Consider the following 288358-nt stretch of genomic DNA (forward strand, 5'->3'; position numbering starts at 1 on the left):
AAGAATAGCCAGCAAGCATTTAAAATAAGCAATTGGCAACTGCCAATTCTAATGAAGCAGAGCTTTAGCCTTGATCCGTTGGCGCGTGTCATGCGCACTCCATATATTTTGGTGCTACATTTATCCATTTTTTCTCTATGCAAGAGAATGAAAGTTTGAACAAGCAAGATAAATTTTACTTGTAGCCAGTCACTAACATGCAGGTGGCATCTTGCGGGAAGAATGTGAAAAGACCTTGGTGAGCTGATACAGATAAAATTGACAAGAGCTGACCTGACAAGAGCTGACCTAATCTGGTAAGCATCCAACGGGAGGCCCGCTGCACTAAATGTACCCACCTACTTTTCCTTGTGTTTAGTTCTGCCCACGCGTGTCTCAGGACATGGGGAATGCCCGCTCTTTTCTGAAATGCTCAGTTTCTTCTAACAACTTCAGAACAAAGCTACAATTTGCTAGAATGGTGCCGCAGAAATGTGTGGTGTATAACATGGAATAACACAACAAGAATTCATATAAAATGTCTGTAAGAGTCAAGGATACTGTAAGAATCTGGCTCTGTATATACTATACTGTATATGTAAGGTACAGTGTGCACAGAGTCCAGTGGATCCCCAGAGACTTACAGAGGCTTAAGTAGGGAACACTAAAAGTTCTATTTTGTGGTAGCGTGGGGAGCAGTTAGGCTTATGAGAGGGTAGTGTTAAGCATTTATTGTACACACTCAAACACAAAATGATAGCACACACTCAAAGACTGAATCCAGACCAATTGTTTTGTATAAAAAGTTATTTTTTTATTTTATTTCTAGAACCAAGAAATACTCAGTTGCAGGTAAGTAACAGTTTTCAAAGCAGTTATACTTTCAAACATGCAGAATGAATTGTTTTCCAAGGCAGAAGAAATGCTTTACAGTAATCGAATACTTTTGTAGCATCGATTTACGACAGTAGAAATTTGCAATAGCAATTGATAGTCTGTAATGCAATAGGTAAAACACAGTGCAATACTATGGGTGGAAAACCGCGTTATGCATTAGCAGGTAAGTACTCGACTTACAATCCCAGTGTTCGGGGGCTTTGGCCAAGACTGGGCAAGGTTCAGTTTCAGGTAGGTACTGCACCACCAGCGGCACTGGGGCGGCCAGATGCAGACGTCACTGGGCCCAATGTACAGCTATGGAGACTGAGGGCACCTCTAAGAGGCATGGTTTACAGGTAAGTACCCGCGGTTTCAGGGCACTGGCCCCGGGGTTTATGATCAGCACATGGGGGTCACAAGGCACCACCATAGCTACACCACCAGCGACACGGGGCGGCCAGGTGCAGGTTGCAAAATCAGCGTTGGGTGCCCAATGCGTTTCAATTGAGGTTGTTGGTCGCACAAAGAGGCTGCAGGATCGGACCAGGAGGCTGGCTGAAGGTGACCACCGGCTGGGCAGGTAGGTTGGAGGGCTGGGGGAGGTCAAGGTACGATCGGTTGGGATCCTCAAGGCTGGAGGACTGAGGATGCAGGGGTACCTTTTGATGTTGGATCGTCTGGGTTGGAGCCGGTCGCGGTCAGGGGGACCCTTCGTGTAGCGGCTGCAAGCAACTTTGTTGGGTGCAGGAGAGGTCAGTCACCAATTGAGATGAAGTCAGAGTCATCTGGAAGACTTCACTGGACAGGTGAGCTACTCAAACTTGACCGTGGGCTTCGGGAGCAGAGTGGGCAGGGTTTGCAGATCCACCTGGATCCGGAATCCTTGGTGTGGGAGTTTTCTGGCTAGGTTCGCTCTCCTCGGGAGATCTGATCTTTATTGAAGAGTGACAGTCTTCCTGGGGTTCTTGGAAATCACTGGCCATGGGACAGGTGTCATCTTCGCAGGCTCGAGAAGCAGGAGACAGATTGTAGGGCTGGGGCCAAGGCAGTAGGTATCTTCTTGCTCTGCTGCACGGCGTCTTCGTCGTCCGTCTTCTTCTAAGGTGGCAGGAATCTAAGGATCAAGGTTTGGGGGTGTCCCTAAATATTGAATTTAGGGGTGTTACAGGGACTGGAAGATGGTAGCCAATTGGCTACTTGCCTTTAGGGTGACTATATTTTTAGAATGTCCCCTCCCTTTGGGGAGGGGGCATCCCCCTGACTTGATTGGGTCGAAACCTTCCATTCAAGATGGAGGATTTCCTAAAGATGGGGACATCTCGGTCCAGGGCACCTTAGGGGTGGTCCTGGCAGAGAAGGGACACACCTCTCCTGACTACTAATTTTTAAATGTGGGGCTTGGTCACGGGGTGAGCATCGTCACTATCTGGAGAGGCCCTGGCTAGCATAACCAAAGGGCAGGAATCCTTTGAGGCTCCCCGCCCTGAATGCTGTTCCTGCTTGGGGGTGGGTGTGAAGCACCTCCACCTCAAGCAGCCTTAATCCGTCACCCACAAGTGCACAAAGGCTCCCACCTCAGGGGGTCAGAAACATGTCTGTGTGTGGCAGGCTGGTGCAGACCAGTCAGCTGGACACAAGGGAGTTGGTCATTTTTCAGGGGGCATCTCTAAGAGGCCCTCTGAGTGCATTTTACATTAAATCCCACACTGGCATCAGTTTATTATGCTGAGACGTTTGATACCAAACTCCTTAGCATTCAGTAAAGCCATCATGGAGCTGTGGAGTTCATAATGACAAACTCCCGTCCCATGTACTCGATTTTGCTCCACTGCCCTTACAATGTCTGTGAATGGCACAGACACTGTAGGGGCACGTTGCTTGTGCAGCTGTGCGCTCACCTGTGTTATAGTGCACCCTGCTAGAGGTAAGTAATTGTATTGTATAAGTTAATTAAAACCTTTACAAAAATCGCTCAACGGTGAAAGATCATCAAAATAAAAACCGCAGTTACATCATTTATAGAGTCCAACAATTAAAAGAGCTGTGGTACAGTTTATGTTGACTACACAGCATATTCCGTTCAGCTGGCTTATGCCGTGCTCCGACGGAGTAACAGTTCGTCCGATATGCGTTGAGTGGTCCTTAATTTCCTCTTACGACAGTCTCGTAAGGATCCTGTGACAAATGTCTGTGAGTAAAAGGTGCCTTTGGGTTGCGTATGTTTTAAAATAAACTATTTTATAAAAGAATATTGACGTCATATACCAGCCCAGTTGTTAGATTTTATAATAAGTATGCCGCAGATCCAGAAAGTGTCAAATGCCCAATATTTAACTAGAGGTTATTATGATGTATTAAAGGGAAGGCTTTTTGCATCGTGTGTATCCTGACAAAGAGTGCCAGTTCCGGGAAGTGGTGAGCCTGCGTTCAAAAGCTGGTTATTGTGCACTGGATCTCTTTATTTTTTCCTCTACCATGAATTGCACGAACCGGCACGCCAGCTGTACATCTCCTCCTCCAAGGCGAGCCTTCACTGCTTGTCTGCAGGATCTTATCCGCCTGGTGTGCAGGATCCAGTTCTCGACAGGCGCAAAATAGATGCATGATGCTCTCTTCTGCTTTCCCGCAAAGACGGCACTTAGTTATTTCCGAAGATCGCTACCATGGTGGAAGGTGCGACAGGACAGGAAGGATACCCATTCGGGACCGAAGATATTTCTCTTTTGTTTTCCTGTTGAAGCCAGGGCCTACATTTTGCAGAAAGGGTCTTGTGTGGCTCTGCAGCATGCACTATCCGTGGGCCCTTCCCCTGAGCGATTCTTTGTCCTCTACCACTGACAGCCTTTTCACTGTCTTATTTACCAAAGACTTAAAGCTGTTTTGTGCTCCCGAAGTTGCCCAGAACTCCTTCAGGCCTAGGCAGTTTTTAGATGCTGTCAGGTAGTCCCTTGCTATGCAGGCCTTGCTTGTGTTTATCACTTTCCTTAGGTGGAAATTCAAAGAGCTTTGTTCGGACCTTCTGATCCTATGCCAACATTTCAGGTAGGTGCCATTTCGAGATATTTTTTGAGATTGTAGACCAAACTCCAGCCTGATTTGGGAGGGAGAGACGTAATTTGGGAGGCTGAAGATTATTCTTAATGATCGCGACAGGGTACGGTCCAGAGTGTCCCCATCTCTTCCCCTGAGGCACTCGCTCCTGTAGGCGATAGCTGGGATTAGCTTTGCTTGTAAAACCTGTAGTAGTGGGTTGAAGCTTGCTCCAGCAGTTTTAAGTTTAAGAGATTTTAAAGCTACCGCTATTGAGTTGCCTCTCCGTTTTATGGCTTATTTTTGTAGTTTAAAGGTACCCTTGTCGTCAATTATCACCCCTAGAAACTTGTATTTGGTCACAACTTCCATGGGTGCACCTGCCAGGTACCAGTGAAACCCGGATGTGTCCTTTTTCGGGTTGAAACGCATGACCTACGACTTCTCTAAGTTGATAGTTAGAGCGTTAGATGCTGCGTGACTGATTGTTGTGTTTAGCAGGTGCTGAAGCCCAATTGGTGTTCGGCTGATCAACACGACGTCGTCGGCGTACAGTAGGTTAGAAAGTGACAGCCCCCCTAAACTGGGCACGTGTGAGGTGCTGATGTTTAATTCCAAAGAAAGGTCTGCCATAAACAAGTTAAGAAGTATAGGGGCCAACCCGCACCCCTGTTTCAATCCCCTCATTGTTGGTATTTTCCTTGACAGGTATTTGCCGGTTCCTAGCTTTACTTGAACCCACGTGTTGGTGTGTAGGGGAATTAACTGCTTTAATAGCGCTGCTGAAATTTTCATCTTCTCTAGTTTGGCCCATAATTTGTTCCTGCCAATACTGTCAAATGCAGCAGAATAATCAATGAAACAAAGAAAGAGGGGGAGTTTTGCTTCTTTAACGTCATCAATCAGTAGCGTTAGGGCAAGTAGATTTGTGATGGTCCCTGTGTCTTTACACAAGCCTGTCTGGTTAATAGGGATGAGCGAGTTTTCCTTTGCCCATGCTGTTAATTCATCCAGAAGAAGACTGGCATAGTATTTCGCCTCGACATCAATTAAGGTTACGAGTCGGTAGCTGGTTGCTTTATTCTTATCTCCCGTCTTATAAATTAGAGATATTATGGAGCCTTTCCAGGAGTCTGGTATAATGCCCCCACCTCCTATATATTTAAACACCAATAGTAGCACGGCCGCCCAGTAGTCCGCGTCAGTTTTGAATAAGATGGGGGGAATCCCATTGGGGCCTGGTGTGCCCTCACGCTTGCCTTTGGCTACTCGGTTTTTAATCTGCAAAGTCGTAAAGTGAGGGACGCTTATTGGTGTTCTGCTGGTGTTTCCATAGGGATTCCACTTGTCGGGCTGACCCGACCCCGGTTTTGCTGTAGCGAGACTTTCCTCCTTTGAGTTGAAGTGTTCCAAGAGGTGGCCTCCCCAAGTTTCCTCCGTTAGGTGAGAGTTGATACCTTGCACGTTGGCATTACCTAGGTGGTTTATTGTTTGCCAAAATCTTGCGCTTTGGTATTCCTTTGCGTCGTACAAGAGCTTGGCCCACAATGTGTCTTTGCTTCCCTTTTTGCTTGCCAGATAACTTTTTTCTTTGTTGCTTTTAGCTGCGCAAGGGCTTTATGTAGTATGTTTCATTGCCCCTTTGTCTTAGCCTTCGTAGAGTTTTGTTTATGTCTTTGTTGAGGGCCCTCAAATTCGGTATTTTTATGGTTTAAATGTTTTTATTAGTAATTCACATGCGTCAAACAAGATTACATGCGTATAACGGTCATCAAACACTGCAGTGATATACCCTAGAAGAAGTCATGTGAAAGTGTCATCCGAACAGCGTGTGCATAGTCAAATTCGGTATTTTTGAAATAGGGAGATGGTTAAGTTGATTTCCTGACCGAGAGCTTGCAAGCTGGGTTTTTGGTGTTCCCCTACAAAAAGAGGGACTGCCTGATCTTCTAGCGTGCTGATCCCCTAATTTTTTGGTCAGAGTTTCCCAGCGGATTCTCATGTTACTATGTGCCTCTGCTTGATTTTCCCAGATTGACTTAGCTAGGGCTTGCAGTTTGTCTGGTTGGGTAGTTTTGCACGTAAGCCTTTTTAAGTTCACGGTCTGAATAGACGCTGAATCCTCCACTGGGTGATCCAGGGGCCGCCCTTTTATGCACATCGAAATTTCCTGGGGCTGAGGGTCACTATACTCTTTTGTTCCGATTCTGAAACTAGAGATCCTGCTAAACAGTTGTAAAGTAACAAAAGTGTAATCTATTGTAGAGCTTGCCGTAGCTTTATGGTAGGTTGCCGCGGGCGGTTGATCTCCCGGAAAGCGACCATTTAGTGCCACGAGGTTCAGGTGTTCCATGTCCTGTATGAAGTTCCTGGTAAGAGCTGACCGATTTATCTTTTTGCCCTGTTCCTGGCTGGGAATCTTCCAAGCCGTAAATTGTTCCTCCAGATTGTTATCCCTTTTTTGCCTTCCCAATAGATGCATGTTAAAATCTCCAGTCAGAAAAAGGTTAGTTGTTGATTCTTCCAAGAATAATCTGGTTACTCCGGGCCCACCATTTTGACTCCTTTAACTTTGTCTCGTGGGTGGATATAAACGTTTAGCATTATGATTTGCTGTTTAGCTTTGCCCTCCCCTAAGTCCACTGCAAGAATTTGGAGCCCATTTGTTGGGGATGAGATAGAATCTACTTCTCTTGTCCCCCTTATAGTGCTTATTGATGAGTAGATAGATAGGCTGCCCTTCAGGTGCCCAAATTTGGCTCCTGTGGGTGCTGGTAGGTGATGGGTTTTGTAGCCGAGTAGGTGCTGAGGTTCTTCCAACCAAGTCTCCTGAATTAGAATTAGGTCGAAGCCTTCTGTATGAGAAAGAAATTCTATGTCCGATGCCTTGCTTCCTAGGTCGTTTACGTTCCACGAGCAAATTCGGAGTTGTGGGCCTCCAGCAGGGGTTAGAGTCGAGTTAAGTAAAGCACTCTCTCCTTGTGAATTTATTGTTCTGGCTAACCAGGTCCAGTCATCCTGTTGAGTTACTCGGTCCTGACTTTTCCCTCCTAATGGTTGTACGTCCGTGCTATGTGCCCCTTTGAGGACTGATTAGACATTTCTGGCCTGTGAGTGGTCTGGTTGATCAGGCCTGTTGGGTTTTAAAGGTTCAGGGTAGCCCGGTTGTTGGTGCAAAAGAATTTTGATTCCCCAGGCTTTTACTTGGCCTGGTTTACCTGGCCTATTTGAGGGGGGAGATTGAGAAGGCTGGCTGTACCCCCAGCAGCCGGCTTGTGGCCGGCATAAGTTTTAGGTGGGGCAGATAAGTGTGTCTGTTTGTTGTTTATTATGCAAACCGGGTTGCTATTGCTAACGGTCGGCGTGCTTTTGCCTCCCATAAAGTGTTCTTGCTTGGGCGGTTCTTCTCCGAGGCTTTCCGCGTCTGGTTCTGGCATCTCATGGGGAATTATCGAGGTTGAATGGCCCGCTTTGTTATCTGTCTTTAATGGCAAGGGTTCGCAGCTAACGATGTCGACTGGGGTTTTTATCCCATGCTCCGATCTATCTAGTGGAAAGTAGTCCGTTATAATCTTCCTATTTCTCCCTTTCCTCTTTTTCTTGCGATTATGGGTCCGCTTCTCCTTGCCTTGTCCGTTTTCCAGGCCTGGTGGTTTGGTGGCTTGTATTATTGATAGTTCCCCTTCTAACTGTTGTGTGGAATCGCTTTGTTCCAAATCGCTGCTCGCTTCTTTTGCTTTATCATTCCTGCTAAGCCTTTCCACCCAGGACATCTCAACTAACAGATCCTCTGTGGCCTTTGATGTATTAAGCCAGCTGGGTCTTAGGCAGATAGTGGACCCACCATCAGTGTGGGAGGCCTTTAAGGGGGTATTGCTCCTGCCCCTATTCTCTGGAGCTATTTCTCCACTGGTGATTATCTCTATATTGTCTTTTTTGTAGGTACCTTGGGGGTTTGTCCTGTCGTGATTCGTTAATTTCCTGAAGTCACTCACCAGTTCTCCCATTGCTGCTGGAAGTGTGGGCAATTTGTCCACTATGGTAGAGCAGGTGCAGTGTGTTTGCATTAGTTGTGTTTCTTCCTGCACCCTGTGAATCAGTTTGGACATGTTCTAAGTCTGTGATCGATGTTTGCGACGTGCATAGCGACTGAATTAAGAACAGTTAGTTGGATGTTCATTTTATCCGACTGAAATTGCATTGCCTTGATGGACAGCTGCATAGTGTCCAGTAGGGACGACCAACGTGTTCCTGTGTCTGACCAGTCCGGTTCCTTGGGACGGTTTCGATGCCCACTTGACATCTAAGACTGCCTGATGCAAGAAATGTTTGGTGAATCGTGCCCCTCTTGTTCAGACCGTGTGTCTAGCCCGCTATTAACTGGATATAAGTTTAGTGCCTCTGATTCTCCCCAATCTTGAGCCGGAATGATTCCTGTTGGACTGTTGGGAAATCGGTTGGGCTCAATGCTTGAGGGTTCAGTTGTAAAGTATGTTGTGGCATCCAGCCTACGGTGCTGGGTTCCTATACTAGCTTCACCTCGTCCTTCTCTCTCTCCTCTAGGATTACTTGAGAGCCACAGGGCGGCCAGGTCAGGCGCCAAAATAAAGTAAGTTTGTTCTGAAGCTACCTGTGCCGCTGACAAGAAAATAGGCTCTTCAGCCGTTGGTTTCTGTTCATCTCTTGTCGTGGTGCACTGAGCTGTAGCTTCTTCTGGTGCGTTGATGGCCTCTGTGTTTGTAGTTGAGGAAGGGATGGCCGTAGAGGTATACGTGTGCTCCTTGATGGAGTTTTGCGAGTCCTTAGGGTTTATTCCTTCTCTTCCTGTCAGTACTATGACGGCAGGTTCAAGTGGTTGACCTATTCTTGGCTCAGGCTGGATGCCACAGACTCTTGGTGGAGCCTGGTTTAACCCAAGATATGTACCCCTCGGAATGGATATTGAAGGAATTAGGAGGTCTTCGTTAGGTGCACTAGTCTTCGTTGTTTTTAAAGATGGCCCTTGGGGGGCATCCAGACGTGGAACAGTCAATTCTCCTTTCTCACCCTCGCCCTCCTCGTGTACTGTCTTTTCTGTATTGTGGTTTGAATGATGATGGTTGGAGTGATGTACTGTCACTGGGGAAAGGGGGGAAGGAAGGTCACTCAAGCTTTCGTTATTGTGGTTTAGCACTGCCCCTGCATATTTTAAGAATGAAAATTTTGTGTAGATCTTAGGCTGAAAGCTGCCTCTGCCCCTTCCGGAGTTCTGAGTTTGGGCTTCATCCAACATCACCAGTCTCTGGTGTGGTGAGCTTTCTTCCATGAACTGCTTTTCGTTATTAGAGATCTCACTGAGGCATTTGCTCTTCTTTTTCCTCTTACTGAGTATAGTTGTAACCAACCGCCTCTCTTTTCCTGATCTCATATCTGTTGTGTTCCGTATGCCTCCTTTAATTGGATTTAGGTTTGGATAGCCTTGAGTGTTTTGGATAGCCTTAAGGGTTGGCTAGCCTTGAGTGTTTTAGGATTCTTTGGTGAGTACTCCTGATGACTACCTGAGATGTAACTGTTTCCCTGGTCTGGTTTGGATTCAGTTTTTGTTCTTATTATGTACTCTCTTCGTGTTCTCTCTGCGTTCTCTCCACGTTCCGTTGAGTGGCTATTACCCCTGCCTTCTCCAGAGACAACCGGTGTCCGGTTGTCACTTACTAAGTGCTAGGTTCTGCTGGGGCCCGGCCGTCCTGGAGGCTCTTGTCTACAGGGGCCCTGTTCTAAAGGTGCTGCAAGGCCTTATGACTGGGACAAAAGCCAGGGGAAGGGGATGCCAGGCTGCGCTTCCCCCCTAGCGTACGCCCACTCCTCTCTTTCTCCCTGCCTTAGGGCTCGCTGGGGTACCTACCGACTGCTCCTGACCTCCTACCAACCCGCCTCACTGGTGGCCTGGGGCCTAGGGAGCGGCAGGGATCCTGAAGTCACTTGTGGGAGGAGAGGGGGGGGAGAGGTGAGCAGGGCTCTCAAGCGGGCCCCGCAAGCCACGCCAACCTAGTTGGGCCGCTTCCGCGGGTCCGCCGGGCGCGCACTCTGCTGCTGCCTGCTAATGACGGCAGCGCTCACCACCGTCCTTACCTCCTGCTCTTTCCTCCTTGCCGCCCTGCTCCCACGCCACCGGCACTGTTCCTGTAGGGATGGCACTAATCCTCTGTCCATGCCGCCCCGGAACCGGGACAGGAACAACAGTATCGCGGGCCGGCCGGTGGTTGGGAAAGCACATAAGATCATGACGAAGGTGCAGGGTGTAGGGCGAAGGGCAAAGGTATGGGGTGGAGGGCAGGAGACTCTGCACGGCCGCTCTGCTGCGGCGTCGCGTCTGACGTCAGATCTGGATCTTAGTCCTCATTCCGACAGAAACCCCTCATTCGCACCCTGCTAGAGGGGTGACTTATCAATGCAACAGGCAGTGGTTGATGGGCATGGTACACAGCGATGAGTGCCATGTCGACTCTTCAGTTTTGTCTGCACCAGAACACACAGTCTGCAATGGAGGGTGGATGTGTTTGGTGAGGGGTCTCTGAGAGTGGTACAAGACATGCTGCAGACCTTAGAGGCCCTTACTGGCCACAACGCCCTTGGTACCCCTAGTGTCTTTTACAAGGGACTTGTATGTAAGCGAGAGATGTACCAATTGTGAAAACAAAGGTACAGTTATGGGAAAGAACACAGGCCCTGAGAACCTGATTGGCAGGGTCCCAGGGCACACTCAGTCAAAGTGCATCAGATATCTGGCAAAAAGTGGGGGGTATCCATGCAAAAAAGGCAACTTTTCTACAGAAACTAAAGTTTTAGTGGTCTTCAAATGGATACAAAAATGAAATAATAAACTACGACAGCATTTATTAAGTCATACATAACCATTTACATTGCATTGTCAGAGTGAACCTATAAGCAGGGCCACTGGAATTATACTGCAAGGGACAGCAATTTATTGATGGTTGATTATACTCTTTGTTGCAATTCTTAAAAGAAGGAATATTTGGCGAAAGCATCTCAACATGGGAAAACATCCTGTCCTAACTGAGTTTTTTTGCAGCACCAGAGAGAGGTATGAGCCCATGGTCATGTCTAGATTCTCCGTTTTTGAAGTTTAGTTTGAGATCATTTGTTCCTATCCGTTGGTGCACAGCTAGAAGACAATGACCCATCAAACTTAAATCTAGTTCAGAACAGACTTCAAGTTTTACGATGAGTTGTGTGTTGTCCACGTAGCTAGAGCAGCTCAGGGAGCAGTCAGAGTAAATAAGTTGAAAAGCAGAGGGGAAGCTAGAATAGCTCTGCAGAACTCCAGATTGAAAAGGGTCAGAGTAAAATAAAAACAGAAATGGAATGAGACATCTGTTAGTCATGAATGAGTTCATCCAAATGAGGCAATTGCTTTGAATTCCTATTGGTTCTAGCCTCCTCCTAAGGGTTGGATGATGGACTGTACCAAAAGTGAAATAAAGATCTGAGTAAAATGAGTGCTGCTACTCCGGAATCCATGGTAGTCTTGAGGCGGTCTCACATTGCTGTTAGAGACATTTTGGTGCTTCTGCCTGGATGGACTTCTGACCAGATGTCGTAGGATCAATCTGTTCAGTGAAGGCAGTCGGTTCATGGTACACTGCTCTTTCAGTTTCCGTAAAAAACAGTCTTTGCAGATTGGGCAACGTTGCATCAGAGCTTGTCATTTTTAAAAATATGTCTTGATGTATACTGTTTTGCGTTCTGGAAAAATGTCAGAATTCAGAGTTGGTTGATATTGGCTCTAGTGCGATTGCAGCTGCACTGTTAACGAGAATATGCTTGAAAATAGGCACCACGATCTTGATATTTTTGGGATAATCCTCCTGGTATCTTTCCAGCTCTTTGACTCTTCAGATGGAGTCACGAAAAAGTCACATAGTTCTAGAATGTGTTTTTCGATGATGCATATTCTGGAACCAAGAATTCAGAAATTATTTTAGGTGGTGCTTTGACTAGGTAGGAAGCCTTGTATGTAGACTCTGCTCAATATAGTTGAGCCTTTATGCCTTTTCTGATTGCAATGTTGTATATTCTCAAATGGTACTGTGATGTAGATGCGATGTCACAAACCACACCAGAGCCTTCCTTCATTTGGGTAAGTTTATTCTGGAAGAACGGATGAAGCGTACACCACCCCAGCTGACTAAACACCAACTGACTAACATAGAACCCCGCTTATGTTCTGCGCACGTAATTGGAACATGACAGATGTTCCACTAATAGAACCACAACAGAACATAGAGAACAGACTCACCCATATACTCTTATCGAAGAGCACATTACACATGATAACTATTTACAACACATCTTCTTCCCTAAACACTAAACAATTAAACTAATCTACAGAAAATACACATACAATAAGCATGAACATAAATGGTAAAACAAATTCATTAACATAGATAATCATTCAGATAGACAGGAGGTCTGCGCGACCTCACTTCTCTACTTACAACCGGTTGTTGATCAAATTGTTGAGAATTAATACTATGAGGAACCCCCCACCTGTGAGTTAACACCCATAGAAGCATCTCCACCACCCTTCTCCCTACCACGAACTTCATCAGAGGCTACCGAAAACCAAGCAGTAGCTAACAAGTACCCACTACTGGAACGATCCGGTTCCACCAACTTAATACAATCATTAGATGATGTTGACTTACAATACAGTGCTACCCTGCGAAGGTTCCACTTCTCCCCATTATCCAGTACCACATAATGTGGAAAAACTTCTTTGACAACATGTGGCCCTCTAAACTTTGACAAACCCCTAATCACCCTACCAGGTTTCACTTTAACTAGATCACCCACCGAGATTGTTTTAGAGATACAACCCTCCAACTCTGACTCCGTGCCTTCCACCAGATAATTTTTGATCCAAGAGGGTGCAAGCTTAGTACCTGGACGTCTTCCACGCATGAGTTCAAATGGAGATTTGCCATCCTCCTTATGAACAGTGGTTCGATAGGCCCACACCATATCTTTAACCATTTCATCAGCAAATCCCCCTGAAACACACGCCATTTGAATAATCCCCTTTACAACTCTGTTAGCCCTCTCACACACACCATTTGCTTGTGGATTATAAAGCGAAGTTCGATGGTGAGTTACACCACAGCTAGATAAAAACGTACGCATTTTCTGCGAGGTAAGCTGAGTTCCATTATCCGTGATCAAAACTGAAGGATAACCTTCATTAAGAAATACATTCTTGAGAAATTGTATCGTACAATCAGTGGTTATATCCTTAACAAACTCCACAGCAAGCCATTTGGAATACACATCCACAATAACTATGGCAAAGCGTTGAGTGTTCGGTAATTCATCCATGGGACCAATAAAATCTAGACATACACTATGCCATGGTAATTCTGGAGCAGTGATGTGGCTCACATCAGAGCTGGAGCCAACTCTGAGCCTCTTTTCACAATCCCTACAAGCAGAGCAATTTTCCACCCAGGACGCTGCCTGAGCATCCATGCCAGGCCACCAAAAATCTGCCTTCAGTCTCCGCTGTGTGAGTGTTTGTCCTAAATGGCCTTCATGAGCCAATGATAACAGCTTGCCTCTTAAACTGGATGGAGGAATATATTTGTCACCTCTCATTAAAATATTGTCCCCACATGTCGACAATTCATCCAATACTTTTAGAAACGGCCGTACAGAAGGCTGAACACAACTTTCCCTTCTGGATCCTAATTTTACTAGCTCCATCACTCTGGCAAGAACTACATCATTTCTCATTGCAGTAAGCCATTCATCCTTGGTAAAACTACCCTCAACCAACGTTACTACATCATGAATAACAGCTACATCTCCATCCACGTGCACATCAGAAAACTCATTCCCAGAGCCCTCTCTTTTAACTGGGAGCCTTGATAGGCAATCAGCCTGTACGTTACGCCACCCTTGAATATACACAATGTCATACTGATACTCTTGTAGTTTTGAGGCCAACCTTGCCAATCTTGGTGAACCCTTCCCAGCACCTCCTGGTGACAAGACTTTCACCAAGGGTTTATGGTCAGTTTTAAGCTGAAATTTTGTACCCCACAAGTATGTTCTAAAGTACTGTACTCCCCAAGCCGCAGCTAATGCCTCCTTCTCAATTACTGAATAGTTTTGTTCAGAAGAGGACAACGTACGTGACGCAAAAGCAATGGTTTTCTCCCCCTCATAACATTTCTGTAACAAGACTGCTCCTAGACCTGTAGCACTCGCATCTACCATCAATATAGACATGCGCTTAATGTCAAAGGGAGTTAACACACTGGCCTCACGTAATTCTTTTTTTATCGAATCAAAACACTCCTGGTGATCAACATTCCAACAAAATTTTACTCCCTTCTTTAACAATGACCTCAAGACCAATGTCTTGTCCGAGAAATTTTCCACAAATTTTGCATAAAATTCTATGAGACCCATGAATGACCTAAGTTGGTCTTTTCCAGTGGGAGGTGGAGCTAGATTAATGGCTTCTAAAAGATTCCTCTTTGGTTTAACACCCAGATCTGAAATCTCATAGCCCAAATATTCTATTTGTTGGACTAAGAAACAGCATTTTTCTTTTCGCAGCGTCAAACCAGCATCATCTATTCTTTGCAACACATTTCTGAGTACCGAATTATGTTCTGAAATAGTGTCCCCAAACACCAACATGTCATCTTGAAAGAATACAGCTTTTTTTATGCCCATAAAAATCTCTGTGACTAACCGTTGGAACACGCTAGCAGCAGATATTAGACCAAACGGAAGTCTGGTGAACTGAAATGTGCCCTCTGTAGTTATAAATGCTGTTAATTCTTTTGATTCATCATGAAGTCTAATCTGATGATACGCGCTCTTCAAATCTAGTTTCGAGAAGAACTTTGCCCCTTGTAAGGTAGACACTAACTCCCCAATATTAGGGAGAGGAAACGTATCCGCTACTACATGTTTATTTAATGATCTTAAGTCCACACAGAACCTAATTTTGCCATCCGCCTTCTGCGTGATAACAACCGGAGACACCCATGCAGATGCCTCTACAGGTTCAATAACACCTCCTTGCAACATTTCTTCAATTACTTTCCTAACTTCATCTTTGACCGATATAGGTACTCTTCTTGCTTTATGCTGTACTGGAATCGTGCCCTTCTTTATCACTATCTTGTGAACATATCCCTTTAATTCACCCAACTCCTCTCTAAAAACATTCTTTGCACCATCAAGTATGTCACTAACCGTATAGTCATCTACCGCCATTACCTGGTTGACTGCTCTTGGATTTACTATGATATGCAGGTCATATTGATGAATCCACCCAAGAATAGGTGGACCATCTACAGCGACATATACTTTCCCTTTGATTGACCTATTCTCAAAAGTTATGTTTGCATCAAAATACCCCAATAGGTCTATTCTCTCACCCTGGTAACCCGTTGGGCAAATATCACTCTCCTTCAGTTTTGTTTCACCCCACTTGTCTTTGAATACATCTTGGGGAATAATAGTGTGTCTCGAACCAGTGTCAACCATTAAGATTACTGGGCACTCAATAATTGTAAATTCCGCTTTGGGTCTTTTTTCCCTCTTTTCATTGTCAATGCTGCTAACGTCATCTCCTACACTCAAGATTTTATCTTTCTCTCGTCTTATTTCGATAGGTTTATCCTCAATGGCAGCTACATTAACACTGCCCTTACTTCTGCACATTCTAGAGAAATGGCCCAATCTACCACACTTGAGACATTCCTTATTATTCGCAAAACAGAATTTTGCATCTGAGCTGTGGCTATTATTACCACATCTTGAGCAACATCTACTCATTGCATATTTTACTAAGCTATTCTTCTTTAAAGGATTTTTCCCTTTAAACTTTACTACCCCAATAGCTTCTTCGTTTTCTGTCTCGCACTCACTCTTAGGCTTCTCTGCCACCACCGAAATCTGCTGTGAACTATATTTATCTAGTTCATTCATACATTTCTCAGATTCTTCTACCACTTTCGCTAACTCAATAGCTAATTTCAAGGACGGATTCTTAGCCGCCCACAGCCTCTCCTTAATTTTCCTGTTGTTACACTGTACTATGAGCTGATCACGTATCAACTCATCACTCATTGCCCCAAAATTACATTTCACGGAGAGTTCTCTGAGTCGTGCTACAAAGTCATCAATAGATTCCTCTGTGCGTTGCTTGTGAGTGTAGAACTTGTATCTGTTCATAACGAGGTTTTCCTCCTTGCCAAACCTCACTTCAAGTCTGGTTATTGCTTCCTTATATTCATTTGGTATCGGTTGTCCACTCGCTTGTAGAGCTTGAGGTAAGTATTGAAATTCGCGTTGGCCCTCTTTCCCTAATGCACTTAATAATAACGCCTTTTTCCTTTTTGCTGGAAACTCTTGACCATCTAGGGCATCTAGGTAGTTGTCAAACATGCGTATCCAGTCCTGCCAGGAAATAGACGGAGTGCCTGGTTCACTAAGGAATTGAGGAGGTAATGTCACAGTGACCTGTTGATTCGACTGTTGCGCCATGGAACGTGATATATGGCCACTGAACTCTAAATACAAGTAATGAACACTCCTTTTCCAACGCAAATGTTTCTATACTAGGTTTAATTTAAAGTTGCTCTATTGTTTTTTTTTTTTAAGAACTGGTGATTGATATCCAAATGACGATAGTTTCACTATAGAAGCTTTATCTTGTCATGCACTATCGAGATTGACTGGTAAACGCCTTCCTTTCCGTCTACTAGAATTTGTGAGTTCGATTCACTTCCCAATCAAAAATGGCGCTATCCAACGTATGACGTACAGATGCAGCGCGCGTTGATATGTGGGCGTACAGAAACAGACGCTAAGTCAGGCAGGACCGTCGCTTAGCAGCATTCGAACTCTGCGCGCGTCGAAGTCCAAGTGCACTGCTGCCTAGCAACTCTCCGCCCGAGGTAATCGATGAAATCAAATCATTTAACTCACAGTTCAAAGTGCTGAATCCTCAATGCTCCGCTAGAGCTTTCACCGTTTCCGGAGACGTCGTGTGAATTAAACATTCATGCCTCTGCACCTCGCGGATTCTTGTGGAGGGTGTCGCTTTTGAAGTCCGTTCCGTAGGAGACTCTCTCGCTCGTTCAGTCAGCTCCGATCGTCGCCAAAATTGATGTAGATGCGATGTCACAAACCACACCAGAGCCTTCCTTCATTTGGGTAAGTTTATTCTGGAAGAACGGATGAAGCATACACCACCCCAGCTGACTGAACACCAACTGACTAACATAGAACCCCGCTTATGTTCTGCGCACGTAATTGGAACATGACAGATGTTCCACTAATAGAACCACAACAGAACATAGAGAACAGACTCACCCATATACTCTTATCGAAGAGCACATTACACATGATAACTATTTACAACATACTGCAGCTTTATTTTGTACTTAGGTTCTTATTTCTTTTTTTCAGATTAATTCCAGGGATTTTTTTTTTCGCTTTGAGGGTTATGAGTTCTAGTATCATCCACCCTGAATTCCTTAGTTTGAGTCATCATTGCCATCACTGGAACAACGTAAGTAATGGTGGAGTACCACCAGAGGAGGAACTGGCGAGCTAACATTTCTGGGTCATTAGGCACTGAGGGGCCGAGTTCGGCGTGCAAGGCATGATGGTCCAGGTGCTCTCATTGTCTAAGATTGCGCTGAAGCACAATCCCATACCAAAAGCAGACACTATAGCCAACTCCCTTAGACTAAAAAGTCACGACACACTACAAAAACCTCTTGAGCAAAGTACTACACACACTCTCTAGCTACCTCTCTCGCCCTCAGTGTGTTATAAAGACAGGCGAGGGTGGGTTTTATGTTTTTAAAGTATCTCTCTGTACAGGTACAACCTGCACAGTGCTTTTCACATGTTAACTGATGCCAGAATTGTTCTCTCCTACAGCAAGAATTGTGGTCCCGGTGGGTGGGAGATATAGGGGGTTTGGCGATGGGGTCTCCCGAGGTCAAGTGCCTCTTGTGCACACTGCAGCAGATACCTTTCAGCACTTAGTCACTGAGTGAGAGGCTGGCTGTGTGATTTAAATGGGTTAAATATCATGTTTTAAAAAATCAATGAATATTTTGTAACTGTCCACCACCAACATAATCTTTTATTTGAAAAAACTGAATGATTGTCTGCATAAAAAAGTAGATTAGATTACTGGAGGTTTTTCTGGTGAGGATAGCAGATGCTGGATCTCCCCCTGCCTTACATCCTTCACTCCGGGTGTTCCTGTGTGTAAACAAGAGACTCAGACTTTTCTGCTCAGGCTAAGGAGTGAACACACTTGATGCATAAACCCTTTTAGGAATATTGCAGGTATTTTGCAGATTATTTCTAAACCTCTCCCACTACACAAACGGGGTGTCGTTTTAGACATGTACGTCATTCTTTGTACATGGCTGTATTTTCTACTCACAATAAAGTGTCACTCAAAGTATCACACATAAGGCTTGACATTTTGCACAAAGGTGCATTGAAACAGGAGGGGACGAACAGCATACCTGCCAACATGTGGGAAGAGGAATGAGGGAGCTTTTTGATTAAAACGAGTAAGGGTGGGGGCATTATTTTCCACGCTGACTTTCATTGAAGTGAATGCAATTACAGGCGGGCGGCAGCAATAAATAACGCCCTTAGGCGTGGAGACCCAGGAAAAGAACAGTTTGGAATCCAGCCCTACTCCTAAATCATACAAGAAGGCAGAGCACATTATTTCAAGGCCCAAACTAGGCCCGCTCTTCGCAGTCGCGGGGTCCTCCCATGGGTACATCTTCAGCCGCGTGGCGCCTCCATACAGAAGAACGGCCCTCTAGCCACCCCACGCAACTCTTTGATCCCGCACTGACTTGCTGAACATCCAATAGAAGGCCCGCTGCGTCCCATATCCCCGCCCACTTTTCCTCGCTTCTAGTTCCTCCCACGCGCATCTAGGACTAGAGGCAATTGAGTGGCGCGCATGCGCGATGTGGAAGCAGGCGGCGCCAAGCCTTCTGGGAGGGATTTTGTCTGACGCCCCACTATCATTCAAAGACTGTCATGCGTGTCCGTAACCGCGCGCTACCTGACGTCACCGTGTCGGCGTTTCTACGTCACGGCCAGCTCTTCATCCACTCGGCGTCCCCGTAGAGGTATTGAGCGCTTCAACGGCTCGCCATAAACAGTAAATGCTATGTAAATGTAACTATAAAACAGTATAATCCAAAAGCAGGCGGAGTGCGCGTCCCGAGAGTAATGACACCTATGGCCGGATTTGTGCTCGCGCGTAGGGGCGCTGGCTCCGCCCACGCCGTTCGTAGGGGATCGCGCGTGGCCCCGCCCATGCGCGCTTCATTCTCGCGCCGGCGCGGCCCTGGCGAGGGTGGGTTGCGCGCGCCCGGGAAGGGAGGCCTGAAGGGGCCGGGCCGCGAGGGCCTGTCAGACTCCTGGGGGTCCTTTGATAACAGCAGTGTGTGCTCAGGGCCCTTCTTGGGCCTTTTGTCCCGGTTAGGAAAGTACGAGTGCCGTTTGTTTACGGGTCCTAGCCCTGCTTCGGACTGGGGCAGTGTGCGGGGCCCTCAGAGCCTCCATGTGGGACTTGTAGCGGAGTCGACTCGCCCCATTCCAGTCAAGAGTTATGTCCGTTTCAGGCACGTCTGTGCTCTTACTGTCACTGCCTTAGAAGTGACTGTCGCTTCCCTAGCAGTGACAGTAAATGCCCTAGAAGTGACTGTCGCTGCCCTAGAGGTGACTGTCGCTGCCCTAGAGGTGACTGTCGCTGCCCTAGAAGTGACTCACTGCCCAGAAGTGACTGTCGTTGCCCTAGAAGTGTCAGCTTAGTTACTACAACCCTGTGCTCTCAGTGGAGCCGCACATTTGCTGCTTGTAAGGTGCAATGCATTAACACCAACTGCTGGCACCCAGTCATTGCTTTACCCTAGCCCAGGCCTGGGGTATGCCACAAAGCCCTTACATATTTGTGAACGCTACCTCGTTTGCAGGATGCCCCCTCGACAGTGGCATTCACACTCGTAAAGTGACATCCCACCATACACTTCAGTGGTGTCATCCACCATCATTATTTATATCCCGGATTGCCATGCTAAAATGGCTTTTCCTTCTTTAGTATTGCACGTAGGCATCAGCCACTTACTGAACATTGCCCTTTTATCTATTAAAGAGATTTTTGCACAGCGCTGAATGTTGCTTTGCGTCTGTTAAGAGCAATATTAATCTCTCAATGGCCAAATGTTATGTGCAACAATTTCAGCTTTTCTTGTGTTTGTAGCCAATAGCACTGCCCAGTTATGTTGGAGGGTGTTAGTTGGCATGCAGCCCGACATCAAATGGTCTGCTGTAGGCATACCTAAGTTGAGCTTCTCAAGTGTAGGACACTGCACAGCTTTCTTTAGCGTACTTGTAAATTTATCAACCAGTCCGTTGGCCTGAGAACACAGAGGAGTGCTCTTTTGTTGCGTTATACTTAGATACTCTAAGAAGTCTTTGAACTCCCGACTATTGAAAGGCGGGCCATTGCCATATTTTAGGATGGCTGGAACATCCCATGTCGCAAAGATGCCACCCAGTCTTTCAGTGACTTGTTCTTGAATGGTGGTGAGAGAGAGAGATCCTCAGTTAATAGAAATCGTAAGCATTTGTCCATAATCACCATCGGGTAATGTACATTGTCAAGTGGACCAAAAAAGACAATGGCTGTTCTTCCAGACATGCTTCAGGAGTTCTGTCCTGTTCAGGGTGTGTTGAGTAACTTTTGTAGATAGGCAGTTTCATTAATTACGAGCCTTTAATTCTTTCTCAACTTGCTCGTCGAGATATGGAAACCAGAATCTGTCTCTGAAAGCTCTTTTTGTGGCAACCATTGCCCTATGTCCTTTGTGGGCCACTTCAATCATTTTCTGCCGCAGGTTTTCCGGAATCAAGATTCTCGACTCGCGCAATATAACTCTCTCTTGAGTTATAGACAGTTCATCTTTGACGTTTCTGTACTTTTGATATTCACCCTCACTGGTGAGAGGTCAAGTGTGCTGGTTCTACGAATGATGTAATGATATCTTATAACTTTAGTATGCCGCTATTGTGGCTCTTGGCTGTGATAATCTGGGCTAACGAAAGGGCAGCTGGTGTGTTCGATTTTACAATGAAGTTGATATAAGCTTCAGCTGACTTGGATGAAGTGCCATGACCTTGAAGGGGCACTCTGGAAAAGTAGTCAGCAGGGTTCTGATCCCTTCCTTATAATTGTACCCTTGTAGCTGTAGTCCCCAATGTTCAGTGCGATGAGGAATCTTGGCCTTTGGATTTCCAAATATTGTTAGTAAAGCTTGATGATCATTTACCAGCGTAAAAGGCTTTCTCTACAGGAATACTTGGAAGTGTTCACATGCTCATATCACGGCTAAACTTTCTTTTTCAGGTTGTGAGTAAGCACTTTCTGGTTTGGACAAACTCCTACTCTCCTAGTCACATATGCCTGAGCATGTGGTGTGTCCTCTGTGCTGTGCAAGGATAGCAACTAACCCAACTGGGCTACTGTCAACAACAACTTCTGTATGAAGTTTTAGATTGAAATAATCCATTTCAGTAGCATTCTCAATAGCTTGTTTGATTTTCTTAAAACCGTTCTCATATTTATGTGACCATCGAAATTAAACATTCTTTTTAGTGCGCTCCCTCAATGGAGCACTTACTGTGGCAAAGTCTACAAGTCTCAAAAAATCCACTCTCATTTGCAAGGCAGATTTAATTAGGATGAGCTATTTTTAGGTACTTACTGGCGAGTAGGAAGACAAACTGACTTTTAACCTCTGCCTCTGAAAGCAGAGCAAATGTGACAAGATAGCACGATTTAAAGACATCCTTCTTGCTTACAAAGTGAATGAGCAATAAAAATGCCTTTCAATCATGTTAACTTGTCACATTTGCTCGACTTTCAGAGACAGAGTTTAAGGGCATTACAGGTAGGTCGAGTAGATGTTACTAGACCTGCAGGTCTAGTGAAATTGTTATGATTTTTCAAGCCCTGATCTAGAAAAGTAGCTGGCGAAGCTGAGAAATTAACGCACCATTGAAACATCTTGTGGGGGATCAGCATTGGACAGCGCTTGTACTTAAGCAGGATCAGGTGTCATACCACCATCAGAAAAGATATGGCCAAGGAATTTTAAGTTTGTCTTATGGAACTCACATTTGTCTGCATTCAAAGTCAAACCGTCATTACCCAGTAAATGACATATTTGTGTGAGTACCTTATCATGCTCTTTTTGGCTAGCTCTGAAAAACAATATATCATCACTATAATTGAACGCATCCATGACAGGCTGTATGATACGTCAAATGACGTCTTGAAAAAAATCTGCAGTTGATAACACACCAAAGCTTTACTATTGTATTGAAACATACCAGCATGTGTAGAAACGGTTGTAATGTACCTAGAGTTTTCTTTGAGTTCCAACTGATAATATTCAAATCAAGGTGAGAAAAGTCTTCGCACCATTTAATTGTGTTATCATATCGGCAATGTGTGGACCTCAATGTCATTCTCGTTAAATTGTCTTGTTTGCTTGACTCAAGACAACGCATATACGTACTGCCCATTCACTGTTCTTTTTAGGCACTACCACAATGGCAGAAACCCATGGCATGGCACCAGTGGAATGCTCAATGATATGCTTAAGTAATGTTTCAACCGCATCTTGTAAACGAAAAGCAATTTGCCTATGTCTTTGAGCAACAGGACGGACGGCTTCATTAGTATACAACCTTACTTTAATTGTCTTAAGCTTTCCCAAACCCTGAAACAACGAAGGGATCTGACTTACTATTTCATGGTGAGCATTCATGTTGTAGTTCATGGAAATCAGTCTCACATCAGCAGCTGTGCTGAAGCTGAATAGACAGGCACTTGACGCTGCCTTTTGAAGCACATGGATGGGTACTTGCTTGTTCTTTTTTGTGTGTTTTGTCGCTACAAATGTACTTTGACTTTTTAACAGTGTCAATGCAGCCCATGTATACGCTTTGGTTTTTCGATGACATAAGTTTTGGTAAATGATTCAATTCATTATATTTCTCCTCATGCATAATGTTAAACAACACACCACTGTGGATGATGAAAGGTATCGAACAACCCTTTATTTTCAATATAATTTTCGGACAATGTTTGAACGACTGGTGCTTTAGCATGTTGACTTTTCTTAGGCTGACATTTTTCTTCACATGCAGCTATTCCAACATGCACACGCTTTTCTGAAGTAGACATCGACATGGCACAACCATTTTCTTCGCTTTCACTTGATACTGATATGGAGGAACTGTTTGACGATGATTAGTATGACAACCGGCGTCATTCAGTGTCGATTTGTCGTACTTGATCTTCGCTGGGTCTTGTGGGTGCGCGTCAAATGTTGCTTCTGGAACTTTCAAGCAGCCATTTTGTCTTTGTGCCGTAATGCACTTGTTTTTCTCTTTGCTTTACAAACCGTCACAAAATGGTTCTCCTTCCCACAGCCCTTGCATATCTGTCCAATGGAAGGACGTTTGTTGTCACGTGGCAATGAAAATCCACATCTAAAACATAACTTCTTTTCATGAGTAGATATCACCTTGTGTCCTTCAGTCTTTGCTTTGATTTGCTTTTCACACTCATGAGTGATTCATTCTTGGCACCTCCTACCTCCATGTCAGCAGCTTGTCGATCAGCATGTTCTTCAGCTCTAGCAGCCATTAACACTCATTCCAGACTCAGGGTTTCTCTTAGCATTCTCCTTCTGAAGGAATCGGACAAGCAACCATCAGTGACTCTGAGACGTATGTCTTCTTCATCATTAAATTCATGGAACTTACAGTGTTTGATTGTGTTAAGTCTCTCTACAAATTAATCGATGGTTTCGTCAACTTTCTGTCATTCTTGACTGAAAATACATCTTTCATAGTCAACATTTGACATTGGATTGAATTTGAGTTTAAAGGCTTACTTAATATGACGGTATGTGATTTCTTCGTCAGTTCGTGGCATTTTCTTTATGACTTCCTGTACGCTTTCACCAACAACATTTTTGAGTTATTTCATAATCTTTTTATCAGTTTCTTCAAGGGCATCAATGAACTCTTCAAATGTAAATTATCAATGCAGTCCATTGGTCGCCAATATTTTGCTGTTTGGCGGTATTGAATGATGGCGGTTTCAAGAAAGCAACATCTTTGTAGAACAGTTTGGAACTTAATGAGGTGGGATGTGGCGGTCTTTTGCCCACTGTTTCTAGCTCATTCTCTGAGACCTTGTGACGTACCAGCCTTTGGATAATGTTTTTTTTTTTTTTGAGTATCTTTGGCTATGTTTATTATTTTTTTTAATTTGTTTTTTTTTTATCTGACCACACATGATGACATACATAGCTGTGCGCCTATCCTTTGGATAATTCTGTATGTTACAGAGAAACATGATTTTCATCTTGGACTCCATTGAAACAACAACCTGCCACTATTCCGAACCCCTCACTGACTTTAGGTTTTCAAGAAATGTGGAGCTGTTCTAAGCCCCACCCAGCGGCTTTGGTGGCCCGCCTCTGGTATGGACGGCTCTGTAAGCACTATCCCAGGCACTTCTCCTGGGGCTTCTGTGCTGCAATGTGAAGCCTCTCTTAAATAACTCTGGTAAGCGGACAACCGTTTCTTGCATCTACGTTGCTTTGCTTCTGGCTTCTCTGCGCACTTGCTTACACCTGCTTGGTCTCTGCCTCACAGCACTACTAATCACAGTTTTAACTTGTGCTTGGCTGTCGCTTTGTACTTTTTGACACCAGGTTGATCTCTACTTGGCAGCAATTGTGATCACAGCGTTATCACTCTGTACAAAGTAGGACCATACGTTGTGTAGTTGCGCAGTACCTTTATGTATGGCCTGAAAAGTGACGCGTCGATTCTCTGTAAATGCTTTAGTTTTCAACAGCTGCACAGTGGCTGTAACTGCACTTTGACTCAACATGCATTAGCCGTTGATTCTGTACTACAACAGTGGCACATGTAGCACACACTAGCAGTTTGCTTGGACCACAGCAAGCTCTGAGAGAACACTGTCAATCTTCGGGTTACTTATCCTCTGTCTCGTTGCCATTTGTAGCTTCTTCCCAGCAGGGGTACCTGTAAGTGACTTCACCACATACAGAGCTTGGTATCACACAGCTTTATTCTTTTGCGTGGAACTGGGAATTCAACATTCTAAAGGAACCTTCACTGCAGTGCCCTCTTTACATTACTTCATAGGTGTACGGAGTTTATCAGGAGCCAAAAGGGTTCTGTCCTTGTTAATTGGCAAGACACTACATCATGCTATGATGATTTATACTTAAAGTGCTGGCGAGCAGAAATCCCAACTCAAGGGGGAGGTGGGTGCTGATGAGCATGGAAAGTTCAGGGTCTCACAGGGTAAAGACTGGATAAGGGAGGGCACCTCAGACAGCCTATACCAAAAAACAGTGTTTGACTTGTAGGTATCTTGGGGTCTTCCCGATGGTCATGCGTAATGAGGAGAGATGATTCACTGATGAGTCTGCAAAATGTGATCTTCTAAGGCAAACAGAGCAGTGGCACTCTAGTGCCTGGTGCAGGTCTCAGGTCCTCAGTGCTTTCTGAGTAGCTGAGTCTTTCAAGACTTTGTAGAGTGAGTATGGGATGGTTCTATATCCCTGTGACAGGTGATAGTTCAAAAATCCTACCTTTGGTTCCGAAGGAAGGCATTGATGTGTGTCATGTCACTGGTTTACTCCTTCCTTTGTGCTTGTTGAAAGATCTTCCACAAAGTAAGATGTAAACTGATGTTCTGATAACCGGAACCTGTTTGAGCATCAAAATTCTGCTAATTGGAGGATTGCTAGGAAGATGCTCAAATCCTTCGATATGTACATGCCGCTTCATGGTAACAAAGCCACGCATAATATTTGCTATGTATTTAAATTGATAGAAAGTAAAAATGTCAATAATACTTGCAAGGAATGGGAATTGTACCCAGATAAACCTCAACCAGTGTTGAAGTGGAGCTTCTTTCCTAATTGTCACAATACGGGGATGGTCATAGAACCCATGCGTTTGTCTCGTGCAGAAACAAGTGGCTATCTTCTTGGCCTTTCTTTGACGTTTATGGATGAAACCCAGAACCACAACGACCTCGAGTACACTAGGCTGCACGGGGAGAGGGGATGTAGGAGTAACAGGAGACCATGTAAAGGAATCCAGGGGGCACAGCGTCCATACAAATCAATAATCATTTTCTTTTGGAACCCACTTACTTTGGGGACATGAACCTTCCCACAAGAAGAAGTACCTCATCTCATGTACTACTTTTCACCCTGATGGCAGACACCTCATACTCAGAGGACAGGGAAGGGTGAAGGAGGGGTCCCAGTTATCTCAGATAGGTGAGTTTTACCAGGGACCCCTCAAGGGTTTCAATACAAAGCCGAACCCTGTATGACAAAGACTGCCTCCACCTGTTGGGAATTAGATAGCCTGGAAAGTGGGGCTGTCGTCTTCTGTTACAAAGACATACACCTGGTGCGGGCTGCCATCTACCTGAGAGGCCAGTACTCTACTGAGGAGAAACATTGAAAATCATTCTTTGGCATCCCTCGGGACAAGTTGCCGAAATAGGAAATTATATCAGGTCTGATAAAGCTGCTGGACTTTTGAGTTGTATGGCACAGTGCTTCTGCTCCATGGATGTCTTACTGTACTGCATATTTTAAGAGTGCTTGGTTTCTCAATCTATTTCTTGAATCGAATCAGACGATTTCCCCCACCATACCTCCTGTAACTTAGGATAGTGAGCTATTGGATTTATGTGATCTGCATAATTGGAGTATTACACCTCGAGCACATGGACAATCCTTTGGCTTAAATGTATATTACTTAAAACCAAGTACGTCTGATGATGGAATACCTACATGTAGTGTTTTGAGATTTGCTTTACTTTTTTGCCTACTTGGGCCTATTCCTGTTCAGAAGAATTGTGCATTTTATTCTTCCATTGGTGGTATTGCTACAGGTTTAGCCCCTTCCATGCTGGGCGGATTCCCCTGCTGTGCTGATCTTTTCCTGCGCGGGCGTGGTCATGACGGAACGGTTCCGTCATGAGCACAGCTCAACCGTGGCTCATGACGGAACCGTTCCGTCATGAGCACCGAAGGGGTTATATATGCTTCTGTTACTGCAGTATTCACATAGTATTTGTTTTTGGAAAAAAAGGACCCATTATCTGCTTGAGCAAGGGACAGGATGCTTCAGAAATCTACTTACCCTGTCAAAACTCTGCTTGTCCCTTTTAGTGCCATGCAGTGAGAGGGCATGTTATGGCAACTTTCTCATTATATCAGAGCTCTAGTAACAGCTTCTCTGATTAGGCTCACTTTATATCAAGGTTTGGATTCTAGCAAGGCTCTGATTATACCACATTTCTGAAAATTGCATAGAGTGGGTGAAAGACAAGTGGGAGTTCTAGCTCTGAATGTCCTCTGAGACTTTGCATTCCCACTAACTTGAAAGAATAAAGGCATTCACCAACGCCTTCCTAGTCTCACAGGTTTGATCAAGGGTTAACCTAACTTTTGCAGTTTGGTTGGTGGCGGGAGACTAGCAGTAGGGGAAATGCCCAAGTATGTCTGTGAACACCATACCCTCGGAGGCAAAGGGGTAGATTGGGTCACACATGAGAAGAGTACGTCTAACAACTTGACAAAAGTTAGATTTTCTCCCCTGAGGCTTTTGTGCTCTCCCATTACTCCTTGGGGACTCTGCTACAACAGTCCCTTAAAGTGCAGTTGGACGCAGGTGGACTCATGATATGGAAGATGGCTATTCGCATTTGTTTGTAGTAGGCGGACGTAGTTACCATATTCTTGGCTTTGTATTGGTCTGGGTGCTCTTTCTTTTAGGCAGTACATCCCATATTGGCTCAACTGGCTGAGTATGCTTTTCTCTGCTGCAGTTTCTTGATCGAAGCTAGAGACAGAACAACCTAGCTAGAGTTGCCTGCTTAGCAGTGGCATGCTGTTAACTAAGGGAAGACAGCTACGTGTGACAGTTGTCTCAGTTGCAACCTTGCAGTGTTTGGAAACTGCGGGTTGTAGTCATTACAGAAGGCACACATTTAGAGGAAAGGTCATTAGGTAGCCCCCCCTAACCTGGGTGCTTGGTACCTGTACCCCAAGACAGTCAGCTGCCTTAACCATCAGCCATGTTATAACCTGGACGTTGGAACAGTATCCCTTGTTGAAAGACGTTTCTCCTTGGATGAAGCCCAATCTCAAAGAACTCTGCTGAAGTTTACCACCTACTAGGAGGATGCTAGGGGTGGCAGTGGAAGGGAGGCTTTTTTTAGTGTCCTGCAGGGATGGGCATTTTGTTTATTTGTAAACATTCTCCTGCGTGAGAGTTGGGATTCAAATTGCATAAGCAGGAAGAAGTGGTTGGAAGCAGCTGTCATGCCACAGTGTTGCATGCTTGACCTCTAAGCCTGCATGTAGTTTGTGCTTTCAGGACAATAAGTTTGAAGGTGACCCCCACGTTTTCATATTATTTTTGATCCACTACTTTTTTGTTTGCAATACTCTCTGTACACCAGATTCTTGACGTTTCTCAGGACATTAAAGAGGTATCTTTTTCAAGTGTTTTTCATCTTTTCTTCCATTTCCCTGTTTTCGTGCTCTTCTAGAAGTGAAATGAAAACATAATCCATATTTTAAAATTTTGCATTTTTTTCCCCCAATCTTACTCTGCTTTTTTCATTTTCATTACAGGTAACTTACCTGCTTGACCTATTTTCATTTAGTCTTATATTGAGAGTTTCTCATCCATGTGCTTTATTTAAATTGTTTGTCTTGTTTGAGTTTAGTTGTTAAATTTGTTTTTGTTTATACTACTCTGTTTATTTAAATTTTTTCACATTTGTTGGGATGGGAATTTCCCCTGTATGGTGTAAAATTGTGTCCTCTGTCGTGTGCGCTCTAACTATGAGTATCGGGTGTCCAAGTTTTGGACTCTGACCCCAGTCTCACATTGATCTAGCTTGTGTTTGATGGCTTAGGCCTGCTTTTTATAATGAGTCTGATCCTGGACCTGGGTGGGGGCACCAAGCGTGCCCTCCATCGTGGCAGAGGACTAGAGTTGTTGCAGGTTTGTGCATGTAGCAGAGTGTTGGCAGTAGGCCGTGGTTTTTAGAAATCATAACATGACCAGTCCTTTTTATCTGTATCTGAAGAGTAGAGGCCAACTGGCCCACTTGTTTAAAGTCTGCAGCTACTGATAAATTCAGGTATTAGTACTGAGAACCAGAGTGCATGGTTAAGTGTATATTGTGTGACAACTGTGGTGCCCTGGTCTGATTGACCCCTTAAAAATTCACTTAGATCCTTTTAAGACAGAGGGCTGCTGATAAGTCTTCCACAAGACCACCATTTATGGAAGGAGTTAACAGTGGGATTGCAGTTCCTGTTGTTAGAGTGTGAAAGGCCCTTAAATAGGGAGTCAGCCTTTTGCCTTTCTTCCTGATCACTGTCACATATGACTGTTGATAGTCAAGTGAAGATTGCCCACCCTGTTTTGTGCCTCTGTATCCTGGAGAGATGCTCTGTTATGAATAGCATCCCTCTAGACAAAGGTTCCTGAGATGAACACATGAATGAGATCAGACCCAAACTAGTTCTGTAGGGCAGACAGAATACACATCCCTTGTCTGCCATCTGGATAAAATTGGAAGCTGTTGACACACTTGTTGTTCCAGTTTCCAGTTCTCTATACCCAAGGAGGGGGTGCTCCACAGAATATCTAAACGACTACTGCTCAACCAGAGGTAGTGTCTACCAGAAAGCCAGATTCCTAGAGGGAAGGGTACTTCACCTGAGCTTGATCTGGAGGAAGAACTGTTTTCCCTGTGCTGAAACTCATGTAATGTCCTGCCTGGAACAGAAGGGGAATGAGCGAGCAACCTTGCGGGAGGACCTTGTTATGTTTGCCTTGTGTGTCCCTGCGAGGACACCGTTTGTTGTTACGCCGTTCATGTGTCCCCGTGAGGACACCGTACCGCCACCCTTGTCACCAGCTGTCAGTTTGTTTTGACAGTTGGACAGCTGATGACAAGCAGAGTGGCAGCATTCCTTGCGCTCCACCACGCGGAGCCTGTGTTGGTGTATTTACTCGAATAAAAGAATTTACTACTCAAGCCCCATGTGCGAACAATTTTTTACAGAATTGGCGACGAGCACCAACACGCGGACCCACCAGAAGCATGTTCTATCGGCACTTCATCAGAGGAAACAAAAAAAAGAATTTTGCGAAATATTACGCTGCCAAAGCTGAATAAAGAAGAAGAAAAAGATTTTTTTCTTAAAAGGTCAGTCAGCAAAAGTAAAATAAGTGAAAAAGGACAATGATATACTGAAAAGTCCAACACGATGCATGAGAACAGAATGATGATTATTGAAGATTAACTCTTTGCGGTGAAGGAACGGAATTAAAGTGTGACAGGTTGTCAACCATTAAGTAATACCACAAACCTACTACATATGAGAAACTGCTGGAAGTTAATTGGTCGAGAGTGAAGAACCAACAACTCTAGTGTGACAGTTCAACGGAATCAACCGCCGGCATCAACTGTCAGCTGAGTGCGCGTCAGAAGCGGCAGGCGTTTGCAACAGCTGATAAGAGAAACGTGCTGATGTCACGCACCGGCGGCCATCTTAAATCACCAGAAATCAGCGTTTTAGCCTATTTAATGACGCAGCCACACGTAAACATGCCTCCATCTTAGGCTTCAACAGAAAAAAAAGGAAAGTAAACAAATTTGACCGGAGCACAGGAGGAGCAACCCGCTTGCAACTCTTCAAGTACTATTCAGCTCACAGAAAACTATTGGGGGTACTGTCAATAAAGGTGAGCACATTATATAGTGAAAGTTACCAAGCAGAGCTGTGCCTAAATAATAAAGGGCGGTAGCATAATAAACAGTACCAAAGCATTCAACTGAAACCTCCTCAGGAACTATTTACAATTGGAACATACTTATGCAATATAGTCACAACAGTACTTAAGCTAAAACATTAACCTACTAAAACATGGCTTCTGGGCATTTGTGGAACATACCATCCCCTCAAGCATTCCTGCCCACAGGTGGTGAACCATTACTCAAGTGGGAGGAATGGAGGGAATATTTCATAAATTATATCTCGAATTTTGAAGATGACAAAGATTTTAAAGCAGAATAGAAATACAAAATGTTCCTACACTGTCTAGGTGCTGGTGGTATTAAAGTATTCAATAAAAAAAATAAGAAAGCCAGAGGGGAGAATGAGGGCGATGTATTTTTAAATGCAATCGACGACCTTAACACCTACTACAAACCTACTGTTTGCGTAGGTGTGGATAGGTATAAATTCTTCCACAGAAAGCAAGGGAAGTATGAGTCCATTGACGACTATGTGTCGGCACTAAAAAACCTTGCCATCAATTGACGTTTTGGAGGTCTGCACGATTAATTCATAAGGGACCAAATTTTCATGCAAGGGTCAAATTCCAACATACAGGACAATTTGTGGGCTAACGGTGAATACCCCCTACAGAACATCATTGACATTGCGAGAAAAGCAGAACTTACAGGTCGTTGTGCCAAAGCAGTTCTAAATGAAAGCAAAGAAAAGAAGGAGGGGGAGACTGTAAATAAAATAACAGAATTCAGACGCAATCCCAAACAAACGTGGAGCAACAAGGGATCAAAAAGTACTTACAACAAACCTGTTGGGGGCAACAAGACGCGTTGCTACAGGTGTGGAAGCACTACCCACATGGCAGATGACATGAAATACCCAGCTCGCGGCATTAATTGTTCATACTGTGGAGTATTTGGACATTTTCAAAAAGCTTGCCGTAAAAAATATGCACGCTCAGTCAAAGTTGTGGATGAGGAGGGAGCAGTATACCAAGGCACATCAGAAGATGATGTCAACATGTTTGTGCTGAACATAGAGGAAGATCAGATCGACAAGCTCAATGACGACAGCGCTCTTAAAAAGTAAAAGCCAGTATGCAACATGATCATTGGGGGGGCGAGATCAGTATTGTAGCTAACTCAGGTTCGCCATACACAATAGTCAACCACAAAGTGTGGGAAGAAAAGTTCAAGCCTAGAATTGGTGGACAACTCGAAAGACCAGACGTCATCATCAAGTCCTTCACAGGTGAACCAATTGATGTATGTGGTTTCAGGAAGCTAGTTTTCGAGTTCAAGGGAAGGCAATCCACCGCAAAACTGTATGTGGCTGTGGTTGGACCATCAGTGCTAGGGTGGATGGACCAGGGTAACCTAGGAATCATACGCGACCCCAGCAAGTCTGATCCTGTTTTGGTAGTTCAAAGCAGGGATGACTGGTGAATCCATGCTGCACAAATACCCGAGGGTTTTTAGCGGTAAAATAGGTGCACTGAAAGTGTACCAACATGGAATCCAAGTAAAACCAGAGGCCATTCCAATCGTACACAAAGCAAGAAATCTACCGTTCACTATCAAAGATGAAGTAAAAACACAACTGGACAAGCTGCTTGAAGATGGCATCATTGAACGAGTAGAGGCCTCGGAGTGGGTTGCACCATTGGTCGTGGCCAAACGTCCCAATGGAAAATTGAGGTTGTGCGTCGATCTGCGCGACCTCAACAGCAACACAGTCGTCAAACCATTTCCTCTCCCAAGGATAAACAAGATGTTGGCCAGCACCAAGGGGGTTAAGTGGTTTTCTACAATCGATTTGAAGTCAGCCTACCACCAGGTACCCCTGCATCGCTACAGCTTACTACCTTCATCACGCCCTTTGGATGTTTCAGGTTTACCAGGGTACCATTCAGTTTGGCTTCAGCTGCGGCGATGTTCTAGAGGCTAATGCAAAGAAGTCTCTGGAGTCCTTATGTTCCAAGATGATAAACTGATAATGGGTAAGACCAAGGAGGAACATGATACCAAAGTACAGCAAGTTCTAGATATCCTGGATGCCAAAGGGTTAACAGCAGAGCACAAGAAGTGCAAATTTGCATGCAATTCAGAGAACTATCTAGGTCATGAAATCACAGGAGAGGGTATAAAACCTAAAAAAGAACTCTTACATGCAATTAAGAATTCACCTGTGCCAAGCAACAAGGATGAGTTAAGGTCCTTCTTTGATCTTGTTGAGTTTTATGCGAAGTTTGTATAAAAAACTTTCAAGCAAGACATTCGAATTGAGACAACTTCTTAAGCTGAAAAACAAGTTCCAATGGACGGAGGTGAGTCAACAAGCATTCTGTACATTAAAAGAAGAAATGTGCTCCACCTTACCATTGCAGGGTTTTGACCTGTCTCTAGAGAACTTTTTGTCACTACAGATGCAAGATCCAAAGGGATAGGTGCTGTACTCACCCAAAAAGACAAAAAAAGGTGGAGTGTACGATAACTTTTGCATTGCGCGCCTTGACCACCTCCGAGGAGAAATTCTCAGTCATTGAGCGTGAAGCACTTGCGAGCGTATGGGCTCTGGAACATTTCAGACAATTCATTTGGGGAAACAAAGTCACGCTGTGCACCGACCACAAACCCCTAACTAAAGTGTTGTACAAAGGGCTGTACGCGGCGTCGCCAAGGCTGGCAAGATTATCAGTGCGCCTGTTTGACTACAATTACAACATTCAGTATGTGCCAGGCGTAAAGAATGTTGTAGCAGAGCCACAAGCCACTACTGCCTCTAGGACATTGTGTGTTGCCACGTCTGCCTCCTGCGAGCAGAGCTGAGCTGAGCTACCTACTGCCCTGACTGGCTGGCGTATCTCCTCCCCAGCAAGAGAGGAACATAGACTGGAGAGCAAGAGGCCAATGCAAGGTCTACTGCATCCCCAAACTAAGGACAATAGACTGAGCACTATTACTGCCAAAGACTGGTAATAGGGGCGAAAAAGTGCTACAACTCCAGTAGTACCAAAACCAGAGCAGTTGTACAGTATAGAAGGGAAAGGGAACAGAGTAAGAAACTGGGGCAGCCTTATATGTAAGTATTAGCCTCATGCCTGTTGCCCGGGTATTTGATACTTTTTGTTAGTGTGTAGTGCTGAGTTTTATGGTACAATAATTTATTAAAAAATTTTAATTTTAAAAAGATAAACCCCGGGCTGGACTATCATTTTACTGCTCTGTTGAGTATTCACCCTTCTGTACCACCCACTAGCATCCCTGAGAAGCTTGTGACTGCTCGCCATCGCTGACACTGAGAGGCAAGTTCTGATACATCTAACACTAGCCACCCCAGGGGCTGTGGTCCAGTAGTACCTCCCCGTGTCTGACAACATTATTTCATCTACATTACTTATTTTCTTTTTTAATGGAATTGATACTGGTCCTTCTTAAATTAAAAAAAATATGGTTTTGCAGCCTTTTTGTTTTTCTGATTATAACTCTATAGGTGTGTACTCTGATTTCTTCAAAAATCTGTGCTCTCAGTTTAAGGAAAGCAAAGCTGATTTGCAGTTAGTTGCTCTTTTTGTGGGGTGTTGTCGCTATTTGGAGCCACTGTGAGCACACATTTGGAAAGAAGGATCAAAGACTGTGAGGTTTTATTTCTGCAGATGGTGAAAGGTACCACAAGGAGCTCATGGATTTCAATTACCCACCATATAGTGCAAGTGTGTATTTATGTAATGTCGATGCTGGGTATTTTCCTGCAGGATATCCACCAACGAAGACACTGTTGTGGTGAACTTTGTTGCTAAAATTGACTTTGAATATTCTTATCTATGTAGCTGTGTCCGTGAACGTGAACAGTATTTTCTGCCTTTTGGAAATAGTGACCGTTACACCATTCACTAAGAGACACATTTGTTTACCTCTTTCGTTTTAGGCAGAGGTTCAATCAAACTCCAAAATGGCGCGAGTCTCATGGGTTTCTGCATATGGTACCACATCGCGGCTGCTGCATTCCTGTTCATGCTGATCGCCAGGTGAGGCGTGAGAATGCCATGGAAGATGCTGCCACTTGTGATGTTACTGGTGAGAAAGTTTGATTACTGGAGTTGGCGTAATCATTACTGGAGGTGACGTATCGATTACTGGAAGTGACGTAACCTTCCCGGATCCCTGCATGGTGAACGAGTCTGGCAGTGTCCCCCAGTGATTCATTGTTTTAGTGGTCTGAGTGCCTTTCATTCTCTTGCCTACTGACAGCTTTCACTGTCTGTTGTTGAAGATGTATTCTCTAATACAGTCAAATGTATGTAGTGGGCCATGGGCCAGCCCCAGGCTCTTGGCTCGATAGGTTTATTATTTGTCTCATTTCACTGCCTATTATTTGATGACTTTGCTCCCTATTCTTTTTTTACCCCACTTATGGAGCATTTCCTCTTTACTATGTTCTGATTATATTACTTGTGTCCTTCCACTTGCTGCTTGCATTCAAGGAAACACTTTTTATTTTGCCTTTAGCACTCCATAGTGTTCTGCTTTCTCCCTAAAAATACCCTCTCGGTGAGACCCCATCCAAGTAGCCACAAGGCATACTGGCTGACTAAGCTCCAACTGGGGTGGTTGTTTGTCACTGGGGTCCCAGCGCCAGTCCTACTGTGGCTGTGCAAACTAGGCGAAGTATAACAATTTATGCACTTGACTTTCAGGGCAGCACAGGGAGGTGGTATGGGCGCACAAACTCAGACCTCTGTAATCAAACAGTAGGCACAGTGTATCACTATCCAACTTGGTGCTTGTCATTTTGTTAATGCAATTTGAAAAGTGCTACGCACACCCAGAGGTCTCCTGGCGCTAACCAAATATAACTACAAAACGAGTTATGTGTATTTGTAAAGCACACTATCACCCGCGAGGGTGTCCTGCTGTTCAGCAGTTGTGTGGGTGCGCCTAGCCCTACTTTGGATAGGTAGTTATTTGATAAGCAAGTTCTTCAGCTTCTTTCGGAATTCAAGCAGAGGGGAGGAGGTTCTAATAATGGAGTCCGAGGTTGTTTCATGCTAAAGGAGAGAGGTAAGAGAACATCCGTCCTACTGATCTGGTTCTATGTATGCATGGGAGGTTGGTAGAAGGTAATGTGAATGCTCAGGTAGGTGGGGCCTAAGTTGTGTAGTACCTCTAGTGCGTGTGTGTGAGTGAGGAGTTTGAAAAGAGCACATTTGTATATCGGGAGCCAGTGGAGCTCCCTGAGGTGTGGTGTGATGTGAGTCCTGTGTGAGAGGATGAGTCTTGAGTCTGGCTGATGAGATCTGGATGGTTTGTGGTCTTCTGGAGAGTTGCTTGGTGATGCTGACATAGAATTAAATTAAGTTAAAGAGAAAGATTTTCCTGAAGCGTACAATATGGATTTGTGGACCATTGATTAGCAGCAATTACCATTGATTAGCAGCAATTAAGAAAAGGATTTTCCACCAGGTCTACAATTTGTGAACATAAGGAACTTGTAGAATATTAGCATTAGACAAACAAAGTGTCATAGTGAGTTTATACCAAATAAACTGCATTTTTAAGAATCAAGGGGCCTATTCATATGGACATTTATGCACAATGACCTGAAAATATTCCTTTTGTGGATAGGTAACCAGTGCAGTTTGCAGGGCTTGAAAAATCATTTAATTTTTACTAGACCTGCAGGTCTAGTAATCTACAAAATCAACTCGACCTAACTGAAATGCACTTGACCTCTATCAGTGACAAGTTAACTATATTTAACCCCTTCTGTGCCCATGACGAGCTGGACTCGTCATGGGCCGCGGTTGCGCTGTGCCCATGACGAGTCCAGCTCGTCATGAACTCCGCCCGCTAATGGAACGCCCGGCACAGGGCGGGGAAAGGGTGTGGCACACAAGGGGTTAAAGGCATTTTTTTTATTGCTCATTTACTTTGTGAGCAATAAAGATGCCTTTAAATCTCACTATTTTGTCACATTTCCTCTGCTTTCAGAGACAGAGGTCAAAAGTCAGTTTATTTTCCTACTCGCCAGAAAGGGAGAGTAGGACCTAAAAATAGCTCACCCTAATAAAATCGGCCTCCCAAATGCGAGCGGGCGAGTGGATTTTTCGAGGCCTGAATTTAAGACTAATGTGTTTGGCTGGAGAGTAATGGTGGGTTTGAGCGCTCACTCAGGCAGCTTGATTTTGGATTACTTGCAGCCTATATCGTTGCTTATAAGTGGCACAGTACAGAGAGTTTCAGTAATCCAGTCGAGAGCCAATGGTGGCTGACAAGATGATCTTACGAATGTACCAGATCAACAAAGAGAGAATAGACTTGAACTTAGGGAGGGCCAAGGAACAGGTGAAGGAGACGACTGATGAAATTAGTGATTAAGCTTACAAATGGCATCAAATTTAAGCCCTCAACTGATATTAAGCCATTTAACAGACATCCATTTTCTGATGCCATTGAGGTATTCAGGAGGAGAGGCCAAAGAAAGATCTGTATTCATTATCCTAAAAATAAGTTGGGTGTCGTCAGTATAGGATGCATCTGTCCTTTGAGTATGCTGTGGAGTACTCCATTTCTTGGTCACAAAGAACTTGAAAGTGGAACAAAGGGAATGATTTGGCCCCCACTTATATATACACTTTCTAGACAGGGGATGTGGGTCCACTGTCTAAAACTTCAGATGGGGTTGGAGGTAGTTCTCTCCTTCAAGTGTTTGTCTCAGACTGCTCTCCAGACACCTTTGTGTAAAGTGATGCTTTTCCCAGTGGGTAGCACTGGGACTGTCTCCAAGCTGGAGCACCCACAAGATTGGCACAATGAAGTGTGAGGTGTCTGCTCTTGGCAGGCACCCACGAGATGGGCACAATGAAGTGTGAGGTGTCTGCCTGCTCTTGGCAGTCACCAGCCTTCTTGACGTAATCTGGGACAGGCAAAAGGGCAGGGCTGACCTAGAGACTTTCTCACCTTACACAATAGAAACTGCAGCCTCCCCCCACTCCCCTAGTGTTGAGGGGAAACTGAGATAAAGAAAAAGACAAGACTCCTCATGGCAAGGCAAAAGCAGGTTTACTGTCGGGGCAGGGAGAGCAGCTATCCCCACGCAGATGAACAGCCTTTCTCGATTTGCTGCTCGCAGACAGCCACTTAAATAGTTGAACGAATAATTCTTCGTACAAAAACTCAAATAATACGTTACTCAGCAGTTACATATTTGTTACAGAAAACATCACGTCACCTGTGTCCCTAAACGTATGACTTCTTTCTCTGCACATTCTTTAGTACAATTCTAGCAATGCTTAACAAACCATTTATTTACTTCTTTTGAATGCATGCATGTGTTGTATTGTTCCGCTCCCAAGGCTTCTTATTAGATTCTGTGTACTCTTGGCTAATTCTTTTTCCTGCTCTTACTCTTCAAGTCACTTTCTTAATTTTCTAGGACAGCGGAATACGTGCTTGTGTGCTGTGACCATAAATTCCTTTAGGCTTGCAAATACCTGTTTTCCTTTAATAAAGAACTTGCTGATTATGCACTCTATTACTAGTGAACTCTTAACCTGTCTTGCATCAGTGTGGAACCTAGACCTGCACTGCTCTTTCGCCACGTAAACCTCTGTGACGTTTTCTACTGATGTCTGCGGTAGCGCAACTTCTTAATTGTTCATTCCTTCTCTAACATTCCCCTGATAGTTGATATTTCAACTACTGGCTCTAATCGTGAGTCTGCACTTGGCACTATTGCCCTTAGCTTCTACTACTCATGCTGGTTTCCTAACCGCTTTTGTACTCATCCTTCTACAACATGCTAAAATTAATTAATTACCACAACATAACAACAACAGAGCCACGAGCTGGCAGTAAAGCTTTTAATAGTCCAGACATCCAGATGGTAGTAAAGAAAACCACCCGCTAAGCCAATTATCCGGGGCACCTCCTTCATCTGCCAATTTCTTCTATAGATTATGCTACGATTGTGTAGCCTGTGGCTAAGTGCTGGAACGTAAGTACAGCAAGCAGTTCCTATCTTTGCACATACCTCACCTTCTATGGCCGTCATAAGGTCAAGTACATAACGGTACTGCATTATCATCATTTTCATGCCATACAGCTCTTCCCTTATGGCCTTAAATCCATCTTTCATGGTATTTATACATTTCATCAGTTCCCATCGAGTTATCTGTAACCATCGAGCAGTTGCCTTTGCCTGAACAAATGGCAGAATACTTCCAAAGAACAACTGTGCATCATTTAACGACCTGTACTCTTGGTAAACATCATTCCAAGTTGAAGTGCCATAACATTTTGCAGTTCTTTTCCTTCAATGATGATGTAACAAAGTCGTTGGACGGCTCATGGGGTGTTAGTGTAGCTTTGTACATTAACTCCCAGAATTACCAAAACAGGGGCATGCAAGGTGAGTAGTGTGCAGAGGCCTCTCTAGTTTGGTGGTGAGCGTACAGTAGTTCTCCATACTGCCAATAATAGTCCATGAAGCTGGAGGTGCCCCCTTGCATGTCAGCGTTATCTATGTTGGCAGTGCAGTTTACATTATATCCTACATTAGCAATGTCATTTCCTCTCAAACATTAAAAAACAGGCGTTAATCTCATGACTGTCTGGGGACTCACTGTACTATTTAAATAAGTGGAATACGCAACATTATCTTCCCATAAATGTGCACACTTTTTTACTGCATCCTGACTCATATAAGTAACATTCCATAGAGACATGACCCTAAAGGAAAATTCAGTATCGGAATGCCATTGATCATGGGCATAAACTGATCCAGTAACTCTAAATCCTGGTCTACGAACACAATCTGGGCATAAAGGATTTCCTTAGTAACTATTACAGTCAGTGGGCGGGCGTGTCACTCCTAAAAACCCTAAATTGAAGACCATTTGTATCCATTCTGCAGTGTTAGGATGACGTTTTTCTTCATTGGTGCTATCTCATACTTAATGTCCTGTCTATCTGTAAGGAAATGTAAAACGTCTGCTAAGGAGTCATATTTTGTAGCATTAACTAGAAACTCTACTACCCTAACGTGTTGGCTGCATTCAGGCCTTAATCCTATACAGGTAGAGATGTAAAAGACATAAAGCTGTGCTTGGGGGTACTTCTTTAATTGAGTGTAATCTTTCTGATCTGTGGCATGAGGAATTAAAGGCAATCGAAACATGACTCATTAGTGCTTTCTGATCCTATGTCTGACATGTGTTGATACCACATGTTATCTAACAACCTAGTACGAATACTAGGGGACACTTTGGCATGAGTAGATAGTTATCTGTGCAGTTGTGCGATATAACAGCTAGAGTTAAAACATACATTACTATAGAGAAGCAATAGTAGAAAAAATTGTATCAAGAGTCTGAAAAGAAAATACATAACCTTTGTTTTGTTGGATCAAAAAATTGTCAGAAGGCTGAGATGTAAGAGGGTATCTTTACTGTCACAATCTTCTTCCCCCCCTTTGTTCCATTTACATTGCTGGTGGCACTTGGCGTGATGCAGGGTTTATCCGAATATCCAATAGATGGGTCCAAGGCTTCGTGTCATCTTCCTTTAGGGCAGTGGGGGTGGCGATCGTTATGGTGACAGGCCCGTCGAACTTTGGATCTTTCCATTTCTGGACTAATTTCCTTATGTAAACCGTATCACCTATGTGCCCAATTGGGAGGTCAATCAATTAATCAGGGGGTTTATAGAGCGTGCTACTCACCTGTGGGGGTCTCAAAGCGCTGGGGGGAGGTGGGGGCGGGTGCAGTCCGGATTAGTCGAAGAGCCACGTCTTGAGGCTCTTCCTAAAGGTGTGCAGTGTGGGGGAGCGTCTGTTGTTGATTGGGATCTCATTCCAAGTCTTTGCTGCAACGTAGGAGAATGCTCTTCCACCTGCTCTGGTTCTGCGGATGCATGGGGTCTCTGCTGGGGCGAGGTCGGCGGAGCAGAGGTTCCTTTTGGGTACCTGGAAGGAGACTGGTTTATTGAGGTATTTGGGTCTGATGTTGTGGAGGGGTTTGTCGGCGTGGGTGACTAGCTTGAAGGTTACCCTCGTCTCGATGGGGAGCCAGTGGAGGTCTCATAGGTACTGGGTCATGCGCTCGTGTCGTGGGGTTCTGAGGACGAGTCTGGCTGCGGTGTTTCGGATGGTTTGGAGCTTGTGTATCAGGGTCTTGTTGATTCCGGCGTAGATGGCATTACCGTAGTCCAGTCTGCTGGTTATGAGTGCGTGGGTGACTGTCCTTCTGCATTCGTGGGTGATCCACTTGAAGGTCTTATGGAGGATACGGAGGGTGTTGAAGCAGGTGGAGGCGACGGCGTTGATCTGGTGGCAGGGTGAGGGAGGAGTCCAGGATGATGCCGATGTTCCGGGCGTGGTCCGTAGGGGTGGGGAGTTTTCCGAGGGCAGGGGGCCACCAAGCGCTGTCCCACGCAGTGGGGGAGGGCCCAAGGAAAAGGACCTCTGTCTTCTCCGAGTTCAGTGTTAGGAAACTGTCGCACATCCAGGCTGCTACGTCTTTCATTCCTTCTTGGAAGCTGAGTCTGGTGTCCATGCTGTCTGACGATGGCGGCGAGGGGGGCCATGTAGATGTTGAAGAGCGTGGGGCTGATCGAGCATCCTTGGGGTACCCCATAGTTGATCTCTGTAGGTTCGGAGAGGAAGGGAGGGAGTCTGATCCTTTGGGTTCTGCCGGAGAGAAAGGAGCGAATCCAGTCGAGGGCGGTTCCTCGTATACAGGCGTCGTGAAGTCTGCCTGTGAGAGTAAGGTGTGAGACGGTGTCGAAGGCTGCAGAGAGGTCTAGTAGTATGAGGGCTGCGGTGTAGCCCTAGTCGAGTAGCATGCAGATCTCGTCGGTGGCGGCGAGGAGGACGGTCTCGGTGCTGTGGTTGCTGCGGAAACCGGACTGAGAGGAGTCGAGGATGGCATTTTCTTCGAAGAAGGTGGTGACCTGCGCGTTGATGAATCTCTCAGTGACTTTGGCTGTGAAAGGAAGGAGAGAGGTGGTCCGGTAGTTTTTCAGGTCTGTCGGGTAGGCCGAGGGTTTCTTGAGGAGGGGCTTGACCTCTGCCCTTTTCCATTCGTCGGGGAAGATGCTGGATTCGAGGGAGACGTTGATGGTCCGGCCTAGTTCGAGTGCTATGGTGGCAGCGGCTCTGTGGTAGATGTGCGGAGGGCAGTGGTCCGTGAGTGGGTGTTCTACATGGTTGTGGAGGTGTCTTCAGTGGTGGCAGGTTTCCAAGTGGTGACGGTTGGCTGGTTGTCGGTGGGGGTGGGGGGTGGTGTCTGGTGCTTGTTCGCTGAATTTGTCGTAGAGGGCTTTGATTTGGTAGGAGCTGAGTTTGTTGCAGAGGTCTTGAGATGGTGTGATGTCCGTGGCTTCGCTGGGGGGTTCGGTGAACTGTTGAATGACGTTGAAGAGTTCTTTTGCGTTACTTGCGTTGGAGAGGAGTTTGTTCTTGATAAAGGTCCGCTTGGTGGTTCTTTTGCGCTGGTGTTATTCTTTCATGGCGTTCCTGTAGTTGTTCTGGTCTTCGGTGGTTTTACTGTTCCGCCGGAGTTTCTCAAGGCGTCTGCAGGAGCGCCTGGCTTCTAGGAGGTCGGTGGTGAACCAAGCGGCCTTCAGGGGGCGTTGTTTGGTGGGGTGGCGGAGGGGTGCGAGCTTGTCAGCGCTGCCGGCGATCCAGCGGTGTAGTTCTTTGGCGTTGGCCCTGGTGGAGGAGGGTGGTGTTGAGGTGTTCCTCCGTGATCCTGCTCCAGTTCCTTCGTGGCGGGTGCAGGGGGTATGGGTGCGATGGTGGTGTTGATGTTGAAATGTACGCAGAGATGGTCTGTCCAGAGTGGCTGCGTGGTGTGGCTGAAGTGGATGTTCGTCCCTCCTGCTAAGATTGGGTCGAGGGTGTGTCCGGCTCTGTGAGTGGGGGTGGGGACAAGCTGTTTCAGTCCGAGGTTGGCGAGGTTGTCAAGGAGGGTGGTGGAGTCGGGGTCGCTGCGGTTGTCGAGATGGAAATTCAGGTCTCTGATGAGGGTGTAGTCCGTGGAGGCGATGGCGTAGGGTGCGACGAGGACAGCAATGGTGGTGGCAGAAGAGGCACGAGGCCTGGGAGGTCTGGAGACAAGGGTCCCGCACAGCGTGGTTCTGGGGTAGGTCTGGATCTGGAAGTGGAGGTGCTCTGTGTTGGAGAGGGGGTCGACCATACTGGCGGTGGAGAGTCGGAGGGAGCTCTTGTGTGCGATGCGTGTCCTCCTCTTGGGCGTTGGGGACAGTCCTTTCTCTGGATCTTGTATCCTTCGGGGATGGCGGAGGCAATGTCGGGGGCAGAGGTGGCGTTGGTCCAAGTTTCTGTGAAGAAGGCTACGTCTGGCGAGAGGGTGTCGAGTAGGTCCCAGATTTCTACGGCGTATCTGCTTAATGAGCGCACGTTGAGGAGGATGCACATCAAGGCTTTGGTGGTACGGGCGTCTGGCGGCCGTGGGGGTGCTGTCGATGGTGAAGGATTGTCGGCAGTGTAGGCAGTAGAACTGGCAGTGGGTGGTGTTTAGCATTGATCTCTGGCAGTTGATGTTCCTTCCGGGGTTGAGAACGAGGACGGCGGCGGCGGAGTTGTAGCGGTGAAAGGTTGTAGATCCAGGGTTCCTGGCACTGGCTGTCATTGGGTTGTGGACGGGCACAGACGGGCTTGTCTTTGGCGCGCTTTCGGCATGCCCACTGCGTGCGGCCGCCATTAAGTAGGGGAGGTGAGTGGGATGTGTGTCTGGGAGGCGGGAGCGGGGGCTGAGCAGGGGGAGGGCCGCAGGGGCAGCAGCGGCGGGAACCGGCAGAGAAGAGGGACACCAGAGAAATAAGAAATCCAATGAGGGCGAGAAGGGGACACCAGGAAGGCAGAGAGCAGGAGCAGAGCCGAGGCTGGTGCACGGAATCAGGCTGGAGGCTACAGGCACGAACCCTCACCTGGAAGGGGACTGAGTGCTGCGGCGAGGCAACAAAACTGCGGAACTGCAGGGGGGAGAGTTAGCCCAGACAGGAGGTTGACCTCAGAGGTGGCGATCGTCTTCTTTCCTTTGGTTACCTGTTTAGAAACTAACTTTGCAGCTTTTGTTAGTTCAGAGAGATCGGCATGCATTTCATCATTTAAAATGTCATCTGTACTTTTTCCCTGCACCTTACTTCTAGTGGCTGATAGTTGCATATTCATGAGTCTTCCTGTCACTATCTGATGGTTTGTCAGGTGATGATCAGAACTAGATGTGGTCCTATGGGAGAATAGTGATAATGGAAATACAACCACTTTTTATGCAATGTGGTGCATAGCTTGCTGGTCTTATTCTTCAGTAAGCTGTGAATGCACTCAATGATGTTGTTACGCTGGGGATGATAAACAGAAGATAGTTTATGCTTTACCCCTAACGTTGTGAGATGTGTAAAAATTGCATTAGCAAAGTGTGTGTCGTTATCTGATCTTATCCCTTCTGGAATGCCCCAACTATGAATCACCTCACGGATCAGAAAAGCAGCAGCTGACTTAGCATCACAAAGGACACATGGTCCTGCCTCAACCCATCAAGATGAAGCATTGGCATAGCCAATAGGTCTCACCTTTGGGACCTTGTAAGTGTTGTACCATGCAGCACACTATCCTGGGTGCTACAACATATACTGTTACTACAAATCTGTCAAGTCTCCCGTGATCCATAGCTGTACTCAAAGCATCTTTATAGGATATGGGACGGGTGGAGATTCCTCACCTCCATCTCAGACTGCGAATAGAGGCTATTGAACTAAGTGACACAGAAAGAGGAAAGTCTCTGAAGGGGGGCTGGTGTGTGGGGGGGCATACCACTCCAACAGAGCTTATTAACCAGTGGTCTAAGGCCACAAGCAAACGCGCTGTACAAATACAGAGTACACACAGGCAGTTACACACAAAAACTTGGCTCCCTACAAACACCGCAGATACTGGGCAGGTGCAGACGAACTGACCCACGTGTAGAGAAACAAAACTGAGTGCACACCAAAGAAGCAGCAGAAACACACAGCAGGTACAGGGTGAATAAATAGTGTAAGGAGGGAGCTTGAGAGAGGTGCCAGGCACTTTCTGCTCACAGAGCGGTGTATGTAGAGGGACGGAGGGCGAAAGAGGTGCCAGGCATGGTGTGCAGGCGCGGAGACACAGGGGAGGAAATGCGGGTGCCAGCGAACAGTGTGTCCAACAAGAGGGGCATGGGGAAGGGGAGCCTATAGAGTTACCACATACTGAGTGGGTGCATGCAAAAGGTCAAAGGGAGGAGAACCGAGAGGTGCCAGGCTCTGTGTGCATGCAGAGGGATACGGGGGAGGTAGGTAATTTGGGTGGCAGGCAGTGTGTGCATAGCTGGACAAAAGAGACCGCCAGCCTAGAGAAAGGCGGGCACTGAATGGTCACATGGAGGGATGGGGGGCATGCAGCTCATAAATGCTTCAAGCTGTTTTTGGAAGGCACCGAGAGTGCACCCACAAAAATGCAGGATTGGGTACTGCCTCACCATGAGCGTATGAATGGAGGGAATGTGGTACGTAAAGAGGTTCCGGACACCAAGTTGTGGCACGCAGAGAGAGGGACAGAGAATGGGCAGAAACTGAGTTAGGAATGCGTGTCTTATTTGTTCGCAGGCACTCACTATGCACTGGTCTGGTGCAGTGGAACCTTGGGGGGGGAGGGTGTGCGCGGTGCAATGCGAGGCACTTTGTGTTCACATAGTCGACAGGAAGGTGTCAGCCATAGAGTGTGCCCATGTAGGGAGGGGTGGTACCCATCACATGAACTAGGTGCCAGGCAAGTCTGTGTTCTAAGCACCATCCAATGTTATTACAAGCCTACTAGTCTTGCTTCTCTTCTTGATGTGTAGTTTTTAGTTGTTTGTTCTCAAACAAGAAAAGACCTAATGCACATAGGGATAACAAGGTATACTGGTTACTTCTACTCTACTAACTTCTCTATGAGTACTATGCTTTCTATAACCTTCTCTACCTGTTTGAGTTGATGTTTACTTGTCTTCTGTATCACTGTTTCTGGCTATATATATATCTATACATATTTCTGCATACTGGAAGATTTCTCTGAACCACAACAACACCATGTACAGTCTATTACTAAAAGGGCAATTAGGGTTCAATGGAGTGAGAATGTTGCTCTTTAGTACTGGCGCATTGGTGTTAATTGCAACAGTCTTTTCTTTCTTGCCCGAGCGCGCAAAAAGGATCAAGGAAGGAACAACAGGAAGGAAAATAGAAAGGAAAGACGCAAGGGAGGCAAGATCAATTAGTTCTGTCCAAGGTTGCAAGAGTTAATAGCGCTCTGTTAATTGAAATTGAGTCTCTCTAGAAATTGCTGGGACGGTTAAAAAAATACAAAGGTGAGCTTACTTGTAGATTGGTGAGTAACTGGAATAGTACTTATCGGCTCTACCACGAAGGAACTGCTCAGCCTGGAACTTCTCCGGAACTACTGTCAACCTGCTCTCAGACTTGCCCAGTGAGAACGGCGGAGCGATGACAGAAATCCGGAGACCTCTGGAAGACGGGAACTCCAAAACCGTCCTACGAAATATACTTCTGCATGCTACGAAATGAGACACTGCTCCCAACTATGAACTGTGACGGGAAACTGAGAACTACCGCTACCTCTTCCACACTCTGTGAGGAGGAGCGGAACTGAGCGTGCGAACCACTTCTCAGACAAATTGAAGTGCGCAGCATACTGTGCGCGCCACCCACTTGCCGACCCAAACCTCGCGAGAATTCTAAAGGCTATCTCAGAGTGCTGCTAATAGGGCGGCCATCTTGTAGGGCACTATAGGGGCATAACTAAAGGGTTTTCCAAATGTTAACCAAACAAGTTTTCACCACTACTCTACCCTTTCTCTTCTTGACCTGGCTGATCTTACTTTGAGAGATTACAACTGCGTTAACATGATTCTTGACAGCGTGAGAAACGCCCGCCATTAATTACTAAGGGTAGCATCCTGGGAGTGGTGTGTGTGGGCCACTAAGTAAACCAGGTAGCGCATGGCCCTGGGAAGAAAAGAAAAATAGTGAAACCGAGCTGAAGAAAAACAAGCGCTGCCGCGAAAGTGAAAGCGACTGTGCTGTGTTAATTAGTAACACGATCCAGGAATGCAACTGGCACCCTGCGCGCCACTGCTCGCTCCCAAACGCCATGGAAGTGAACGTTTATAGAAAAGGTGGAAAATGCACCCGTCTTTGGCCAATTGTGTGTTTTCATTATTGAAAGCCACACACAAATGCCAATGGAATGTGTGGGAGTTGCCAGACTCACACGGAGAAGTATCGGGAAAGTTTGGGGTGCTTACAAGAAGCCTCGCCATAGGGCAGCACATGTGCGCTGCACTAGGCTCGACCTAATAGGACATACTACAACTATAAGGTATGGATAGTTGCATCTATCTAACTTGCCTATAAAATTGAAGTGGAGAGCCTTAAAAGGAGCTTGTGGTCGCTGTTTGGTGGAATTATTCACCTTCAATGTGTGATTTGGAGAGAATTATTGACAAGCAGTACAATTATGGATGTGCATGGTAAACATATCATGAAAGTTGGGAACTAACCAATCTTGTACTTGCATAGACAAATGATCCCTTGATATATGGGCTGTTAAATGCAATTGATTAAGAGCTATCAAAAGTAAAGCCTGTGTCATCACTGGTTTACCTGTAGATATTTGTCTACAAATTAAGTCGTCCCCTGGCTGGGAGCACCCTCTAGTCTCCCATCAGTATTTCTCATGTGGTGGAGCAGCTTCCTGTAACTCACAAAGATGTAAACGCACTGTCTCATCATAATGAGGCATGACATCTGTAGTAATGTTTGATTCAGATTTAGACGTCGGCAGTTTTAGCTACTAAAACATGGACCTGTTGTAAACCTGATGGCACAGACAGGGGTGTGCGCATAGCTGCATCTTTAGCTGCCCAATCTGCTAGTGCATTTCCCCGTGACACAAAATCCTGTCCATTCATATGTGCCAGACATTTCACAGCTGCCACTGCCTGTGGTAAAGCAAGTGCCTCTATTAAAGCCTCTAAGAGATTGCTGTGCATAATAGGTCTCTTGTCTGACTTAAAGAAGCCTCTCCTGCTCCACGTCATTATGCTAGAATGTACAGTGGTAATCACATAAGCTGAGTCTGAATAGATTGTGATGACTTTTCCTATTGCTTGCTTAAGAACCGCTATTAAGGCTGTCAATTGTACTGCTTGTGCAGAATAATGTACTGGTAGTGTTAACTGCTCTACTGTGTGGAGTGTGTCTGATGAATCATGCTGTTGTGCTCTAACTACTGACGGAACCTGTGTGTCTAACTCCTGTATCCTAGTCAATAGAAGAGTAACCATCAACAAAATGGATAATGCTATCAGGGATAAGATCCTTTGTCGCTTGACTAGGGATGTAAGTTGCACAGTCATGCGCATCATCCTCAGAGTTTAATATAGGATGTCAAAGAATGGCGCAGTATGCACCATATAACACATCTGATAGAGACATCTAGCTGCAGATTCCTTATCTTAGAATCCTCCCTAGGCGCCAGACTGGATTCGGCCATTCTTCAGCAGTACCTCTATGCGTCGGTAGAGGGTGTTGAGCAACTCCATAGCAACGTTGTCTCCTGAATGTGATGTCAACAGAGCCCATATAGCCCTCCCCTGACGCGCTGATGTCAGTTCCTTACTTTCTGAACTAGCAATGCGGACCCGAACTTCAGTTCCTCTAGCCGTTTTTCGGCCTACTTGACATTTGTTTGTCGATTGGGCATCATAATGTCCTCTGTTTAAGCCTTGTTCGTTCTGTGCCTGTCCGTGACCCGACCGCAGCCAGCACCAAGAACCCTGGACCTCCCACTACCCATTGCTACGACACCACCACCCTCCTCACACTCAACCCTGGAAGACTTGGAGAATGCCAACAGGCCTCGCCGAACATGACCCACAGCCAGTTCTACTGCCTCCACTGCCGCCAGACCCTCACCACCACCCCTGCCTCCAACTTCACCGACGCCAGCACCTTCGACACCCTGAAATGCATCCTCCTCAACGTACGCTCCGTTCACAAACACGCCATGGAAATCTGGAACCTACTCGACTCTCTCTCACGCGATATCGCCTTCTTCACAGAGACCTGGACCAACATATCCTCCACCCTCGACATCTGCACCGCCATCCCAGACGGATACAAGATCCAGAGGAAAGACCACCCCAGCCACCCAGGGGGCCTCGCCATCGCCGACAAGAGCGCCCTCCACCTCACCACCTCCAGCGAAGCCTTCCCCTCCGCCGAACATCTGCACATCCAGACCACCCCCAGAGCCACTCTCTGAGGAACCCTTGTCTACAGACCCCCCGGCCCCCGAACACCCTTCGCCACCACACACCATCGCCTCAACAAACTACATCCTCATTTGAGACCTGAACTTCCACCTCGACAACCCCAGCGACCCCCAACTCCACTATACTTAGTGACAACCTCGCCAGCATCAGACTTAAACAACGCGTCAACGCACCGACCCAAAGAGCAGGACACACCCTCGACCCCATCTTCGCGGCAGGAAACAGCGTCCAATTCAGCCACACAATGCAGACGCCATGGAACGACCACCACTGCGTACACTTCGCCATCAACAAACCCATGGCACCCAAACCAGCCCCACGCCCACCACGAATGAACTGGAGCAAGATTACCGACGAGCAACTTAACTCTACCCTCACCCAAGACACCAACACCTGGGCACCCGACGCAATCGACGCAGCCAGAGAACTCCACACCTGGATCTCCAGCTGTGCAGAAGAGCTCGCCCGCTACTCAACCCCAACAGGCAACGCCCCAGGAAAACCACCTGGTTCCCCACTGCTCTCCATGAAGCTAGACGCACCTGCAGACACCTGGAGAAGACAACCGTAAACCACACCACCTACAAGGACGTCATGACGGACTACCACAACTAGATCAGAGCCACCAAGAGGAACTTCACAAAAAAATCCTGGCCAACTCCACCAACTCCAAGGAACTTTTCAGTGTCATTCAAGAATTGACCAACCCACGCAGCGAAGCCACAGACATCACCTCATCCCAAGACCTCTGTGACAAGCTTGGAACCTATTTCCACCTCAAGATCAAAAACCTCTACGACAACTTCATCGACCATCCACCAGGCGCCACAGACGGCCCCCCGCCCCCCAGAAACACCAGCCAGCCCACCATCTCCAACTGAACAGCGATCATGGCCGAAGACACCGCCTCAACCATGAAAAGCATCCACTCAGTGGGGCCCCCATGGACCCCTGCCCCCCTCACATCTACCACAGAGCAGCGGCCGCCATCGCATCCGAAACTACAACACATCATCAACACCACCTTCAAAACAGGCACCTTCAAAGACGATAGTCCGACCCCTGCTCTAGAAGCCCACAGCTGACCCCACCGACCTCAAGAACAATCAGCTCATCTCGCTCCTCCCCTTCGCAGCAAAAGTTGCAGAGAAAACAGTTAACAGGAAACTGACATGATTCATTGAACAGAACGCCGTCCTCGACCCATCCCAATCTGTATTCCGAAGCAACCACAGAACAGAGACCGACCCACTCGCTGCCACAGACGACATCCGCACCCTCTTGGACCAAGGCCACTCCGCAGCCCTCATCCTACTCGACCTATCAACGGCCTTCGACACCGTCTCCCACCGCACACTAGTCGCCAGACTACACGACGCAGGCATACAAGGAACAGGAACAGCCCCGGACTGGATCCAATCATTCCTCACCGGAAGAAGACAAAGGATCAGACTCCCAACCTTCCTCTCCGACCCCACGAACTTCACCTGCGAAGTCCCACAGGGTTCATCACTGAGCCCCACCCTCTTCAACATCTACATGGCCCCCCCTCGCAGCCATCGTCCGACAACACGGCCTCAACATCGTATCGTATGCCGACGACACCTAGCTCATCATGTCCCTCACCAAAGACCCCACCACTGCCAAACTAAACTTCCAGAAAGGAATGCAAGACGTCGCAGTTCGGATGTCCAACAGCTGCCTTAAGCTCAACGCCAAGAAGACAGAAGTCCTCGTCCTCGGTAACACCCCTTCTGCATGGGACAGCACCTGGTGGCCAACCGCCCTCGGAAGCCCACCTACCCTCTCAGACCACGCCAAGAACCTCTGCATTGTACTCGACTCATCATTCACCATGAACCGACAGGTCAATGCTGTCACCTCCAGCTGCTTTAACACTCTCTGCATCCTCCGCAAGACCGTTAATTGGATCCCCCCTGAGTCAAGAAAGACAGTCACCCACGCACTCTTCACCAGCAGACTGGACTAGGGAAACACACTCTACGCCGGCATCAACAAGTCCCTACTCTGCCATCTCCAGACAATACAGAACACCGCCACCAGACTCGTCCTCGGCATCCCCCGACACGAACACATCAGACAACACCTACAAAGTCTCCACTGGCTCCCCATGGAGAAAAGAGTCACATTCAAAATCCTCACTCACGCCTACAAATGCCTAAACAACAACGGACCCAAATACCTCAACGACAGAATCAACTTCCACGTACCCAAAAGAAACCTCGGATCTTCCAACCTTGCACTGGCCGAAACGCCGTGCATCCACAGAGCCAGAGCAGGCGGAAGATCCTTCTCTCACATTGCAGCCAAGACCTGGACCAAGCTACCAGCAGACATCAGACGCGCCCCCTCCCTGAACACCTTCAGGAAGACCCCAAAGACCTGGCTCTGCAGCTAAACAGATCTGCGGACCCCCCCAGCACCTTGAGACCCTCACGGGTGAGTAGCGCGCTTACAATTCCCTGATTGATTGATTGACAAATGTCCTCCATGGACCCTCACTCGGTTTGCATGTGGTGTCCGGGTGAACACCATGACTCAGACCAGTGTGACTGTCAACTCCTACCGAAGGCGCGAAGAGAACGTCGCATTAAGCTCATTGCAGCGCAGATGTCACAGTCATCGAAGTCTTCTCGTCTACACGTACTACAGACCGGCTGCGTGTCCGCTTTAGGAGCCATTCCCACGGCCATCATTATCCATTGAAGTCCGGAGGTAAATCTTGGCGTAGGCTTTCAAAGTAGCAGCGCCTCTCGTCTTTGTCTCCTTCAGCTGGTCCCCTCTCTTCTGTTGATGTGTTTGGGCATGAGTCTGCCCCGTGCCACCTATCCTAGGCCAGGGCGAATTCGACCCAGATGAGAAAATATTATCAATCTCTTCATTCTATTTTTGGGTCATCACCTTCCTCTGGAGCGCCCTTGGGCCCCACGGAGGTGCATGAGGGTGTGCCTGTGTCCCCGGCGGCGGGTTCCTCCTTTTTTTTTTTTTTACATTTTTTTATTGTTTTCAAAACAGTTACAACAGAAGACACTGATTCAAACCATTGCGTACCGATCCTTTGACCGAATTTTATCCAAATGCACAATGCCTCAATCAACCCCGGTGCTAATGTGCTGACACAGATTGCGGCTCTCCACCTCCCCACCACCCCGTCAGCCATTTCAACCGTCCGAGTCAGAGGAGTCCTCATCAGATAGCGATGGTGGGTCACATATTCCCCCCTATACTTGTTCCAAGCCCCCCAAACCTTTTCCCACTTGCGGGGACATCCCCGCCTGATAAATACTGATCGCTCAGCGAACATGGCGACATCCATATCTCTCCTCCATTTAGACAGCAACGGCACCTCCACCGCTCCCCATTTTTGGGCTATGTTCCTTTTGGCCGTCATTATCCCCAACGTTACCCAACTCTGCGCCTGACGATTGAGATCATTGGGCTCCCACACATTTAAGAGACATCGCCGAGGCTCCGGTAACAACGAAACCCCGCTCGCCTGCGACATTGTACGCAGCACTCGCTTCCAGAAGTCTTGGATGACAGGACACTCCCAGATAGTGTGATAAAAGGTTCCCTCCTCCCCACAACCTCGCAAGCAGAAGGGGTGTAGCGCCCTGCCCAGCTTATGTAGTAAGCACCTGGTGTAGTACGAGCGATGCAAAATACGAAGGTGCACCAGCCGCAGTCGTGACGGTATGCCCGCCTCACGCGGCGAGGCCAACGCCTCGCGCCACTCCGGGTCACCAACCTCATCGGCCCACTTCTCCCGCAGGGGCCCCATAGGATCTGGTCGATTGTTGATAAGTTTGCGGTATGTGAAGGACGTAGCCCTCTTTGGCATATACTCCGTCAATAGCCTGTCCTCCAACGGGGAGGCCTCCGGAACCTGCGCACCCGGAGCAAGCTGTGCAACCAGGGCATGTTTCATCTTGATGTATCGGAACCACTCCGACGGGGCCAGCTCGTATTGCTGTTGCAAGCGCTCAAACTGGACAACCGCCCCCTTCTGCCACACATCCCCAATTACTGAAATTCCGATGTTGTCCCAAGCGTCGAAGCCCTTGCAATCCCTCAAGCGTCCCAGTTTCTTAGCGTCCCAGAGAGGTGTAAGCCGAGTCAAGACCCCACGCCATCCCAACCGGGCCTGTGCCGCATGACACAGTCTGTCTCAGAGGGCCGATCAACGTCAAGGCTAGTCTAGTGTCATACAAAGGGGACAGCATACCCCTGTCGCCCAGCACATCTCTGTCCGCCTTGAATGCAGGGTCAGACTGTGGCGCATGGAGCCACTGGTTAATCACCTTCAGCTGCGCCGCCCAATAGTCGAGCTGAATATCCGGGAGCGCAATTCCCCCATCGTACCAACCACAAACTAATTTAGATTGCGCAATTCGTGCCGGCTTGTTGCCCCAGAGTAGACTGGAAACCTGCGCTGCTATCGCGCGGAAGTAGGCCAGAGGCACCGGGTAAGGGGTATTCTCCAGCACATATAACAGTCGCGGCAGAGCCATCATTTTGAAGAGCGCCGCTCTCCCCACCAGAGTCAGAGGCAGCGCTCCCCAGTGCTGCACGTCACGCCTGGGGCGGTCCACTTGAGGGCTTAGATTGCGCCTGAAAAACTCCATCTGGTCCGTCGTAATGTGCACCCCCAGATATTTGAACGCCCCCTCCGCCACATGAAGCGGGCATCCCGCCGGCAGCCGCGGAGGGGGACCCCGCAGCACGAGGAGGACCGACTTCGACCAATTGATCGTATAGCCCGACGCTCTGCCAAAGATGTCGCAGATATTAAGGAGCGTCAGTATGGAGCGCCGAGGGGAGGACAAATACAGCAGCACGTCGTCCGCATATAGGGAGACGCGGTCTTCCCAGTCAGCAGACCACCGGAGGCCCCGCATCATGGGCTCCCACTGTATCCAGGCCGCGAGCGGCTCGAGCACTAGGGCGAAGAGCAACGGCGACAAAGGACAGCCCTGACGGGTGCCACGCCCCAGGGGGAAGTCCTCCGACATATGCCCGTTGACCGCGACATGGGCCAGTGGTTTAGTGTATAGGAGACGGACCCAAGCACAAAATTTAGGCCCGAACCCCAGATGCAACAACACTGCAAAGAGAAAGGGCCATTCTACCATGTCGAAAGCCATACGAGCGTCAAGCGAAAGAATCACTGCCGGTTCCAGCAAACGTTCCACTCGGGCCAGCACTCCGTGCAGTCGCCTCAAGTTATGCGATGTACCTCTGCCGGGCATAAAGCCCGACTGATCCGGGTGCACAATATTAGATAAATGCGGCGTTAGCCTGATGGCCAACAATTTCGCGAGGATCTTGGCCTCCGCATTGATCAGCGAGATGGGACGGTAAGAAGTGCATTGGTCTGCCGGTTTACCCAGCTTCGGAATTACCACAATGGTGGCCGTCCGTTGATCCACGGGGAGCTTTCCCACCTCCAAGCTATGTGTAAACATCTGTAATAAGTGCGGGGCCAGTGTCTCGGAGAGCCTCTGATAGAGCTCGATCGGGATGCCGTTTGGGCCCAGCGCCTTACCAGGTTGTAGTGCGCCGATAGCCGCCTGCAGCTCATCCACCGTGAGCTCGGCCTCAAGGGCCTCCCGGGCCTCAGGGGAGAGTGTGGGCATCTGCAGGTCTTGGATGTTAGTCAGTGCCATCTCCACCGTCATGGAGGAGGCGGAGAAGTAGACCCCTCGAAAATACTCAGCGAGGGTATGCACTATTACTCGTGGGTCAGTCGTCTGCAACCCCTCGGCAGTGCTAAGATGTGCAATCCACCTGACACCACTGTCGCGTCTGTCCAGCCACGCCAGCAGCCTACCTGTTTTGTCGCCCACATCGTAAACCGTGTGCTGGGAGGCCTCTAGGCGCTGTCTGACTCGCTCCGCAAGGTGCTCCTTATATTTCGTCTGTCTCACATGCAGGTCGTGGGAGGCTGCGGGGGAGGGGGCCTGGGCGTGGCGAGCCTCCGCCGCCCGGAGCTCCAACTCAAGCGACTGCAACTCAGCTAGCTGTTCACGCCTATACCCCGAAACTGCGGCCATCGCCTGTCCCCTTACTACCGCTTTGTATGCCTCCCAGAGAACTGCAGGGGAGTCGACCAACGCGGTGTTTTCTTGGAAGTAGGATTTTGTCGCCTGCGCTATAACTTTACTGATCTTTGGTAGCCGTAGGTAGCCAGAGCGTATCGGATAAATGCGGCGACGCATCAGATGATAACTAGTGTAATGTAAGAGTATCGGCGAATGGTCAGAGATACCCCTGGGTCTGATATCTATATTCTCGATATTGTGGAGGCAGCCGGGGGAGCCCAGAAAGTAATCGATGCGGGATAGGCTATTGTGCACCCCGGAGTGAAACGTGTACCGCCGCTCCGACGGGTGATGCAACCGCCATAAATCAGTGAACCCGATCGCCTCCACGAAGCTCGCAAGGCGCGAGCCCCCCACCGCCCTTCACTCGGGGTGGACACCGGTCAGTGAGGTCGTTCATAACAGCATTGAAGTCGCCACCCAATAACACCTCCCCCTCCGGCAGTGTAAGCAGAAAGTCGCTGAGCGCCGGGAACGCCGCCGCATGCAGCCCAGGTGGGATATAGACAGACACTATGTTGAGGGGCCGCCCCTCCCATTGAGTGTGGGCAGCGGCGAAACGCCCAGACCCCTCAGTGTGTACACTGAACACGATCAAGGGGGACCGCCTACGCACCAGTATGCCAATCCCCCGGGACCCAGAGGTGAATTCAGAGTGCGCCACCATCTTATTCCCCCATCTGTCTAACGCTTTAGTAGTGGTGCCGGTGAGGTGAGTCTCCTGGAGCAAGACCACCGCTGGGGTGCATCTCTTAATACTTTGTAGGACCAGGCCCCGTTTAATTTTATCACCCAATCCCCGCACATTCCACGTAAGTAAGGAGAGGGGCTGCGCCGGGCTCAAAGTATCGTCAGGCGGCGGGTCGTTCAGCAAGCCGGGCATAACGGCGGGCAAGGCTGAAGGCCGCGCGGCGCAACCGGCGCAGGGCCTGTGTAGTGCAATGAGGGCGCGCATTATATAATGTAGGTGTCAGTGTCATCAGAAACTCAAACCCAACAGTAAAACAAGAAACCAGTCCCCAACGCCCCACCCCCCTCCCTGCCATACGGACCTACAACTGCCCGCCACCCCAACTCAGAGTGCTCATACCCCTGAACTCCAAACAGTACTTGCGTGCCAAGGAGCGGGAGGTCCAAGGAAGACCACGACATCCCCTGCCCCAAGGTCCCATAGAGCGTTCGATTAAGTCACCACAAGCGGGCCAGCACGTCCAAAGAGGCGCCACAAGGAGTCTCATCCAGCGGATTCCTCCTCAGCGTTCTCTGTCCGCCGGTCTCGGCCACTCGGATCCTCCGGTCCCGTTGACTGTTGACCCCTCCTGTCCACGCGCCCAGTACCCGGAACCCGCTGCCAGCCCTCGAGCCAGTCATGAGCCTCTTCTGGTGTGTCGAAGAACCTTGTTTTCCCATCTGCCACCACTCTCAGCCACGCCGGGAAGAGCATGGCATAGGGAAGCTCTCGGGCCCTGAGCTTCTTTTTGACGTCCAGAAAGCTCCTCCGCTGCGCCGCCACCGCTGCCGTGTAGTCCGGAAAGAAGGAAATTGTGGAGTTCTGGAGGCAGAGGTGCGGTGCCACCCGCGCCGCCTGGAGAATGATGTCTCTATCTCGGAAGTTGAAAATGCGAGCTAGAACCGGTCGAGGGGGCGCCCCTACCTTCGGTCGGCCGCCAGGCACCCTGTGGGCGCGCTCCACTGAATAGAAGGCCGACAGACCCTTGGGCTGCAGCTTGGACTTTATCAGGTCCTCTACGTATAAGTCCATGACAGGATGCCCCTCGCTTTCGGGAATCCCCGTGATGCGCAGATTATTGCGACGGGAGCGGCCCTCCTGGTTGTCCAGCCTGGCCGCCATGCGTTTGTTCTCCGCTTCCAGTTGGGACACCTTTGTAAAAGGTAGCTAGAGTCTTTGGTTAGTGTAGCTGTCACCTGTTCCACATCAGTGACCCTGGCCGACATTTTTTTGGAAGTCTGCTCGGAAAAGGGACACGTCCGAGGAAATCGTCCCAACGGTGGACTGTACCTGCGTCAGGGCAGCCATGATATCCTCCAGCGTTACTTTTGGCGTTACCGGCTCCGCCGCCACCTTCTCCGCGCGTCCGCCTCGGTCCTGCGCTGGGTTAGTTTCTTTGCTGTAGGCGAATTTGTCCAGTTTGCCCTGCTGACTCGCCCGGGACCCTTTCCCACTCATGACCGCCTCGGAAGATTCCACCGTCTATCTATCTACAGTCACCAGGTAGGGGACTCCGACCGGGCACCGCCAAGCCGAGATCTGCTCAGGAGCCGGCCACTTCCACGGGTCACACCTTCGTGGGCTGTGCAGGCAGGCAAGCGCAGCGATCTCAGCAGTCCGGGGTCCAGCACCGGGCACCCCCGCAGCCCGCAGCACACCTCCTTAATCTGGGCTGGAGGGGGGGGGGGGGAGCCCTGGGTCCTCCACGTCGTCGTCTGCCGGTGCACCAAGCACTCCTCCGCTGTCCCAAGATGGGCCGAGGCAACACCGGACACCAGGCCCAATCACTGGTCCCTCGCGAGGACGCCCTCCTCCGGACCGTTCAGGCCCCGCCTCCCCTCGGCTCCGTCGGGGCCTCAGGCAGCAATCCAGGGTTTTAAGCGGGGCGCGATCTGCATGCACCTCCGCTGGGCCCACCTCACTCCGTCACCCCCTCCAGGAGGCCCGCCGAATCAGGCCGGATATGCGCCCGCGGCGCCCGGGACCCCTCTGTAACTCGAGGCCCCGGCTTCAGACGCCGGCGCAGGCCGCAACTTCCCGGGCTGCACCGGAGACGTTCTGGGCCGCACAGAGAGCCGGGGAACGAATCAGTCCGGGTCGCTTCGTCCGCACTTCTCGTTCTGGGACCTTGGGGGAAGAATCATGCACGGATGGCTGAACGGATGGTAGGGGAGTCGGCCTCACCCTCGGAGCTCGATCAGGCTGCGGCCATCTTGCTCGGCTGCTAGCCACGCCCCCCCCCGGCGGGTTCCTCCTTGGCTTCAGGTCGGCTTCCGGTTTCTGAAAACGTAGCGTAGCCAGTGCACAGCCTGTCCAGGATACCACCTTTGGCACCTGCTTCTGGTCTGCCGCCTTCAATGTCGGCGTCAGGCTGTTGTCTGCCGGTTCCGATAGCTGTTCGCTTACCACATCTGATGCGGCGCCGATGGAGTCACAGTCTCAGACTCTTTTCCTCTGCTCTCTGGAGCCCATCCTCAGGTTCATTCTTTTGTGGAGCATGGTTGTGGAGGTACTAAGGAAGGTTTGGTGTGTCCCCATCCCATTTCGGACATGGTTCCAAGCCCTATGCAGTCTAGCTGGTTACTTGACTTGGGCGACGCCAGTGGCTTAAAATGTTCTGCAGCCTCCTGTCTCCTCCTGGTTTGGCTACGTAGGCGAGTTCCACTCTGGCAGACCTGCTCAATCAAGTTTTGGTTGTATTGGTTTTTGCAACTTCCTTCTGTGGAATTTTCAACAGACCCATTACTTGGCATTCCATATCCTGACCAGTCTAATGTAGAGCCTGTCCTTCCTTATAGTGAATGTCATTTTGATATCCTGTTTGGTGCTTGGGCTAAACCTAAAACAGGGATCCCTGTGGATCGCTCTATTTCTCACAGACATCTCCTGACCCTGGAGGCTCCATCCTGTCTCCTTAGCCACCTAAAATATTGATTTTATCCCTTCTGCCTCTCTGGAAAGAGAGGCCAGGAAACTGGATGCTTATGGTAGGTGTATTTTCTCTTCTTCTAGCTCTGCCCTGCGATCTCTGAACACTTCTTGTGTCCTCGCCTGCTTCTCTCACACCTTGTGGGACTCAGTGGAGCACCTCTTCTCCTCCCGGAGGAAACCTGGATTGCTCTTGTTTCATTTGTATGAGATGGGCAAGATGCTGCCAGACTTAGCATCCGCTGTGGTATGGATCTGTTGGTCATGCTATGGCCTCTTCCACAGCTCTACGTCGGCCTGAATGGTTGCGTACCTCCAGGTTTTTGGAGGCTGTGCATACTTCTTTGATTGACATGCCTTTTGGTGGTGCCTCCCTTTTTTGCGCCTATGCTGACGCGCCTTTATGCCGGTTCAGAGATAGTCATGGTGGTACTGAGTCTTTACTCTGTTGTTTGTACTAGGTTTGTCAGGGACAATTTGTTTCCCCTTGTTGGGGGTCCTATCCGCCTTCATAGGGTGGAGTACTTCTCTCCCTTCCAGGGTTACACCCGGTGTGGTGTCCCTTCTTGCTGCATGTGCTTTTCTTCTATTTTATGCTGTCAGTGATAGGTTTAGTTACCAGCCATCAGGAACATATCTTACTTTGTGGTCTCGTGGGAACCTGTTCTTACAGCTTCAATTTGCTGCTTGATTTTTTTCTACCCGAGTACTTCAGTCAGTATTTCTTTATTCGATGATTAAAAAACATCATAAAAGCACACATATACAGACAGTTAAAAATGCTATTAAATCATTATCCAGAATCCTGACTGCTACTACACATAAGTAGAAAAAAAAACGAAACCACACATTTCATTTAAAAAAGACAATCAGGTTGGTTCTCTAGTTGCCCTTAATCGTACCGCAACTCTGATAAAATTCATGATACTACAAAGTGTCAGGGGGTCGGTCGCTTTTTGCAGAAAAATTAGTGCATCTTTTGCGTGTGCTAATTTAGCTTGCTTTAAGATTCCTACTAGGAATCTGCGCCTAGGCATTGAATAAAAAGGACACAAAAGTACAAAATGAAGGGTGTCCTGCGGAGACCTATTGTCGCAGCCGCAGGCACCCTTCTGCTCAATCGATTATGTAAAACCTGTTGGATCAGCCAGTAAGTAAGGTAAAAGATTGAGCCTAAAACGCGCCATTAAAAACCTATCCTGAGCGTTGTGCATGAGGTACAAATACGGCTCCATCCCCTCCCTAGTTTTTACCAGGCTATGGGCGTTCACGGTACGTTTAATCCCTTCAGCCTCTGCTCTGCTTTTGGTTCTCTGGGCCAGGAATAATCTCTTTATAACCAACTTGTCTTGTGACACAATTCTCGATGGATTTAAGAAGAGATCCTTGCGGCCAAGGTTTTCCAGACTGGTCAATACATATGTCAACCATGGTATACTCAAGCTTCTGTCCCTTCCCAGCCAGTCACTTAACTCCTACCGTGTGGCGTCACTTATTGTGTGTGTTCCTTGTCCCATGTGAGGTGCGTGTTGTGTGGTTGCTTTACACACAGACCTTTGGTGGCCCGACCGCTCGTGTCACGTTACCGCCCCATAGGGCCTGGAGACCCCAGGTCTTACAATTTCCTGTTCTCCTTTTCTAGTTTTGGTGCAATTAGACAATCCAATCGCTCCCTTCGTATGATCAAAATAGATACAGGACTTTTCTTGAGTGCTAGTGTCATAAGAAGGGTGCCTAGCCTCTGGAGATCGAAGGATTTCGCCCATGTTGTCTACATGCTTATGTATTGACTCTACTCTATTTGCCATCCTCCCAAAGCTTCCCTAGATCTGTCCTGATAGTATTCTTCTCTTCTTGCATCCCTCACGTCCCTTCTATCTTCACTTCGTGATATCCATTCTTGAACACTATCTGGTGAGACTATTACACTCCCCTTCTGCCAAGGTGCTAAATTATCTTCTGTCCTTCTGAAATCCTCATCTCTTTCTTGGGATACTGTCCATCACGCCACACACCATCATCACCTGCATCTCTCCGTTGTGGGGTAGAAATCCACTCCTTAACTACCTTTCCTGGTAGATCTCGCTTCTATAATCAGTGCGATGTTGCTGATGAAACAAGCGACTGATTGTCACGGTCTCATGGACCCTGCTCTTCAACGCTACCCTCCTGGGAGAGGCTGGTTCTAAATACAGTGTAAAGTACGCTTCGAATTGTCCTGAAAACTGACAGTCCCCCATCCTTACTTGCTGTTTGGGAGTACTCGTGGGACTTGGCTTTGACATCTGAGGGATCCCTTTGGAGATTGTGAAGGAGTCACAACCTCAGGATTCTCTAATCACACTGCAGCTTTCTGTAGCTGCGCCAGTGGAAAAATACCAGCTACCTTAGGAGAAGTACTTATGCCAACACATCTAGAACCCCAATCGCTCTCCCACCTCCATATGGGAAGTGGGAGAGCGATTGGGGTTCTAGATGTATTGGCATTTGAGGAGTGCTTAGACTTCTCACAAAAGACTTGCTCCTGTAATTTAACTCTTGCATTTCTTTTTTTAAGGTGTGTAAGAGCATGCTCTAATAACGGTAGTGACAGCCCTTGCACTGTCTCGACTGGACTACGGTAACGCATTATATGCGGGAGCCAGAATAAAAATTATAGAAAAAATGCAACGACTCCAGAATGCAGCGGCACGACTGATACTGGAAATTCCAAAGTTCCAGCCTATTAGCCACAAACTAGAGTCTCTCCATTGGCTACCTGTGGCCAAAAGAGTCAAGTTCAAATCACTGTGTCTAACCTACAAGGCACTGCAGGGTAAAGGCCCCCACTTCCTGAAAACATACCTGAAACATTACGAACCTTCAAGGCTTCTCAGATCCGGTCAAAAGAAACTGATAGCAATACCCAAGTTTAAACGATCAAACTGGGGAGGAAGAAGTTTCCTCGTTCACTCAGCACGGACATGGAACTTACTACCGTTTGATGTAAAAAACAGCCAAACTCTAGAGATATTCAGAAAGAAAATCAAGACTTGGCTTTTCACCGCATAAAATACACTAATGTCAGACCTACACCGGAACCGGACAATTCTTAGCGCCAAGACACCTACGGGCATTCGTGCGCTTTATAAATAGACAAATCAAATCAAATCAAATGTCCCTTCCTTTGGCCAGGGATACGTATGTTTCTGAGTGGCTCTAAACCATTCCTGACAGTGCTTTTGTAGCCTTTTCCGGTCACCTGGAAAAGTCTTTTGTACGTGCTCTAAGGGATTCTCCATAATCCCCCTTTATTCCTAACCCTTTTTTATTATCTAACTTGTATCTGTCTGCCCAATATTTCTTCTTTAAATTTTTTGTACTAGTCCTTTATAAACAAGATATCTGTCAATTTGTTTTTTCAATCATATGTTAAACATTATATGTTGCAACAACATTATATAACACCACCACTGTGGCCACATTTCTATTTACAGACATACATGCGCATTGCATCATCAACATATTTAAAAATATAAACACTTCAACTACTTCTAACTGTTAATCACTATTATTTAACTCTAAACTAAATGTTTAGCAACTAATCACTTCCCTCCGCACTCATGGGAGGATAACCCTCAAACCATCTCATTGCATCTCATAGATCATGGAATGACATCTGTACATTAGGTCCAGGACTGTAATTCGATTGTTCATATCGTACTTGAGGGTAAAGTTTAGCTACATCGGCCTTTCAGCCATCCCTCTATGTCAAAATATTGAAACATATATTGGACTCCCAACTTTGAATCAGCCACGCTGACCACTTACAACTTTACATTGGGATAAACACTCTACCGACTAAGCAGTGCCGTAAATTAATATTGCACAACACTTGAACAAATGCTTGCATGCGATATCCTTATTTACATTACATCTGTGTTTATCATTGCCAAAGAAGTCATAAAATATTTTTTTAAAAACATGGCACAGAGTCCCCATTATCCTCGCCTTAAAGAATGCAACTCCGGGTCTTACCCAACCCTGTTAATAGGCAGAACTTTAGGCAACACGGTGTCTGCTTACCTAATCAAATAATAAAAAGAATCTATGCAGCGTGGTAGGCTGTGTTCCTGCTGCAGCAGGCAGTTGAAGATAACTGGGACTCCTATCTGGCTCGCCAACTGTTGCGGGGAAACGGAGATAAAGAAGATAAGACTCCTTGGCATGGCAAAAGCAAGTTTACTGTTGCTGCAGGGATAGCAGCTATCCCCAGAAAGGTCAACAGCCGGTCTCGATTTGCTGCTCTCAGGCAGCCTCCTAAATACTTGAAGGAACAATGCTTCTTACAGAGGGTCAGATAGGTTACTCAGCAGGTATATATTTGATCCAGAAAACATCACGTCACCTGTGCCCCTAAACGTATGACTTCTCTCTCTACACACTCTTTATTGCAATTCTAACAATGATTACCAACCATTTATTTACTTCTTTTGAATGCATGTGTGTGTGTTTTATTGTTCCACTCCCAAGACTTCTTATCCAATTCTGTGTAATCTTGGCTGATTCAATCTGCAGCTCTTATTCTTGATGTCCTGTTTTTTATTTACCTGGACAACAGAATACGTGCTTGTGTGCTTTGGCAATACATTTGTTTATGCTTGCAAACACAGGTTTTTCTTAAACTTAGATCTTGCTGATCATGCACTCTATTTCTTTGTGAACTCTTCACCTGTCTTGCATCAGCGTGGAACCTAAACCTGCTCTGCTGTTTCACCACATACACCTCTGTGATGCTGTCTACTGATGTCTGCGGTGTTTCCTCTCTAACACTAGAATCAACCAAATGGTAGAGCTCAGGAAGAACTAATCAGCAGCTCCTTGCTAACAAAGTCACCATGGAATTTCTAAAGATAACCCCGTCTCCATTCTCCTGACTTCAGTTTCTGGACCTCTAACCTCCAGCCAGAGGAAAGCAGGCAATGCAATTCCACTGTCTGGGCAAGCTATTCCCATCCACCCTCTCATGCTAAACCAGGCTCATCCAAAATGGATCCCGGTTGATCCTTCGATCTTCAGTTGTCAGACTCGCATATAGTCTCACTACTTCGCAATACACTCATAAGTACTGTGTACACGCAAGATGTCAGCATAAGGATCTAGGTGTCACATAACAGCAGAACTTTTCACGAGAGGGGTTCATAGGTCTTGTTCGCTGACACATTAAAAAAAAAGGTCTGAGCACTCTAAGGATTCACAAAATATGGTACCACAATTGCTTTATTGGCAATACCCAGGACTGGGACAGTAGTCCTTTGTCCACCTACGAGGGAACGTTTGGTGCCCAGATCACAGGGCAGGCATAGGGCCTTGAAGAGTCATGGACAGGCCTAGACATCTGTGCACCTACTATATTAGCATGACAACAGGGCTAACATAAAAATTCGGGATGACCCATTTCCTAGCAGTCAAGCACTCAGGGCAGAGGTATATCCTAGGACACCACGAATGAGGTTATTCCTGTCCCAACAAATGCCCCTCCTAGATCTGACTACGCAGATGCTTATTCTTCCGTTGGAGAATTCCGGTCGCCAGATTGGTAAAACCGACAGGAAGGCCATCTGCATTCCCTTAATTTCAGCTTTGTGTTCTACTGCGAAATCTAGGCCTTGTAATGAGATTGATCATCTCAGCAACTCGGGGTTGTTCACTTTCCTCGCCATTAACCCCTGAAGTGGTTTGCCTCGGCCACATACTTGGCATCAAACATGTAAAACATCAGAGCCCACATATAGCAAAGCATTTTTTTTTTCATGATGGCCCGTTCTGTTCCCTAGGAAGCAATTTGTGGTTAATAAAAGCCACTGAACGTTCTCTACTCTTGTTATCAGGGTTGAAACAGTACTGCACCAACAACTTTTTTTTATTTTTTATAACACATTTTTATTGGAGGATTGTAATACAGTACATCGTTGGGTTAAGTATTCCGCACGATCATGACATAGTGGTGCAAATCATACTATGGTGAAATATTATCATACAACCTTTGTCACAACTTGTCACTTGTTTACCTGGAAACATACCCATTATCATTCCTGCTTTCAGTTTATTACGGTATGAAGAGAAAACATCCCCCGTTATCCATAGCTAATTTTCAAGGAGCTCTGACAGGAGACATCCTGGAACATGGTATTCTGCCCAGTAAGCACTGTATCAACATATAGCTTATCATAAGAATTTTAAACAAAACAACTAAATCTTACTAACTTCCCTCACACTCCCTCTACTGCTCCAACTCCTTCATCTGAGATGTCAGTGTGTACAATGAAGGACGGACAATGCCACTGGATCCCTCAAGCTTCAGCTCTCATACTCACATATAGAGTCTAACTACTATGCAATACACTCATATGCACTCTGCATACACTCAGCACAATAGTCAGATGGTTTCACCACAGTTGCATTACATAGAGCGTTCTTCTGTTCCTCAAAGTCCTTCTGACACACCATATTCCAAATCACTTTCTTAGTCTACTTTTGGATGTGAGGAATGTCATCAGCACAACTGTATCCCCACAGTTAGCAGCCACAAAGCTTCTGCAATAGCCAGTGAAGCCTAAAAAGCCTAAAAAGCCTAAAAACACGTGTGTGTTTAGGTGGTGGAATCCTCTCACCCTGATAAAGACTGAATCTTGGCATCCAACAGGTCTATTCTCCTGTGGTCTGCCTTAGGTATCAGGTGAGCTAGAGAGGACTGACACATGGTTGCTTTGTTGGTCCGTTTCATTTGCTGCATCCTGACCCACCTCTATACTAGGCCCCTCAAGTGGTCTTCCCAGCAATTGCTAAAGATGGCAATATTGCCAGCGTAAGTCACTCAGAACTGTTGCAGTCCTGAGAGAACATAGTTCACCAGGTGCTGAGACAGTACGAGATGCATTCTTAAGCCTAGAAGCGATCAACCTGAACAGGTACAATCCCTGTGGCCAAGAGAATGCAGTTACCCCCATTGCAATAAGTGCTAATGAACTCTTCCACTAATCGTTGCTCCGGTCAAAGGTACTCGAGTAACAAACAACATCTACCTGGCTCATCAGCTCTGGAAATCAGGTCTGCATCAGTCTTGGTCATTGAGGGCATGGGCGTCTACATAAAAGTGTGAAACCAGGAGATAGCAAGGGAATTGTAGGGGTATGTCCTTGTCCCCAGTTCAATAATAAACTAAACAATGTGGACAAACCCACTGGAAAAGAGTTTGAACAACCTCACTCTTGTGGTTAGCTGTCTCTGAGACCCTTTAGGTTATCTTAAAAGACCCCTCACACACCAACGTAGTTGGTGTCATGCTTCATCATTGGGGTCCCAACCGAGTGGCCGAATGCCGCCCGGTTGTGCTATGACACCTGATTACAGCAGAGCGGGTGTTGTGTGTTGTGTGTTATGTGATAAGTGTGAGTTAAAAGATAGCTCTGGGAATCCTTGTCTGCTAAGTTTATTAATGACGGCCCAGGATATTGTTAAAAACAAGTGTGGCAACCAGTGGAGGGGTTTGGCTCCTAGTTGTCAATTAAAGGTCTACATGTATCAGCCCATCAAAAACAGAGTGTAGGATCTTTCTTTAGGACCATGTGGGTGGTAGTGAGCGGCAAAAAATAACGCCACATGAATATAGTAACCAACACATGCGCTAAGGTGTGTGGTGCTGTGCGTAGGTGTCAGTATACGTAGGGACACTGATTAAAAACACTATGGTGTAGACTAGTGCTGGGCAGGAATACGGGGCTCGGAAGGGGTCTCATCTGTAGTCACACATTCGTCAAGACGCAGACCCGCAATGTACCTATGGCCGTCTCCCGTGGTCCACCATAGTGTTTTTAATCAGTGTCTGTAAGTATACCGGCACCTACGCACAGCACCACACACCTTTAATTGACAACTAGGAGCCAGACCCCTCCACTGGTTGCTACACTTGTTTTTGACAATATCATGGGCCGTCATTAATACACTTAGCAGACAAAGATTCCCAGAGATATCTTTTAACTCACACTTATCACATAACACACGACACCCGCACCGCTGTAATCAGGCGTCGTAGCACAACCGGGTGGCATTCGGCCACCCCGTTGGGACCCCAATGATGAAGCATGGCACCAACTAGGTTGGTGTGTGAGGGGTCTTTTAAGAAAACCTAAAGGGTCTCAGAGACAGCTAACCACAACAGTGACATTGTTCAAACTCGTCTACATAAAGGCACAAGTCTGTAGATCCTTGCTTTGGTACAATGCTACTAGACTAGGCCAAGGACTATGGAAATACTCAACCACCCCCAGTCTAACATCTAGGCAATCTCTTCCTTGGTGCTATCCTGGACTTGGTCAGACATCTGGTAATTATTGCTAATCACGGGTAAGCTATCTCCTGTGTATGTGTCATTGTGTCATGGACAAAGCAGTTATATAGCAAAGAGTCAGCAAAAAGAGATCGGAACATTGGCCGAGCACTTCTGTACACTTTTTCTGTTACTTAGGCATTACCTCAAGGGCAAGTTGTGCCCCATTCACAGAACAGTCCTTCATATCACCTTCTAGTAGGTTGGGAAGTAGCACTCTGTCTTCCTCAAACTCAATGTCATTGCCATGATGTTCACTTTGAAGTCTCTCTTGCGGTATGGCTTCAACTGGTTCACATAGAACACCCTCTGTGGTCCCTAGTGGCGACTGTGCCCACAAATTAGCTTATCCCATAAACTTTCTTTACTACTTTATAAGGCCCATACCACTTATCCTTCAAAACTCTTGGACAGATGGCCTTGAGCACCAACACCTCTGCCCCTTCTGTTACCCAGTTAACATCGCTGTATAGTCATACCACTCCTCCATCAGTTCCTGGTCTGTCTGAAGGCTTTTCTTCACCTGCCTCATATTGCATGATCAGCTACCTGAGGCCAATCACATAGTCCACAGCTTCTTTCTGAGGAAACTCTGATATTCCTTCTGAACCTCCTTTGACTAAGGTTAGTCTGTAATGCCCATACAAATGTTCAAATGGAATTAATTCTGCCCCCTTATTTAAAATTGGCATGAGAAGATCCCACTTCCTCCTGAGGTTCTCTGGCAGAGTTTCCATCAAACTCCTAAAGGTCTTGTTAATCCTTTCTACCAATCAATTTGCTTTTGAGTGGTATGCTGTAGATAAATGGTAGGTTATACTCATTTCCTCCCATATTTTTCTCTTGTATGAGGAGCTAAAGTTTGGTCACTGGTCGAAAACCACTCACTTAGAAATTGCTAAATCAACCTGCAAGCGCCTTCGAGAGAGTTTGGAGGAGGAACTATGATGGATCTGCTAAAACTGAATATAAATCTAGTTTACAAAAATACCATGCCATGATCAGAAAAGCGCGGGCCACCTATTACAGCAAGAGGATTGAGACAGCCGAGAACTCCTCGAAAGAACTTTCTACTTTTTTTTTTTTTTGTAATAACTTTTTATTGGTTTTCTCAGAACATACATTAAAATATGTGACATTGCATACCTCGAGAAACAGTACCTCCGTAACTGTAGTGTCAGTACACATCAAAAACGACAGCACAAACATTATCAGGTACTGTAGAGCAAACACATGTAGGATTGCGCTGGCTAAGAGCCCAGCTGCACCCGCCCACCCCTCTGCCCGTCCCCCAGAATGCCTAATCACTAAGCTCTTGATCAGAGTTCTCCCTTGGGGGCTCACAGATGTCCCCTCGGTAACTGTTCCATTTCCCCCATATTTGTGTCCATTTCTTGGGGCACCCCCTATGTATATACACTTCCTTTTCAGCAACCATGATGGAGTCCATGTCCCTACACCACTGGGGGAGGGTAGGGGATTGACTGGACCCCCACCTCTGCGCTATATTTCGTTTCGCCACCAGCATGCCTATTGTTACCCACATTTGCGTTGCGCGGTTGAGGTCGGTGGGCTCCCATATATTGAGGAGACACCTCCTGGGTTCCGGGAGCAGCGTGACGTGTGTCGCCTGTGATAGTGTACGCATGACCGCCCTCCAGTATTGGCAAACTACGGGGCATGTCCACAGGGTATGAAAGAGGGTTCCATCCTTCCCGCATCGCCGAAGACAGAGGGGAGAGTCAGTCCGGCCGAGCCTATAGAGGAGAGTCCGTGTGTAATATGTGCGGTGTAGAATTTTGAGCTGTATGAGTTTGAATGTGGATGGTATCGCAACCTCCCTAGGGGAGGCTATGCCCTCCTGCCACTCCGTATCATCAAAGTCGCCAAGCTCTTCCTCCCACCTCGCTTTTAGGGCCACCAAAGGGTCTGGCTGATTGTTTATGATCTTGCGGTACATCTGAGATATGGCTCGTTTAGTAAGGTGGTCCGTAAGGAGTCTGTCCTCCAAGGGCGATGCCTCCGCCAACTTCGTGCCCGGCGCGATCTGTGCCATAAGCGCATGTCGGACCTGGATGTACCGGAATCTTTCGGCAGAGGCCATGTCATACTCAGTCTGCAGCTGCTCGAATGTTATCACCCCTCCCTTCCTCCAAAGGTCCCCCACACGCGAGATCCCTATCAGGTCCCACTGCTGAAAACCTTTGGTATTACGCAGACTACCCAGCCTACGCACGTCCCACAGCGGCGTAGCCTGTGTTATTTTTCCGTCCCAGCCCAGGTCTTTCTGAGCCGCATGCCACACCTGTACCGTGTGCGCCGTCGGACCCGTACGATTATGTCTCTTATTTTTGTTATACAATGCCCCCATGATGCCGCCATCTCCTAGCAGCATCCTGTCCATGCGGTACGCTGGCTCATCTCCCGGCGCGTGGAGCCATTGGTTAACAACCGCAAGTTGCGAGGCCCAGTAGTAGATTTTTATATCTGGGAGGGCAATGCCTCCATCGTAGCAACCTTTAGTCAATTTGCGCATCGCTATTCGTGGTGCCTTCCCCTCCCATAATAAGCTGGTAACCTCAGCATTGATCGAGGCAAAATACTTGGGGGAAACCGGAAACGGCGTGTTTTGCAGTATATACAAGAAACGGGGGAGGGCCATCATTTTGAAGAGGGCCGCTTTCCCCAACAGTGTCAGCGGCAAGGAGCGCCAATACTTGACATCACGACGAAGCCGCATAAGGGGCTCTACAAGGTTCTTCGCGACGAAGTGCGCCGTGTCGGCGGTGACATATATTCCCAGATATTTTAACCCCTCCTCCGTTACCTGCATCCCGCATCCTTGCGGAAGCCGAGGCGGGGGGCCCCGGAGCACATAGAGACACGATTTCTCCCAATTAATAGTATATCCGGATACTCTGCCATAGGACGTGCATATGTCCAAGAGACAATTAATGGAGCGCGCCGGTGACGCCAGGTATAGCAGGATATCATCCGCATATAGGGATATGCGGTCCTCCCATCCTCTTGCCCATTGTAGACCCCGGATAACCGGGTCCTGCCGAATCCAGGCCGCCAGCGGCTCCAGCACCAGCGCAAAAAGAAGCGGCGAGAGGGGGCATCCTTGTCTCGTTCCCCGTCCCAGCGGGAAAGTGGAGGACACATGGCCGTTCACTACGACCTGAGCTAGAGGGTGTGAGTAAAGTAATTGGACCCAAGCACAGAACTATGGACCTAAGCCAACATGGCGAAGAACCGCAAAAAGAAAGGGCCTCTCCACCAGGTCAAATGCCATTTTGGCGTCGAGTGACAGAATAACCGCCTCTTCCTCAATAGTGACTTGCCGTGCAAGGACCCCGAGGAGACGCCTAAGATTCAGGGCGGTATTTCTATTAGGCATGAAGCCCGATTGATCCGGGTGTATTATGGTGGCTAAGTGGGCCTGCAATCTGGTGGCCAATACTTTTGCCAAAATTTGCGCTTCCACATTGAGAAGGGAGATCGGCCTATAGGAGGCACACTCGTGTTGGGGTTTATGGGGTTTGTGGATAGCCACAATCGTGGCCAGTCGCTGATCTTGGGGCAAAGCCCCCCTGTCCAGGCTGTCCGTGTACATATTCAGCAAGTGGGGCACAACCTGTGCCGCCGCCCGTTTATAAAATTCTACAGGCAGACCGTTAGGTCCCAGCGCCTTCCCCGGATGAAGGGCAGCAATCGCCGCCGTAAGCTCTTCGGGGGTCAGGTCGGCGTCTAGGGTGGCCACTGCCGAAGGGGCCAGAGCCGACATGCGAATATCACGGAGGAAGGCCAGGTTGTCGTCCACGGTATTCGCGGCTTTCGGAGTATAGATTCCGCGATAATGCAACGCAAGCGCCTCTGCTGCGGCTCTGCCGTAGACGTGCCGTCGGCCAGTTGAATTCTCGCAATCCATCTATTGGCCCGGTCCCTGCGGTCCAGCCACGCCAACAACTTTCCTGCCTTATCCCCCATTTCCTACACTGTGTGTCGCGTCTCCGTGAGCCTCGCAGTCGCCAGCCCCCAGACATATGCCTTGTATTCCTGCTGTGCCAGGTGCAACTGGTGTGTCGTATGCTCATCTACCTGTAGCGCATGTGCCGCTTCCGCCCGGGACACCCTTTGTTCCAGCCCCTCGACCTCCTTTTTCTGGGATGCTTTGTGATCTGCCACCAGCGAGATAGCCTCCCCCCGGAGTACTGTTTTATAGGCCTCCCACAATATCGTCGGGGACTGAACCGAGCTTTTATTCTCCACAAAGTAGCGTTTCGTAGTCAATAGAAGTCCCTTGGCGATTTTCGGGACTTTGAGATACCCAGGAGACAGCGGGAAGACCCTTCTCCTCCGGGGGCCCGGCGCCGTGTAGGTGATTAGAACTGGAGAATGATCAGAAATACCTCTAGGGAGGTGCGTCACCTCCGCTACCCCCCTCGTCCCGGTCGCCAGTGTGAAAATGTAGTCTAGTCTGGAAAGGCTGTTGTGTACCCCGGAATGGAATGTGTACTGTCTTAGAGTGGGGTGGTGAAGTCTCCACACATCCACGAGCCCTAGAGCCTCCGTGAATTCAAGCAGTTTAGTACTGGCAGTGTTAGTCCCCCGGGAGGGCTGTCTATCTAGGGACGTGTCCATGGTAGCGTTAAAGTCTCCCCCAATTATTATGTCGCCACGTGGAAGGGATAAGAGAAACTCCCCCAACTCACGCAAAGTGGTTTGATGCAGCGTGGGGGGATGTAGACCGTCACTATGTTGTACGTCTGCCCTTCCCATTGGCAGGTTACCGCCGCAAAGCACCCCTGGTCATCTTTCCGGGAGTCTGTGACTATCAGCGGGAAGCGCTTATTCACCAAAATTCCCACTCCCCGCGAACCCGTGGTAAAGTCAGAGTGTATCATCATTTTGTAGCCCCATCTATCTAAGGCCTTACTGGTGGAGCCCGTCAAATGCGATTCCTGGAGCAGGGCAACTGCCGGACCTCTACGCTTGATATATTGCAACACCAGTCCCCGCTTAATTTTATCGCCCAACCCATTGACATTCCAGGACAGCACTGTGAGTCGTGAGGCGGGCGCGCAGGGGGTCTGTTCGTGTCCTACCCGTTCAGCCATTGGGGTCTACTCTCGCAACCTGTCTGCCCCCCATCTCCCTGTAAAACCCTCCCGAGGTGATTGTGGCCCCAGTCGCAGCCGCGCTGTGGGTGTCGTCTATTAGGGTCCTATGCATCACAACAATACTTCCAAGCAAACCAATAGTAACTTTTAGCAACTGTGTCCCCCCTGCACCCCCCTCCCAGCCCGGCGGATTTCGAACTCAGCAGAGTGCTTGATTCCCATAACTGTATACTTGCGTAGGGGGGAAAGAGTCACTGCGTGCCGCACTGCCATCGCCGATTTGTAGCACGAGTCTTGGCAGGAGCCTGAGAGTTCAAGAAAGTACATGAGTCTGGGACCACCCAGCATATGCCGGGTCACAGATAGGTCCAGTTGCGGCAGCGTTCACAGCCTGTGCCCATGCGCCAGCCGCACCCCATCATTCCGCCGTGTGGACGTCCCTCGTCTGCGCCCCGTCCTCCGGTTCCGGACTGTTGCCACATGTGGACTGCGACGTCTGGGGCTGCGACATGCATGCCGAATCTGCACGCCGGATGTCGCGTGCTGGTCTCCAGCCCTCCAACCAGTCCCCACGCACGGCCTGTCGGTTTCACCGGCCCCTCCAGCTCTTTGCGTGTCTTCTAGTATGCTGCCAGCGTCCACTTGCGTCGTCTGCTTGCTCCCTCCAGCGATTTCAGGGGTCGGGTCTACGGCGTCCCTGCGCCGCGAGGCTGCGCCGCGATGCCTCTTGTTTCACCAGCGCTGCGCCTCTCAAGATCTCCCCGGGGCCTCTGAAGCACCATAGACTCCTATAGCCACGTCGTGCTGGGCAGTCGGGTGGCGCGGCAGGTCGCCCCCCGCAGGCGCTCCAGGCGGCGTCCGCTGCGTGGTCCAGCAAGAGGCCGCCAACCAATCTTCGGGGCAGTTCACCACCTCCTCACCGGGGCCTGCCCCACCCTCGTTGCGCCTCCGTAGGGGGAGCCCCGGGCCCACTGGTCCGCGGTCTTTCTTCAGCGCGCGCACACGAGCTCAGTGCGCCGTCTCCTCACCGTCGCCAGTTACCGGCTATCGCTCCTCCAGTCACTCGAACACCCGTGTGGGGCCCGCCGCGCTCCTCACCTCGCTCCGGCTCTCCTTACGCCGATTCCAGTGCCTCCAGGCCGCCGCTGCGTCCCCCGCCGGCCGCCGTCAGGCCACGCCTCCGGAGGATTGAAACTCAAGGCCCCGGCTTCCACGAGGCCACAAGGCCGGAGCCGGCAGGTCCCGCTCCACTGCGTCCAGAAGCCCGCCCGGGGCAGATAAGGCACCAAGGTCGGCACCGCGGGCTCTCAGGGCGTCCCCGCCGATCGGGACTCTCAGGCTGGAGCGGATAATCGACAGGATTGTGCAGCGGGCGGAGTTGCGGCACGGAGCTCCTCTAAGCTGCGGCCATCTTCGGTGGTTGCTGGCCACGCCCCCCCTTTCTACTATTTTTAAAGAGATCACCAAGGACTCTGTGGTAGAATTTCAAAACACCATGTCCCACATTTTGAGTTGGATGAGCCGCAATCACTTGAAACTCAACCCAGGCAAGACCGAATTGGTCTTGCCTGGATGTAGCACCCTCAGCTGGAACCCCAGCTTCTGGCCCTCCTGTATGGGTGCTCCCCCATCCAAATCTTCCTCGGTCAAGAGCCTTGGTATTTTTATTAGTGAGGATCTCTCCCTGAAAAAACAGGTCGGAGCTGTTGTTTCCTCTAGTTTCTTTCAGCTGAAGAAAATAAAGAAAATCGCCCGCTTCTTTTCCCAAGCTGCCCTCACTCAGATCGTCATCTCCCTTGTATTGTCCAGATTGGACTTTTCCAACAGTCTTTACCTCGGGCTCCATACTGGAGAGCTTAAACGCCTCCAGCTGGTTCAAAACCAGGCAGCCAGACTTCTCTTGAATATCTCTAATAGGCAATCAATTAGATCTGGCTTGAAACAGCTGCACTGGCTCCCGGTTGAGCAACGCGTGACCTTCAAAGCTGGGTGTATTCTCTTCAAGTCTCTACATAACATTGGCCCTATTTTTATCAGAGACCTATTTAAAAAATACAGCCCCTCCCGTAACCTCCGGTCTGCTCATAAAGCTCTTCTGACTATTCCCTCGTATAAGAAGAAACGTCTGGGAGGCAGCTGCTTTGACCATCTGGCAGCCGCCTTCTGGAACTCTCTTCCTCTTCATCTTAAACTCATCGACAACATCCTCAGCTTCAGACATTCTCTGAAGACCTGGCTCTTTTCCCAGGCGCATCACTAGCTGCTTTTCCTTACCTACCGATGGCTTCGCCTGTTCCTTTCTATAGCGCCATGAAGCCTCCGGGCGTACGAGCGCTTAACAAATTTCATATAACATTAACATTAACATAACATTAACATCATTAGCAAGAGTAATTGCTCCAGATGCCAGTTCTGCTGACTCTTATGATAGGATAGCGGATTTTTTTGCGGAGAAGGTAGGAAAGATCTACGCCGCCTTCCCTGACTCTGCTCAACAGGGAGGCATTAACAGTAAAGGGGTACTCAGGATTCCAGAGGCGGATTGCCTCTGTGACCTGGGAGTCCCCAGTAGGGACATACTCAACAAAATTGCCCATGGTATTAAGTCCGGCTCACCTAGTGATCCGGCCTCCCTGAAGATTCTTAGTGGGAGTTTAGCTGCTATAGAGCCCTACATTAGACATCTTCTTGAGCTTTCTTTTTCATCAGGGGTTGTCCCTAAAAGCTGGAAAGCGGCTATTGTCATTCCTTTAAAAAAGAAACTGAACATCTGTATGAGTCAGTTGGAAAATCTTCGTCCCATCTCCCTCCTGCCCTTTTTTGCGAAAGTAGCAGAGAAGGTGGTTAATATCCAACTGACTGCGCACATCAACCACCATAACCTTCTCCATCCTACACAATCTGGCTTTCGTGCCACCTATTCTACTGAATCGGCTCTGCTTTTATCTACGGAAACGATCCATCCGTAGGCAGGTAGATGCAGGACAGACAGCTGCTCTAGTCCTTTTAGATCTCAGTGCCGCTTTTGACACTGTTGCCCATCACACGCTGCTTCAACGTCTGAGAGGTGGCGACATGGGGGGCAGAGCGATGGAGTGGTTTTGTTCCTTTTTATGTGACCAAAGTTTTCAGGTAGCACAGAAACCTTTCCTATCCAATAGCGTCAAGCTGGACCAAGGGGTCCCGCAGGGCTCCATACTTAGCCCAACTCTCTTCAATCTCTATATTGCCCCTCTGGCTGAGATTGTGGGGAAGTTTGGAGTCAGTATGGTGTCATATGCTGACGATACTCAGCTTGTGGTGAATCTTACTCAAGATTCGGAGGAGGCAGCACTGAACTTTTCAATGTGTCTTCAAGAGTTGGCGTCCTGGATGACCTTAAATTGCCTTATATTGAATGGCAACAAAACAGAGGTCTTAGTAGTAGGTAAGGCCCCCTCGATCTGGTCCTCTGCTTGGTGGCCCCAAACCTTGGGCCCGACTCCATCTCCTAAGGACCAGTAAAAGAACCTGGGGATGTGGTTGGACACTAACTTGTCTTTTGAGACTCATACCAGGCGAGTGACAGGAATGTGCGTTGGGGTCCTGCGCACTTTCCGGAAGACGTTAGATATACTCCCCGTGTCAGCTAGAAAAACGATGGTTCACGCCCTTGTAACGTCACGGCTGGACTACGGTAATGTCATGTATTTAGGCGCCAATATCAAATGTGTTCAGAGACTCCAGCGCATCCAGAATGCGGCTGCACGTCTCGTATTAATGCTACCTAGGAGAGCCTCATCTAGCAGAGCCCTGGCCTCCCTGCATTGGCTCCCGGTGAGGGAACGGGTTTTGTTTAAAGCCATGTGTGTTAGCCATCGTATTATACAGAAGAAGGGCCCTTCCTATCTGCATGACCTCCTTACCCCGTATGTTCCTACACTGGATTTAAGATCTGATGGGACGTGTCTGGTCAGCATCCCTAGGATTAGAAGAGCCAGGATGGGGGTCGCTCTTTTAGCAGCTACCTACTGGAATACTCTCCCGTAAGAGCTCGGGCTGGAACAGTCGGAGACTGCTTTTCGGAAAAAGATCAAGACGTGGCTTTTTCCATCTGCTCACTCCACTGTCTGACCTCTCTATCTCTGTGCTGGTCTTTCTCTGTCCTTATCGGGTCCTTGTCGTAGCGCTGGGACGCACTAGCTAGTGCAGCCATGCGCCTTATAAATGTGATTTGATTGATTTGATTAGCAAACCCAACTTTTGAAAAGATCCCTAGGAGTGCCATAACTACTATCTTTGCAGTCATGCTTCTCAGAGTTACAACCTCTGCGTAACTGGTGCCATTGTACACCACAACCAAGGTATATGTGTTGCTTGATGCTGGGGTGGAGGGGTCAAAGGGACTAATAATGTCAATTCCTAGCCACTCATTCGGAGCACCTGCAACTGGCAGTGGCACTAGCTGTGCCTTGGTTCTACCTTCTGTGTTACTGCTCAGTTGGTAAGTAGGACAGGTTATACAGAACCTCTCTGTGTCTCTGCACAAGCCTGGCCAGTGGTACAGAGTGTCTTGCTAAATCCTCCTCGTGGGCCAGTGGCATGATATTCCTGTACACTGGGGGAACCACAAACCTCTTGCCAACTCCTAGCAAAGGATTTGTGAGTACACTATAAAGCTGTCCATCTACTCATCTACCATAATGCCTTCCAACCACTCCCTTGCTGACCTGTTTCAGGGCTCCCTTCTGAGGTCCCACAAATGTAGAGCACTCATCTTGTGCCTGGTGAACTGCTTCCGAGTTGGTCCCCCAGCAGCAATCAAGGCTTTGCAGGTCAGGCAACACAGCTTATGTGGTCCTAGGCATGCAGGCTTCTAGTTCTGCGACTAGACCAGAGGCAGTGAAATCCTTGCCCAGGAGACATTCAGCTCTGTTTTGCTCACTCACCTCAACATTGACAGGGACTGAAATGCCATTTCTTTCTACCTCAGCTTGGGCAATCGGGTACTCCATGTCATCCTACTGGCTATCAAGTGTGCCATTGGCCCCAGGGAAACTCTCCTTGGGTTTGAGATACTTCCTCTCAACCACAGTCCTGTAAGCACCTCTATCCAGGGCAGGAACCTGCCTCCCAAAAGGACTAGCATTCACACTGTGGCATTTGCATGGATGTGGTTAAGGGCATATGGGCCCCTCTACCACATGCCTTTTACTACTCGGTTTAGTCCCTTCACCCACAGTCACACACTAGCTGTGATGAGTGCAGTTGGTACGGGAAACATCCTGAACAACGACTCTGGAACGACGAGTTACGGAGTCATGAAAGCGGAACAACGACTTGCCCGAACAACGACGCATGTGCGTGGTTAAGGCTGAGTCGGTCTAGTGTTCGGGCAGGGCGCAGTTCGGACGAGCATCGCAGTCGCAGAGGAACAGGTAAGAGGGGTTAATTTTTATGGGGTGGGGGTTAGATTATAGGGGTTTGGGTTTAGTATTTAGGGGGTATGGGTGATCGTGTTTGTTTAGAAGGGATTAGTATGAAGGAGTAGAATTCGTATATAGGAGGTGGGGGTTTACGTGATTATTTAAAGGGAGAGGGGAATTAGTTTCATGGGGGTTGAGTTCGTATTGAGGAGGAGGGGGGTTTCGTGATTATTTAAAGGGAGAGGGGAATTAGATTTATGGGGTTTGAGTTCGTATTTTAGGGGGTGTGAGTGATCGGGTTTGTTTTTATGGTGGGGGAATTCATTTTTAAGGGGTGGGGGATCAGGGTACTATTTGGAAAGCATTTTTTTTAACACGCATTCCTTTACCACGAAAAATTGTGATAAAGGAATGCGTGGTAAAACAAATCGTGGTTTAGACGAGGTCGTGGTTGCAACCTCGTTATTAGGGAAGTCGTGGTTGGGGAACTCGTTGTTCCAACATACAACCGTTGGTACAGTGTCTTTTGCCTTAGTCTTTCTCGCAATGCTCCTCCATCTGAAGCCTGTAGGAAGTAATCCACCTTGGGCTTGGAAAAACGTCCTGTCCTTCCTTGTCTTTGTGTTGGCTCTTGGTACACAATTCCCTTTATGTTTACGTCTTCTCTTGAGTCCTTGGTAACTGCATTGGCACTTACGGTCCAATTTGGAACCAGTTTGTTAAGAGTTCATCTATCCCTTTTCCTTAGAGTGATGCATCTCATGTCCTTTGTTTACCATGTTAGCTAACCACTTGTCAGGTTTCTTTGGCCCTCTCTCTGTCAAATCTGACTTTTTTCTCTAAGAGGGGAAAGCACTCATTTTTGAGTTGATCAGTCACCATCACTGGTTGGGCATGAAAAGCCTTGACCTTCATCCCGCTCACTCACTGATTCTAATAATTTAACAAACCTAAAATCCAAGTTTCAAACAGAACACCACCCACTCCCTTGCTTTCTTGAAATCTCGGAAGGTACTGAGCTGGCTTCAGACAAAAACTTCAGTTCAGAACTTCCTTCATTTGCTCATAGTTCATTTAACATTGCCCGAATGACTGCCTTTCCTTCCATGGGCAGGTGATTTATTAAAGTCAGGGCTCGAAAAATCTGAAAAATGGTGCTAGTCCTGCAGTAAAATCTCCTCTACCTAACTGCAACCTACTTGACTTCAGTCTCTGAAAGTGGTGCAAATGTGACAAGATAACAAGATTTAAAGGCATCTTTATTGCTCATTCAATTTGTGAGCAACAAAAATGCCTTTAAATCTTATCTTGTCACATTTGCTCCGTTTTCAGAGACAGAGGACAAAAGTTAGTTTGTCTTCCTACTCGCCAGAAAGGGCGAGTAGGACCTAAAAATAGCCCGTCCTCATTAATTCTACCTTGCAAATGCGAGTGGATTTGTTGAACCCTGAAAGTGGCTATCTTAAACACATCATTTAAATCCTGCACTCTACAAGTGATTTCAAACCTCTCAAACCATTCAGAAGTATCCTGGCTTATCACATGCATGTATACACGCACTTTAGGAACCTTTGCAGCTACTCCTTCAGAGTTGGAGGTTGAATTAGCTCTCCCAGATATAGCTGATTTCCCTCCTCCAAACATAGCACTTATATGGTGATGTCCAACAGACCCAGTGCTCTAAGTCGGTGGCAGGCCAAGCCTCTGAGGTCACAGTTTAAATATAGATTCATCAGGGTCCATATCTTGTGGAATATTCATCCAGGCCTAAGTTGCTATATGCCACTTTCTCAGGCGCTAATCGCTTACCAAGGTCTCTGTAGCCACAGATGAAATGGTGTTAAACTGTTGCCACAAAGAGATAGGATGAGTCGTTTTGCTGCTAGGACTCGCTATGAAATGTCTTTTTTTCAGCTAGAGTGTAAGATGTTGTTCGCCTGGAGTTATTAATTCAGGGCATTTCTCCAGGTCATCCCCCATCACATCTCTGATACCCTCCAGCACATCTGCCTAGTACCTCTTCATTTTCGGGCAATCGCATATGTAGAAGCAAGTGTGGACGCGCAGGGCCGCAGGAAATCTTAATGACATTGGTACGCCCAAACATTGCGTGACTCGGGGACAGTGTTATCCTCAAAATCTGTAGCAATATGTCTCTAGAAACAAGATTCAAGACCGCTTTCAGAATTCAGTCAAAAGGAATAGACTGACTCCAAAAGATAGTGCGAGATTAGAAATTAGAAAAACTTGAAGGTTTATTACAAAATGTAAAGATAGAATACGGAAATAAAAAAAAAATTAGATGCAGCAGTAAACTCATTGAATTACATGGAAGCCATTTGCTATGAAGGCTGTCAAATACAGAATAATATAATGGTAAAAAGTCAGAGAAATGCGAATTCTCAAGTGTGCAGCAAAATCCGTAAGATATCGTACAAGCATTCCTAGGTTAAGGAAAGGTTTTAAAAAGGTCTTTGCTTGAACAAATCCTATTTACACAATTTAGAACCACACATAACACATCACTTCAGCACTAACGCACTACATAAATATTGATTTGTCCCTTCTAACTTAATATCGTCTGGAGGTGTTAGAACAAAGCAGTTACATACATAACAGAGAACCATTGTGAACTATACAGTGTGCAAGCAGGAAAAAACCTAGGAGGATGTAACAAAAGAGTTTCCTTTAGCGAGCTCTTTGAGAACTGTCATACAGAAATTAAAAATCCCAATCCTGCTGCAAGTAGCGGCAGCCAAGAAATATAAACACAGAATGAATATCATGATACGGCATCCGTTTTGAACAGGATAGCGTTGAGGCCTTGTTAACCCCTTCGCTGCTAGGCCTTTTCCCCTCCTGTGCTAAGCCTTTTTTGGGCTATTTGGGGTAGTGCGCGCTTAGGCCCCTGTAACTTTTTGACCACATTAGGTATCCACGCCAAATTTGCGTCCTTTTCTTCCAACATCATGGGGTTTCTAAAGGTACCCAGGGTTTGTGGATTCTCCTAGAGGGTTCCCAGAAATTAGTCAAAATAAAGCAAAATTTTGTTTTTTTTGTGAAAAATGGGAAAAACGGGCTGCAAATGAAAGCTTCTGGGTTTTTCTCTGCAAATGGTATCAAAAAAGGGTTTGTGGGGCTGAAATCACCATTTCTCCAGCTTTTAGGGAATGACAGAATTTTGTCAGAAAACCAACATTTTTTACACAGTTTTGGCATTTTTCTGGGACATACCTTCTTTTTGCTATTTTTTGTGCTTTCAACCTCCTTCCAGTTAATGGTAGAAATGGGTACAAAAACAATAATGGACCCTGGAAAGCTATACATTTTTGAAAAGTAGACAAAATTCTGAATTCAGCAAGGGGTCATTTGTGTAGATCCATCAAGGTTTCTTTATAGAAACTAACAGTTAAATATAGGAAAAATTAAAAATTAGTTGAAAAAAGCAGCCTTTTGAGTCAACGTTTTCACCTGTAACTTCTTCTAATTATCACATCTCTTAGAAAGCAATGTACCGTTACATCCACTGGACCTTCCTGGTTGTGGGGATATATAGGACTTGTAGGTTCACCAAGAGCCCAACGAACCCAGAGTAAAAAAACTGAGCAGCATTTTGTAATGGTTTTTTTTTTTGTTCCGGGTCTATAGCAATTATTGTGGGAAAATGTATACATGGAAAAATCGGTATGAAAGACACCTATGTATTTCTGAAATGGGAACAAACTACAGAGTTTAGAAACAGTGCATATTTGCACATTTTCGAAATTGGGAATACTCATACTTGCATGACAATTATTGGTAATTTTTCAAAATGACTTTTTTTTTACACAATGTCTTTAATTTGGAAGGGAGAAATGCATCCAAAATCAATAGGTAATAACAGTTGCTTTACAAATCTGAACTACCCTAAGTCTCCCGATAAAAATGGTACCTCACTTGTGTGGGTAGGCATAGTGCCCACGACAGGAAGTGGCTCAAAACCTAAGCTGAACACACCACATTTTCACACTGAAAATTTACACTTTTTTTGCGAAGAGTCTAGCTGTAGTTTTTGAACCCTAGCCCTGCCGGCACCTAGGGAAACCTAGCAAATCTATTCATTTTTGAAAACTAGACACCCAGGGGAATCCAGGATGGGGTGACTTGACTGCCTCCCACCATGGTCTGTTACCCAGAATCCCTTGCAAACGTAAAACAATGACAAAAAAAACATATTTTCCCCACGACATCAACATTACCTATCCCAAATGTCCCATCACTACGTTTTGGGCCCTTGCCTGCCGCGGGTACTTGGGCCTCCCACACAAGTGAGGCACCATTTTTACCGGGAGACCTGGGGGAACGCTGGGTGGTGGTAAATTTGTGTGAGCCCGGTGATGCCACTACTTTCCCACCCCAAAATGTGTGAAAAAAGTGATTTTTTCAGCAAAAATTGAGGTTTGCAGGGGATTCTGGGTAAGGAAACGTTGGGGGATCCACGCAAGCCATACCTCCCTGGAAGCCGCCGGGTGTCTAGTTTTCAGAAATGCGTGGGTTTGGTAAGTTTCCCTAGATGGCCGCCGAGCACCGGGCCAAAAACCAAAGTGACCCCCCCTGCAAAACCAGGTGGTTTTGCGATAGGCCATTTTGATGTCGCCTCACTGCGTTTTGGGCCTTTGCCTGCCGCGGGTACTTGGGCCTCCCACACAAGTGAGGCACCATTTTTACCGGGAGACCTGGGGGAACGCTGGGTGGTGGTAAATTTGTGTGAGCCCGGTGTGCCACTACTTTCCCACCCCAAAATGTGTGAAAAAAAGTGATTTTTTTTCAGCAAAAATTGAGGTTTGCAGGGGATTCTGGGTAAGGCAACGTTGGGGGATCCACGCAAGCCATACCTCCCTGGAAGCCGCCGGGTGTCTAGTTTTCAGAAATGCGTGGGTTTGGTAGGTTTCCCTAGATGGCCGCCGAGCACCGGGCCAAAAACCAAAGTAACCCCTCCTTGCAAAACCAGGTGGTTTTGCGATAGGCCACTTTGATGTCGCCTCACTACGTTTTGGGCCCTTGCCTGCCGCGGGTACTTGGGCCTCCCACACAAGTGAGGCACCATTTTTACCGGGAGACCTGGGGGAACGCTGGGTGGTGGTAAATTTGTGTGAGCCCGGTGATGCCACTACTTTCCCACCCCAAAATGTGTGAAAAAAGTGATTTTTTCAGCAAAAATTGAGGTTTGCAGGGGATTCTGGGTAAGGAAACGTTGGGGGATCCACGCAAGCCATACCTCCCTGGAAGCCGCCGGGTGTCTAGTTTTCAGAAATGCATGGGTTTGGTAGGTTTCCCTAGATGGCCGCCGAGCACCGGGCCAAAAACCAAAGTGACCCCCCTTGCAAAACCAGGTGGTTTTGCGATAGGCCATTTTGATGTCGCCTCACTACGTTTTGGGCCCTTGCCTGCCGCGGGTACTTGGGCCTCCCACACAAGTGAGGCACCATTTTTACCGGGAGACCTGGGGGAACGCTGGGTGGTGGTAAATTTGTGTGAGCCCGGTGATGCCACTACTTTCCCACCCCAAAATGTGTGAAAAAAGTGATTTTTTTCAGCAAAAATTGAGGTTTGCAGGGGATTCTGGGTAAGGAAACGTTGGGGGATCCACGCAAGCCATACCTCCCTGGAAGCCGCCGGGTGTCTAGTTTTCAGAAATGCGTGGGTTTGGTAGGTTTCCCTAGATGGCCGCCGAGCACCGGGCCAAAAACCAAAGTGACCCCCCTTGCAAAACCAGGTGGTTTTGCGATAGGCCATTTTGATGTCGCCTCACTACGTTTTGGGCCCTTGCCTGCCGCGGGTACTTGGGCCTCCCACACAAGTGAGGCACCATTTTTACCGGGAGACCTGGGGGAACGCTGGGTGGTGGTAAATTTGTGTGAGCCCGGTGATGCCACTACTTTCCCACCCCAAAATGTGTGAAAAAAGTGATTTATTTCAGCAAAAATTGAGGTTTCAGGGGATTCTGGGTAAGGAAACGTTGGGGGATCCATGCAAGCCATACCTCCCTAGAAGCCGCCGGGTGTCTAGTTTTCAGAAATGCGTGGGTTTGGTAGGTTTCCCTAGATGGCCGCCGAGCACCGGGCCAAAAACCAAAATGACCCCCCTTGCAAAACCAGATTAACTATTGTTCCTACAGCGTGAGAATTTTGGAATAATATTGCAAAGAAAATGTGGCAGACATTTTGAGGTTTGCAGGACATTGGGGATAAAAAATTTTTTTGAATTCACAAGAGAGACATCACCATGAACTCCCATGGGTTTTCGACAATATCTACAGTTGGTGGGTTATTCTTGCATGGAAAGTGTACCTTGGCAGAGAAACTAAAGACAAAGATTCCTGCACAACCATCTATTCCTCAAACACACACACATACTGGTTGGATTTGGCACGAGGGCGAGTCATGGTTCAGTGTATTAAATTTTATTAACAAGAGATTTCACAAAAATGAAATGCACTGTCAATAATTAAATTCACAAAAAACCAAACCAATGACTCACAGCTCGTGAGCTGTAAAGCCACGTCAAGGCACCAACCACTTTACAGGCCATTCACACACCTTTCATACGTGATACAAACAAGACCATTCGCACCACCAGGCACAAAAGCAAAACATTACAAAATTCACCAAAAAGGGACAAGGTACACCCTGCTTCAGAAAGACAAATATTACTGCACAGCCATCTAATCCGCAAGCACACACACATACTGGTTGGATTTGGCACGAGGGTGAGTGATGGTTCAGTAGATACAATTGTATTAGCAAGTGATTTCACAGAAATGAAATGCACTGGTAATAATTGAAAGGGCGAGAAACTGAACCATTGACTCACAGCTCGTGAGCTGTAAAGCCACGACAAGGCACCAACCTCTTTACAGGCCATTCATACACCTTTCATACGTGTGAGACATACAAAACCATTCACACCGCCAGCCGCGGGCCCATCACATAACAAAACTCACACCAGCACACAGCGTCATTCAAGGGCCCATCACTTTCACACGCCCACAATCCAGACACAGCAACTACACAGGCTGATGGATTGCGTGGAGTGGCACTCAGCTAGCAGTGTGTGTAGTGACCAGCAGAAAGTCACTACTCACACACAGCCAGCAGAGCACCAGTCCACACACACCGTTAGCCAAACACCAGTCCACGCACACCGCTAGCCAAGCGCCAGTCCACGGACACCACCAGCCAAGCACCAGTCCGCACACACCACCAGCCAAGTACCAGTCCACACACACCGCCAGCCAAGCACCATTCCACACACACCGCCAGCCACGCTCCAGTACACGCACACCACCAGCCAAGCTCCAGTCCACGGACACCACCAGCCAAGCACCAGTCCACACACACCACCAGTCCACGCACACCGCCAGCCAAGTACCAGTCCACGCACACCGCCTGCCAAGCACCATTCCACGCACACTGCCAGCCAAGCTCCAGTCCACGCACACCACCAGCCACGCACCAGTCAACGCACACCGCCAGTCCATGCACACCGCCAGCCAAGCACCATTCCACGCACACCACCAACCAAGTGCCAGTCCACACACACCAACAGCCAAGCGCAAGCCTACACACACCGCCATCACATTTAGGATTTTTTTTAGAAAAAAATAAAAACACAAACAAATTGCAAATAGATACAAATCTTCTAACAGAAAATCAGCAACTAAATACATTGCACTAACACCAACCTTGAAACAGAATCAAATTATCCAAAGAATACAGACCAGGCAGTTCACTTTACCACTCAAGAATCCTCCCAAAAAGTCTTTCATGTGTGGTACGCTCTAAAACAAGCAGAGAGACACAGTGCAGGATGAGAAGGACAGTCGGGGCAGTACATACGACTCTCCTTCCGCAAACCTTTTCGCCAACAGACTCTACATCTCCTACTGGGAAAATCTTTTGCGGGTGTGGGAGGAATGTGATCTGGAAAGTGGCGTTCTTTCAATCTAGCAACATCCTCCACCAGTCCAACTCTAGGAACACTTGCCTGTTCCACTACAACAAGGCTGCCTATTACAGACTCCTGAAACTTAGCAAAAGTCATCTTTGACTCAGGGCAAGAATCCTGGAACACAACAAAAGCATTAAACATTGCCAAGTGGAAAAGATGGATAGCCAACTTCTTGTACCAAATGTAAGCCTTACGAAGAGCAGTGTAAGGTTCCAACCTCTGATCTACTCTGTCAACACCACCCATGTGCCTATTATAGTCTAAAATGCACACAGGTTTGCACGCTTCAGCGACCTGACCCCAAACAGTCACAGGTGCAGTGCTTTCATCATGGATGGTAGTCAGCATGTAGACATCTCTCCTGTCTGTAAACTTCACAGCAAGAAGCTCCTGGCAACGCACTGCACTGTCCCCGCACAAGCTTTTGACAAACAAGTTCTTTCGGGAAACCTTTACGGTTAGAGCGGATTGTGCCACAAGCAAGAGTGTCCACTTTGGCCAATTCCCTGAACAACCGCACACCAGTGTAGAAGTTATCTACATATAAATGGTGGCCTTTGTTAAAAAATCCTCTTCCAAGTTCCCAAACAATTTTCTCAGTCACTCCAAAAGTGGACGGACAACCAGGGAGGTTAAACCTAGATTCCTTACCGGTGTACACCCTGAAATTAGAGACATATCCAGTCCTACTGTCACACAGCATATACAGCTTTATTCCATAGTGTGCCCTCTTACTAGGAATGTATTGCCTAAAAACCAAGCGGCCCTTGAACAACACCAAAGACTCATCCACTGCAATTTCTTTCCCAGGGGCATAAATCTCAGAAAATCTATCAACAAAGTGATCAAGTACAGGCCTAATCTTAAAAAGACGGTCACAGTCAGGGTGATCGCGTGGCAACGCTAAACCATTATCAACAAAATGCATCATCCGAAGCAGAAGCAAATACCTGTCACGAGTCATGACTACCGGAAAAATAGACGTTGCCATCAAGGGACTGCTAGACCAATATGAAGACATTGATGGCTTCCTTAGCAATCCCATCAAAAAAGTTAAACCCAAGAACTTCATCTCTTCAACATTTGTGGGAGTTCACCGGGCAGCTCTAGAGTATGGCTTAAGACTGGCACTGTTGTCCCTCAAAAACTGTTCGGCATACAAATTAGTCTGCTCAACAATCTCTGCAAAAAACACATCGTCCATAAACAACTGAAAAAAATTGACCGGCAAAAAGTTTTCAGTATTCACTCTAGACCCTGGAACACCAGTAAACTCTGGCAATGCCGGCTGCACCATGCCAGGGGCAATCCAGAGGTCATCACTTTCAAAGGGAAGCCTTGCAGCCCCAGCCTGCAGCCCAGATGCCTCTTGCCGCACTACACCAACGGGAAGCCTTGCAGCCCCAGGCTGCAGCACAGATGCCTCTTGCCGCACTATCGGTACATCAGTCTCCGCCTCTAACACAGGCACTTCATCCGCACTAAGAGTATCTTCATCATCCGATGACTCCATACGGAGAGACAACTCACTGCCAGAATCGTCCCCTGCCTCCTCTCCCTCAGATGCAGTCAGTCTCTGGACCAATATCAGAGGAAGACTCAAACAGCAAACCAACAACCTGCTGAGCAGTCATCCTGCGGCTAGCCATTATACTTACTAAGATTGAAGACTGCACAAACAAGTCAACAACAACCAACAATGTGCAAACCAAGTAAGTAACGAAATGTGTACCTTTATCACAATGATCAATGTACTCAAAAACTATAGAATTCAATTACAAGAGACAGCTACACTCACCAGAACCTACTTTGCAGTGACACAGCAAAAACCAACGATATCCAACTAGAAAGAAGAAAAAAAAACAAATTACTCACAAGACAAGAAAATACACATCGAGCACAAATGCAAACAGTTTTTGCCAAGGGGTCGCTTCCTAAATAAAAAAGAAGACATCCCTGGTGTCTAGTGGCCTTTTCTGCCCCCTCCCCTGGGAGCAGAAACGGACAGAACGACGACTGATCTGCCCCCAGGGGGGGCAGAAAAGTCTTCTAAATAATTAGGCCGCAAAGGAAGCGACCCTTGCCCAAGGGGTCGCTTCCTACATAAAGAAAAAGAAATCCCTGGTGTCTAATGGGCTTTTCTGCCCCCCCCTGGGAGCAGAAACGGGCAGAAAGACGACCGATCTGCCCCCAGGGGGGGCAGAAAAGTCTTCAAATTATTATGCCCGCCTAGGAAGCGACCCTTGCCCAAGGGGTCGCTTCCTAAAAGACTTCCCTGGTGACTAGTGGGCTTTTCTGCCCCCCCTGGGGGCAGACACGGCCAGGAAGAGGACCGATCTGCCCCCAGGGGGGGCAGAAAAGTCTTCGAATAATGTGGCACCCCTAGGAAGCGACCCTTGCCCAAGGGGTCGCTTCCTACATAACTAAAAAGACATCCCTGGTGTCTAGTGGACTTTTCTGCCCCCCCGGGGGCAGAAACGGGCAGAAAGAAGACCGATCTGCCCCCAGGGGGGGCAGAAAAGTCTTCGAATTATTTTGCCCCCGAAGGAAGCGACCCTTGCCCAGGGGGGGCAGAAAAGACTTCACAAAAATTGGCACCCCTAGGAAGCGACCCTTGCCCAAGGGGTCGCCTCCTAAATTATGAAAAAGTCATCCCTGGTGTCTAGTGGGCTTTTCTGCCCCCCCTGGGGGCAGAAACGGTCAGAAAGACGACCGATCTGCCCCCAGGGGGGGCAGAAAAGTCTTCAAAATAATTTGGCCGCCTAGGAAGCGACCCTTGCCCAAGGGGTCGCTTCCCAAATAAAGAAAAAAACATCCCTGGTGTCTAGTGGGGCATCCCTGCTCCACGATCGCGACGCTGTGCGCGATCGTGGAGCAGGAATGCCCTGTATTGAGACATCAGGGGAGAGGAAATACTCTTTCCTCTCCCCCGATGCCTCAATACTACAAATTTCACCGCCGCGGCCCCCACCGGACAAGAAAACCTACCTCTACCCCCTTGGACGCGCTGGAAGAAATGGATTCCAGCGCGTCCAACGCTTCCTGATGACGCCGGCGCGCGCTGACGTCATGGGGAAGCGTGGGGGGGCTCGGGGGTGGCAGCGGAAACTCTTCCGCTGCCATCCCCCTCTGTGGGGGCACGATCGATGCCCCAGGGGGGGAGCGCCAGAGCTTCCCCCGGGGGCTGTGCTCATGACGGAGCGGTTCCGTCATGAGCACAGCTCAACCGATGCTCATGACGGAACCGTTCCGTCATGAGCATCGAAGGGGTTAACCTAAGCCAGAAAATACACTTAAGCACTTTTTGTTGGGATTTTGTTTCAATTGCAATAGCTCCATGTAAGTAGGCATATGTGAATTAAGGGGAAGAGTGACTGATATTAATGCACATTGTAGTACAAACGCTTACTCAATTTCCCCCCTCTCTGGATTACATCATCGCTAACACTGAAACTGTTTACAATACAGTATGCCTCACTTTTTTTATTTTGTGCCTTGATCCTCACAACATCTTAAGTCAATGCTAGACTTGCTCTTCCAACTCCATTCTTCTATTGCTCGCCATGTCTGCCCGAACTGCCAGGCCAGGCCCTTTCCTGAAGCGGAACACATGCAATCCAGGAGCGGTTTCACTCTAGTACCTGGCTAAATGCTGTACTCGGCTGATGAGCCTTAACTAGGACAAAACGAGTCCTTGGTTTGTTGTTTTCTGGTTCGTGGAGGACCTGGCATGGCAGTTCGAGCTGGACTGTTCCCATAAGGAGCAGGGTCAAGACTTATTTGCATATGGCTGGGTCCAAACTGAGGTGGCATAAGGAGCGAAAGAACAATGGGTTGGGATGCTACTCCAAGCCACTGACAATGGTTAGACAAATTGCAAGCATTTCTCCTCTCACCTTTTGTGTGTTTCTTGTACCTTCACCAGGATCTTCAAACTTGAGCTTGACTCTGTAAATCAGTTGTTGTTGTCACCACTTCATCTGCTGCCTTCATTCTTTTTGTGTGAGCTGCGTGGATGCATTTCACAGTTGTCAATCACCAGCACAACTTCATGTGACCTGACCCCTTCCACCTCAGCTGTAGACAGTTTTAATGAATATGCTTCTAGATCCAGATCAAGTCTCCTGGTTGCATTGCGTGCCACTGGACTTCTTTTGTTGATGGGTTGCCAAATTCACCTGATGAGACACAGAATTCACCACATCAGCCAGACTTTTACAGTAATCCACTACTATGTCATCAGTTCTTGACACAGGCATTGTTGAAGGGACACATGAGGTTAACATAGCCCGGCCCATTGGGACTTAGGTAATTTTATCTGGAGTACTTCTAATGCTCATGACAACAAGAGGAAGAGCATCTGTCAATTTGAAGTTTATCGAGGCACACACTTTGGCAAGTTTGGATTTGATAGTGCCATTCATCTTCTCAACCACACCTGATGCGTCTGGTTGGTAAATGCTCAAAATGTTTAGTACCTCATTTTTAAAATTAGTTCCTCCGTCTGTCTCTTTAGAAGTAGGCATTCCAAACCGAGGCATGGATTCCTTCAGCAAGAGTTTAGCTATAGTCGTACTGTCACTTCTCCATTTCAGATATGCCTCCACCCATTTAGAAAATAAGTAGACAATCACAAAAAAGAATTGTAGCCATTATATAGGGGCATCTCTATGAAGTCTGCCTGGAAAAGGAGTCTTCAGATTTGCCTTCGTGACTCATGGTAAGAAATGTAACTGCCTTGATGAATTCTCTGGCAAGTGATTCACCCTTCACATAAATCTTCAGCTATACTTCTGAACTTTGTGCTGTACCAATATTTCTTGAACAATCTCACCATACCATCTCTCCCTGTACGAGTCGGACGTGTAGATATCTCTCCATATTTTGAAGCATAGATTCAGAAAAAAAATATTGATGATCGGAATTTACCCATATATCATTAAAATCCCTCTTATAAACAACTATCTCTGAGCTTTTCTTGTCACCCTCTGGTAATTCCTCCTGCAATTCTCTGAGTTTATCCAGTGTGGTGTATATTGGATTTACCCAAAGCAATTCACATTATTATTTCATCAGTCTTTACATCTCAGTTTCACCATATTCTAACTCTTGTGTTTCTTTTGATCATTTCATTGTTACATTTTCAAAAGCACAGTAATTTACAACTTCATCAGCTTAGTGATTATCCATGGTGACTGTGTCCTCACCAGACTTAGGAGCAATGTACTTTTTAACCAATATTTCTCTCGGTTGCTAAATAGCCACCAAAGGTTGCAGTATATATGATCCGTTTCGGATAGTAGTAGCATAGGATGTCATAAAACCCCTTTGTGATAATAACTGCCCAAAATCGTATACCACTCCAAATTCATATTGGCTGTATAATTTTGTCACACTCAAATCTTCGGCCAATTGTGCTGACATTACGTCAGATATGTATGAAGCTTTAACAATTTCAGAAATAGATCAGACTGCATAAGCTGTTCTCTGTATGTTTCGATGTTGTCTCAAACAAGAACCATCTAAAAACAAAGTCAGATCAGTCATTTGAAGGGGAATCTTTTTGTTATTTGGCCTTGGTTTGGGGCCCTGTTCTGTCACATTAATGAATTCATGGTCAGGATCTTCATCCTCTTCTTCATCGCTGTTTGGAATTGGAAGCATCTTTGCAGGATTTAAAGTATTCCATCTCATGATTGAAATCTTCTCAGCTGCCAGTATTGTTTGCTCATGCTTTGCATGGCAGCTGTTTCTCAAATGCTGAATTAGAGTATGAGTTAGCAAAATCTCAACTGAATGAGGGACTAACGCAATGAGGGTGTGACCCATAACAGTTCCCTTGTCCTGTTCAATTGGAAGGCAAACAGCTGCAAAGGATTTCACCCACGAAGAGCTACGGTGACTGGATCTAATCCAGCAGAGCAATAAATGACAGGCCGCTTTACCTCAGCATGTGTCTAAATCAGGACGGAAAGAGCGCACGCTTCTTTTTCATGACAGAAAAAATGTAATTCTTTATCATAATCAGGCATTTCAAGAGCGGAGCACTGCAAAGATTTTCTCCATGCTCTCAGAAGGCTTTCATGCATTGCTGTCAAGTGGCACCGGATCTTTCATATCACTGCAAGTGAGCCTCAGTAAAGGCTTCACAATTAGGCAAATGTTTAGAATCCACTGACAGTAGCCAGCTACCCCCAAAAAAATCCTCACTTCTCTCACGAGTTGGAGAATTCAACTTCAGCATTGCAGAATCACGTTCTTTGGACCATTTCTTGCCCCCTTCTTGGGATGATGAGTAAGATAAATCCCTCTTTTTTTCTCAACAGTACTGCATCTTTGTAGTTGAAACCTTTCGACCATTGTCAGCAAGATTGGTTCAGGGGAGTAATTGAAGCCAGCTTGCAATCCTGTCTATGATGCCATTAGTAAATCATCTATTTACTGCACCAGCACTGGATTACAGGGCTGCTGCAGACTCTCCAAGTCTTTCTATAAAATCCGCCCACAGATTGCAGGGCTTTCTATATATCTTTGTGGGGTTCAACATTAAACGAGAACTTTATTGTTGAACCGAAATGCGAAAAGATATTGGCTTGCCTCATGGAGAGGAATGGCAAAGAACACTTGGCATAAGTAAATTACTGTGTACCATTCTGCATCTGCAGGAATCTGAAACAAAATCACTGCAGGATTCGGCACCACTGGACAACATGTGCCCACAATTTGGACCACCCTCCATTTTCCACATGTTTTTTTAATGCCCATCACCGGAGAGTTGCAGAACTAACATGCACCTCTCTTAGATTCCCCTGTTCTAATATCTTCTCAGTGATGGGCTTCATTCCTTCTGCTGCCTCTCGTGAAAGTTTGTATTGTTTAGTTCTTGGGTAACAAACATCTGGTTTGATCTGTATCCTAAATGGTCTCTTTATTAATCCTATTTCCTTCCCTGTGAAATCCCATACCTCTTCTTTCATTGTGTCTCTTAACTTAAGAGGCAGGTCATCTTTTTTGTAAGAACTGGGAATAGCTGAACTCTTGTGATTTTATTTTAAACACTGAATTGCCAACTTGGTTTCAATGGCAACACTTCCAGTATGCAATAAATCACTCCATTCCTTTTGGAAGGCAAGTCTCTGCCGAGTAAATTTACAGGACTTAAATCACCTAATCTCAATTGGTGTTTTTTTTCCATGGACCCTATTTTAACTGTGACATCGGCTGTAACCTGGTTAGTAATCTCATTTTTGGTTATTCCTACAACTTAGAATTCTTTTCCCAAGAGGGCCAGGTTTGGAACCTCATTGGAGCAAACCATGGAGCGGGTAGCACCAGTACTGATTACAAAAGATACAGGGTATCTATTCACCTTGCCAAAGGGCCTTAAGAGGGATGAAAAAGGTGATGGGTCTCTAAAAGGGGCATGACTTTTGTAGTGTAATTAGGAGCATTGCTTAAACATTTAAAACTACCTTGTGTGAAGAACAACATCTAAAAATAACTTCACTATCACTGTTTTACAAAACAATAAAATTCTTTTAAAAAAAAAAAATAAATAACTTCACTATTACGGACTGCAGCATTTAATAAAATGCGAAATATAAAGGGAACTAAACTAATAATGTTGATTATTGTAACTGTTTTAAATATTTGTTCAAAAACAGATCAGTGTTGCTGCCTCAAAAGTTAAAGACATGAATACAGGACCTGTTTCAAAGTCTGCAGGCTAGGTCCCTCCGGGTCTGGGACACAGCCCACTTAATGCATATATTAATTTATATTTATTGATGGACGCCAATAGGTAGTTGTAGGAGAAGCGTTTGTTGACTTGCCTACATCTTTGGCGCCATATGGCGAATCTTACAGACTTCCTATGATAACCTGAAGGAAGCACACAAAGGCTAGTATTTAGTTTTTACGTTGGCATTCTGGCCGGGCCAATGAGAAGGCAGTTTATTTGTATATTTTTGTAATGTGCCAGACCTATCTCCTTGCAGACACTACAGAGAGCTGAAAGGAGGGCTCCATGGCGGCGATTGGAAATGTAGTTGGAGCTCGGTTGTTCAATTCTCTCTCTATATACTCGCAGACTAAATGTAAACCTGCCTTTATAGCTTGTTTAGATGAAACCACTACCTATGATAATGTTCTAAATTAATTCCAACAGATATCAGGAGCTATAATAGAGGCCCTATTCGTGCAGAAAAATAATATGCGTAGGAACAAAACAAGGGTGGTTTGATACCAAATGTACCCAGGCATATTTCAGATTAAAACATGAGACACATAAAACACCTAGAAACCGCAACGATATTAGAATGGTTGGGGGGGGGGGCATATAAGCGTGCACTCAAAGAGCATAAAGTAATGCTGAGAAAAGAAGTATGGACAGCTCTGCATGAAGCTTCTCTATCTAGTGATAGTTCTGCTTTTTGGAAGGCAGTTAAAATCCTTTTTCTGGACACTGGGGACGTTCCCTCCATCATGCAAGAAAACTCTATGGGAACCCAACCATCGTGTGATACTGTATTGTTACCTCCCACATAACCTATTGATCTCCAGTTCACACTGGAAGAAGTTAACTGTGCTATCATGACAAGCATGGGTGGGAAAGCACCCAGGCCTGACGGGTTCCCTGTAGATCTATATATATCTAATTTGCTGCTATGGGGCCCGCTTTTAACTCTGGTAATAACAGCAAGTTGTTCTTCTTATTTTATAAAAAACGGGTCTGAATCAATTTGGTTCCAATTTTAAAAAAAGGCAATTGCCAGGACCCGGGCGGTAATCGGCCCATATAATTACTAGGCCTGGGCGGAACTGACGTAGTATCTCTACATGTAGCTCCACGGAGTTTGAAAAAAACTTTGTGGAGCTATGCGTAGCTCCGCTCCGCTCCCTCCCCAATCCCAAATGCTTTAAAAAGATATAAAGAAGGCACTTACCTGTGTTTCTGCCGCCTCCCCTGCCTGGCTGCTCTCCTTCCTGCTCCTCTCGCGTCCTTGACCACTTCTTCATTAATAAAACACTACGTTGTAAGTCTTGCACATGCGCACTCGCAAGACGTAAAATGTAGTGTTTTTTTTATAAAGAAAGACGAGGACGTGAGAGGAGGAGCAGGAAGGAGAGCAGCCAGGCAGGGGAGGCGGCAGAAACACAGGTAAGTGTATCTTTTTAAAGCATTTGGGAGGGGGGAGGGAGCGGCTAACTCCACTCCGCCACGGAGGCAGAGTTGTTGCCTTCTCCGCATTCGCCACGGTGGGTGGAGTAGGCAAATCTCCACAAACTCTGCTGGCGGGGCGGGGTTTTCTGCAAGGGTCTAGGCACTGTTGAACAGAGTCTAAATTTGAATATTGTTATGGGGAAGTACACCCTGGCAAAGCAGGACAGGGTGTTCTTAGCATTCGTAGACCTCACAACAACCTTTGATTGTGTTATGCATGATAAGCTGTGGAGAATTCTGGAGGACCTAGGCGTGGAGTCCCCAATTATATATTTTAAAGGGAATTATATAGTGATGCAAAGGCAAGGGTGCGGTACGGTGCCGGGGGACCGTGCACGGACCTGTTTAATATACAGAGAGGGGTAAGGCAAGTCTGTATGTTGGCCCCCTTCTCATTTACACTCTATATAAACGGATTAGGCCAACCCACAAATTGCTAGACGGTCCATACCCACTCTATTGTATGCGGATGATGCCGTTTTGATGTAAGGTACCCAAGTGGGACTACGAAGGGTAGTGACTAGTTTTCCTCATTTATGCACGTTTTGGCTCTTAGGGTAAATACTATTATAATATGAGATGTGGTGCTGGTAGCTCCAAATGTAGAGATATTTTTATTGATAAGAAAAAGATGGAATTCACAAAAAGATTCTTAAATTTGGGTATCCTCTTTGATCAAAACGGTACATGAACTCAGGCGGTCCAAGTAACGAAATTGATACTTCATGAAAGCCACTGCCGCCTTAGCTAACTTTGCAAGAAAGTTGGGAAGGCGACCACTGGTAGAGCTTCTTCAGATCTACCAGGCTAAGTGTGTTTCTACAGCCATGTACGGCTCAGGTGTCTGGGGCCATGCTGATTTGTACCCACTACAACTAGTTGAAAATGTGTTTTTAAGATTTTTATTAGCAGCCCCGAGTAGTACATCGTCCTACGTATGTCATTCCGACCTGGGTGTGCCATATATATCAGTTCTCATAAGAATAAAGCCCATTTTATTATGGCACAGGATCTGGACATCATCAAAGACTATGTTCAATCGGTACATTTGAAATTATAGTTTTAAACTTGAACGGGTATCAACTATACTGTGGTTAATGTCTATCAAACCTTTTATACATGATTTCAGCCACCCCGATTTTTACAATGAGCCCACTTCAATGACTGCCATAACAAGAAAAGATCTTAAGGAAAAGGGTTTGAAATTACTGGGTTCACTCAGTCTATCTACAGAAATTGTAAAGCCAACAGTATGGGCAAATCAAATTATTTTAACAACCCGTAGCATCCAGCGCTAACTCAAAATTGTCCGGTGGATATGACAGATTTTTATTGAATAGATTTAGACTAGGGATTTTACATAGGTTTTCCAACAATGAATGACTGGTCAAGACTACTCAAACTACTCAACAAAATAAAACCCTTCATCCCTCCCAACAACCTCAAACAGGCGACTCAGTTCCTGGTGCTGTCCAGATTGGATTATGGGAACGCAACCCTCACAGGCACAGCAAAATCTCACTTAGCTCCCTTCAGATCAACTCTAAACGCAGCAGCCAGGATGGTCACCGTAGTAAAGAAATATGAACACATCTCCCCTGCTCTCAGAGAGTTAAAATGGCTCCCAATCGAAATGCGTGCCAACTTCAGAACTGACTGTCTCACACACAAACCTCTGCACACTGGGAAACCTGCCTACCTGGCCTCCAACCTCAATAAGGCTGGTCAGACAAAGAACCTCAGGAGTACTAACACTCTACTTGTCATTCCTCCGAAAACTCGCAAACAAAAAACATTATCACGCTCCTTCTCTGGAAATGCGCCCAAATCTGGAACTCCATCCCAGTCCATATCAGGACCATACCCTCCTTCTCAAAATTCAAAAGTCAGCTCAAAGACCTCTTCCTCAACCGTACTCTTCCGAATGGATAACTGCTCCCTAACGTAGAATCTTGCCCATTGCAGCACATAGTCTCTTTGATAATGAAGGCTTCCACATCACCAACCTCTCAACTCGCTCCTTTGTCCCCCTACCCTGAACTGGACTTGTCACGGCTCAATATGTTTACCATTGTTATACTGTGTGTTTGATTGTTATACTGTGTGTTCGATTTCTTCACAATAAATGTTGTAAAGAGCTCCGATCTTTAAAAAAAAAAAAAAGGGGACCCCCTGAAAATACTGAAAGTGCCCAGGACAGGGAAAATACAATTGTGAACAATAACAATCATAGGCCACTAGAAGGCTATATGAACATCTCAAGCCCTATTTATGTGGAAACATTTGATATACATTGAGAGCCAGTGTACAACACAACTGAATTAGATTAAAACTTTCATTTTATTAATATATTTTCATATAACGGTTAAAAAATCTTTTGTTGACAAGAACCCAAATTACTACAACAACCATGATGCATCATGATAGACACTTAATGATTAAAAACATTAATACGTGACTAATACTGACATTTGACAAACAACAAATACCAATCTTTTATATGACAAAAAGAAGCATGGATCAAGAATGATTTTATAAATCTAAAGGAGTGGCTGTAGAAATGAAAAGATCTTGATTTTCTCTACGCGCGTTTCGGAGTGCAAGACGCCTTCTTCAGGAATCTGCTTTAGCTCCTAGACATACCTAGACAACAAAACCAATATATATATATATATATATATTACCTACTGGCGGTCGCCAGTAGGTAGTTATAGTTAGGACCCCTTTTCCATAGGAAATCTGCAACATTCTATTTTGAATAACTTTGGCGCCGGTCGACGAATCCTCGCGAATTTCTCAAAATAGGTGGGGCGCTACGCTCCGCTCCTACCCTGAAAGTCTCGGGGGGATTCGTCAAGCGGGGGCTGAGATAAAAGGGGGGTCCCAAAACGCGTTTTTCCCATGCATTTTTCCATAGGACCTTTAGACAGGGCTACAGCCCGAACAGCTGAACAGAATTACTAGAAATTTGGCAGAGAGGTAGTCCTCAGGTCAAGGAAGTGCCTTTTGTAGGTTTGGTGTAAATCTGTTCAGTAGATTCTGAGAAAATAGCCTTTAAATCAATATATATATCTGAGCCAGCTTACGGTACGCTTACCGTAAGCTTACCGTACGCGTACGGTGGCGTGCGCGAGCGCGATTCTGATTGGCTGTTACATCTAAGTAAACATTCGAATCGGTCGAAACCAGGAAGCGGCGGCCGCCATTTTCTCTCTCGCACTCTGGGGGGGGGGGGGGGGCTGTAAATAAAGGCAAAAAACATATAAAGGGGCTGTTTAGACAGCGCCCATGCACATAGCCATGTTAGTTGAGTCCTCAAAGGCCAAAAACGGTAAATTTTTATTTTTTGAAAATTTCGCCGATTACGCTTACCGTACGCGTATGGTGCGCTTACGCTAAAAATTTTAATAAAAAAAAAAAAACACTCTCTGTGCATGGCATATTATTGTCATCACTTACAAATTAAATTTAACAGATTACCTATCACAAGGAAGCGCATAATATGTCCTCCATGTGCGCAAAGTGCGTAACGTGGGCACGCGGTGCGCGTAGCGCACTGCGTGCCCACCTTGCGTGTATGGCACTAACTGCGTAAAGTGGGCGCGCGGTGCGCGAAGCGCACCGCGTGCTCACCGTGCGCGCACGGTGCGCGAAGCGCACCGTGCACGCACGGAACGAACTGCGTTAAGTGGGCGTGCACGCCACGAATGGCGTAAAGTAACTTAGCATTTAAAAAACCGTACAAATTCACTGAAAAAACCATAGGTTTCACACACGTTATAGTTAGGAATTAGCATTTAAAAAACCTTGCAAATTCACTGAAAAAACCATAGGTTTCACACACGTTATAGTTAGGAATTAGCATTTAAAAAACCTTGCAAAATCACTGAAAAAACCATAGGTTTCAGACATGTTATAGTTAGCGGAAATTTTACTGATAAAAAACCAATGAAATTCCCCCGTTATAGTTAGTGCAGGCAACTATAACTCACGCGACCGCAATCTTCTGCTGATGACATATGTGTCTTTATGAAAAAAAAATATTTCTAATATATGTATAGCTAAAAATTTATGGAAGAAGACATGGGCAAATAAGTGTCTAAATACAGTATTAGCATCAGCAGAGGATTGCGGTCGCGTGAGTTATAGTTGCCTGCACTAACTATAACGGGGGAATTTCATTGGTTTTTTATCAGTAAAATTTCCGCTAACTATAACATGTCTGAAACCTATGGTTTTTTCAGTGAATATATATATATATATACACACACATATCACTCTTTGTACACTGAGTCTCTTGATATAGTTAAAAACATTAGCAAAAGCTAATTGCATAGACCATAATTTACACTCCGTGTGCGAAGCCGCAATTGGCGTCACTAAGCCATATAAGAATACAGAAAAGAAAAGAAAGAATAATTATACTTCATAGTCTTCAGAAGAACAAGAGAGCCCATGTGCCTAAAATAGATACATGAAATGTCAATCTCATAGAATTCACCCTAAGTGCTTGAAAGCTTCGGGTCCTGCCAGCGCTATATAAAACTCTTAAATAAATAATAAGTTATGTATTTGTGCCCTTGTGATGACCTCTCTGAACAATTAACACTTCATGTTGCTTTATTCTGTAAATGTTATTCTGTGCAAAGGAAATGATGGATTTTACCAATTTTAAAGTCACTTGTCTTTAGGCAATTTCACCCTGCATTTGTATAGCCCTACAATTTTTAGAAAACGATTATTTAACATGGACTTTATCATTGTTTTGAAAATATTTACTCAAATGTAGAGAAACTATCTTGGTGCTCTAAATGAAACGTATTTGATCTTGATGTGGTACTCTGCATTGAGCAGATCAAGCGCAGAGTCTGCAGCTGGTTTGCCCGGTTTGAGAATGAGGGTGAAGTTGGGCTATGACACAGTGAGAGTGTCAGTTCCATCCTGGACTATCCCCTAAAAGGGGAACATTGGTAGTGGTCTTCCACCAAATCCCTTATAGAAAGTTGATGTACAGTCATCCGGCCCTAGACACTTCGAGGATTTCAATAGTTTAGAAGGCTCCTCTGGTTTAGCCGTGCCTGTCTGTTACCTTGGGAACTCTATCCTGAGATAGGTGGTCTTGTCGGCATCCATAAGTTGTCCCATGTATAATTTTTTATTAAAGCCGCAAAAGCACTCTGCTCCCTCCGCTTCTCTAGTATGAACAGGTTTGCCAGGCATTTAATTCCCCGGTTTATTCCCTTCTTCATAAAAGCAGTGATTGAGTATGGTGAAGACGTAGTTAGTGCTATTGACTTGTAGGGTTCTGATTTGTCCCCTACACCAAGGACTCGTCGTCAGTCGTCGAGTGGAGAAGTGTGGCTCACTGTTTAGAGGAGGCATACCCTGAAGCAGAGGTCAGACCCGGGACCAGGGTTCAATTCCCGATGCGGCAGGGTCTGAGCCCAAGTGTCCGCGTACTCGATAATTCTCACTTCGGTGCCTACTCGAATCATGGGTTCACACTCTGCAACTCTGGGCAATAGCTTGCTTAATCTCCACTACGCCCCCCCCCCCCCCCCCCGCGGCGGGATGCCTGGCTTTCACCTTGGGGATGCCCAGTACGGGTTATCTCACAGGGAAAAAGCCAGGACGGGTTCCCAATGCAAGCGCCGAGATGCCCAAGGGTAAGTCGAGCGCTATATAAGAACACACATACATACATACATACATACATACATAAATTGGATTTGCCACTGCCTGTGTATATGTACCTCCTCAGTCTCTCAGGAATGTCCTCTCCAGCCACAGCCACAGCTTTATCTATAAAGTGCCCCCTGTAGAACTACATTGAGAGCCTCCATAATATGGTGGTATTGCTTTTTCAATAATGATTTATAGTATAATGAAATAATGAGAGATGCTTTGGCTAATATTCTGAAGCTGCTTATTCTACCTTCATGATTCCTGCTTGCAACGTTTTATCGTCCCAGGGATGCATCACTCCAGGAGTCACTTAGGTGGTTCCACCTACTCTTGCCCCGCAGGGTCTACTAGCTCTCCAATGCATCCCTGCCCCATGGCACATGTTGGGAGAGCTGTAGGCAGTCTGTTTGGTTGCTTTCTTCTCATGGTTGGTGCAGAGGTCTTGGGACAAGCATCCACCCATGTGTTGCGCTAGGCTCCATCTTTGTCATTCAGGTATAAATGCAACCTCTTGGAAAACATATTTTAAAGTATATGGTTATTAGTGCATTCTAAAGTTATTGTCGTTAATAAAAAGTTAGTAATTGGGTTTCTTTTTCTTTTTTGTTTAGTAACTGCTCTTCTGAATATCCAGCCTCCAAATACACGTGGGAGAACTACTTCTTTCAACTATATTTAATCAACTGAAGGCTCTCAGACAAGATGTCAGGTGAACCTCCTTCTGTGTGCGGTCTCCTTGACTCCCTGTCCATCCTGCCTTTCTTTCACTCCTATCCCCGGTCCTTTCTTTCTCTGTGTTCTGTCTCTTCTCCTCTTCTCACTTCTCTTCTCTTACTGTTTCTCGTTATTTCCAGTCCCTTCCCTCTCTGTCTCTTGCCTTATTTTCCTTTCGTCTGTATCTTTTTCCACTTTCTCCGTCAGTCTTCATCCAATGTGTGTTCGTTGTATGTGCCAGTCCATTTTTCTTGCTCCCAGTCTCTCCCGTTCCTGTTTCCATCACATCCTGGGACTACTTTTCCTTCCTTTTTTGTGCTTCATATACCACTTTGCCTCTCCCTGCCTACCACTCCTTTCACTTTCTGCCCAGCTTTGCTCCTCTCCCCACCACCTTTCTCTCCCTTATCCAGCCAAAGCTTTTATTTCTAGTCTCTCAGTTTACCTTTTCTCCACCTGCTTCACCATCCCCTGCTTTCTCTTCTTTTGACCTCTCTCTTTCATCCCTCTCTAACTCTGGCACCCGGTGTCTCCCCAACTTTGTTACTACGCCATGGTGGAAAATGAGGAGAAGGACTGGAAGCAAGTTAGTCCTTCAAGTTGTGGCTTCATTCCTTAGTGCAGAGGGCGTTCTCCTTGCAGAGTTAGAATTGTGGTAACCTTGTAAGTGTTCGACCAATTCAAACCATGGGTGGGTTACGCTGTGACTCAGTGTATCCAGGGTTGCAGTCGGGAGAAGTAACAATGATCTAGACATTTCTGTGCAGTGCACCTTTGAACTGTTGAAGCGCAGCCAAGGGGTTATAGTGCATGGCATGAAGGATGGATAGAGATAAACTACTGCACAGAAATATGCTGGATGGGTCGATGGACCATAAGTGTCTCTGTGGGAAGCTGGGATGCTCAGTGGGGCATGTTCCCACCAGTTCGCAATTCCAGTTCCTAGTCAGTCAAACACTGTTTCTCTAAGACAATCACTTGCTCCTCAGTAGCACAGGACTGAGATGGAAGCCAACTTCAGCGAATGTGCATTAGGTGCTATCAGCACCAGCGCTACACTGGGAGCAGGAAACTACTTGGAGAAGCTGCCAGGTCAGATTAGTGAAATTGGAAAGTATTTTATGGTTAATACAAGGCTAAAATGACAAACATTGGATCAGTCACTGCAAAGTGATTAGTGTTTTAAGGTAATCGTTCTAACCCACTTGGCTTTTCCTTTCTTTATGGCCAATCCTTGAAAGTTCCTGCATGTTACCCACAAGTGTTCCTACTCCAAAAGCACAGCACTATTCCCAGCTCCTTCTTGCCTTCGGTCAAGCCAGGGGAGGGGGATGAGAGTCAGTCGCCTTAATGGAGGCAGACGGTAGTAATCATTTCACACGGAAGTAGCTTAAAGTGAACTCTTCTTTATTGTAGAACAGCCCTGGAACTTACACCCAGCTGCTCCTCATCACATTTAACTTCCCACTCTCTCCCAGCATTCTAACCCTTCCACATAAATACTTTCAGTATAGAGCATAACCTACACTCTGAAATAAAGTGCCTACTAGATCCCGTGGGGGTATCTCTAGCTTGTGTCTCCACAACAGACAGAGTCTGCCTGGGCCTGTAGATGGTGCCCTCTCCTTCTCACCTGCCACTTGAGTACTTGGTGTTGACACCAAAGTCCCTGCTTTCCTCAGGAGATTCCCCTTTCCAGATTCCAGTTCACAGTGATCTTTTGGCTTCCCACTCACTTCCCAATCTCTACAAAGAATCTTCACCAAGACCGGTGCTGACCAGTATCTTGGTTTAAAACTTTTTTTATTGAGAAATTGAAAAAGTTAAGTTTATAAATGAATCATTATCATTAAGAACAACTTATCCACTTTGCAAAAGATTCCTTTGAATATTCAGTTAAATTCTAAAAACACATTATTTTCAAGCCCAGAGTTTGCTGTCCAAACACCCCGGATAGATCATTATTTATACCACTGACCCTTCACTTTGTACAGTGCAGTCTCTACACCAGATAGGGCAAACAATTTAGACATCCAATTCTGCAACTCTTTGTAATATACAATTGGTTGTGCTCAATGCCATCAAATGTATATATGAGTTAATCGTCAGTCCCAGACATAACGCTAGGGTTGAAAGCCTTATTTTATGTGTGTAATCCGTTGATGGCTCTTCACAATTGTTAACCAGTTTCTAATAATGTTGTGTAGTTCCTAATAGTACATAGGATCTGCACGTTTAGACAACATAAACTCGGGGATTGGTGTTCAGACTGATTCCAGACACCCCCAGAGGATGTTAGCCTTTAGACCAGCTAGCTCACAGTGCGACTATCTGTCCCCTGACCTTACCAAGGAGAGAATAGTTTCTGGCAACTATCGAACATGACAACCCTTGGATTAAGTCCTTTTTGGAGGGCCGGGTTCAGCAAGTATGGCTGCCTCCGGCTGCTTCCTCACCTCAGCGGGTCTCCACAGGGGTTCCTTGAGGATCATCCCTTAGCCCCCTTTTGTTTAACATCTATCTTACTCCTCTCGTCACATTAGCGGAGGGCTTGGGGGCTAAGGTGATCGCCTATGCTGACGATACCCAGCTATTGTTTACTTGGGATAAGAATGAGGATACCGTTGCCCCGGTCCAGTCCTGTTTATCTTCGGTTTTTAAGTGGCTGGCGAAGGCCCAATTAAAATGCAACGAAGATAAGTCTGAGGCTCCTTTGTTTGGTAACTTCCCTCCTGGGTTTAGAGACACGATCTGGCCAGCTGAGTTTTCACCTCCATTGTCCAATAGCCATGTTGCAAAGAATCTTGGAGTGTGGTTTGAAGATAATCTTTCCTTCTCTAGTCAAGTTAAGAGACTCGCGGGATGCTGTTTTGGCCTCCTTAGAGTCCTGAGAAGATTCTTCCCACTGCTCCCTCAGGCGGCGAGAGAATCAGTGGTACGTGCGCTCATTCTCTCCCGCTTGGATTACGCTAATGTGCTGCATGTGGGGATTCCGACCTACTCCCTTAACAAACTCCAAGTGGTGCAAAATGATTTAAACATCACTCGCTCCCGGTGAGGGCGCGAGTGATGTTTAAATCTCTCACTATTGCCCATCGTGCACTGCATGGTTTAGGGCCTTTTTATCTGCAGAAACAGTTCTCCTTTAAGTCCCAGGGAGGATATTGCGCTCTTCGGCCCTTAGGCTGGCTAAGGTTCCTTGCTTCAGTCGACACCGATTAGGGGGTGCTTCCCTGGCCGTTCTTGCGGCCCGAACGTGGAATGCGCTACCACTGGCACTTCGCTGTGTGGAAGATCCAGCAGTTTTCAAAAAACTGTTCAAAACTCATCTTTTTGTATAAAGTTCAGGTTATGCTTTGTTGTTTCCCTAAGCTCGCACCGGGACACTCCTTGGAGTAGCTGTGCGCATTAGAAGTTCATATAACATAACATAACATAACATAACATATTTCACCATAATTCCCCCCACCCCAGGCAATAATTCACCCGCTCATTCATCATCCTGCCATTCTTTCCTGAAACAAACTGTATGAAGTTCTGATATGACTTTTGAAAGAATGTTCCTGAAGTAATTTAAGCAGGTTTTTCTCATGTTCAGACTTCCAGTTGTGTTCTGTTTCTTGGTACCCTCACTAAGTGGTTAACAGGCCACACACACGCACAACCTCGCACTGCTTACTTTTGTACAAGGGGTTGTGTACCAGGGTTGCTGGGGACAGGCTGCAGATGTATGCCTGTGTAACCTCTGATGCTTCTATCTGAAACACCATCAGATACAGCCCCTAGCAAAGGTGGGGGGGGAATAGCCTTACTCAGATACCTCACCCCCAGTTTTACCTCAGTCTCACGGACTTACGGTGAAAACTCTATCACCCTATTAAGTGGCTGGTCAGTTTGAAGCATTCTAAATGCTGTATCGCTGATGGTAGAAAACTGGCTCCCTTTGCAAACGTCATTTACGTTGAATCCCATGGAAAATCAAGGCTTGGCTCACCCAGACTGGTTTTGTGATCCCTGATCTCAGGCATCTATGAAAGAGCAGGCCGGAAACATATTCCTTTCTTTCTAGGACTCCCAACACACTGTTGTCCTTTGAAACATCCCTCTAGTAGAAGGCTACACATACCTCCCTCTGAGCCTTTACCTTCTCTCTGGCTCTGTGGCTGACCCCTGTGAGTTAATTCAAAGAGAAGCTTGCCTGGCGTTTTCACAAGCTTCCTCAGGCAAACAACTGGTAGGCTGCTCGTCTGGAGCTGAGAACCTACATACAATGACCTTTCATGCCTTCTAGGAAACACATGCTGAGAGATCAGCTTGTTGTTTCTCAATGCACAGAGTCAAAACTCCAGTGGTACCTAGCTGAGAAACACATCAAACCAGGCACATTTTTGGGTATTCAATATTTCAAGCCATTTAAAATGTGCAGGGTGTCTGTCCCCATCCCCGCACATCTTGACTTGGTCCCTTTTGTGCACCTTAATGTCAAAGACACATGTAGTATCTAGCATTGTAGCTCTCAGTGGCATGTGCTGTAAGTTACTGAGTGCTTAACCAGAATATTGATCTTGAATGGAACGCTTATGTGCGGTTCCCATGGTAGGGTAGAGGTTCCTAATGAGAACTACGAGGGAGTCTGGTGGTGGTTAGATGTGTGTGGCTGGAGTGCTTATCATCCACTTGAATAAACCTCTTCAACTACAACTACAGCCTCACGTGCTACTTCATTTCATTGGCGACTCTGGTGGGAAAAGTCAAAATGTTTAAACCTGATATTTGCACAAAGGGTTATGGTGGTCAACCTATAAAGTTAGGCTATTTCAACGGGTCTCTAACTGTGAGGAAGATTTATGTTTCTGTGAGAGGTGATTCTTTCATCAGTTGGTACCACCAGAAGGATCCTGGTGTTTACTTTGATCCCAATGAAATTCCTTCTGTTAGGTTGAGGCCTCTGGAGCTTGTAAACAATGTAAGCCTTGACAAGCCTGACTTTGAGAAGGAATTTCCTGATGTATTTAATACTAAACTAGGCTGTTTGAAGAATTACGTACACAAGATGAAAGTAAAAAAGGGGGAAAAGCCTGTTGTAAGCAAGGTTAGAGGGGTGCCATTGCTAGTCAAAGACAAAATGAAGGCTGAACTTGATAAACTAAAGGACAGTGGCATTGTTGAGGAGGTAGAAGCCATGGAGTGGCTTGCTCCCGTGGTCATGGCAAGGAAAGCCAGTGGGGAGGTTCGCCTATGTGTGGACTTCCGTGAGTTGAACAAGAATGTTATTGTCGACCACTTTCCTTTGCCTAACATCAACCAGATCCTCTCTATGCTTAAAGGGGCTAAATGCTTTACGACTGTAGACCTCACATCTGCCTACCATCAGGTTAAGCTAGACCGTGAGTCTCAGGACTTGCTTTTGTCAACACGTTTGGTACATACAAGTTTGTGCGTATGCCTTTTGGGCTGATCTCAGCAGCCGCTGTTTTCCAGCAGGTAATTGAGAAGATGTTGGATGGAAATTCAGGCATAAAAAGTTATCAGGTTGATGTATTGGTGTATGGTGAGAATGTAGGTGTACATAATGCGAGGGTGTTGCAAAGATTTAACAACAGTGGTGTAACCTTGAAAGTGAGTAAATGCAAGTGCAGTCTGGACCCGTAAGACTAGCTAGGGCACATGATAACTTCAGAGGGCATAGAACCTAAACAAGAGTTGGTTGAAACAATTAGCAACTGGGCTAGTCCCACTTCTAAAGAAGAGTTAGTTATATTCTTGGGGATGGCTGAGTATTATAATACATTTATTGAAGACTTTGCAGAGAAGAATAAATACATGCGAGCTCTATTAAAGAAGGGAGTTTCTTTCCAAACGTCCGAGACATATGAGAGGGAATTTGGCACGTTGAACAGTTCTCTAAAAAATGCATCGTGTCTACAAAGTTTTGAGCCAGGGCAAGAATCAATAATAATGTCTGATGCGAGTTCTAAAGGTTTGGGAGAGTCCTTCCGCAAAACCAATATGGCACAGAAAGAACCATCTTATTCATTTCAAGAAGTTTAAAGGGAGCAGAACTGAACTACTCAGCGATCCAAAAAGAAGCCTTAGCAGTAGCTTGGGCTGTGCAGAAGTTAAGAAAGTTTGTGTGGGGAAGCAGATTTGTTGTGAAGACTGATCACAAACCGCTTAAGGAGATTTTCGAGAAAAAGGGGTTGGATGCAGTTTCTGCTAGGATAAGACACTGGATAATTGGCTTGCAAGAGTTTCTTTTTGACATTGAATATGTTCCTGGCGCATAGAACTGCGTGGCTGAATGTTGCCACCGCTTAGTTGCCACAAGCGGCAACGCCCTATACGCCGGAATCAACAGAACTCTTCTACACAGACTCCAAACCATCCAGAACGCCGCAGCAAGACTCATCCTTGGGACTCCGCGTCACAAACACATGACCCAACACCTACGAGACCTCCACTGGCTCCATGTGGAGAAGCGGATCACCTTCAAACTCCTCACCCACGTCTACAAATCCCTCATCAACATCGGGCCCAAATACCTCAACGAGAGAGTTTCCTTCCCCTACCCAAGAGGAACCTCCGCTCCGCCAACCTCGCCCTGGCAGAGGTCCCCCGCATCCGCAGAAATAGAACTGGTGGGAGAGCCTTCTCCTACATCACTGCCAAGACCTGGAACGATCTCCCTGTGAAAATCAGACGCTCCCCAACCCTGCACAGGTTCAGGAAGGACCTCAAGACCTGGCTCTTCGACTGATCTGGAGCTGCTCCAACCACCCCACCCCAACCCCCCACCCCCAGCGCCTTGAGACCTTCACGGGTGAGTAGCCCGCTTTATAAGCCCCTGATTGATTGATTGAAGTGGTGTAAGTGAAAAGGATGATAATAACGTTGTAAGATCAAGCAGGATAGATTACATCCTTCTTAGTGTGGAATTTTGGGTACACTTACATGATATGACGGTCGTTGAGCGGTCCGAAAGTGACCATGATCCACTAGTACTATCATTACTGGCGCTGAGTTCAATAGGTAATTCCAATATGGATGAGGTACATAACTTAGTGGAAGCCGCTGTCACGAATGACGACAGAAGAGTTAGATGGGCCAGGTTAATCGAAAGAGAGGGGGACCTCGAAGAGATGAAGTCTATGGTTGGCCATTCGGTTGATATTCTTAAGAGTTATCACTCCCAGGAGGATATGAACCGTATTGCTCCGATTGTGAGCTATTTACCAGTTTAAAACCATTCTTTATTAAACATAATTCTAGGAAGAGCAGTTTAGGTGCAAAGATGGCTACCTGGTATAATAAGCTTCGTAGAGAGTCATACCGGGAGATAACAAAAGCTATTAGATCTAAAAATATGGGCAAGGTTAGATTGGCTAGGTCCAGGTATAAAGCAGTCCAAAAATCCGCTAAGAAGGATTGGGACGACAAACGCTGGCTCGACCTACTTGAAGCTGGTCACGAGAGAGACATGATTACATTTTGGCAGTTAGTTAAGTGGGGTAGCAATGGGACACCACATATACCGGTGAACCATGTAGCGCCCGACTCGTGGGTTGAGTTTTTTAAAGCACAATTTTCTATTGCAAATACTGTTGATACCCACCCACTTCCAGGTTTCACGTCTACCACCTTATTGTTCGATAGCTCTGAGGTTGAGAAGGTCCTCCCATTGTTGCCGAAAGGGAGGGCTCCTGGTCCGGACTGTTTACCTGCTGACTTGTTCCAGTACGACAAAGAGAACTGGGTCAAATACATTACTTTTATAGCCAATGCCATAGCCAGTGGTGCACCTATCTCTGATACCTGGTCTGGATCCATTATATTACCGATATATAAAAAGGGTGATCGCTCGTCTCCTGGCAATTATAGGCCGATTAGCCTTATTGCAGAAAATAATTGCCAGATTGGTCCTCAGTAGAATCCAAGTGTGGATTGAGGGGAATGAGATTTTGTCATCATTGCAGGCAGGCTTTCGCCCTTTCACTAGCACCATTGACCAGGTTTTCAGGTTCGTTATGATTTACTGGAAGGTAGTCATTATAGGAGGAGGGTCTCTATATGCACGCTTGATTGACCTTAAGTCTGCTTTTGACTTGGTGCCACTTAATAAAATGTGGCACGCCTTTTTGGAAGTAGGGATGCCTCAGGAGCTACTAGCCTTGATAATTAAATTGCATAATTCGAACTATGCTCAGGTGCAGTGGGGCCCAAAGGGCGAGGTCACAGCTAGTTTCCCAGTCCTAAAAGGTGTGCGCCAAGGATGCGTCCTGACGCCGACATTGTTCTCCCTGTTTATTAACAGGGTGGTTCAATACTATTCCACATATCACACAGATGCCCCTAGCTTGGTGGGGCTTAGGATACCACTGCTCATGTTCGCAGACGACACCCTGATCCTATCCAAAACGCAGAAGGGATTGCAGGCTGCATTGTGTAGGTTCCAGGTGTTTTGCCGCGACCATGGGCTTGTGGTTAATGTGGACAAGACCAAGTTTATGGTCTTTCACCATCATAAGACCATTAAAAGTAGTGTTCTCATGAACAATGTCCTTCTTGAACAGACAAAAGCATTTGCATACCTGGGGAATACCTTGGGTAAGAAACTTAGCTGGAAACCACACATTGATCTTTTAGCTCTGAAACACGCTCAGCTGGCAGGAGCTCTTGTTAAAGAACATAAACTCTCATTCACCAAGCCCATGGCCCCTGTTCTTAAGATATACAACACCAAGGTTATTATTTCAATCCAATATGGAGCGGAATTATGGGGTTTCGAGAACATCTCCTCCTTGGCACAAGCCCAGAACAAATTTGTCAGAGCTATTACGAGCCTTCCGCAATCCACACCATTATTGCCCCTTTTTCTGGATCTGGGTTGTCTTCGAATTGAGGATCTAGCCCAATATAGACCAATAGCGTTTTGCCGAAGACTCTGGGTTACCCCTGAGCTTTCCCAATATGCGAAATCCATTATGGATTTCAGGGGGGTTGGCTGTACGGGGAAGATCAAATGGTTACAGAATGTAAAAAACACTCTGTGTGGGATGGGGATGAGTAGTCTGTGGGAGCACCCCGAAGAAAATCCATTTCCGTCTAAAAGGGAGCTCAAGGCCACCTATTGGGATATGGTTAAGAATAAATACGTTTCTTCTACTACTAGGCCCACCCTATCCATGGATTATCTGATGCAAAAACAGGATTTCGTGTTTGAAGCATATTGGGATACCATTTCCAGACCGGTGGATAGGAAACTATACCATCAGTTTAGGGTTGGCTCCCTCCCAATCAACGCCTTTACTTGTAAATGGCGGTTGAACGGGTCTGAGCATTGTCCTGCTTGTCCAGCTCCGCTGGAATCCATATCCCATTTTCTTTTGGCGTGCCCGGCTTATAAATCCCCCAGGCTTAAATGGTTGAAACCAATTTGCATGAACATGGGCACTAGATCGGCTATGGTGGCATTAAGGATTCTGCGGACATCCACTGATGCTCTTATAGTTGTAGCTTTGGCAATATTCCTGAGCTGGGCATGGCTCATTCGCTGTAAAAAACTAAGAGAAACCCAAGCCTAGTTATAGCCATAATAATGTCATGTAATTTCAGTGTGGCATCACTAAATTATTAATTTTTAGCAACAATGATTTTCTGGTTTTATACTGTATTTTTGTATTTATATGGTTTTATAGTGGTTCTCTGTTGTTGACTACTTTTATTTGACATATATACTGCATTAACTACTGATTTGCCACACTGTTTTGATTGTTATATATGGCACTGTGTTTTTATTCAAAAACATTTTTTATCCATCATTGTATGTATTGTCTTTTATGATTATTTTAATCAAAATAAAGATATAATGAAATGAAATGAAAAGGATGATGATTCTTGCATGGAAGATGAGCTGGAGGTTTGTTTGGTAAGAGAGGGAGCGATTAGAGAGGATGAGTGGTTGGTTAAACTAAGCAATGATGAGACCTTGCAAGAGGTGATGCTAAGGATTGGGGGTGTTTGGACCAATGACAACAAGAATCATGTACATCTGCAATTCTTTTGGAGAATCAGGGATGAATTGTCTGTGATGAGTGGACTGTTGTTCAGAGGGACCCTATCATTCCTCTGTTCTCGTTAAGGGAGGGATCAATCTCCTTAGCTCATGAAAGTTGTCCAGGGCTCTCTAAAACTAAGGAGAGACTTAGGCAGATGTATTGGTGGCCCGGAATGGACATCCAGATTGAGCGCGTTGTGAGGGAATGTGGTGAGTGTTGTAATCCTGAAAAAACACTCAAGTGTAGGGTCCAGCCCATGCTTAGACCGAGAGATACCCAGTGAGCCTTAGCAAGAGATCGCTTTTGATAACTTTGGTCCCATTCAGTGCTCCAGTGTTGATAAGTATGTACTGGTACTTGTTGACATGCATTCTGTTGTGTGTAGATTTAGATTCCGTATATAGGTTTCCCGATTTATGCCCTTATATAGGTACAATTCATATTGCCCTTATTTAGGCATAGAAAATCCAGCCCTTATTTAGGCATTGTCCATGCTAACCAAATACAGGCATGGTCTCTTACATCCGTCCATCCACGTCACAACAAGTTCTTGGAAAACCAGACTCTTCAGCCTTTAGGAATTTCCCTTGCTTGGATATTGATTTCTCCAAGAACTCATTTAGTATGCATGAACATCTATTCCTTAGGGGTTCATTCATGACGTTCCGATGCCCGACTTTTACGTAAATACAGCCATTCCTAAACACCTTCAAAGTATAAATATACCTGCACTTGCCCTGGCAAACCACGGTTCCGGTACGGTCCAGCTCGACTGCCTACTTGCGGTTCGCCACAGCAAGTTCGGAAGGAGATCGAGTTCCAGCCTGACGCACTGACCAAACGTTGTCATCCTCCTCGCAGAGAATCCAGCTCCAGTGTTTCTGACTCCCCTTGCGGGGTGTTAGATATCAAGTCCCGGAAAGAGATTCCAACCTCGCACATTCTAAGGTATGGAGCAGACTAGAACTTAGAGAAACTTTTGGCAACTCTTGGCAAAACTATAGCTATAGCTAGCTATACTTCAGAAAACAATACCTACTTCTTACCTCGTACTACACTTAGGTTAGGTACACTGGGGTAGAACTATTTAGAAACATCAGATGAGTATTCACATTTTTAGCCTGTGTTATTTATGTATGTATTTTATAAATATATGTCATAGCTACAAACCATGCTATTGCAGTATTATTTTATCTTACTGCTAACTCTGTACATATTGTACTTCGCAGCCTGTCTTGCAATTGTATCAGTTCATATCTCTTGCATGAGAAATAAGACTGTTCAAAAAACCCTTTTTATTCAAACACCCATATTTCTGTGCAACTCTGTAGAAACGAAGCATGCACGATTGACTGAGTGAAACTGTTATCTATTGTTTCCACGGTTCTGAGATTGTTCCGACTCAAAGGGAAACAAAGTTGTAATGTTGTCATGTTTATGCGGTTGTCAGAAACTAATCCCTTCTTGTTTATTCGAGAAGTTTCTAGTGACCTCTGAGTTAGCTGGCACACACACGTAATTAAGTTTAATGTACTCTATTGAGACATACTGACCTCAGTCCTATGTCAAATCTATAGTGTATATTATTCCAATGCGCAGAGCCTATCAGGGATATAGGAACTACATGCCATAACCAACTCTATTGAGACTCGTGATGTTATCGCGTTCTTGGAACAAGTCTTTGAGAGAGAGAGGGCTTTCCTGCATCTTTTTTTAACTGACAACGGTGTGCTGACATTGAAGAATTATTGTTAGGCTTTTCTGTTTTCAGTTTGTAATTTTGGACTATTTTGGTGGGGCTTTTTCAGTTTTTTCAGGAGCTTAAAAAAACAGTGGTTATCAGTGGTTACACATTTTTGCACCATTAAAAACAACAGAAAGTGTTTTTCCAGTGTTTATGGAATGCTTTGCTTTTAATTATTGCTTGCTTTCTGCGCTATATGTGTATAGATAGCGTGTGTACAGGGTATATGAGGTCCGAATAATTTTTTACAAATGAAACTTATTGTAGTACACCATACAATACTTATGTAGTAATTCTTTGGTCATGCGCTCACTATTTCCTGCCTAAGTAAACATTTATCTGTGAAAAGACCCTCTCAAGATTGGCACCTGAGACAGGCAACGCCAAAACAGCCAGTACACAATTTGCCAGCTCTGGCCAATGACATAGCTTTTCATGCCAATACTGGTACACCTGAAGATTGAGATTCTCTAGGACATGTTCTGCAACATATACATTGATTTTGGCACATATGTCCTCAGTTATTGAAGCAAACAAAATTGAAGCAGTTCTTTTCAAAGCTTAGAGAAAATTCAGAAGGGATCTAGAACTTGTGCAGAGTACCTCAGTGAGGCTTCATTAACTTTAAATGCCATGGTTGGCGAACGGACATTTCTATGCATCATTGCAAGCCATTTTCCATAGACAGTAAAATAAAATTTCCTGAATTGCTTCTCAACATTTCTTTGCTTACCAAGTGGCAAGAATTCTAACATGGAGCATGTTGCATTGCCAGAAACACGAAAAGTGTCACCCAGCCTACTCTCAAGGAGATGTTTCACATCTACACCAATTACACTGAACACTTGATAGGCAAGGGGGTTTTCAGACTGATTATTTTCACTACAGCATTCATGTTTTCCTGTAAAAACCTAAACATGCAGTAGACTGTAATTTTTTCACATCACTATCAATATATGACCAAAGATCATCATATTTCTTGCCTTTGGTATCATCACTGAGTGCAAATTCCGTAAACGGTCACCACATGGATAATATGGCATTCACAGCCTCTAGGACTGAGAACCACCAGCTAAATGACACAGTTGGGATGGCTATTTCTTTGATGCCACGCAAAGCACAAAATGAGAAATATTTTCTTTTTAGTTCTTGGGCATAACGAAACAGTGCACCAGAATAGACTAAAAAGTCAATAGCATTCTTCAATACCTCTGAAGATTGTAAAGATGCTTTCAGCATACCATCTAGCAAGTGACAAGGATCTCTTACAGAGAAGCACTTCAGCTCAGGTATGGATTTTGACAGGTCATCATACAACTTTTTCATATACGTAGCTCAAGTACTGCAAATACAAACAATATCACTCCAATCTTTTTTTAACTTCATATGAACTTTTTTCAGCAGCATTCCAAGTGACACTGTGTTCCATGTTTTCTAAAAGTCTGTTATCATGTTTTCACCACTATCTCAGATGTTTGGTGGCAACTTTCTTTTCACATATACCTGTCACTATACCTTGCATTGAATGTTTAAAACCAGGGGTGTTTTGCAATTCACCTACAATCAATACTGACTTGCTAGAAAAGGGGACTGATGTATCAAAGGCTTTCACCCATTCTCTGTCTGTGAGTAAATGTAATGGTACATATTAGGAAAGATTCTTATGAAATCAGCAATTTTACCCATCAGTGAAATCAAATGTTGCCAAAATATCAAATATGATTTTGATATTTCCTGATTCTCTACAGTTTATAAAATAACTAAATAACTAAATAAGACCTAAAACATGTTTCTAAACACTGCATCTTGAGACCAAAGACCACAAAACTGAAAAAGCAGAAGGAAGAAGAGACAATATTTTAGTGACATTCCTAAACAACAAAACTCAAGCAGAATAATGTTGGAGCAGTCTTTCTTGCTGCTGCCCTGTGTACCAAACCTGCATTGAATTGGCCCCTTCAGAAATAAATACAAATGATTCTATCACTCATCTTTTCCTTTCTTTGAATGGCACTTAGTTTGTGGTTGTAAATGTGTTTTTTCAGTGTTTATATGTTTTCACAGGTGATGGCTCGTTTCCTTTCTTTGGGGTTTTTTCCAGTGATTATAGGTTTAAACCAAAAGCCAGGTAGCCTTATTATTGTCTAAAAGGGGCATTAAACACAAGAAGTCAGCACTATATGATGGAGAGGTTGAACAAGGTACTGAAAGAGATGATACAGCAGGCAATTGTGAGTAATGTATGTTGGAAGAGAGAGTTGTTATGTAAAATAAAGAACTACAGGGTAACCCCGCATTCCATCACAGGGTTCTCTCCCTTTGAGCTGGTTAAGCGTAGGAAAGCGAATACCTTGGTCTGCCCATCTTGGGTTCATGGCAAGGTGTGTGATGACTTGAGTGCAAACCAAAAGGAGAGGTTAAAGGATCTATGGGAGCGTAAGAAAGCATCTGAAAGGAAGGTGTGGTTTGATGCTCGCAAAGCGGCAAAGAAAACTGTGATTTGTGTCGGTGACTGGGTGAAGATTAAAAAATCACTGTGGTGGTGCTTCCGGCTCAGGCTTTAAATCTTCTTCTCTGACAAGGGTCATTAAAGTTTTCAAGAATGCTGTAAGAACTAAGGACCATTGAATTTGGAACTTAGGATGTGTGGTAAAGTCATATATGAAGAATGATGATGATGGCTGTGAGAGTGCGAGGCGTACTAACTTTACCACTGACGACAGTGAGTATGTGGGCCGTGAGGCCAATGCCAACAAACAGGTATTGAGGAGGATTTTGAGGGTCTCTAGAAAACCCCTATATCTCAAGGAGTTTGTTTGATTTTCTAATATCTTATAGTTTTCATACGTTACGTTTTTTTTTGTTGTTCTTACTTATTTTGTCATGCTCTTTTTTCTATGATACTTGGTGTTCAATTTGTTGGAAAGGTGGGAGGTGTGTAGTATCTAGCACGGTAACTCTCAGTGACACGTGTTGTAAGTCACTGAGTGCTTAACCAGAATGTTGATGTTGAATGGAACGCTTATGTGCGGTTCCCATAGTGAGGGTAGAGATTCCTAATGAGAACTACGAGGGAGCCTGGTGGTGGTTAGATATGTGTGGCTGGTGTGCTTTTCAACCACTTGAATAAACCTCTTCAATCACAACTACAGCCTCGCCTGCTACTTCACTTCAGCACACTACTCACCTAAGCCCCCCATGCTTGAGTATGTGGGTTTTTTATGTTCATGGGCAAGGCTGGGCAACAGTTTTTACAGTGTGACCGAGTTACTAGAGCACCACAGCGTTCCTGCAAACATGCACTGTGAGGACCATCTTGTAGCTCACCTGAAGAGCCGTTGACATTGCAGCAAGGAGCACTTTGGCCAGGTTCAGCACTATTGCTAAAATAAGTAGTGGTGCCTGCTGCAGCACCACCTTCCTTCGTACCAGTCGTGTCTCTCTTCCTTTCTGATGCAGGCATCAGTCTGCTTTCACAAACAATTGATTGTTCTACAGAAACCGCTTCACCGCAGATTTCGATTGGCTGCAGGGTGGTTAATTTATTTAATACGAGAGGGTATTTGTTACTTTATGAAAGAGGAGTGTGATAATAGCATTTTTTGGTCTGTTCAAAATGAAATGTCAGCAGTGAGTGTTGCAGCCATGCAGCTGCCTATGACTCTGCCATACAGTTGGAGGCTTTGGTTTTAAGAACCAGCCTCGACACTTCCTCCACTTACTTAGGTTGGAAGGCACTAAATGAGGAAATGGGTAATAACAGAGTAATGGGGTAGGATTGAAATGGGCTTGGTTTAGGACTGCTTTTAATGGCTTTGCAAACTGTTGTTGCCTTTGGCTTGATTAGCAGCACGTCTCGATTGGTTCCAAACTGTACACATTTTTAGGTCTCGCTGGCGTTGCAGCGCGAAGCGCTGCCGCCAACGAGTACTATTGTTGCCTAGTTGCCTCCCAAGGGAGACAGACCGGGGCACGCGCAGCGATCGGGGTCTGTGGACGCGCAGACGCACACACAGACACACGCGCGCGCACACCCCGCCGCTGCCGACCCCGGCTGCCTAACGCGCGCGCACACACCTCGTTGCTGACTTGCTCCACGGAGATGGCTTGTTGGGAGAGTGACGTTGTTTCCCAGGCCTGCAGACTCTGTCAGCCCGAGTTTCTGGACCACAGTCAGCCATGGACTTCGTTACCCTTTGCAAAGAACTTCTCAAACGGTCGGTAAATTTAATAAATGTGCTTTTTACAGTTCTTTTACGTGTGTGTGTGCGCGTTTGTTTCCAGTTCATTGCAGTTGGTGTACTTTTTTCACAGTTTTCCCTAGTGTACTCGTTCATAGCCTCTCTAACTTTCTCTCTCCCTTCTTTTACCCTCCAAACTACGCCTCACTCTTTAGATAAGAGGAATGCTTGTTAACGAGGTGAGCGGACGTCTGGGCCAAAGTTAATGACTTCAGTCACTGTCTTCCCCAATTACAAGGAGTCATGAGTTATTGGGTCCAAAATCGGGGAAATCATGCTTGATATGGAATTACCAAGTTCAATTTTACATGTGTGTCCCGATTCAACAGAAAGAAATTTGTTTTTTACCATTTGCATTTCTGCACCCAGTAAAGCTGGAGAACAATATCCCATCTAACATGAAATGGGCCCCTTAGTCTTCCTGAGAGCAGGAGCAAAATATCATATCAAGATCACAGCGTGTTATTCGGTACATGTTTATGATTCAAGAAACCTCATCAATGGTTTTTTTTGTCTCTAAAGGTGAAGATGTTCAGCCTAGCTGTGAATAAATGATGCTTGCTCATCCTGCCTCAGTTTGTTCTTTATCAGCTATTGAGCGGATGATAGTTTGTCTGGATTTAAAAACAATATATGAAAAAACCTGTTCCGGTGGGCACCACTCGACTCACTTGGATGTGGCAGGGCGAAAATATTTGATGCCGTTTTGTAGATCTGTATCTGAAGGAGTCTCAACTGACTTTCTTACCTGTTCTGTCACTTTTTCACCTATTTCACCTGTCTTCCACCTCTCTTATAACCCCTTATCTGTCTCTTTCGCACCAGTCTTATTTCAGGTCCATACCTCTCACCTTTCCTCATTCCTGCCTCTCCCCCAGCTGTTTTTTCTAACCTGTGTCTTCTTATCACCAGTTTCTCTTTCTTTCTCTCTCATTATAAACGACATAACCTGTCTGTTACTTTATCACCACACTCTCAATTGTCTCCCTTCTTTCATCTGTACTTTCTCACCTGTCAACCAACCCGCCCTTTCAGCGGTCTTTGTAATCTCTCTTTATCGCACCTCTCTCACATCTGTCTCTCCTCTCTTCCTGTCTCTCTTCGGCATCTGCCTCTGTAGATCACAACTCTCATACTGTCATCCAATATCGCCACTTTTCCTCTCTCTCGGATTCTTGACTGTCTCTTTGTCACCTGTCTATGTGCATATCACCTTTCGCTGTCACCTGCCTCATTCTTTTTCACATGTCTATCTTCAATTTACACCTGTCACCCTTCTCTTATGTATTTAATCCCTCTCTCTATCACACCCCTATCTTTCAGTCTCTCACCTGTCTCTCTTTAGTGTCCTCATCATGCTCTTCCTTCCGTATTTGTCCCCTCATAGTTTCTCTTTTACCCATTTCTCCCCCTCTGCTGTACTTCTTATTTCTTGCTCCCTTTACGCACTCAGGGGGTGGAGGAGTGACCGAGACCACCTTTTACTAGGGTTGGTTCCACTTTCAGAAATAAATAATTGTTTTGCAAGTGTGTATCTTAGCTTACAACCTGCTACTGGTTAGAACTTTCATGACTTTACTTTCAAATGATGTAGGTGAGAGGTACAGAAAGTAAACAAGGCTCATTAGAGCTTGGTATCACTCCTGTTTCTGACCCCATCCTTACTCCACTGAGACCAGGGGGTCACCGTTGCACCCATAAATGATGCCCATGACAAAATCTTGAAAGTTCAAGAACACTTCTGCTTGGAATTCTATGTCAAGGGATTTGCGCTCCAGGTTTCCAAGTACTGTGGGTGGGAGTGCTGCTCACATGGCTATTTCCTTCAACAACATCACAGTTTTATCATTTAGGCCGGATGCATGTCAAATAAGGTCGTGTTTCTGGTTGAGAACTGTGGGCAAAGACAGTTGGAGCTCTCTGGGGGGTGACCACCCGCAGAAAAAGCATTGGCATAGCCAATAGGTCTCGCCTTTGGGACCTTATAAGTGTTTAACCATGCAACAGTTAATGTTGTTGCACCAAAGATATTGTGCTGCATAACTAAATACTTATAAGGTCCTAAAGGCGAGACCTATTGGCTATGCCAATGCTTGTTTAAGGATTATGGCTGGCTGCCGATACTTGAAAAATGCTCTCTTGATTTGTTTGATGCCTTGTTGACTCATTGAGGGAGCAGCATTTATTCACTCTTTTGTTAGCCTTTAGTTTGCCCCTCCTAGATCTCTCACAATAGACCATGTGTGCTTCTATCAGTGATGTACGCCAATAGCATGCAGCCTGTGTCAGCTTTGATCAGTGATGTACGCTGCTAGCATCCCATTTTCTGTTCCACTCTTTACATCTTGGTCCACTCTGTTGCAGCGCACCTTGTCTACATCACTCAGTAGTATGACCCGCTACTGTCCCTGGTTCTGTCCTACTCTTTTTATCTTGCTCCACTCTGCTGCAGTGGACCACTCTGCTTCGATTATCGATGTACAATGCTAGCTTGTGTACCATGTCTGCTTTGATCAATGATGTACACTGCTAGCTTGTGTACCATGTCTGCTTTGATCAGTGATGTACAATGCTAGCTTTTGAACCATGTCTGCTTTGATCAGTGATGTACACTGCTAGCTTGTGGACCATGTCTGCTTCGATCAGTGATGTACAGTGCTAGCTTGTGAATCATGTCTGCTTCGATTAGTGATATACACTGCTAGCTTGTGGACCATGTCTGCTTCGATAAGTGATGTACGCTGCTAGCTTGTGAATCATGTCTGCTTCGATCAGTGATGTAAGCTGCTAGCTTGTGGACCATGTCTGCTTCGATTATTGATGAACGTTGCTAGCTTGTGGACCATGTCTGCTTCGATTAGTGATGTACGCTGCTAGCTTGTGGACCATGTCGGCTTCGATCAGTGATGTACAATGCTAGCATATGAATCCTGTCTCTTTCGATCAGTGATGTACGCTGCTAGCTTGTGAACCATGTCTGCTTCGATTAGTGATGTACGCTGCTAGCTTGTGGACCATGTCGGCTTCGATCAGTGATGTACAATGCTAGCATATGAATCATGTCTCTTTCGATCAGTGATGTACGCTGCTAGCTTGTGAATCATACCTGCTTCGATCAGTGATGTACGCTGCTAGCTTGTGGACCATGTCTGCTTCGATTAGTGATGTACGCTGCTAGCTTGTGAATCATACCTGCTTCGATCAGTGATGTACGCTGCTAGCTTGTGGACCACGTCTGCTTCGATTAGTGATGTACGCTGCTAGCTTGTGAATCATACCTGCTTCGATCAGTGATGTACGCTGCTAGCTTGTGGACCATGTCTGCTTCGATTAGTGATGTACGCTGCTAGCTTGTGGACCATGTCTGCTTCGATCAGTGATGTACAGCGCTAGCTTGTGAATCATGTCTGCTTCGATTAGTGATGTACGCTGCAAGCTTGTGAATCATACCTGCTTCGATCAGTGATGTACGCTGCTAGCTTGTGAACCATGTCTGCTTCGATTAGTGATGTACGCTGCTAGCTTGTGAATCATACCTGCTTCGATCAGTGATGTACGCTGCTAGCTTGTGGACCATGTCTGCTTCGATTAGTGATGTACGCTGCTAGCTTGTGGACCATATCTGCTTCGAACAGTGATGTACAGCGCTAGCTTGTGAATCATGTCTTCTTCGATTAGTGATGTACGCTGCTAGCTTGTGAATCATGTCTGCTTCGATCAGTGATTTTTTATTTTTTTTTTAAACAGACTTTTATTGAATTTCAGAAGGTAACACATTCAAACCCCCTGCCCGCTAACTGGCCACCCAGATAAGCCAGGATGAAGGATAACGACCAGCCCGCCAATCGGAGCACAACGGCATACCTCTCTTCTCATAAGGCGTCTGTGCAGTAATGCAGTCCGTCCACAAGGGTGATCCATTACCATGGTGTAACGCAATCAAAAGACCCCCCACCCCTCTCCCTGCCAAAACTCCCCCAACAGAACCCCCCACCCCAACCACCCTCCCAAGCATGTCGCCAGTGTCTAATTGCTTCGATCAGTGATGTACGCTGCTAGCTTGTGAACCATGTCTGCTTCGATTAGTGATGTATGCTGCTAGCTTGTGGACCATGTCTGCTTCGATCAGTGATGTACGCTGCTAGCTTGTGGACCATGTCTGCTTCGATAAGTGATGTACGCTGCTAGCATGTGAATCATGTCTGCTTCGATCAGTGATGTACACTGCTAGCTTGTGGACCATGTCTGCTTTGATCAGTGATGTACGCTGCTAGCTTGTGGACTATGTCTGCTTCGATCAATGATGTACGCTGCTAGCATCCCTTGTTTCTTCTTGGTCCACTGTGTTCTACTGCTTGATGACAGATGTATTGCAAGCTTTAGATGGATTGCTTTTGCTACACCTTGTGGCAGTCTGCCTTGCTATTTTTCCAAGGACATTCAGCACAGCCTTTTTAAAAGATGATCCAGTCATGTATGTGTGTGTTGACCGTTAGATTTTCCCTTTAAACATTTGGCGCGAATAGTAACGTGGTTTGTACACATCTGTGTGGCTTGATTCGCTAGAAGCTTGGTTGTAGAAGTGAGCATAGTTTTTTTTCAATGACGTCTGATGCACTTGATGTTGTATGTTTACTTCTTGAGATTACCCTCCACCCCCTTTAAAGATATGATTTACGGATGGACTTTCAAACAGATTCAGATGGGTCTTGTGTCATTGGAATTACTAATAGATGAACCATGCAGCAGCTTAACAAAAAGGGAGACCCGAAGCTGTGTTACAATAGATGCGCCTGACGAAAGAGCCTGGTTTCAAGATGTTGTTGGAACATAGGGTACATTCCAAAGCCTAGCCGTGGTAAACAAAAAACCCAGACTCCCACTTCTTGGTTCTTGCCCCCTTCGGAGAGTCAAGAAAAACATTGCAAAAGAGTGCAGCATTCTGAATGGATTATAGATTTGGGAGCATCAATCAATCAATCAATCAATCAGTGACACTTATAGAGCGCGCTACATACCCGTAGGGTCTCAAGGCGCTGGGGAGGGGTGGTGCCGCTACTGCTCGAACAGCCAGGTCTTCAGCTTCTTCCTGAAGGAGAGGTGGTCTTGGGTCAGGCGCAGGTCGGACGGGAGGGAGTTCCAGGTCTTGGCGGCCAGGTAGGAGAAGGATCTTCCTCCTGTAGTCGCTCTTCGGATGCGGGGGACAGCGGCGAGGGCGTGGTTAGCTGATCGGAGGTGGCGTTTGGGAGCGTAGAAGTTGACTCGGCTGTTGAGGTAGCTCGGGCCTTGGTCGTGTAGGGCTTTGTGTGCGTGGGTGAGGAGGCGGAATGTGATTCTCTTGTTGACGGGGAGCCAGTGAAGGCCTCTCAGATGTCCGGAGATGTGGCTGGATCGTGGGATGTCGAGGATGAGTCTGGCTGAGGCGTTTTGGATCCGCTGGAGTCTCTTCTGGAGCTTGGCGGTGGTCCCGGCGTAGAGGGCGTTGCCGTAGTCCAGTCGGCTGGTGACGAGGGCCTGGGTGACGGTCTTCCTGGTCTCTGTGGGGATCCACCAGAAGATCTTCCGTAGCATGCGTAGGATGTTGAAGCACGCCGAGGAGACGCTGTTGACTTGTCTGGTCATGGAGAGGGAGGAGTCCAGGATGAAGCCCAGGTTTCGTGCATGGTCAGTTGGTTTGGGTGCGGTGCCCAGGGCGGGGGGCCACCAGGAGTCGTCCCAGGCGGAGGGTGAAGGGCCCAGGATGAGGACTTCCGTCTTGTCCGAGTTCAGTTTCAGGCGGCTGGTCGTCATCCACTCGGCTACCTCTTTCATCCCTTCGTGCAGGTTGGCTCTGGCGGCGGCGGGGTCGTTGGTCAGGGAGAGGATCAGCTGTGTGTCGTCGGCGTAGGAGATGATGCTGAGGTGGTGTTTGCGTACGATGGCCGCGAGGGGGCTCATGTAGACGTTGAAGAGGGTGGGGCTCAGGGATGATCCTTGGGGGACGCCGCAGATGACTTCGGAGGCCTCTGACTTGTACGGTGGTAGGCGGACTCGCTGTGTTCTTCCGTTGAGGAAGGAGATGATCCATTCCAGCGCCTTGTCCTGGATTCCGATGTTGCTGAGGCGCCGTATTAGGGTGCGGTGGCAGACCGTGTCGAATGCCGCGGAGAGGTCTAGGAGGATGAGGGCCGCTGTTTCTCCGTTGTCCATCAGGGCTCGGATGTCATCTGTGGCGGCGATGAGGGCGGTCTCGGTGCTGTGTTTGGCTCGGAAGCCGGACTGTGAGGGGTCGAGGGATCCGTTCGTCTCGAGGAAGGCGGCCATCTGCTTGTTGACGGTCTTCTCGATGACTTTGGCTGGGAACGGGAGAAGCGAGATGGGGCGGTAGTTCTTGAGGTCGGTGGGGTCCGCTGTTGGTTTCTTGAGTAGAGCGCTGAGTTCGGCGTGTTTCCAGCTTTCAGGGAAGATGGCGGTGTCGAAGGATGTGTTGATGATGTCTCTCAGGTGGGGTGCGATGACAGCGTCGGCCTTGTTGAAGACGTGGTGAGGGCAGGGGTCGGTTGGTGATCCGGAGTGGATGGAGTTCATCGTGCGGATGGTGTCTTCTGTGCTGATCGGGGTCCAGGCGTGGAGGGTGGTGGTGGGGGGGGGTGGCTGGTCGGCCGTGGTGTGCGTTGGTTGGTTGTTGAAACTGCTGTGTATGTCCGTGATCTTGTTGTGGAAGTATGAGGCGAGGGAGTTGCAGAGGTCTTGTGATGGGGTGATGTCGTTGTTTCCTGCGTTGGGGTTGGAGAGCTCTTTCACGATGTTGAAGAGTTCCTTGCTGTTGTGTGCGTTGTTGTCCAGCCGGTCCTTGAATGCTGTTCTTTTGGCGGCGCGGATCAGCTGGTGGTGTTTCCGGGTGGCCAGTTTGTAGGAGGTCCTGTTGTCCGGTGTCGGGTCCCTTTTCCAGACTTTCTCGAGGGCTCGGCAGTTCTTCTTGGAGCTCTTGAGTTCGTCGGTGAACCATGGGGCCTTCTTGCTGCCGGGTCTGTTGGGCGGGGTCCTCAGCGGGGCGAGCTCGTCCGCGCAGTTGCTGATCCACTTCGTGATGTTATCGGCGGCCTGGCTGGGGTTCGCTGAGCTGGCCGGAGGGTGTTGGCTCAGGGAGGTTGCGAGCTGGTCTGCTGTGATCTTGTTCCAGCTTCTGCGGGCGGTGTGTTGCTGGTGTTGGTGGGTCGTCGTTCTCTCGAAGGTGAAGTGGACGCAGCTGTGGTCCGTCCAATGAAGCTCTGTGGCGTGGCTGAAGTCGATGTCTGTGCTGGATGAGAAGACGGCGTCGAGTGTGTGTCCGGCGAGGTGGGTGGGGGTGGACACCAGTTGCTTGAGTCCCAGGTTGGCGAGGTTGTCGAGCAGGGCGCTGGTGTTGTGGTCGTTGTTGTTCTCCAGATGGAAGTTGAGGTCTCCCAGGAGGATGTAGTCAGCGGAGGGGAGGGCATGCGGGCTGACGAAGTCGGCGATGTCCTCGCTGAATTGCGTGCGTGGTCCAGGGGGTCGGTAGATCAGGGTGCCTCTGAGGGTGGTCTTCGGGTCGGTGTGCATCTGGTAACATATACCGGAGTATCACTCTTTAAGACCTTATGTACAATACAAAGGGCTTTGAACTTGACCCACTGCTTGATAGGAAGCCGGTGAAGTTTGTGATGCACACAAAGGGAACAACAGCATGAAATCTCGACGGTGCTTGAATCACTTGGTACTTGGTAAGGAGGGTCTTGCTGTGCTGTCATAGCCGAGCAGGGGAATCGTTTTTTGAGTTTTATATAGCGCGAACTAGACCCGAGACATCAGGTATCAGAGCGCTTTACATGAGCACCAGTTGCGTTACATGAGGACACATTAATTTTTTGTTAGGCACGTGGAGATTAAGGGATTTGCCCAGAATCACAGGATGTTGAACGTCGTTGCCGGGACTCGAACCCGTTTCCCCAGCTTTAAGATCGACCGCTGGAATGCTAAGCTTTGGTCCTTTGGGTAAATAGCTCACAGGGGAAAAGGAATCTTTGTCCAATACAGACCTTAAATACAACAGTATTCATGCTCCTAGACCTCTCTACTGCTTTACATACCACAGTCACAGTCCCCTCACCTTTTCTTCAAACTTTTATTTTTCAGAATTGTGTTGGTTGCAAAGCTTGGGATAGTTTTATGGAAAAGCATTTCTTCCCTCTGAATCTAATTTGAGATACTTTTATCTGCTTCCGTAGAGGAGAGTCATTCCTGTATCTCTTCTTGCTTAACATGTTTGTCCATCCATGTTGAGACTTATGTCAATGACCCGCAACCTGGGTCAGTTATCATCCAAGTCTGACCCCATTCTATCTCTTCTATATGGTTCTTCGTTCTTATCCATCTCCTCTGGAGCACCCACACAGTCTGGAAAGCAGGAATTTGGTCTAATCCCTTCTCCATTCTCTAAACCCAGTTGCCATTCGTGCACACCATCTGCTCTTCATTCGGAGTCATGCTGTTATTATACCAATAAAAGCACTCCGGAGCAGCAGTAGCACTGGAGAGAATTGTAGAGGATAGATCCCGAACTCTGCAGCTTCTGTGCTCCTTTATGTGCACGCATGCAATATAGAACCTTCTAGTGATGTGTTGCCATCCTACACAAACCAAATGGATTTCATCGCAGAATCATTAAACCTCTTTTCTACTGGAGAGGGATTTCCATAAAGTAAAAAATGCATATTTCCAAGAAAATACAAGGCAGCGATGTTGAATAATGGTGTCCTTAAACACTTTTCCCCACTTCAGGAGAAAATTCAGATTTTCCACAGCTAGGGTGGGTAGAAAATCATGATTTTATTAAAGACACAGAGGCTGATATTATGCATATCTCTTTAATTGCCAACTCACAGCAGCAACTTACAAAACAATGAAATAGAACTTAGAGTAGTAAAGTCAAACATTCTAATGTCTTTTTAATCCAGTGTGAGTCAGCCATCATCCTTCTTTATGCTGCGAATATGTCTGAAAGTTCGAACCATGAATAAAACAGTTACTACAAAAATAAGAACCTAAAATCGCAAAGATCCTTTTCTTTCTTCAAAACTACTTCTTGTACTCTCCTCCTGCAAAGAATCACAAACAAAGAACATTAATGGGTGGGAAAAACAGAAGGATAGGATAACATCAGCTTCCGTGTTTTTAAAAAAATCATGATTTTCTACCCACCCTAGCTGTGGAAAATCTGAATTGTATAGCAGGGCACGGAGGCCAATATTGTGCATGTTTAAAGCCTTGCCATCATTTTCCCTACTGGACAATCCACAGGCTTGAAGTAAAACTTTTTGAACACAGAGTCAGATGACCAATCAGCCACAGCTAATATTCCTGTTAAACTCCCACCCAAAAGGAGAGCTTTAGAAGCCATAGCCCCCCTAACAGAATGGGCACCAAATTTAGTTAGATCAATCCCTGCTCTACTCATGACCTCTTTTACCCAGCGGACCAAGGTAGATGCCGAGACCGCCTTGTGTGGGGTTCTGTAAGAAATTTTCAATTGAGAATTTGCATTGCATCGCAAACATTCGGTCCTTCTCTCATATTCGCGTAAACATCTCACCACGCACAGCTTCCTACAATCATCAAAGCAAGGATAAAAAATTGTTCTAGACATCATTTTAGTTCTCTTATAGATATTGAAGCAAACACCTTCTGGAACAAACCTTCGTCCTGTAATCTCTAGCGCTCTCACATCTGAAACTCTTCTGAACTAAATCAGACATAACAACATAACCAACTTCAAAGAAAGAGCCCTTAGATCCAAAAACTTGTTCTCTCTCCAACTTAATAATTCCTTCAAAACAATATCCACATCCCAAAGGGATGAATACTTAGCTCCCGGAGGTGATTTAATCCTCACACCCTGCAGGAGCTTCCTAATCACATCATGTTGACCAATTGGTAAGCTATCTACCAGATCGTGACCTGCCGAAATAGCGGACCTGCAAATGTTAACAGTACTGTAAGATTTCCCATCTAGAAAAAAAACCTCAGTCAAGTAATTAACTACTGCCACCGATACCGGATCCACACCCCTCGAAGTACAACAACAAACCCATCTTCTCCAAGCCAACCTGTAGGCCTTTGATGTCCCTGGAGCCCATGACTCCTTAATGAGCGTTGAAGCTTCCAATGATAAGCCCGGCATTTGCCAGGCTCTCCCGAAATCAACCAAGCCATTAGCCTTAAATGTCCCTGAAGGACTCATTTGTGAAAATCACCTGAAGCGCTGGTCAACAAATCCGGGACATTCGGAAGAAGTACTGGGTCGGCAATCAACATTTCCATAAAATCCGGGTACCAAACTTGGGAATTACAAAACGGGGCTATTAACACTATCTCTGCCCTTTCCTTTTTCACTTTCAATAAGACTCTCTGAGTCAGAGCAAATGGAGGGAACGCGTAACACAGAGACTTGCTCCATACTTGCAGGAAAGCGTCCACCTCCTCCGCAGCTGGGTCCAGCCTCCAACTGTAAAATCTGGGAGTCTGAGCATTTACTCTGTTTGCAAAAAGATCCACCAGCAGCGGGCCCCACTTCTTGTCTAACAACAAAAACACTTTCCTGTTCAGTCTCCAATCGCTGAAATCCTTCAGCTGCCTTGAATTCCAATCTGCAGTGGTATTGCTCACCCCGGTAAGTATTGAGCTTGTATCATAATGTTTCTGCTGAGACAGAAATGCCAAAACTTCTTTGCCAAATCCGCTAAAGCTTTTGAGCGCGGACCCCCCAATTTGTTCACATATCTCACTGCGGAAATGTTGTCCATCCTTAAGAGAACACAACATTTTGCCTTATTCCTGACAAAACTCCTTGCCACAAAAGATCCTACCAACAACTCTAGGTAGTTGATATGCATCTTTCTCTCCTGTCCTGTCCACTTCCCTCTTGTTGTCAATGAACCACATCTGGCTCCCCAGCCCTGAAGACTGGCATCTGATTCTATTACTATGTCTGTGGTTGGTCCAAAGATTGCTCTTCCATGCCAAGCCTCGAGATTCTCCAACCACCACGCTAGTTCCTCCTGTGCTTCTGAATCTATCTGCACTCTTTGTGAATAACTCACTCCTTTGTGCAAATACAAAGTCTTTAGCCTCTGAAGAGCTCGATAATGTAAGGGAGCCGGAAAAACTGCCTGAATGGAGGCTGAAAGAAGTCCTAGAACTCTCGCTACCTGTCTCAAGGTCACCCATTTGCTTACCAACATTCTTCGCAATTCCCTGCGTATTTTCCTCACCTTCTCCATCGGTGACCTCAACACACAGTCCAATGTCCAAATCTGAAACCCCAGGAAAACAGTCTCCTGGCTGGGTCTCAAGCACGACTTCTTCCTGTTTACTACAAATCCAAAATCCTCTATCGCACAAACTGCCAAATTTGTATGCTCCAAAGCCAGTTCCCTGCTCTCTGACTTAAGGATATCGTCTAAGTAAATTATCAACCTTATCCCCCTCGAACGTAACCATGCCGCCATAGGTCGCATCACCTTTGTAAAACACCAAGGAGCAGATGTCAAACCAAAAGGGAGGCTCTTGAATCTCCACATGGTCCCTTGCCATTGAAATTTTAAAAGGTTTCTCTGTTCGACACAGACCAGATTAGTCAAGTAAGCATCCTTTAAGTCTAGGCGAGTCAGCCCATACCCTTTCCTTAAAATGTCCTTCGACATGTGAACACCCTCCATTTTCAAATGGTTATATTCTACCCATTTGTTTAGAGACTTCAGATGTATCACTGGCCTCATGCTCTTGTCCTTCTTCTCCACAAGAAAAAGATTACTTACAAACCCAACGTAGGAACTGTCTGCTTCCTCTATGGCACCCTTCCTTACCAACTCTCTGACCTCTTGACTCACCATTTCCTCTTGCTCCTTTGCAAATCTTAACTGAGCTGGACGTTTTACCAGAACTGGATTCGCTGCTAAGTCTATTCAGTAACCACAAACTGTCTGTAACACCCAAGGATTGGAGGTTATTTCTTTCCACCTATCTAAAAAATGGGCAAGTCTGCCACCCCCTCCTTCCGAAAAAGACAAAAGGTATTTTGCCAAACATACCTTGAAATCTTGTTCTTCTCTCTCCTCTAAAACGACCTCTTTCTCTCTGCCTCCGTGGGTAGAATCCAGGAGTGTAGCTTGCAGATTGAAAACTACCGGGTCTGAAACCACGGGAGAAGGAGCCTCACGAAATTCCAACACCACGGCCGGGGAATCGACCCCGCATTCTCCTGGCCGTTCCTAAAACCTTTCTTATGTCCTTCTGGACCTTCTGGATTGAATTAAAGGCCCCTGCATACCGAGCCATCTCTTTAACGAACTCGTCTCCAAATAACAAACCATTAGCCTCTTGACCCGACTCCTTACATGCTAGCTCTGCTAACTTGGGATCAATTTTCATGAGCAAGATTTTTCTGCGCTCAATACACAGGAAAGTGTTGGCATTCCCAAGCAAACATACGTCTCTTTGTATCCATTGCCGAAGCTCCTCAGCATTGACTGTACCTTCTTTCTAATACGCCTTTTCACATAAATCAAATATTCTAGTCAACGGACCAAAAACATCAAGAAGGCGGTCCTGGCACCCCTTCAAACCTTTATCGAGTCCCCTTCTTGGGTCTCTCCCCAATTTATTTAAAAAGGTCAACATTTTGGCATCCAATTCCGGTGTATAAGCCACCTTATTTGCCAAAGAGGGGGTTGGACACTCGGACCGTGGTCTATTCCTAACCTCTTTATGCATTTCTTTTCTAATCCAATATTCAGCTTACTGTGCCACATGTTTGCCTGGGACCCATTGTGGAGAGATTGGATGCTGAATTGTGTTTGGGTCTCCACAGACCAAAATTGCTCATCATTATTTCTGCTACCAAATCTGCACTCTAACTTTTCCATACACTCGTCCAACTTTTTACCTAGTTGTGACGCAAGTGCAGACATAGCCTTATCAACGCTTTCCTTAACTTTCAGATCAACTGAATCACCATTATCATTACGGAGCTCCATTTTATCTTGAAACTATAAAGCTCTTCAAATAAATTCTAAAATGTCCAAATTCTACTCAAGAGATTGAAAAAGAACTTCTTAATTCACCTTACTCTAACATGAACTCCAGATCAACTCCTGACCTCCACAGTGTGACTGAAAAAACGAGCTTACAGCCTCTTTTGCTTGTCCAAAAGATGGCCGCTAAAGTAAAATAGAAAAATACCTCTTAAAACCAATCAAAAATGGCCGCCGCGTCATGAGACGGTCCTACGGGGCTCAAAGACACTAATCTTCCTTCATGTCTCCTCACTCGAACCTGGTGAGTAATTATCTATAAATCTCTCAGATATTGTTGCCTGTAATGTCAAAATGTATTATGCGCCCTGATTATTCTTAAACCCTTCAGCGCGGGGCGGATTTCCGCGCCGCGCTGAATGTTCTGTGCGCGGGCGGGGCCATGACGGAGCGGTTCCGTCATGCGCACAGCGCAACCGACGAGCATGACGGAACCGCTCCGTCATGCGCGTCGAAGGGGTTGAAAAGGCTTTTATGCCCCAAACCGAAAGTGTTCATCGAGCAGCGCGAGCGGGTAAAAAACCTTCCCGCTCGCCCGAAGTGAATGAACACAGCTGAAGAGCTTTTGAATTTACACTCTCCCGCTGATGCCAAATGAAAAAAATAACCTCACTGTTCGTTCCGCAGGCACTATCCTCAATCGGAGGAAATACACCGCTCACCCGAACTGAATGAACTCAACGGGAGAGCTTTGAAAGTACGCTCTCCTGCTGTAGCAAAATGAACGACCCAGCGCGAGCCCGTTAAATCAGCAGTCGCGCTCGCGCCTGACAAAAACTTTCCGATCAATTTCTCATCCACAAAACGGCACGGAAAACCTAACCAAATGTCTTCTAAGGTTAAAGAAGATCAAGTCCTCAAAATTAACTTTCATATATACATTTTTTTTTTTTTTTAAGCTGTAACAATTTAGAAATAAAAACAGCTCTTACTTACTTGTTTTCCTGGAGCTAAACCTTATAAATCAGCATTACTCTTACTTCTCATCATGCTTTCACATAGCTTAAAAAGCAACATAGATACACAAAATCAAGTAAGCATTAAAAGAATTGCGAACTTACCTCAGCTGTGAGCAGCAACAAAGAAGGAAGATGGCTTCCTCACACTGGATTAAAAAGACATTAGAATGTTTGACTTTAGTATTTTAAGTTCTATTTCACTGTTTTGTAAGTTTCTGCTGTGAGTTGGCAGTTAAAGAGATATGCATAATATTGGCCTCCGTGCATTCTGAGCACCAGTGATTTTTTTTTTTTTTAACAACACATTAACCCAGCAAGTTTGACCATACATTAAGGAACATAATAATCCATTTTAAATGGAGAGAAAGAGAAGGCAGGGTAGGTTAGGAACTCTTAATTCTGTCTTAAGATCAATCAATCAATCAATCAAAGACATTTCTAGAGCGCGCTACATACCCGTAGGGTCTCAAGGCGCTGGGGGGGGGGGGTGCCGCTACTGCTCGAACAGCCAGGTCTTCAGCTTCTTCCTGAAGGAGAGGTGGTCTTGGGTCAGGCGCAGGTCGGTCGGGAGGGAGTTCCAGGTCTTGGCGGCCAGGTAGGAGAAGGACCTTCCTCCTGTAGTCGCTCTTCGGATGCGGGGGACGGCGGCGAGGGCGTGGCTGGCAGATCGGAGGTGGCGTTTGGGAGCGTAGAAGTTGACTCGGCTGTTGAGGTAGCTCGGGCCTTGGTCGTGTAGGGCTTTGTGTGCGTGGGTGAGGAGGCGGAAGGTGACTCTCTTGCTGACGGGGAGCCAGTGGAGGTCTCTCAGATGTCCGGAGATGTGGCTGGTTCGTGGGATGTCGAGGATGAGTCTGGCTGAGGCGTTTTGGATCCGCTGGAGTCTCTTCTGGAGCTTGGCGGTGGTGCCGGCGTAGAGGGCGTTGCCGTAGTCCAGTCGGCTGGTGACGAGGGCCTGGGTGACGGTCTTCCTGGTCTCTGTGGGGATCCACCAGAAGATCTTCCGTAGCATGCGTAGGATGTTGAAGCATGACGAGGAGACGGCGTTGACTTGCCTGGTCATGGAGAGGGAGGAGTCCAGGATGAAGCCCAGGTTGCGTGCATGGTCTGTCGGTTTGGGTGCGGTGCCCAGGGCGGGAGGCCACCAGGAGTCGTCCCAGGCGGAGGGTGAGGAGCCCAGGATGAGGACCTCCGTCTTGTCTGAGTTCAGCTTCAGGCGGCTGGTCGTCATCCACTCGGCTACCTCTTTCATCCCTTCTTGTAGGTTGGCTTTGGCGGCGGCGGGGTCGTTGGTCAGGGAGAGGATCAGCTGGGTGTCGTCGGCGTAGGAGATTATGCTGAGGTTGTGTTTGCGTACGATGGCCGCGAGGGGGCTCATGTAGACGTTGAAGAGGGTGGGGCTCAGAGAAGATCCTTGGGGGACGCCGCAGATGACTTCGGAGGCCTCTGACTTGTATGGTGGTAGGCGGACTCTCTGTGTTCTACCGCCGAGGAAGGAGATGATCCATTCTAGCGCCTTGTCCTGGATTCCGACGTTGCTGAGGCGCCGTACTAGGGTGCGGTGGCAGACCGTGTCGAAAGCCGCGGAGAGGTCTAGGAGGATGAGGGCCGCTGTTTCTCCATTGTCCATCAGGGCTCGGATGTCATCGGTGGCGGCGATGAGGGCGGTCTCGGTGCTGTGATTGGCTCGGAAGCCGGACTGAGAGGGGTCGAGGGATCCGTTTGTCTCGAGGAAGGCGGCCATCTGCTTGTTGACGGTCTTCTCGATGACTTTGGCTGGAAACGGGAGAAGCGAGATGGGGCGGTAATTCTTGAGGTCGGTGGGGTCCGCTGTTGGTTTCTTGAGTAGGGCGCTGAGTTCGGCGTGCTTCCAGCTCTCCGGGAAGGTGGCGGTGTTGAAGGATGTGTTGATGATGTCTCGCAGGTGGGGTGCGATGACAGCGTCGGCCTTGTTGAAGACGTGGTGAGGGCAGGGGTCAGTCGGTGATCCGGAGTGGATGGAGTTCATCGTGCGGATGGTGTCTTCGGTACTGATCGGGGTCCAGGCGTGGAGGGTGGTGGTGGGGGGTGGTTGTTCGGTCAAGCTGTCCGTTGGTTGGTTGTCGAAGCTGCTGTGTATGTCTGTGATCTTGTTGTGGAAGTATGAGGCGAGGGAGTTGCAGAGGTCTTGCGATGGGGTGATGTCGTTAGGATATATTGTGTTGTGGTCATGGAGAAAGAGTTGCACCCTATGCATTACCAGGGGAATCGTCATGGTTAAGTCGCACGAGTCCTTGTATCCTCTGCTACATTAGTCTCAACCCAACCCCAAAGGGTCAAGTAGCAGAAACTGACATTACTATTGTACTGAGTATGATAGAGGCTCGGAGAAGGTTGAAATTGAGGGTAGTACTCCAACCTGTGGATGGAGTTTGGTCTTTCATTTGCTGCCTATACTACACTGCCCACCATGTTATAATATATTTTAGCCTTCCCCCTTTAAAATTAAAAATGTAGGAAGTTGAGTTTGCTAGGCAGATTCCACACTAAAGAGCGATTTGACCTGGTCCCCTTAAGGCAGATGACACCAACCAGGCCATAATTGGTTCATCTTTCCCTCCAGAGGGTAGATCAGTTCATCTACCCTCCATCTGTTTTTTTCCCCCACAAATTTCTTTCCTTGGGAATTCTTTTTTGCTTTCCTTGTGTCCTTTGCTTTAAGATAAACCTTTTTCCGGTCACTTAAGATCCATGTTTGAGGAATCGGTATCATGGTGCACAGACAAGACAGCTCTTGCTTATGACACTGATGTGTTTAGACTCCAGTGCACTCTTTCATATACTGACTTTTAGTGTTCCAGAGAGATCCTACTGCTTGCTGGTACTCTGCAAGTCTTAAAGATTATACACTTTCAGATTTTTCTCCCAATTATGGCTAGTATTAAATTGCATGTAAGGATTAATCTTAAACACATCAGAGAAGCTTAGCTTTCAGCAGTTGCTTTGCCTTCAATGTAAATCATATATATTCATTAAGAAGCATGGGGGCATTCCATCCTCCGCAAAACACCTTATATTTGTTCTTTCCTTGCATGTTTTCCTCTCATGACTTGGAATGGACACTTCCCAGTGACACTGTTGGGACATGTATGATATGACCAAAACATGCTTTCAACCTCATCACACATCAGCCTTGTTTGCGATTACATTCTGCTCACACTCAACCAATGTCCAATTCATTTTCTGGACCCATGCCATTAGCTTGAGGATGATAAAGCGCAATACTCCTGTGATCAATGCTGCACTTTTTCAGAAGATCTCTAAGTTCCTTAGATACAAATGAACCCAATTGATTCTCTAAACACCCCTTCTCTCTGGAACATTTGCGAAAACATTTTGCTGACTAACTTAATATTGGGTTCCTCAATGACTTCTACCTCTCACAATCTTTTGTAGTAACCAACTGCAACCTTGGCATATTTATGTCTCCATGGTAATACACTGATGGGCCTGTCCATTTTTGCAGGGTCGGCCCCAGATTTTTTGCCTTCTGTTGATGAACCAGTTTTTGTTGGCATTAGGACTCTCTGCACTTTTTCCCTAAAGTGCTTGTGCTCGCTCCCTAAAACATGGTAAAATCAGTATATACCTGATTGATATATTTAATTTACTTGTAAGACCCTAATAAATGGTACTACTTGTGCCCAAGGATTGTAAATAAATGCTACTAGTGGGCCTGCAGCACACATTGTGCCACCCACGAAAGCAGTACTTTTAATACATGTCTCAGGCCTGCCACTGCAGCCTGTAGTGCAGTTTTAAACTGCCATTTTTTGACCTGGCAAAATAAATCTTTTGCCAGGCCTACACCTTCCTTTTTAATATTTATAAGTCACCCCTAGGCAAGGCCCTAAAGGCTCATAGGCATTGAATTTTAAAACACAGGACATTTGTGCTTATGGTTTACATGTCCTGACAGTGAAAAACTCCTGTAGTCGTTTTTCACTGTTGTAAGGCATATCTACCATTGATTAACACTGGGTTGCCTCATAACATTTAATAAGTACTAACTCCAGATAGGGAGCAGATTGAGGTATGCTGTTTGCACTCAATTGAATTGTAATTTAAAATCCTCTAACATTTAAGTTGGATTTTAGGTCACACTTCTGAAAATGCCATTTTTAGAAAGTCTCAACCATCTGTGACTTCTGCCAATGTCCTGGGACACATGACTGTGTATGGCACTGCTTTTGGGGTTTGTGTATTGCTTATAGATTGTAATACAAAGGGGGCTTAGGTGTGAACAGGATGGGCCATTCTGGCAGGATGACTGGGGAGGGGCTGTACCCAGCCCCACTTACACTTCAAACTGCTTTGCCTTCCGCACACACAAAGGAACCTGACACCAGGCCAACCCTGCCTTTTGTCACCTCTAGGCGGTTTAGAGCCACGACCAGGGGAAGGAGAAGACCTTTCCAGACCCAGATGTGGGTAGAGGACAGGGAGTGCCTCCAAATACAGGCTGGCACCAGGTATGAATATTGAACTTCTGTGGAAGGGACTGCCCTGCTGCTTGAAGGACTGCCTTGCCGTCTGGGATGAGGACAAGCAGGTCCAGTCTTCCTTCTCAGACTAACCAGAGTGACTCCATAGGTCAGTTGGCTGACATCCTGTGTGAACTACAGGCACACAACAAGCTTCAGAGTCCTACCTGCAACTACCCTGCTGCAACTGGACCTGCAACTGCCCCTTCTGGCCACTGCTGGAGTGAGTCCTGATCCTCAAGAAGTGCCTCTCCAGGTCCTGGTCCCATGACTGGCATCAGAGTGTACTGCCAAAGACGCACTGGAAATCCTGAAGTTTGGGCTTCTCACGACTGGGCCTATTCTTTCCGAAACTCGGCCACCTGCGATGACCGCCAATGCAAAGCTCCCTTAAAACCTGCTGTTCGCTCTGACTGCAGTCCGCAGTGATCCACAACGCAAGACCTGCTCTTCGTGCTACAGCAACGACCGCTCACAACGCCTTCCTGCTCTTCGTACTACAGTGAAGACCATCCACGATTCGCAGTCTCCTCCAACACGGTCAGAACTCTTCGCACCAAACTTAGAAGGTAACTCTTCAGAGATACTAACCTGGTCCGTGTACCTGACCTGCGCTGCATCGCAGCCAGCCTGAATTTCTGACTTTCCCCAAGTCTAACAGGCGGAAGGCGCTTTCGGCTTTTAGGCACTATGTTCACAAAAAACTTTAAAACTGAATATCTCCAGTTCTGTTGGGATTTTTCTTATGTTGTGTTTTCATTTTATTACTGTGTGTGGTGCATAAATACTTTATACATTGTCTCTAAGTTAAGCCTGACTGCTTTTGTGCCAAGATATCAGAGGGTTGAGCACAGGTTTATTTAGTGATTTTTGTGGTTCACCCTGACAAGTATTGTGGTTGTTGCCACCCACAACTAATAACCCAATTTCTTACATACACTATAAGGACCAATAAAATCAACTGCTAACTTACACCATGGTTCTTCGAGTATGACTACTGGCTCGAGTGGATGAGACTCTGTATAGCCATCTGTCACTGCTTCAACAAATCACACAAGATCTTACTGCTTGGATGATATCTATGTTGATGCTAGGCCACCAAAACACTGAGGGCCTGATTTAGAATGCGGTGGACAGGTTACTCCGTCACAAGTGTGACGGATTTCCCGTCTGCGGTATTCCAAGTGCCATTCGATATGAAATGAAATTAAATTTTAATTTGTAATGCGCATTAATACCCAAGGGTATCTAGGCGCAGATATAATGCACTTGTAATACGGCAGACGGGATGTCCGGCAAGTTTGTGATGGAGTAACTTGTCCGCCAAACTCTAAATCGGCCCGGAGTGCATTTTCTTTTTAGTATGGTTTGACCCAGCTATTCTTCATGTTTCGCTTGAATGATCTTGCCTCTAAAGGTGGAAGGGGAAACAAATCCTCTCATTAACATTTTTTTTCAAAGTGGAATTTTTCAGCTACCTTAAATATAGTTGTATGTTTTTGTGTAGTGACTTCTCCTTTGGCCAGCCTTCCGTGACATTTTTCTGAATCAGTGATAAATTCTCATCCTGTATTAAAGACTCAAACCATTCTTCCATAGTAAAACCTTTCTCACAATACATATCAATTGCTGCAGTCAAGCGTTCTTCGCCTTCCCCATCGTCTGGAGCATCATATATACATGGAGAAACAGGTTACTTTGACAGACAATTTGCTCTGATGATTCTACCCCCAGCACTGTGATGTACCTCAAAGTTGTACTGAAGTAACCTTGAGCAATGTCTCGCAATGCTAGGGTTTGCTCTGATGACACAAAATATTCACAAGTGGTTTATAGTCAGTCATAAGAGTGAATTTCCTACCCCACATAAACACTTAAACCGTTCAACAGACCAGCAACATGCTAGTCACTCTTTTTCGATGACTGGCAAATGTTTTCATTATAACAAAGGGCCCTTGAAGCAAAACCTACAGTTCTTTCATCTCCATTGCTCTTTTGAGATATCATGGCAACCATACCGCAGCTACTAACATCAACTGAAATTATGCGATTTTTCTTTTTTGTGGAATCAAAAGGTGGTAGCTCTTTGGCTGAAACAGTTTCTTCTTTTAGTGCATTCAATTTAAGTTCACATTTTTCATTCAACGTAAATACTTTCTCTTTCTTAAGTAGATTTGCCAAATGTTCTATTTTTGATGCAAAATTTGAATAAACTTTAAATAGATTTCACACATACAAATGAAAACACTTAGATGTGGTCATTATGAGTGGGTGCCTTTGTGATGGCTTCTACTATCCCAGGGTTGCTCTCTGTTTTAAGAAATTACTTGTCCCAAATACTCTAAAGATTCTTTTTGTAAATTCATATTTCTCAACATTAACAACTATGCCTCCATGTTCAAGTTTTTCATTTAAACCTTTCAAAACATTTTCTATGATCTGCTGAAATACAGATGCAGTGGACTCTAAGCCAAAAGGCATCCTTTTGACTTGAAAAGTGCCCACTGAAGAAACTTAATGCTGTTAGATGTCTGGACAAATGCGGACGCCAAATCTATTTTGCTATATAGTCTGGCGCCTGAAAACATTAGCAAAATGTTATCTATGGAGAGGAGGTGGTGTGAGTCAACCCAGATCTCCTTGTTTAAACTCCTCAGATCAATACCAACTCTCAATTGACCATTTTTATTTTTTGCTATGACTAATGGGGATAACCATAGAGAGGATTCCACTGGCTCGATAACACTATCATCACACATTCTCTTGAGAATATCAACCCAATGTTCTCTGACACTGAACGGTATGTTTCTTAATTTATGATTTAATGGTTTAGCTCCTTCTTTGATAACCATTTTCTGTTTGAAACCTCTGATTTTCCAAGTTTAATGCTAAAGAAAGATTTGAAAACGTTTGCCCATGGGTTAACTAGGGATGCATTTCTTCGGCTGCTAATGAAACTTGGATTTCCCTCCCCTTAGTGTCATTCTGAATTGAACTTGTGGATACCGTCCCAAAATGTTCAGTCCCTTCTTGACCACGTATAGCTTTACAAAAATATCTTTCCCTTTGAAATTCATGGCGCGTTCAGAATAACCTATAAGCTCAATTTTCTTTCTCTCATACGACACACGGCATCTATCTGGAGGTTGAAGTTCCTTCCCATTTATCTGTAAATGAATTCTCCGTTAGCATAACCATTCTTGCTCCTGAGTCAATAAGTACATTTAGGACTCTGCCTTCCACTAAAATGTTGGCGTGGGGTTGTACGCATTCACCTCTCCCCCTTCATAACTAGAATGCCATCTTTTGTTCTCTCTTGGTAAATCTCTTGAATGCGGTTCAATTATACAGCTAGCTTTGGTTTTGTTGCTTTGACAAACGTTTGCCAACTGCCAATTTTCCTCACAATTTCTGCACGTTAATTATTTTGCTTGACAAGGCCATCAAGTAGGTGAATGGGTGGGAAGACACCTCTAAAATATACATTATTCTGTTTTTAAAAATTTGACTTTTCATCCTTTTTAGTAAACCGTTTCTTTTCCTCTGTAATAGTTTTTAAAGGCAAAGTGTCTTTCACAACACTTACTTCCTGATGCATTTTCTTTTTGAGTTCTTATGAAACATTTTGTGAAATGTTGAGGTTCTTTACAATGTGAGTTGTTTCTGCTAGGAATTGGCATTTCAAGGTTAGTAATTTTTCTTGAACTTTCTTGCCCACCAGCTGACCACAGTTTGGTTCCTAGTAAGTTGTGTAGTGACATTTTGAAATTCACATTCAGCCACTGGGATACGTAGAGCTGCAACATATGAGTCGATGGGCTCATCCTGGTGTTCTCAAGTAAAGAATTTATGTGCAATGACAATCAAACTTGTTTGGATATCAGATTGTTTCTCTAATGACCTCATTGCATCTTGATATTTGCCTAGTTCATTTTCCTCATCTGATAGTTCATAGGGTGGTACATGTTCTTAGAATCCTAAATTGTACTCAAGTAAGAACCTTTTCCTTTCAGGTCAATATCTGTTCCCACCAACAGCGCCAATGCGTTTAGTGGAACACCTCTTTCCATGCCTTTCTTTTGACAGAAGGCTCACCTGGTGCTTGTAAAAAGAAAAAATGAGGTGGTACACATATGCTTTGCGTTGTGATGGTTAGAATGGAAAGATTTGAATGAAAGGTCCCTGTTGAAAACTTGTACAATATTAGACATGGGTATAGGACTGTAAACTACTCCAGTGAGCTTATCGCTATTTATTTCAGGATATGTAAAATTTACTCCCAACAGATTACAGAAGCGTGCTTATCACTGATATGTTGTAGGTATTCTGTGTGAACGTCATATGCTGAGCTGGAATTGTTCCAACCAAATTGGCAAGTGTGCATTTCATTAGATATAGAATTTCCCAAGTAGTATTGTCCAGAACAAGAAAAATAATCAGTAATTCAAGTGTGCATGTCGCTGTTCGTATCAGCCGCCACGTACGACGTCAGAGCGCACCAAGATAGCTGCCCTGATCCTCCTCGACCAGTCAGTAGCCTATGGCACAGTCTCCCACCACAAAGGCATCTATAGCAACGCCCTTAAGGTACTATTCTCTTTTCTCACTGGGCGAACACCGAGAATCCACCAACCGCCATACAGCCTTGACCCCAGAGCATCATCTGCGGCGTACCCAAGGGCTCCTCATTTAGCCCCACACTGTTCAACGTCCACATGACTCCGCTAGCACCCATCGCTAGCAGCCACAGTCTAAACATCATCTCCTACGCTAACGACACCCAGCTTATACTCTCCCTCATCAAAGACACGGGCACCACTAGAGCGAATTTCCAGAATTTCTCCTCTTTAGAAGACCCCACACACCATGGGACGACTCCTGGTGGCTCTCCACCCCCACACTAGCACCAGCCGCCAATACCCACGCCTGCAATCTCAGTATCATCCTCAACAGGTCAACTCGGTTGCCTCCGCCTGCTTCAACACCCTCCGAGTGCTCCGTAAAATCTTCAGATGTATCCCAACCAACACCAGAAGAACTGTCACACAGGCCCTCATCACCAGTCGACTTGACTATGGGAACATCCTCTATGCAGGAATCACCACCTTCCCCCTCAAGTGCCTCCAAACAATCAAGAACGCAGCAGCAAGAATCCTGGACCTGCCCAGATGATCCTACATCACACCCCCACCTCCGTATCCTGAACTGGCCCCCGTCAAGAAGGGATACCACTTCAAACAGCTTATACACGCTTATAAAGCCCTCCACAACACGGACCAGAATTCCTGAACAACTTGACCTTTCACCAGCCCACCAGACACATGCAGTCTGCCTCCCTGGCCCTTGCCACCGTCCCCGGGACCCATCGTACTCGAGCCGGAGGAAGATTCTTCTCCCACCTCGTTGCCAAGGCCTTGAACGACCTCCCCATCCACCTCCAAACCTTTACCTCCCTCGCCTATATTCAAGAGTGGCCTCGAGACCTGTATAACCCCCAGGGTGATTAGCCTACTCTACAATTACTGATTGATTGAACAATACCTTGGTAATGCCATAGTGTGCGAAACCAACAGAACAATGTTATGACCCAGAAATGGCAAGAAATAAAATAAGCCTACAAAAGAAAGAAAGGACCAATGAACTCTCGAGGTGATTTACGAATGTATGATGTACAAATGATTTACGACAAGCAATGTGTTATGACAAGCAAAGCATATTATTTATGACAAACTATATATATATGACAGTTCACAATGGTGATGTATGGCCGGGGTCATAAATTTATGACCAGGGTGTTGTAAAAATGAAGGGAGGATTATGCATGTAATTGTAATAAAACTGCAGCCAACAATGACCACAAAAACTACAACGCATGTTGGCTGTTTTGTGAGAGATGCAGGTGATGGAAGATTGCATGCTGTGCTGGAGTGGGCACAGTGTGGGGTTATGATAACTGTCAGTGCACCTATTGGTGGTACCGGTTGAGGTGTGACTCTCTACATCATAACGTCATATCAAAGCAAACATGTCATTGAACTGTTTTAGAGCATGCTGACAGGGCTGCATTAATTGCCCAGAGGAAGGTGCTGGGTCCAACTTGGAAATACATTTGATGGCAATACCAGATTACCCTGTCACTTTCCAAAATAGCAGCGATTGGAAAGTCCAAGGATTGAACGTCTTCAAGCATAGATAAGATGTGTGCAAAAGACAAAAGAGGGATGAAACGATCATGTTATTGAGGACAGTTTGTGGCGTCAGCCTGAGATTCAGAATCCGGTGTCTCTCGGCAGTGTCTGAGTTTTCTGTGCCCCTTTCTCTTGCAGGAGACTGACGTGGCCGACATGTCAAACATCACTTACAGAAGCGCGCGCCTGCTTCGTGCCACATTCATTCAGCTCCATCTCCAACAGAAAGCGGGGCTTTTCTGTGATGTCTTCCTCCAGGCAGAAGGTGAGGACCCTAGCGAAGACCTGGGTGATGTGGGGCGGGGGAGCGGGCGGGATGGCCGTGAAATCTCAGGAATGTGCACAGGCAGTGCTGTGGAGGATTGTGCTGCACAGAGAAATGTTTGTTTGCGCCTTAGGGCCCGAATTAATCCACGACAGGCGACCTGCCATTTCGCCATAGGGACAGAGTAAATGCCTCAGTCCCCATGGTGGAGTGGATGCCCACCCAATTTATATGGGACCGCCAAGCAGGCCGTCACGTATAAAAGCCTTACCAGGAACCACCGTGACCGCGATTCCTGGCAGTGCATATTACTCTGTGCTACAGGAGGACACAGCCCTGTAGCACCGAGTAATCCGTTTTTCTTTTCAAAGTAAAAATATAATGCTCCCTCCAGAATGGGAATCTTCTCCCATAGTGGAGGGACTATCATAGCAATTTTACTGTTCCTTACTGTAAGGAGCAGTAAAAAATGACTTCCATTTCCACCCATCCAAATAGAGCATGCGCACATGTAACCATTATTTCTCAGATGGCTCTTACTCGCCAGGGCCAATGAGGAAGTTTGGCCACAGGGTTAACTAAGTAGTCTGTACCAGGGACAAACGGAAGGGCGGCTTGCATTTAAATCTGGTGGGCGGACCTTCACATTGGATCCATTTCGTTGCCCTTGCGATGGAGTATACATACCACCAGTATATAAATCTGTCTCTTTGAATGTCTTGAGTGTTTCTAGCAGGAATGCTGCACACTCTAAAAAACCATGCTACACCAAAATTATTATGTACTAGTTGCTCACGAAACAGGAAAATCGTATGGTCCTTATTTAGAGTTCGATAGTGACTGAAAATCCTCCCCTTCTTGGGTTAAATGTGAAGGAGAATCCGAGGGCTGAACTCCATCCATTTCAGGATGTATGGTGGACAAGGTTCGGCTGCTAGATGCTTGGGAGAGCGGTGGCTGTAGTGATGTCAATCTTGAGACCCGGATTGTTCATGAGCGAAAGTCCTGATATTTGCACTAATGCACTCGGTGGCAGTGGCTTGATGTTGTTGGATTGGAGCGACATTTTTCTTTTTTTTTTTTTAAAGTATTTTGTTTGGATTTGTGAACAAAATAATCAATACAGGAGAAATACATCAGCTTATATCAGTTCACAGGATCCTTAGAATCTTTCCGGTCACTCATACATAATAGTATCTAAGATGCCAACTTCACCCTCCTGTGAGTGTTTCCTCCTATATTGAGTCATTGTTACGTAACTAGACAATGTCAATAACTTGATCAGACGTACTATTTGTATGTTCACTCAATTTTCCCTCCTGAGTTCTGCTGCCCCTCCAAACCCCTCCACTCCATCCGTCTCGCCATTGTATTTGTGTTATATCAGCTACCCATACCCCACATTGGCTCATCCCCTGTTCCCCCCGCTCCACACCTACTCCTTGATTGTGTTTGTGAGTTTGGTCATGTATGATTCTAGGTTTTACTCTCGGTCCCTTGAGTGTCGTAGAGCAGTTCAAGAGGGTCTGGTCTCCGATGGGTCTAAATTGCCTGTATCATACTGCCCCATGTTTCAAATTGTCTATGAGTTTGTCATCACGTCGCACTATTTGCATGTGTGTCTCTTCTGCCATTGTCCACTCTATCATGTCCGCCCTCCAGGCGTTAGTTGTAGGTGCCCTAGGGTTAGCCCAGTGTATGGCTATGCATCTCCTTGACAGTAGCGCAGTTAATATGAAGAATTTGGCCTTTATATGCTTTTGTTTTTTAGGTCTCGCGCCTGCGTTACACTGCGCAGCAGTGCTCGCACAGGCGCGAGGCATTTTGCAGGTGAAAAACAGGGAATCTAAGCTGACTTAGGAATCGCACACGCTCGTGCATGTACGTTTCCTTTTCAGCTACCCCATTGGCCTTAGCGTGCGTCTTTTAATGAAAGACTGCACGCTATTGGCCAAAGGCGGGCGCATTGCTCCGCCCACGGCCCATTGGTGTCTATTACGAGTTTGGTGCTCGTAATAGACACCAATAGGCCATCACGTGGTTTCAATTATCGTGCCCAGACACAGACACGATAATTGAAATCACTTGCTTGGCTGTGGCGCGGGCGCACCATAACTCCTGCAGTAGTTGGAGTAGTGACTCAGTCATAGCGCAAGCGTTAACGGTTTTCTTCCAGAGGACGTGCCTCCTTATTTGAACACAGCTCCCCACTGAGGGCAGGGCAGGGTGCGTATTGTTTGTGTTTGCTTGGGCCGCGATATTAATTTTAGTGTTGTGTTTTATACAATGAAGTACAAGAAAACAAGAGTTGGACGGACGCGCCTTTCAGTGAGAGTAAAAATTTAAATACACCACTGACTGGAAAATGCAATGTCCTGTCCATTGATAGATGGCTATTCAAGTCAGCGGTTACAGGTTGCTTGTGGTAGAATTGTTTTCGTGCTCATACATTTCTGTTCCCTCGCATTCCGGCCAGACACTACCTCTTGCATGCAGAGGTCGGTAGTAGTACCGGAGCATTCATGTTGTAACCTGGAGCAGGCTTGCATTCGCTCAGCCGCCCTCTATTATAAACAGCGCCTATCTGCCTCCGATAGCCGCCGTGCCCCGCTACGCCACCGAGTTTGAAATGTATAAAAAGGCTTTGATGCACTGCTTTTCTATAAGTGATTAATGCCCCCTAATTAGCTAATCTCACAGCCATTATTTGCACGGAGACACGAGGAGAAGCGACGAGCAGCACTTAGCGCAGACAAATTATGAACAAAAGTGAACGCTAAAGTGGCCGAATGGGGGCAATGTGAGGGAGCTTGCACTGGGTGGAAATATTAAATTGGGTATATATGTATCCCCCAAAGAGTATTTGTGACTACTTAACTTCCAAAGAGAAAACTACAATTGGCGTCAGTTGCGTCTTGGAAAATATTGTTGATGTCTTCTGCTGCTGTTTTATTTAGAATTTTCAGTTGATTGGTTGACTTCCCCGATTTTTGTTGTTGGATATACATAAATTGCAATTTCATAAAACAAACTGCCCAAGCTGATCAGATTGAAAACATTTAACTGATCAAGTTCAATTTCCACCAGGGGTCCAGTTTTTGGGACATTTTTCTGTGCCGTAACATTTCTGAATTGAGTTCATACAAAACACAACGCTTGTGCGTTTTATTCTTTGTTACAGAACGCTAAATAATATTTTATGTTTATAAATACGTCTCACCACTTCGTTTCATCAACAAATTATAACATCATATTCTTCTATACGTAGACTCATTCATTTATTGTGGAAAAAATAAATAAATGTGCCTCTATCTTCTTTTTTTTAATGAAGTAATTGGCAAATCCATAACATTTCAGGAATTACCACCGTCTGTCCTTGTGTCATAACCGTGCCTGTCGAGTCGCGGAATAACATATAATACACAAACCAATTCACCACCATTCTTATTAAGGCCCGGGAGGCGGTGGGGGAACTCAATGTTCTTCATCTTTTGTTAAAACTTCCAATGCACAACATTTAAAAGGCACCACATCAGCCGCAGGTCATTCATAAAAAGAGCTGCTCATTTTGGCACTGGGGATCCAGGTTCGAATCCCGGCCATCTCCCAGCATCCTTTGATTCTGGGCACATCATTTAACTTCTCTGCGCTGGTAATATGATCTTGTGTAATGTAATTGGTGCTCATGTAAAGCACTCCAATACTATTCAGGTCGAGTCCGTGCATATAAAACTGCCCGAAAGAAATGGTGCCGAGAATCTGACGACATTTTATCGTAAACACGTTCCCTTACTGATAACAGACACATGACTAAGTGGAGTCAGCTACCACCACTGCAGTTCACCTCTTATTGGCAGGCCCCAGCACACAGAATAAGTGCTTAAAAATGTCCATGTGCAAAGGATCAAGAAATTTGATTGTGCCTGCCATTTTCAATTCCCCCCATCCCCATGGACCAGCCACCCACAATGTCAGAGCTGGTAAAGCAGAAACTACTCTCCATAGGTGAGCAGAGCTTCCTCAGATGAGTGCAAGGATTGGGGAATGAGGGGGTTTACCTAAGGGCAATGACCTGTGGGGGGCACACAGTGATAGAAATGCTAGATTCGCCAGTCGAGTTGAAGATCCTAACAGGAAGAAGAGCGTTTCAGCGCAGCCGTTGTACATAAGGGAGCAGGAAGAGAACACAAGTAGCCTGCGAACGTGAGGGCAACACAAGTTCTATTGGTAGGCTGGAGGTGCTGTATTTTCAGAGCCTTCAACCCTATGTGTTCTTGCAGAAGTAGGCCCTGGTTTGAATTCACTGCTTTCCTAGCATGGCTGAATGCTTCGTCCGAAGCTTTTTTTCAAGCGTCAGGAGGCATTTCCAGGCCACTTTCTACTGCTGTACTGCTGGGACACCCGTCCTCTCCCCCTCTCTGGATACTCCTGCTGCAGGCCCTGTTCTGTGACCTTCTGTATTGCAGAGCCCATGTACCTAGTAGTCACAGATGCTGCACCGCCATTTTGGAATGAAACCAACTTTTAATAATGCGAGACCTATTGCATTGCAAATGCGTGTTTCTCTTTGGTAGGACATTGAGAATGTAGCTCCACATTGTAGGTGTGGTCCACCCTGGTATGTGCTTACCAATTGCAAGTGCCACCTCCTGCCAAAGTGTGTAGAGCGCATGGAATTGCCATTTCATGAGTAGGAAGTCTGTGTTGGTCTGCTCACATCTTCCACAAACTGCTGAGGCCGGCCGGTATATCTTGCGTATTTGAAGCAGAGTAAGATATGTCGTGTGGATGTAATTATATTGTATAAGTTTAAAGTGCTACCGTCCGAACACCCTGGCACACCTCCCACCACTCGTTCAGCCAGTGTGCCTTCTAGTCTTGCATTCCAAGCAGCTCACTTTGGCAGTGGTTCATCTTGGCCTGTATAAGTGTGTTTTATCCTGGAAGGGCGAGCAGCATTGCCATAGTGTGGGAGGGCAATGGGAGAGGAGGTCCAGATCCCCCTGGCCAGATAAACTAGCTTTGCATACTGAAGGAACTGGAGCCCGCACGTCTCCTGCTCATCCTCAAATGTGATAAATGTGTTGTCTTTAAGAATAAATCAGCAAGTGCTGTGCAATCCCCTTCTTTCCCACAGCCATGATCTTGGCCGTGACTGTGAACGGGCTATGTCCCACAAGGGCAGGGCAGGGCATTGGCGTATGGGGGGTGTTTAAGCACCTTCATTATTGCTTTATACCACATGTTTCTAACTTGTCGCATCACAAATGGCAGTATCTGTGCCATTTCTCGTCCCCTGAACACCGCCGGCAGTGTCTCTCTCTCATAGGTACCCCTCAGTAATCTTTTCTCCCAGTTATCTTCCAGTGTACTGCGTGCTGAAGTGAGCTGCTATGTAATATAATTCCAGATCTGGTACCTGTAATTCTCTGCCCCTCTCAGTCTCATATTATGGTTTCAGGTGGACAACTTTTTTTAATAGAGCAAGTCCGGATCATGGTTGTGGATGGATGCATGGGGAGGGGGAAGTCTTGTGTGTATTTAGTAGTTAGAGACAGGCAGTGTCGCAAGTTCTGTAGTAGGGGATCTCTGTGTATAGTCATAATCTATGAATAATCCCGCCCATGTGCGGGGACCCCGGAGCAATCAAAATATCTCTTAAGCTGTCCCGCATTTGCAAACCTGCAAAGACACTTAAGAGACAGACAAAATAATACAGCCTAACAACAATATGGCTGCACTGGCCAGCACTTCCTCTGAAGTGAACACAAAAGCCAAAATAAAGTTTAAATGTCATTTTTATTCACATCTGACATGTTCCTTTATTGTATCACACTCCCTTCACCAAAATCCCTTTAAACAATAGAGAGGAAGGGGTGGACAGACAAGCCCTATAGGCTGTCATTATGTGTCTGCTAAAGTGATACCGTGCCTTTAAGAAAACTCTCCAGAGACCCCCGGTATCCCAGGATGCACAGCCAAAGCAAGTTACTTTCAGTTCTTTTTTCCGGCTCCTGCTAGCAGGACCCTGGAGCTTGAGCTCTACCCTTTTGGGTGGATATTTGGACTAAATTTTAGATTTTTGGATAAATAGTGTGTTCATTCGACGTCTAGAGCCTTTCTTTACTGCATCCTGCGTTTTGGTGCAGTTTGCTCATTCTTAGCATGGCTTTATTTGATAAATGCCCTGAGTGTGGGAGGAAAAAGGCCAAGACGGACCCACATGATGTCTGTATCCTCTGCTTGTCTTCCTCACATGTCCCTGCTACGTGTGCCATCTGCAAGACCTTCTCCAAGAGGACCCTGAGGGACAGGGAGAAGATTCGCCTCCAGGGACAGGAGAAGCAGAGGACAGGTGGGACTTCGGGGCATGGAGGATCTCATTCCCCTTCCTCTGCCCATGCTTCAGCCACTGGAGGGACCTCCGGGCAGAAACAGCAGCAGACACGGCGCCTACCGGCTGGTAGATCGCGTTCGGCGTCGAAGGCGGCAACGTCGACGGCGAGAGGTAAAGCACCGGTGTGTTCGCCGTCGATCCCGGGCTCGGGATCGCGGCGTTCTCGACGGTCGACGTCGAGAGAGGGGCCGGCGAGACCTAGGACTAGGTCGCCGTCGAGGATTCCGAGGTCGACGTCGACACACCATCGACGTCGTACCGAGCCCCGCGATGGATCGACGCCGACGACATCGACGCCGAGACACCGGCGACTGCCGTCGAGACGGAGGGGATCAACGTCGAGGCACAGATCGCCGTCGAGGCACAGATCGCCGTCGAGGCACAGATCGCCGTCGAGGCACAGATCGCCGTCGAGGCACAGATCGCCGTCGAGGCACAGATCGCCGTCGAGGCACAGATCGCCGTCGAGGCACAGATCACCGTCGAGGCGAAGGAGATCGACGTCGAGGCGAAGAAGATTGGCGTCGAGGAGACGTCGTTCGCCGTCGACGTCGAGGGGCCACCGGTCGACGTCGAGGAGGCGCCGGACGGCGAAAAGACGCCGGACGAGGTCGACGATCAGTTCGACTTCGGTGACATCGGGGAACACGTCTTCGGTGATTACAATCTCCAGTCGTGGATCTAGGAGGCGACGGCGCTCCCCCTCGTTTACTTCAGCACGGGATAGGCCCGCCAAGAAGAGAAGGGTGGACGGGAGTCCGGACAGTGCTGGTCCTGGTTCCCCTACAAGGAGTGATGGGGCTCCGCAGCCTCTCCCCCAGCCGCTGCCTCGGAAGCCTCCAACGCCTCCTCCGCCTCCGCCTCCTCCTCCGCCGCCTCCTCCTCCTCCTCCTCCGCCTCCTCCTCCTCCTCCGCCTCCTAAGCGACCTACACCACCTCCACCACCGCCAGTGCCGCAGCTTCCACCGTCTCCTCGGCTACCGGCGGCTCCTAAGGCTCCTCGCAGACAGAGATCACGTTCTCGATCTCGCCGGAGGTCACGGAGTAGGCGCAGGTCGTCCACTCACACGAGGCATGGGCGACGGAGGTATAGATCTCGTTCCAGAGGCACGTGGCATACGGACTCTTCTGGCAATGGACGGCTCTCCCCCTCACTGTCGTAGACTCCGCCTACCCGAATCTCGCCGGTGGATGATATTGCCACTTTTCAGGATGTGCTGATGAGGGGGGCTGCGAAATTGGGGATCTCCGTAGCAGTCCCGGTTCCCACTACCTCGGTGATCTTTGAGACATTGCACAAGGCTCACCTCTCACGCCCCCTCCTTCCTTTGGTTCCGGGTTTGGAGGAACCAGCCATGGAGGTTTTCTTGACTCCTGCGGTGGTGAAGTCTGCTCCCTCACGGTTGCAGAAGAAGTACAGGGCCCCGGATTCGGACCCGGCCTTCCTCAGGGTGGACCCTCCCCCGGACTCTGTCATCGTGGTGGCGGCTCGTAAGCAACACTCCACGACGCCCTCTTCCACGGCTCCTCCGGATAAGGAGAGCCGCAAGATGGACTCCTTGGGGAGGAGAATGTGCTCTACGTCGGCCACGACTATGAAGGCCGCTAGCACCTCTGCCCTGCTGGGTCGCTATGACCGTTCGCTTTGGGACTCTCTGCAACAGTTTGCTGCCTCCCTGCCTAGGGACAAAAGAGAGGACTTCCAGGAGGTGCTGAACGAAGGCATGATGGTCTCCAACCAGATCATCAGTGCGGCGGGGGATGTCTCATTGCTGGCGGCCCATGGGTACTGTCATGGAGTGCACATGAGGAGACATTCCTGGCTGAGGCTTACCTCTCTCAAGCCTGAAGCGCAGCAAAAGATCGCGAACTTGCCTTTCTCTGGCTCGACGCTGTTCGGGTCTCATGCGGATGACGAGATGGCACGCATGAAGGCCGAAGCAGAAACCCTGAAGTCCGTGGGGTTGGAGAGACCCAAGGAGCAGAAGAAGTCATTCCATTCCTATGGCAGGCGTTATTCTAAGCAACGCGGTCAAGGGCGCCAGTCTGGTCACCAACAGCAGCACCAGCAACAGCAGCAGTTCCCGAGGCAGTCCTTTCAGAAGCGCCAGAGGGGCAGAGGCCGGCATCAATCCTCGTCGGGGAACAAAGGCCCGGCCTCGTCGAAGCCCTGAAAGGTCACTTCCCCCTCGTCCGTTACCCGCTCCGGTGGGGGGGAAGTATTCAGTTCTACCTGGCAGAGTGGAGGACAATAACTCAGGACAAGTGGGTGCTGAATATTGTTTGCAATGGATACAGTCTTCGTTTCACCAGCCCGCCTCATCAGATTCCACCAGTGCGCTCTCCCTTCATGGTACGGGAGCTCCAGGGGGAGGCGGACGTCCTGTTAAGGAAGAAGGCGATAGAAGCTGTTCCTTTGAGGCAAAGAGGAACAGGCCTTTACTCCAGGTTCTTTCTCGTCAGAAAAAAGGACGAAAACGAGTTCAGGCCTATTCTAGATCTGCGTCAAGCAAACAAGTGGATCCGCAGAGAAAAGTTCCGTATGTTGTCCCTGCATCAGATTTACCCTCAGTTGCATCGAGGAGATTGGCTGTGCGCCATAGATCTGCAGGACGCTTACTTTCATGTGCCGATCGCACCAAAGCATCGCAAGTTCCTGAGGTTTCTGGTAGGCAACAACCATTACCAGTTTACAGTACTCCCGTTTGGTCTGGTGATTGCCCCACGGACGTTCTCCAAGTGCATGGCAGTACACTTGCGGAAGACCAAAGTGTTTGTGTATCCATACCTGGACGATTGGCTGATCAAGGCTTCCACGTTCCGGGAAGCACAGTGTCACTTCAACAGGACGGCTGCCTTGCTTCATCGCCTGGGGCTGCACATCAACATGTCGAAGTCGGTGCCGATTCCTGTGCAGTGTCTCCAGTACTTGGGGGGCCTCAGTCAATACCTTGAACGCAAGCGTGTGTCCTTCAGGGGAGAGACGCTTATCGATCCGTGGGAAGGCCCTGCACCTCCTCTCAGCCCACTCTCCTACAGTGAGGACGGTGTTCTCCTTACTGGGGTCGATGGCTTCCTGCATCTTTCTCACCCCCAATGCACGTCTGCATATGAGGCCTCTGCAGGAATGTCTGGAGGATCAATGGGACCAGAGGCGGGGGCGTTGGGAGGACAGGATTCATCTGTCCCAACACGCTCTCCAATCTCTGAAATGGTGGTGCTCCTCAGAGAATGTTTGCAAGGGGACTCCTTTCCACAAGGATATTCCGGTCCAGACCATAGTGACCGATGCGTCTCTCCAGGGCTATGGAGCGCATTCGGGCCCTCTTCAGATTCAGGGGATCTGGTCGCAGACGGAGATGACTTACCACATCAACTTTTTGGAACTCAGAGCAGTACACTTAGCCCTGAAGGCGTTCCATCCCTCCTTCACGACGAACTCCCTGCTAGTTCAGACTGACAATACTACTACCATGTATTACCTCAACAAGCAGGGGGGCTCCCGTTCACGCACGCTGTCTCGGGAGGCACAGACGATCTGGAATTGGCTGGTGGCCAGGAACCTGACGATCACGGCAACCCATCTGCCGGGAGTGCAGAATGCCCAAGCCGATGCGCTCAGCAGGCTCGTTCAAGAAAATCACGAGTGGGTGCTAAACGACGACGTGCTCAGAGACGTCTTCGCAGAGTGGGGCACTCCGGATATCGATCTGTTCGCTACGGCAGAAAGCAGCAAATGCCGCGACTTCGCGTCCAGGTACTACCAACCAGGGACACTGGGGAATGCCCTATGGATCAGCTGGTCCAACAGCTTTCTCTACGCCTTTCCACCCATTCCCCTGATTCCGGCGGTGCTGATCAAGCTGTCGCAATCCAGAGCCAGGATGATCCTGATTGCTCCGGAGTGGCCGAGGCAATGGTGGTTCACCGACCTTCTTCACCGGTCTGTTCTGCCACACCGGCGCCTGCCGTGTCGGCCGGACCTTCTCACGAAGTTCGGAGGACAGATGGTTCACCCCAATCTCTCGTCCTTGAGTTTGGCAGCATGGCTCCTGAGCTAGTACAGTATGGACACTTGAACCTACCTCAGGACTGTATGGAGATCTTGAAAGAGTCGAAGAGACCGTCTACAAGGACTTCTTACGCCTATAAGTGGAAGAGATTCTGCTTGTGGTGCAAGGCGAAGGACATTGACCCTACATCCTGTAAAGAAGATGTGATTTTGCCTTATTTGCTGCAGTTAGCTCAATCTGGGCTTAATTTTCAGTCTATCAAAGTTCATCTCGCAGCTTTGACTGCGTATAGAAAGGGCCCTTCCCAAACCTCATTTTTTCAAATCCCTGTGATAAAGATTTTCTGGAGGGTTTGCGTAAGGTGTTTCCCCCTGTTAGACGACCTTCTCCACCATGGGAATTGAACGTGGTGTTGTCCAGATTGATGAGGGAGCCTTTTGAGCCTATTCATAAGGCTACTTTGCAGCATTTGTCCTGGAAGGCTGCCTTCCTTGTGGCCATTACATCGGCCAGGAGGGTAAGTGAGATTCAGGCTCTGTGTTGTCAAGAGCCGTATACTGTATTCCATGCGTCTAAAGTAGTGATGCGTACTCATCCTAAATTTTTGCCTAAAGTGATATCTGATTTCCATGTGAATCAAATGATAACTTTGCCTACATTTTTTCAGCATCCCTCCTCTCCGGCGGAGAGGTCTCTGTATTCTCTAGATGTGCTTAGGGTTTTGAAATTCTATCTAGATAAGACAAAAGACATCCGCAGGTCGGATCAACTGTTTGTAAATTATGGTTCAGTACGAACTGGTCTAGCTACCTCTAAACAGTCCATCTCCAGATGGATTGTGTCCTGTATTCAGCTTTGTTATCAGAAAGCTAATAAGACGTTAGGGGGTAAGCCTACAGCGCATTCGACTAGGGGCAAAGCAGCTACTACAGCTTTGCTTAGGAATGTTCCAATTGCTGACATTTGTAAGGCTGCCACCTGGAAGTCGGTCCATACGTTTACAAAGCATTACTGCCTGGACTCTGATGCTAGGGCAGATGCGCAGGTTGGACAGGCTTCGCTGAGGAATTTGTTTGCACAGTGATTTGTTGGTGTTTGGTTCTTACTCCACCGCTGTTTGTTGGTTGGGATGGGCTTGCCATTCTATTCATAGATTATGACTATACACAGAGATCCCCTACTACAGAAGGAGTAGTTTCTTACCTGTAACTCCAGTTCTGTAGTAGGGGTATCTCTGTTATAGTCATAAGCGACCCTCCCTCCTCCCCGGTGGAGTAATTCTGGCAGTATCAGGCCTGTTGTTATACACCTTCAAAAAGAACTGAAAGTAACTTGCTTTGGCTGTGCATCCTGGGATACCGGGGGTCTCTGGAGAGTTTTCTTAAAGGCACGGTATCCCTTTAGCAGACACATAATGACAGCCTATAGGGCTTGTCTGTCCACCCCTTCCTCTCTATTGTTTAAAGGGATTTTGGTGAAGGGAGTGTGATACAATAAAGGAACATGTCAGATGTGAATTAAAATGACATTTAAACTTTATTTTGGCTTTTGTGTTCACTTCAGAGGAAGTGCTGGCCAGTGCAGCCATATTGTTGTTAGGCTGTATTATTTTGTCTGTCTCTTAAGTGTCTTTGCAGGTTTGCAAATGCGGGACAGCTTAAGAGATATTTTGATTGCTTCGGGGTCCCCGCACATGGGCGGGACTATTCCTAGATTATGACTATAACAGAGATACCCCTACTACAGAACTGGAGTTACAGGTAAGAAACTACTCCATCTCTTAGAGAGGCGATCCGGGCGATGACTTAAGAAGCTGTAAAGAAGGCGAGTTAAATAATCAGTTTTGGCCGCAGCTCAGAGCCTTCTGCTGCTGGATAGCATTCTGAAGAAACGGGGAGTTAGGGGAACGAGAAGCATGAAATGTCATCCATCAGAACATGGGAGATAGAAGACAAATGAAGTGATGATATGTCCTGGCAGCATAGTCTGCAATGTTATGTTATGTTATGTTAAAACTATTTGCTGTAGCTCACAGCTCACCCGGGGGCATCTCGGCGCTGATGCAGATCAGAGTAGGAAACGTACCCAATGGTTCAGAATTGGTAGGCTCTGAGTAGTTTCCTAAATCTACAATAGTTGGGAGTGGATCGCAAGGGCAAGGGGAGATTGTTCCAGTACCTTGGGGCAAGATAGGTGTGGTATTTTCTTGTATTCTTGTATGGAATGTTATCTTTCCTTCTTTTTGGGCGTTCTATTAGGGGGAGTTGAGAGTTAAGGGAACGACTTTACCGGTTGTGGATGTATAAGCTGTCTCTTGAGAATAAACTACATTCTCCACCTGAACCCGTGTTTGTGGAATTTCTTCAATAGGAAAAGGCCTTTCCCCGGGTGCGCGTTTGGCGGATGCGGGGGACGTACAGTAAGGCTTTGTCACCGGATCTAAGATTGCGACTTGGGGAATAAGCTGTTATTTTTTTCTAGAGATATGACGGGCCTTTGCCTTTTTATGCGTTGTACGTAAGACAACAGATCTTAAAGTAGGAGCGCTTCTTCACTGGCAACCAGTGTAATTCCTTCATCAAGGGAGCTGAGGAAGTTCCAGAAGGGCGGTTCAAAATAAGCCTGTCCGCGGTGTTTTGCACCACCTGGAGCTTGGAGAGCAGTGATTCGCTGGCCTATGCCAGAAGACCATTTCCATAGTCCAGTCCGCTTATCAACATGGCCTGGACCAATGTTCTACAGGCCGTGGTAGGGAGGAGGGGGAAAATTCTGTGCAAAAGGCACAGATTTTAGTAGCACGAGCTCGTAATTGCAGCTATCTGCTTTTTCATCGTTAATGCTTGGTCCAGTTTTATCCCCAAGTTCTTTACTGTTTGTTTGGGCACAGGAGTGGCACCCAATTGGTGAGGCCATCACTCATCCGACCAGATGGAGCGGTATTTGCCAAGCAGCAGCATCTCAGTCTTTTCTGCATTTAGCTGGAGACAGTTCTCGGTCATCCAATTGGAGATTGCTAACATGCCTGATGCGAAACGTTTTTTTGAGTCTTGACCTAGAGTAAACATCTGCTGGGCGTCATCGGCGTATGATATAATCTCAAAGCCGAAGTGCTGTGCAATCTTCGCTAATGGCCCCATATAGATATTGAACAAGGTGGGGCTCAGACATGAGCCCTGCGGAACACCCTTGTCTGTGGTCATTTTATATGATGAGTATGGGCCCAGAATGACAGTTTGCTGTCTGTCTGTCAGGAAATGCTGAAGCCACTTGAGTGCCAGACCCTGTATACTGACTGCTTGCAGCCTTTCCAAAAGCCTAGAATGGGACATGGTATCAAAGGCTGTAGAGTGGTCTAATAGTACCAGTATCACTGGCTTCCCTGCATCCACCCCCAGTCGCAAAGAAGCGGTCACAGCCAGAAGCGCCGTCTCTGTGCTGTACCCTGGGCGAAAGCCAGATTGTGAGGGATCGAGGATATGATTGAGTTCAAGATAGGATCCCAGCTGTTTGTTTATTAGGCCTTCGAGCTGTTTGCCCAGTAGAGGTAACAAGGATATTGGGCGATAATTGGCGAGAGATTTTTGGTCCAACGTTGCTTTTTTTAATATGGGCCATACGCATGCTGCCTTCCACTCTGGCGGAATGCTGCCTGTTTTAATTAACCAATTAAAGATCTCTTGCATCACTGGAGCGCAGCAGGTAGCTAGCAGGGACATTATTTTTGGGGGGCAGAGATCCCGGGGGGACCCAGACTTAGCTGAAACCAGGGAACTATGTATTTCCTTTAAAGTGATAGGCTGAAAACTGTCTGATGCATGGAGGGTTGCTTTTGACTGCTCTTCTTTAGAGATGGTGATCTCTGTATCCTGCAAGGGAGCATTAAGGAATTTTGAGTAAATGTGGGAACTTTTCTCCTGGAACAAATTGGCCAAAGAGTCACAGAGGTCCTGGGATTCCGAGGGAGACTGAATGCACGCTTGTGGGGAGATGAAATCATGTACTATATTAAACAGGACTTTGGGGGAGTTGTCAGCTAGTTCGATTTGGTTAATGATAAAGTTCCGCTTAGCGGATTTGATATTGTCGTGGTAACAAGACAGTGCTAGTTTATACTGATCCTTGTCTTGAGGCTCTTTCCTCCTGCGCTTACGCCTCTCTAGGTTCTTGCACTTAGTTTTTTCTACTTTTAGTTCTGACATGAACCACGGGCCTGAGGATCAGAGGAGGTGTGTGGAAACGTGATTTTTGAAGGGGACGGTTGCGTCCAGCGCCGCCGTTAGGGCAGAGTTGAAGGAGTTCAGCAATTCAGAGACCTCGGGATTATGATTTGATGGCTTAGGGTGGAAAACTTCGCTGAAGGATTTGGGAGTAAGTTTATTCCAGAGTCTATGGGCATCGGGTTGCAATGAGAAGAGGGGGGGTCCAAGAACGGCGCCCTTGGAGACCCCTGCCAGGCCTTCATTGACAGAGGTAACAGAGCACCATGCAGGACTGGTTTGTGTGGAAAGAGGAGCGCCGCAATAGTATAAAGCCAGAGATGCCAAACACGTTGTAGTCCACATTACTGAAGGCTGCAGAGAGGATTGGGATAAGGCAGTCGTGATGTGCTGATGTGCAGCTCAAGTTGTGCACAAGGGCAGTTTTGGTGGATAGCGTATTTCATGGCCTGGCTGCAGAGGGTTAGGTTGTAGGTGGCGAGTACGGGAATATTGTGGTCCATGGTATTAACGATACAAGTAGGATAATTTAGGATAAAGAGAGAGGAAAGGTGTTGCTGCGGTGCTCTTTACACAACCCTGACTCTAGAGGCTGTGTAAGCAGTAACGTTTTTGGTGAATTGGTTTACAGCAGTTCTTTCTAGAGTCTTGGGGAAGATTTGATGAAGGTGGACACAATAGTGCTGAGATGGGAAAGAAGTGTAATCTGATGGTTTCTAGAGTTTAGGAATAGCAGCGGCCATTTCATAGTTAAGGAATCAATGCTGCAATGCTGGTGAGAAGAGTTGTGAAAGAGTCACCCCAGGTGATGAATTGTGGCAAGAGTTTTGCTGGTGTGGTGGGGAGGATTCTGATGGCACGCAGGTTGTAACTCCTCTAAGGAATGTTTGGATAGTAAATTGCTGTTGTAGGCACAGAGAGACCACGGGGAAGGCTTATGAAATGGGGGTACCAAAAGAACGCACATTAGAAGTAAGGGACACAAATGGTAATCAGGGAGGAAAGGCGGGCTCAGAATTCAAAGAGTAGTCTGGTGCGAATGTGATCAGGTAGGTTAGTTTGAAATCCAGCTTCATATGGGCCCTGTCCCTATTTGTGCCTAGTTTTTTGGTTATTGCTTTATACTCTAGCCCTGCTGTGCCACAGCATCAATCCATGGAGGCCAAAGAATAGCGAAGCGGTGGAAGCACCGATAGAGCAGTGCGGAGAGATCAAGCATGTTCATTGTATGCACAATGTTCGTTCTTTGTTAGCCATATGGAGTGATGGGGCAGTCTCTCGGAGGCATTTCAGTGAACCTCTCTGTGAAGTCAGTGATCTATATCTTGCTGGTCTTAGATCTTTTGTTTAGGCCTCTGGAAGTTTGGTGCCTTCTATTACCTATCTACTGAGGAACAGATAAATTTTAATCTGCTTGGTGCAGGGTCACCACTCTTGACACAGGTCCTTTTCAAGTAAGGAGGAATCAACAGTGGAACGAAGTACAAACCATAGGTAATTTATTAAGCATTCAGAATGGGTCTCCATCCAACGAGCACCATGGAGTTGGTCAAGGAAGGAGCACACTTGAACAATGGCTACATGGGTTTTTATAGGGAAGATCACAAACAAGGAACGCCCAGAGGTAAATAGAACTTTGGAAAGAACACACAAATGAGCTAAGGCAAGAATCTGACAGCCTCGGTGTCTTGTGCAATTTCTATGTTTTAAGTCTGAACAACAAAATGTGCTATTCTGAGTAGACTTTACTTAAGGATTAACTATTGCCTGAAAACCTTTGAGCAAGCTGACCCTGCATGTTTACGCAGCCTACAATGTCCCAACCTGCAATTCTTTACCTAATGTTTATACAGATGCGGTGTCAAGAAGAGAACCAGACTGAAAGTAGGGCAGGGCTGAGAATGGATGAAGCATAGCTTAATCAAAAAACTAGAGATTCAGATTTTACATTTCCACACTACCTCAAGCCTACGTAGTGGGTGTCATGCTCCTGTGATGCCTTTTATGAGAATAGAGAAATGCATTCTTCCCCTCCCATCCTCACACCTCCCAACCACCGACAGACTCCATGTGCAGTAGCCTCAAGCTGTGGGAAGGCTTGAGGTAATGTTGTGAAAGAAGAGTGCCCCAGTCCATCGAGGATGTGGTACCAGAATATTGTTGTCAGAATATCATCTGACATACAAGTTTGCTTGCAAAAGTATCATCTCATTTAAGCTGCTAATAGAAACTCTATAACCAGTGGAACTCTATTTTTCTAATGGATATTTAGAACACAATATTTATGTCAGACAATATTTCTGTAGATGCTATTCTGACTTAATAATCTTCACTGGTATGTGGTACTGATATGTAAGGATCTTATAATGCTCTGCCCTTACCTTCACATGCTGAGAAGCAATTCACTCTCTGTCATAGTGTTGCTCCCAGTTTTTACGTGAGATTTCTTTGCCTAATTCTTTCTCCCAGCTATGCCAAAGAAACTAACCCTCCACTGCAGAAAAACGAGTTTTCTTGTAAAACCCTCACCCACCAGGGTTACCCCTTGGTGGCATCCTTCATCATCGGGTCCATCCCGTCCTGCTACGGAGCGGGGCGTGCTACGACCTACGGACTACGCAAGAGCACTTAGGTGACTATACAATGATAAAGGAGATGGTGTTAAAAAATAGGAAGGGGGAATTGGTGCTGAAGCGCATGTTAAAAATACCTGGTTAGTAGGTGTATTCTATTTATTCTGGCCTCTAGTCAGTATTCTTAAAAAGGGGGGATTAGGAAAGGAGGACGTCATTTACCTGGTTTCCTAACAGGTCGACATGTATCAAGCCGTACCATTATGGGATTTTCATCAGGACCTAGGGAAAATTATTTTCGTGGTACCACTCCTGCTGTTTCACTCTGGACGCACACCTATTGCATGCTAGTGAAAAGGTGTACATTTACCACCTATCTGGAAATCACGGTCTGTGTTTCTGTGGAGATATAAATGGAGAGTTAGACTTTACAGCCATGTGGATGTATGGCTGTATGCATGCTCCTTTGCGTTCAGAAAAAACAATTTTATCATAGTGAGCACCTCCAAGTGAGTAAAAACGTGACTTAAAATTATATTGTGAGTGGGCACATCTGTTGTAGTCCAAATAAAATTATCTGAAAGTAAAATGTGGTCCTAGAGTATACTATCAAAGATACACACTCGTAATAGAAAGAAATACACATCACATTATCTGAAATGCTTAGATATCGCATCATGGTTCCTCCGGCGGAGAGGTACTGTAGTCACACTCACATCAAGACTTCACCTCTGCTCTGTTACCTATTCGGTGAAGCGGCCGGGGACCGCATATTACAGACGCAGTGCAGGACGGCATGTTAAATCCTATTTAGAACTCCTGGACGTAGCGTCCTTGCGCTCGCAGGAGAGACTAGACCGTGCATGGATAAACAAAATAGCGGTCCTGAATGGAACATGAACCCGCTTAAATTGAGGTAATAGATTATGGTCCGAGGGGCCCAATCTTAAACACCTAGCCGTGTCTTTAGCCATAGAGCTGTATGTTATCCAGTATTGGGGTATCTTTCATAGATTCACATGCCTGAATCATTCCCCGTCGCCGAGGCGGGAGTCCCCGGTAAATAAAAAAGTAGTGCCAAAATGCTAGTAGTAGTAGTAGTAGGCCCAAAGAAAAGGCCCAAAGCCTGTATCTTAGCAGCCTATCTACCTCATTATGCAAAAAGAACCAAGAATTTGGTAACAACCAATCAGACACCAGCACCCTTCTAGAACCCTCTCAGCAGAGCCAGTTCTCCTCAGATTTTCACCGCACGTCGTGTGGAAGGGAGTCTCCCTTAGTGCCTCTCAGTTTTCTTTCAACTTGCTTCAGCATGTCAGACAAGAAGGCTTTATTTAAGTCCTGCAGGACCTGCACCAAGAAGAGAGTCCATGTTGATGATCAACATGTAGACTGCATCTACTGCCTCTACCCTAAACATGAGGCAAAAGATTGCAAAATTTGCCGCACCTTCCCTACAAAAACTCTCAGGGATAGGGAGGCGAGAGTGCTTTTGTGGCTTAAATCCTCTTCGGCTGAGGAGGATGACAAAGCCTCTACTTCTAGCAAGAGAGCTAGATCGCAGGACAGCTCTTCCAGCGATGGGAAGAAGCGTCAGAAATCGCATCATTCTACTTCTGATGCGCACTCTCCTCAGGAATCTACAGTCAAGCAAACTGTGAGTAAAAGCCTTTCAAAATCTTTGGCTTACTCTCAATCTTCAGTTTCTGTCACCTCGTCTGCTTCTTCATTGACGCAAACATTCACGACGACGGCGCTTACCTCACCTATTATGTCTACGAAGATTACTATCCTCTCAAAGAAGCCCACCGTCGAGGGGTCGTCGACGAAGTCCTCGTCGACGAAGTCCGCAGTACCGCCGTCGACGATTCCGCCATTAAAAAGCCCGTCGACGTCGAGCCCGTCGACGAAGAGCTCGTCGACAAAGATTCCATCGACGAAGACCCCGTCGACGTCGAGCCCGTCGACGAAGGGCCCGTCGACGAAGATTCCATCGACGTCGAGCCCGTCGACGACGGCTCCGTCGACGTCGAGCCCGTCGACGACGGCTCCGTCGACGACGAGCCAGTCGACGACGATAGCACCATCGACGATCCTGTCGACGATCCTGTCGACGATCCCGTCTACCACAACCCCGTCGACGACGACCTCGTCGACGATGATCTCTACTCCAGTTTCCACCAGGACTTTTCAACTAAAGTCTTTTCAAAGGCAGGACATTTCACCGCTTACTCCCTCGCATCTCCTGGAAACTTATGTGCAGTGTGACGATGATGATTATGTGGACGACGAGGACGAAGGGCCCTTTGGGGTTGCTCGCCATCCTTCGGAACTGCACATCAAATGTCAGGAGGACGATGAGGATGAGGATTATCAAGGGCATTACTATCAGGAAGACATAATCGTTCCGCATCATAGACCCTGCTACTCACAACCTCGTAGGAATGAGATGTCACATCTGCCTCCTACTTTGATACAAGACCTACAGGCCATGCTTGCAGATTATAAGCAGCGTTTTCCACCGCAGCCAAACGTTCCACAGGTTCCACAGACTGCGCCGCAGCCGGACCCATTGCCTCTGCCTGAGGGTCCAGCCCCAATGCCTCAACTGCCTGATCCTCCTCAGGACCCGCATCAGGATACAACCTCGGAGGAGGAATACGAAGAGGGCGAGTTGCCAGACCCAGCAGACCCTTGGGATTCATATATAATCCCTATGCCTTCGCCACCTACCCCTCTACCATCTGATTCGCCTCCAGAAGATATAGGGGGGTTCCATAACCTTATGCAGCGAGCTGCGACCAGGTTCAGCTTGCCGGTTACCATTGAGCAGTCTGACTGTTTTCTGCATGATTTTAAGGAGGAGTCAAGGAAGGTTACGAGAGCTATCCCTATCATTGACTATATTTGGAAAGAAGGGGTTAAAATCATGAAAAACCCGGCATCAGTACCAGCGGTGCTTCCACGGATTGACAAAAAATACCGTGCTCCAGCCGACAGTCCCTCTTGTCTCACTGGTCAACCGCGTCCAGACTCGGTTATATCTCAGGCTGCCCAACAAAAGTCTAAGAATCCGGCAGCACCAGTCACTACACCACCGGATAGGGAAGGACGCCGACTGGATCTAATTGGGAAAAAATTTTCAACTATGGCAGCTGCTTCCATCAGGGCAGCCAACTCCCTAGCGATAATTGGGCGTTATGACCGCCAGATGTGGTCAGAAATGGCAAGCTTTATCGACCTCATCCCAGAGGATAACAGGCAAGATGCTCGAAAGGTTTTGTTGGAGGTTGAGCGTGCAGCCTCAGAGACTATCGACTGCGCACTGGATATTGCGAATACTAACTTTCGCCAGTTGGCTGGGGCTGCGGTTCTTAGGCGCCAGGGTTGGCTGAAAGCTACCACGTTCAGACCAGAGGTCCAGACAAAAATATTGGACATGGCCTATGATGGCGAATCATTGTTTGGAAAACACATAGATGATGCGCTCCAAGCAATTAAAACGGATACTGATACTGCAAGATCGTTGGGCTCCTTGCAATACAAAAGAGGTACCTTCAGAGGAGCAAGGGGCCGTGGATTTTCTTCCAGAGGAAGTTATCATACCCAACAAAATAGGTACCAGCCTCAGTATCGGCAATCATATCAGTCTTCCTACAGACAGACCAATACATCTGGTTTCTCTCGTCAAGGCGGACGAAAAAGATCGCAGAATCAGGGAAGAGACACCTCACGGAAGCAATGATTTCTGCAGGGCGCCTTTCACTCCTTTTCCCCTCCCTGTGGGTGCAAAAATTTCAACTTTTGCGACCAGGTGGCAAGAAATTACGTCGGACCAGTGGGTTCTGGACCTGGTTCACAACGGTCATACCTTAGAGTTTGTCACCAAACCACCCAACAAACCACCCAAGGGACCCCCTCCCCCTCGTCTTCACTTACTATTCAAAGAAGCTTTAACAATGCTCCTAAAGAACGCAATCGAGAAGGTTCCTGCGCTTCAAAAGGGGACAGGTTTCTATTCCCGCTTTTTTCTCATCAAGAAGAAATCAGGGGAGTGGCGCCCAATCTTAGACCTTCGCAATCTGAACAGATTCCTCAAGAAGCAGGGATTTCGCATGGTCACTCTGGCGGAAATTCTAGGTTGCCTCAACGAGGGAGATTTTCTAGCTTCCTTAGATATGGAAGACGCTTACTTTCACATCCCAATACATCCGAAGCATCGCAAGTATCTTCGCTTCACAGTGGCTGGCGCCCATTACCAGTTCAAGGTGCTCCCGTTTGGGTTAAAATCTGCCCCAAGGATCTTTACGAAGTGCCTAGCTCCAGTGGCAGCAGTGTTGCGCTCCCAAGGAATCCAAGTCTTTCCGTATTTAGACGACTGGCTAATAAAGGGTCCTTCGGAAAGATCAGTCAAGACTGCCGTGACAACATCTCTTCGTCTGTTCCATTCTCTGGGGCTTACGATCAACAGGAGCAAATCTCAATTACAATCAAGGCAGATCCTTCCCTTTTTGGGCGCGCTGTTAGATACCGTCCGCTGCAAGGCATTCTTGTCTCACGAACGGCAGGTTCGTCTTCAAGACTTAGCAATCCGAATTTCCAAAAGAAAGTCAGTTTCTGTCCGGATGTTCGCGTCGCTGCTAGGGATGTGCTCCTCTGCAATACACCTCGTTCCTCTGGCGCGGCTCCGCATGCGACCCTTGCAGGAGGAGTTACACCTTCAGTGGCAGCAGGTGAAGGGCTCCTTCGACGACATCATCAGAGTCACTTCAGGCATGAAGAGCGCTCTACGTTGGTGGTCCCATGTTCCCAACTTATCAGAAGGACTTACTTTCATTCAGAAAATTCCAGACTTTGTCCTCACTACCGATGCTTCCATGGAAGGATGGGGAGGTCATCTCCAAGATTTACAGATACAGGGGAAGTGGTCCCCAGAGTACAAAAACAAACACATCAACAGTCTGGAATTGCGAGCAATTTTTCTGTCTCTGCAAGCTTTCCTTCCAAGGATTGCAGGTTCTTCGGTTCTGATTCGAACCGACAATACCACCAGCATGTTCTACGTGAACAAACAAGGAGGAACAAGATCAGCAACTTTGTCCACGGAAGCTCAGGAGTTGTGGGAATGGGTCACACTCCACAACATAACCCTCAGAGCAGAACATGTCAGAGGTCTCTGCAATACATTAGCGGACACGCTCAGCAGATCCCAATCAGATTGCCACGAATGGGAGCTAGAGCAAGCTCAGGTGCTCAGAATATTCAGAGCTTGGGGAACACCACCGCTGGATTTTTTCGCCACGAAGGAGAACAAGAAATGCCGCTTCTATGCCAGCAGATACCCTCAACAGGGCTCAAGGGGGAATGCCCTGTCCATGCGATGGTCAGGGATTTGTGCTTACGCTTTTCCCCCGATACCCCTGATACCGAGGGTCATACGCAAGATGAAGTTGGAGGGCTGTCGTCTCATCTTGATTGCACCCAGATGGCCACGCCAATACTGGTTTCAGGAGCTCCTATTGCTATCACAGGACCAGCCGATCAGTCTTCGCCCGACGCCCACAATGCTGTCAAGGAACAAGGGTCAGGTTCTCCACCCGGACCCTCAGTCCCTACATTTACACGCATGGCTCATGACTTCTTAGAGTTTAAGGACCTGGATATCCCTCAGGACTGTAGAGATATATTAACAAAATCACGAGCTCAGAGCACGATAAAAACTTACCGTCTAAAATGGAAACGGTTTTGCTGCTGGTGTGAAGCAAACCAGGTGCACCCGGTGGATGACCCTGCAGAAAAGATCCTTCCTTACTTGTTACACCTGGCAAGATCTGGGCTTTCTTTCCCTTCAGTCAAGGTCCACTTAGCTGCACTTTTAAGATTCAGAAGGGGTGCTCATGGCCCTTCTCTTTGTTCATCCTCTTTAATTAAACAGTTTATGAAAGGACTATTCCGAGAGTTTCCTCCGGTCAGACTTCCGCCACCGGAATGGGAACTCAACACAGTCTTATTGCAGCTAATGAAGCATCCATTCGAGCCCATCCACAAGGCTGACCTAAAATTCCTTACATGGAAGGTTGCTTTACTTCTGGCTTTAACATCAGCTCGAAGAGTGAGTGAAATTCAGGCGTTTACTGTAAAGGAACCTTTTCTACGCTTCACTCAAGACTACGTGCACCTCCGAACTAATCCAACGTTTATACCTAAGGTGCCTTCACAGTTTCATCTTAATGAACCAGTGACGTTAAAGACTTTCTTTCCTAATCCATCCACCCCAGTGGAACGAGCCTTACATTCTCTCGATATCAAGAGATGTCTTAAATTCTATCTTCTGAAAACAAAGAACCTCAGAAAGTCTGATCAATTATTCGTGGCTTATGGCCAAACTACTCTGGGAAAGGCGGTTACAAAATCCACCATTGCCAGATGGATAGCATCTACAATACTTTTCTGCCATGACAAGGCTCACAGGCCTCTGTTGAGGAAACCCAAGGCCCATTCCACGAGGACAGTAGCAGCGTCTATAGCATTGTTTGCTGGTGTGACTCTGGAAAATATCTGCCGTGCTGCGACGTGGAAAAATGTCCACACTTTTACCAGACATTACTGCCTCCAATCTACGCATCGTGATGATGCAGCAGTTGGGCAAGCTGTACTACGACATCTGTTTCTTTGAGATACCTTCAGGTACCCTTTTTTCATATTTTAATATGTAAGATGTTGATATCTTTAATATAACAATGCAATGTGTTACAATGATGATTTGCTTTCATGTTAACATGCTTTTCTCTTTATAGATGGCATATTTTGAATTTTAAGATCTTTTCTTATACCTCTTGTTAACAAGCTGTGGATGCAATTAGGGAGTATCAGCACTAGTCTCCCGCCATCCGCAAACGACTGTATACTTGGTATACTGCTCGCTATTCTGATTCAGGCATGTGAATCTATGAAAGATACCCCAATACTGGATAAGAAAACAAGTTACTTACCTGTAACTACAGTTATCCAGTATTGGTATCTTTCATAGATTCACATGCACCCACCCTCCTCCCCGTAGAGTCAGTTCTATATATTTTGGGACGTTCACTTCCCACTTGTGCTACGAAAATCTGAGGAGATCTGGCTCTGCTGAGAGGGTTCTAGAAGGGTGCTGGTGTCTGATTGGTTGTTACCAAATTCTTGGTTCTTTTTGCATAATGAGGTAGATAGGCTGCTAAGATACAGGCTTTGGGCCTTTTCTTTGGGCCTACTACTACTACTAGCATTTTGGCACTACTTTTTTATTCACCGGGGACTCCCGCCTCGGCGACGGGGAATGATTCAGGCATGTGAATCTATGAAAGATACCAATACTGGATAACTGTAGTTACAGGTAAGTAACTTGTTTTCTTATTCTGGGATAAGGATATTTAAGTGAAAGTCATTGTAATTGTGTTTACAGGTGATACAATATGAAACAAAAGAGGATGATCGGGTATGAATGCCGGTTCAGATTCAAAACACCCTAGTACTGCTCAGTATAAATTCTTTTTAGGTATATGACAAAATATCGCTGCAGGCAAAGTGAATACTCCTCCTAAGCGGGGAGCATAGCTGTATATTGCCAAATCTGTTTTTTTTTTAGGAATTGGCTCCAGGGGATATTATCATTCAATCAATCAATCAATCAAACATTTGTAAAGCACGCTACATACCTTTGAGGGTTTCAAGGCGCTGGGGGGGAGAGGGGGGGCTGTTGCTACTGGTCGAAGAGCCAGGTCTTGAGTCATCTCCTGAAGGTCAGCAGGTCTTCGGTTTGTCGTAGGTTGAGGGGGAGGATGTTCCAGGTCTTGGCAGCGCGGTGGGAGAAGGACTTGCCTCCGGATGTGGTTTTACGGATGCGCGGGACCGTGGCCAGGGCGTGGTCAGTGGAGCAGTGTTTCCTGTTTGGTACGTAGAAGGAGAGTCGACTGTTGAGATAGGCTAGGCTGGTTTTGTGGAGTGCCTTGTGTGCGTGGACCAGGAGCTTGAAGGAGATTCTTCTGTCGACGGGGAGCCAGTGCAGGTTCCTCAGGTGGGGGGTGATGTGGTCGTGGCACGGGACGTCGAGGATTAGGCGTGCAGAGGTGTTCTGGATTCTTTGTAGTCTGTTGATGAGCTTGGACGAGGCTCCGGCGTAGAGGGCGTTTCCGTAGTCGAGTCTACTGCTGATTCAGGCACTCTATATGCCTTCTGAGTTTGAAATCCCATCGTTCTTCCATTTCAAATAATCTTGGTTGTGAGTTCATTGTGTCATCTACAGTGAACCATTGATAATTATGAGCTGAATGCTTCTTTTCTATATAGTGTGTTGACATCTTTGTTCTTACGCGGCCACATCTGAAATTGCTGCAACATTCGCAGTTTCTGATTTTAATCTTTCTGATTGTCGTCCCTATATAGTGTAGGTTACAGGGACATGTTGTCAGGTACACCACTCTGCGTATTACAGTTCGTGAAATCCTTTAGTTGCCAGGTCATTTGATTGTTAAAGACAACTGTTTTTGTTGGTTTTGTTCGATAGCTGACGCTGCAGTTACCGCTCGGTTAATGGCCCATGATTGGTGTCATAGTGCTCTGAAAACTCACTGTGGTGTTCAGTTTGTCACGGGGGCGTGTATGGACTAGCATATCTTTAAGACTTTTTTCACTCTTGTGGGAAAACATAGGGTGTGGTATTGATAAGGACCAACTGTTCAATATTTGCCAGTGCTTGTTGATGAGTTTTGTCACTAAATTTGATGCTATATTGAAGGTGGTGTTACATATTGGTCTTTACTCCTTGCATTTCTGTTCCAGAGGCTCCAAAAGGCTGCCCTCATCTTATGTTGTGCCCTTTTTTCTGGCCCGGAAACCATCTTTTTTTGGTACTTCCTAGCCTCCAGCTTGCCAGCGAGGTGGTCCGCGTGTATTTTATAGTCCCTTAGTCCTTAGTCGTAAGAACTGTCCAAAAGGTAGGTTCTAGGATGAAAACTGTTGTACAGTAGGCAGCAGTTTTTTGCAGTGGGTTTTTCACGAGTGGTGGTCTTCAGACACCCCTGGGCCACTACTATGTTTGGGTCTAGGAACACCAGTTCCTTTTTACTCATGGTGTTGGTGAATTTCAGAAATTCATTCTGTGTATTCAACCAAGTCAAGAAATTCACTGCTGTCACCTCATTTCCCTCCCAAATCACCAAGACATCATGGATGTATCTTTTCCATAACTTTATATATTTCAAAAAAGGGTTCTGTGGGACAAGGATTCTGTGTGTTTCCAAATGGTGCACATAGAGACCGGCCATACTTGGAGCAAAGGTGCTTCCTATACTTGTCCCGTGCTGTTGTAGATTGAGAGTGTCCTCAAATCTGAAGAAATCTGGGTTAGAGCCCTCTTACAACATTCCAACACCACATTGCTGGGTGTCTGGAAAACCCATTCTTCGAAGAGTACTTCTTCGATTATGTTCAGGGTTTATGCGTGTGGGAGACTTGTGTATGGGCTTTCAATATCTATACCCATAAGGATATTTATGTCTGGGTTGTATTGTATGTCCCTCAGGAGACTGAGTACTGCCTTTGTGTCCTTCAAGTATGTATTGGTCTTTTGGAAAAAGGGTCTTAGGAGAGCATCCGCAAACCTGACAGAGGTTCCAGGATTGATCCTATCCTGACACTATGGATCGCCCGGTGGGGTATCCAACGTTTTGTGGAATTTGAGGATAGTATAAAAATATGGGGTTCTTGTTATTTAGAAATTCCCCTTCTTTACATGTGATCCAGTCATGTGTTAGGGCCTGTTCAGTAATACTCGTAATCTGTATTCTGAGAAACTCTGTCGAGGCTATGGTCAATGGTGCATAATTTCTCCGATTCCCCCAACAGTATTAGGCTCTCCTTTCTATGGACCTCAGTGGATTGGATGAATGTTTCACCACCTTTACCAGCTGGCTTGATAACCATGCTGTTGTCCCTGGACAGTTCTTGTATTGGGTCTATGTCCTCGATGTCCTTCAGAAGTGCCTTCTTGAATGTGAGAATCTCTATTGGGATAGTGGAAGCTGGTGGAATAAAAAGGGATTTTACTTGTAGCCCTGTGTCTCCTGTCTGTTCATCCTCTTGGGGTTTACCTTTGAAAAAGACTTTAAGTTTGATTTTCCTGATAAATTTGTTTACCTCACAGCTGAGTTTAAATTTATCCAAACTGGCTGTGGAGACGAAACCCAAACCTTTCTCTAGTATCCTCATCAGTGGAACTGAGAGGGTTTTATCAGTGAGATTCACCACTCGGCTGGTCGGTCGCTCGGTCCTGCCTGGTTGTTCACATCTGTCCTCATACTCCTGGTGGTCCTTCTGGCCTGTCGGACTTGGGTTCCCTTCTTCATCCTTCTCCTCGGGCGACACTGGCCTTGCCCTAAAAAAGACCTCTGTTGGTTGTATGTGTAAGTGCCTTCTACTGTAAGACCGTTTTCATCCTAGACACCTAAGAGAGTTTTGAGGTGTCCCGCTTCTCCCACTCCACCAAGTATTTAAGCTGAGCAGCTCTAAAATAGGACAGCATATGCAGGACCGCCAGACTTCCTTGCGTGGTATGTCGGTATAATGTATGAGTAGCTACCTATGGGGCTTTCCCCTGACAAATGAAGTTGTTTATTAAATCCTTAAGAGGTTTCAGCAAGAATCGAGGGACCGCAAAAGGGATGGTCTGAAACAGATATAGTGATTTGGGAAATACGGTCATCTTAACAGTAGCTACTCTGCCCAACCACAAGAAGTGGAACATTCATCAGCTGGAGAGAGGTTCCTTAGGGTCCCTCAATAATAGTGAGTAATTTCATGTCACCACCTATGCTGTAGAGCAACCCAACTGTATCTCCAGGTAAGAGAATGTTTTAAACTCCCATTTTAGATCTGTACAAAAAAAGCGGGCACAACCTGGTTGCCAAGATCCCTGTAAAGTTCTTCACATCTAAGTTCAACAATCATATTGGTCTATAAGAGCAGCTCAAGGTGGAGTCCTTGTCTGGTTTAGGTGTTACAATAATAGAGACCTCTTTCACAGTGTCAGAGATGTCTCCAGATGACTCAAATTCATTATGTAAATGCTATAAGATGGGGGCCAGAGATAAGTGCTATAGGCCATGTAAAAAAGGGCTGAATAGCCATCTGGCCCAAAACCTTCCTCAGAAATATTTAAAAAATGTGCGAGACTGAATCCATGCATTCCATCAGGATATGTTGGCCTTAGTCCTGGCTAGCTCACAGTGCATCATCTGTACTCCTAACCGAACAAGGTAACAGCTGAAATGTGCAACCTCAGAACATGACAACCCTGACTCCCCAAGGAAATCATGGAAAAAGATCGAGAACCCTTTTGCTCGGTAACTCATGCATGCCCAAAGGGAGAAACAAGAAATAGTCGAATTAGCAATTCAGTATTAATTGAGGCAATAAGATTCTTGTGTAAAATATGTACTCTGCGATTATCGATAGAAGGAAATCGAACAAAGTAATCAACATATCACAAGAATGGTAAAGGAAATTAACAGTTCAACTGCTGTGCTGATACACAGAATATATGCTTGCATATAAGGACAATCATATGTGCGCTCCTACCTAGTGCCCTCCATCCTAGTGTACCAAGGGTGGGTGAATCTGCCAGAATCCCAATAGAGTGATCTAACTCCCCCGTTACCTGTGGGTATGTTTAATCAGGGGCCAATCTTGGTGGAGAGCTGGGCTCCATCCCTCTCAGGAGGTAAAGACCAATCAGCTGGGCTGAGATTCCAGCATGGGGCAACCGCAACAGTGTCAATGGAATGTGCTCCTCTAAATAAAAAAAAAAAAGGAGTGAAGTCATTTATATAATAAACTTCACCCATGTTACCATGCCGAAGCTCCAGTCAGACCACCATTATTGATTCAATTTCCACAGGACTGTTGCCGAGCGTACAATAACAAGCAACAACATTTTGCGCAGTTAACTTAGCCCTTGTACAGGATGTTCAAGGCTCTTGATAAAATGCCTACAAAGAAACGTAAATGTAAGCAAAGCCATTTCAAAGAATATTATCCTTTACAGGCACGTAAGCAAATGTATCATGTCAATGTGTAAGAAAGATGTCACCTTTAACAAGTGAACATGTAAAATAATGGTGTTCTCGCCGAGGCCTAATGTGACTGCATGCAAGCTTAGATTTGAGTAAATCTCGGGTTGTAGGATATGTTCCCTGGTATACAAGGTTTGAAGAAATCCTGAAAAGCTTCTGAAATTGCTCAGCTCTCGTAGACTAACTCTCCTTTGGACGTTGCGATCTTCTTCACTTTCTATGCAGCCACCGTCGCCCACAATTGGGAGATTATTAGCATACCGGACTTACTGCTGGTGGAATGGTATTTTTGCTTGGTTCGGAGAAGGGCATATTCCGCCTTATCAATTTCTAAAGCTTATTAAATATTAAACTATTAACGTGAGAGCTTTCTAAAGCTCTCACTTGACAACACAGTGTCAGGATTCTGCACCAAATTTTGGAGGAAGCAGTATGTCTGCTCCATCTCTAAGTTTCCTAGCCGTGTCTCCAGCTGTTTCCTCACACAAACCCTCCACTTCTTTCAGGTGGAGGCTTCGGAGATGAGCAGGCCCCGTAGGATGGCTTTGAAGGTGTCCCATAGAAAAATTAACTTTGTATCTGGTGTGTCATTGTCAGTCATAGTGTCAACTATGGCCTTCCTAATATCTGTTTGAACCACCGGTTCCTGAAGAAGAAAATCATTTAGTTGCCAGGTAGAAGTGGATGTGGCAGGTCGCTCAGTTCCACTGCACAGGTCATGATCTGACATAGCTATGTGACCTATAGAGGTGGCCTGTAAGTGTGTCAGGAGAGTCGAGCTAATGAGGAAATGATCCAGGTGGGCATACGTATTGTGGGCATGGGAGTAATAGGTATAACCTACTACACTCCCACCAGGCATCTAAGAGACCCACCTCTCCCAGCCAGCCCCACAAACCCAGACTAACCACCCCCTCCCACCCCTCCCACATGCAATCAATTTTGTTTTGGGAGGCGATTTCTCTGACAGTCTGTCAAGACTGAAGTCCTCTCCAATAATAATTCCCCCCTCTGAAATTCTGCACTATGTGATTTAAAGAGGCTTTCTAGATGGGTTAAGGGGCCACATATAGAGACTACAGTGTAGGTAGTATTCGTTATTTGGGCTATGATTCCCAGGCCTGCATTATCTGAGATTACACACTTGATCATTCTGCTAAAGGAATGGCTGTATAAAATTGCTATCCTTGGCTGTATTTTGTAGCGGTGAAGGAGAACAATTGCTCTGTGAAAAATCTAGAGGTGGGCCTAAGCCAGCCAGTCTAGTGAGATGCGTGTGCTACAGTACGCAGATGTCTCCCTGGCCCTCCTTCAGGAAGTTGTTGATTTCATACCACCTAATGGAAGAATTAAGACCCTTTACATTGAAGCTTACTATTTTAACCAGCTTACTCCACCCTGAGTATGCAATGCCCTTGCTACACCTAATGTGTCATCAGTTTTGTATCACGAACCATCCCTCCTTCCATTCTCCACATCCTGTGAACCTCTGTTTCAGCCCCAGAGAGTTTGTTGTTTTCCATTCTGGTCCCTGAGGTCAAGTCTCCAGCCATGGTGCTTATGCCCTCATTTGAAAGTAGCCAAGCATAGTGAGTGTCACCAATGACCCTCCCCTAATCTAGACAACACTTATGGTGATTTTAGTGGTCTTAGACCACATAAGAAAGCTCTCTAAGTGGTAGCTGTGGAAAGCAGCCTTCAGACTTAGTCCAGAAGGAGCGTTAAGCAGCTTGTTTTACCAGATCTAATCATTTAGTGTAGGTTAAATGAAAAAGAACCACTCAGTGTAGTTATATTAATAACTATATTTTTTATACGCACTCACTAACTCATTGGTATATCTCCTACCCGGAGATATCACCACAAATTCACTGTAGAATATTTAAATTTCAGTTGGTAAGTAAGCACAATACACAGTGGTCTCAAGGGAAGATCAAACCGTATACTAAAAAAGTGGAATGCGAACTACGACCGAAGTGGACCAGGAGACCGAGAAGAGCTGAGGACACAAGGAACTACCCAAGGTAAGTAACTAGGAACCCCACGGAGGCTGTGTGTAAACACAGCTGCGTCCTTAAATGCAAGTCAATGGGAAAGTTGCGGTTGCAGTTTTCAAGAGGAAGGAGCCTTCCCAGTGCACCCTGAAGAAACCCTGTGGAAGACAGAAGGTTGGAGAGTCACCCCACCTGTGGATACCCCAGGAACCAGGACACCTACACCAGGAAAGCAAGGTGCAAAGTGTCGAAAACCACCGTAGACCACAATGGAGGACTTCAGGAAAGATGCCGCTGGCGAAGAAGGTGAAAGCTTTCTGTGTAATCCAAGTGTGGATTCTTATAGAGAAGTCCTTGCAAGCAGAAGGGACAGAGTCTATGCTACTCAGAGGTGACCAGGTCCGAGGGACTCACCATTTACAGGAGAGTCAGAACAGGACCCAAGCAAGCAGGGGAGCCCACTGAAGCCAAAGAAGAGCCTCAAGAGGACCCATGGGCCGAAGGCACAGGAGTTGCAAGAGAACCTCGAGCAGCTCACAAAAGATGCAGGCACACGGTGCAAAGGATGCGGTGAGGGCAAAGATCTTGGCAGGAAGAAATGCTGGGGGCAAGTCGATACAGTGCACAGGGGTTCTGTTCCAGCGGTTCCGACAAGAGATACTGGCCTTAAACTTGCTGAAAGGACAGGTCAGGCCTCGAGGGAATTGCAGAACCACCACCTGTGTGGCTGAGCCTTTCGAAGTCAATGGGACGTCAGGAGCAGCAGACCGGTCAGCTTTGTTGCGGTGCCTAGAGATACAGGGGAGTGACTCCTTTCCTCCAAGAGAGATTACTTCGGGTGTCCTTGATGCCCACACACCTGAAGAGGAACCTGGAAGAAGCACAGGCACAGATGACAAAGAAGGCTTGCAGAACCGCGAGTCCAGGAGCAGCAGGAGTTTTCCTTGGTGCAGTCTCGGTTCCAGCAAAGTCCAGGTGCCCAGAGAGTCGAAGTTGATGTGGATTTGGGTTTGAAACTTGTCGCATGACGAATCTGAAGAGCCACCCACAGGTAAGCCCTTATGTACCCTAGGGAAAGGGTTAGAACAATTTGTGGGTCCTCCCAGGAGAGGGACTGGACAGAGGGGAGGATACTCCCATATCCTGTGTACAGTTTCGCACCAGAGCAGGAAGGAGCCAAGTGCTCCCTGAACTGGTACTAACTTGCGTATGCAATGAGGGCACCAAATGTGCCCTTCAAAGCAGTCTGGCAGCTCTGGCAAGTGCCCCAACCCCAGCCCAATACACGAAGTCCTGTCTGGGGAGGTGGTCACACCTCCCTGCGACAGAAAACCTATTGTTCTATCTTTTCCTGCTCAAGATTGGCTCAGCAGCAGGAAGGCAGAATCATGTAAAAGAGAAACTCTAGACCTCATTATCTCGAAAGGGCAGACCATCACATTGGATACCATTACCCCTTGCAATTGATCCGATCACCACTGCATCCTGTTTTATATCAACAGGGAGGTGTCATTGAGGGAGGCTTAACCACCTAAATCAAAAATCTGTAAAAGGGACCTCGGACCAATAAACTCAGCTGATCTAGCAGCCCACTGTAAAGCTACCATCTCCTCCCAAGCAGACTTGATCGATATTCAGTTACTCACTGACTCCTACAACTCGACCATCTCCAGCATCATGGACGACATCGCACCGCTCCAACAAAAAAATGCCTCAACAAAAATATCCAAACCATGGTACAACGACTATTTAAACATGGAGCGCCGCAACCTTAGGGCAGCTCAACATTCCTGGAGATCCAATCCCTCCTTGGAACAACTAAAACTCCTTAGAGATGTTAGAAGCTTTTACAGCAAACAAATCAAGAGCGCTAAGGCAGACTACTTCAGACACCAACTTAATCAAGCTGCAAACCGCCCCAAGAAACTTTTCGAGTTGGTCAAACAGCAATCAGTGGTAGGCCCAAACAACTCTGACTTCGGAGGCAGCCCACCTTTTTGCGAATATCTTGCTGCTTTCTTCACCGAGAAATCAAGGCTCATCACCTTTGAACTCGCTACTAAGAAGGCGCTACTGCCATCCTCTGGGTCCACACCACCCCTTGACCTCTCAGAAAAGCGCAAACCTATCAGCCTGAACACTAAGAACAATGCGGCATGGGGCACCTTTACCCCATTCAGTGAAAAAGACATCAACAAGATTCTTCAGAACATCAATCCATCTAACCACTTCAGTGACCCGCTGCCACCGGCCATCCTCAAAGAAATCAAGAATGTACTCATCCCCACCTGGACAAGGATTGTAAACGCTTCCCTATCACAAGGCACGATCCCAGACTGCCTAAAAGCAGCGCAGGTGTCACCTATACTAAAAAAACTGAACGCAGATAAAACTGACCTCAATAATTTCCCTATCTCCAACATTCCCACATTAGCCAAACTACTTGAAAAATGCGTACAATCGCAACTCTGTGCACACATAGAGAATTTCCAACTCCTAGACCAGCATCAATCTGGCTCTCAAAAGGGGCACAGTACCGAATCGGCTCTCACGCACGTTATGGATGACATCTTAAGAATGCTTGACCAAAATGATTCCTGCTTCCTAATCCTCCTTGACCTTTCTTCTGCTTTCGACACGGTAAATCACGACAACCTTCTATCCATTCTGAAGAACGGGATGGGTTTCTCGGATCGTGTGTTGCAATGGTTCTCATCCTTCCTTCACCACAGATCACAAAGAATCAAGGCAAACCACTCCCTCTCCCAGCCCTCTCCATTACTCATGGGTGTCCCCCAAGGGCCGCCTATCTCCTATCCTCTTCAACCTTTTCTTGGAACCACTAGCTAATTCTATAAATTCCACAAACATTCTTTTCCATATGTGCGCGGACGACACACAACTTTATTTGAAAATCTCTTCCCCTGGACAATATCACCTCACTCAAACATTACCCTAAATACTACACAAAATTGGTTAACGGATAACCATCTACTGCTCAACAGCTCCAAAACTGAATTCCTTTTCATCTCTACCCCAAACCACATCCCCAAGCTAGACCCTTGGATAATTCACCTCAGTGCCTTTAATTGCACCCCTCTCATCATAGACTAAGCCAAATCTCTCGGAATCACCCTAGACAAACACCTGAATATGAAAAATCATAACAGCACTGTGTGTAAGGTAGCTAATCACTTGATGAGGACACTCAGAAACATCAAGCCTTCCACAAAAGGACTTCAGGTGGTACAAGCACTGGCCCTGCTGAGGCTGGACTATGGCAGCGCTACGCTCTGTGGCCTTCACAAATACACCCTGGCTCCCCTAAGGGCATCACTGAACGCTGCGGCCAGACTGGTCACAGGTACCAAACGAAATGAGCACATATCCACAATACTAAAAGCTCAATTTCAGTTAAAGATTGCCGTTCTGGCCCACAACGCCCTGCATTTCAAAACTCTCAGGTACCTGGTGCAAAAGCTTGAATTATCAACCAACAACAATACGACTCCCTCAACACCCAATATCCTGTCTATCCCACCACATCAGCAGATTGAACAAGACTCACTCAAAACCTAGTCATACCTCACCTCCAGGAACCTACAAAACGTTATCCTAGAAATCAGAACTATTCTACAACTTGCTGAAAAATCTCTTACTAAACATAAGAATCTTCAAAATTCTCTAGAGACAGACGACAACATGACAAAAACGATCCCCCTGCCTCTAAACAATCGACACTTGCACACACACGAACTCTCCAACTACATAACGGACCAGGAAATACAAACACTGCTACTGCTATACAAAACTCCTTCCTGCCCTATCATAGACAAAGAGGCATACGCTATGCTCCCAGTCTCCATCAACCCATGCAGAACATCCCATCCAATCCATAGAGGAATAAACCGGAATAATCTTCACTCTATAACCCCAAACCACGATAATCAGGAGTCTACTTTAAATAATTCCTCAAACCAGATCTCTTGCCTTCTACTAAACTGCTGTTCAGCCCCTAAACACGCCTCTGACATCGCCGACCTCGTCCTTAGCATGAAAATAGATATAATCATCCTCACAGAAACTCGGCTCAAGGAATCATCCTCACCATGCCTAGACCTTCTTGTCCCTCCAGACTACAACATCATTAGATGAGACAGACCACACAAAATAGGCAGAGGCTTAGCCTGCATACATCGATCTGACATCACCATCGCAAAATTTCACTGGGAACCCCTGGACTCCTGTGAATACTTTGGGATTTCTGTAAAATCATCAAGTAACCACTCCCTCAGACTACATATACTCTACCATCCTCCAGGTCAAAACACAATTTTCACAGAAAAACTTATGGAAATCATCACTGCAAACTCTTCCCCTTATTCCAATTTCATATTCCTTGGCAATTTCAATCTCCACTGGGAGAACCCACTGGTCAAGCAGGTTAACGCCCTCAAAACCTTCCTTGCAGACCATTCCCTGATCCAAGTTATCTCAAAGCCTACTCACACAAAGGGTGCTACTCTCGACTGGTTCATTTCTAAACAAAATACAGTTGAATCAATCTCGATTACCCCCTGTGACTGGTCAGACCATCACATTATCACCTTTCAAATCCCATTCGCTAACAAGAAAACTTTCTCGCAACAAATCAAGCCGAAACAATGGATAAGAGACACAAAGAACATCAACTGGAACAACCTTGCCTCCCAATATGAGAAGGCTCTTACACCCTCCCCCCCCCCCCCCCCCCCCCCAATAACATGGCAGACGTCAATGAATTCTGGAAAAGGATAAAAACCCATGGTTCAGCGGAGCCCTGAATGATGAGATGCAAACACAGATCAACGGAAATGGAGGCAACATCCCTCCCCCCTCCATTTTAAACTACTCCAGAAAGCCAGAAAATCCTACAATAAAAGTATTCTACAATCAAAAAAAGACTTCTTCAAATCAGATCTAGAGAATGCCAAAAATAGACCAAAAAACTATCCGAAATTCTAAAACAACAATCGGACAAATTGGTCTAATCCTCACTCTTAACATCGACTTCCCAGCTAAGTAGTGAAGAATTTTCCTCATTCTTCACAGCAAAAACAAATTCTCTCCAACTTGAACTTAGAACGGCGACAATCAACTTAGCCACCCCAAAGATCATTCAAGCCACTAACCTGGTACAACATAAGCTAACTCTGCCCAAAAATAACTCTCACTGGTCTACTTTCAAAACATTACGATCTCAATGACATCACCAAAATTCTAGCGACTACCAAACTCAACAACCACTTCAATAACCCTGTCCCAGCAAATTGCCTACCCCACATCTATCATATCATCTCCCCTCTCTGGACCAAAATCATTAATACCTTGCTAAGACATGGTCACATCCCGGACTGCCTAAAAACTGGCCAAGTCACCCCTATCCGAAAAAAAACGACAGCTAACCCCTCCGACCCCAACAACTTCAGACCAATAACCAGCATTCCCATGCTAGCAAAGGTCTTGGAAAAATGTGTTCAGCAACAACTAAATCAACATATCACAAACTTCAATTTATTGAACACCCACCAATCGGGTTTCAGACCTGGCCATAGCACAGAAACAGCCATCCTACAGATAGTAGATGACGCCCTCTTAGCTCTTGACCGCAATGAAACCTGCCTACTAGTCCTGCTCGACCTCTCATCAGCCTTCTATACAGTCAATCACGACAAACTTCTTAGAAGACTAGAAAACAGGATGGGCTTCTCTGGCACAGTCCTTCTATGGTTCAAATCCTTTCTGAAAAACAGAACGCAATTGTTCATGACCGACAAGATTCTTTCTCTCTCCTCACCTAACCTACTAGGAGTACCACAAGGCTCTACCCTATCCCCCACACTATTCAACTTATATGTCAAACCACTTACCGATCTACTACAGCAGGCGAACATCTCGTACCACATGTACGTGGACGACACCCAACTTTACATTAAGATCACCTCCATTGAAGTGATAAAGACAATGAATCTAGCTCTTGGAAAAAACGTCCAATGGTTAACGACCAACTTCCTCAAGCTAAGCAAAAAAACTGAATTTCTTTTAATCACCCCCCTCCCCCCCCCCAATAACTGCCAGGAAATAAAGGAATGGAAAAAAATTATCACTGCTCTGAACTGCACGCCAATGTTGGTGGACTCCACAGTATCACTTGGAATCACACTGGATAAGAACCTTAACATGCAAGCTCACATCAGCTTGATGGCTAAAAATGCCCGCTTTCACCTCAGCTATCTCAGAAAAATGAAGCCATTCATCGAGAACCCAGACCTCAAAACTGCAGTTGAGTCCGTAGTCATATCGAGGCTGGAGTACGGATGTTCTACCCTCTCAGGTCTTCCCAAAATCTCTACCGCCCCTCTAAAAGCCTGTCTTAACGCCGCAGCAAGACTCATAACTGGATCTAGGAAATTTGACCACATATCGCCACACCTGAAGGCACTCAAATGGCTACCCTATGAAGCTCGTATTCACCTAAAGATGGCTTGCATCACTCACAAGGCGTTACACCACAACACCCCCCAGTACCTAGCCCAAAAACGTACACTATCTGGAGGAAACAGACATTCTAGGAGCGCAGATAATCTACTCCTGAAACCCTTACGGTTCAACAAGACTAAAACCTCCAACAGAGCATTTTCTGCAGCGTCGCCAAGAATTTGGAACTCGCTTCTGCCATTCATCAGAAAAATTGCCTCGACACCCCTCTTCAAATAGGCAGCAAAATAATTTTTGATGAGCAAATTCCTCCCTTAAAATCCGCACAAACACCACGTCAGCTTACAACCTCAAACTTGTCTATACTCTCCGTCCACTGATATTTCAAAGCTAAGACTTGCACAATCTCGAATTGACTCTTTTTGCTCAGAACAGTTTTCAACTCTGCTTTTATCCCCCAAACTCTGTTATGCTATGTTGTTACTGTGTATGTGTTGTTTTTGTATGCTATGTTTTTACTAAATGTGCTACTCATACCTTGCTCACTATGTAAAGCGCTCTGTTACCCTACCTTGGGTCTGGTTCGCGCTATAGAACACTCTAAAAATAAAATTAAAATAAATAATTATCCTACGGTGGGAGAGCCTCAAGAAGCGCTATCACTCTCCTCCTGAAACCACCCATCCTTAGCAAAAAGAGAACCGGTCTCCGAGCCTTCTCCGGTGCTGCCCCAAGGATATGGAACTCTCTTCCACTGGAAATACTCCGCATCTCTTCATTGACTGCTTTCAAACTGGAAGCCAAAAGATTCCTAATGAACACATTTTTACCTTAACTTGGGCTAGGATCACTTGCTCGAAATCATTGTTCCTACAACCAATGTACCTTCATGTGATGCTGCTCTTCTTTACCGCATTGTGTGTCCCCCTTCGTAGCCCGTTATATTCCTGTTTATCGTATTACTCTCCTTGATTCACTTGTCTGGGAAATTTGCAAGTATCGTGTTGTGTATTCCTACTTGATGTCGATATTGGATCTATGCTCTTCTTTTCCGCATTGTTTACCCGCTTTTGTAGCCTGCTACATACCCGTTTATTGTACTACTCTCCTTGATTCATTTGTCTGGGAATTATGCGATTATTGGTCTTGGATTTATGCGATTACTCCTGTTGTGTATTCTTACTTGTTGTCGAGATTTATGACCTTCCTTTCTTCCTTTGTAAAGTGCTCTAATATCCTTTTGGCTCTTGTTTGTGCTATGTAAAACTTTATCATTAAATAAATGTCTGTTATCGGCAGCAGCACTAGATTGCTGTTAGACCCTGAAAGGTTTGTACTAGGAATACAGGGGTCATCCTAGGGGAGGCCCGCAGTACATGGGATCCTACATCCAACACTGGAATCGGTTTTGGGGTAGGATTTCAACATGTTTGAAACCAATTATGACTGGTTTCGGTGCATCCAATATATAGTTAGACATCTCGTAATTGGCTTGATGTCCATTATATGCATTAAATGGCTGACAGCACTTACAAAGCCTGGAGAATCAACTCCAGGGTTTGTAGGGGTGTCCTGTTCATATAGAGGCACCCTCACACTTATAACCAAGCACCCTGCCCTCAGGACTGACGAGCCTGCTATGGGGATGACATATGTTTTAAGTGTAGTGACCTCAGATATAAGGAAACTTATATCTGCTGTGAGAGATGCTAGCACCAACTCACACAGGTTGCAGTGGCAGGCCTATAGTCACTGTTTAAGGAAGCTCCATGATTGGCACAATACATGCTGCAGCCCAGGGGAGACCTCTGGTGTACCTATGCCCTTGGTACCTCAGTACCATATACTAGGGACTTAGAGTGTTACACCAGTAGCCAATTGGGAAGGTACCAAAGTACTTGCACTGTCAAATTTAGGGAGAGAGCATAGTGACTGGGGTCCTGATTAGCAGGATCCCAGTCATACTAGGCATAAAACAGAATAACAACAGGAAAAAGTGGGGGTAACCATGAAAGCAGATCCTACTTTCCTACACAGATCTTCTGTCTTTTATGTTCCACATAGTCCTGACAATGGGTGAGGGACATTATTTTGCCCTCATCCTCAAAGAGGTGGACCAGTGTAAGAATGTCTGGAGTAGCCTCATGCCTTGGGCCTATCCCAGCCACTCTGTGAATCCTGGCTAAGCTGATCAGCGGGCCTCCTTAGAACCTGTATAACCTGTCGGAGCCCTTCACTCCCTTGGGGAGGCCCTTTATGCGGATGTTATTACATCTTGATCTGCATTTCAGATCCTCTTGCATGAGTTGAATATACATAATTTGACCTTCTCTGTCCAAAACGTCGTTGCCTGGACAGTTGATCTTCTCTGAACGTTTGTCCAAGGAGTGCTCCATGCCATCTACTCTTGCCCTCAGGTCACCATCCCAAGTGCCTGGATACCCTCTTGGGTGATAAGTGCGTTATCCAAACCAATTCAACGTTACTTAACATCACTTAACATCGATGATGTTTTTGTATTTCTCTAAGATATTCCTTCAGATTAGTTTGAATTGTGCCAGCCCCATTCTTAATTTCTGAGAGGAAATGTTTAAAAAAATCCTGCGATATAGCGATCTGCTTGGTATTGTCCCCTTCCCTGTTTGGGGGGGATGTTAGCGATCAGAAGGGCTTGTCGATTTTATTGCTGTTAGCCGCTAGCAGATCTTTGATAGAGGATTCTTTTGATGCAGGCCGACAAATATGGGTGTGCTGAAACAGGAGGCCCTCTGTTGCCAAGACCTACAAGTTCTTGCTAAAAGGATGCCTCAACTTAGAGTTTCTGAGAGGCCAGGACTCTGCCAGATCCTCTCCTCAGTCTATCTCAGATTGATGGGAACCCAGCAAGGAAGTGTGTACCACAAGGGCATCCTGGCAGCGGCCCCCAAATGTCTCTGCACTGACATTAGGGTGTGCTGTTTACTGGTCATTATAACCAGGGCTGGTGAGTGCTTTCACTGGTGGGCCCCTGTTGTGTCAGCTTTTGCTCACAAATGTGCTTGGGCTTGCTGGATGTGGTCTGCACTCCTTCCAATTGTCTTCAGGCCCTCCCAATTTCAATTGGGCCTATTTTGCCCTTCCTGTGCATGTGGGCTACCATATTTTGTCAATTTGGGCTGACTGCCTCTTCCTTCAGCCGGGTGTTCTGCTATTTCTATTCTCAGTGCAGGCTTGCTGAGAAAGCTCTCTAAGGCGCTTCTTGCATTTTTGTAGCCCTCGTCTAGCCCCCGCCACCACAGTATACAGGAGCTCCTGGTCCTTAGATGGGCCTGCGTGGGATCACTTTAGCCACACTACTCAAGAGCTGGCCTGTGGCTAGGTCCATGTCTTAGGGAGGATTTCCCCTGCTGCAGCGCTCCACTTTGGGTCTCCCCACAGCCCTCCTTGCTTCGAGGCTGGCTCTCTGAGGGAGGGCCCCAAGTCCTGCTTCTCTGCACCACCGCTCACGGCACCAACATCGCTGTTGCAAGGTGCAAACCCCACCTGCGATGCCTATCTTACCTTTCCACCGCTGGGATGCATGCCTTCAGGCTGCTTGTCGCCACTGACTCGATCTTCCACAGATGCATATGAGTAGAGGCCCACTATTCCTCTGCCGTGTCCTCCAAAGCCTTTTATCTGTTTCTGCGCAGCTCCAATACCTCCTGTGCTGTGGAATACTACATTTGCCAGAACAGGTCTTACTTCTGTGGAGGGGGCCCGAGGTGCTGGAAAAATGCCTTGAACTATTGTGAAAGGAGCAGATCTCTGAACTCACCGTAGGGGTGGACTGTAAACTCTGCTTCTCCGGCAGAGTTTTCACCAACTCCACACTGAGTTTCGGAAAAACTCAGCTAACCGCCACGTAGTGGAGTTTTTTTCTTGCTCGCAGCTCTCCAATGGTAAGTTGGCGAGCGCGTGCAAGAAAATCAAGCGCTAGACCGGCTCCGAGCAAGATAACTCAAAGCAGGCAGTTGCAACAGGTTGCTACAGCTCGCATTGAAAAAGCTGTCTCTCTAGTAGAAAATCTACTCAAGTGGCAGAAAGAAGCGGCGCCCTCTTGCTGAATGCAAGATAGCAAAGTGGAGTACTCAACAAGCTGCTTAGCAGCAAAGAAAGGGAGCAGTTTAGAGCCTGAGGGAGCTCTTAAAAGGGAGCAGTTTAGAGCCCGAGGGAGCTCCTTGAAAGGGAACAGTATGGAACCCGAGGGGGCAGTTTGGAGCCTGAGAGAGCTGTTGAAAGGGGGCACTTTAGAGCCCGAGGGAGCTTCTCGAAAGGGGGAAGTAGAGAGCCAGAGGAAGCTCCTTAAAAGGGGTCAAGAAGGAGCCTGAGCGAGCTTTTGAAAGAGGGCAGTTTGGAGCCTATGGGTGCTCTTGAAAGGGGGCAGTTTGGAGCCCGAGGGAGCTCTTTGAAAGGGGACAGTATGGGACCCCAGGGGGCAGTTTGGAGCCTGAGAGAGCTTTTCAAAGGGGGCAGTTTGGAGCCAGAGGGTGCTCTTGAAAGGGGTCAGTTTGGAGCCCGAAGGTGCTTCTTGAAAGGGGGCAGTATGGAGCCTGAGAGACCTTTTGAAAGAGGGCTGTAGGGAACCCGAGAGGGCTTCTTGAAAGGGGGAAGTAGGGAGCCTTTGGAAGCATCTTGAAAGGGGCAGTATCCCGAGGGAGCATCCTAAAAGAGGGTAGTATGGAGCCCGAGGGAGCTCCTTGAAAGGGGGTAGGAGTGTGCCCGAGGGAGCTTTTGACAGAGGACATTTTGTTGCCGGAGGGTGCTCTTGAAAGGGAGCAGTTTGGAGCATGAGGGTGCTCTTGAAAGGGGGCAGTTTGGAGCCTGAGAGAGCTTCTTGAAAGGGAGCAGTATGGAGCCCGAGGAAGCTTCTTTAAAGGGGGAAGTGTGGAGCCCTAGGGAGCTCTCCAAAGGTGGCAGTTTGGAGCCCGAGGGAGCTCCTTGAAAGGGGACAGTATGGAACCCGATGGGGCGGTTTGGAGCCTGAGAGAGCTATTGAAAGGGGGCAGTTTGTACCTGAAAGAGCTTCTTGAAAGTGTGCAATAGGGAGCCCGGGAAAGCTTCTTGAAAGGGGGCAGTATGGAGCCGGGGGAGCTTCTTGAAAGGGGGCAGTATGGAGCCAGAGGGAGGTTCTTGAAAGGGGGCAGTAGGGAGCCCGAAGGAACTTCTCGAAAGGGGGCAGTAGGGAGCCCGAGGGAGCTTCTTGAAAGGGGGCAGTAGGGAGCCCGAGGAGGCTTCTTAAAAGGGGCAGTAGGGAGCCCGAGGTAGCTTCTTGAAAGGGCAGTAGGGAGCCTGAGAGAGCGTCTTGAAAGGGAGCTGTAAGGAACCCGAGAGGGCTTCTTGAAAGGGGGTAGTAGGGAGCCTGAGGTAGCTCCTTGAAAGGGGCAGTATCCCGAAGGAGCATCCTGCAAGAGGGCAGTATGGAGCCCTAGGGAGCTCCTTGAAAGGGGGTAGGAGTGTGCCCGAGGGAGCTTTTGACAGAGGGCATTTTGTTGCCTGAGGGTGCTCTTGAAAGGGAGCAGTTTGGAGCCTGAGGGTGCTCTTGAAAGGGGGCAGTTTGGAGCCTGAGAGAGCTTCTTGAAATGGGGCAGTAGGGAGCCCGGGTAAGCTTTTTGAAAGGGGGGCAGTATGGAGTCCGGGGGAGCTTCTTGAAAGGGGGCAGTATGGAGCCCGAGGGAGCTTCTTGAAAGGGGGCAGTATGGTGCCCGACGGAGCTCTCCAAAGGGGGCAGTATGGAGCCCGAGGGAGCTCTCCAAAGGGGGCAGTAGGGAGCCCGAGGGAGCTTCTTGAAAGGGGGCAGTAGGGAGCCCGAGGGAGCTTCTTAAAAGGGGGCAAGAAGGAGCCCGGGGGAGCTTCTTGAAAGGGGGGCAGTAGGGAGCCCGAGGAAGCTTCTTGAAAGGGGCAGTAGGGAGCCTGAGAGAGCTTCTTGAAAGGGGGCTGTAGGGAACCCGAGGGGCTTCTTGATAGGGGGCAGTAGGGAGCCTGAGAAAGCTTCTTGAAAGGGTCAGTATCCTGAGGGAGCATCCTGAAAAAGGGCAGTATGGAGCCCGAGGGAGCTCCTTGAAAGGTGATAGGGGGGAGCCCGAGGGAACTCTTGAAAGGGGGCAGTAGAGAGCCAGAGGGAGCTTCCGTGAAGAAAGAAGTCCGAGGATTCTTCTTGAAAGGAGGCAATAGGGATCCCGAGGGAGCTTCTTGAAAGGAGGCAATACGGATCCCGAGGGAGCTTCTTCAAAGGGGGCAATATGGAGCCCAAGAGAGCTTCTTAAAAGGGGGCAGTATGGCGCCAGAGGGAGTTTCTTGAAAAGGACAGTATGGAGCCTGAGGGAGCATCTTGAAAGGGGGCAATATGAAGCCCGAGAGAGCTTCTTGAAAGGGGGCAGTATGGAGACAGAGGGAGCTTCTTGAAAGGGGGCAGTATGGAGCCCGAGGGAGCTTCTTGAAAGGTGGCAGTAAGGAGTTCCTTGAAAGGGGGCAGGAGCCCAAGAGGGAGCTTTTCGAAAGGGGACTGTAGGGAGCCCGAGGTATCTTCTTGAAAGGGGGCAGTATTGAGCTCATGGGAGCTCCTTGAAAGGGGGCAGTAGGGAGACCGAGGGAACTTCTTGAAAAGGGGTAGTATGGAGCCCAAGGGAACATCTAGAAAAACGGCAGCATGGAGCCCAAGGAAGCCTCTTAAGAGTAGGCAGTAGGGAACAGGGGGAGCTTCTTGAAAGGGAGCAGTGGGGAACCCGTGGGCGCTTCTTGAAAGGGGGCAGTATGGAGCCTGAGGGAGCTTATTGAAAGGGGGCAGGAGCCCCTCAAATGAGCTCTTTGAAAGGGGACAGTAGGGAGCCCGAGGGGGCTTCTTGAAAGGGGGCAGTATGGAGCTTAAGGGAGCCTCTTAAGAGTAGGCAGTAGGAAACCAGAGGGAGCTTCTTGAAAGGGGGCAGTATGGAGCCCAAGGGAGATTTTTGAATGGGGCAGTAGGGAGCCCCTGGGAACTTCTTGAAAGAGGGCAGGAGCCCCCAAGGGAGCTTCTTCAAAGGGGCAGTAGGGAGCCTGAGAGAGCGTCTTGAAGGGGGGCAGTAGGGACCTTCTTGAAAGTGAGCAGTAGGGAGACCAAGGAGCTTCTTGAAAGGAGGCAGTAGGGAGCTCGAGGGAGCTCCTTAAAAGGGGGCATGAGCTCCCCAAGTGAACTTTTTGAAAGGGGGCAATAGAGAGTCCGATAGAGCTTCTTGAAAGGGCAAGCATGGAGCCTAGGGCGTTTCTTGAAAGGGAGCAGTATGGAGTCAGAAGGAGCTTCTTGAAAGGGGCAGTATGGAGCCCGAAGGGAACTCCTTGAAAGGGCGCAGTAGTGAGCCAGAGGGAGCTTCTTGAAAGAGGGAAATAATGAGTCTGAGGCAGTTTCTTGAAGGGGGGCAGTAGGGAGCCCAAGGAGCTTCTTGAAAGGGGGCAGTATCGAGCCCAAGGAAGCTTCTTGATTGGACTGTGAAAGGGGGCACTATAGAGCCTGAGGGAGCTTCTTGTTTGGACTGTGAAAGGGGGGCAGAATGGAGCCTGAGGCATCTTCTTGAAACGGGGCAGTATGGAGCCAGAGGGAGCTTCTTAAAAGGGGGGGCAGTAGTGATCCGGAGGGAGCTTCTTGAAAGGGTGCAGAAGTGATCCTGAGGGGATTTCTTGATTGGACCGTGAAAGGGGGCAGTATATGGCCTATGAGAGCTTCTTGAATGGACTGTGAAAGTGGGCAATATAGAGCCTCAGGGAGCTTCTTGATTGGACCGTGAAAGGGGGAAGTATGGAGTCCAAGGAAGCTTCTTGAAAGGGGGCAATAGTGAAGCTGAGGTAACTTCTTGATTGGACCAGGCTTTATCTAATCCATTATGCTGTGTGGTTTGGGGTATTCCACTTATGAAGTGTTTTTAGATATTGCTGTGGTTTAGTAACAAGCGTAAGGAGTAATCCTTGCCTCCCATTCCAGCGTAGACTTAAAGGCCTATACAGCAGTCTTGATGATGAGTCTGAGAAGAACCGCAGAGTCAAAGCAGGTCTCACTAAAAGGACAGTGTAGGAAAGAGCTAGCTTGCTTTGGAAATAAAAAAACTAAATTCAGATACAACAGTTCTTGTTCCCCCTTTGCATAAGTCAAGAAGGTTAGTGACAATATTCCTAGCATGCTAACTCACCAAAAATGCAATTGGGCCGTGGTTTGTGATAAGATCCTTTGTGCTGTGTGGTTTTGAGTAGTCCACTTACCAAACACTTTGTAACTCATGCATACCCATAGAGATGCACAAAAAATACACAACATGGAGTTACAGTATTTATTGAAGCAGTGTGATTCATGAGTAACATATGTGTGTTGCGATAATCAATAGAAAGAGACAAAATAATGTGATCAGTCTTATGACAATAAGAAGATAAACAGCTCTAGCATTGTGATGTAACAGTGAATATATGCCGACATAAGTACTATATGTATAGTGTAGTCCTACCTAGAGCTACCCATCATAGTATGTGAAGCGTGGGCAAATCTGCCAAATCCCTGTATGGTGATCTAACTCCCCGTTACCTGTGGGCAAGTGTCATAAGGGAACCCGTTGTGATGGAGAGTCGGGCTTCATCCCTAGAAGAGGTAAACAGGAATCAGCTGAGATGCAATTCCAGCATGGGGTTGACCTCTCAATGCTAGCAAAATGCTCCTCTAACTAAACAAGGAAGTGATGCTGTTTACATAATAAATAGCACCCCTGTTGCCATGCAAGAGTCCTAGTCAGGTCGCTATTGTTCTATTGTGATAGCTCTGTCGGCGAGCGGACAAAAATAGAGACAACATTTTGTGTAGTGAACTTAGCTCTTGTACAGAATGTTCAAGATTGTTGATAATATTTCAGAAAATATTATCCAGCATAGGCATGCAATGAAATGTGTGTCAAATGTCAATGTACAGCATTCACAAAAAGATGTCACTTTAATGTGAACATGTTAAATGGTAGTGTTCTGCTTGGTCCGAATGTGACTACATGACACCCACTCCTTGGACGTGACTCAACTAAAAAGAGCTATCCAATAACTATACAAAAAAATATGGTTAAATATGTATATAGAAACCCTAAAATCTAAAAAAGCATCACGCTTCTTTAAGAGCAAAAAGCGAACAAAAAGACAAACTTGTAAAAAAGTAAAATATTTAACAGACGTATTAAAAGCAAAGTTCTGAAAATAATTTTACAAATAAAAACAAGGCCGAATTAAAAGTGTCCCAGGACTTAAAACTGACAGATTGTTTATGTAGTCTGAGAGGCAGACTAAACATTGCTGTTCTCAGCAGCCACAGACGATGTTCCCATAGGCACCCAACTCATCAATCAGATCCAGAGAGCACACATGTTCAAATCCAGCTCCCTCAGCAGCCGCTGAAGGAGGAGTGACCAGTACAGAATCCGCAAATGACGGGCCATGATCCAAAACACCAGTAGGTGAAGCATCCCAGGAGGGCTCATAGTATGTGTTTAGAAACAATAGCAAGCACAAAGGACAGTGATACAAGTGGGCCTTTAAGGTACCCACCAGCAGGTCAATATCCGGACATTGAACCAGTTGCGTTCCTAAGCATATGTCCAGGGCACTGTTGAAAGTGCACAGCAGACAGTGGGAAGCAGGCTGCACTCAGTGTAGCCAGACAGGCCAGAAGGACAAGATCCAATGGTCATCCACTTTTTAAAACAAGGTATCATTGATTCAAGACACAGGAGCACATGCGGTAGTGACATTGTCATTTGGCCTCATGAAGAAAAATCCATTGTGGAATAGAAAATTTAAAAGCACAGTCCAACAACCATGAACAGGACAAGTGGTAAGCCTGCAAAAATGCTTCCAAGCCAGCAGTGTATGAAAGATGGAATAACTCAGAAGACTGTAAGGTAATTCAGATTCAGATTCAGATTTTAATGTCTTTATTTCGATAATAAAATCATAAAAGACAGCAGAATTTACACAAACACTTTGGTCCATGCTTTACAAACGCCATATACTGTCCAGATTACAAATATTTATACACATGATAAAAACTATACATTAAAAATAATCCTTGTTAACCCCTTCAGCGCTGCGCGGATTCCCCCGCGGTGCTGAAGGGTTCTAGCGCGGGCGTGGTCATGACGGAACGGTTCCGTCATGAGCACAGCTCAACCGATGCTCATGACGGAACCGTTCCGTCATGAGCATCGAAGGGGTTAAACATCCCATTTATATTTAGACGATCCGTTTATGTATGCTTTTTAAAAACATAAAATCAATAAATAAAACCATCTTAAAATACTATACAATATCCATCTTTGGATAGGATGTTTTAAGTACGAATCGTATAAGCAATCATTTCTAACTATTTATGGGCTCTGATGATCCAAACCCAGCCAAGGAATTTCGCTGTGCTCACCACAAACAACTCTGAGATATTGGTCTTCAATGCCCGAATGGCCTCCGCGGACCTACTACAAGTAAGGCGTTGAAACAGAGGTTTTATCCATTTTCTGAGAGGGTCGTGGTACATGGGGCAGGCAAATAAAAGGTGACCCTCTGTCTCCTTATGACCAGGACACCATTGACAGAATTCAGTTACTCCAGTACCCCAATTTTTAGTGAATGTATTCAAGGGCAAACAACCCACCCGAAACTGATGGTAGAGTTTCTTATCTAGCGGCCTGGTAATGATATCCCAGTAGTTCTCACGGGAGGGATCCAGCTTGTTAGCCAGAAACCTACCTGTTAGACTTGTGGAACTAGAAGCAGACACTAAGGTTTGTCGAACCGAGGCCCAGTACAATGCTTTAAATTCTTGTTTGGAGGGAAACACATTGGTTCCAGGAAACAACCACAGCTGTTCCAAACCCATTTCAACCAAGATGGTTCTAACCGTGCGTAGCCATGGAATTCTCCCGGATCCCTCTATGGACCTAACTTCGACAAGTTCATTAGCAAATAAGGCAAGGTCAGGAGAAGACCAAATCCGTCTCCAAAAGGCAACCAATCTGAACCTCGCCATCTCATTAATTGGATTACAACCTAAGTCCAAACACAGGGGTATAGATGGAGTTGATTGCGGAAGCCCCACTAGATTCCGCAAGAACTTACACTGTGCTTTAAACAGACTAGAAAGATCCATATACGCCCAAAGATCCGCTCCATATAGAATAGCAGCGTTAATCTTTGCGTCATAAATTTTTAGCGCTGGGTGCACACGTTTAGTGATGGATCTCTTTTGTTCCCTAAGGAGACAGCCAGTTAAGCGGGCCATTTTAAGCTGCTGTTCGACTACCTGCTCCTTCCATTGCAGGCGAAAGTCTAGTGTAACCCCTAGGTAGGACATATGATCTACTTGTTCCAAATTAACCCCACCCATCCTTACCGAGCTCCGAACCGAGATGTTCTTAGTAAAAACCATAAACTTAGTTTTGCCCACGTTTACCTTCAAATCATTGATGACACAAAACTCCTCAAAGCGGTTCAGAGCCCACAGTAAACCGCTTCTGGTCTTAGAGAGGAGCAGAGTGTCGTCAGCGAAGATAAGCATGGGGAACTTCTTCCCAGCCAGGGAGGGAGCGTCAGTTGGGAAGGTCTTGAAAAAGTTTACTACCTGGTCAATAAATAACAGGAAGAGTGTGGGCGCCAGGACACAACCCTGACAAACCCCGCGTGTTACTGGGAAGCTGTTCGTCACTTGTCCTTGACCGCCCCACCGAACCCTAGCAAAATTGTCCTCATGCAGTTTAACAATTAAGTCCAGAAGTTCCAAGGGCAAACCCAAGTCTCTCAAGACACACCACAATTTAGCCCTCGGGACCATGTCAAAAGCCGCCTTTAGATCAATAAAAGCGGCGAAAAATTTCCCCCCGCCTAACAGCACCACCTTCCAGTAAATCAGACAAAATCTAAACACCTGGTCGATGGTGCTGATACCGGATCTAAAGCCTGCTTGCATGGGAGACAAAATGCACTCGGAGACCATCCAACCCTGAACTCTACCTAAAATCATACGTGCAATGACCTTTTGGAGGGAGTCAATAAGGCTGATCGGGTGATAATTGCCCGGGTTGGACCGATCCCCTTTTTTGTGGATTGGAAGGATCTCAGCCCCCTTCCAGCTCTTTGGGATTCTGGCTCCTTGGGCAATTGCATTAGCTAACCTGGTAATATACGGTACCCAAAGTTCTGGGTTGGATTTAAACAAATCGACAGGGATTAGGTCCATCCCTGGAGCCTTCCCCCGCTCAGTCAAACCCAGAGCTAATTCTGTTTCTTGCTCTGTGAAGAACAGGACCCCACCGTGATCAAACAGTATGTGCTCATAACTTAGCATAGTGGAGGATACCGAGATCTCAGACCTAAATTGGGCAGCATAAAAATCCACCCAGGTTCCGGGGGAGACATGGTTTGTAGGCGTTCGCGAATCTGGGTCCCTGCCCCACTTTACCAGTTCCCAGAATTTAGTCTGGTTATTGGATGTCGATGCATCCAGAAGATCGGACCAATGCCTATCTTCCCACTCTCTTTTAGCATCCCACTGGGTTTTTTTATACTGTACCCTAGCTAACTTGACATCACTCATAATCCGGGACTTGACCGCCTTAACTAATTGGCTATAGGCCTCCCTACATTTCCCGTTGTACCATTTCTGACGGGAACCAAGTTTTTTTGACGGGCCTGCCAAGTATGGACTGGATAAGAGAAGTTTAAGCTGTTCAAAACAACATTCGTGGGTCTCGGTTACATGATCGGGGCCAACCCCCTCTGACACAGTGGGCATGAGTTCGTTCACCGTGTAGGTGACCAATTTTTTAATACTTTCAAGGAGGGTGGCATCACCCACTAACCTAGACCATTTCAGCCTTCTTCTGTCATTGGTCAAGGTGAGATCTCCTGTCCTAAGAGTATCTGGATTCCTCAATCTATCAGAGCCCAGAAGCCTTAAACTAAGCGACAGGGGGTTGTGGTCGCTTTCTGGGCGGGATACCACTTCCATGTCGATCATATATTGCCAGAGTTCCAACTTTAGCAAAATATAATCTATACGGCTTTTCCTTAAACCATTATCATAGGTGTTGCAGGCACATTGATCTGATAAGGAGCGGCCATTAACTGCCCTTAAGCCCCTGTTCAAACATAGGGCCATCCAATTCAAAGCTGCCTCAGTCCCTTTGGCGATTTTATCAATTGATAGGTCCGGAATGTTCCAGACTGCATCCTCTGAGGACCCCCAACTGTCCCCAACTGCCTGGAGCGGCTCAAAGGTGCAGTTCAGGTCGCCCGCTAGGACAAAGAGATTATCACTTCCTAAACTATCAAGATACCTATCCACTACATCGACAATACCAGGGCAGCGGCCACCAGGTAGGCCTCGTGCATAGATGTTAATAATAATCAGATCCCGATGGGCAGCTTTGCTCAACTTGATACCCAGGAGGTCTTGATGTTCCAGAGAAATTTCAGATAAATGGACTCCCAAGGATTGCTTCACCCAGATCAATAGGCCCCCTGAAGCGCGCCCTTTGCTACCACTGATTGCAGGTTTTGAAAAATTAATGAACCCAACCCTATGGATTGGGACCGTAGCCCAAGTTTCCTGGAGTAATATAATATCAAAGGTATCTATAAATTCCAACCACTCCTCTGAGTGTAGCCGGCCCTTGATCCCAGCCACGTTCCAGGAAGCTACCTTTAAAATATCGTGTGGGGTTGTTACATTACTTTTATATGATTGAATCATTGGCATAGTGGGGGCAGGCATCTCCACTACCTTCACATGTTCAGCCCGTAACTCTACTCTAAGAGTCATGCAAGCACCATCCACCCCCACAATTTCCTCTAAAATATCCTCTGTAGTTGCTTCAACCGACCCCCCCATAAGATTTAACAATGGACCCCCCTCAACAACATGCCCCATAGAAAATTCCACCCTTCCGGGCCCAGGTATTACATTCCTGTGACTCTCCACAGTGCTGTACTCCTTGCTTGGTAAATGTAGTCAATCAACAGCCTCAAGGTCAGAAAGGGGGCCGTAACGATTGAAAAGTTGAAGATGTTGGGAGTGAAAAGGAGTTCTCACAATCGAACGCCTCCTGTCTAATAATCTCTTGGGATGGGGGCCTGGTGTGAGTTTAGAATTTCTTTCGGGATAAAAATAAGCAAGGTCCAGTGTTTGTACATCCCCCATTCTTGCAAACCTTGCTTCCCTTCGAATGGACTCTACCACCCAGGGATCCTTAAACGATACCAAAATGCAGTCACCCTCTAAATCTTTAGTCCCAAAACCCACCCAATCAACTCTCCTCACTAATAGGATTTCGGTTGAAATAGATGGCGGGAGAGGGCGGTTTTTATTCAGCCAGAATACTACTTTATTACGTAGGTCCCTGTCTGTCTCTTTAACACCCTCCTTGACGGGTGCTGCCCCAGTTAACACAATGGTATATTGGTTTGCTTCTGGGGGTAGGTCAGTACGGGGGTGAGCACCCTTAACTATGTTACCCCCGGTATGAATTATGGGGTTACGAATAGTAGTTGACTTTCCTAAAGGAGGCTGGGATGGGGTGCAATGTACACCATTTGCCCTGTCATCCGCCCTACCAGTTTGAGCTCGTTGCGCTGTTATCATAGAGGAGGTTTTACTAGATTCCTGCACCAGGGTGCCTGCACCGACGGTGCTATCTATATCCCTGAAACCCACCTGTGCCATAGACTTTGTTGCTACAACCCCCATTGCTTTACCAAGGCTCACATTATCTGTGTTCTTAATTAGGTTTGCCTGAGAGGTAGAAGCCCCCACTACTATGGAGGGGGTGGTTAGCTTCTGGAGTAGGCGCATGTTCGTATTCGCGACAGACTCCAAGGCATCAATTTTGATGGACATCAACCTAGTTTGCTCCAAGACGGGAAGCAGTAGGGTTTTAAACATGGCCTCCATTTTTACCAGCAGGATTTCATCGCTGTTAAAACAAGTAGGGCAAGGATCTGATGAACCGATAGAAGTTAGAGTGGGGCACAATACGTTGGAAAGTACCGTGGGGGGTTGTCTAACTGTGTGAAGCTGCGAAGCAGCTGCACTGGTATTATTAGAAACATTTGGTTTGGACGGCTTCTGTACTCTCCCCCCATGTTTACTCTGAGTGTTTTCCCTTTTACAGATTTTTTTTTTTTTGAAGGAATCAAACACTTCCGGTGGATTCGGCACCGAATTATTAATTGAGTCCACTCTATCTATGCCACTAACATTTGCCCCACTATGCTGGGTGACATCTGAGCTCAAATCAAGATTGTCTGACGAGTGTAGAGAATCCACCCCTTCTCCCGCAACATGCATTAGTGCCTCTGTCGTTAGTGAATGTAGATGATTTGACGGGTCTTGAGCCGCAGGGCTAGAAATTGTAGCAAGGGCACCTATGGAGGAACGCTTACCACTGACTAAGTCTAGGGAGAGCCTTTTCTCGGTCATTGCTATTTCTTTTTCTAAAATCCCCGTTGCTCGGGTTAAAAAAGCATCTAGCGGGCCAGAAACTGTTCCCTTGGAAGTTTGCAGTTGGACTATACGGTCTTTACCTGACCTTAGAGGCATGTTAGGGCGATATAGAAACAAGCAATACCTATGACAAACCCCGAACTGTAGTAATAGGTGGATGCCTGCAGTGATGAAAAACACAATGAAATGTGGCGGAAGGCCAAAAATTGTGGACAAACTCTGCCTCGTCCAATCACAGGCGGGCACAGACCAGACCCAGACTAGTCCCGGGCTAATCTCAAGTGCTCAAAGTTGACCCTATTAACAAGATAGACAATGGACAATAGCTGCTCTGTCTTTATGTTCTTGAGATGGTATACAAGAGTCAGGAGAAGCAAACTATCGTAGAGGGGCCAACTGCCACCGTACTCAGCAGATGGTCAACAGGGAAATCTGGGTTAACAACCAGGAGTGGTACCAAAAATTCGATAGGGAGCAAAGTCCACAGTACCTTAGGGAGACCGATGATGGTATGGCACAACTTAGAGGGGTAGCCCCGCCCCGGCCAACTCCGGTCAGTGACGGGCAATGACGGGCCCGCCCTTGGCCCGGGCTTCGCCCGGGCGCTGCCCGCGCGCGTCCCGCGCTGCGGTGAGGGTCCTGGGTTTATGAGGGATTCCCCTCAGCTGTTCGCAATCTCGCTGCGGCGCTAGGCCTTCTGGGGGTTGTAGGCAGGAAGGTGCAGCCGGCCAAAGCTGCTTCCTTCGTGACCCCTTGGGCACCAGCACGGACAAGCAAGAGCAAGGGCGGCTACACAGGACAGAACCGTTCCCCTCACGGTGTAACTGGTAACTCCTTCGCGCGTCCCGCGCTGCGGTGAGGGTCCTGGGTTTATGAGGGATTCCCCTCAGCTGTTCGCAATCTCGCTGCGGCGCTAGGCCTTCTGGGGGTTGTAGGCAGGATGGTGCAGCCGGCCAAAGCTGCTTCCTTCGTGACCCCTTGGGCACCAGCACGGACAAGCAAGAGCAAGGGCGGCTACACAGGACAGAACCGTTCCCCTCACGGTGTAACTGGTAACTCCTTCGCGCGGTAATTACCAACCCGGAGCAAATTGAGTTTATAAAATGCTCTACCCCTGCAGTACTACACATGTTAAGAATGTGGTGCACAAGCTCCCCAAAATGGTGTGGGAAATTAGTGTGCAGTAGTGCCTGTATCTTAGAGGACCTTGCAACTTGAAGTTCAAGCATCTCGCAGATGTTAAGGCCACATCCTTGTGGAACAATCAATCAATCAATAAGGCTTTCACTCTGCTCAAAGCTTTAAAGTTCACATTCAAAAGCGTTATCGAACGCCAAAGCATCGCATCCCTAACTGTGAGGGCAGGTGGAAACAGTATATGCGTGCAACAGGCCACGACCCCGGAAACAATTATCGAATCGGCACCTGCCGGTTTCATCCCACAACAGCTCTGATCAATCAGTATCAAATAAATCCTGTTTGAGAGTAATCTAAAAGCCGGGCGGATAACAGCAGCCGGAGAACCCGTTAATAACACAACAAGTTTGCCTTGGAACCATTAGACATGCCATAAAGCGAAACTTCTCAACACACTAAAGAATGTCTCAAGGTACTCTCACTGTCAGTCCCTCTAAGAAAAACTTCAGTCTCAGCATTCCTACAGCGGTATTTGAAAGGTAACATCCAGGGCTCGTGCACATATCCTTCTCCTAGCGCTTCATATCTGCCTACTTGAGACTATTGTAAACCGTATTGGAAGTGAAATGTCGAAAATGGCAGAGAAATAAAGCTGTGTATTATCCAATCCACAGAAGGTATTTCTGCAGCAGTAAATGGTAATTCTTCCAATTTCTCTGTGTGTATGTTGCATCTTTCTTTGCCATGATGGTTTGTTGTTTTATGAGATTGTAAGGTAAAAACAAGCTAGTGGCATTAAGGTGTTTCCATGGTACACGACCAGCACACAGTGCCTGTAGAGTCCAGCTTAGTAACATGATAGACTAAGCTGTGAATGCCCATGTTGTAAAGAAGACATGTCACTCTCTATGATGTCTATTGCAGACGACACAATATTACTTAGAGAGTATATCAGAGTGGACAAGGTAGTCATACCATACTCAACTACTGCCAAAGCCCTCTCTAAATTTGCCCTGTCAATTTCAAGCAGTCTCTCAGCAGCTTCCTGCTGTGAAACCTTCTACACTTCATTGTACATTGCATGCAAAAAATGCTTTTGACCTGGTCTTTGAAGATCTAATAAAAAGTCCTGGAGCCCCATGTCATCAGAGAGAAGGGTCAATCGTTGTTTCCACTGAGACAATGTTGAGGTGTTTAGCCAATCTAGGCATAACTTTCACACACTGTAAGTTGTTACCACCCCCAGTCGTTGTGTTTGCACATAAAGTGGATCTGGCCTATTGATCCTAAATCATTCAGTGTTACCCAGGAAACGTGCCTGGCATCCGTTAGTATCTAAAGGCCACACTAACCATTCCCCTTGTTTGGAACCTGAAGAATTTATGTTCTAATGTGAAGCATGCTGTCTAATGTTTCCTCTTTGTAATTTGTGAACCGTTGCCAATATGCAAAACTTGCAAATGTGGGAATGTTTGTTGTATTCAAATCTTTTATCATAGCCAGGCCAATACAAGATGTTTGCTGCACAGTTTTGTTCAGGAAAATCATTTGCTGTGGGATAAGGCATACTCTAAATAAAGCGTCTTTCTTCTTATCCTGCCAATCCTTTGTCTCCCAAATATATTTTACATTAACATTGTCTCTCCAAAAGTCAAACCGCTGTGTCAACAGCTGGGAAAGAAAAGATGCAGAATATATCAGCTTTGTGTCTGTAAGCATATTTTTCTTTGCTTGTGATGATAGTGTGACCTTATAATAATAAGATCCTGGGTCAAATGGATTGTGACCAAAAAAATATGCAAACGTCTGTGCAAATGTTATCGAGCTACCCTGCTAAATACTGCACTTGGAGTACTTGCTTCATGCAAGAAATATTGATGATAATGTTGAAAGCAAAACATTTCATCATAATTAGTCAAGCCATCATACATTTCTTCAGAATTAGAAACAGTTGAATGCTCTGTCATCTAGCATTTCATGCACTGTATCAATGTTCCAATCATCAGATATAGTACTATACACATTCAGTGAAATGCATAAGGTATTTGCAATATTCAGTCGGTTCAACTATATCATAGGATACCTTATCCCAAACAATTCCATCCAGAACTGGAACAGCAGAAGTGTTCACCAGGGAAAGGTCTCTTTGCACTATGTGTAATGAAGAAGGGGTGTTAAAACCAAGTTCACCAGTTTAACAGCAGAGCGTTCTAGGAGATAATGTGCATTCAGAAGCAGGAAAAAGACTGTCACAAAACCAATGAAGAGGAAAAGTAACGAAATTGTAATCCAAAGGTATATCCATGGAGTGGCAAAGTATATCTTTTTTAGCAAAAAGTAGAATTTATGCAATTTACCTTGGTGGCGGATCTGACGAATCAGAAGAAAAGTCATCAAAGTCGAATAAGTAGCCAGAGGTAGTTTGATCTATTTGTGTCAGCTATGGAAGCCCTGTAGAACTGAGACTGGACTCAAACGCTGGAACATTGATGTAGACACACATCAGTTTCTGGTTTCAAAATTGAAATCTGTGTTTCCATACATTTTGATTGTATGGCATTTGTTGGTGTAACAGGAAGAAGTGATACTTCAGTGTTAGCTGTGCCCTGCCGGGGAGAAGAATCTTCATTGCTGGTCAAAGCTTGTAATGGGACCTTCTGTAGGATAGTGATAAGAGACAGGTAACTACCCAACAGCCCTTTGGCCTACTGTGTGGAACCGGCTACATGATTTGGTTTGATGAGATCTAGGGACACACATCTCTTGTTTTTGTAGCCAGCAAGGGGAGGTAAAAGTATAGTTCTGGTACCTTCAACAGCCAGAACAGGTACAGGCGCTCTGTTAGATGGCCTGAATTCTTTCTTGTCCACAATCTTCTCTCGGACCAGATCACCGATCTTTGGAATCCAGCCAAAAGTTGCTGTTGCTTCCTTCTTGTCACCAGTGGTGGTACGTTTCAGCTGGATGTTGCTCTGAGCGTCTCAGAAGTCATTCAGTTCCTGTAAAACAGCCAAACATTCACTGATGTCAAATGGTGTTTCTTCCACCACTATATGTGAACTTTTGAGGTCAGGAAACCCACATCTTAACCCCAAACAGTCCTTAGTCTGTTTGTATAGACCTGGCCACCAAAAGCGTTGTTGCAATAATGAAATTGTAGCTGCCACCCCTGCATGAGCAGATGCTAGTCCCTCATGTGCTGCTAGGATAAAACCTAACCTGCAATCTGAGTTTGGTATTACTCTATCTCCCACTTCAGAAATATGAGCAAATGGAATGTTTTGCACACTTAACTGATAGGAGTATTTGGTTGGAAAGTCTTTCGGTAAGTGGGTGCCATCGTGTACAGCGTTAACAGCCGTCATGATGTCTCCATCAATCCTGTTGCTTGTACCAGTGGTCCCAGCGACTGCAGCAGTTTTCACTGTTGCTTTTGGAGCTTCGTCAGCCAAGGAATTCCCTACTACGTGTATCTCTACATGCTGATGACTCAAAGTGTGAATCACATAAGTCTGTGGCAAGCATGCTTTTAGCTTTGCCACCTGTCCCCAAAGCATCTTCTGCTTTATTGTGCACCCTTTTGAATCTCTGAATCCATTCTGGCTCCAGTAAGTATTCATTGTAAAACTGGACACAATAATACGAATCACACACTGAGTGTGGGGAATCCGGGATCTGTATTCTCAAGTGCCAGAAGTAGGGCTTTTAGTTCAGCCAGCTGTACTGTGCAGTCGCCAGTTGACAGCTTGTAGGTATTCTCCATCCTGCATGCACCTCTTTACGTCATCGCACACTACTGAGTATTGGTGCTAGGTCCCTACGGCAGGCTGTGTGGAACCATCAGCATAGATGATGTAATCCTACTGATCAAGAGGCATGACTTCATTAGGCAGAGGATATTCGTGTTCATATTGCAGAAATGCTTATGTTTGTAGTGTAGAGTCACATATCTAATCTACGTCTGTTGCAGTGAGCAAGTTGGCCCATTATATCCATAGTGGATATAAAGCTTTCGCGTTTGGAACACTGGCTTTTGTCACATCCTCTAAGGCTGGAATTGGAGTCACAACAATTATTCATTTAAACTGGGCCAATGATCTTTCTTTCACTACAGCAGTCTGTCCCATCGTCAAAACGTTTTCTGTCGGTGCAAAACGCATTTCTGTATTGATGTATAAATGCGATTTAAATGCAATAGGTACAGCTTCTCCTTCATTGAATGTAACATAGGTGTACCCTGATGCACTTGTAATAATACGGATCACCAGGTTTGTGGTGTGAACACATATCTGTAAGCGTTTAGAAGCTAGCTTGTCAGCTAGTTGTGAACATCAATCAATCAATCAGGAAATTATAGGCACTCTACTCACCCGTTAGGGTCTCAAGGCACCGGGGGGGGGCTAAGTTGGGATGTTGGGGGTTGGTTAGGCACCGTCAGTTGGGCCACCCAAGTCTGGGGCGTCGGGTGCAGGGGTTTCTTTTAGGGTTGGATCTTCTTACCAGCTCCTGGTCACGGTTGGGGGGGACCTTCCGGTTTGAGGTTGCATGTGTTGGCTGGAGGCTTGAGGCAGGTCAGGGATCACCGGATCTCGGGTCAGGATCGCTGGGGAGACCTCCTCTTGGTGTTGGGTTACTCAGGCCGTGGGCGTCGTTTGCAGACCTGTTGATCCTTGCGGAGCTGGAGTCTGTTGTTTGAACAAATCCGGTGTTCACGGGAGACAAAGTCTTTGGGATTGAAGGCAGGCAGGTCCTCCGGGTTTCTCGAGGTTGCTGGCTGCAGGACACACCGGGATTTTGCTGGAGCAGGTTCGGGGTGGGGACAGGCCGGTAGGGCTGGGGCAAAGTCAGTTGGTGTCCTCCTTGTTAGCTTTAGCACAGCTGTTTGGTCCTTTTTCTTTTTTTCTTCTGGTTTCTTGTCTTAGAAAGCAAGGTTCAGGGGTGCCCCCAAGTACTTGATTTAGGGGAGTTACAGGTAGGTAAAAGGTTGGGACCAATGGGTCCCTTCCCTGGGGTGGGTACACCCCCTATTATGCCACCCTCCAGTGGGAGGGGGGCATATGCCTCTTCATGGTTGACTAGGTCCCCGCATCTGCAAGATGGCGTGGACTGAGGGTTGTGCTTCACCTTGCCTCCCCCACCTGAGGGGTGGAGAAGGCAGAGGTGGGCACACCTCTCTTCCTCACTTGTTTTTCCCGCTGGTTCTCCCGCCCAAAGTGGGGGGTCAGAACCAGTGGGGACCAGTTGCTGAAAGCAGCAAGTGGTCTGGGGAAGCTCACAAAGGCGGCAAGCCTTTGAAGCTTCCCCCTTCGATGACCCTGCCCATCCTGAGGGAGGAGGCTTACCACCTCGTCCCAGGATGTGCATTGTTTCAGGCCCCCGAGAGCAGCAGGCTCTCGACCCAGGGGTCCAGAAACATGTCTGGTGGTGGCAGATGAAAGCAGCCACTCAGCCTGGACACTAGTGGTTGGTCGTTTTTCAGGGGGCATCTCTAAGATACCCTCAGTGTGCATTTTTCATTAAATCCCACACTGGCATCAGTGTGGGTTTAATGTGCTGAGAAGTTTGATACCAAACTTCTCAGTTTTCAGTGTAGCCATTATGGTGCTGTGGAGTTCGTAATGACAAACTCCCAGCATCATATACTCTTGATGGCAGCCCTGCACTTACAATGTCTAAGAATGAACTTAGATACTGTAGGGGTACAGGGCTCATGCACCTGTACCCTCAACACTGGTATAGTGCACCCAGCTAGATGGGTGACTGATCTATGCCAGGGCAGTGGGTTGTAGGCATGGCACACAGGGATGTGTGCCATGTCGACTCTTCACTTTGTTCTGCACTCAGACACGCAGCCTGCAAAGGCAGTGTGGGAATGTGTAAAGGTACAGGATCTCTAAGGGTGGCACAATAAGTGCTGCAGCCCTTAGAGGCCTTCCCTGGTCACAGTGCCCTGGGTACCTGTGGTACCATTTACCAGGGGCTGACCTGTGGCCAGAGATGCCAATTGGGTTTGTGTTTCAATGCAGTGTTAGGGAAAGAACATAGGCCCTGGGCACCTGATTAGCAGGAGCCCAGGGCACACTCAGTCAAAGCGCATCAGCAGTTCAGCAAAAAGTGGGGGCAACCATGCAGAAAGAGGGCACTTTCTCACAGGGGTGAGCGGCTCCTTTCAGTCGAAGTCGAAGAGCCAGGTCTTGAACGTCTTCCTGGAGATGTTCAGAGAGAGGGCGAGTCTGATTTCGATCGGGAGCTCGTTCCAGGTCTTGGTCGCGATGAAGGAGAAAGACCTTCCGCCCGTTCTGGCTCTGCGCATGCGCGGGGTTTCGGCGAGGTCGGTGGATCGGAGGTTTCTCTTGGGTTCGTGGAAGGAAATTCTCTTGTTGAAATATTGGGGTCCGGTATTGTGGAGGCATTGTAGGCGTGGGTGAGCAGCTTGAATGTTACTCTCTTTTCGACGGGGAGCCAGTGGAGGTTTCGTAGGTGTTGGGTGATGTGTTCCTGTTGAGGGATGCCGAGGACGAGTCCAGCTGCGGTGTTCGGAATGGTCTGAAGTTTGTGGAGCAGCGATTTGTTGATTCTGGCATAGAGGGCGTTTCCATAGTCGAGTCTGCTGGTCATGAGTGCGTGGGTGGCAGTTTTCTTGATTTGGGGGGGGGGGATCCATTTAAAGGTCTTGCGGAGGGTGTTGAAGCAGGTGGAGGCGAAGGCTTTGACTTGTCAGGTCATGGAGAGGGAGGAGTCGAGTACAATGCCAAGCTTCCGGGTGTGGTCGGTGGGGGTGGGTGGGCTGCCAAGGGTGGTGGGCCACCAGGTTGTGTCACAGGCATCGGGGTCGGTCTGAAGACCTCTGTCTTCTCTGAGTTGAGCTTCAGGTAGCTGTTGCTCATCAAGTTTGCGACGTCCTTCATTCCTTCCTGAAAGATGAGACAGGTGGTGATGGAGTCCTTGGTGAGGGAGAGGATGAGTTGGGTGTCGTCAGCATAGGAGACTATGTTGAGTCCATGTTGTCTGACAATGGCGGCGAGGGGGGCCATGTAGATGTGTAAGAGCGTAGGGGCTGAGTGAAGATCCCTGAGGCACTGCACAGTTGATCTCTGTGGATTCGGAGATGAAGGGTGGCAGTCTGATTCTTTGGGTCCTGCCAGTGAGGAAGGAGCAGAGCCATTCGAGGGCAGTTCCCCGTATGCCGGCATCGTGGAGTCTAGCGGTCAGTGTGCGGTGGGAGACAGTGTCGAGGGCAGCGGAGAGGTGAGTAGCATCAGGGCTACGGTGTGGCCTTGGTCGAGGAGGGTGCGGATGTCGTCTGTGGCAACAGGTAGGGCAGTCTCGGTGCTGTGGTTGCTTCAGAATCCAGATTGGGAGGGGTCGGGGATGGAGTTCTCTTCGATGAATTTCGTTAGTTGGGCGTTGACGGTCTTCTCGGTGAGTTTGACCGCGAAGGGAGCTGGGTCGGTAGTTCTTGAGATTTGTGGGGTCTGCAGAGGGTTTCTTGAGCAGGGGCTTGACTTCCGTGTGTTTCCAGTCGTCGGGGAAGGTGCCGGTTGTAATGGTGGTGTAGATGATGTGTCCTAGTTCTAGCGCGATGAACATTATATCTTTGTGTGTTGAGATGTCCAATGTGTGTTTGAAAAGTCTGAATAAATTGTTGTAGAACCGTTTTACCCGTTCTGCATAGTCCAGAATGTGAGTTCTGCCAAAATTCAGGAAACCCAATATTGATTGGAGTCTTTTCAGTGTGGTTGTTGGTTGCAGAAGGGCACACTTCAGTAGGAAATGTGTCACAAGGCTTCTGCTTTCACTTGACAAATCGTATCCCAAAAATAGGACGCTGAGGAAGGCTATTCTTGATTTTTGGAAATAAAATGTGTAGCCCAGGTGAGCAAATCCCAACACTATGCGATCTACTCTAGCCAAGTGAGTTGATAGGTCATCATCCGTCCAGTATCTGTCATTAACATAGGACAATGCCTGGCTGTCAAAATCTTGCAAAAGTTCTGTTACCCGTGATGAAAACAGCCCGGGGCTATTTTTAGCAGAAAAATCAATTCAAGATGTCAAATGTAGTTTTGTATTTTTTACCCACTAAATTATTCATTAGTGCTGCACTATGCACATTCTGTACAGCAAATGTACATGTAGCTGTGTTCAAATATCTGTAGTCTAAGACTAAGCAAAATAAATGGTCCAGTTTCAATAGTGGAAACAAGGGATTATTCATAGGGGAGGTGCAACTTTCTATTACACTCTAGTATTCAGGTTGCTTGAGGATCGCTCTAACTTGTATTTGGCCTTGTATTTTATGGGGTATTGTCTTTGAGGTTGTGGAGTCGACCTCACGGGTATTATGTGATAGTTTACAAGGCACTCCACGATCAGGGACCTGCCTTTCTGAGAAATCCCTCATCCTGGTATACCCCAGGAAGGTCTCTATGTTCATCATCCGCGCAACTGGTGGAAATTCTGAGATTCAGATGTGCAAATTCGGGCAGTAGAGGCTTTGTGCTGGGCGCATCAAGTGCCTTTGCACTTCAGAATGATGCCTAATCTCCTGGCTTTTAGAAAGTCACTGAAGACATAGCTCTTATCCTCTAGTTCATTTATCTTTGGGTTCCTTAGATTCTGTATTTCAGCTAGCTCCAAGATGCCTCTTTTGGTATTCGAGCACTTAAGAAGACTATATAACATAACATAAGGAGAACAGTCATTCCACCCCACTTGGTTGCACCCACTCCTTGGCATATGGATGTTTAAGTGAATCTGGAACAAGTTCAGAGAAAGCAGGTAAAATAACTGTTTCTCCACCTGGGCAGTCCGTGAAAAACTCCGGTGGCCAATCCTTTTCAGCCAAGAGAAGGTTGTAGCCGAATGACAAGTTCTCCCAAAAGATAACATATATTGGAAGTTGTATATCTACCTCCAGTTGGAGTTTCATTTCGTATACGCGATGCCGGACACTCACTCTCATATCTGGTGTTTCCATCTAGATGAACAAGTTACTTACCTTCGGTAACGATATATCTGTAAGAAACATTAGTTAGTTAGATTCCTCACCTTAGAATATCCCCAGGCGTCCGGCTGGATCTGGAAAGATTTTTCGTTAGCAATACCCTTGCGCGTCGCTAGGTGTCATCTGCAGCTCCGCGTTCGTCGTTAGCGTTGTGCGCCAGGATGACGTCGTCGGAGTACTTAGACGCCGCCCTCGCGCGCTGACGTCAGTTCTTGTACATAGCTTTCCGTGCCAGGAACGCAGAGCCATGCAAGAGACCGACACTGGTGCTAAAAAATTCTAGGGCCCTGAAAGGGATAACCTCAACCCTAGATATCGTTTCGCAGAACGGGGAGGATGGGTGGGTCGGTGAGCAATCTAACTAACTTATGTTTCTTACAGATATATCGTTACTGAAGGTAAGTAACTTGTTCATCTGAAAGAAACCCGTTAGTTAGATTCCCCACCTTAGAATAGATACTCCAGCAATACCAACCCCGGTGGTGGGTCTGCGAACCAAGATCACACCAGAAAGTCCTGGAGAACAGAACGGCCAAAGAAGCCGTCTCTCCGGACTTGGCTGTTCAGGCAATGATGTTTAGCAAACTTGTGCAGCGAGGCCCACGTTGCTGCCTGACAGATGTCCTGCAAGGGGACTCCAAGGCCCAGGGCAGTCGTCGCCGCTGTGGCCCGAGTGGAATGGGCCCTCAGCCCTACAGGAGGTTCCTTTTTAGCCAAGGAGTAACAAGCTTTGATACACAAAACAACCCACAGAGAGATGGTCCGCTTGTGCACCGCCCGTCCCTTCTTAGCGCCCACGTAGCCAACAAAGAATTGGTCGTCCACCCGGAACTGCTTGGTGCGGTCCAAATAAAAGGACAGCGCCCGTTGTGGGTCCAGACGGTGGAGCCTCTCTTCCTCTTTCGAAGGATGCGGAGGCGGAAAGAAGGTGGGCAACGTAACAGACTGCCCGATGTGAAAGTCAGTTACCACCTTAGGGAGAAAGGAAGGGCGAGTCCTGAGAACAACTTTGTCCGGATGGGCAGAAAGAAAAGGAGGCTTAGAAGAGAGAGCCTGGAGCTCACTCACCCTTCTAGCAGAGGTGATGGCTACCAGGAAAGCAGTCTTAAGCGTCAAGAGACGAAGGGGACAATTATGAAGTGGCTCAAAGGGAGCGCACATCAGAAACGTCAAGACTAGATTCAAATCCCACTGAGGCATTACGAAAGGGACAGGAGGAAACATGTGAGTAATGCCCTTAAGGAAGCGAGAAACAACAGGGGATTTGAAAAGAGAAGGCTGATGAGGAAGCCGCAAGAAAGCAGAAATAGTAGAGAGATAACCTTTTAGGGTGCCCAGAGCAGAGCCCTGCTGGGCCGAAGAAAGAGGAGAACCTCAGAAAGAGGGGCGGAAAGGGGATCCACAGCCTTTGCTGTGCACCATGCCACAAATTTGTTCCACCTGCAGGCGTATACCGATTTTGAGGAGGGACGCCTGGCTGCCAGAATCACATCACAGACTTCAGGAGGCAAGTCAAATGGCATCAACTGTCGCCGCTCAATTTCCACGCATGGATGTGGAGACTGGACAGGTTCGGGTGGAGGACCGTCCCCTGCTGCTGGGACAGAAGGTCCTCCTGTAGAGGCAGTCGTATCGGGGGATCGATTGACAGACTGAGTAGCTCGGGATACCAGTACCTTCGTGCCCAATCCGTAGCCACTAAGATGACTTGGGCCCGGTCGCACCTGATCTTCTTCAGCACTCTGGGCAGAAGTGGTATAGGCGGAAAGGTGTACAACAGACTGCAACTCCACTCGTGACAAAAGGCGTCCCCGAGCGAGTGCCGCCTTGGAAACTCCAACGCGCAGAACTGCTGACATTGCGCGTTCTCTTTGGTGGCAAATAGATCTAACCAAGGCTCTCCCCACTGCCGAAAGAGGCCTTGCGCCACGTCCGAATTTAGACGCCATTCGTGATCCATCATGCACTGGCGGCTAAGTTTGTCTGCTCTGGCGTTCAGAGAGCCCGCCAGATGTTGAACCACCAGGGTGATGCCCTGATGTTCCAGCCATGTCCAGAGGCGCAGAGCCTCCTGACAAAGGGTCCACGACCCCACCCGGCCCTGTTTGTTGCAATACCACATGGCGGTGGTGTTGTCCGTGAGCACCTGCACCACACTTCCCCGGACAGAGGGAAGGACTGCCTTCAGTGCAAGTCGGATCGCCCTCAGCTCCAGAAGGTTGATATGGAGCCGGGACTCCGCCGGAGACCAGAGGTCTCTGATCTCCGCCTCTCCCATGTGGTCCCCCCATCCCAGGAGGGACGCATCCGTCACCACTACGTGCTCCAGTTGGGGTATGGAGAGGGATCTATCGCTGACCCAATCGCGGTCCGTAAGCCACCACTGCAACTGTCTTGCATGTGCCCTCCGAGATCAGGACATGGTCGGACAGGTTGCTGGGCCCACTGAAACTTCAGGTCCCACTGCAGAGCCCACATTCGCCATCTAGCATGATGCACCAACAGGATGCAGGAGGCCATCAGACCCAGAAGCCGCAGCACCAACCTGACCGAAACCCGGGATAGAGGCCGAAAGATGGGAATCAGAGCCTGAATATCCCAGACCCGCTGTTCCGGAGGATAAGCCCGGAACTGCGCCGAGTCCAGAACCGCTCCGATAAAGAGGGGCTTCTGGAAGGGACTCGGATGCGACTTCGGCACATTGATGGAGAACCCCAGCGAATGCAGGAGGTCGGTCGTAGTCTGGAGGTGGGAGACGACTGCCTGGGGCGAGCCCGCCTTCAACAACCAGTCGTCGAGATAGGGGAAGACTGGAACCCCCAATCTGCGCAGATGAGCTGCGACCACCGCCATCACTTTTGTGAACACCCGAGGGGCGCTGGTGAGGCCGAAGGGGAGCACGGTGAACTGAAAATGCTCCTGGCCCACCGTGAACCACAGGTAACGCCGGTGGGCCGGCAAAACGGGGATGTGTAAATAAGCGTCCTGCAAGTCCAACGCTACCATCCAGTCTCCAGGGTCTAGGGCAGCCAGAACCTGAGCTAAGGTGAGCATCTTGAACTTCTCCTTGCGGAGGAAGGCGTTGACGCTCCTGAGGTCCAAGATAGGGCGTAGGCCCCCTTTGCCCTTCTGGGGAACCAGAAAGTAGTGGGAATAACAACCACGACCTACTTCTGGACCAGGAACACCATCGATGGCCCCCTTGGGCAAGAGGGCCGTAACTTCCTCCTGTAGAAGTTTCAAGTGATCCCCCGACATGCGGTGGTACTGCGGTGGCATGGCTGGAGGGGTCGCCTCGAAGGGGAGGGAGTAGCCCCTTCAGACGATTTGCAGCACCCACCTGTCCGATATGATACCTGATACCTGTCAGGTGTTTTAATATTTGCACTGTCACATAGGTTCTATCGTTTCTCAGTGGACTCCTGTTGAGGAAATCCACCCTGTGGTTTAGTTTTTTCTTTATTTTTCTTATTATCCCACTTCTTCTTATAAAATTTGTGTGCCTGTTTTGAGTTATCCTTTTCAGAATTACTTTTAGTTTGTGGTTAACTATGTCTGGCTCCCAAATTATCTCCACCTACAGTTACATAGGTTTCTTTGATAATTTTAGGTAATTTACGCTCCTGTTGTCCCAGAGTTAAATTTGTGAGTCGCTGGCATATAGCCAACACTGCTGCTTCCCCTTCATTGTTACTCAACATAATTGCGGTCACTGGAGCTTAGTTGGCCATCAGTTTCATCCCCATATCCAGGGCAGGGGCTGCCCGTACTCATTTTGGATCTGTGTAAGCCCCTCTAGCAAGACAGCTAATAAAAGGGTACCATGAGTTATGGTATATACTGCCGCAAAGACCATACCCCAAGTGGTGCAGTCCTCTACTGGGGAAGCCATCCCCATTGGCAAGCATATTGTGAGAATCCTGTTTTTCCTAGGGTCCTTTGGGGGGAAAAACTGCTTCAAGCTGATTTGTTTTTTTTGTGCAATCCACAACGGAATCTCCTCCGTCTGGTAGGAATTTTACCTATGATTGCATTGATAGTTACTGGACTAATTCCAGGTGTAGCCAATTGTGGTTGTGCAGCTTGAGTAGCCCTCGCAGGATTTACTGTTAGTGTTCACATGATGAACTGTGTCAAACAGCTGTATATTCTGACTAGGTCTGTGTACAATGTGTGAGTTGCAGTGCTGTCAGATTTGCTATGTTTGGATGTGGTGTGTAACCGGCTAAGAATTGCCATGTTGCTCCCTCATTGCTAAGGGGAGCTAGTCTGACTTTGTCAGCAATATATGGTATGCTGTGAATGAAACCCATGAATAGAAATCCTCTGTCCTAAATGCTTCGTGAGCCTCAACCACAAAGGTAACGTCTCCACCCGCAAGAAGCAGCCCATGTTGTTGCAGCATCTGCGTAACTGCATGTCTGCAGTTTGCTGGTATGTCAATTGCTGCATCTTCAGCCACGTGAATATGTGGAATCAGGTAGGGTACGTCTATGGGGTGATCCTTTGAAAGGTTCAAGCTTGAACAACCTACAGCCAATACATAGGGAGACCCTACTCAGCTGAGGAGGATTTTTCCCTAACACCATGGATGTCTCCGGTTAAGATGTCAGCTGGGGTCTTTGGGGACACAAGAGAAAACTGCTTGCTCAATCCATTAAATAATAACCTAACCTAGAACGTTGGGTGTCATGTCGTACGGCTTATACTTTTTCACTAAAAACTGTGCGTTTGTTGGCCCATAGTACTGCTAGCTCACAGTGCACCACCTGTACCCCTAAACCTGTCAAGGTAGCAAATGGATTGTGCAACCTCAGAACACGACAACTCTGACTCCCCAAGTAAATCATGGTAACAGATCTAGAACCCTTTCCCTTAATAAACTCACGTATACTCAATATTTATTGATGCAGTGTGATCCTTGAGTAAAATATGTGTGTTGCGTTAATCAATAGAAAGAGTCAGAATAATGTGATCAACATTATGAGAATGGTGAAGATGAATAGCTCAAGCATTGTGCTGTAACATTGAATATATGCTGGCATATAGGTATTGTGTGTATAGTGTACTCCTACCTAGCGCTACCTATCCTAGTATGCCTAGGGTAGGTGAATCTGCCAAATTCCTGTAGGGTGATCTAACTCCCCGTTACCTGTGGACAAGTGTCATCAGGGAACCTGTTGTGATGGAGAGCCGGACTTCATCCCTTAAAGAGGTAAACGGGAATCAGCTAAGCTGCAATTCCAGCATGGTTTTGACCTCTCACTGCTAGCAAAATGCTCCTCTAACTAATCAAGGAAGCAATGCTGTTTATATAATAAACATCAGCCCTGTTGTCATGCAAGAGTCCAAGTCAGGTTGCTATTGTTTATTAAATTGTGATAGCACATTTGCAGGTGGACAAAAACAAGAGACAACATTTTGTGTAGTGAACTTAGTCCTTGTACAGAATGTCCAAGGTAGTTGATAAAATGCCCGCGGAGTGGAAATGTAAGCAAAAGCCGCTTCGGAGAATATTATCCTGCCCAGGCACGCAATGAAATGTGTGTCAAATGTCAATGTACAGCGTTCGTGAAAAGATGTCAAGTTGACATGAACATGCAGATTGGTGGTGTTCTGCCCGGTCCAAATGTGTACATGACAATGCTAGAAATCACTGTGCAGTTCTATAGCCTGCGATGCGCAAAATCAAAGGGATGGCGACTGAAAATTGTTGTTTGGTCATGTATTAAAGCCTTTCTGAATCGTCAAGAGTTTGGATATGAAAGGGACTTTTACTCATTTTAATTCGTAACAGTACGCATCAATGGTCTGTGACTACAGATGTGATCAGAAACCATTGAAAAATCCCTAGACCTCAAAGGAGGTTGTAGCTAATTTGCAAAGGCGTAGATGCCCCCATTAGATCGCTTACCCTCTGAGAGTTGTGTGTGGTGGCCTCCAATAAGCGCTGATTCAAGGGAGCAATCCGTGCTCCTCCTCATATCTTCCCTTTTACAAAGCATCACCTATTCCGTTAAGGAAAATGGGTTGCTTTAAAACAGAGGTTTACCTTTTGGGAATACAAACATTGGGGTGGTGCTATCCCTTGCAGGCCACCATCCTCGTGTTTGTAGCCAGTCACAAGGAGTCGTAAATAGCAGCATTCATAATGACTGTTTATTAAGAAGCTTGTTCTGCAACCCTCTGTAAATGGGAGATTTCCAATGCAACCTATTAGTAAATAAGATGGATCACAAAATTACAGGCAAGTCGCAAAAAGTCAGTGCAAATCTGCACTCAAATTGTGTTCTGCCTGTTCGTACATCTGCTCCTAAATGTTTGATGGTCGTTAGACACACAGTTTCCTAGAGGAATTTCATAAACACAAGTCTCCTTTGCAGTGGAAAGCTAGAACATTTGTCCAGGCCGAATCTCTTACAACATTTTGGTCATTTATGCTACAACTTTCAAAAGACGCACACTGAGGAGACTTTGCTGCTTCTAAAACTTAGCGACAGTATCGGTCTTCCCATATACATACGAACACCATTCCATCTTAGTTTTTTCCTACAAATGCACTTATGAAGTGATGTTCTTACTCAAAAGCACTTGCTTATGACTGACTTGTAATTAAAATAAAGAGGCAAAATATTGCCCTTTCCAGCACACCGTCCTGTCCTGCCCTTCCGACTTTTCTGGCCCCGTAGATGTTCATGAAAGTAACATCTGTGACTCATCCTCAACGCTAGTGAATACGTGTGAATCCATACCTTGATGACTAGCCATTAAAGGCGGCCTCACCTCACTTATTCTTGAACACTTGGAAATTGCAGTTTCATTTCCAGCCACCCTGGGTTTCTCCATCAACGAGTGAAATCTCACCTTTGGCCTGTTCAAATTATTGAGCTTTATAACGGCTCTCCTGGACAGAGTGGCTTTGAAGATATTTCTGCCTCTGGATGTACCAGAACATTCAGATGTTTCGGGCTCATGCCATGGTTTCAGCTTGGATGGTTTTGAAGCTTCTGTGTTTCATGGCCCCGTGCATGCTGCTGGTGGCACATAGAAGCTCTGCGATGAAACATTCCCCTTCATTTGGCCCAAAGTGGACAAAATTTCCATATTAGAGTAGGCAGCTCAGGACCTTAGAGGGTGGATGGCGGATGCAAACCCTGACATAAAGCACCCTGTTTTGTCTGCTCTAACTACAGTTTGTAGTAGTGTCAGACGCTTCATCTCTGGTCCGAGGACATAATTTTCATGAGGTAGAGATCAAAGACCTCTAGTATCCGTTGGAGGAAGGGTACCAAATCAACCTTCTGGAACGTCATGTCATACATCTGGCCCTCAAGGCATTCTGCCTTTCATCAGGGCAGGTCGGTCCAGGTTATAACAGACAACATGACTGCCATATGGTACTGCAGCAAGTAGGGTGGTGGGGTCCATTCCTTCTATTAAGAATCTTTAAGGGTGTGTATGGGATTTCCCTGACCTTCAGTCACTTGGCCGGTTCTCTGAATATCGGCCCAACAAACTCAGCGGCGTCATATACTGGCAATAGCGAGTGGTGTCTGCTCCCACATGAGGCTCAGGGCCTTAGCTAAGTGGATCATGCTCTTAATAGAGCTGTCCACCACCACCAAGAACAATCAGTGTTTGGTGTTTTTGTCCCTGAAGTTTCCTCTGTGAGACTCACTGTGGGATATGTTTCAGCTTTCATAGGATTTGACCTCCTTTATGTGTTCCCACCTCTGCTGCTGATCCCACCATGGGTTTTAACGAAGGTCAAGAGAGAGGATACCCAGCTCTTCTTGATACCCCTCGAATTGGGCTGAGATTGCCTTGTATCCCAACCTACTGCATCTTCCCTCTATGTTAGCTGCCACTTGCTATCGTAACAGGAGGGCAGAGTCCTGCACCCGAACCTCCACAAGCTACATTTCCATGTGCAGAGATTGTGCAAAATCCAATGACCGGCTTTGACCTCCCACCGAGTATGGCTTGGCACAAATGCCATATACTCTGCCTGCTGGTCTGAGTTTGTTTCATATTGTATGGACAGAGAGTTCTGTTCTTTATAGGACAAGCTGTTTGATGTCACTTTCTTTGTTTTGTGTCTGGCCCAGTAAGACTTTGCTGTGGTGTGCACAGTTAAATGTAAATGTATCAGCCCTTTCGGTCTTTCGCAGTTTGCCAGGCCAGTCCTCATTTTTCAAGTCACCTGTTGTGATACAGTTCTAAAAATGTAAATACAACTGTGAAGTGCTCTACCAAGGATAATAATTAAGTCCATCCACTGTGGAGATTATAAAAGTTGATCTTTATTCTTCTTATTCATTAAAAGCAACAGCCAAACAGCCGACGCGTTTCGTCCAACTGGTGTGGACTTCATCAGGGCTAAGAGCGAATGTGAAGATCATAGAAGTAGTAAGTCGTTATTCAAAAATCAAAGAAAGATAATACGCTGTATATGTACTTGAAAAACCACTTTGCCCTCCTGGATCCAGGGACAGTTCAAATGATTAGGCGGCTCATGTGCCGTGCCTGGTGAAAGCTTACGACGTCTGTGTGGCCGTCCTGGTTTTCGATGAGTTCTTAAAATTTCTTTTATATATTTCGCCCCTCTTCCTTTAAATGCCACCACATTGGGACCTTAATTTGGTCCTTTGGTACTTCTTACCATGTCGATGTGTGCGCCCTTTTGACCTTCAAGGGGGTTTTCCTTATTTACCATCACTCCTGCACATCGAGTCAGTGAATTGCAAGCATATTCTGTTTAGCGGCCATATACTACATTTTTCCTTTAGAAAGTTAGTGCTTTGAACTCTAGCATCCTCTCTCCCAAAAGTGGTGTTGCCTTTTCATGTGAGGCAGTTCATCACACTGTCTGTGTTATTTTTTAACCAGTTATACCCCAAGTGAGCTGTTAATTTGCACATTGATAAGACTGAGGAGCAGCAGGTGGACTTATAACTCTTTTTTGGGATTCACTGGTGCAAAAAACATAAAAGGCAGACCAGAAAGGGATCTTATCAAGGTGGATTCCCCTTTGCATTAAGTTGTGGTATGCAGTGGCCAAAAAAGGATCCTTCGGAGGGCCTTCAAGCTGATTCCACCAGGGCCAAGGCTTTGATTGCGGCTCTGGCTAGAGGTGCTTCTGCAAAGCTGTTTATGGTTGTCCAGCCATACCGTCACTAGGCAATGCTCTAGATATATGTTAATCGCTTTATAAATGAGATTGACATAAATTGAGCCAAGTTATTTCTATTGTCTATTAGCTCACTCTGGAATCCTGGTGGAGCCTTTTAGATTTGAATGGTTATTCATGAATATGACTCTGTATCATCAAAGCCAGATACCAATGCCATCAAACCTAAGGTCAACAACTAGCCTTCCCTGTAAGAGACTCTGGCACAGAAGCTTGGTCAGAGTGAGGCAGGTTTAGGAAGAACAGCAAAACGGGAGTCATTGATACTTGGAAATATCACAAACTTTGTGAACTGTACGTCTCCTATGCGCAACCACCAACCAATCATGGGATGCGTACATCATAGCTGGCAGTGGAGATGTCTTTGACTATGGTTTCACTCTAGTAGCCACTATCACTCCTCATGGTCGACCTCGGCTCTGCTCCACACTGAGTTCAGAATTGATTTTGCCACCTCCGCCTCTGTGAAGAGAAACACAGAACCGTTGTGCTACAATCAGTTTAGCTGAGTCCACTAAAGTTGCATCTATTCATCAGTCCAGAAACTCTTTCTTGATCTGTTGTAACTATTGGCATCTTTGTTCTGTCTAGCTACCATAGTTTGAGAAGGGTAGGTTTTTTACGTCCTTCCACGGCAGTCAGGATACTCATTTGTTCACTATCCTTGAACACAGGATTGACAGTCTGTAGGTGAAGAAGAGTACTGAAGGAGAATGACCAAAAACATCTGGATCACAATAAGAAGGGACACACTGTTGACTAGCCTGGGTACTCAAAACATCCATAAGTTGACAACTCTTGCAGTATCTTCCAGAAATCTACCTGGGCCTTAAGTTGCACCATGGATGGGATTTCACAGCCTTTGAACTTATGCTGTAATTACTGTCAACTGCAAAAAGAACAATTGATGGACAGAATGCTGAACACTGTCAAACATTCACCGCAGTACAGAGATCTGGGCCTAAATACGTCATTTTTTTTGCTCCCCATGCCATTCCAGTTTAAACCCAGCCAAATGCAAATCAGTCTTGACCCTGCTCCCCATGGGAACAGTTCTGCCCGAAATTGCCAGGCCAAGTCCTCTCTGGACTGGTGTTGGGGTATCATCCCACATCAGCCAGGATAGCTTGATTACAGTGGCATGGAGAGCACGGGACCCACGTTTGAGCAGACCCATCCCACTCGGGGTGACAAATGCAAAAAAAACTATTCATGGACAGAATGCAGAACAATGTCAAACATTCACCCCAGTACAGAGATCTGGGCCTAAATCCATTGTTTTCTTTGCTCCTCTGTCAACAGCTAACACCAACACTTAGGATTTCAGATTCATCACCATGTTTGAATCACCCATAGTGAAGATTCTTCAGTCTTTACTATGGCCATCGAGGCCTTATTTGTAGACACCCTTTTCTTCTTGACACTGCACTGTGTTACAGAGCTTTGAAAGTTAATGAATCGTTTGCAGCAGAGGTATCACCTCACAAGGATGCCTCGGGTTCACATTGTGACATTCTGTCATCAAACTGGGAATCGAGCCTCAAGGGAAAGAAATCCCCTTTCTCCTCCCTGCTTTTCCCTTTGTCTTCCTTATGGGTCATATTAAGGTGATCATCACCACCATCACCACTTCTAGAGGCCGCTGCTTCATCCTTAAGAACTCATAGGAGTAGTCCGGTTTCCTGCAGCTCCTCAGAGCTCTCACTGTTGGATTTACATCCATTAGGCATGTCATGGTCGACCCTGGGACCCAGTCTTCTATGAGGTTCTGTTGCATTCACCCTGTGGTGTCTCCTATGCCAGAGCTTCCATTTGCAGCATAGGGGTTTGTGCTTGTGACTTAGGTCATCAGAAAAGTTGTTGCCTTCTTATATAGAAGCTGGGAGACCACACCTGTTAATGTGCTGCCCGCTGAACACAGATCTCACTCCCAACAGGCCAAGCATTGGCCTCAAGCCATCTTAGAACGTAGAATGGTCCAGTCTCCTATCGGCTACTCCAGTTACTCAAAAAGAGCAGCAATGCCTCTGTCTTGCGACAATTCGTGGACGGTCACTCAGCCCCCACGTGAACACTGTTTGCAGCCGAGTAGATGAAGCGGCATCTAGTTCTGGGAAGGCAAGGCCTTCAAATGCTATTTGAACATTTGGCATCTGAAAATATTTTTTTAAACTATGTGTTCGAGGCATATGAGCTGCAGATTGTACACTTAGCATAGGTCGCCATCTGGTGTTGGGCCCGGATGTTTGCAGTTTGTTTTTCTTCTTGGACCGTCTTTGGAAGTCACGAGTTTGGTGACTCCTCCTTCGGTCCGTACTGCGCATGGGCTTCGGCTCCATCCTCAGATTGTTTTTTTCCGCCATCGGGCTCGGATGTGATCCTTCGTACTCCGGCTTCGAACTTCTACGGTTCCAGCCTCGACGGAAAATCCTCGATTCTTCGAGTTCCTTCATCATCTTCATCTCTCGAAGCGGCACTTTTTCCATCCCGTACATCGACACCGGCCTTCGGGCCCTCCGCGACTCCGGTCCCGGCCGATGGAAAGGACTCCGTTTAAAAAGTGCCCAAAATGTGGGTCTAAATTTCCCCACACCGACCTCCATCAGGTGTGTAACCTTTGCCTCTCTCCGGAACACGAGGCTCGAGACTGCCCCGCCTGCAAGTCTTTTCGATCGAAGAAAACGATCCGAGATCGAAAGGCTCGACGCACCATGGCGCACTCATCCTCGACAGTTCCACCGGACATCTTCGGAGACGACGCCGAAGCTTCGGGGCAGACACACACCGAACTGGGAGAAGACATAGTCAGCGCTTCCGAGGCCGACGACTCCGACCTGGAGGACGTAACACCAGGACAGCGGGCCGTGAGTACAATGCCCCCTCCCAGCCCCGCACCGAAAACCAAAGAGACTCCGGTTACTCCCTCGCCTGCCGGCCTGGGCAAAACCAAAACCAAAGCCTCGATCACCCCACCTTCGGGCCCGGTGTCGAAGCACTCAAAGTCTCACGGCAGCTCGGGATCGAGCCAGCCGACGCCCGGTGCCGATAAACACCACTCGGCACCGAAGCCTGCAAAATCCAGCTCGACTCCGAAACCACCGGTGCCGAAGCCTGGACACTCGGCGCCGACCAAACACAAACAGAAATCGGTTGGCACCGACGCTCCGGCGCCGAAACAGCATTCGACGCCGAAACACACGGAGACCTCCAAAAAGCAGGGCGTACACAGAACATCGAAACCTCCGGTTCCGAAATCGCCGGTGCCGACAGACGACTCGGCGCCATTGGCTCTGTTTACACCAGACCCTTTACAAAAGACTTTGTCCAGAGATCCAAAGACTAACCTTTTGACTGTGATTACTAAGAAGCGTCGCCTTGAGGCTCCGGCTCCTCCTCCTCCACCCAAAAAGAGGGACTCAGCTACTTCTCCCCTTAGAGTACCCTCCCCACTGCCACCCCCCCTCCCACCACCACCCCCTCCACCTTTACCTCACTACGATCCGGCCCCATCCCCAGACCCGGATGACGGGGACCCGGACAATGACCCAGGGGACGCCCCAATGGATCCCACTCCACCAGGGACCCCAGATCCATGGGAGGATTATAATAACCCTGATGTACCCAATGTACCTCAAGACGACCTATACCCATCAAGGCCGTCTCCTCCAGAGGACTCTTTAGGGTTTCACCATTTAGTGCAGAGAGCAGCACACTACCATGGGGTGGACATGCACACGGAACCAGTGGAAGAAGACTTCCTACTGGATACATTTGATTTACAAGATCGTTCCACTGCTATTTTACCCATGCTTAAGGGTGTCACCAAGCACGCTACAGAGGTATTCAAAGACCCTGTCAGAGCCAGAGTACTAAACCCTAGAATAGAGAAGAAGTACAAGGCGGCACCCACAGACCCTGCATACATCAAGGGCCCTGCTCCTCTAGATTCCCTAGTTGTCTCCACAGCTAGAAAGAGGGCTAACTCCCAATCCTCAGGAGATGCCCCACCACCAGACAAGGAATCTAAACTTCTGGACGCGTCTGGTAAACGCACCGCCTACCAGGCTGCAAACATGTGGCGCATTGCAAATACACAAGCACTGCTTGCGCGATATGATAGAGCACACTATGATGAATTAGAGGCTCTTATGCAGCACCTTCCAGAGAAATACAAACGCCAAGCTCATGACCTGATACAGGAGGGCAAACTAATCACAAACACCTCCATTAAGTGTGCCCTCGATGCAGCAGACACTGCTTCTAGAGCCATAAACACCAGTGTCCTGCTTCGACGCCATGCCTGGCTCAGGATATCAGGGTTCAAGCCTGAGGTCCAGACATCAATACTTAATCACACCTTTGACCAGCAAACACTCTTTGGCCCAAAGGTAGACGAAGCGCTCGAAAAAATGAAGAAAGATACAGACACAGCGAAGTCTATGGGAGCGCTCCAGACCCAAGCCTCTAAGCGTTCCTTTCGACGCTCGTCCTTTCGTGGCACAGGTAGAGGCTCCTCCACCGATAATGCCTCTACCTCCTACAAATCCCCTCCTCAAAATACCTTTTCAAAGGGCAACCAAAGAGGTGGTTACAGAGGCAACAACAATAAGGGCAGGGGCAAAACCAACAATACCCGTTCTGCCACCCCACCCGCACAATGACTCCCCTTCGCTCCCCCCAGACCATTCCACTCCGGTCGGGGGCAGACTACAAGATTTTATCCACGTATGGGAGTCCATAACATCGGACAAATGGGTGACCCAAATCATTCGGTCAGGGTACTGCCTCGAGCTAACATCTACCCCACCCAATATCCCACCAAGGCACCGTCCAATGTCCCAAGAGCATTCCACACTGCTCAAACAAGAGGTACTCTCGCTCCTCCAGAAACACGCCATAGAGCAGGTACCCGACAATCAACGAAATCTAGGGGTCTACTCCCTATATTTCTTAATCCCAAAGAAAGACGAGACCCTCAGACCCATTCTGGATCTCCGGCCTCTAAATGCCTACATACATTCAGACCACTTTCACATGGTCACCTTACAACAAGTCCTCCCACTCCTCTGCCAGGGAGACTTTCTCACAACACTGGATCTGAAAGACGCGTACTTTCACATTCCAATACACCCCTCTCACAGAAAATACCTCAGGTTCGTGGTGGACGGGCAACATTACCAATTCAAGGTTCTCCCCTTCGGGGTCACCACTGCACCACGGGTGTTTACCAAATGCCTAGCAGTAGTAGCAGCACACCTCAGACGTCAACATGTTCACGTCTTCCCTTACTTAGACGACTGGCTCATAAAAGCCGCGTCCTACCACCAATGCGTGCAACATACAAACAGCACCATCCAACTGCTTCATCAGCTAGGCTTCACGGTGAACTACCAAAAGTCCCACCTCATACCATCTCACACAAAGCAATATCTCGGGGCCACCATAGACACCTCAAAAGGTATTGCCTATCCAAACTCAGCCAGAATCACAAGCATTCTAGCCTTACGCAAAATATTCCTTCCTCAACACTCTCTACCAGCAAGAGTGTTTATGAAGCTCATAGGGATGATGGCGTCTTGCATCTTCATAGTGCCCCATGCAAGACTCCACATGCGTCCACTTCAGGAGTGCCTAGCACAACAGTGGAACCAGGCCCAGGGTCAGCTGACGGATCTGGTGTTGGTGGACGGCCGCACACATCACTCTCTGCAGTGGTGGAACACCACAAACCTTTCCAAGGGACGGCCGTTCCTGGACCCGGTTCCCCAAGTGACTCTAACAGCGGACGCATCGCTCTCCGGCTGGGGAGCGCACCTCTTACACCTCACAATGCAAGGTCTATGGACGCCACAGCAAAAAACGCTCCACATCAACCATCTGGAGCTTTTGGCGATCTTTCTAGCCCTAAAATCTTTCCAAAAGCAGATTTCAGGCAAAGCAGTCCTCATTCGCACAGACAACATGACTGCGATGTATTATATACAGAAACAGGGGGGGACACACTCTCCCCAGCTCTCCCGCTTAGCCCAGAGCATATGGAGATGGGCAATTCCCCAAAACATTTTTCTCCTGGCACAACATGTTCCAGGCGTACAAAACACCATAGCAGATCTGCTCAGCAGACAGACTCAACAACTACACGAATGGGAACTGCATCCACAAGTTCTTCACCCATTCTTCCGACAGTGGGGGCATCCTCAAATAGACCTCTTCGCCACCCACGAAAACAAAAAATGCCCAAGCTTCGCCGCCAGATACCCACACCCATTGTCCAAGGGCAATGCGATATGGATGAACTGGTCAGGCAGATTTGCATACGCCTTTCCACCTCTCCCACTAATTCCATTAGTGGTCAGGAAACTACAACAGCACTCCCTCACACTCATTCTGGTAGCTCCGACGTGGGCCAGACAGCCGTGGTACACCACGCTACTACAACTATCAGTGGTACCACATCAAAAACTGCACCTTTCCCCATGCCTCCTAACCCAGAACCATGGAGAAATCAGGCACCCGGACCCAGCTCAGCTCAACCTGGCGATCTGGCTCCTGAAATCTTAGAATTCGGGTACCTTAACCTTCCCCCTGATTGCATGAACATCATCATGGAAGCCAGACGTCCTACCACTAGAGCATGCTATGCCGCAAAGTGGAAAAGATTTGTAATGTACTGCCGTAACAATACAATCAACCCTCTAGATGCATCCATACAACACATCATATGCTATCTGCTCCATCTTCACAGGTGTAACCTGGCGTATTCATCCATACGCCTACACCTAGCAGCGATCGCTGCCTATCTACAAAACAGACAGCATTTGTCACTCTTCAGAGTGCCCGCTATTAAAGCCTTCATGGAAGGCCTCAAACGAGTAATTCCTCCCAGGGCACCACCCTCCCCTGTATGGAATCTAAATTTGGTCCTTACACGACTAATGGGTCCGCCCTTCGAACCAATGCACAAATGTGAGCTACAATTTCTCACCTGGAAAACAGCTTTCCTTGTAGCTATCACTTCCCTTAGAAGGGTTGGTGAAATACAAGCGTTCACCATACAGGAACCTTACATACAAATGCATCACAGCAAGGTCATACTTCGAACTAATCCGAAGTTCCTGCCCAAAGTCATTACCCCCTTCCACCTCAATCAATCAGTGGAATTACCTGTCTTCTTTTCGCAACCCCAATCTGTTGCGGAAAGGGCCTTACACACACTAGATGTGAAAAGAGCGTTGCTATATTACATACAAAGAACGCAACCCTTCAGGAAGACCAAACAGTTGTTCGTCTCCTTTTCTCCACCACATAAAGGCAACCCCATCTCAAAATCAGGGATAGCTAGGTGGATTGTAAAATGCATACAAATTTGCTATCAGAAGGCAAAGAGAACATTATCTGTTCCCCCTAAAGCCCACTCTACAAGAAAGTTAGGGGCTTCTATGGCTTTTCTAGGGAATATACCCTTAGATGACATATGCAAGGCAGCCACATGGTCTACACCGCACACATTCACAAAACACTACTGTGTAGATGTGCATTCCCAGCAGCAAGCTAGGGTGGGCCAGGCTGTACTAAAAACACTCTTTCAAACAGCTGCAACGGATACCGGTGGTCGCCGCTAAGGTTGGGTACTGCTATATAATCTATGCTAAGTGTACAATCTGCAGCTCATATGCCTCGAACGGAATATGCTACTTACCAGTATGCATCTGTTCTTGGCATGTAGAGCTGCAGAGTTGTACACGCCCACCCGCCTCCCCGGCTACCTGTATCCGTTTCCAGTCCATCTTATTTAGATACAACACACATGGGTTTCTCACTGTTATTACTACGCTCCATCATTTCCCTGTTGGCGAAAAACAATCTGAGGATGGAGCCGAAGCCCATGCGCAGTACGGACCGAAGGAGGAGTCACCAAACTCGTGACTTCCAAAGACGGTCCAAGAAGAAAAACAAACTGCAAACATCCGGGCCCAACACCAGATGGCGACCTATGCTAAGTGTACAACTCTGCAGCTCTACATGCCAAGAACAGATGCATACTGGTAAGTAGCATATTCCTTTCACTTGCTAATCTTCGTTATAATAGGCTTTTTTTCTATTTAAAGTTTGCAGTTCCCCTCTCCATTTTGTGTTTTAGATATTGCATAATGTGTTCTGTCACAAAGTTTTCAAAGCGATGACATCCTGTTACTTGAACTGGTTTCTGATATGGGTACCTTTCTCATTATGGTTATATCTAGGAGATTAATTAGTTAAAGTAATACCCTTTCATCCAAGGAACCTTGCTTACTTTTCCATGCGGTTAAGATCGGTCTCTTACTGTCACTTTCTTTGTATCATAGGTCCTCTTGGACACCACATAAACTAGGCAGTTTCTTGTGGCAGCAGGTTTTAGATTCCATGTTTATGATGAGACTAAAAGAGTAGCCTTTTGAACCTTAGCCTTAGTTTGGAGGAAGTGAGTTTGATGTTGAAGTTAGTTTTTTAGCCCACCTTCACTTGCCCTCCATACAATTTTTATATTTTATTTATATTTTACTTTGTTTACAGATTGAGAGTAAATGATTGGACTCTGGGGCTGATGGTCAGCTTCCTTAAGGCAGTCTTCTGTGAGAGGTGAATGTGATCCAGGCCTCTTTGGTCTCACAAGTGAGGTTGCACTAGCACTAAAGCCCTTTATCTTGTAAACTGATGCAGTGTCAGTCTGAAGACAGGGGGACTAGGAGTTCTAAAGTCCTTGTTCATAGTCACTGGTGATAATCCTGGTAATGGGAGTCCCAGCCTCTAAACTGTGTTCTCTGACGAAGTGGCAAAACGGTGTCCTACGATGGCCACCATTTCTGTCCCCTCCATTAAAAAACACGGTCAAAAATTCGGATTCCAGGAAAGCGATTAGTCTCAGTAAAACACCGTACAGAGCTAGTGGGGAATGGAGAGACAGTTACAACTAATGTAGTAACAGTCCGCTTACAGTCTCAAAACCTAGATACCCCTACAATCACTTGTGAATTGTATCGTTGCCTTTGACCCTGTACACAGTACTCTCGCTAGATAAATGCTGTAATTTGCCTGCTGATTTTCTAAAAGATTTCTGCATGTTTCCCACTGCTTTTCTAATTTCCTTGCAGGTGAAGTTATTTCTGCTCATGCCTGTGTCCTGTCTGCATGCAGCCCATTCTTTACCGAGCGTCTGAATGGCACAAGATCCATTGGCCAACCAAGACATCTTAATCTTCCCGGCATTAAGCCAATCACTCTGCAAAAGCTGGTCCACTACTTGTACACATCAGAGCTGGAGGTGACCCGGGAGGAGTTGGACGGAGTATTGGCTGCTGCTCGACAGCTACACATTCCAGAGCTGGAGGTGCTGCAGCTGCAAGGAGTCAAGCTGGTGAGGACAGACTCATGGCCACGCTTGAATCGCAAATGCTTCAAAGCATGTGATCAACCCAGTCTTCAGGGTGCTGCCAAAATCAAAGATTCCCAGGACATCAACCAAGCATTGAGGCCTGATCCAGCAGGGGAGAAAGGCAGAGATGTGGCCATGGTGGAGGTTTCAAGCACCCGGCTCAGCGATACCTTACTGTCAGTGAGATGCTGTCAAAAACCACTAGGCGCAGTAGATTGCGAAGAGCGGTATACGGACAGTGAACCTAGCTGCTCTCCAATGCACACACCTTCTGGTGGCAGTGAGAGTGTAAGTATAAACTCCCCCACTCCATCTTCCTGCGAGAGCTTGGAACCCCTGCCTGACAGCACTGAGTCTTATACAGAAAGTAGCTTACCGTCAGTGAGGCGGATCAAGTTGAGCCGCTTTAAGTTCAGTATGCCACCGAATATTCCTAGGATACCAGCAACAGGGAGAGCCTATGACTCTTTAGATATCTTCAGGCGAACCTCTTGTCAGAGAACTGTGGCCACAGACACATCACAAGGGTGCCCCCACTTTGCCGACTGTAAGAGTTCTACACCCAGTTCTCGAGAATGTCTTACCACGTCCTCTGTGAAAAAAAGTGTTTCAAAACCTATTGACAGCATGGTACAGCACTCCGTTCCTACCAAGAAAAACTTCAGCACTTCAGTGGATATGAAAAATTTGGGATGCTGGGAGATTACAAACATACACCCCCAATCTCAACAAGACCATAAAGTGCAATCCAGAATTAACCAGGCCCAAGTAAAGACCTCTGAGACTCCACATGTCTTTTCTCGCGCTAATGACCTAAATAAAAGCCTTTCGATTGCAAGCTGTGACACCACCGGCAGTGTGAGCAGTAAAGGATCCTCTAAGATCACAAGCAAGAGCCCTGAATCAAAAATCCTTCATAAAGAGCAGCCCTTGGAAATCCTGGCTCGCTTACCCACGATTGAAACTGCTAATGCCCTTTCTTGTGCTAACAAGCCAAGGGAGAGTGTTAGCTTGCAACCTAGTTCATCTGAGGCGGGCTTTCACGCTTCGTGGGGTGAAGACAATGTGGAGCAAATTAAGATCACAAGGAGTGCCCAATTAGAAAACGGCCATGACATTCATCTCCTAGAAGAATTCAGACAGTTACCCCTCTGTGGGTCTGCAGACATTCTTTCTCCAACTAATGACCAAAAGCAAAGCATAACAGCGAGCTCCAGACTTTCCACTGGAAGTTGCAATACCTTGGGAGTTGGAAGGCAGTCTCAATTCACAACTGGGAGTGCCCTCTCGGAAAATGTCAATAAACAACATCCCTTGGAAGAAGTGACCCTGGGTGAGTCTGCACAAGTCTCTCCTCCCAGTAACAACTGTGATAGTGTTAGGAAGAGCCCAGGCCTTTCTACAGCAAACTGCACTACTTCAGCTGGTGAAAGCAATAGAGGGCAAATAAAGATCACAAGCAGGACTCCCCGGTCAGAAGATGATGATAAAGTGAATCCCACGAAAGGCCTGGGTGTCTGTGAATCTTCAAATGGCCTTTCTCCCACTGACGGTCAAATGTTGTCAATGGCGCACCCACTTCAGCGGCATCCTTCCTCAACAGCCATACGAGAGGACAGCGAGCCAGTGCGTCAGAGCGAAGAGCAGCTGGATCTCGCGCGGTCCTTATCAGCCTCAAGTCAGCCTGCACAGGAAGAGGAGAGTACCATCACCCACGGAAGAGATGTTGAAACAGACGAGCAGAGTGATCCAGCATTGACCCCCGTTCTGATGCCCACATGTCGTGTGGATGATGTGACCAAGCAGTCCTTTCCTGAAGGGCGTGAGAAGGACAAGGAGATGAAGCAACATGAGGTATCCGAGGGTACCATACGCCTTCTGAACAATGTTCCGCCTTGCCAAGATGACATAGACTCTGTCACAGTGAAGCTAGAAACCCACAGCATTCTTACCGTGGATCAGGCGCCACTTTCTGTAAATGCAGCCATCCAGGATGAAGCCCAGAATACCAAGTTTAGGAAACGACCTGCGATAGCTCGAAAAAAGGCTGCAATACCGTCCCAGAAAAGACGTCGACATGACCACTCTTCTTTGCTCACGGTAAAGGATTTTCACAAACCACGTGGCTCTGGTACTACAACTAGTTCAGTTCTTTTACAAGGTAGAGTGAGTGGAAGTCTCGATGCGACTTGTCTGGATGACTCTATGTCCGAGCTCTCAGACTTCAGGGTAGTGACATCCTCTAGGGAAGCTGATACCACTGTGACTTCTAGTGTGGGCTGTTTCTTGGACTCCTTGATCGAGCTGTCCTTGCCACGTGAGGAAGAGGAGATTGATGTGGGTGGCATTGTGTGGAATGGTCACTCAGACATTACTTCCTGTTGTGTCAGACCCGACCCCTCCTCGGAGTCTGACATGGATATCAACGTCTTGGATTGAGAGCTCTTCTGTCCATGGTATCAGTGTCTTTGTCTCTCTGCTCACCCATTCTCTTCTTCCTGCCACACACTCTAGTGCCTTTCTCTCTTCCTAGCTCCACTCTTGTCCTTCCATCCACCCAGTCGCCCCTCTTTCTCCCATGGCCCGCTCTAACTCCCCTCTTCTAATTCTCGCCGCTTTACTTTCTCCCTTCCTTCCTTTCTAGTCTCCCCTCATTCTACTCCTATTGAACCACCTCCCTCCCTCCCCGTCTCAATCTTATATACATTCTGGCTACTCTTTCTCCCTTCCATTCTTGCTTCCCTCTCTCCCAGCTACACAGCCCCGCTGCTGCCCCCTCACATTTTAGCACCCTTCCCTCTATCTTCCCCTCTACCTCCCCTCTCCCATACTCCCTGCTCCGCTTTCTCATACTCTAGGTCCCCTTAATCTTCTACCCTCTAACTCTTATGCCACTCTAGCTTGCCACTTTCTCTCCTCCTACCAAACTGTCACTCCATTGTCCCCTTTGCTTTCTAGTCCCCCCTCGTCCTTCCTATTACTCCACCTCCCTTCCTCCATCATATTTACATTCTTGCTACTCTGTCCCTTCCAATCTTGCTTTAGCTTGCCATTTTCTCTCCTCCTACCAAACTGTCACTCCATTATCTGTGTTCTTTCCAGAAGAGCAACTCTTTTCCTTGTGCGTTTATTCTAGCTTCTTAGTTTTGCTTCCTCCCACTCCAGCACCCCTCTCTTCCTTTGTCCCCTTGTAGATTCTGTAGATTTTATCCTTGTATACCAGCCCCCTTCTCTTCCTCCCTCTCATTTTCACTCTAGCTCCAATCTCTGTAATCCCCTTCCTTTCCACTCTAACCCCGCTCCTTTCTATTTCTAATATTTCCAACTCAAACCATCTCGGTTTCTCTTTCTACCTTTTTCCCACTCACTTCATCTCCTCATGCAAAATGATTTCTCCGTTATCTCTTTTCCTTCCATTACAGCACCTCTTTTACCCGTGCTTCTATTCTAGCTCCTTTCTTTGAGTCCCTCCCACTTTAGTACTCTCTCTTCCTCTGTTCCCTTCCAGCTTCTCTCCTACTCTAGAGCCCATGTCTCTCCCTCCCTCCACTCTAGCTCTGATCTCTGTAATCCCCCTTCCTTCCACTCTAACCCCACTTTCTCACCTCCTCTCCCTCCAAAATCTTTTCTATTCCTAACCTCTCATTCTTAACTCCTTCATGTTGCTTCCCCTTTCTTCCTCTCCTTTAGCAGCCTTCTCTTTCCCCGCACTAGCTCACCTTTCTATGATCCTCGCTCTAGCTTACCCTTTTCTGACACCCCCCCCCCCCATTGTGGCTCCCCTTTTTCTTCCTCCCACACTAGCTCACCTTCTCTAACCACTTCACCTCCCATCCCTCTCTTCCACCTTTCCATCTGACTCCTCCTCTCTCCCTCCCAATCTTTCGCCCTTCTCCCTCCTTCTACACTCTTTCGCTTTTTCTTTCTTCTTCTCTTGCTCACCTCTAGCTCTAATTCCCCGCGTCCCACTCTCATCTTCCTGCTGCTTCCTCTCTTTCTTATTTTCTCTCATGCACTGACTTTCGCACTATATCGACACCCAGGAGTATCGGTACTTGTGCTAGGGAGGTGCTATTATACACTCTACAATTGGATACGTGCAGACAGGCAATATGTAGTGAAAGTAAAAGGTCACTGTTTTGTGGACCCATGCGAGGCTGCACAAGTCGTCAAGCATGAGCATTAGTGCTGCCTAACCAGGTCGTCGCCATATGCTTGCAAATCTATCAATAGTGCCTCCTAGTCCGCAGCCATAGGGTGCTTGCGCAATCCACCAGCCTCCTCTCGCCTAGGTGTCACAGCCTCCATCCACCCCCACTTAAGATTCGCCTTACACCATCGGGCTGTACCTGTGAGTGCCTGCGCCTTCCAGTACATGGTGATTAGTCTACAAGCAACTAGTAGTGCCAAATCTATGACGACCAGTCACTTCCATGATCGCAGCTGAGACCGTTGCTCATAGTGTTAAAGCCACTGCGCAGTTTCAAAACATGTGTCCCATGTCAGCTCCTGCTTGCTGACATCGAGGGCAAGAAGAGGAGGAGCCAGATACTTGGTGAAGAGCAGCTGGGGTGAGGTATGCCCTGTGAAGGACATTGTGTTGACTATACTGGAACTTTGTGTTCCTTGACAACCGCCTGGGATAGACTAGTGCCCTCTACCAATCTTTCCGAGTGATTTCCCTTCCTATATCCTTCTCCAAACTCATGCAAACGGCAGCTAGGGGGTCATGCGTGGTAGATGCTAAAGCGCGGACCAGCCAAGTAATACGTTTGTGACCACTACCTATGATATATAACGTATGTACTGAAGGTTGCTGTTTGGGTACAGTGTCCGTGATGTCCCAGAGCCTTGCCGAGCAGCCAACGAACTGCCAGAAGCCAGGAAACGACCTACAGGGAGTGTATGTTCTTCCTGCAGTTGATCTTAGGGTAAAAGCGGCCCATTCTGAAACAGTTCTCCAGAGTACCCACTCCTGCTGCCTCCTATGCCTCTGATCCCGCCCTACCCAGCATATCACTGAAGGGAGCGCCTTCATGACCTCTTGCTCTCTACCTTCTTTTCTTACACCTTTCGCCCCCTCTTTAATCTTTTTTTTTTGCTGTCGCCGCTCTCCCTCAGCATTATTGGATCTCTGTTCACTCTTCCTTCCTTACTTCGTTTTTCACCTGTCTCTTGTTACTCTGCTACCTATTTTTCCTTAATTTTGATTACTGCACCTGCTTTTCATGCTCTCCTGTTCCCTCCCTTATTTCCTCCTTGCTGCTTTGCCTTCATCATTTTCTCCTCTCCATTGGTCATCCATTTCTCATCCCCCGTCTTCATTGCTGGTCCCACTCTAGTCCATTGCTGCTCTCCTTTCTCTTCCCATCTCTGAATCGCGATCTTCCACTTCTTTATGTTTTTGACTCTAATCAGTAGCCCACGTTTGCTGTGGTGACTCTGGGTTGGTATGTCAGTGTTGGCATTTCATATTCTCAAGTTGGAAACTTTTGAGTAAGACGGAGAGATGCCACCAACGGGACGAGACGCTTAACCTACAAGGTTAGGGATTTTACAAGACTGTATGTACAGCTAATAAAATGGCAGGTCTCCCTGCTCCCATCATAGCGTGTCTGTATTTAATAACAAGCTTTTTCCTACCAAAGGCTGCACACACCATCAGCCAGAGTCAGAGTTCGGAGGATGTCTACATAGCGGCATCTCGAATCGTCAGGTGTCATGATCAATCCATGTAGGCTTCAAATATGCTAACTTGGGCGGACGTGGGATCTTTAAGGGGTGCAGAAATATCTTCATGCACAGCAGTAATAAACAGATTCCTAGAACTTTCTGGGGAGGGCTTGACTCTCCTAAAAGATATAACCACACTGGTATTGACACTCATTTCAAACATGGTTAATGTCCAACATCAAAGACACCTGTCTGCTAACATTACTTGACAGAGAAGTGCATTATTCGAAAATATTAAGAGATTTTAGGACCCATAAACTAACTTGAGTGAACCCCCGGATCAGTGACATCTTCATGACCGTAAAATGTTCATATTGCTGTAAGAGTAAATGTTTTAACTGTATTGATTAAGTCTAAGCTTCAGCTCAACCTATTAGTGTAGATGCCAGTAAATCACCGAGTCACCTTTCTCGTTATGACACAAGACTACCGTCTCCTCACATTCATTGTACATGGCTTCTTGGAAAGCTGTAAAAATAACATGCCATCATGATCTACCGAGCCCAAGAACAAAAACATGTGACGTCTGTGGGACAGTGTGTGGTACAAACTCCGATGCAACCGTGAAAGCTAACGTCTCACTCGATTTTAATAGTTAGACTTCCTTCACAAGAATGTAGTCCACATGGCTACTCAACCGCACTGGGGCATTAACATGTTCTAGTTTCTCGAAGGTCTAGATGATCCACGTGATCCTCTGGATAAGGCAACTCGCGGTTATTTAATCCAACATGATGGTTATATCTGTATTGGCACCTAGGTTTTAATGAAACAATGACTTTGGCAACACACCCATTGTAACAGCTTAGTTGTGCAAAGAATAAATGTTAAACATTAAAATTGTATACAAATGTTACATATTGTCTTAGGACTAGATGCTGGGAGTATAGAAGTAGAAAAAATATTTTCTCAATTGAAGATGATATTGCTTCCACCGCAGTCTAAAACATTGGCAATCTAAACATTGTGATTTGCTGTACAGTGGTTTTCAGCCTCTTCCCTGTTATCGATTTGTAGTGCTCCCTCAGCAAAGCAAGGGAACAGATAGTTTAGAAGGTCCGACTCGAACACTGGGTCTGATCAAATGCAAATTCAATGGTTTGGCATTAGTTCCACCTCCCTTCAGCAGGTACATTGATACAACGTTCTATGTTAGTCCTTAATCAGGAGGTGGACCCCACCAACAACACAAGGAACCTCCAGTTTAAATGCAGACTTCACCCACCCATGCTCAGTGCTATCAAAGGTATCAACGTTACTGAGCATCCTTCTGAACTGTCCTAGTCTGATAGTAGAGGAGAAGTAGGCAGGTCAGAAAGACTGACAATGTAGAGCCTGAGAGCCCAAGAGAAACAGAATAAGGGGAACCCAGCACTTACAAGAACTGTGACAAGGAAGAGTAGTGTCAGAGCCTGAGATAACAAGAGAAACAGATGAGAACCCAGCAGTAGGGTCAGAGTCTGAGACCCCAAAAGAAACATAGGAGAACCCAGCACTTACAAGGACTGGGGCAAGAAAGAGTAGGATCAGAGTCTGAGACCCCAAGAGAAACGGAGGAGAACCCAATACTTACAAGGACTGTAACGAGGAGGCGTAGAGTCAGAGCTTGAGACCCGAAGAGGAACAGAAGGGCTACCCAGCACTTACAAGGACTGTGACAAGGAAGAGTAGGATCAGAGCCGGAGACCCAAGAGAAACTGAAGAGAACCCAGCACTAACAAGGACTGGGACGATGAAGAGTAGGATCAGAGACCCCTAGGGCAACAGAAGAGAACCCAGCATTAGGGTCAGAGCCTGAGACCCCAACAGAAAGGGGAGAACCCAGCACTTTCAAGGACTGTGATGAGGAAGGGTAGGACAGGGAGAAATGATGATTACTAATAAGTAATCAAGGCTTTATAATCCTGAGCACATTAGACTTTCCAGCAATCAAACTTCTCTCTGACCTCTATTTTGCAAGGATAAACCTCAAAATGGGCCTAGGTATTCTCTTTTTTTTATGTAAACAAACTTTATTGGGCATTTGTGACACATGCGGTAAAATAATACTGACATTTGCATGACTGTGACCAATTATAAATATTGTCTTGACAGATAGGTGTTCCATTGCTATGGGACTGATTTCTATATTTGTTCGATGTTTCCTCAAGAGCTGCAATGGCGGCTATACTCAAATCACATTTCAACAATTAGCACCATAGTAAACTCAACCCCTTACCCACTGCCAAGTGTCATCCCCCACCTTCTCTTCCCTGCCCCCTCCCCCCAGGCTTGTCTTGAAATATTGTGTGTAGGCAGCCTTCTCAGGGCATGTTCTCCAGGGACCTCCATCCAGTCATCTTAGTCTCTGTCTTCCCTTTTGTACTTCGCTAGCTTGGTACTCCACCCCCTCTCCTTGCACCATTCCCTCCCGCTCATGGATTTATACCAGTATATTTTATGATTCATTTTCCTGCGGCGCCTCACGGCTCCCCTCTTCTAAAATGTAATTGAGCTGCTTAAGGTGTATCGTCAGGGCTTCCCAAGCCCTAGCTGCTTCTAACGCCTTCTCACTCCCATTGTGCCTGGTGTCCCTGAGCCATGCCGTTCCTTCGCAGCCTGCCCAACACGCAATCTCTGCCCTCCATCTACCTATAATAGGACCTCCCCTTGCCTTCCAGTGACTCGTAATGTCCCACTTCGCTAGTATTAGTCCCAGGTTTTAGAATTTACTTGTGGTCTTATTCTTGGACGTATGTGGGAATCTGTGTAGCAAGCAGTATCCTGGAGTCATGGCCACTTCTTTTTCTGTTATTTCCGCTAGTGTTTCCGTCACCTCCCTCCAGAAATTCTCTATCTCTGGGCAACTCCAAAACATATGTAGGAACTCCGCGCCTATCTCCCCGCAGCGGGGACAAGCCCCCGTTATCGTGTTGTAGCACTTATTAATACGGCCTGGGGTAAGATACGACCTGTGAAATGCATACAAATTTACCAGTTGAAACCTAGCATTTCCAGTGACCTTGCTGACCCTCTCTGTTAGTTCTCCCCATATTTTTTTCCTCTATAGGTTCTTCCAGGTCCTCATCCCATTTCTGTTGTAGTTCATTGAGCACATCTTGGTCATTTTTGCAGCAGCAGTCGCATTTAACTTGTTAATTCTGCCAGGTGTAAGATAGCTCTGTGCAGGATATAGAAATTAATTAATTTAAACTTAGCATTTCTAGCAACAGCTGGTGCATGCACTACAATCCTGTCCCAGTCCAAATCATTAATTAGGAGCTCCAGGTCTCTCTCCCAGTTTATTTTCAACTCCGCAAGAGGAGAAAGAATATTTGCACGGGTCGCAAGATATAGATACGAGACCGCTCTTACACACCCTGTTGTACAGAGCTGTTGACACACCTGATGCGTGTCCGGTTCAGCCTCTAGGTATATTAAATTCTTCAGCCAAGTCTTCAAACCTAAGCAATACTCCATCCCGATATAGGTCTCCAACATGGTTAATCCCAAAGCTAGTCCATCTTTCAATCCCTGCTGATGCCCCTATCTCAATCCATTTTAAAGGCATATCAGGTGAATATGGTACCTGGACTCGGGTTTGTGCAGGCAACATTGCCAGCACTGCTGTATCACTAGAGTGATAAGGATAGTCTAGGTTTTAGGGGTTGGTAGGGACATAGGGTAGTAAGGGTAAATAAAAAAAGGGATTTGGTTTGATTTACCCCCAATAACAAAATGTAATTAAATAAAAAAAAATTGCACCCCCGCTCCCCCAAAAAAAGTATATGTATATAAATACTACCTACTGGCAGTCACCAGTAGGTAGTTATAGTTAGGACCTAGATTCTGTAAGAAAAGCTTTTCTTGATTTCTCAATAACTTTGGCACCGTTTGACGAATCATTGCGAACGTTTCAAAACCAATGTGGCGGTCACTTCAGCTGATGTCTTTAAAATTTCAGAGTGGTCCATCCAGGGGAGGCCGAGAAAACGGGGGGGAGAGGGGCAAAACGCTTTTTCTCCATGTTAATTTCCATAGGAAACTTTAGACACGGCTACAGCTCTAACTTCTGAACGAAAGTACACCAAATGTGCAGAAAGGTAGCTCTTGGTCCAGAAAACACAGAAGACATAGCCTTCCCGATCATTAGCGGATCGGTGAAGGCATCGGTTGTGTTGCTCTGGTGAATAATCTGTGCTGCTAGAAGAAAGACGCTCTGGGGGAACAAGTGGGGGTTTTAAATATAAACACGTTTTTATGCTGCTATCTTTTATTGAATTGCTGCTACTCACTTTGAACTAAAAATCAAGCTGTGCTTGGAGTTGGAAAAGTGTATGAATGTCTGTATTGCCTATTTGCACGGGGGGCGGGAAGGAGCCTACTGAATGCCCCGGGGGGACCATTTGTATTCACTGCAAGCGGGTGTAGCAGTCTAGCAGCGCGGGCCCCTACGCTCATCTCTCCTCAAAAGAGGCGGATGACGCGGCCGTGCACCGGACGCGCCAAAGGCGTGCCTAAGGCAAGCCCGCCTGCGCCCCCCCGTCCGCGCCCGACCGGGCCCAGGGGCCAGGACTCTTGGCCGCGTAACGAGAGAAAAAACATCGCAGTTACGTCAGGTAAGAGATATGTCACCCCATAACTGCATACAGAGGTTAGTCAAGGACTGTGAAAAATGTCCCCAATGCGGCTTTGATTTAGATTCCTGGCGTACGCCCGCAGGGAAGAAATGCCTGCCAGTCTTTACGACTTTTAGGATGGCCTTTTTAAACTGCCACTCATTACCCAGACACACCATAGAGCTCTGCCTGCTCCTCAAAGAATATGATTTAGATGCCTTGTTTCTTACCGAAACTTGGCTGTCAAATGTATCTGACCCAGCGGTAGTACAAGCCCTCCCCCCTGGATATGTGATTCAGAGACAGGATCGGGAAGGAAGCAGAGGAGGGGGCCTGGCTATTCTGTTTAAAGACAAATTCAACTGTCGGATTACACCCAGCTTGATTCCAGACTGTGAAAGTTTGTTTTTTTCACTTGGCTTTTTACCCACATGCACCTTCTCTGGAGTCCTCATTTATCGCCCGCCGGGCCCATCGGGCCTCTTTTGTCAAGTACCTTAAGCTGAAGTTTAGTTTCCACAGGAGCAGATGCTTGATCTCCACTCCCCCAATCCACTACCGCGAGCACTAGGGCTCGCGAGCAGCAGCGAGGGGGAAAGGGGAATTGGACAGACAAGAGAGACTGCACCGTGTCTTCCTTCTGGACTGTTCTCGGAACTCCTTCCTTAGACTCCTGTAATGAGAGTTACTCAACTACTGCTCTACAATAAACTAATTCTAAATAAATACATATGTGACATCTTTCCACACAATTACCTGTCCTGACACAGTGGGTAGCCGCTCTCTGTACTCATTCTGCTAGGTACCTTTAAGTGGAAGAGGGGCTTACTGTTGACGTGCCGCTTCTCCTGCAAAAAGAATCACATGTAAACCCTGTTTGCCTGAGTTCCCTTCCTAGCTCTATATGACTGTCATTACCTTTCTACCACCTAGTGGATGTACCATCTATTCCCAGAATGAGTAAACGTTCTTGTAAGTATTCTGGTTTCAGTCTTTTTTCAAGTTCCAGAACTCTGCAGATGATGCTGGTCTTTTAGGTGCTCATATATATATATATATATATATATATATAACTGCATTCACAAAATCCACACTGTGAACTTCCTTCTCTACTCGCTCCTCCTACAGTCTTTTCTTTACAATGAAAGTTGAATTCAGTTCTTGCTGGCTGACGCTTCTTTCTGCTGCGACAACGCTACTGGACTAGTGACTCAAAAATATACTGGACTCCTGCTTGCTTGTTGCCTGACAATATTGTCTTTTCCACTAACAAGTCACTGGGACTCTCCACTGAATTGAGAGCCAAACGATGAGTTAAGGAAAGGCAGCACTTACTTGACTGAAGGTCGTTTGTTCTGCTTGCCTCTATCCCACATTTCTTAGACAGAGCTGAGGCTTCTTGTCGACTGAGTAAAGCTGCCTCTCTTTAGTAACTCTGGACAACTCCCCCGAGAAATGCCAAGGAGAGAAATTCACTAAATCACCCACTCGCGGGTGCTGGAGTCTGACTCACTGGAGCACGCCTACTTTAGGCTAACAGGAAACTATCTCTGACTGGAAACACTCCTGAGGAGAACGGAGCTCAGCGAACACCTCCGCTCCACAGAAAACCGACGGTTGAAGTGCGCCGCATTCTGAACGCGTGCGCGCTAAATCAACCCAGAGACACTACACCGCTTCCTGAGCGAACCACCAGGGAAAACAAGAAGGACCTACCGGCGGCCATCTTGGAAGGGGAAGGGAGAACGAACCTAAACCAGCAATGAGCGAAGGATAGCGGAGAGCGTTCTAACCGAAACGCTTCTGCGCCTACCTCGCACTAGACCTATCTGACTACTGGGGCGTAACCTCAACCGAGGGAATCTAGACCCTACAGCACCAGACCTGACATCTTTATTAGAGAGTTCCCGGACACTTTAGCTAAAGCGGTTAGCTCCTCTTCAAATTTCTCTGTTTTGGGTGATCTCAATATTCACTTGGATCGTTCCACATCTGCAGATGCTGAGGCGATCATAGACAATCTGGGTGCGTTGACACTCACTTTGAAAGTGCTCGCCCCCACCCATCAGAAAGGACACCCCCTCGACCCACTCTTCTCCAATATTGACAGCCTTGTGGTAGGAAAGCATACACCCCTGCCTTGGTCAGACCATTTCCTGGTCCCTTTCGGTTGGACAATCCAGGAGGGTAGCCTGCCACGGGAAAAGGGGAAGACATGGTGCCGAAACTGGTCTAAACTCTCTGTTGAAACTTGGGCATCCACCCTTGACAACTCCAGACCGGTGTTAGGGGATGACCCTGAACGGGATAATCATATAGTCCAGCAATGGCTGGAATCATCCTTAGATACACTTATCCCGGAAAGCTGGATGACGAGGAAGGAAGATAGGCTTTGTGTAGCATGGTACTCCCCCAAACTTAGAGAACAGAAACAAGTATGTAAACGCCTTGAGAGACGTTGGAGGAGAGATTTTTCAAGTACGGAGAAAATCAAATACAGAGAAGCGATTAAAGTTTTTAAAGCAGGAATTAAAAGCGCCCAAGCTGAGTATTATGGAGCAAAGATTATCTCCGCTTCTTACTCCCCCAGGGAAATTTTTAAAATTATGAAAACCCTTATCAAACCCCCTGCACCTCCACTGCCCTCAGAGGATGTCGCAGGACGGTGCACAAGGTTGGCCCAATATTTTCATAAGAAAATTGATGATATTTACTCCACCTTTACTCCCCCTCTGACCACAGGACTGTCCCCTATAGAGGCAGAGCCCCGTCTTTCGGAGCCCCCCATTGAGACCATCCCTCTCCTAGATATAATCTCCCTGAAGACCTACATGAAGCAGCTGAAATCAGGCTCACCAAGAGATGCAGCATCTCCCATGACCCTCAATCGGGGTTTTGACTCTGTCGCACCAACCTTTTTGGAGCTTATTAATAGTTCGCTGTCCTCTGGAATTGTGCTGTCCACATGGAAACGAGCAATGGTCAGAGCATTATTGAAGAAACCCTCCCTGGACCACGAGGTGTTTGCCAATTATCGGCCAATTTCACTCCTACCTGGGACTGCAAAGATATGCGAAAAACACGTTAATCATGTTCTCTCCACATTTCTGGAGGAAAATGAACATCTCCACCCTTCTCAAACGGGTTTTAGACCCCAACAAGGCACAGAGAGAGCCTTGCTAGCTGTGGTCGAAGAAGCTAGGAAAATCGTAGACAGTGGCGAGTCCGCAGCTATTATACTGCTCGATCTTAGTGCGGCATTCGACACTGTTAACCACCAACTTCTGATCACAAGACTTAGAGAGGTGGGGGTGTCAGGAACTATACTGAAATGGCTGGAGTCATTCCTGACAGCCAGGTGCTTTCAAGTCTTTGAGGGTAGTACCAGCTCTAAAAGAATGCCTCTACAATGCGGAGTGCCGCAGGGCTCCTCGTTGAGCCCCACGCTTTTTAATGTCTATCTGCGCCCATTGGCTGAGGTGGTAAAACCCTCTGGGGTTAATATCGTTACGTATGCTGATGATACTCAGCTGGTTGCATCCCTGAATAGTCTGGATAATACTAGGAGCAACCTGGCCAGCTGCTTGGAGGGGATCTCTGTTTGGATGGACAATTCCTTCTTAAAACTGAACGCGGCCAAGACTGAGGTGATGTTCTTGGGTAAAACTAGCAATTTGGACATCAGTATGCTTTGGCCGCAATGTTTGGGGACTTTACCTGCCCCCAAAACTCAAATAAAAAGTCTTGGGGTGTGGCATGATCATAGTCTAAATCTCAAGGAACAGGCACGCAGGGTGCCAGGCACCTGTTATGGTATCCTGAAAATGATCAGGAAAGTTCTCCCACTTCTGCCTTTTGTTGCCAGGAAGCTCTTGGTGCAAGCCCTGATTCTTTCGAGGCTTGATTACGCCAATGTGCTCTACTTTGGGTCTCCATCTATAACCATCAAAAAACTACAAACAGTTCAAAATTGTGCGGCTCGATTGTTGCTGCAGGTTCATAGGCAGGAATCGACCAGATCTCATATTAAATCCCTGCATTGGCTCCCGGTGGCTGAGAGAATTCAGTTTAAGGCCTTATGCGTTGTCCACAAGGTACTCTCTGCTAAGGCCCCGCTGGTCCTTCGATCTATTATTCTCCTGTACCTCCCAAGCAGATCCCTCCGCTCTGAGAAAAAACATCTAGCTATAATCCCCAGAGTACATCGAGCCCGGAGTGGGAGACGTCTTTTCTCCCTCGTTGCGGCTAGAGGGTGGAATCAGCTTCCGGATCACATCCGACTTGAGACCAACCACCTCATCTTTCGTAAACAACTGAAGACCGCGCTGTTCTCAGGAACTGTTTGATTGCGTGATTGTCTGGCGGCTTGTCTCTAGCGCTGGGAGGCCTTTGGTAGCCATGCGCTCTATAAGTGTTAGTCATTCATTCACTCATTTTGTTAAATGGTGTAAATCCGTTCAGTAGTTCCTGAGAAATGTAAACATTTCTCAGATATACATCTGTGGCCGTGGTGGATCCACGAACCCTCCCGAACTCGTGCCTGAGATCTGATTGGCTGCCAAGACTTCAAACCAGGAAGTGTTGGCAGCCATCTTGTGACTCAGTTGAACCAAGTCACAAGAAAAAACGTTTAAAAAAATACCCTGACCCCAGAGGCCTGTTCATGGGGTCCCACCCAGAACCCCTAGGGCAAAAAACAAGCATTGTCTTTTTAAATTTTCGGCGGGATTCGTGGTTAATCCATAAATCCATCCGGAAATTTAAAAGAAAACCAAACTGAGGGCTCCTGCACTTCATTTACTAAGATAAAGATGTGGAGTCCCGCGTGGGCACTCTCAGCCAAGACACAGCCATCTCTCAGTGGCTAATTGTTTGAAGTGCGGGGGACACGCAGCCCACCTGCAGCCCCGGGGGCTGCCACCTCCCTGGGGATAAAACTTATTATAATGCATGGGTGGGCCCCAACCCCCCACAGAGTCCTGGGGACCACCACTTCCCCGGGGCTATATTGAAATAAGATTGGGGGTTCTAGCTCCCCACACGCAGCCCTGGGGGTTGCCTCCTCTCCGGGGCTACTATACTAAAGTGCGGGGGCCACTTTCCCCCCCGCTGCCCTGAGGACCACCACCTCCCCAGGGCTATTTTTCAAATGGGAACCCCCTCGTGTAAATGGCCCTGGAGACCGCCACCCTCCAGGACCGGCTCAAGCAATGTCCCATGGTACCCACCACCAGGACATTGTAGTTTTCTATGGGATGGCGGGAGCAATCCCATAGCAAGCAGTGTGCTCCGCTTTGAACAAGCAAGAGCATTTTGCTCTCGCTTGTTCAAAGCAGAGCCCACTTTGTTTTTTACACTATTAATCACTGGATTACACAAATGTAAAAGAACAGGTAATGGGAGAGAAACATTCCATAAATAACAAAGTTGTGCAGTGGCCTGTTCACACTGTTAATCCCAGGAGTATAACTGTGTAATGGACAGTCATCGTTTCGGAGAGGAGAGCAATATTGAAGTAGTTGAACCAGGACTTTAGGGCAGGAACTTCAGCATTAGGATTTTATTCACTTCTTTTTTGATGGAAGCGGTGGATGGGATTCGGCAAACTTCCGGAGGAAGAGAATACCAAATATTTGGGGCCATGCCCGAGAATGCTCTGTAAATCGTTCTCTTTTTGTGGAAGATTTGAGGTTTCAGGAGCAATGAGTTTGCACTTCGTGACGGACGGCCACCCCCTGATAATTCTAGGGAGCCAGATAGATGGGGATCTTGAAGTGCAGTGCTTTGTGAGTCAAGCTAGCGATCTTTAGTTTTATTCTAGCTTCATAAGGTAGCCAGTTTAGGGATTTTAAGGCTGGGGATATGTGATCATTTCTTTACGTACCAGTAATCAGTCTGGCTGTGGCATTAATGGAAGCTGAAAGTGGAACCAAGCTTTGTTTGGGGAGACAGCAAAGAGTGGAACTACCGTAGTCTAGCCTTGGCAATACTAAAGCTTGAACCACCCATTTGAAATCTTCCTGTAGGAGGAATGGTTTGAGGTTCCTTAGTAGCCTCATCTGGTGTTTAGCACCTTTGGTTGCATTGCTAATATGTTTCTGCATGTTCAGGTGCCTGTCAAAGGTGATTCCTAGAGATTAAGCAGACTCGATAATGTGGGGGGGGGGGGAAGCAGTTGAAGCCTGAAAGAGAATGTATCCAAAGGTCAATCTTGGGGGTATGGTTAGGGGTAGCAATGAAAAGGAATTCAGTTTTGGAGGTGTTGAGCATGAGGTAGTTTTCAGTGAGCCAGTTTTGGGTGTTCATCAAGATGGAGTTGAGTGAAATGAAGTCTTCCGGGGTGGAGACTTTTAAATAAAGTTGAGTGTTGTCTACGTACATGTGAAAGAGAATGTTCGTTGAATTCAGGGCATTAGCTAAAGCTTCCAGGAATAGATTAAAGAGTATGGGTGAAAGGGCAGACCCTTGTTGAACCCCCATAAAGACTAGATGGTTAAGATAGGGATTGATTCACTTTGACTCGTTGAGATCTGTTGTGGGGAAAAGAAGAGAACCATTGCAAAACCACACCTGATAGACCCATCCGGTGTTCTAGCGTGGAAAGTAATTTGCTGTGATTAACAGTGTCGAAGGTAGGAGATAGGTCAAGGAGAATAGGGAGGCAGGAATCATTTTGGTCTAGCAACTTTAAAATGTCGTCCACGATGTGAGTGAGTGCCGATTCTGTGCTGCGGCCTTTCTGAAAGCCTGTGTGATGTTGATCCAACAGTTGGAATTTCTCAATGTGAGCACACTTTTCTAAAAGTTTCGTCAGCGGGGGTTGTTGGAGTTAGGATGGACGTTATTCAGATCAGAACTGTCTGCGTTTGGTTTTTTTAGAATAGGGGATACTTGCGGTGCTTTTAGGCAGTCGGGTATCATGCCTTGTTGAAATGAAGCGTTAACAATCTTTGCTCAAATGGGTAGGATGGCAGCTTTAATTTCTTTGAATATGGGAGGAGGTAGAGGGTCATTGAAGTGGTTGGAAGGTTTGATCGCATGAAGAGTGTAATAGGTGTCATTTTCACTGAGAGGTGTAAATGTGTGCCAAGAGGCATTATTCTTGGGTCTAGTACTATGGAGGACGGGCAGCTCCTGGTGGTTAGGTGGAGCAGTGCTTCCAGAATTTGGAAGAAGAGCCCTTTTTAATTCTAGGTCTATATTGATGCTTGAAGTTTTTTTTACAAAGAAGGCGGCCAATTCATCGCAAGTAGGAGTGCCTTCACCAGGGTCAGTGCAGATGGGTGCTTTGATCGATTGTTGATTAACAATTTCGAAACGTTTCTTGTGGCGATTTATGGCTTGATTAAGTTGAGATCTGAAGAAATCCGCTTTAGCACTCTTGATTTGCTTTTTGCATGATTCAGAGTTTCTTCCTTGTTGTGAGTTGGGCTATCACAAAATTATGTCAGCTCATGATCCAATAGGAAGGATTTAAGACAGTTAACTGCGTGATCGTTTGGGTTAGACCAGTGGAGGTTGAAGTCTCCCAGGAAGATTTGGGACACTAGAAGGTCATCGTTGGATGAGATGATTTCCATTAAATGCTCAGTGAAGGAAAGATTGTCACCCAGGGGGTGGTAGAAAGTGTGTAATTTACAGACATGGCGGTTTTTGCTGGTAATGTTGATGCAGAGATATTCGCATGAGAATAGAGTTGTGGAATCAGATTGGGAAAGCAAGAGTGTATTTCTGTGTATACAGGCTATTCCTCCACCCTGTTAAGAATCTCTGTCCATACAACTTATGTCATAGCTAGGTGGGACTAGAAGGTCAATTATAGGTGTGTAAGAGTAGTTTAGCCAAGTTTATGTGAGGATAATGATGTCAAGCTCGTTGGTTAGGATGAGATCATAGATGTCGGAGGCGTGTTTACTCGCAGATCTGCAATTAAGAAGAGCACATTTCAATTGGTCAGTCAAGTGAGGGGTGGAAGCTGGGAGGATATTGATGCGCTGAAGGTTGTCAATATTTATGCCTCCCAGGTTGTGTGATGGTTCTCTGTAAGGATTAGCTTGGATGGCTTGGATTTTCCCCGTTCTGGACTTGTTAGGTGATTGGGAGTAGGAATGGAGTAGCTCACGGAACTCACTGGACGAGAGGACAGCTTTCAGTCGTCTGGGGCGGGAGGAGGCATTTGGGAGAGGCAACGTTTTCCAAGTATGGCGGAATGTGTGCATGGCCAGTGCAGGAGCTGCGCCCTACAGGACGATAGGACGATTCTCTGTAGTGCTAAGAGATCTGAGTAGTGGGAGGTGTTCGATAGTGATGTGTTTCAATTTCTGGAGTTCCTTTGTGAGAAGGTGCAAATAGCTAGAGGTCTCATCCAGACGCACGGCCCACTCGAAGAGTTGGTTGATGGGTTCCGGAGGGGAGGTGGAGTTTTGGGGGCTAGCTGAAGGGGCTGGGGAGGTCATGAGATAGTCAGAGGGAGTGGGTGAGTCAGAGTGGTCTTGTGGGTTACCAATTAGCGAAGCAAAATGGTCTGTGTTTTTGAGGCTGTCGATCGGGCTTAAGTGGGTGGATGGGATGTGGAGGAAGAGAGATAGAGTGGGATGGGTGAGAAGGGGATGGCGGGAGGCTGGATACGGATTGGGCTAAAGGTGAATTAGGTAGAATCAGGCAGGGGTGATCACAGGGAGAGAGATAAAGCGAAAGGGCAAGAGAGGATTCCCCTGCAAGGGTCCCATTAGGCAAACCAGTAGAGTTTGGAGAAGTAAGTGATGCTAAAGGTCCAGGGTTCGATTGATTCACTGAAATTGAGGAGATTGTAGTCTCCGGAGAAACTAAGTCAGGGAACTGAGTGGCACAGCGCTCTCCTAAGGCATGAAGAGGGATATGAGTGGTTGTTGTTATCTCGGTCGCGAAGAGAGGTGTGAGTGCACGATCATTTGTAATTGGAATGATTAAGCGGGGATGAGGAGACTTGGAAATCACCTCCATCTTGAGGGTGAGGAAGATATTATCCATCTTAATTAGATTGTCATTCGAGACTTGAATTAAGATAATACCGTTGTTATAGAGGGAGATGGTAGCATTAGCATTGTAAAAGGGCGAAGGTGATGCTGATAATTTGAGGCCATACGGAGTCTTCCTGGTACCCGTTATGTGAAGCAAGGAATAAAAGACATTCCTCCAGCATGACCGTTTCTGGGAGTAGAAGATGAGATCAATAGTTAGTATACCCTTGTTGACACAGAAATAAGGATCAGAGATGAGTGTTTGGATTGGGTTTTGAGTAAACGATGTTTGAACTTGTTTGCCGCATTTTTGGAGAGGTTTGGAGGGTAGTTGATTGTGAAGGTATGACGACCGACGGGGACAAGCCTTGAATCCATTCTTGTGGAGGATCAGGATGAAGATCAAAGTAAGGAGCAAAGTTAAGACCTCTTGAACGGTTAGGCAGAGATGAGCTTAACATGGGGGATCCTTGATGCGAAATTAGGTCATGCATTTGCGAACAGGGTTGAGGATGATTCAGTTACATCCTAATGAACCTCTGCTTGGGCTCAGGAATGGTCAGTAAATAAAATCAGAGGAAACTGCAGCATAAAGAGTTGACAGACGCTATGCGTGGAGGAGGATCCAAGTGATTGCAAGAGAATGAATCACAGCTCCAGACAGGAGGGCTACTGAGTTAGGATGCACAAGATGGTGGCTATGCTGAAAATGCAAAATTGAGAACTTATTCCTTAACTTCATTTGTGCCAACACACATGCAATACATAGTGCTAATACAAATTGGATCATAATAAAAGAAAACAATATAGTCCGAGCCACACTAAGCCTGAAGCAAGGGGTCTTGTATTGACTTAAGTGTGATAGCCTTCCCTTATAAAGACAGAAATAGAAAGAGAAAAAAAAAGGCTACAGATAAAGACAGTCAAAGATGGCCGCCAAAATTGTTGGGTTGAGATTCGGCAGAAGGTAGTCCTAATTTCATTTCAATTTTCATAATGATGTCTTTACAGGATAGTCACTTCCCACCCATCTTTTTAAATGGCTCTTGTCCCTGTCCTTTTCTAAATGGTGGCTTTTCATTGGTCATTAGGCTTTGTAGTCCCTCTTTAGTACCGCCTTGTCTCTTCTTGTAACCTCCCATGAGGACCCCCTCTGTTACATGTGTTGTTACACCCTAGGTTTCAATTACAGCCTGAAGGCACTACTTTCTTAAAGGCCTTCAGGCAGGACACTCACTTAGTCCTAAACTAGATTGGCAGTGATTACTTTACTTGCTAGCACATGTCACATGTATGTTAGACCGTCTATAAATTTCCCTTCATCAGCTCCACATAGAGTACAACCTAATCTGGAATTAATATAAAAATGATTTTGTCATATTTCAAAGCTACTAATTGTATACATGGACATAACTATTTGAATGTACTCGTGGTACTGTCTTGCATGCAATGCGTTATGGGTAGGGTGGATTTACCATATCTTCAAAGTTTATGATGCTCATTAGGGACCTCTAGGGGCAGCTTGCAGTACTGCACCTAGACACGCCGTGCTGGTACCTTGCTCACTAGGGACATCTAGGTACTGCTTGCTGTACTGCACCTACCACATCTCATTTATATTACACCTTCTATAAATTTCCCTTCATCAGCTCCACATAGAGTACAACCTAATCTGGAATGAATATAATAATTATTTTGTCACATTTGACTAATTGTATTTGTACTTTGTACTTATAGTCGTTGCTTATGAGAAGCCATGCTGGCAGTAACTGCGCCTCTTTTACTGCCAGCCTTGCTGTTCATAAGCAAGGACTATAAGTACAAAGTGCGTGTTTAGGCACCGCTTACAGGTTTTCAAACCACATAAATAAAAGACATTATCATTTACAATGGCAATAGCTCACCTTCTCGAAATGCGAGACCTATTGCATTGCAAACGCTTGTTGTTATTTGGTGTAAATAAGTAGTTTTGAAGATATTAAAGAAAATCCAAATTTATATATCAGGAGGAGTGAAGCTTGACGCATACTATCTCGTGCTGAGAGCGAATTGGCTGCCAATACTTCAACCAGAAAGTGTTGGCAGCCATCTTGGGATTCAGCTGAGTCTCCAAAAAAAACTATAAAAATAAAGAAAAGGGGGCAGGATAGGAATACCCTGACCCCCTAGCCCTGATGCTGTAGTGCCCCCAGGCATCCCGCCAGGGCAAAACAGCATTTTATAATTTTTGCCATTGTAGGAAACTGCCTCTAAATATACTACATGGAAATGAGGTATAGTGTGTATAGAGTCCAGGTGACCCCAGAGGTAGGCAGAGGTTAAAGTTAGATAGAACCTTACTCTCTATTTGTGGTAAAGTGGTTGAGCAGTAAGGCAGTATCAGAGGACAGTGTTAAGCATTTGATGTACACACTCAGCAAATTAATTCACACACTCAAGAACTGAACTCTAAGCCAATTGTTTTTGTATAAAAAAATATACTGTTGTTTTATTTTTAGAACCAAGCAAGCCTGGCACAGGTAAGCATTAAATACTTTACAGTAATAAGTTGCTTAATGTAGAACCGTTTAAAAATGCAATAGGACTTGTACTTTGTTTGATTTACAGGGGATGCAAAAGGGTGCAATACTTTCCAGATACAGTACATTACAGGTAAGTTACTTTTTATGTTACTTTTGTAACTCAGTGCTGGATACCTAGATTCAGCACTGGGACATTTCCTGCAAACAGGTAAGTAAATACGTTTTGGTTATTTGTGCGATTTTTAAAGAATATTTTTAGATTTCAAAACTACACACAAACTTTTTGGAAGAAAATTGTCAATGTTATCCTATAGAAGAAAAACAGGTTATCGGTTCGACTGTGGGAGTTAAGGTTCTGGGGTTAGACTCGGGGGTCCCCCAGGTCAGTTATGCACTCTTGTTATACCCTTAGCGGCACTAGGGCGGCTGGGTGCAGAGTGTTGAGGCCCAATGTTATCCAATGGAGGATAGGAGGCCTCCGTTTGGTGGCTGCTAACAAACAGGCCACTGGGTTGTGGGAGCAAAGCTCCTAGCATTTAGGTCAGGGCAAATGGGGAAACAAAGTAGCACAAAAGGTGCACCCTCAGCAGCACTGTGGTGGCCGGGTGCAGAGTGCTGTTGCGATGTCGGGCGCCCTGTGGTTTCCAATGGAGAACCTCCGGTTTGCAAAAGCACTGCAGGCAGGGAGACAAAGGACTTCTGGGTGCGACCACCACTTCGAGAGGTAAGTTGGGAAGTTAGGGGTTGGTTAGGCACACAAGGCCGTGGGGTGTCGGGTGCAGGGGTGCCTTTTGGGGTTGGATCTCCTTACCAGCTACTGGTCGCGGTTAGGGGGCCTTCTGGATTTAGACTGCAGGCATCGACTGGAGGCTTGAGGCAGGTCAGGGGTCGCCAGATTTCGGTTCTGGATCGCCGGGGGACCTCCTCGCGGTGTTTTTTCACTCCAGCTCGGGCGGGTGCGAGTGGGCTGGATTCGCGGTTTCCGGCTGCTGCCAGAGTTTGCAGTTGAACAAATCGGTGTTCACGGGAGAAGCAGTCTTTGGAAGTGAAGGCAGGCAGGCAGGTCCTCTGAGGTTTTTGAGGTTGCTGGCTTCAGGACACACCGGGGTTCGCAGGAGCAGGTTCGAGGGGAGACAGGCCTGTAGGGCTGGGGCCAAGTCAGTGGGCGTCATCCTCTTGTTAGCTCTGCACGGCTCTTCGGTCCTTCTTCTTATCTTCTTTCTTGTCGTTTCTGGATCTGAGAAAGCAAGGTTCAGGGGTGCGCCTAAATACTAGATTTAGGGGTGTTACAGGTAGGTAAGGGGCATGGCCCAATGGGTCCCTTCCCTGGGGTGGGTATACCCCCTATTATGCCACCCTCCTGTGGGAGGGGGGCAGGTGCCTGTCCCTGGTTGGCGGAGTCCCCCCATCTTTAAGATGGCATGGACTGAGAGTTGTGCTTCACCTCGCCTTCCCCACCTGAGGGGTGAAGTTGGCAGAGGTGGGCACACCTCTCTTCCTCTCTTGTTTTTCCCGCCGGCTTTGTCGCGTAAAGTGGGGGTCAGAATCAGTGGGGACCAGTTGCTGAAAGCAGAAATTGGCCTGGGGAAGCTCACAAAGGTGGCAAGCCTTTGAAGCTTCCCCTTTGTGAACCCTGCCCATCCTGGGGGAGGAGGCTTGGCACCTCGTCCCAGGATGTGCCTTGTTTCAGGCCCCAGAGAGCATCAGGCTCTTGACCCAGGGTCCAGAAACATGTCTGGTCGTGGCAGCCTAAGCAGCCACTCAGGCGGTACACTAGAAGTTTCAGGGGGCATCTACAAGATGCCCTCTGGTGTGCATTTTACATTAAATCCCACACTGGCATCAGTGTGGGTTTAATGTGCTGAGAAGTTTGGTACCAAACTTCTGTTTTCAGTGCAGCAATTATGGTGCTGTGGAGTTCGTAATGACAAACTCCCAGCACCATGCACCCTTAATGGCAGCACTGCACTTGCAATGTCTAGGAATGGACTTAGACACTGTAGGGGTACAGGGCTCATGCACCTGTACCCTCACCACTGGTATAGTGCACCCAGCTAGAGGGGTGACTGACCTATGCCAGGGCAGTGGGTTGTAGGCAGGGCACACAGAGATGTGTTCCATGTCGACTCTTCACTTTGTTTTGCACCAAAACACTCAGCCAGCAAAGGCAGTGTGTGAGTGTAGTGGTACAAGACCTCTAAAGGTGGCACAACAAGTGCTGCAGCCCTTAGAGGTCACAGTGCCCTGGGTACCTGTGGTACCATTTACCAGGGACTGACCTGTGGCCAGAGATGCCAATTGGGTTAATTTTGGGGGAAAAGCACAGGCCCTAGGAACCTGATTGGCAGGGACCCAGGGCACACCAAGTAAAAGTGCATCAGTAGTCTGGCAAAACGTGGGGGGGGTTACTACAACAGAAACCCACTTTCCTACAGCCATGAAACAGCGAGGATTCGTATTCGGACCCCTCACATGCCTTTTCGAGCCCCAGAGACCACCACCTCTCAGTGCTTTGTGTAAATGATGGAGGGGGGTCTCCTTGTGCTCTTCAATCAATCAATTGGGTTTTCTAAAGCCCTGCTACTCACCCAAGAGGGTCTGAACAGGCTGGGGGCTGCTGGTCGAACTGGGTGGAGGATCATTCGAAGAGCCATGTCTTGAGGTCCTTCCTGTTTGGGTCAGTAACACTGATTGCCTGAAATACAGGAGGAGGGTGTTTCATGTCTTGGCGGCGAGGTAGAACGATCTTCCTCTGGTTCTGGGCTTGTGGATCCTTGGGATGGAGGTGAGGGCGAGTTGGGAGGATCGGAGTTGTTCGACGGGTACGTGGAATGTGAGCTTGTCCTTCGTCGTGTAGAGCTTTGTAGGCGTGAGTGAGAAGATTGAATGTGACTCTCTTGTTGACTGGGAGCCAGTGGAATTGTCGGAGGTGTTGCATGATGTGGCTGCGGTGGGGGATGTTTTGGACGTTCTGTAGTTTATAGAGCTGTTTCTGGGTGACGCTGGTGTAGAGTGCATTGCTGTAGTCAAGTCTGCTGGTGATGAGTGCATGGGTGACTGTCCTTCTGGATTCTGTGGCGATCTATCTGAAATGCTTTCAGAGAAGGCAGAGCATGTGGAAGCAGGCTGAGGAACCTGCGTTGATTTGGCGGTCCATCGTAAGCAAAGTGTCCAGTATGATGCCAAGGTTGCGTGCTTAGTCCGTCGGGGTGGGGGGAGCACTGGCCACCAGAAGTCCTCCCACGCTGATGCGGTGGGTCCCAGTATGAGAACTACGGTCTTGTCAGAGTTGAGCTTGAGGTAGCTGTCCTTCATCCATGTCGCGACGGCCATCATTCCTCTGTGGAAGTTGGTTCTGGCGGTTGAGGGTTCATTGGTGAGGGAGACGATCAGCTGGATGTCGTCGACATAGGAGACGATGTTGAGACTGGCTTCTGACGATGGCTGCATGGGGGGGCCATGTAGATGTTGAAAAGGGTGGGGCTCAGGAAGAAACCCCTGGGGGGACTCCACAACTATTCTCCATTAGTTCTGAGAGGAACGGTGGTAGTCTGACGTGCTGGGTCCGGCTGGTGAGGAAGGAGTGGATCAAGTCCAGAGCCTTGTCGCGGATGCCGGCATCGTGGAGTCTGGTGATTAGTGTGCGGTGGGAGACGGTGTCGAAGGCGGCGGAGAGGTCTAGTAGGATGAGGACTGTGTTCTCGCCCTAGTCAAAGAGGGAGCGGATGCAGCGAGGAGTGCAGTCTCTGTGCTGTGGTTGATTCGGAAGCCAGATTGGGAGGTGTCCAGGTCGTGGTTCGCTTCGATTAACTCGGAGACTTGATGGCCTTCTCTATGACCTTGGCTGGAAAGGGGGGGAAGGGAGATTGGTCTGATTTTCTTGAGGTCTGTTGGGTCTAAGGATGGTTTCTTCAGCAGGGGGTTGATCTCTGCGTGTTTCCAGTCGTCAGGGAAGGTAGCAGTTTCGATGGAGCAGTTGATGGTGTGGCAGAGCACAGGGGCGATGGCTGCGGCTGCTCTGTAGAAGATATGGGCGTAGGTCTGTCGGAGCCCCTTAGTGGATGCTCTTCATGGTCTTGAGCATGTCCTCTGTAGTGAGTGGGGTCCAACATAGCACGGTCTGTTGAGGGGCGGGTATAGAGTGTCAAAGATGTTGTAGATCTTCCTGATCGTGCGGTGAAAGAAGGTGCTGAGTTTGTTGCAGACGCCTTGGGAGGGGGGAACGTCTGGGCTTGCTGTTGGGCATGGTGAACTCTTTGATGATGGTGAAGAGTTATATCCTGTTGTGTACGTTGATGTTGATTCTGATGGCCGTTTTTTTAGTGGTTTTGAGGAGGAGGAGGTGGTGTGAGTTGTATGCAGATGTGAAGGTTGCGCACGTTTCTGGGGTTTTGTAGCTTCTCAATTTCTTCTTGAGACGTCTGCAGGTGCATCTGGACTCGTGGAGGGCAGGGGTGAACCAGCTGGCCGCCTTGGATCGTTGTTTGTCTGGTCTTCTCTTGAGGGGTGCCAGGGTGATGGCGCAGCTGGAGATCCATTAGTGGAGGTTGCGTGCTGCGGTGTTGGCGTCCGAGGGTGATGGCGGAGTGGTTGTGCTGAAGGAGTTGACGATTTCTTCGATGGCCTTTATCCAGCTGTGACAGGGGGAGGCGACGATGTCGGTGGTGTACGGTGGGCGTGTCGAAGGCGAGGTGTACGCAGTGATGGTCGGTCCAGGAGAGTTCGGTGGTGTGGCTGTAGCTGATGTTCCCGCTTGTGGAGAAGACTGGGTCAAGTGTATGTCCGGGAGTGTGTGTTGGTGCGGTCACTAGCTGCTTGAGTCTGATGTTGGAGATGTTCTCCAGGAGGGAGGTGGTGTTCTGGTCGCTGGGGTTGTCCAGGTGGGACCACCACCTCCCCCGGGCATTAATAGAAAATTGGAGGGGGCAGTGCTGACTCCCCTCCTTGTGCCCTTAGGGGCCCCAGGGACAACCACCTCCCCAGGAGCCTGGACATTTATGACCCTGGCAACCACCACTTCCACGTGGCTTTGTTACATTTTTAGAAGGAGGAGGACCATGTGGCCCCCCACCTCATGCCGTTCTTGGTCCCAGGTACCAGTACCTGCTCTCTCCCAAGGTGCCCACCCTCGAGAGATAGCAGTTTGCTCTCACTTGGCTGGACCTTTGACAGCTCCTGCCAAGCGAGAGAAACCTGTAATTCCGCTCCCAGTGGGCAGGAGCAAGAAAACTGCCAATGCCTTCTGAGATCAAAAATTATATTCTGTTTTCCTGCTTGCTGTCAAGCGGGCAGGAAAACAGATGGCAGAATTGCTTCTGCATGCAGGGAGCATCATTTTTTGCTGCGCCCTACATTAGGGAGCAATGCCAGCTCCTGCTGGAGGGGGCAGCCGGCAGGGACCACAGGGGCATTGAGACTCAAGGGGGGACTGCACAGCCTTCCTTCCCCTACGAATGAACAAGTGGATTGCTTGTCCTGTCCTGCTGAGAGCAGAGTATATGGTTCTCCCTTTAAAATAAGAGTATGAAAATGTACAAATCACCTGGAAGCTCTGCCTGTTTGCCCCATCCCATTCAGCTTAGTAGTATGCAAAGGTCTTCCTGCCTTTTACCAGGATGATGGACAGCTTAACAAAATGCACCCCAGCACGTTTCCTGACGATTTTGGTGACAAGTTCTTGAGGTCGAGGAATATGAGGACATCTGCACCAAACAAAGAATCACTTACTTCATATAGTTAAGAGGAAGGACCATTGTTTGGTGAAGATTCACCTCTATTAAGTCTAGTCATCTTCTCTATACGAGGATTCATATGTTATCACAGATTTCTGGATGAAGACGCACGAGGAACAATCACATTGCTGAAATGCACACAAGGTTGCTGGAGACATTTTCTTGTGGTCCATTATGAAGTTGTATTGTAGAATACACCCTAGCCATTTACCCAACGAGGTAGCACTTACTAATTAATCAGTAGAACATACTCCAGTTGGGTAGACATTTTGTTCAAAACTGTGAACACCTGTTGATTAAACAGACCGACGAGGTTCTGTTATGGCCCTGTTGCTCATTTCACATAAATTAAACCTCAACAGGAAGCACTTACAAATAAACATAGCAGGTGCCCCCGTTGAAGCTCCCCTTCTGTAAACAACAAATTATCCTAAATTCTTGGGATTGGGGAAGACAAACTAAGTGTGTCTCCTCGTATTCCAAATTGAAAAGCGATATGAAAGCTTTAATGGAGGTGAATTCATCGTTGATCTATTGGAGCACAATCTGATGTGTAGTGACTGTGATGAGTGGTTTCTTTCTTGTCGTCTCCTGCTGAAACATAGTCTATGGTTTTCACTTTTAAATATCCTAACTATGGAAATGCCCCCACTAAGACACTCACAGACCCATGTAGCCACTCACACACCCGCTCCCCGATCCATACAGCCATTCATACACCTACCAAAACCCTCACTTACAGACCCATACAGCCATTCACACAAACTCAGTGAGCTATACAGCCACTGACACACCCACTCTCAAAGGTAACAGGTACAGTTAGGGGAAAAAACCCAAAATCTGTAGTAATTCACTTAAAAAAACAAAGGTTTCAGGGACGTTATAGTTAGGAAATAGCATGAAAGAAACTAAAAATTCACTGAGAAAACAAAGGTTACAGGGACGTTATACTTAAAACTAGTGAAATTCAGCAGTTATAGTTACCTGAGGTAACAATATCTTTCACCCCAGCAATGCACTGCCTATGACCTCACACACCTACTCACAGAACCACTCACTCACCAATACTGCCTTTCAAACGAGCCACTCACCCACCCATACAACCACTCACACACCCATACAATTACTCCCACGTATACTCACTCACCCATACAGCCACTCACTCTCCAATACAACCACACACATTTACACTCGGGTAAACAAACACCCACTCAAACAGCCACTCAGTCACCCATACAGCCACTTACACACAGTCACCCACCCATACAGCCACTCACTCACCCATACAGCCACTCACTCACCCATACAGCCACTCACTCACCCATACAGCCACTCATACACCCACTCTCGCCCAAATGAAGATTTCACAGGTGTAATCAGGTTACTTGTGTGTGGAAATGCGAGTATATTTGCAAAACAGCCACATTTTATAAGAGAAACTACATTGTCTCCTGCTCGTAATTGGTGTTTCTTGAAGTGTTGTCCAGCTTGTGTAGAGCCCTGCGCTGTCCCTCTACTGCTCCTTCACACTTGGCCCTAACCCCTCCCCAAAAAACACTCCTGCCTTTTTGCACCACCACCCTCCAGTCTGAACAACTGTCTCTGGTGGGTATGAGGAATACATACAATCAACACTCACACACGAAGTGACGAAAGTCCCTTTAAACTCTTGTAAACACACGATGCTTTAGATCAAGGTGCTTTAGTGTCTGGTGGACAAGCCAGCGGTGTTACTGAGGGATTACATTTGTAGGTCTAGCCTAGAGACAACCTTTGTATCTTGCCAGTCTCCTTTAACCAAACAAAATCATAAATACAAAATACACACATATATACATACATAGAGGGGCGTTGGCTCAGCTATTCTTCCTTTGGTCTGTTCAGCTGTCATTCATAGTTTGATTATGTTAAGAAAAGGTCCTATGCACTGAAGGATATGTGGCATTTATTGGTAGTATGTTCACAGCGTCCGAACCCCCAGGCAGTGCCCGCAACCAACTCCCTTGTAGGAATCGGTTAGAATAGCAACACAGAGTTCTACAAGATCTTAAGAATACATGCTAACACTTGGCTACAACACCTCTCCCCACAATTACAGTGCAATCATCAAAAGGAATAAGTCAGGAATAACATCGTCCCAGGGTAATAAGGCTCCAGAGAAATAGAGGCTATAACTCGTGTACACATGCAACATAAACTAACATCAATACATAATCTTCATATTCTTAGGGTGTCTCACTTTTTGACCAATTGCGTTAGATGTTTTCAAACCTTTCCCTGCAATAACTAATAGTACTACATCCATTCCCCATCTCTTGTCCACTCCGCTCACACTTTTTATGCTCTGCACTTCTGCATCTCATCACTTTCGTCATATGTCCCTTCTTTACATCATCCTGCGCCATACTGTTAGTTTTCAACCCAACTACTACTCTGGGACCTGAGAACTTGGAAGCTCCCTTCTTCCCAGCACCAGCTAATCTCAATCAAACCATTTCCCCAATCTTGTTCCGCCTCACCCATATCCAGTGCTTAATTTGAGCCGGTGGTTGCAGGTGAGGCCGCTGGCACGTATATTTCCTCAACACAGCCTGGTTTTGAGCAAGAGATAGGAAAACACAAAAGGGGGAAAGAAAGAACAACAGTGACAGAGTGTGAGTACATTGGTTTATTATATGGAGTGATTGCGAGACCCCCTCCCCCTGTGTAATAAAGGCACTGTTCCGTATAAGATCCAGTCAGGTTAGTTTATAAAACCTTAGCTTAGTTCTGGGGTAGTTGTGCCTCAGAGCAATCATGCTGTGTAAGTGTAAGGCATTAAGAAGTACCAAAACAGTTGAATAAGAAGAAAAAACAACTCACTAAAAATCGACACCAATTTATAGAAAATAGGTTGTATTTTTATCTTTAAATTGACACATCAACAACAAAAATCCACTGAAAGGTTCCGGATATGAATTTTTAAGGAAACAGTAAATCACAGGTTTTCGCTTAGTGCAATAAATCATTGTAATCTACTGTGACTTGTGGTTTTAGCCACAGCAAGTAACTTGAAAACTGCTATAAAGGCACTCTTGTGGTGATCATCTCCGACAAGAAGCCTGTAACAGAGACCAAGTTCCAGCTGAATAGTTACCTGGCAGTTACGGCAGTCTCCATTCGAGCTCCAGGGTCTATGGACGAAATGGCAGAGTAATCATTGGAGCGGTGCTGATGCAAGGGATGCAGGATACTGATGATGCCTAGTTGGTGTCGGGGTCTGCTTATGGCCACCCCTTGGTCCACGCTGGGGGCGACATTCAACTCAGGGTCCAATGAAGTCCGTGTGAAGTCAAGCACAAACCAATATGCCACTGGTCTGCTTCTCTCTGGTTACGGCAAAACCCGCAGTCTCTTTTAACTGACAGTAACTTCCTGGGTGGGGAGCGCAAATTGCACCCAGGTTCTGCAGACTCGGTGCAACATTTGAGTGTCGGTACTCAGTCTCCCAGGCTGCCCCTTGGTGTCCAGAAACGATCAAGCTTTTGGTTGATGGACCCCGAAAGGAGCAGGCTTCTCTGCTTTTATGGCCCGGAGTCTGTAACACGGAGTCAGCCAATTTAATTTTAGAGTCACCTTCTCTGTCTGGGACGAATTTTCCTTGAACACAGCACCACAGGCACAGTCCCCTCTTTGCTAGATCCAGGTGCACTCCAGGCTTTGTTACCGCCTCTCTGCTGGGTCCAGGGGATAGCAAGGCAGTACTCTGTCAATCCTCTCTAGTCCAGATGTGATCTGGTGCCCGGGGTGCCACTTTTATGCCTGGTTCTTGCCCTCGGGATGTGGTGACTACTAGCCAATGGGCTGTCTGGTCCCATCTCACCTAGTGACAACGTCTTGTGAAGTGTGGCATCTGGCTAGCGTAGAATGCATCATTCCTCCCACACCCAGCATAGCAGAACCCTTCTCTTGGTGTGTGGAGCTCCCTAGCCCAGCCTAGAGGTGCAGGTACCTGGGGGTCCAAGCCCACAGAAAAAACGGTTTAGCAACAGCTTCTCCCTCTGTCCGAGATGCCAGCCTGTCTGCTAAAACAAAAGAACAGCCCCTCTCATGTGTGATAACCTTTTGCCCTTCAAAGGTGGCTTGAATTCACATCCTGGAGAGGTGTGGCTCACTGGTTAGAGGCGGCAGATCCGCAAGCAGAGAATCGGCCAGGGACCAGGGTTCAATTCCCGACGCGGCAGGGTCGTGGACCAGGGTCAAAACGGACTTGATAATTCTCGCCTCGGTACCTACTCTAACCAGGAACACACTCGGCAACTCTGGGCATTAGCTTGCCTCATCTCCACAACGGCCCCCCACATTCGCCGGGGATGCCTGGTTTCACCTTGGAGATACCCTGGGGGTACCATCTCACAGGGATAGCCAGGACGGGTTCCCCAGCGGTCTACAGCGCCACGACGCCTCAGGGCAGCAGTGCGCTTTACAAGACGCATACATTTACATTTACATTTACATTTAGCCATCCTGCCAAGAGGTCGCAACTATTTCCTGGGCAGGTCCTTTATTTCCCTTCCTGAGAGTTGTTTGCGCATCTCCCAAGGAGTGTCGAAGCTTGTTTAAATTGTCCCTGGAAACTTTGGGTAACAAAGTGGCAACTTTCTCAAGTTTCCATTTGTGCAAAGAATTACATTAAATGCGACTTGCGCACCACATCTGGTATAATGCAATGATTATTTTGATGTGTTCAAATACCATTTTTATTAGTCCCATTCAAAAGTTAGCACTGCTGAGTTGTCAACGTGTAACTTCTACTCGCCAATGAGCCTACTACACTTTCCAAAGGAAAAACGAAAATACAGGGTTGTTTCTGTCAGGACATGGCAAGTAAATAAAACACATGACCATCTTTTTAGGTCTCGCCTAGCATTGCAGCGTGAATGTGCTGCCATCGCTTTGTGAGGCATGCAGTATACACTATAGTGTGGAAGCTTTGTGGAAGCTCCGGCCCATCTTCTTCATTGGCTTAAGTTCTAAATGCTGCCTTCCGATTGGTTTTCAGCTTGTTAGTCCCTCCCCATAACAGCCATGTCAGTCATTTGTGTCCTTCCACGGCTACTGGCCCCTTCACAGCAGACTACTTTCTTCCTGTGCCCCCCTCCCGCGGTCCGATGCCTTCTCGCTGCCACCCCCCCCCCCGTGCCTCGTCATCCGCACGTATTGCTATTTGCAATGCAATAGGTCTCGCATAAATGCGCGTCCTATTGCATTGCCAATGCTTGTTGGTATTACTCTAATCTGTTTCACGCAGTGCTTTAGGGTCACGACATTATATAACCCACCCTGTAGATGAGACAATAACTGCGGTTCAGCAATTAGATGAAAGAAAACATATGCTCTCCGGCTTTCAGCTCCAAACAAAATGACTTTGCAGCAATTTATTTTCAAGACAATCAAACTGTTCATCTCAGACCCATCGTTTCAATGTACGCTGCAGAATATAAAAATTCTCTATTTCCATACATGTGGGCTAAGTAAAATTCAGCAATCCAACACACTTAAGAACTGATTTTAGACATTTTCAATTGTGCGCCCCAGGGAGTATTGTCTTCTTGTTCTGATCACGATATTGCTTCAAGAGGTAAGGTTTATCCATTCGTTAAAAAGAGCGGCTCAAGTGTTTACACTGGAAAATAAACATCCAGCATTTAAAAATCCGAGATTTAAGTACTCGAACATTCCTTGCTGAGTACAAACGTGTCATCTATCTCTCCTGGCCCGACGGGTCTCCTGTATGTGACAATCTCTTGGGGATCCCAGACATTTCCCAGGTCACAGCGCGGGCAAGAAGATGTAGTTTGCAGGAGGAAGAGAGGCTCTGCTGCAGGGTGAACCATGCTCAACTTGTTCTAAATAATAATAATAATAATACTGATGCTTGTATAGCGCGAACAGCTACCTCGCAAGGAGGTGTCCCGGCGCTGAAAGAGTGCTGCAGCAGTAGGCTTGAAACCATAGAGAAATTCTAGGTTTTCTGCATAAAAAGCCAGGTCTTTAGGAGCTTCCTAAAACTAGCTTCTGTCGTAGCAGATTGGATGACAGATGGCAAAGCGTTCCAAAGTTTCGCCGTGCCCACAGAGAAGGACCGGCCCCCAAGTCTGGCTTTTTTAACTCGTGGGATGCTTAGCTGTAGCAGGGAGTTAGAGCGCAGGTGTCGCTCCTGGTGATAGCGGGGAAGTCTAAGTTTTAAGTAGTTGGGGCAGGTCCCTTTCAGTGTTCTGAATGCCAGGGTGAGAACTTTGAATTTTATTCTGTTCGCCACTGGGAGCCAGTGAAGTTCGTGCAGATAAGGAGAGACATGATGTCTAAAGGGAATATGCTTTATCAGTCTCGCAGCCGCATTCTGCACGATCTGCAGTCGTTGCACCAGATATTTAGGCAGACTGAGGTAGAGGCCGTTTGAGTAGTCTAATCTAGATGTGACTGTCGCATGGACTACCGTTTTTCGGCACTCAATAGGAAGAAGAGAAAGAAATTTGCGAAGGTTTCTGAGTTTGCGAAGACAGCAGGTAGTAGTCTGCTGTATATGAGAGGCGAAGGAAAGATTCTCATCCCATCTTACTCCTAAGTTCTTTGCATGGGTGCCGGGAGATGGTGCTGGACCCATTTCAGGAGGCCACCACAGAACGGGGGAGGGATGTGTATTTTTACCAAAAAATAGCACCTCCGTTTTACTTGCATTCAATTTTAATTTGTTTGTATTCATCCAGCTAGCCACATCTCGAAGGCAGCCTCTTATTTTACTAAAAGCTGCCTCCGATACCTCTGTATAGGGGAAGACTAATTGTGTATCATCTGCATACGAAATCGCCTTGACCCCCCATTTGGCAATCAAGGTAAAAAGTGGGGCTAGATAGACATTGAAAAGCAGCGGGCTGAGCGCCGACCCCTGAGGGACACCGCACCAAAGGCGTTTAGGCTTAGAGGAGAAGGTGCCCAGCGCCACTTTCTGGGACCGATCTGTGAGGTAGGAGTGAAGCCAGCTTAGTGCCTTGTCTGCCAGACCTATGTCCTTCAATCGTAGCAGCAGTCTGTCGTGATCCACCGTATCAAATGCGGCTGATAGATCCAGGAGCACCAGCATAGCTGATGCCCCTGAATCTAGGGACCACCTGATTGATTCAGCAACCTCAATGAGGGCCGTCTCGGTACTGAAGCCGGTCCTGAAACCAGACTGTGTTTCATGTAAGGCTCCTTTTTCCTCGATAAAGCTGATCAGCTGACGCTGAATCAGCTTTTCGAGCATTTTTCCTGGGGCTGCTAATAAGGAAATGGGGCGGAGATTGCTCAAATCATCCGAGGCACCAATGGGCTTTTTTTTCAACGGGAGAAGTGTAGCATGTTTCCAGCAGTCCGGGAACGTGCCAGTTTCGATGGACGTATTCCATATATGTAGTAGTGGGGCTGCAATTGCGTCTGACATCATCTTCCAGAGCTTCGGTGGACAGGGGTCATCAGGGGCTCCTGATTTACATTTTTGTATTTCTCTCAGTGCTTCTGCATAGATGATAGGATAGAATTGATTTAAGGGCGAGGAGGATAACTCACAAATATCGAAGTCAGCCATAACTGTGGGCTCGGGGTCCGTAAAGGTGTCGTAGACTTTTGTTATTTTTGTATCAAAGAAATCTGAGATGTTTTCACAGAGTCTTGCTGACGGAATAATTTCAGTCTCGATCGCCTTTGGTTTAAAAAAAGATTGAACAATCTTAAAAACTTCTTTACTAGATTGCTCCGCCTGCTGGATGGAGGTCGCAAAGAATGCTTTTTTAGCTTTTTTTATGGATAGGTGGAGACCGCGGATGGCTTGTTTGTAGCGGTTTTTTGCTAATTCACAGTAGTTGACCCGCCAGAGGCGTTCCAGCCTTTTACAGTTGCTTTTTTCGGTCATCAGCTCCGGGGAGAACCAGGGAGCAGAAGGAGATTCTCTGCGAGACGTGGCAGTTTTTGCAGGAGCGATGGAGTCCACTGAATTGCCTATCCAGCGATTCAGCAGTACTGCATCATAGTTTACATCTGAAGTCTGTGGTGGGGGGTCAACTGCAAGAGCAGAACAGAGGGTGCCAGCTGATATGTTGTCCCAATTTCTCCTCACATAAGTGCGTTTCCCAGTTATCTGACAATGGGGAGGGAATAAAATTGAGAAAGGAATTAAGAAATGATCCGTCCATGGCAATGGCAGCGGGGGTTTAGCTGTAGTGTCCAATATATTAGTAAAAATTAGGTCCAGCATGTGACCTGCCTGGTGCGTTGGACCAGAAATGACTTGAGTAAGGTTGGCCGCTCGTAGCGTTGAAATAAGATGAGTGGCCTGGGGGCAATCGGGCTTATCGACATGGATATTAAAATCACCAACTACTATGTAGTGTGAGTGGGCTAGAGAGCTTTGGACTATAAGGTCCATAAGTTCCCATGTATGAGTCGATGGACAATCCGGGGGTCTGTAGATGATTAGGCCTGTTAGAGACAATTGGGGATTAATTTGCAGGCAGAGGTGTAGCCCCTCTATCCCAGGAATGTTAGTGGGTGTAGAGGACGCCAATGTGTATTTATCTTTATAGATAATGGCTACTCCGCCACCCCTTCTGTCCTCTCCTCTATTTGAGAAGCTTATTTTAAAGCCCAGCGGGATAGCTGAAGAGATTGACGCCATATTGTCTTCATTAAGCCATGTCTCTGTGAGAAATAAGGCGTCCCACTCAGAGTCTTCTATGAGCATATAGATGTCATCGGCATGCTTGGAGAGGGATCTACAGTTCAGTAATCCAGCCCTAAAAGGAGTAGTTGAGATATGAGCTGTCTGACGACTTGCTGTTTTGGAATGTACGTTAGTTTGAAGTGAATCAGCACAAAGTAATTGACAGCAGAGTGGGCATGCAGAAGGTAGATCAAGGAGCGTCAGATCGAGTCTAGGCGCCTGACCTGGGGTGGCTGCTTTCAGCGCCAATAATTCTGCGCTAGACCAGACAATCCTTTTAGTATGCAGCCGATTACTGGCAGCATGGCTGGCGCTGGGCGCGGTCCGGTCGCGGACGGGCGCAGACGGGCTTGCCTTAGGCGTGCCTTAGGCGCGCCTTAGGCGCGCCTTCGGCGCGCAAACGGCGCGCCCGCTGCGCTCGTCCGCTGCGCTTCCGGGGGACGCACATATTTATGTTGTATATTGGGGCGTGGCCTGAGGGCAGTGGGCGTGGCCGCAGTCTTCCCCTCTGAATGGCGGCAGGTGAGGAGGAAGATTCCCTCGTGAGCGCTAGGGTCCGCTGCACGGGAAAAGCACACGTGGAAAGTGACAAGTTAGTTTTTAAAAGCACAGTAAATACACAACACTAGATTAAAAACCTTGCCTATTTCTCCCGGCTTTTCGCCTCAGGAGCTAGCAGTACTCTCTCTATTCGCGCTCGTTCTTCAGCGCGTTTTTAAGAGCTGGGCATTAGGGGGCGTGGCCTGAGGGCAGTGGGCGTGGCCGCAGTCTTCCCCTCTGAATGGCGGCAGGTGAGGAGGAAGATTCCCTCGTGAGCGCTAGGGTCCGCTGCACGGGAAAAGCACACGTGGAAAGTGACAAGTTAGTTTTTAAAAGCACAGTAAATACACAACACTAGATTAAAAACCTTGCCTATTTCTCCCGGCTTTTCGCCTCAGGAGCTAGCAGTACTCTCTCTATTCGCGCTCGTTCTTCAGCGCGTTTTTAAGAGCTGGGCATTAGGGGGCGTGGCCTGAGGGCGGTGGGCGTGGCCGCAGTCTTCCCCTCTGAATGGCGGCAGGTGAGGAGGAAGATTCCCTCGTGGGCGCTAGGGTCCGCTGCACGGGAAAAGCACACGTGGAAAGTGACAAGTTAGTTTTTAAAAGCACAGTAAATACACAACACTAGATTAAAAACCTTGCCTATTTCTCCCGGCTTTTCGCCTCAGGAGCTAGCAGTACTCTCTCTATTCGCGCTCGTTCTTCAGCGCGTTTTTAAGAGCTGGGCATTAGGGGGCGTGGCCTGAGGGCGGTGGGCGTGGCCGCAGTCTTCCCCTCTGAATGGCGGCAGGTGAGGAGGAAGATTCCCTCGTGAGCGCTAGGGTCCGCTGCACGGGAAAAGCACACGTGGAAAGTGACAAGTTAGTTTTTAAAAGCACAGTAAATACACAACACTAGATTAAAAACCTTGCCTATTTCTCCCGGCTTTTCGCCTCAGGAGCTAGCAGTACTCTCTCTATTCGCGCTCGTTCTTCAGCGCGTTTTTAAGAGCTGGGCATTAGGGGGCGTGGCCTGAGGGCAGTGGGCGTGGCCGCAGTCTTCCCCTCTGAATGGCGGCAGGTGAGGAGGAAGATTCCCTCGTGAGCGCTAGGGTCCGCTGCACGGGAAAAGCACACGTGGAAAGTGACAAGTTAGTTTTTAAAAGCACAGTAAATACACAACACTAGATTAAAAACCTTGCCTATTTCTCCCGGCTTTTCGCCTCAGGAGCTAGCAGTACTCTCTCTATTCGCGCTCGTTCTTCAGCGCGTTTTTAAGAGCTGGGCATTAGGGGGCGTGGCCTGAGGGCGGTGGGCGTGGCCGCAGTCTTCCCCTCTGAATGGCGGCAGGTGAGGAGGAAGATTCCCTCGTGGGCGCTAGGGTCCGCTGCACGGGAAAAGCACACGTGGAAAGTGACAAGTTAGTTTTTAAAGGCACAGTAAATACACAACACTAGATTAAAAACCTTGCCTATTTCTCCCGGCTTTTCGCCTCAGGAGCTAGCAGTACTCTCTCTAAAACCCACGGCATAGCAAATATGCAGTAAGTATGTTTCTAAAAATGACTTAAAAGGTTTCTCTTTGCTACAGAGTACATGCAGTTCTCTTAGTTTATTGACTCGTTCAAGTAAGTGCATTGTGTAATTGTGGTGCGCCAGACCCCTGGACCACTCACTTCATTGGTGTTACATTTTGAAATAATACAGCCTGCTGTGACCGCTGTGTGCATCTCCCAGCCTTTCCTGAGGCTTGCCCAGCACCATGCTGCCATGACACTGCTAACTGCGCCAGCCAGAGTCCGCGAGTCAGCTGACTCTAATTAATGTACGCTATATGCCCGAGGCAGCTGGGCTCTGTATTAGGGCCTCTCACACCGTTAGGTGGTTCTGCAGTATAAACGCAAGTCCTTGCTCCTTTTAGTGTTAATTCTTAGCGGAGCCATGTGACCTGCTTTCTAGCTGTCCGCTTTTTTTCCCCTAGTGGTTACATCTGAGGCTAATATTAGTAGTTACTTCACAAGTCTTACTTTCCTTCTTACAGCATTCGCTTATGAATAAGGTGGCCCCTTCAGTGACAGCTTTACCGACTTAGTTAACCCCACTCCAAGTGAAAAACCGTTTCCCATCACATTACATTTTTGCATAGCCATGTCTTGGACATCAAACACAACCTGGTAAAAGTGATTTGTTTTATTCTCCTTGTTTTACCACGCTCCTTTTCTTTTTGTCTAATTGGCATTGCTTCTGCCTTTTTATTCTTATTAGTCAATACATTATGCCAACCAAAATTTACAAGTTTATTATATGATCAGCATTGTACAAGAGAAGCAATAAAATAGCAATAGAATAAAACACATACTTCCTATCACTTTTATGAAATATTTAAGTAAACAAGACTCGGTGTCAAGAACGGAAGTATGGGCATGGTCTTCAATGCTGTGTCATGTGAAGTGATGCTCGCCCTCTTTCATATCTGCCAAGGTTTCAGATTGCTATGTATGATATTTTGATAATTTTGTTGTAATTATGACTCAGCCACCTCATGAATTTGCAGTAGTTTTAAGATCTTAGGGTCATATTATCAAGAACGGCGTTAAAATTATCGCCGCTTTGGCGGCAGCAAACTACCGCTAAAGCGGCGACAATGGGCTTGATAATATGCCCTTGAGAATTCCAATAGAAGCCCAGGTTCACACCAGAACATGGGCTTCTATTGGAATTCTCAAGGGCATATTATCAAGCCCATTATCGCCGCTAAAGCGGCAATAATTTGAACGCCATTCTTGATAGTATGCCCCTTAAGAGTTTCTCGTTGCTGAAATGGGTCAGATTTCTGATATTTATGTTTCCCTCATCTTTTATAGGTTAATTTTGCTGGCGAGAAAAGTGCCACTTATAGTGGTTCTAATGGCACTCATAATTACACAGAAATTATGAAAATGTCACACATAGCAATCTAAAACCTTGGCAGCTATGCTCTTGGGTAATTCCGCGTTTCCTGTCTTGTGCTTCAGCTGCTTGGTGTTTCTCCCACCAGGACACCGGAGCAGTAAACCCCGAGCCCTGCAGCGCACAAGGAACTTCACTTCCATTACAGTCCATTAAAGGAGCAAGTTGGTCAGAGCACGAGCCTGAAGCACTTCCACTTGCGGGGTGCGGGAGCCTGCGAGTGGAATGTGAATAGGAAAGCACTGCGCCACAGTGGGATGAGTGCTGTGTGCATCGTCGAAGGAAAAGTATTTTTCAGATGCGTCAGTGCTTAATTTGTCAAATAATGAGTACCGGTGCCCAAAGCTCTGCTAGGAAGCCCTATTAATTAAATGTCGGCAGGCCGAATACCAGGGCTCTCTAGAATTGAAACCACCCCAGGCCTCTTTAGTCCAGTACCTGACACCCTCGGCTCGTTTATTCCTCTTGCTGGTTTCTACTGTCTCCCTTTGTGACGGTACTTAAGTCTTTCTCATCCTCCTTCTTTCCCCTTTGTGTGTTTAGGTCGAGCATTCGAGACCTCTTGTATATACTTATATGTGTATGTACTATGTGGGCTCTGGAGATCAACCCCAGGACTTGTCTGCTTCCGCTTAAGGACTTTTTTTTTTCTGTTCAACTGCCTCTATTTGTCTTGATGGAAAACGACCAGCAGAGCTCAAGAAAATACCAGAATCACTTTAGCATGCTCTAGATTGCAGTCGATAGAAATTGTCTTCTACGAGCACCCGTAGACAAAAATATTTTTTTCAAATCTTGTATTTTCAGTGATATGACCGCCAAAGGCCCTGATTTTATATTAAAAACAGAGCTTTGGACTATACCATTTCCCGCTGAAAGGCAATATTTCTCTCCATGTGTTCCCATACCTGGCGTGTCACGTAGTTTGGTGCTTACTCTCCCTCCATTTTAAAGAACAGTAGATGTTTAGCACCCAGGCTAGTGTGCTGCATAGCTAAATACATATAGGTTCCCAAAGGCGAGACCGATTGCATTGCAAATGCTTGTTAATATCGTGCACCCTGCCTTCAGGGCTCAGCAGGCATGCCTTAGGCGTGTCTTATAAGTATTAAAAATGAAGTTTTTGGCTTTCGCATTGATTTAAATGTCAAGGTCGAGTTAGCAGTGTATACTGCTCTGCCAGCTCGCAGTAGTGGGCTGCGACAGGATTTGCTCTGTCCCACTCGTGGTGGCACAATCATTGCTGTAGTCCATGAGGGAAACTTTAACTTACAGGCCCTGGGTACCCCTGGTAGCATATACAAGGGAATTATAAGTAAGTCAACTTATGTCAACTGTGGGTGAGCCAATTAGACATACGCCTTTGAAGGGTCATAGAAATGACACTGAGGCTTGTTTAGCAGGGCTAAGCACACTTAGAGAGTCGGCAACCAGCAGCAAAGTGTAAAACTGGGTGTGACAATGCAAAAGAGGCATTTCCTTGCAAAAATAATGAATACAGGGATGAAAAACAATTTGCAATAGTGAGATAACAAGGCAGGGAGAGCCAGGTGTGGATTAAAGAGCATGAGGTTGAATCAAGACTATGCAGGCTGGTGTACAGCGCCCTCGACATTTGATAGTGCCAGCAGTAGGTTTCTGAGTGAAACCTTGGGCACCAACACTTATTCTTTTAAAAATTAACCAATGGGCATATTTGTTTCGCCTCTCTCACAGGACTTTACTCAGATGTGCCTCATTCAACACACAATCTAAAGATCCTCCCGTCCACGCAGGAGAAGCAGCAGTACACAGTTCTCTACCCTGCAGTAAGAAAGAAGGAATTGCATCTGTCAAAGAGTGCGGCGTTGTTCTGTAACGCCACAGCAATTTTTTTTACCTCCTCCATCTAGTCCAAACCTTTGTTCACAGCTGTCTGGCTAGCTAGCAAATCAGTCCTATGCTGCTTGATATCACAATCTTGCAGATAGAATTCAAATTCTTGAGAAACAAAATGAGGTATGTTTTCTGTAATAAACCTCAGAAGACAGCCTTCCCTCCTAAACACCTCCACAAAAATCATAATGGTTGCTGTTTTGTTCTCCTTCAGAAGCCTACTTCCACCCGCTTAGAATAGCAATCGATCATCGAATTAGCATTATATTCCTTCCAACCCCCCCCCCCCCCGGACATCCAATTGGACCACAAATATCTTTTCTGATCTTCTGACACTCGTTTGGGACAATCCATAGGCACAATGGGAGTTTCATTTGCTATGAGAGACATATCCCTGCAGACACATGCAGTACATCCACTTGCATATCTCGAACCATACCCAGCCACTATAAATTCTGACTTGTTCATGGGGGACATTCTGCCGCGTCCCTCATGCGTTAATTTCATTAGCGTATCTTGTAAAGTTTCTGGCACTACTAACCTGCCACCTCTCCTCATAGTGCCTTGGTGCACTGTCAATTCTGGCTAGACATACTTTAAAGTATTTAGATCCCTCCTTCCATTTAACACGATTTGCTGTAAATTGGAGAAGTCCTTTATCACAACCTACAAAACATTGTCCTCTTTTCTCCGCTCCTCTGAAGCTGCTCGCTGACTGATTCTGCTACAACCCAGTCGTCTTTGTCAGACTTCCCACACTCCAGTGGCAATCTCAACAGCATTTCCAGTCTTTTTTTCTAGAACATATTTAGTTTAAAAGATGAAATCCTGCATCTTTTGATTCAACCACTTAGCTATGTGTGGTGTTGCTTGTCCAGCTCCTGTAATGGTAAAGTCATCAAAAGGAAGCTTGTGATGTGTTCTTAGCTTAATTTCCTAAACATATGTCCAAAAGTGATGACCCCCCACCAACAGGTTAATGCCTCACTCTTTCATAGTGACTCATTTCAGCCCCCTGAAAAGCCCTGAGGCAAATCTTTCCACCATTTCTTGTCCAACCCTTTCCTGCAGGAGGATAGCCCCCAGACCAGGACCATCTATGCTGGCATCTGTGACAACGATGGACTGGTCCTTTGGGCAGAGGTCTTCAAATGTTTTGATGGCAAGACCCCCTTGTCAAACTTTTTTAGGCATCTGGACCCCTTCTGACAAAAAGTTCTAGAACCAGATACTCCTCATCCTCGATAACAACCATCGACAACCATAAACGCCGCAAATTCCAAAAGCAAATAATTTTGTGGTGGGGAAATAATATTGAAGTGTTTAGCAAATCAAGGGTCAGTGAGTATGGGGGTGTAGTCAAAGGGGTAACTAAAAACAAAGGACCTAATTTATGGGGAGTTGGCAAAGGGCAGCACTGCAAGTCTTCTTGCTGCGCTGCCCTATGCCAATGGGGGAAGAGCTGGAATGCACCGTATTTATGAAATACGGTGCAATCCTGTCCTTTTCCCTTGCTTTCAGGCACAAATTGCTGAGTAGCAACATAGCTAGGATTGTTTTTTTGTACAGGAAGGGGCACCTTCATTCACAAAAACAATCCCGAGAGGTGTTTTCCTATTTCTATGTGAGCTGCAGAATCCAGCACACATGGAAAGAGAAAAGAACGAGGAGAAATTAAAAATTTCTTCTTGTTACAACTCCGCTGGGGAGGCATCTGTTTTTGGAGCTGCCCCAGGTTTACTTGATTTTGTAAATATGGGGCAGCATCAAAATCCATGGGTGTTGCATGGGAACCCCACGCAAATCCCATGGAACACCTCCTTGACGCAGAGGCTTGCGCTGCTATGTCTTGATCCATATCTAGGAGGCCATGCAAAGCCATGCAGGGTGACTTTGCACCGCCTCATAGGTCTGGTTGAGACGCGTGCACCGCTGGAATGTCAAAAAAAAAGTGATGCTCTGGCAATGTATGTTTTGGTTATGCATCGGGCTTAGAATTCAACTCTCTGCTCGACCGGTAGTCAGTGGAGAGTGGCCCTGGTCTGCTGGGCAGAGTGGTGTTGGGCTGCGGCGTTCAGCACCACTTGGAATTTTTTGGTTGCAGCCTTTGGTGCTCCCAAGTAAAGTGAGTCCCCATAGTGCAGGTGAGAGAGAACTAGTGCCGCCTGGGCCACCAGCCTTCTGGAAAGAGAGAAAGCAGGTGTAGGAGTTTGCAAAGCATTTTAAGAATGCCATAACAGCTGGCTGAGAGTTTCATTGCCTGTGCTTCCATTGACAGAGATGTGTCCAGCCACAGCCCCGACTTGTAATAATAGTCATGGGGGCTAGAGGCATGCCCAGGAAATCTGGCCAGCCTAGCCTCAAATGGGGATAAATGTTGTTGCCTAGTTGCATGACACCGCTCCACTTCTGTGCCTCCGCTCCCACATGCAGCGGAATCCTCAGAGGGAAATCAAAGCTGCCCCGCACCGTGAATGACAGCCTATTCACCCCAAAAGCACCAGAGCACCAAGCGTAGGCAGACTCAGTGACCACTCCGTTTCAGATCTCTGGTGACTATTGGAATAGGCCCAGAGCAACCGATCTCCAAATCCTCAAAAATAAAGAGACCCTTGAATTATCTACCATATGGGATTGGGTGCACCCCGAGGCTGCTGTGTAGCCTCCAAAACTGCAGGATTCCAGGACACGAGCCCTACCTGGGTGTGATCTGCTCTACCTGCACCTTAGCCACACCCCACCAGACTGTTACTTTAACTTTTATTTTTTCTGTGAATTTCGGGGGGGGGGGGGTGATATTTACCCAACTCACTCACTGATCCACCTGTCCCAGCATTGTACCACAACCATCCAATCAGTTGCCTATCACCCATTCCACATTTTCCATTTTTTGTTTAAAGAATTTTTCTTCAGGTTCCTGAGGCACTCATGCAGAACCACACAGGTGGGCCACGCGGGGTCCCTCTAGAGAGGATTTGCTGGATACCCCTGGCTTGTCGTGGGACGATCTGAATTGGTATATTAAATGATAGCCAACTTGTGTCGAGTTCGAGTGATTACTGCGTCACAGTGAAAGATCAAAAAACACCAGTAATATGGACTTGAAGTGTTAATTAACAGCAGGTTACAACACACAAAGCCATTGCTGTTGTCTACTCAGGCGTCGCTCCAGCGGTCACACGGGGGAACATTCCCTACATAAGCTTCAGCAGTACAGTTCTCACATTCTATCAGCTCTTAACCCTGAATACATAAAGTAGAACATTTTTTTAAGTAAACAACTAACAATACTGCATATAGAATATGAAATAAAGTAAACAAATATAACCTTAAGATTTCAAAAAGATAAAAATCACCTATGTCACAAGACTAAACATATGTCATCTTTAGCATCACTCAAAGGACTTCTCATAATCTCAATTTCCATGGTGCGAACTTTTAATGAGCTGACCTATGTAGCACCTGGTTAGATGGACCCATTGTTACACCTGATGAGTGAGCCAAATTCTCAGGAACACGACTTGACTGAATTCTTGCTCTATAACTTCACAGCTAACCCAACATTCCACCAATTTCCTTCCTCAACCCTCACAGCATTACCATTCATAGAACCTGGGACTGTGGAAAAAGTGTAACTGGCACTCCTTATCTTTACAAAATAGTTTTTTTTTTATAACTCGTACCAGATCCCCTGCCTGGAATGCTAGTTGTCTATTGCACTTTGAGATCACGTTTTCCCGTTAGTTTCTTGCAGTTTTTTCTACCCTATTAAACATGTCCACTTTCCTAACAAATTTGAGACACAGTTCTAGATAACAGGCTTGATAAAGTATCGATGTGGGCAGACGTCTTCTCAGGACCTCAAAGGCAGCACTTTGGTGAACGTGGTGCAGTACAATAGAACCACAGCATTGATTGCATTAATTCCTCAATGGTATAACCAGTGTTCGTTGCCCATTCGATGCATCAACGACTACATTGTTCATCCTTTCCATTGAACCATTGGTTTGGGGGTGACAGAAAACTCCGTAGATGCTTTACACCAGAATGCTTTAGGACTTTCTCCATATCAGAGTTCACACACTGAACCTCCTTGTCAGATGGTGTGTTCTGGGTAACCTTTCCTTATAAAGAGGTCTTTGAGAAATAGCACTGCAGTGGGTGTTGTAAAGTAAAAACAAAAACTATACCTCTGGCCATTTGCTGTGATCATCTATCAACACGAATGCAGAATACTGGTGATTAGAACATTGAAGGGTCCCCTCCATGTCTATCCCTACTTTCACCCATGGCCTTTCAGGGAAGTGAATTGTTGCAACGGTGGTGTCACCACCTTGAGCACTCTCTGCTCTACTGCACACTCCACCATATCTAAATCTTTGTCCATAGAGGGCCACCCATAATGGACATGAACCTTTCTTTTTATCATGATTAACCCTAGAACACCCTCACGGACAGTTTACCAACAGAGAATGCAGTGTTAGGAGGAACGCATTTGTCATACCTCATCACTTCTAGGAAGTTACTCTGCAATCTTGCAGAACGACTGAACTCCAGAAAAACTACTACTTTCCTTGGGCCACCCTTTTACAATGGACTGACTTGCTCCAACACCGTACTCTCATCACATGCCTTTTTCAAATCAACCTCAGAACACGCTTTAATATCTGAAACATCCACCAGCACCACAAAACAATTATCTTCAGGATCTGCTTTCTTGGGGTCACATACAGGTAATCTGGCTAGTTAGTAGGTCTTAGAGCTCACAACAGTTTTTGCGTTGTGGTTATCCTTATGATTCAACTTCGTGCAGCAATCACACAATGCCTAGTCGTATTTGGACTCGAGACACCACAGATGGGAGTCAGTGAATCTCGATACGGCTTACACCCTGTAGTCATAGACCGCAAACATATATACTTTAGGAAGTCGGGGGGGGGGGGAAGGGATTCAAGAAGCTCCAGATCGGAGGAGCCAAGATGGCGACCGGGACGGCAGCGTAGGCTCCCGGCTCAGTGAACCTCCACATCCCGCACAGATATCCTGCATGTGATCCTCAGCCTGCGCTACATGCCCGTGTTGGTGATCGAGAGCGGCAACCGATCGTGTGATCCTGAAGCTTCCAGCGGCGGTACCGCCCGAGAAATGCTCATTTGAAGTTTGCGGCCTGTGCAGCCCTGGAGCCGGGACCTCGGGTGGACAACATGGCCGGGCGGCAGTTCAACAACAGCGGCCATTGGTGACCGGGTGGATTCGGACTACCGAAGCGGCGCGAATATTGGTCTGAATCTCGCAGTGGTCGCTCCTATCACCGAGAGTAGCGTGACGGGTGCATACCGGGGGTGACGATTCCAGGGGTTTATCGGCGATCGCCTGGACCCTCGCCAGTGAACTGATCGGACGCGGCCTGTGGCTCGTCCCGATTTGCGCGGGCTGCTCCCGGTTTTCGCGGACACTGGCCCAGGGGGAGAACGACTGTTACCTGTGGCCGCACACTGTATACACATTTTGCCTGCCTCCGGACCTTTGTTTGCAGGGATATGGAACTTGCTGCGCCCGTGCCTGAGACCCGGTCCCCATCTGGGATGGCCCTGCCCTGCGGCCATCTTGATGGGATGGACTGTCATCCTGTACACTGGGACACAGCAAGATTGGGAGTGTGTGGCGCAAAGGAGCGTGGCGGAGCGAGCGCGGGGGACCGTGCTGGGGTACGGTGACCTTCTAGATGCTCTCGGAGCCCTTCGTTCCACCCTGGTCCACGGCACCCGGGTATTGGGGAGGAAGCTGGATGGTATTGCGTCGTCGGAAAAGTTGCGGTCTGCCTGTCCCCAGGTACATAAGGCTCTGTCTCACCTTCCACAGGAGGAAAGTACCGTGACCGCCTCTGTGAATAAGGGACGGATGGAAACTTTGGACACTGTGGCAGCGTGTGGTCGGCTGGCTGTGGGGTCGGTCTGTTCCGGAGGTTTTGGACTTGAGCAGACGGTGGTGACTTTGTCCCATGCGCGGCCTCCGGCGACCCAGGCAATCTTCACGCAACGATCGCCTGCTCTGGCCGATTTCTCCTTCCTGGACCTTGTGTGCGGCGTGAGCCCTGGGGCAGTACTGGGAACGGTGATCTTCCATGACGATGACTGTGCTGATGTTTCGAAACGTCCTCCCCATATGTGTGTGTCCCTTCCTAGTCTTCTCTGGACGCTCCTCTTCCTTGTAACTTTGGACATGATGGTGGGTCGATGGGTATGCACTGGTGGATTCGCAAAGAGTGGCCAAGGATAAGGCTGATCCTTCCGAGGTGGTCAATAGGCGGGCGGGCTGGGGGGTTGTGTGCTTTCACGACGTAACTAATAGTGTAGCCAGTCCATAATGCTCCCCATTTCTCTTAGATATGGCCGAATTTTTGCTGTTTACTGTTTGCGCTGGGGAGGAATATATTGTGCGGGAGGGAGAAGCCGGGGGCATGGTTGAAGGCCCTCCTCCAGTTTATTATTACTCTCTCCCCTTTTCTGTTAGGGGGGGGGGTTTCCTCTCTTTCCCCTTTTTCTCTGTTTCTTCTATATTTCGGGTCTGGTTCTGGGGCGACAGGCACGCTGCGGGGGGGGGGGGGATGGGGGAGGGGCTTCTTTAGTCCTTTACTTTGTTTCTATGGCCTCCTTTTCTTTTCTTATTCTTCTTTGTCTTTTTCTGGGGTCAGTGCGGTAGGTGTCCTTTGTGGCCAATCATTGTTTTTCATTTGTGCCTCATTTCAGTGGGGTTTTCTGGGTCCTAGGGCAGAAGACTGCAGGCGCAAACGGCTCGTGATATTCCTCCACATCCTGAACCTTCTGTTTCTGCGCCATTGACTTGATAGATTGCCATTTATTGTTGACGTTCATTATTCTGCCGGCCTTTTTTCGCTGCTGAGAACTTGATTGGCACCTGATCCTTCTACCCCTTATTGTAAAATGAAAACCTTTTATATCCTGGTTCCCCTCTTGGGCTATTCGGTGGACAAGAGAATACTAGCATGGAAAATCTGCTTCCCGAGGTGCTGCATGTGATTAAAATCTGTTTGCTGTTATTTTCACTGCTTAGCGGCCGGCCCCGAGGGTTGTAGGCCCATACTTGTCTTTATTTGCAATGTCAATAAAGGTTTTTCAAAAAAAAAAAAAAAAAAAAAAGAAGCTCCAGATCCACACCAGAAGATAAGGACAAGGCACATGGATGAGGCACATATGCAGGCTAGATCTGACGTAGAGACACGTCACTTAGCTATGCACAAGGCAATTGCTATAAAAATTTCCACATCCAGTCTGCCTGGAGAAATTCATAGTGAGGAATCTGCAGTTAATCTATCAGAATATAGGTTTTTTTGTCCTTTCTTTGAGCCTATTGGAAACAAAACCAAGTTGTCAGATCTCCATCACACTTCAGCCAGTAATGATCTACTTTCCACGTGACAAGCAAGTACATACAACTAGTAAGTAATTCTCTCCAGAGCTACTCATCCCTGGTTACAGTATTGTATCAAGAAAAAGATATGGCAACATCACACAAGTCATTGGCTCACACTGTATTCTTTGCACCCCTTCTATCTTGGCATACACATCTCACCAGGCGTTCCATATGACGTGCTCTTGTCAGAGATCATGACTTGTGTCCTGTGTGTTGAGTAACACTATTGGTCTTCATACATTGTTACTTTGGTCATGAAGATGGTGTGCTTGTTAGGAGTCTTGTCCAAGAGCGAGAGAATGAGTTGTGTAGTCAATGTAGGTAAGTCAGTGTTGTGGATGATGTTGGCCAGAGGTATCATATATGCATTGAACAGGGTCTGGCTGAGAAATTAGCCTTAAGGTACTACACAGATGAGGTTGCGGTTGTAGGACGAGTAAGGGGCCATGCTGACAGAGTCCCATCAGTCAGGGAGGAGCAGATCCAGCAGTAAGCAGGTCTTTGGGTGACAATTTCATGTTGGTGCCCAATGGGGTGGGAAACAGTGCCTTATGCTGCAGAGGTCCAGGAGGATGAAGGCAGCTGTGTCCTCTGTCCAGGATCATGCATATGTAGTCTGCAGCAGCGATGAGGGCTTTGTGTGCCTTGGTTGGGCCTGAAACAGCTGTGTGAAATCAAGGAGCTGGTGGCTGTTGAAATGGTAGGCTAGTTGGATGATTTTCACTAGGACTTAGTCCAGGTACAGTAGCAGGGAAATCAGTCTGTAGTTTGCAAGAGTAGACAGGTCTGCAGACAGTTTCTTGAATAGAGGGTATTGTGGTTGTGTGTCCGGGAAGTTAACTGAAGTAGAAGGGAGGTATTGAGAATAGGCGTTAGCACTTCACTGATGGCTTGGTGTGTTTTAGTGAAGCACATGGACAGAGGGACACCCCGAGTGGATAACTTAATGGTGGCCTCAGTCTCATCTGTAGTAATGGTGGGCCATGATGGCAAGGTTTGTGGTCAAGACAGGGAGAGGAGGTGCGAGGTCAGTGGCGGTTCGGTTGAGGGTCATAGTTGCTTTACATAAAGTTATCTTGTTGCAGAAGAATTCCAAGAGCTCATGCAAGGGGTGATGCTGCTGGAGGCAGCCGCTGGAGAGATGCAGTCTTTAACAATGATCAAGATTTTTGCTGCTATAGGTACAGGCATCAATATGATCTGCAAGTGCTGCACTCCTGATCTGGTGGTTTGGTCCATGTCTTGGCTCTTTCTCCATTTGCGCTCCACTTGTCTGCAGTGTTGGGTTATCCCAAGATACTCAGTGCACCAGCTAACTTGAGGCCTGGATCTTGTGTCTTTGCTGCACTGGAAATGGGATCAGTGCAGGCAATGAACCAGCTATTGAAGTTTAAGATGGATGTGCAGTTGGTATGTTCAGGGCAGGTACGTGGACAGAGTGGTGGCTCAGTCCTCCGCTATATAGTCGTTCCAGTACTGGCATGCAGGTCAGACAGTGGTTGTTCTGCGTCTGTACAGGAATGCTGAAACTGATGAGAGCATGGTCTATCCATGTGATAAGTGTGAGCCTGTCAACTAAGTTCTCAGGAGGCTGCTGGATGAGTATGAGTTCAGACACGCATTGGGAGGCCCATTCTTTCAAGTTGAAGTTCAGTTCTCCAAGGAGTATGAATATGCGGAGTAAAAGGATGAAGGGCACAATAAGATCAGCAATAGTGCGTGTCAGTCGTTATGTGGTCTGTAGATGAGGGTTCCTCTTAGGGTGAAGTTTGAAAGTGAGGCATTCAACGTTGCTGGTGGGTGTGTGGTGCAGCTGATGGCATACTTGAAGATCATACCATCTACAGGCTTGTGCTGACCGTCTTGTAACCAGTAGGGTGATCTGTGGCAATGTCTGGGACTGATGAAGGGTTTGGCCAGGTTTCCAAAGGCAACAGCAGGTCTGGTGCATGATTGTGCAACAGGTACAAGATCTGAGGCATGTCTGAGTGAACAGGAGTTGGAGCATGCACGAGTGATGTGTGTGTAGTGGCTGGTCCATGGGGTGAACAAGTGGATTGCACTTGTGGGAGGGTTCACGGTGCTCCATCTGTGATAAGGTGCAGCGAGCACTGGAAGAGGTTGAAAGCAGAGGATCGCAGTACTCAGGTGGGGGAACAGGGCTCCTGGTGCTGGGAATGGGAAGACAGGCTCAACTTTGGCACGCCAGCAAGGTGAAGCAAAGCAGGATCGGGGGGAGGGGGAGGTGGAGAAGACAGATGAGACAAACCCCAAAATAAATATTTAAATAAGTGTCACAAAAAAGGCCTCATGCGGTCCTTCATGATGTACTGTATCTGTTCATCATAGGCCGTATGAGCCAATGCAAATACGTATCGTGCAGGCCCAGCAACCAGTCTCAAACATGTGTTCTTGCGATGCACCATACTCAGCAATCCGTCCTCCAATGAAAACAAGTCTCCTTATTTACCAAAAAACATCTTTATTACAAAAAAAGGCACACTCAAGAGAAGAAACCTGCTATAAAAGTAGTGAATGTGGTCCTTGCGGAGACACCACCAAGGAGGGCTCTAAAGCAGTACCAGCCCACAAATCCCCTCCTAAAGTGACAGGCGCAGCAAACATCAGAGGAACGACTGGGGCAGGCCCGTTGGTCGCTACTCGTCATGGGTTGTCCCAGCACTCAGAAGAAAACACTGATCTGGTGTGCTGCAAGAAAAAAAAAAAAACATGAATGCATGAAATATTGCAATACTTGATAAGAGCTCCAGCAGATTATGACACTTTAGTGCATCTAGTAAAAAACAAACTACATGTCAATGTGCTTCGGATGAACATGCCATTAGTTATCCTGGGCTCCATATTCTATTTCTACTAGTCAAAGATGCTTTATCTCCTAGACCCATCAACATGTTGTCCAGTTACAGTCAAACGGCCTGTACCCATGCATTATAATATGGCAGTGTCAACAGTTCAGGCCTGAAGGGAAGGAGCAGCCTTGATGGATTGTGTGCAAGCAGAGGTGAAGCTCTTGCTCTGCGCACACCAAACATCTGAGCCAAAAACCCAACTAAGGCTCAGCATTTCAGCACGTTGTTTTCATCTAGCCATGATTTACAGCTTGTGACATTTCTGAACTTCTCTACACTTGCTGTGTCTACTCTGGAACATTTAAAATAGCTAAGCATATTAGTCTTATCACAAAAAGGTAGCAAATGTTTTTATTTTGAGCACCGTTAACCGCTCAGCTGAATGTTAAGTACTGCCAACTGAAAACTAGCGAAATAGTGAGGTATTCCAACAAATTGGGTGGTTCCCACAGCCCAGTACAAAGTAAGCATTTATGGATTTTCACAAACCACAGTAGCATTGTTAATCCTCGAACCTCCAAGAAGCAGACTGACAGTTTGAGCAGGTGCACAAGTGCCCAAAAGTGAATGCTTCACACCATGATCAGCCCTTTACAGCATCAGTGGCAACTTCAGACAAATGAATTGCTGATTTAGTAGCCCATCTCGGCTAGAACAGCATTTGGGAGACTGCAGAAAATGGTTGCAATTGAATTCAGATAAAAGTTCTGCTATACTGGTTTATGACAAATTGTAAAGCTCCAGCAATCAGCCTGGTGCCTTTTCCTACTCCCCATGTTAGACATTAGGATGTGTAGTGTGCAAAGTAAGATGGTACACATGCTGCAGAGTTTTAGAAGTAATTGAATGCTGTACAAAACCTTGCTTCAAGTTGGTCTTTATTTCCTTATTTTTATATTTGTACAAGAAACTCAAAAGGCGCATCAACAAGTGCTGTCGATCGATGCAGTGGATTACACGGCTCATAGAAAAGTAGCCGCTGACCACGAGCAAGCTCACCTAAAGGTTCAAACACTATATAGATCATATGCATCTAATAGAGAATTGTTTTTTCTTTTCAAAGGTCAAGGTAGACCATGATACCAAATTCAAATCATTACTTAATAAGATTCATAAAAACATACATGCATTTCATTGGACAATAAAAACTGATTACAATATTTTGTAACAGACTAGGCAACACAAGCTCATGAAAGCTATCTTAGAACTGATGACCTAAGCAATAGAATATAAATGAGGATACCTAAAGTGTGTGCCATTTTTTTTTCCGCATTATCCAAAGTGGTAAAAAAATGCGGCCATGTTGTGAACTATAAAACTATCTGTGCATGTTCTGAGGATTCTTAATACTTTTAACTGCTGCCTAACCCCCAACAAATTTGGTAGGATCCATTTTCTTCACAGAATTAAACACATCACAGAAGATAAACAAGCGCAGCACTGTTTCACAAACTTTCCTTCGTGCAGGGCAGCCATCATTCCCTTTATATTCCCTATCCCAAGTCAGACAAAATGCCTTTGTCTGCATAATTCCATACCTGAATTTCCCATAAAGCTACTTAGACATAGGGGACGTCAGGTTATGTTAAAAAATTAAAGAGGCTCAAAAGATAGCACTGTGGGCCAAGGATTTTTTTATAGAACCATATTTACATTTGTGCAATTAGTCTTCCCATAAAGAGCAATAAAATCTTTGAGAACGGTCTTGGTTACCTAGGGTGTCTCCATCAGAACTTCTAGAGCTCACCCAGCCCTAATTGATACCAAGATTTCTTTTTACATACACAATCAATAATACCAAATACCGTGTGATAACATTATTTCCAGTTGAAACACATAGGGTCACATTTATAGGTTTAAATACTGATATCAGGGGGGGAGGGGAGAGGCATGGGGCATCATTACAATGATAAGTAACCCCCGTCATTCTTGGGGCACATAACGACAAAGAATTATCACAATTTCGGTCAGCTCGCTTTTAATCTACTTCAGGGGTAGTAGTGGGGAAGGGGGGGTGGTGGTGAAATCACAGACGTAAAAGTTAGGCTAAGATTATCACCCACTGTCCATGTGGTATAGGCAAAGTTGCCGTCCTTCACTGTGAAGGTGCTGATGTTATAGTTTTATTGTCTTCCAAGGAGAAATGACTAGGAGCTTTGTCTGCTTGAACTGTGGTACTTTCATTTATAACTGGATTTTGGTTTTTTTTTTTAGATTAAGATGGTGGAATGCTTGCAATGATCTCAGCAGTTAACTACTACTCTCAGCTGCATCACTTACCTCGTCCCAGTCCTTACTTTATGAGCACCGTTGTCTCGTGCACAGCATTAACAAATGATTTTTTCTTCTTCTCAATAATGCAGACACCAATATGGCCCCCACAGGAAGCACTGAATCTGGGGACATACAGATAGAGCCACGGCAGAACATATCCTGTTTTCCTCTTTACTTGTACTTCTCTTTCATTATTTCAGGTACCCTGTATATTTAGTTTATTGAATATTTGACATTGTGGCCTGCTATAGTGGCCGCATTGGGCTTTCCTTCTTGCTGATAAATGGCATGTTGCCTCTCTCGGTAAACGACTGGGAGGCAGCCGCTACCGCAGGTGCCTGCTGCACGTGATTGCTGCTGAGCACAGTCACAATATTTCCTTTGGGCCGCTCTCCTTTTGTGGCGAGCGGTCAGAGCATTGGCAGTCCTGCGACACTGAGCAGTTGCATGGGCTTTGCTAGGCAATTCCCAAACACAGGAGATGGTTGCAATTTGAGCAGTCTCTCTCCGGGCAAACATACTTGCACTGATCACTGTTGTCTTCCGAGTTGCTGCTCCATACACAAGTACTGACTTTACATTTGTATTAAAAAGCCTGATCTTGGGTTGCAGATGTAGGTCCTTGGAGCTCCAGATCTTCAGCTGAAAGAAGGCAGCCATTGCCTTGTCGATGCTTGCCTTGACATAGGTATGTACAGCCTTGCTGGTCTACAACACTGCCCTGGTAGGTGAAGGCCTCAGCCTCTTCCAGTGCATCGCCTGTAAGAGCGACCACATTTGTGGGGAGTGTTAGCCTTCAGGATATTGAATTTCCCCTGTGAATATTGGTCAAGTTGTACCGATATGGCCGCCACCTCGGACTTCTTTTCCAGATGATTATGGGAGATGGGGCCAGGTTGTCTGCGAAGTCCAGGTCGTTGAGCTGCGCCCAAGGTGTTCACTGGACCCATTTCTTCTCCATGCTGTGGATGGCTACTTGTACCGGTATATGGTCAGCAAGAAGAGAAAAGGCGAGATGATGCGCAGTGTTGCAATCTGGTATGTACAGGATCCATCTTCGCAGAAGCTAGCTTGCTAATATCCTACTGAGCATAGACATGTTCCTTCATTCTGTTCAGGACTGTTGAACACTGCCTGGGGGGTGATCGAGTTATCCCTATGTGGTTTACACAATTACTCAGGTCACCTTTCTTGGGGATCTGGATATCCTGCCTTCCAGCCTGATAGCCCATTTTCCTATTCTCTCTCAGGTTCAGGGATGTTACACTAGGGCGATCTCCCCCTGGGCAGCGTTTAATGGGGCTTCACTCAAAGATATCTGCTTAGCAACCACTTGGTCTGACAATCATACTTTCTTTTCCCAATAAAAATTACAATTGGGTGAGGTTTGCTCTGCTTGCTTTGGTAGGGCTGTGCTTTCTGCAGTGAAAAGTTTTTGTATGTTTCTGATATTTATGATTTATATGGCGCACGAATCATCCCCAAGGGGATCTCTCGGCACCCAGGAAGCAGGCATCTTCATGCAGAGATACAGTTAAATAGCCAAGTTTTTAGGTGTTTAACGATAATTAAGGCTCCCTGTTTTCCGTTTTTACGGATTTTTACAGATAAATACAGACAGAAAGCAATGTGTTTTCTGTCTGCATTTATTTTTAAAAGTGGATAAATACAGAAAATTGTACTTTGTTTAAGTGTCTCTCCGTGCTCTTTCATGAATTATAGGCCAGCAGCTGAGCAGATGGACAGCATGGGAAATTAAAAAACAGGATGAAATTTCTTTAAATAACTGGATATGCCAACCTACATTTCTGGTACAATGCTAGTATTTAGTACTAGATGTATCGTTATGTAATATTTTGGCAGCTTAAATAGCCAAAACACGACAGACATCAACATACGAGTGCGCGTTTATCAGTAAAATAGATATGGAAATGTACAGTTTTACAACTTCGTTTATACGCGAAACACAAAAAAAAAATGGATAAATACAGTTAAAATGGCCCAGAATAAATATGGATAAATACAGACGGAAATGGGCAAAAAATAAATACCATAAAACCGGGAGCCCTAACGATAATTAAGGTGGGACAAGACTGCAGATCTTCTGACAACGCATTCCAATATTTGGGAGCCAGGTGGGAAAAGGCTCGACCACCCATCTTAACTTTAATTCTCTGCATTTGAAGGAGCTTTTGGCCACTGGATCTTAGCTGTCGTACCGGGGTGTACCATTCTAATTTCATAGTTAGGTATTTATGTCCCCGTCCATAGAGTGCTTTAAAAACTAGGCTTATAAGTTTGAAAACTGCTCTTTTCCCAATAGGAAGCCAATGTAACTCAATAACGGTAGGGATGGAGTATGCGCTGGTTTATTTAATGCTAGGGGTGCCGCCGTATTTTGAACGGCTTGTAGCCTAGAGAGCAGGTCCTCCCTCATCCCCACTAGGAGAGCGTTTCCGTAATCTAGTCTACTGACTAGAAGTGCCTTCATCAGGACCCTTCTAGTGGAGAGAGGAATCCAAGGGAAAATCTTTTTTAATGTGTGCATCAGTCCAAAACACTTGCCTGATAAGTCTTAACATGCTCCTTCATGGATAGGTTATTGTCCAATAAAATGCCCAGATTTTTACCCATTTTTTGGGGGTGGGAGATTCTCCAAGCCTCCACTCCTCAGTCCACAAGTCCTCTGCTTTACCAAATAATAAGTTTGATGGAATTAAGTTACAGGTAGTTCTCGCTCATCCATGTGGCTATTTTTAGCATACAACGCTAAATCGGTCTCTGGTCACCGTGGGGTCCTTCTCTATGGGGACTATCAACCTGCTTATCGTCCGCATAAGAGATGGTTTGGAACCTACAAGATTATATGACGGTGGCCAGAGACAACACAGATACTGAACAGGGTGGGGCTTTGAGGTACACCCTTGTCCACCGTTGTAGTCTGGGAAACAAGGGTGTCCAGTTGTACACATTGAGATCTATCCAATAGGAAACTCTGCAGCCACTCTAATGCCAACCCTGTGACACCAATCTCTTGCAGTTTATCTAATCAGATTCTGTGAGAGATGGTGTCAAAGGCTGTTGACAGATCTAAACGGACCAACATTGTAGGGGTCCCTTAGTCTAGCAGCAGCCTGATAGTATCTGTTACCTCTGTCAAGGCAGACTCCGTGAAGCCCGACTGCGAGGAGTCCAAAAGATCGTACTGTTCCAGATAGTCTGAAAGTTGTCAGTTGACCAGGGCCTCCATTATTTTTGAGCAGCCAGGAAGAAGAGAAATAGGTCTGTAGTTTTGTAAGTCGGCACAATCTGCTGAGGGTTTCTTGGGAAGAAGTTTAATAAATGCCTTCTTTCATTTTGATGGAAAGGAGGAGGTTGCTAAAGAGATTGCAGATTTCACCAATTGGATTTACCAACTCCATTGCTAGGTCAGACATGATGTGGGGAGGCGGGTGAGCCACATCAGATGGGGAGCCTGACTTAATGTTTCAGCAGTGGTAGAACTTGCTCCCTAGTAATAGTTGCAAAGGTCTCCAGTCTCGGTAGGGAGGAATTATCTGAGATTAGGATTTCTTCCCTGTTCTCCAAACCCTGCTCAAAGGAGTCAGATATTGTCTATCTTACTTTTGAAATACTTGTCAAGCTCACCGCAGAATTCTCGTGTGGGGAGTGAAGCAAGATTGCCGGTTCTTGGAGTAGTGAACTCCTTAAGAATCCTAAAGAGTTCTTTGGAAGAACACTTTGCCTCATCTATTCGGGTTTTTTCACAAGGGGACCCAGTAAGGTAAGCAAGGACCTATGGGTATCGATTTTAGTGAACACCGGTCCTTGTCAGAGAATACAGGAGAATTAATATAGAACAATCAATTCTATATGAAAACTAACTAGCCGGATAGTGGAATTTAATCCAATTTATTTTAAGTAATCAAAACACAAAAAATAAAAAAAATTGTGGGATACAATCCTGTATCCAAAGACATAAAAGTGAAGTGGTTCATGAAGAATTGGTGACTTATAAGTGAGTAAAAAACAATCACAAGACATTCAGGCAAAAAATAAAAAAAGCTTGTTGAAAATTGTGAAAGATGAAACAAGCGAAATAATTCACACGACCGTGACACAGTTGTACAAAGATAATGTGTGTGCACTGTGTTTAAAAGGTAGACGACGTTTCGATCCAGTTTACAACAATAATGGGATCATCATCAGGACAGAATGATTACCTGAGAACATACACAAGAGTCTAACAGTTGTTAAGACAGAGAATTTCAACGAGGGGAAAAAAACATTATGCGTGTTAGAGGAGAAATTAGAGCAAAGAACGCATTATGTAAACAACGCACGAGTGTGTTCTATTGTGAAGAACCTTGGGAGTCAATTAGGACAAAGCGCTGGGGGTGGTATAAGGTGAGAGCGCAGCGTTAGATCAAGGGAGGAGCTTCAATACAGCAGCCTATCTAAAGAAACTGAAAATGCACTTTTTACCTAAAGTTGGCTACCCAGAGATTAGGGATATTAGACTCCAAGAATTAGAGCAAGGAACGCATTATGTAAACGCTGAGGTGTGTTCTCTTGTGAAGAGCCTTGGAAGTCAGTCAAACCACTTTAAATCGATTAATTAAAATCACAAACGTACATCACAGTGCTACATATAACTAATTAGACACAAATACAATATAACAACAACATTATAAAAATTCATCCCGACAAATGCATATATCACTAAAATCATATGGTGAGTTGTACGTCAAGTTTTTTCCTTGCCCGGGCTGCAGCAACCAGAAAGTTAGCGATGTTAAAAATGTTCCAAGGGCAATTTAATAGTTGCAAGTACATCAAAGCAGGTTTTACTTGATAAAAGCCTCTCCCTTGCAACAATGGAATGATGTACTTCTTTCTGCTTTCAACATAATGTTTACAGAAAAAGATAAAGTGCACAGTGTCTTGGAGTGAGCAACCATCACAGTTACAAAAAGCAGCATCTACGGGTTTACTCCATCCTTGAAAGCTCCCTAAAACAAGGTGAATCAGGTTAAAACGAAATCTGGTCAACAACCAACGATGATAGTGGTTCCTGACCAGCTTAAGGTAGGGCTCAATCTGGGGAGAGGTTATTAGTAAAAAATGAGCCCTTACCGAGGTTTTTGTAAGCTCCTCTTCCTCCCGCTCATGAGACCTTAAGTTCAAAAACTGAACTTTAACCCAGCCAATATCCCCCTTAGTAATTGTTTCTGGGTTCTCATAAATCTCTGGACGCCCTAGCTTATAAAACGTTTTCTTGATATACAAGAGCCAAGGGATATCGGCCATTCTATCTAAACTGATGCACTCTCTTAAGATCACTCTGTTAAGGGACAGTTCAACCAAAATGTTAGGGGAGCCAAACTTATATGATCAGAGACAAAACCCATCCCCAATTCTTGGTGTATTGAAAAAGTTGGAGATGATTGGGGGATGGAGAGAAGTGAACGAAAAAATTGGTTTTCTGCCATCTGGATTCCCTCCGCTTTTTTATACCCCCAAATAGCAGCACCATAAACCGCTATGGCTAGACATTTTGCCCTGTAGATGGCAAGAACTGCGTCACATGGTTTGCCACCCAAGCGTCGGGCAAAACTTAATATAGCGGAAGATGATCTACCTACACTATTCTTTTTAGCTATAAACTGAGGGGCCCACGAGCATCTATCATCAAATATGACCCCCAAGTAGGTAAATACCTTAACTCTAGTAACCTCCACTCCTTTACAGTAAAATTTGTTAACTTTATTTTTCTGAGTACCCAAGGACATCACATGCGATTTAGAGCTATTCACCACAAGGTCCAGTGAGCTCATGAAGTCCCCGAAGGAGTTCAATAATCTCTGTAATCCCAGCGGGGTACGAGCCAGAAGGACAGCATCATCCGCGTATAGAAGAGCAGGTAAGGTACGGTTCCCTATACACGGAGTGTCGAGGCTGGCCTTACCTAGAATTAGATCTAATCTATTAATATATAGGGTAATGAGCAAGGGGGCCAGGAAAGTCAAATTAAGAGAAAGCGCTGGGGGTGTTATAAGGTGAGAGCGCAGCGTTAGATCAAGGATAAGGAAGGAACTTTGATAAAGCAGCCTATCTAGCGAAACTGAAAAAACGCCGATAACCTAAAGATGGAGGCCCGGAGATCAGCTAGCTAACAATTGCCATGGTATCACCGCCCTCGTAACGACCCCTCTCCCCGTTACAGGTTAAATTCTGCTCATCGAGCATCAAGTTGCCACCCATCTACTCGGCTCATTGACCATTGTTGCTGCATTGCCATCCTTACTGTTGATCAACTGACCGCCCCCCCCCCCCTGCATACCCAATACCAACACACATGAAGGTAAGAACCGACGGCCCACGATGCGGTTCTTAAGCCACCAACCCTTAGCTTCACGCGCCTTCCATTCTCCCTCCTTTTATATTACAAGTTCCCTTGACTCGGCCACTTTTATCTCGGATTTAATCCCTCCTTGCCGGTTACTCCTACATCGTGACCGCCATTGGTAGGTTTTATTTTTGACCGCCTCCCAGCAACTATACCATTTGCCTTTTCAGATAGATGGCTTTCCCTCTAATTCTCGGAGTCCAATATCCCTAATCTCCAGGTCTCCATCTTTAGGTAATCCGCGTTTTTTCAGTTTCGCTAGATAGGCTGCTTTATCAAAGCTCCTTCCTTATCCTTGATCTAACACTGCGCTCTTACCTTATAACACCCCCAGCGCTTTCTCCTAATGGACTCCCAAGGTTCTTCACATCAGAACACACTTGTGCGTCGTTTACATAATGCGTTCTTTGCTCTTAATTTCTCCTCTAACACGCATATACTCCCCCCCCCCCCCCCATTTTTTTCCCCCTAGTTGAAATGCTCTGTATCTTAACTGTTAGACTCTTATGTATGTTCTCAGGCAATCATTCTCTGTCCTGATGATGATCCCATTACGGTTGTAAACGGGATCGAAACGTCGACCTTTTAAACACCGTGCACACCATTTATCTTTGGACAACTGTGTCACGGCCGTGTGAATTATTTCGCTTGTTTCATCTTTCAACAAGCTTTTTTTGCCTGAATGTCTTGATTGTTTTTTACTCTCACTTATAAGTCACCAATTATTCACGGACCACTTCACTTTTATGTCTTTGGATACAGGATTGTATCCCACTATTGTTTGACTCACTTATAAGTCACCAATTATTCACGGACCACTTCACTTTTATGTCTTTGGATACAGGATTGTATCCCACTATTGTTTGTTTGTGTTTTGGTTAATTAAAATAAATTGGATTAAATTACACTATCCGGCTGGATAGTTTTCATATAGAATTTATTCTATTCTATATGAATTCTCCTGCATTATTCTGACAAGGACCGTTCACTCATCTATTCGGGTGGCTAGAAATGTTAGTCTTGCTATGTTGCAGTTGTTAAGGTACATCCTATGTACTATATTATAGGCCAATCTGTCTTCCCCTAGTTTTGATTTCCTCCATTTGCGTTCTCTAACTCTGCAAGCGGCTTTCTCCACCATTAAGCTATCAGAGTACCATAGGCAAATTCTATCATGGATTATCGATGTTTTGTTCGGGGCAATAGTATCAAAAGCCCTTATTATCTCGGACTCCACTTTGCAGAAAGCTTCATTGATGTCATTACAATCACTAAATCGCGGAGAGAATACTGTACCAAATCTTTTTGCTGTTCTTTTCCTCCATTGTCTGCGCGTAACTCTCTGCCCTTGCGGCAGACCTAGGCATTTAGGGGCAGAAAAGGAAAAGCTCAAGGCCATGTGGTCCGACCAACTTACTTCTTGAGGTGGTTCTATAATAAGACTGGAAATATTTGTTAAAATATTATCAAGTGTATGACCTGATATATGCGTCGGATTAAATACTCTAGGAAAGAGGTCTAACGTTTCCATAACTGCCAGCAGATCAACTGTATCAGTATTAGTATCAATTTCAAAATGAAAGTTAAAATCACCTAAAAAGAAAAAAATATTCTGTTTGCAGGACAAATGGAGCAAGTGTTTCTAATAGTGAGGCACAAAAGGCCTTATTTTCCCCCGGAGGGTGATACTACTGCTCCTATTACTTTATAGCCCTGGGCGGGTCCATGGAGATAATCATCAACTCCATACCAGGAGATGAGATTGTGTCCAGAACATACTCTGTTTGAATAGACAATGGGTGTTGTCTTTGTCCCCCCCCCCCCTATGGCTTAAGTGTATGCTAATGAAGTAATGACTGGCGAGGAAGACTGAAGACTTAGGTAATGACTGCTACTTATCAGTACTGGTAATTACTCCCAAGTCAGACTTTCTCGTCCCAGTCCTGCATTCTATCGCTCCCTACGAGGGAAGTGACAGGGAAGGGGGACTTTTACTAGGACTTTTGCTTGGGTACTACAGAAGTGTTTTGCCTATATATTCCTAGATTCATAGTACTTCCTGTGAGTGGGGGCCATGTTGATGAGGCATTATAGTAATAGTTTATTTTTACAGATGAATGCTGTGTAGAGGCACAAAGGCGCACATGAAGCAAGAACGGTGGTGTGGAAGGCTGACTGGAAGTAATGAAGATCACAGTTAGGTAACAGTCATTCTAGTGCCACTCCAGACAAGAACCACTCTCGTAAAAATCAAGGTAAATTCCTTCCAAATAGAACAGTCTAGCCCATACCACATGGCCAACCCCACCCCCAGAACGAAATAAAACAATAGGCCAGCAAAAATCAAATCAAGTCGAAAAGTTCACCTTAGTCTCCTCCAGTCACAGCACTTTACTGTGCATTCTTTTTAAAAACATCCACGATGACCTCTGGTTCTGGGAACTTCAGCTTGCGTGGGGGCCCCTTCTTGATGCCGCTCCACAGCTCCACTTCTGTTAAACACAAGGACTGAGCAAGTTAACATTGGCTTTTCAATCATGGTAACTAACAATATACCTAACAGTTAACAGGTTGCTCACTCACCTCGTGCCTCTACTCTGCTCTCTCTCCACCTCCTATCCCCTCCTCACTGATTGTTCCTACATGCCTGTGCTTCTATCCTGCACCCACCCACTTCTCCCACGAGAAAACACTTGTGCTAATTGAGATGGCCCATTCACAGCCGAACAACTTCTTTGTTCACACGGACCTGTGCATCCATCTTCACTGCGTTCACCCTCACAAGAAGCCCAGTCTATTTTAATAGGTTACACCAGTCCCAAAGGTTCTGCCCCCAGGCGTGGCCTTACTTACTGCTTCCATCTTCTTTCACCAGGGTCACCTCGAAGCTGTTCTTCCTTGGTTTCTCTGTGTTTACCTCCACCTGGAGGTCTGGGGTTCCCTGACGCAGCGCTTGAATCACTGCATCGGCCTGACGCCCATACACTCGTCAGCTCTTGCTGTGTTGGAGCAAAATTTCGTTGTCAGCT

At 46.8% G+C, this 288358-nt stretch overlaps 2 protein-coding genes across 4 annotated transcripts in view; one reads left to right on the forward strand and one right to left on the reverse strand.

Annotated features, from left to right (window-relative positions):
- The first annotated feature begins 18949 nt into the window (after positions 1–18949).
- On the forward strand, positions 18950–230282 carry BTBD18 (BTB domain containing 18). Of its 3 annotated transcripts, none has more exons than XM_085651387.1 (5): positions 18950–19085; positions 34851–34999; positions 101487–101584; positions 142523–142649; positions 224401–230282. In XM_085651387.1, the coding sequence occupies exons 4-5, from the start codon at positions 142541–142543 to the stop codon at positions 227118–227120; spliced, it is 2829 nt and encodes a 942-aa protein (XP_085507513.1). In that variant the 5' UTR covers positions 18950–19085; positions 34851–34999; positions 101487–101584; positions 142523–142540; the 3' UTR covers positions 227121–230282. The 3 variants fall into 3 exon arrangements, with proteins under 3 accessions (XP_085507513.1, XP_085507511.1, XP_085507512.1); XM_085651385.1 differs by having other exon boundaries at positions 34851–34950; XM_085651386.1 differs by lacking the exon at positions 18950–19085 and adding an exon at positions 19344–20688 and having other exon boundaries at positions 34851–34950.
- Positions 230283–276238: 45956 nt separating this feature from the next.
- The window catches only part of SELENOH (selenoprotein H), a 13972-nt gene continuing 1852 nt past the window's right edge, over positions 276239–288358 (reverse strand). Inside the window, exons 3-5 of the mRNA XM_085651389.1 lie at positions 288183–288328; positions 287696–287821; positions 276239–276485 (exon numbers count right to left, since the gene is read on the reverse strand). Of these exons, the coding sequence (XP_085507515.1) occupies positions 287721–287821; positions 288183–288328 (247 nt within the window). The 3' untranslated portion in view covers positions 276239–276485; positions 287696–287720. The remainder of the gene's footprint in view (positions 276486–287695; positions 287822–288182; positions 288329–288358) is intronic.

The sequence above is a fragment of the Triturus cristatus genome, chromosome 4_1 (assembly GCF_964204655.1).
Source record: "Triturus cristatus chromosome 4_1, aTriCri1.1, whole genome shotgun sequence".
NCBI classification, from domain to species: Eukaryota; Metazoa; Chordata; class Amphibia; order Caudata; family Salamandridae; genus Triturus; species Triturus cristatus.

What these genes read in the sequence shown, in the direction of transcription:
- BTBD18 (XM_085651387.1), top strand. Translation starts at nt 142,541, where the DNA reads ATGTCAAACATCACTTACAGAAGCGCGCGCCTGCTTCGTGCCACATTC. An exon ending in TGTCTTCCTCCAGGCAGAAG is followed by an intron (nt 142,650 to 224,400) that starts GTGAGGACCCTA and finishes ATTTCCTTGCAG; the next exon opens with GTGAAGTTATTTCTGCTCAT.